The 288,358-nt window shown below is 42.9% G+C and overlaps 1 protein-coding gene across 1 annotated transcript; it reads left to right on the top strand.

Annotated features, from left to right (window-relative positions):
- The first annotated feature begins 135,517 nt into the window (after positions 1 to 135,517).
- LOC112266151 (kin of IRRE-like protein 3) lies at positions 135,518 to 267,743 on the top strand. Its single transcript, XM_042294953.1, has 17 exons — positions 135,518 to 135,551; positions 135,868 to 135,930; positions 191,799 to 191,948; positions 203,018 to 203,167; positions 216,282 to 216,439; positions 225,292 to 225,442; positions 238,244 to 238,349; positions 244,573 to 244,721; positions 244,898 to 245,025; positions 245,638 to 245,764; positions 251,385 to 251,485; positions 252,306 to 252,504; positions 253,963 to 254,070; positions 254,380 to 254,463; positions 254,751 to 254,860; positions 257,053 to 257,139; positions 262,976 to 267,743. Exons 1-17 carry the CDS (start codon positions 135,518 to 135,520, stop codon positions 263,450 to 263,452), a joined length of 2,382 nt encoding a protein of 793 aa, XP_042150887.1. The 3' UTR covers positions 263,453 to 267,743.
- Positions 267,744 to 288,358: the final 20,615 nt, after the last annotated feature.

Raw genomic sequence — 288,358 nt, 5'->3', positions numbered from 1 at the left:
ATCTACAGGTACACCTCCAATTGACTCAAATGATGTCAATTAGCCTATCAGTATCTTCTAAAGCCATTCCATAATTTCTGGGAATTTTCCAAGCTGTTTAAAGGCACAGTCAATGTAGTATATGTTAACTTCTGACCCACTGGAATTGTGATACCGTGAATTATAAGTGACTGAGGTAATCAATTTTTTGAAAAATGACTTGTGTCATGCACAAAGTAGATGTTCTTACCGACTTGCCAAAACTATAGTTTGTTATCAAGAAATGTGTGGATTGGTTGAAAAACAAGTTTTAATGACTCCCACCTAAGTCTAAACTTCCGACTTTAACTGTATGTACTTAATTCAATCATGAAGACATTCTATTTTAGACTCCTCGCACGGGGTCTCCATTGTGTCTGTGACTATCATTAAATGTGTAGAATTATTTTTTTCAAATCAATTCTATGTGTAAAATAATAACTTGATTTTCCTTTACAAAAAATGTATGAGCCCTTCCAAAATTCATTAATTCTAATCCACATACTAATTCACATTTCCTGTTGCTGCAGGATTATTTTCCTGCTGTAGCAATCTGGCTCAAATTAAGATTCTTCAACTGTACAAAAGTACAGGAATTTACAAATAATGTTGCATCTGTGCAGACATACCAAAGACTTAATCATCAAACAACACAGGCTATAAAGAGAAAGTCAATTTGTCATAAATTTTTTGTTGTTGTTGAAAACCCTCATCCGAAAAGTGTTATAATTATCTAGTAACTCTTGGTTACCATCCTGCCCAGACAGACACATCAGACTGCAAGGTGACTTCTGACATCATAGGCCTGGAGTAATGTATAGTAGTTCATGTCATATGGCCATGGCTGAGTTGTTGACAGTGTCCAGAGCTAGCTTCACTTTTAGAATCAAATAATATTTGGTATTGGAATATCTACACTGAACAAAAATATAAACGCAACATGTAAAGTGTTGGACCCATGTTTCATGAGCTGAAATAAAGGATCTCTGAAATGTTCCATATGCACAAAAAAAGCTTATTTCTTTCAAATGTTTACATCACTGTAACTGAGAATTTATCCTTTCCAAGATAATCCATCCACCTGTCAGGTAAGGCATATCAAGAAGCTAATTAAACAGCATGATCATTACACAGGTGCACATTCTGCTGTGTACAATAAAAGGCCACTCTAAAAATGCTCACATTCGATGGTCACTGGCACACTGGTCAGGGGTGCTCTTCACGGATGGATTCCAGTTTCAACTGTACAGGGCAGATGGCATCACGTGGGCAAGCGGTTTGCTGATATCAGCGTGTGAACAGAGTGCCCCATGATGACGGTAGGGTTATGGTATGGGCAGGCATAAGCTATGGACAACAAATACAATTGCATTCCATCAATGGCAATTTGAATGCACAGCTGCCTGGCACGAGTATCTTGGAAGGATATTGACCTCATCCCGTCAGTAGAGGATGCCTGGTTGCTCTTTAAAAGTGCTTTCCTCACCATCTTAAATAAGCATGCCTCATTCAAAAAATGTAGAACTAAGAACAGATGTAGCCCTTGGTTCACCCCAGACTTGACTGCCCTTGACCAGCACAAAAACATCCTGTGGCGTTCTGCTATAGCATCGAATAGCCCCTGCGATATGCAAGTTAGGAACCAATATACACAGTCAGTTAAGAAAGCTAAGGCTAGCATTTTCATACAGAAATTTACATCCTGTAGCACTAATTCCAAAAAGTTTTGGGACACTGTAAAGTCCATGGAGAACAATAGCATTTCCTCCCAGCTGCCCAGTGCACTGAGGCTAGGAAACACTGTCACCACCGATAAATCTGTGATAATTGATAATCTCAATAAGCATTTTTCTGCGGCTGGCCATGCTTTCCACCTGGCTACCCCTACCCCAGCCAACAGCTCTATATCCCACCTGCAGCAACTTGCCCCCCCCCCCGCTTCTCCTTCACCCAAATCCAGAGAGCTGATGTTCTGAAAGAGCTGCAAAATCTGTATCTCTACAAATCAGCTGGGCCAGACAATCTGGACCATCTCTTCCTAAAATTATCCACGGAAATTGTTGCATTCCCTATTACTAGCCTGTTCAACCTTTTCTGTATCATCTGAGATCCCAAAAGATTGGAAAGCTGCCGCGCTCATCCCCCTCTTTAAAGGGGGAGACACTCTAGACCCAAACTGTTATATACCTATATCCATCCTGCCCTGCCTTTCTAAAATCTTCAAAAGCCAACTTAATAAACAGGCTACTGACCATTTCGAATCCCACTGTACCTTCTCCACTATGCAATCTGGTTTCTGAGCTGGTCATGGGTGCACCTCAGCCACCCTCAAGGTCCTAAATGATATCATAACCGCCATTGATAAAAGACAGTACTGTGCAGCCGTTGTCATCTACCTGGCCAAGGCTTTCAACTCAATAACTGTCAATAACTGCATTCTTATTGGCAGATTCAATAGCATTGGTTTCTCAAGTGACTTCCTCGCCTGGTTCACCAACTACTTCTCAGATAGAGTTCAGTGTGTCAAATCGGAGGGCCTGTTGTCTGGACCTCTGGCAGCCTCTATGGGGGTGCAACAGGGTGTAATTCTCGAGCCGAGTCTTTTCTCTGTATATATCTATGATGTCGCACTTGCTGCTGGTGATTCTCTGATCCACCTCTACGCAGACGACACCATTCTGTATACTTCTTGTCCTACTTTGGACACTGTGTTAACAAACCTAAAAACGAGCTTCAATGCCCTCAAATCAAATCAACTGCTTTTGAATGCTAGTAAAACTAAATGCATGCTCTTCAACCGATTGCTGCACGCACCCGCCCGCCCAACTAGCATCACTAATCTGGACGGTTCTGACTTAGAATACGTGGACAACTACAAATACCTTGGTGACTGGTTAGACTGTAAACTCTCCTTCCAGACTTACATTAAGCAACTCCAATCCAAAATTAAATCTAGAATCGGCTTCCGATTTCGCAACAAAGCCTCCTTCACTCATGCTGCCAAACATACTCCCGTAAAACTGACTATCCTACCGATCCTTGACTTCGACGATGTAATTTACAAAATAGCCTCCAACCCTCTACTCAGCAAACTGGATGTAGTCTATCACAGTGCCATCCGTTTTGTCACCAAAGCCCTATATACTACCCACCACTGCGACCTATATGCTCTCGTTGGCTGGCCCTCGCTACATATTCATCGCCAAACCCACTAGCTCCAGATCATCTATAAGTCTTTGCTAGGTAAAGCTTTGCCTTATCTCAGCTCACTGGTCACCATAGCAACACCCACACCTAGCACATGCTCCAGCAGGTATATTTCACTGCTCATCCCCAAAGCCAACACTTCCTTTGGCAGCCTTTCCTTCAAAATGAAGTTCTCTGCTGCTAATGACTGGAACGAATTGCAAAAATCACTGAAGCTGGAGACTTATATCTCCCTCTTTAACTTTAAGCATCAGCTGTCAGAGCAGCTTACCGATCACTGTACCTGTACACATCCAATCTGTAAATAGCACACCCAACTACCTCATGTCTTTATTGTTATTTATCTACTTGGTCTACCTGGTTAAATAAAGGTGAAATAATAATAATATGTTTTTTAATTAAAGGTGTCTTTTCACCAGCTTTTTAAATCGGATTGAACTGCTTGAATCAGTTACCTGATGTGGAATAGAGTTCCATGTAGTCATGGCTCTATGTAGTACTGTGTGCTTCCCATAATCTGTTCTGGACTCGGGGATTGTGAAGAGGCCTCTGGTGGCATGTCTTGTCGGGTAAGCATGGGTGTCCAAGCTGTGTGCTAGTATTTTAAACAGGCAGCTTGGTACCTTCAGCTTGTCAACACCTCTTAATAATAATGAGGATGTCAGTCTCTCTTCCACTTTGAGCCATGAGGGATTGACATGCATGTCATTAATGTTAGCGCTCCGTGTACTTTTAAGGGCCAGCCGTGCTGCCCTCTTCTGAGCCAACTGCAATTTTCCCACGTCTCTCTTTGTGGCACCTGACCACATGACTGAACAGTAGTTCAGGTGTGACAAAATCAGGGCCTATAGTACCTGCCTTGATGATAGTGTTGTTAACAAGGCAGAGCAGCGCTTTATTATGGACAGACTTCTCCCCATCTTAGTTATTGTTGTGTCAATATGTTTTGACCATGACATTTTACTATCCAGGATTACTCCAAGCAGTTTAGTCACCTCAACTTGCTCAATTTCCACATTATTCATGAAGAGATGTAGTTGAGATTTAGGGTTTAGTGAATGATTTGTACAAAATACATTGCTTTTCATTTTGGAAATACTTAGGACTAACTTATTCCTTGCTCACCATTCTGACGTGTATAGTGTTGAGTAATCTGCATACATAGACACACTGGCCTTACTCAAAGCCAGTGGCATGTCATTAGCAAAGATTGAAAAAGCAAGGGGCCTAAACAGCTGCCCGGGGGAATTATTGCTTCTACCTGGATTATGTTTGAGAGCCTTCCATTAAAGAACACCCTCTGTGTTCTGTTAGACAAGTAACTCTTTATCCACATTAGAACAGGGGCTGTAAAGCCATAACATACGTTTTTCCAGCAGCAGACTATGATCGATAATGTCAAAAGCTGCACTGAAGTCTATCATAAATTTCTATCAGCCAATCATCAGTCATCTGTGTAAGTGCTGTACTTGTTGAGTGTTCTTCCCTATGTGCGTGCTGAAAGTCTGTTGTCAACTTGTTTACTGTGAAATAGCATTGTATCTGGTCAAACACAATTTTTTCCAGAAGTTTACTAGGGGTTGGTAACAGGCTGATTGGTCGGCTATTTGAGCCAATAAGGAGCACTTTAGATTAATTAGATTAGACTTTGTCATTGGACAAGTACAAGTACAGTACAACGAAATGCAGTTAGCATCTGACCAGAAGTGCAAATAAAAGAGTATAAAAAAATGTACAAGAGAAACAATTAATTACAATTTAAGTGGGATGTATATGTGTGCAATGAAGGTAAATGGCAAGTACAAATACAAACTATTCTTCGGTAGCGGAACTTTAGCTTCCATCTAGGTCTGAGGGCACACACTTTCTAGTAGGCTTAAATTGAAGATGTGGCAAATAGGAGTGGTTATATCGTCCGCTATTATCCTCAGTAATTTTCCATCCAGAATGTCAGAGCCCAGTTGCTTGTCATTGTTGATAGACAACAATACTTTGTTCACCCCTTCCGGACTGACTTTACATAATTGAAAAGTACAATTTTTGTCTTTCATCATTTTGTCAAATATCCTTGGATGTGTAGTGTCAGTGTTTGTTACTGGCATGTCATCCCTAAGCTTGTTTATCTTGCCAATGAAAAAGTCATTAAAGTAGTTGGCAATATCTGTGGGTTTTGCGATCAATTAGAAATCTGATTCAATGAATGATGGAGCCGAGTTGGCTTTTTTCCCAAAAAATTTCTTTAAAGTTGTTCCAAAGCTTTTTACTATCATTCTTTATATAATGTATCTTTGTTTCATAGAATACTTTATTTTTATTTTTATTTTTATTTTGCTTAGTCACATGATTTCTTAATTTGCAGTACATTTGCCAAACAGTTGGGCTGCCAGACATACCTTTTGCCTCATCCCTCTCAACTATACCCTTTTTCAATTTCTCATCAATCCAAGGGGATTTAACAGTTTTTACAGTCATTTTCCTGATTGAGTGCGTCCTTATTAGTAACTGGAATAAGCAATTTCATGAATCTGTCAAGTGCATCGTCTGGTTGCTCCTCATTGCACACCACAGACCAGCAAATATTCTTTACATCATCAACATAAGAATCACTACAAAACTTATTGTATGACCTATTGTATGACCTTATACACTATATTAGGCCCAGCCTTTGGAATGTTGGTTTTCCAAGATATGGCTATGAAATTGTGATCACTACATTATATGGATTTTGATACTGCTTTAAAACAAATGTCTGCATCATTAGTATGTACATGTTGATGATTTAATTCCTGCTGTTTGTAAATTCCTGTGCTGTTTGTAAATACCCTGGGAGGTTGACTGGCATCCTGAACCAGGTTTCAGGCACTGGCTACAGTTTGAATTTTTTTCTTGAGTGGGCAGCTTGATGAGGGCCAGTCAATATTTAAAATCACCCAGAAAATATACCTCTCTGTTGATATCACATACATCATCAAGCATTTCACAAATATCATCCAGATACTGACTGTTAGCACTTGGTGGTCTGTAGCAGCTTGCCACAAGAATGGGCTTTAGGTGAGGCAGATGAACCTGTAGACATATTACTTCAACAGTATTTCACATGATATATTCTCCAAGCTGTACAGGAATGTGTTTTTTTATATAGACCACAACACCGCCCCCGTTGGCATTTCTGTATTTTCGGTAAATGTTATAACCATGTATTGCTACCATTGTATTATCTTAGAGAGTTTCAGAAATAGTCAGAATATGAATGGCATCTGTTCCAAGCAAGTTATTGACTTCATGGACCTTGTTTCTCAGGCTGCATGTCTTAAAATGGGCTATGTGTAGCACTTTTCTGGGTTGCTTAAAAATTATTTGGGACTGGAGGGCAGTATTGAGTAGCTTGGATGAATAAGGTGCCCAGAGTAAACTACCTGCTACTCAGGCCCAGAAGCTAATATATGCATATTATTTGTAGATTTTAGTATATTTGGATAGGAAACACTGTGAAGCTTCTAAAACTGTTTGAATTATGTCTATCAGTAAAACAGAACTCATAATGCAGGCAAAAACCTGAAAAAAATCCAACCAGGAAGTGGGAAATCTGAGGTTTGTAGGTTTTCAAGTCTTTGCCTATCCAATATACAGTGTCTATGGGGTCATATTGCAATTCCCAAGGCTTCCACTAGATGTCAACAGTCTTCAGAAACTTGTTTCAGGCTTCTACTGTGAAGGGGGAGTGGATAAGAGCTGTTTGAATCAGGGGTCTGGCAGAATGCCATGAGCTAAGTCAGGCGCACGGCCGTGAGAGTGAGCTGCATTCCTTTTCATTTCTAAAGACAAAGGAATTGTCGGGTTGATACATTATTGAAGATTTATGATAAAAACATCCTAAAGATTGATTCTGTACATCGTTTGACATGTTTGTACGAACTGCAATATAACTTTTTTGACTTTTTGTCTGAACTAAGCGCTCGAGCATTATGCATTTGGATTACTGGGCTAAACGCTCAAACAAAAAGGTTTTTGGACATAAAGATTAACTTTATCGAACAAAATACACATTTATTGTCTAACATGGAGTCCTGGGAGTGCCATCCGGTGAAGATCATCAAAGGTTAGTGATTCATTTTCACGCTATTTCTGTCTTTTGTGACACCTCTCCTTCTTTGGAAAATGGCTGTATGTTTTTCTGTGGCTAGGTGGCTAGGTGCTGACCTAACATAATCGCAAGGTGTGCTTTCGCCGTAAAGCCTTTTTGAAATCAGACACTGGCTGGATTAACAAGAAGTGTATCTTTAAAATGGTGTATAATACTTGTATGTTTGAGGAATTTTAATTATGAGATTTCTGTTGTTTTGAATTTGGCGCCCTGCAATTTCACTGACTGTTGGCGAGAAGTTAATTGTTTTTAATGCTTTACTGGGAAGCTTATCAGAAGTAGACTTCATAGTGCTGGGTGAGCTGCACAAAGTGGTCTTCCTACTAGGACATACTGCCTCAGTGCTAACAGTGCAACTCTCGTTCATAGACTCATGATTACTGCATCCAATAGCTGTAAGATTAACAAAGGTATTCAGGGAAACTAAGGGGAAATGAATTCAGTTACTTACATTGTGTCTAACAACGACCTTAGGATAATGTACATTTAATGCAGCATTATGATGACTCATTGTCTCAATGGTAGGGATTAGCAGAGCTGGTCTTGGGTCTTGGTTCATTGATATGTCTGTGTTTCAACACAGCCTTGAAATCCGTGGACAGATTCCAGGAGCCAAGATTATTTGGATGGACTCCGTCTTTCCTGTAGAGTGTCTTCTGTTTCCAGAAGGTGTCAAAGATATCTATAAAAGTGACTCCAGCAGAACTACAAAAATATATTTTCCAAATGTGTAAGGCCAGTGGTCTGCTGAATCTTTCACACCCACGGCCCGACGATGTTACGGGACCTGAAATGACTGGCCGAGTCTTTGAATGCTATAATCTGTTTTTTAAAATCAATTTTCAGATGTTCTGAGCTAGCCCTCCTGATCTCATTTGACCCCACATGGACTACGACAGCGTCAGCTCCCACTATCTGTCGTAGAACAGTCGGACGCAGCCTTGTGCTGTCCTGTACTCGTGCTCCTGGGTAGCCCAGGGCTTTTGCCCTGGGAACCGAGATGTTTCTCACCATAAAGCTGCCTATGATGACAGCTGGCGATGTTAAATGGGCCGGTCTCTCAGGCAGTCTCACGGTCTGATGAGGGTGGGAGCTCAGAGGATCTGAACCCGAGGTAGAAGCCACAGGAGAGGGAGACAGAACAGAGAACGAAGACGCAGGTACCTCCAGATCTGTTGTGTCAGGTCACAGCTCAACATCTCCAAGGAGACCCCAATTGCCAGAGGATGCTGTCTTTGCCTTCCACGGTGGGTGACGTATCTCCATGGCTGGTTGGTTGGGTTGTGAATAGGTCCGTTCTCCAGAGAAGGGGGAGACCCCTTTGGGGATGGAACCCTGCTGAGCACCGCCAGTCAGCTATTGAGAGCCGACACAGTGGCAACATTTCCACCAGACCAGAGTGGCGTCCGGCTACTGGGGTGGAAGAAAAAAAAAGTAGGCGGGAGTGGATTCCCCAGTAGCTAGTGCCCCTGTAGTCCTCCGCAAGCAAGCAGTTGCTACATTGAAAGTCAGTGCGGTCCACATTGTCCCTGAACAAATCAAAGTAAACACAGCTCCTGCAGTGCTGGAAACATTCAATAGCGACCTCCATTTGAGACCACCGAGCCAGCTAGGCTAGCTGGGCTTTCGTGTCTCCCCCCCTCTGCGGAATCTTGAGCACCCCGGGACAGACAGCAGCACTCACAGCAACTAAGCCCAACTAAGCCGCAGGATCCAAAATAAAAGAAAAGCATATAAAAACACTGTCAGCTTTACAAAAACAATAACCCGAGGTCTCTTGTTCAGTTTTCGGCGTTCAACAGCGTCACGATGGATAGCAGAAATGTTGTGTATCACCAAATTGTGTATCACCAGATTTGATTTATTACAAGATAATATAACAAGGGTATATTACAAGGTTGAACTGTGCAACTTTCATAAGGTCTTGATTCCTGATATGGAATTCTGTAAGACGGAATTCTGTAAGACAAAAGGAGGCTGTATTGAAAATATGTCCACGTTAGGGGTGATACCTTTTTAGGCAATCCCTAGCTGCTGGGCTGCTCAGCCCTGGCCCTGTGGTTCTGCCGTACTGTTGTTTGTCAGTCTGGCCTTGGCCTAACACACCTGCAACCAATAATGAATGTTTCACTAAGATCCTAAAGCTGAGTGGGGTGTGTTGGGGCACTGCGGGACCGTGGTCCCCTATGGGCAGGATGGGGTGACACAGCTGTATTGCGTGTCAGTAAAAATAGCTCTACAGTACTAGTAAGCCTATGATATGAATTATATGGAGGATGTACTGTTTCTATGTGTTAATGTGTAGGAGGTTAATGTGTTTTTATTAAACTTTGGATATTCAAACCTTTCCCTTTAGACATAAAACTAATTTAAATCGAAAGGAAGTTGTGTTGGGGAGAGAGTTGAGTTATTAACTAGACTGGTGGAGGTTGGGCATGCAGGTGCATCGGGCTGGCTGTGTAACGTGTGCTCTGGGAGTAAGAGAAGCAAGTTCAGGGAGTGAATACAATTAATGAATGAACAAAATATAATACAAAACACAATGCACAGACATGAAACAGAAACAATAACACCTGGGGAAGGAACCAAACGCAGTGATTATATATAGGGCATGTAATCAAGGAGGTGATGGAGTCCAGGTGAGTGTCATTGTGCTCTGATGAGCATAACGATGGTGACAGGTGTGCGCATAACGAGCTGCCTGGTGACCTAGAGGCCGGAGAGGGAGCACACGTGACAGTACTCCCTCCCCGACGTGCGGCCTCAGCCGCAGGATGCCGACCAAAATGACGATCCTGAGGTTCAGGAGCGGACCGGTCACCTCTGCTAAGGCGTGGGAACCTATCGATCTGGCTGAGGCGCGGGAGCATGATGACCTAGAGCGCCAGAGAGAGAGCATACATGACAGTACTCCCTCCCTGGCTCCAGCCACAGGACATCAACCACAGGGATGATCCCGGGGATCAGGAGCGGACCGGTCGCCTCTGCTGAGGTGCAGAAACCAGACGAACCGGCTGAGGCTTGAGAACCTGATGAGACTGGCTGGGCATGGGAATCCGACAAACTGGCTGAGGCCACCCAGGTAGCTCCAGTTCTGACATCGCCTCCAACACAAAATCTAAAAAACTCCCTGATGCTTCCCTTTGAGGCGTCATTTTATAACGTGTGCGCTGGGAGTCGGGAAGCAAGTTCAGGGAGTGAATACATTTAATGAATGAACGACACACAATACAAAACAACCAACAGACATGAAACAGAAACAATGACGCCTGGGGAAGAAACCAAAGGGAGTGACATACAGTTGAAGTCGGAAGTTTACATACACGAAGGTTGGAGTCATTAAAATTAGTTTTTCAACCACTCCACACATTTCTTGTTAACAAGCTATAGTTTTGTCAAGTCAATTAGGATATCTACTTTGTGCATGGCACAAGTAATTTTTACAACAATTGTTTACAGACAGTTTACTTAACTTATAATTCACTGTATCACAATTCCAGTGAGTCAGAAGTTCACACACACTAAGTGTGCCTTTAAACAGCTTGGAAAATTCCAGAAAATTATGTCATGGCTTTAGAAGCTTCTGATAGGCTAATTGACATCATTTGAGTCAATTGGAGGTGTAACTGTGGATGTATTTCAAGGCCTACCTTCGAACTCAGCGCCTATTTGCTTGACATGATGGGAAAATCAAAAGAAATCTGCCCCAAAAATTGTAGACCTCCACAATTCTGGTTCATCCTTGGGAGGAATTTCCAAATGCCTGAAGGTACCATGTTCATCTGTACAAACAATAGTATGCAAGTATAAACACCATGGGACCACGCAGCCGTCATACTGCTCAGGAGGAGACACGTTCTGTCTCCTAGAGATGAATGCACTTTGGTGCAAAAAGTGCAAATCAATCCCAGAACAACAGCAAAGGACCTTGTGATGATGCTGGAGGAAACCAGTAGAAAAGTATCTATAGCCACAGTAAACCAAGTCCAAAACCTCCATAAAAAAGCCAGACTATGGTTTGCAACTGCACATGGGGACAAAAATCGTACTTTTGGAGAAATGTCCTCTGGTCTGATCAAACAAAAATAGAACTGTTTGGCCATAATGACCATTGTTACATTTGGAGGGAAAAGGGGGAGGCTTGCAAGCCGAAGAACACCATCCCAACCGTGAAGCCCTGGGGTGGCAGCATCATGTTGTGGAGGTGCTTTGCTGCAGGAGGGTCTGGTGCACTTCACAAAATAGATGACATCATGAGAAAGGAAAATTGTGTGGATATATTGAAGCAACATCTCAAGACATCAGGCAGGAAGTTAAAGCTTGCTCGCAAATCGGTCTTCCAAATAAACAATGACCCAAGCATACTCCCAAATTTGTGGCAAAATAGCTTAAGGACAACAAAGTCAAGGTATTGGAGTGGCCATCACAATGCCCTGACCTCAATCCCATAGAAAATGTGTGGGCAGAACTGAAAAAGCGTGTGCGAGCAAGGACGCCTACAAACCTGACTCTGTTACACCAGCTCTGTAAGGAGGAATGGGCCAAAATTCACACAACTTATTGTGGGAAGCTTGTGAAAGGCTATCCAAAACGTTTTATTCAAGTTAAATAATCTATAGGCAATGCTTCCAAATACTAATTGAGTGTATGTAAACTTCTGACCCACTGGGAATGTGATGAAAGAAATAAAAGCTGAAATAAGTCATTCTCTCTACTATTATTCTGACATTTCACATTCTTAAAATAAAGTGGTGATCCTAACTCACCTAAGACAGTGAATATTTACTTGGATTAAATGTCAGGAATTGTGAAAAACTGAGTTTAAATGTATTTAGCTAAGGTGTATGTAAACTTCTGATTTCAACTGTATATAGAGCAGATAATCAAGGAGGTGATGGAGTCCAGGTGAGTGTCATTATGCACTGATGCGTGTAATGATGGTGACATGTGTGCGCCGTAACGAGCAGTGTGGTGACTAAGAGGCCGGAGAGGGAGCACGTGACAGGCTGGGCGGTCTGGCTTAAATCTGATATAGATTATGTCTTGATAAAGACAATCAAAAATTAAGTCTTTGTACTTTATTTGTAAGACGTGTTCATTTGTTTGGCTATTGGTTAAAGGTGCAACACAATATTGATTATTGAATTATCATTGATCTATTTCAGTCTTATCAATCACTTAAACATATTTAATAATGGTCTCCTACCTAGCTTCATGGCTGTGGTCATTTTTGCTTACTTTTTGTTTTAAATAGAGACGGCTAGAAGGGCCATTGTCATATTAGATTGGGTAGAAATGTGAAAAATGGGTGGAGCCTCAGACCCCTTGCCAAGTTATGTCCCCCCACTTCTAAAAACAAAGTTGCTCCCCTAGTGAGTACTCTATAGCAAACACAACATAATAACAAAATGCTACCTAATCTCTAAGCTCTGGGGACCATCCTGAAATTGTTCTTCTTTGAGGTTTCTGATGGTTCAGCCATTTGAATAAACTGCTTGTGTTCCAAGAGCCGCAGTAATTGAGGGAAGTTTGTGAGCAGGCTGCTTGTTTGTAGTTGTATGCAGATCACAGCATTTTCTCCCCCTCTTTCCCCCGACTGGTGTTTCTAAGCTAATGCAGTAGCCTGGGTCAGAGGAGGAATGCTGATGATGCCGGCCCCATCCTCTGGTCCTGACACGTTAATATGGACAAACAGAGCACTCCCTCCTCACTGCAACCATGGCTAGCAGATCGGGGATAGATCCCACTGGACTAGGGGGTGTGCATATCATTATGGATGCCTCTCATTTCACATGGATGACCTAACTTCAGAGTGTTTGTGGAAATGTGTGGGGATGCGAGAAAAAGAAACAGAAAGTGGGTGGAAAATAAATGTTGGTTTGTCTGAACTGAACTGCTTACAAATTGTGTCATCATCTGGTGAAATATGAAACTATGAAACATTCATTGCTGTTTGTTTCTTATCCCATGGTCATTCTCTGCTTAAACTTGACCATTTATTGTGTGTTTTTTTTCATTAGTAGTGTTCCCTATACATAGTCTGTCTGTATCCTGTCTTACCACAGTGGGGCCAGGAGAAGGAGTCTTGTTTCGTTACTTTTAAAATGAACACAAATCATGTGATAAATGAGCCAACACGGTTATTGGGTTAAAAGTAACAACAGGGTGGTTGTGTTAAAAGTAACAACATGTGTCTTCCCTAACTAGACACAGATGTCTAACACAACATGTTTTGTATTTATCACATCTGTTCTAAGTGTGCAGGTTTGAATGCTGACGTGTGTTACTATTTTTAAAATGATGGAGCATGGCATGGAGATAAAAATAGAGGCAGGAGGTATGAAACAACTGGATCGAGACAATATCCTCCACACAGCGCAGGTATGAGGGCCATCATGTGTGTAATGCACAAGAACTTTCCAAATATAATGAGAAATGTGGCAGCCTTTGCCATTCAATGTGTATCTCTACAAAAATAGAGCTGAACTGGCCTAAGACTAGGCTATAACCCGGTTGTTAAAATCACACAAAGTAAACTTTTCCACCCCGTCAGTGCCTGATCCAACCTGCCTGGTCCACCCGTCACAGAGAGGATCAAGCAGCTCAGAGAAGACAAACAAAATCCTACAGATAAGGCAATGGACTCGATCATCCGGAACTTTTTTGATGACTAATAGAAAAAGCTGTGGATGAAAGCGAGGTCCGAACGAGCACTGATGGAGAAAAAAAACCACATCCACTAGAAATGCAGGGTTGGCGCAAATGTGTGTTTGGGGAGAGGTCAGGGTAAAAATGCAGTGAGGGCTCTGGAGAGCGAAGGGTCCGCCAAATTACAGCATGACCCTAATAATTCATAGAGAATATGCTTATAAAAAGAATAGGGAGAGTAGCCGTTTAATATTCATTATCGTCCCCCTGGACTACAAACCTGCAGGAATATGATTAACTTTATTTTCAGCACATTATTCTTGTATCACCTCTCTGCACACACAGACCATAGAGGGGCTCAATTGCCTCTATATTTTCACCCTCCCATTCAAAGTGACTGCTATTTCTCGAGGGTTTTGTGGGCCCTCTTAATAGAGGGTTCCTGAGTGTGCTGTCAATGTCCCCTATTGGACCTTGGCAGACATGTTTGATATGTTCATTATGTTACTGGCACTGCGAAGCGCTGATGTTGGTGGTGCTTTATGTGACGACCATGTCACCCAGGTCCCAGGGACCCATTAAAAACATTTAACCAGAGAAAGTGATGCTGTAAGCAGAGCCACCGCTGCCAGATGGAGCCAGGAGAAGGGGAGGTATACGCTGGCTAATAAAATACCAAAGGTCCTGATCAAACAGACTTACGTATGTATCAAGTGCCACACCTTCAAGTACATGAGCGGGAACACTGGAGGCCCTCTCCTTGACAGGTTTGAGATGATTGGCAGGAGTGGACACATCATACCTCAGTCATGTTTTAATTCAAACGTAGTTCAGACCTTTTAGGAACGAGCTACTGATAGGTGGCTCCTCAACTGGAACTCTACAAGTGGAACAATGCCAACAGAACAGAGCCCATGCCTGCTAGGCAGCAGCAGGTAAAGTACCCTCAGTCGCCTGCTCAGCTGAACTGATACATTTCTATCATCCCTGTGAAATGAGGAGCGTATTCCTGGCAGATGAATGACCTGACGGCAGTGAGAGGAGAGATTAGGAAACAAAGACAGAGAGAGTGTTTCTCTTTGAAAGGACATTATTCAGGTCTGACTCAAGCCCGTATTCTAATTGTAACTGAGGAGAGAGCAATCTGAGAAGGGAAAAAAAATGTAATTTAACATTAAGGGACAGCTGCCCTGAGGGAGCGGGAAAGGTATGTTAATTAATACAGAAATCATAAATCGCCACCATCCTCAGCACAGGGAACCCAGAGCGGCTGACTGTGTGTGTTAGTGAACATTTGCGCGCGTGTGTGTGTGTGGGGGGGGTTACTGTGTGTGTGTGTGTGTGTGTGTGTGTGTGTGTCCGTGCCCTTGTGTAATTCTGCATGTAAGTGTGTGCATGCCTTCGTTTATTTGTGTGCGTGCATTTGTGTGTGTGTGTCTGCAGTTTTTTTTGTCAGGCTCTTGGTTTGGATTAGAGGAGAACCTGCTGGCCCCCTCCTGGTCTTCACTCTCCCTCCGTTCCCACAGCAGCCCCCTGAGGAGGCGACGGGACGTGTCTGTTTCTAGGAGATAAAGGGTTGCTCACCGTGTCCCCAGAGCTAGCCCAGTTGGCACAGAACACACTGGCAGTCTGCTCATGTAAGAGGCCATGTCACTGAAACTGAGAGAGGGAGAGAGTAGGAGGGAGGGAGGGAGTAGAGGAGGTGGGTATGGGTAGGAGAGAGGGATGGTAGGAGAAAGGGATGGTAGGAGACAGGGATGGTATGAGAGAGGGATGGTAGGATACATTTATGGTAAGAGATAGGGATGGTAGGAGAGAGGGATGGTAGGAGAGAGGGATGGTAGGAGAGAGGGAGGGTAGGAGAGGGATTGTAGGAGAGAATGATGGTAGGAGAGAGCGATGGTTGGAGAGAGTGATGGTTGGAGAGCTGTTAAGAGGGCACAATACATCTGGCTCAATAACTTTCAGAAGAAAAGGAGCAGCAGAGACAGAAATCCAATAGAGCCAATATCCTATTATATTTGCCAGAGATAGCTAACAAACAAATTACTAGCACTTAACTTGGTGCAAACTCCTTGGGAAGAAATGCCTTTGGATTCTTTACACGTTTCTTTTTCAGATACAGGTGCTCCATCTGAGGCAAGCATATTGTAACATGTGTTACTTTAAATCATAAAGTAAAAATAAAATGAGTCTATTATGCAGTAGAGCATTAAGGCTGCAGGTATGTGTGTGGTTGGAGGGTGGCCATTCCAACCCATAAGTGCCTAGCATTCGTTGCAAAAAAGAGGGATTTCAGGCCTCTTTTCTCAGAATGTTACACAAATAATAGTTCAAAGCCATCCATTATGACATTCTGTTACAATATACTTCTGTGATGTGCTACAAGGTACTCTTTCCATGGACCATCGCCAATTCTCCAGAAATGGACCTGTCTTCAAGGTCAAATGTTAAAGTACTAATGTCTTCAGAGAGAAGTATTGGCACTAGGCATCATGTCCATAATGCCCTTCCGGCCACTGCACACAGGCAATATATTAGCAATATCCCATGTCTCAGGAAAATATGCAGCACAGCATTGATTAAATCAAATCAAATGTTATTTGTCACACGCTTACTTACAAGCCCTTAACCAACAATGCTTTAAGAAGTTAAGAAAATAAATAAATACTAATAAGTGTTAAGTAAAAAATATATAAGTAAAACATAGAAAGTAGAAAATAAAAGTAACAAATAAGTTAACAGCAGTAGCAAAATAACAAGCGAGGCTACATACAGGGGGTACCGGTACAGAGTCAATGTGCGGGGGCACCGGATAGTTGAGGTAATTGAGGTAATATGTAGATGTAGGAGTTAATTCAAGTGACTATGCATAGATTGTAAACAGAGAGTAGCAACAGTGTAAAAGAGGGGTCTGGGGAGATTTTTATTAGCTGTTCAGGAGTCTTATGGCTTGGGGTAAGAAGCTGTTAAGAAGCCTTTTGAACTTCGACTTGGCGCTCCAGTTACACTTGCCGTTCGGTAGCAGAGAGAACAGTCTATGACTAGGGTGGCTGGAGTCTGACAATTTGTAGAGCCTTCCTCTGACACCGCCTGGTATAGAGGTCCTGGATGGCAGGAAACTTGGCCCCAGTGATATACTGGGCCGTACGCACTACTCTCTATAGTGCCTTGCGGTCAGAAGCCAAGCAGTTGCCATACCAGGCAGTGATGCAACCAGTCAGGATGCTCTCGGTGGTGCAGCTGTAGAACCTTTTGAGGATCTGAGGACCCATGCCAAATCTTTTCAGTCTCCTAAGGTGGGGAATAGGCTTTGTCGTGCCCTCTTCACGACTGTCTTACTGTGTTTGGAGCATGGTAGTTTGTTAGTGATGTGAACGTGAAACTCCCAACCCGCTACACTACAGTCGTCGATGAGAATGGGGCCCTCCTTTTCCAGTTGTCCACAATCATCTCCTTTGTCTTGATCACATTGAAGGAGATGTTGTTGTCCTTGCACCACACGACCAGATCACTAGAATGGATGGAATATGCATAGTGCATGAAGGGAGATCTATAATTGTTTACAGGCTGACCAGGTTACCCAGAATACTGTCTCTGGTCAGGGGACTTCTAGAATCAGAATGAGAAAACAGAGAATTACGCAAAATTGAACTAAACACAGCCTTGCACATTTGTCTTCGAAAGTTTGTTGTTTGTACCCTCGTTTCTTTCCGCAAACTGCCGAGCCAGGCACTGAATCCTTTTATTGATTTCACAGCTTCACAGGTGAATGTTCCGGCTGATTTCACACCGCCACCTCTGGGAGAATGTGCTAATGGCACACCACTGGACGAGCTGCTGAGACTTGGTAACGAAAAAGGGCACAGGAAATTAAAGAGTCACATTGGACCCAAATTACTGTGCATACTAAATCTGAACAAAGGCAAAAAAGTGAAAATTATACCAAATCTGAGTAGTTACCTCAGCCTCCTGTATTTGTTCATAAACACTTTTCTTCATTATTGAGGCTCCATCTTCAATCACAGCCTCCTAACTAATACCACTAAGCCATGAATCTCTCCAGCCTCTTCACACATGAATGCATGCGTATGGAGGGGCAAACACACACAAACACTCACACACAGACTCGTAACCCTCAGAGACCAAGCTCAATATCACAGACTGAACATTCTTACTACTCAGGCAGATCTGCCTTCATTTTACCAAATGCAGGGTGTCCTATATGCTCCACCGGTGGGAATATCAATAGCCAGCTATAGTATTAGCAAAAATCAATACAGTAGAGTACATGAGTACAAATCTCTCTCCCCAGACTATTGGGTCCCTTTGATATATAGTCACAGTGACACACATCCTAGCTGCTCTTATTCTGCACTCTCCTAAATCATATGCTTGGTGATCAACGGACCGTGTGACCTAAATGACAATGAAATGCTTCTGTCCATTGATGCCCAGGTTATAAGACATCTGGAAAGAACTACAAAGACAGTGTACTATATCATGTCATAAATGGAACATTCATGTATGCTTTATTACATCTATTCTGGGGCATGCCCCCCCCCCCCATTTGGTTACAGTATGGAGCATAGAATCCATGTAACTAATTAAATGAGGCACCACTAAGCATGTGCTCATCCCTACATGCATGGGGGCATTCATGCTCTGCTGGACTTACACTTCAGCAAAGCAAAGACAAATGCTGTAGTCCCAATAAAGTTTTCAAGATATGTAACTTTCAAAATACAGAAATCAACCCAAAATGCAAAATGGATCATACGGTGATGGTTTTCTATGTTTTCAAAAAGTTACATATCCTGAAAACTTTTGGGACTATGTCAACCATGGATTAATGAACCAAATACCAAAAAATTGTGGTGGAGTTTTCCTTTAATTATTAATGTCCATTTAATGCTTTTTAGCTAACATTTTCCATCCACAGGCTATTTTGTTTCAGTATGCCTGAAGACAAAACAATTCTCAGATAATACAACATCTTTTCCCTCTTTACTTTTAGCTTTTTTCAGCACTCGGATCATCTGCTCTTTCTTAGAGGTTGTTGCCGGAGTTCTCACTTGGTTTGGAATGCACTTGCTCGTCAGTGACCCGGAGTGTTTAATTCACCACGATTCATAATTGTTTTCAGTATCTACTCTATAAAAGCACAAGCAGCCACAGAAAATATGCATCATTATCTCCATTTCATTCCAACGTCCTCTTTCTCCTCCGTGGCATTTCTGTGTGCATACGATTCATTCTGAGCATAATCACTCGATACACAGCAGATCAAAGTAGTCTCCATGGGGCCTCTCATACAATAGATACATCCCTCCCAGCTAATTATTGATTGGTTGAAACTGGAAATATACACTGTCTATGTGGGTGTTGTTTCCCCCAGAAACATGCTTGATGTAGAAAGTATATTCATAGTTGTAATCTTTGTTTTCCAATTATGTAATGCATGTCTTGTTTATTTGTCTTTCTGATTAAGATTCAAGATAATGGTAAGCATGCAATGTTTAGTATTCCACTTCTTAATTTCCATATTGAATTGCTAAAATGTACACTACCGTTCAAAAGTTTGGAGTCACTTAGAAATTGTCTTGTTTTTGAAAGAAAAGTACATTTTTTTTGTCCATTAAAATAACATCAAATTGATCAGAAATAGAGTGTAGACATAGTTAATGTTGTAAATGACAATTATAGCTGTAAATGGCTGATTTTTTAAATGTAATATGTACATAGGTGTACAGAGGGCCATTGTCAGCAACCATCATTCCTGTGTTCCAATGGCACGTTGTGTTAGCTAATCCAAGTTGATCATTTTAAATGGCTAATTGATCATTTGAAAACATTTTGTAATTATGTTAGCACAGCTGAAAACTGTTGTACTGATTAAAGAAGCAATAAAACTGTCCTTCTTGAGACTAGTTGAGTATCTAGAGCATCAGCATTTGTGGGTTCGATTACAGGCTCAAAATTGCTAGAAACAAGGAACTTTCTCCTGAAATTCGTCAGTCTATTCTTGTTCTGAGAAATGAAGGCTATTCAATGCGAGAAATTGCAGAAGATCTTGTACACGGCTGTGTACTGCTCCCTTCACAGAACAGTGCAAACTGGCTCTAACCAGACTAGAAAGAGGAGTGGGAGGCCCCGGTGCACAACTGAACAAGAGGACAAGTACATTAGAGTGTCTAGTTTGAGAAACAGACGCAGTTCTCAACTGGCAGCTCCATTAAATAGTACCCTCAAAACACCAGTCTCAACGTCAACAGTGAAGGGGCGACTCAGGGATGCTGGCCTTCTTGGCAGAGTTGCAAAGAAAAGGCCATATCTCAGACTGGCCAATAAAAATAAGAGATTAAGATGTGCAAAAGAACACAGACACTGGACAGAGGAACTCTACCTAGAAGGCCAGCATCCCGGAGTCGCCTCTTCATTTTCTTCCTCTGATACCCATGATAAGACGGATGCATGTAGATCCCCCACGCAACCAAGCACATGATTCACAGAGTTCATTATCAGTGGATTGGTATTGCCTGTCGTCTAATAAGCTTGGATACATTATCCACAGTACAGTTAATAGAACACTCTGTTCAGTTTTACTCCTTTACACTGTAAAATAAAATAACACGTGCACCTGATAGTCGAGTGTATTTGATATGGACAGCTGGTTTTCCTTTCCTGACCATTTAAGAAATATGGACTCTGGATTCTGGAAGTTGGCAAAAATACCATGTATTACTAATCAAATAATACAGGAGTATTCAGGGCTAAGTCTGAAAATGCCAACACTATTTAAATCCAGTCCATTTCAATTCAGCCAAGTAAATAGTGGCACCTGATATTGTACTGCATTAAATCCTAAGGAAATTATGAATTCTTCCTAGAACTAATCAGTTCTAATCACCATGATTGCACTAAGCATAAAATTAATCTAATTCTCATTTAAAGCAGCTGCCAGTTATTTAAGGAGTGACTTCCCATGTCTCTCTAGGCCATGGTTAATTAAAATGAGAAGGGAAGGGGGTGTATTTAAGGATTTGCAGTCAGTAATTCAGGTCAACCTATTATACAATTTTTTTATTGTGAAATTATATTAATAACCTTGTCAAACAACTGTACTGATATCAGTGAAGAGTAAAGGAGCTAAGATTAATCTACAGCATCACAACCTCCAATTCAGTTTCAAGGTCATAGAGTAGATTGAGCAAGTTACAGTTTATACTGTATTTTCAATGAAAGACATACCCTAGTTGAAGTACTGTATGTGCAATAATAGCCTTCCTTACTTGGTATTTGTGATTGTAGCCTTGACCTGCTAGATTGTCCAACACACCTCAACATTGCATATAACCTTACAGTTCTGGCACTGCTACATTGTAAGTAGCCTAACTAGCAGACAGAGATGTGCAGACAAAGAATAGATGAGGCTTGAAAAATGTGTGACAGTGACTGCAGCTACACAAGGGGTCTCTGTTGTTTGGTCCAGCCACTGGCGGCTTGCTTGACTAGCCAGGCTGGCTAATCGCGATAGATGAAGCAACTTTCTATCAGCTCTGACCTAATTGGCAGAGCCCACAGTCCCATGCTGGAAGCCAGACGGAGCACAATGCTGTCATTGTCAGGGCCCGGGCCCTAGTCTTGTTGTCATTCTGTTGGCTAGAGCAGGAGAAGCAAACACCCAGCTCCCCCAGTGCCTCGCAACCAACACTCCCCCCAAAAAACACATTTTCCCATGTCTTGGAGGCAGACTTTCCGTCATGTCAATCATAATGTGGAGCAATGTGTCAGATAAAAGAAGCCTGTAGGCATTGCCTTTATGTTTTGATTGGAACCCTGACTGTATAGATTCTCATACCGTATTATTATTGCATAGAATACACACAAAAAGCAGGGAAACACACACACTAGTGTTAAACGCATGGTATGATATCCATAACACCTTATATATGTTTGGTACATTGATTTGATAATAAGAACATTCATATGTTTCATAATACTTTCCTGCTGCACTGGAAATGTCAAAAAAAATATGGACTTATGAGCAATGAGATCTGATTCAAATCTGAGTACACATAGCAACGTGAGTCTCATGCTCCTAAAGTAGAAACAAGTTTTTTTTTACAATGCAATAAAACAAATGTGCTGCTGTAATCATTTTGTATGGAGCCATATGGTGAAAATTGTCTACAAAATAATTAGTGGGACTGTCAAGGTATTGAGAGAGACATATATATCTGTTATAGAGTATATGCAAAAATATGCTGCATAGCATTATTCACCAAATGTGCACCATGGGATCAACGATTTTACATTTGAAAGACAAATCAGGTTCCAAGTTCAGCTATGGCTGAAAATGCAAATAATTTGAGGGAGCCCAATCTTCACCATAGAATCAAACTGGCAACACGAGGATACAAAGGATTTACATTGCTTAGCACAATTTTGTAAATCTGAGAATTTAGGAAATATTAGTGCCCTTAATAGAACTTAAAGCTGTAACAGTTTATATTGGTGCAGTTTTACCATGATCCAAAACAAACTTTGGAAGAAAATATGTAGATAACTGCAGTAATCTTATACATGTACTTTCTCTAATTAACACATTTAAAAAACATTTCTACTTTCTATTCCCTTGAAGCCCTTTTCACCATGTTATACATTTTATCACATTTTGTTTTCATAAAAATATAACAGAACCACACAAGAAGAAGAAAAGTACTAGTGTAAGTCCTCTCCTGGTATGGAGATGAGCTTGAAGTATGAAGATGCAGTGGTGAAGTCAGCTGTGTTGTTCTTCCTCTCTCTCTTCACAGAGGGTGGGGCTGAGGGGGTGAAGAGGGAAGGAGGGTTATTATCCGATTCTGACTCATGCCTCACTCGATAAGTCAATGCCGCAGGCTTCGTGGGTCACTGTGCTTGGGATATAAGGCCAGGATTAGATGTTTTGATATCCCTCCCATTCCCTTTCTGTGAGCAATTTAAATCACTGGAATTACCTTGTACATTAGACACACTACCAGTACTAGCTGTGGCAGTTTCTACAGGAGCATGTGCAATAATGTCTGTTTGTTTTGCTTATTTCCTCAGTCATTAAATGTTTGAACAATTGGTCAATCAGTATTGAATACAGTCATGTACAGGAGAAAAATGTTCCTCATGCATTTTCAATTCTGATTATTTTGCAGGAGAGAAAAACGTTAAACATCTTATTGTAGGATATGCAGTATGTTTGAATTGTGTCCTTTGGTGCTCCTTCTACACTGAGTGTACACGACATTAGGAACACCTGCTCTTTCAATGACATAGACTGACCAGGTGAAAGCTATGATCCCTTATTGATGTCAGTGTCGATGAAGGGGAGGAGACAGCTTAAAGAAGGATTTTTAAGTCTTGAGACATGGATTTTGTATGTGAGGGTGAATGGGCAGGACACAAGATTTAACTGCATTTGAATGGGGTATGGTAGTAAGTGCCAGGCAAACCAATTTGTGTCAAGAACAGCTGGCTTTTTCACGCTCAACAGATTCCTGTGTATGAAAAACGGTCCACCACCCAAAGGACATCCAGCCAACTTGACACAACTGTAGCAAGCATTGGAGACAACATAGGCTAGCATCCCTGTGGAACACTTTCGACACCTTGTAGCAACTCAATAGTAGGAAGGTGTTCCTAATGTTTGGTATACTCAGAGGCCAACCAGTCTTGCTATTTTCACACCACCAATTGAAACATGGGCTATATTTCAACATCATCATCTTAGTGTCCTTTTTTGAGTAGAATGGATGGAGCAAAAGCTTCATATCTGACTTTTAAATGCTTTAATTTGACATTTAGTGAGGAAGAAAGACAGAATTAAAAACTCTCGAGATAATTAAAAAAGTTCCCTGAAACCTTTGACTTATTAATTAATGTACAGTTGAAGTCGGAAGTTTACAACAAAAATACATTTAGACTCGTTTTTCAACCACTCCACAAATTTCTTAATAACAAACACTAGTTTTGGCAAGTCGGTTAGGACATCTACTTTGTGCATGACACAAGTCATTTTTCCAACAATTGATTACAGACAGACTATTTCATTTACAATTCACTGTATCACAATTCCAGTGGGTCAGAAGTTTACATACACTAAGTTGACTGTGCCTTTAAACAGGTTGGAAAATTACAGAAAATTATGTCATGGCTTTAGAAGCTTCTGATAGGCTAATTGACATAATCTTTGTCAATTGGAGGTGTAACTGTGGATGTATTTCAAGGCCTACCTTCAAACTTAGTGTCTCGTTGCTTGACATCATGGGAAAACTAAAATGAATACGCCAAGACCTCAGAGAAGAAATTGTAGAACTCCACAAGTCTAGTTCATCCTTGGGAGGCATTTCCAAATGCCTGAAGGTACCACATTCATCTGTTCAAACAATAGAACGCAAGTATTAACACCATGGGACCACGCAGCCGTCATACTGCTCAGGAAGGAGACGCATTCTGTCTCCTAGAGATGAACGTACTTTGGTGCGAAAAGTGAAACTCAATCCCAGAAGAACAGCAAAGGACCTTGTGAAGATGCTGGCGGAAACAGGTACAAAAGTATCTATATCCACAGTAAAACGAGTCCTACATCGACATTACCTGAAAGGCTTCTCAGCAAGGAAGAAGCCACTGCTCCAAAACCGCCATAAAAAAACAGACTACGGTTTGCAACTGCACATGGGGACAAAGATCGTACTTTTTGGAGAAATGTCCTCTGGTCTGATGAAACAAAATAGAACAGTTTGGCCATAATGACCATCATTATGTTTGGAGGAAAAAGGGTGGGGGATTGTAAGCCGAAGAACACCATTCCAGACATGGAGCCCGGTGGTGGCAGCATCATGTTGTGGCGGTGCTTTGCTGCAGGAGGGACTGGTGCACTTCACAAAATAGATGGCATCATGAAGGGGGGGGAATTAGTTGGATATATTGAAGCAACATCTCAAGCCATCAAGCAGGAAGTTAAAGTTGGTCGCAAATGGACATTGACCCCACGCTTTCTTCCAATGTTGTGGCAAAATGGCTTAAGGACAACAAAGTCAAGGTATTGGAGTGGCATCACAAAGCCCTGACCTCAAGCCCATTGAAAATGTGTGGGCAGAACTTAAAAAGTGTGTGCGAGCAAGGAGGCCTACAAACCTGACACAGTTACACCAGCTCTGTCAGGAGGAATGGGCCAAAGTTCACCCAACGTATTGTGGGAAGCTTGTGGAAAGCTACCCGAAACGTTTGACCCAATTTAAACGATTTATAGGCAATGCTACCAAATACTAATTGAGTGTATGTAACTTTCTGACACACTGGGAATGTGATGAAAGAAATAAAAGCTGAAATAGATAATTTGCTACTATTATTCTGACATTTCATATTCTTAAAATGAAGTGGTTATCCTAACTGACCTAAAACACAGAATTTTTATGAGGATTAAATGTCAGGAATTGTGAAAGACTGATTTGAAATGTATTTGGTTAAGATGTACGTAAACGTCCGACTTCAACTGTACCTTCCTCATCAGTATCCATCCTGCAATAAAATGGTGGCAAATGATTCTCTCTCTGAATTGAATTGTTACTGCGTACGATTGGGATCTGTCCTCTCTTATTAATAGCATGGACGTCATCTCACAGAATGGGATGGTGACTAATTTGACCAGATGCCAGTCGGGACAGGGGTCCTTGTTAACGTAGGGATCGGATCCTGCTGGCGGGATCAACATCGACAACACCGTGGAAATTGGAGCGCGCCAAATTCAAATTACAAAATCGTAATATTAAACATTCATGAACATACAAGTCTCTTACATCATTTAAAAGCTTCATTTCTTGTTAATTAATCCAACTGAGTTGTCAGATTTCAAAGCATACCATGAGATTATCTAAGGACAGCGCCCCACATCAAAATACTCTTTCAACCTACTCCGGCTTCACAAACATCACAAATAGCGATAAAATAAATCACTTATCTTTGAAGATCGTCCTCTGTTTGCAATCCCAAGGGTCCCAGCTACACAATGAATGTTCATTTTGTTCGATAAAGTCCTTCTTTATATCCAGAAAAGTCTGTTTAGTTGGCGCCATTGATTTCAGTCATCCATTGATTTCAGTAATCCAACATGCATACAAAGGAATCCAAAAAAATAACCAATAAACTTTGTGAAACAAGTCAAACAATGTTTCTAATCAATCCTCGGGTACCCTAATATGTAAATAAATGATCATATTTCAGACGGAAAGAACGGTGTTCAATAGAAAAGGAAAATAACAAAGAGCGCACCCTCATTCACGCACGCCAAAAGCCTACCTTTCCTGATGAGAACACATTGGATAAACTACAACTACTTGTTCGTTTTTCAAGAAACAAGCCTACAACCCTGTATATAAAGACTGTTGACATCTAGTGAAAGCCATAGGAACTGCAATCTGGGAGCATTTTTTTGTGTGTATCCAATGGGTTTGCATTGAAAAGGCTGAGAGAGTGCCTTTCTTGTTTACCTTTTATATTGACGATGTTATTGTCCGGTTGAAATATTATCGATTATTTAGGCTAAAAACAACCCGAGGCTTGAATATAAACATCGTTTGACATGTTTCTATGAACTTTACGGATACAATTTGGATTTTTTCGTCTGCCTGTTGTGACTGCATTTGAGCCTGTGGATTACTGAAGAAAACGCGCAAACAAACTGAGGTTTTCAGATATAAAGAGAGACTTTATCGAACAAAAGGAACATTTATTGAATAAATGAATGTCTTCTGAGTGCAAACATATGAAGATCATCAAAGGTAAGTGATTCATTTTATCTCTATTTCTGACTTGTGTAACTCTTCTACTTGGCTGGTTACTGTTTGTAATGATTTGTCTGCTGGGCTATGTTCTCAAATAATTGTAAGGTATGCTTTCGCCGTAAAGCAATTTTGAAATCTGACACCGTGGTTGAATTCACAAGAAGTTCATCTTTAAACCTACGTAAAATAGTTGTATCTTTTCAAATTTTTATAATGAGTATTTCTGTATTTGAATTTGGCGCTCTGCAATCTCACTGAATGTTGGCCAGGTGGGACGCTAGCGTCCCACATACCCTAGAGAGGTTTACACAGGTGTGAGTGTTGATGAGGACAGGCTGGAGATCACTCTCTCATGCTGATTGAGTTTGAATAACTGGCTGGAAGCTTCAAAAGGAGGGTGGTGCTTGGAATCATTGTTCTTCCTCTGTCAACCATGGTTACCTGCAAGGAAATATGTGCCGTCATCATTGCTTTGCTCAAAAAGAGCTTCACAGGCAAGGATATTGCTGCCAGTAAAATTGCACCTAAATCAACCATTTATTGGATCAAGAACTTCAAGGAGAGCAGTTCAATCGTTGTGAAAAAAGCTTCAGGGTGCCCAAGAAAGTCCAGCAAACGCCAGGACCACCTCCTAAAGTTGATTCAGCTGCGGGATCGGGGCACCACCATTACAGAGCTTGCTCAGGAATGGCAGCAGGCAGGTGTGATGGCATCTGCACGCACAGTGAGGTGAAGCCTTTTGGAGGATGGCCTGGTGTCAAGAAGGGCAGCAAACAAACCACTTCTCTCCAGGAAAAACATCAGGGACAGACTGATAGTCTGCAAAAGGTACAGGGATTGGACTGCTGAGGACTGGGGTAAAGTCATTTTCTCTGATGAATCCACTTTCCGATTGTTTGGGGCATCCGGAAAAAAGCTTGTCCAGAGAAGACAAGGTGAGCGCTACCATCAGTCCTGTGTCATGTCAACAGTAAAGCATCCTGAGACCATTCATGTGTGGGTTGCTTCTCAAACAAGGGAGTGGGCTCACTCACAATTTTGCCTAAGAACACAGCCATGAATAAAGAATGGTACCAACACATCCTCAGAGAGCAACTTCTCCCAACCATCCAGGAACAGTTTGGTGACAATGCCTTTTCCAGCATGATGGAGCACCTTGCCATAAGGCAAAAGTAATAAATAAGTGGCTTGGGGAACAAAACATTGATATTTTGGGTCCATGGCCAGGAAACTCCCCAGACCTTAATCCCATTGAGAACCTGTGGTCAATCCTCAAGAGGCGGGTAGACAAACAAAACCCCACAAATTCTCCAAGCATTGATTATGCAAGAATGGGCTGTCATCAGTCAGGTTGTGGCCCAGAAGTTAACTGACAGCATACCAGGGCGGATTGCAGAGGTCTTGAAAAAGAAGGGTCAACACTGCAAATATTGACTCTTTGCATCAACTTAATGTAATTGTCAATAAAAAGCCTTTGAAACTTATGAAAAACTTGTAATTATACTTCAGTATTCCATAGTAACATCTGACAAAAATATCTAAAGACACTGAAGCAGCAAACTTTGTGGAAATTAATATTTGTGTCATTCTCAAAGCTTTTGGCCACAACTGTACATCAAAGAGAGCAAAGGAGATAATGGCACTATAGAGTGAGACATCATTTACAGTTTCAGTGTCCAACCTTTCTAGTGTAGGCCCCCATTTTCTCGTTGTAAAAGAAAACAACTTGTAGTAAAGGGATTCCATTCCATCCAATGAGACATTAGATGGATGTATCACCTGTGAGTTGTTCTGGCAGAGAGGAGGAACAGGTCAATGTCAACAAAGCCTCACTATTTTTAGCCTAGGACACTATATCATCCCTAGAGATTAAACAACATGTTGTTCCTTTCTGTTTACCTCAGAGACAGTCAGGAGCATATCTTCTTGGGCTAGTACATCTATAAGTCTGTTTTTTGTGTGTTTGTTTGTTTATATATTTGCTTGTTTGTTTATGTGCTTGTTTGTTTATTTGCTTGATGAATACAGTAATTCTAAAAGTTTCTTGTTTGTCCAATGAGTGTATTACCTTTGACTCATATTGAAGGTCTGGTTAAAAGAGTCCTACTCCATAGAAGACATTAAATAATGAATGCAGATCTGGCACCCCAGTTATGGTGATTTAGATGGCGTATGGACGGAGATGAGATTGGTCCAAACAAATCAACAGTCTTCTAGAAAACAAAAGGGTGATAATTTACTGGATAATATATGCAGCACAATCTTGAGAAAATGTTATTAATATGCAAACTCCATTTTCAATGTGTGGCTCACAGCACTGTATACATTTCAATTTACTTTGTAGCAGTGACGATGTTTAAATATTGGTTCTGGGACAATTTACTTTGTAGCAGTGACGATGTTTAAATATTGGTTCTGGGACAATTTACTTTGTAGCAGTGACGATGTTTAAATATTGGTTCTGGGACAATTTTCATAATTCATTCACTAGCACTTAATGCATTCCATGTATGAAAGCTTTCGTTTTCTCCCTGGGTGATTCTCTGTCGTTCACAATATATAAATCTTGTTTGCATTGTAGTAATGTGCTCATGATTATGGAACAAAATAGAAAGCCTGACTTTGGAAGAGTGTTAATATTTCATTTGTCGAGGCAACTTTCTCTTAATTTGGTCTTCTGACGTCCTCCTTGAATGCTAACAAGCTGACATGCCCCTGCTTTTCCAATTATCAGAGTGACATTAAGGAATTCTGAGTGAGCGAGAGTTCATAAAACAGGAAAACATTTACACAAAAAAAATATAATTAAGTGCCATTTAGATGGGAAGAAATATTGCCACGCCATTGTTTTAATACGTGGAAAGGAGTTTGATTCAATTAGATTTACACAGTAGCAGCACTGTAGGCTTACTCTATGGTACTCTAGCAGTACAGGAAAGACTAATGAGTCCTTATTATTGTACTGTGCTGAATCAAATGATGCCTACTCACATTTCCAGATCAGTTTAAGTTATTCAGTAGTTCATGTCACATGTCCTCGGATCATCATGGAACTAAATGCTCCTAAAATATCTTGCAGGCTCTTCTTCATGAATCAATGTCCTTGCAGAGTCATTGAAAAACAGTAATTTAGGGCACATAAAACAGCTGCACGTTCAGTTTTTAGCTGAAACTCAATGAAAAAACACTCAACTCAGTAAGTCATTAAACTATGTACTGAGCGAGAACTCGATGTGTTCTTCTGTTCTGACCTATTCTTCTTTAGTTCCTCATAGGAACAGCTGTGTGTGGATGCAGCCAGGGTACATAAAATGCTGAGCTCATCCAGGAAACACTTTCAGAGGGTCATCATTAAACTCCAGTTAACAGCTGTGTATGGTCCTATTAGCCTAGCCCAGACTCTTTGTTTGCAGCTCTCTCTCGTATCCCAGTATGAAATGAGTACCTGTTCTGCCACCCAAAGACATCTGCTTTATACACTTACAAATGCTTCACAGATTCCTTTCAAATACATTGGTTAACAAGTTTCTGGGAGAGAACTTCTCAAACCTTATGTTATTCAGAAGTAGGTATCTATTTTGTTAAAGGAGTAGGAGTAGGGCTTTCGAACCAGTCATTGATTCCCAATTATATGGGTGCTTGGTAGAATTGGCAATCATTGCAGTTATCTACCTAATAATACAGTCACTCAAGCTGTTGATGATGTTTGCACAGACTGCTGGGCTCTGTGAACGGTATAACTTTATCTCAACCATGCATTTCCATGCACAATCCATGACTCACTTTGTCCCCGACCAACAGTTTGCTGCTTTGTGAGCAATTGATGAGGCTGCTTTTGCGATTGCCAATATGCATAACGATAATGGGCATGTAATGCGATGCACTATCTGCTTCTTATTATGACGGGATGGATCTCAGAAGCCACACAGGGCACATCTATCAGGAAGAAGAGGGAAGGGGAAAATGCAGAGCCATATTCATCAAAAGGTGTCAGTGCCCCAAGCGCTCTCTCTCGCGCTCTCTTTCACGCTCTCTCATGCTCTCTCTCTCTCTCTCTCTCTCTCTCTCTCTCTCAGGCTTATATTGGACCCCATGGGTTCTTACAACAAGCACATATGCATCCAGCTGATTGGCTCCTGTCCCATATTTTCTATTCATGTTCCACAAGCTCAGCTGAAGATAGTAGCATATAAACTTTCCAAGTCTATAATACTTTTCTGAAGACTGATATCAAACTTTTCTTTGGACTGTGCCAGAGGTTGTTTACTTCTTACATATGAGCCTGCAGTACACTGAATAAAAATAGATTTTTACAACCTCAAACAAAAGCCAATAAGAGAGGGAAGGAGAGAGGGAGAGAGAGAAAATCAATAATTATCATGGCCATATTGTCTTATCAGAGGGTGCTTATGGATTCTCTTCCCGCCCTATGGGTTTCTTTATTGCAGGGCTAGTGCATGTAGAATCCCCTTTTGCAACATAGAATGGGAATTTTCTCATTACAGCAATAGGCTGCTGATAAATAAGTCTTAATCAATGGCACCAGATTCTAATAAGATTGACCCCCTCTGCAAATTGCATTGATCCCCAGTAAAAGGAGGGAAATAAACTAATGGTCAACAGGTGCATTGTTTTCCCTGAGTATTAATGTCTTCCCATTCCTTTAAAGGTGAGTCAGCAGTCTGTTGATTCCTCCTCTTCTGCAGTGGAGCGCATTTCGGTGCTGCCTGCCTGTCTGCCACAAACTCGTTTTATAGCTCCCTCCATCCAGTGCCTCGCAGATTGGCTGTCATTTGGAAATCCCTTGGGAAATGTTGAATAGAAATGTCTACTGGAGTCTATCCTGGAATGAATATAGGTGAAAAGCAGAACAAGAGCACCGCATGGCCAAGATACTGTACAGGTATGTGAGGCAGCTCATGTATCGCAACAAAATACCTTCTGAACACAAACATCTGTGAACCCTCTCCAACCCCCATCATTCTTTACCTCATATTTATATTACATACTGTGAGTATTTTGTATGATTACAAATAATTACATGTACCCAAATTATGTATTGGTTGGCTATTAATTTATCAGATGAGGAGTCTGAGTTTCCTCATTTATTAGAATAAAAAGATTGCAGACAACTTTGTAGACCAAAGGACTATGCATTAATCACATTCAGTGCGTCCAATTTCAATATAACCTTTAAAGTCACCCTGTTCTGGACAGTTAATTATGAAGTTGGCATACTCTGCTGAGGCCTGTAATTCTCAAGATCAGGGCACAGGTCATTGACTTCAGACAGTTGAGCCAATGTAGTTGATCTTCGTTTTTAGTGCCATCTCCCATATACAGTACAGACATAAATGAATATGTTACCTAGATTATAGGAAACGCCTACTAAAAGCTATTTTTTCAAGCAGATGAAATTACATGGGAACATTTTCGATCTGATACTATGTCACGCCCTGGTCTTAGTATTTTGTGTTTTCTTTATTATTTTGGTCAGGCCAGGGTGTGACATGGGTTTATTCTGTGGTGTGTTTAGTCTTGTTTTTTTTTGTAGGTATTGGGATTGTGGTATAGTGGGGTTTTCTAGAAAAGTCTATGGTTGCCTGAAGGGGTTCTCAATCAGAGGCAGGTGTTTATCGTTGTCTCTGATTGGGAACCATATTTAGGCAGCCATATTCTTTGAGTGTTTCGTGGGTGATTGTTCCTGTCTCTGTGTTAGTTTGCACCAGATTAGGCTGTTTAGGGTTTCGTATTATGTTTATTGTTTTTGTACTGTTCATGTTCTTTCTTTATTAAACATGAATCTAAATAACCACGCTGCGTTTTGGTCCGATCCCTGCTACACCTCCTCGTCAGAGGAGGAGATAGAAGAAAACCGTAACATACTACTTCTGCCACAGAAATGTATCAACGTTTTCCTCCTAGATGTGTGAGAGCATTGTTAACAGAAAGGTCATACTTGCTTGTTTACTGAAAATAAGACGTGAGGCAATGCTTTTTTGAGCCTCCACTTCGAGGCAGGCCATCCGTTATAACCTTGCGGAGAGGGTTGAAAGTCATTTCTTGGAGCACAATGCCCTGGGATGATGTATCGATGGAATGAGGAGAAGTCAGGCCTGAGATGAGATGGGTTTTAAATGTTTCTTCCTTTCTGTGCAATGTCCCATATTCTGGAACAGTATTACCTACTGTAGTTGTTTGGTTGCTTGGATTTACACACGTAAGTCTTCATTTATTTAGTTATGGTGATATATTACATCAATTCAAGCACATATAACAATCATATATCTTTCAAAACAAATAATGGGATAACCTTGTTATAACATTGCTATAACCTTGGTATAGCCATTATTATTGAGTCAGTCAATCCTGTAATACATATTTGATTGAATAGTGGCTCTAGTCCTTCAAACACTTAGAAGACCTGAGCTGTGCATTGCTTAATCCCTGTAGTTATTGGCAAGACAAGATATGACATTGAGATAACACATTAAACTACGGTGGTGATTGGTGCAGGGGTGCCATAAACAATGACCATTATTTGACTGGTAAGAAAGACTGGCATGGAAAAAGCAAAGTGTCTCCATGCTCTGGAGCACAGGGCTCATTTATTATTATTTAAGGTTAGAAAGAAAGCCCAGCGGACTTGAATGTTTTAAGAATCCATGATTAATAAAACATTAATCATACATTTTGTAGGGGAACAGGAGGAGTTGTCACTTTCTATTTAGACCCAGGAGGAGGAGGAGTAGAGGATAGAGGATAAAGAGGAGGATGATTTGGGGGTGGATGTCAAGGGAGGAGTGGAGGAGGGGGCGGACCAATGGAAGGGAAAAGCACTTTGGAATTCATAGGATGTTGACTTAGTCAGCCCCTTTGAAGATGCAAGGCCTCACCAGAGTGGGGAGGCAGCAGTACGACAAAGCAGGCACCATGCAAGGAAGTGTCAGCCTCACTTTGGAGCCAGTGATAGTGACAGGGACAGGTGACGCTTTAGTCTGACACAGTGTTTCTAATGGCTAGTCATGAAGAGACAAATCCCTGCAAAGTGCTGCTGCATGACCCAACTCACTTCTGAGTGGATTTGAAATAGCAGGATGGTGGTAGATGACTTAATATGTGTGATAGCTCTGATATGTCAGCATCTTTGTGGCAAACCGTAAGAGAACGGCAAAAAAATTGTTGCTGGAATAAGAGAGTAAGGGAGCTCCAATATGCTACTCATCGTACTGTTACCTCTGATTCCATTTAATTAAATGACTAATTATTTGAATTTGCAAGGTAAAAAAGGAATTTAGAGTAAAGCACTTGCTTCCACATAAAGAAGCCCTCCATATACTCTCAGAGCCAGGAGATTCTTCAACCAACAATGCAGTGCAATATTTACTGAATAAACTAAAGTAAAAATCAAATAAAAAGTTACACAATAAAATAACAATAATGAGGCTATATACAGGGGGTACCGGTACCGAGTCAATGTGCGGGTGTACAGGTTAGTCCAAGGTAATTTGTGCATGTAAGTAAGGGTAAAGGGACTATGCATAGATAATCAGCATTGTAAATACAAATGGGGGGGTCAATGTAAATAGTACGGGTGGCCATTTGATTAACTGTTCAGCAGTCTCGTGGCTTGGGGTAGAAGCTGTTAAAGAAAGTCTATGACTCTGGGTGACTGGAGTCTGACAATTTTTTGGGCCTTCCTCTGACACCACCTAGTATAAAGGTCCTGGATTGCAGGAAACTTGGCCCCAAGGATGTACTGGGCCAAACGCACTACCCTCTGCAGCGCCTTACGGTCGGATGTCGAGTAGTTGCCATACCAAGCGGTGATGCTTCTGGTCAGGATGCTCTTAGTGGTGTAGCTGTAAAACTTCCCACCGAATCCGCCTATGTAACTGTTACACCCTGGCCATAGAGAGGCTTTTATTCTCTATTTTGGTTAGGCCAGGGTGTGACTAGGGTGAGCATTCTATAGTCATTTTCTATGTTTTGTATTGCTTTGTTATTTGGCCGGGTGTGGTTCTCAATCAGAGGTAGCTGTTTATCGTTGTCTCTGATTGAGAACCATACTTAGGTAGCGTTTTCCTACATGGGTTTTGTGGGTAGTTGTTTTCTGTTTTGTGTTTCTGCACCTGACAGGACTGTTTCGTTTTCGTTCATTCTCTTTGTTATTTTGTTTTGTGTTCAGTTTAAATAAAAATACATGAACACTTACCACGCTGCGCTTTGGTCCACACCTTCTTCATACGACGACCGTTACAGTAACACTTCCGCATCAGCAGTGAAAGGTGACAGAGCTGAGCAGTGTTTGTCAGACCATGAGACATCCTGAAAATATTGATTTAACAAAATTGTCTGTAGCTTTTGTATGGGCTAATAGGAGTAAGACCCAAACAACTTTTTCATCAAATATATACAGTACCTGTCACACCCTGACCTTAGAGCCTTTTTATGTCTCTATTTTGTTTGGTCAGGGTGTGATTTGGGTGGTTATTCTATGTTCTGTTTTCTATGTTTTCGTATCTCTATGTTTTGGCCAGGTATGGTTCGCAATCAGGGACAGCAGTCTATCGTTGTCTCTGATTGGGAATCATACTTAGGCAGCCTTTTTCCCTTCTGTCATTGTGGGAGGTTGTCTTTGTTATGAGCACTATAGCCCTTGAAAGCGTCACGGTCGGTTTTGTTATTTCTTGTATTGTTGGCGACATTTTACAAAAGAAATGTACACTCACCACACTGCACCCTGGTCTTCCTTGAACGACGGTCGTGACAGTACCAGTCAAAAGTTTAGACACACTTTCTCATTTAAGGATTTTTCTTTATGTTTACTATTTTCTACATTGTAGAATAATAGTGAAGACACATATGGAATCAAGTAGTAACCAGAGTAAAGTAGCCATCCTTTGCCTTGATGACAGATTTGCACACTCTTGGCATTCTCTCAACCAGCTTCACCTGGAATGCTTTTCCAACAGTCTTGAAGGAGTTCCCACATATTCTGAGCACTTGTTGGCTGCTTTTCCTTCACTCTGCGGTCCAACTCATTTCAAGCCCTCCCGGGGCGGCAGGGTAGCCTAGTGGTTAGTTAGAGTGTTGGACTAGTAACCGAAAGGTTGCAAGTTCAAATCCCCGAGCTGACAAGGTACAAATCTGTTGTTCTGCCCCTGAACAGGCAGTTAGCCCACTGTTCCTAGGCTATGTGGGGTGGCCAGTCCTCTTCTGGCTGTGCCGGGTGGAGATTATAACAGAACATGGCCAAGATGTTCAAATGTTCATAAATGACCAGCATGGTCGAATAATATCTATTTCTATGATGAAACATACCGATATGTAACTATACCCAGGGGCATCATTTGGTTTCTTGCATTGGAATTATGTTGAATTCTGCAGTAACTGAGTATTCCATCCACTCATCCTATGAACCAGTTGCTATTATATTAACATTCTTTGGACAGAAGGGTAGGGTAGTATTCTAGGCTAACCTGGGCTGGCTCGTCTGCTCCACAATTGTCAGGAACAGTCAGAGGTGGAGGGGCTGTGGAGCCATTATCCTAGCTACGCTTGTGGAAGGTTGGGTAGGCTGGGCATCATCGCTGCTGGGCCTGGAGGCGGCCTCGGTGGTTTGATAATGCTGCTCATCGCTCTCCTTCTCTTTTTAGCTTTGTTTGGGTACTTTGGTGAAGCCAATCTCATTTATTCATCATGGCAGTGGCAGATTAGCTGGTTCAAGCTAGCTAAATAGGTTAAGGCTAATAACACTAATGCTTTTTACAGTTAGCTAAGAAGCTAACTAAACTCTGCAGTTGTGGGGCGTGAGGCAGAGTTGAGTGAAGCAGCTGCATTGGTAAACTTGACCAGCCCTTATAAATCTAAGTCAAATATTCGAACCTTGTCATGTTATCCACTTAGCCTGCTACAGATTCACGCAGTGTTTTACCCCGCTTTTTATGGAAACCCAAAGGAATCATGCCTAACCACTCCAGAATACTTGCATAGCCCCAGTCATTTTTTTATATTTTAATTTAACCTTTATTTAACTAGGCAAGTCAGTTAAGAACAAATTCTTGACGGCCTACCCCGGCCAGACCCAGATGACGCCCAATTGTGCGCCGCCCCATCGGACTCCCAATCATGGCCGGATGTGATGCAGCCTGGATTCTGGTGATGCAGCTTGGTACTGCAGTGACGCCTCTTGCACTGAGATGCAGTGTCTTAGGCCATACTGTGGTGAGCTCTGTCCATTATGCTGACGAAGTGCAGTGGAGATACAGATTTTTCGCCAACCTGTCACTCAATCATTTAAACTTTTTTGCCATTTTTATATGGGGACATAAAACTAAAACTGAGGGGGCACAAGTTTCAACTGAGCGGGCTAAGCCTCCTTTTGTCCCATTGTGGATCCGTTTCCCTCATACCTCTATGCTCTATTCGTAATATATCCAACCAAGGGTATGCAAATCATTTAAAAAGCTAGAATAAAAAATAGCAATATTTTTGCCGGGTGCAACGGACTCCGCTTCCTCAGTCTGTCTGTGAATGCAAACTACAGAAAGAGAATGAGCGACAGCGGGAACATGAGACTTCTAAATGATGTTGCCTTTGAGGCAAACACTTCTGTGTTGAATGGACGGAAGAGGGAGAAAAGAATCCAATGCAATGAATCCACTGCAGCTTCTTGTGTTGTAGACTTCCAGTGACTTCACAGCTCCCAAAATGTGACAGTGGTGCCACCATTGAGTGACTGCTGATAACAGATTGAATGCTTTGAGCGAACAACACAACATGGCAGTTTTAGTCCTGCACACTAATAAGCAGTCTCTGGACCCATTGTGTTTTTGTTTCTGTCTTTACCCTTCTACAGATGTGATGAGGGTAATGGTATTGCACTATAAGAGTGTTCACAATGAAACACAAACACAGTTGTCTTGGGGTGAAGACCGGTTTGGAGACATACATGGACAGGCTTGGAGCCAGTACAAGGACAGAGGAATAGATGGAAGGAGGGAATGTGGTGCCATGGAGCTGGAGTTGAACTGGATTTGACTTTCTCCATTTCACATTCCTGTCACCACTTGCCTAGGGGTCCACAGTACAAAGGGAGACTGAGACCAGAGAGGAAAGTAATTTCCTTCCTCCACCAATCTAGCACTTTGGCATAGCAGGCACCTGACACTTATCCCACATCTATCAGGGGGTAAGTCCTGCTTGGCTCCTGATACCATGGTCCTCTCTCCTTGGCCCTATCCAGACTGGAGCACAAGCCAGGCACATTGGTCATGCATAACTGGGTAACATCAAAGCAATCTCCTCTTCTATCATCCCAACTAAATTACATCCAATCACAAATGATATATTTGGTATTGTGTCCAGACATTCAAAGGCTCTGTGAATACTGCAGTTATAATATAACAATGATGAACACCTGAAGGAAAATGTTGCATCATGGATTAAGATCACTAATACAAACATCTGCGGACATCTATCATCCATATATAAAACATAACTACTTTCTCTCTGTGTTCGCTTATCAAAGACCTTCCTCATGTTTTATTTGCAGTATTCACTGTCAGATGTATCCAACTCTCGAAGGCCCCCCATTGTGTCGCTCGATTTATCAAAAGCAGAAATAATGTGGCCTCATTTGCACAACAGAGGCAGACATCCTCAATCTGGCATTGATTTATTTTGATATACAGTTGAAGCCAAAAGTTTACATACACCTTAGCCAAGTACATTTAAGCTCAGTTTTTCACCATTTCTGACATTTAATACTAGTACAAATTCCCTGTCTTAGGTCAGTTCGGATCACCACTTCATTTTAAGAATGTGAAATGTCAGAATAATAGTAGAGAGAATGATTTATTTCAGCTTGTATTTCTTTCATCACATTCCCAGTCGGTCAGAAGTTTACATACACTCAATTAGTATTTGGCAGCATTGCCTTAAAAACTAGTTTAACTTGGGTCAAACATTTCGGGTTGCCTTCCACAAGCTTCTCACATTAAGTTGGGTGAATTTTTGCTCATTCCTCCTGACAGAGCTGGTGTAACTGAGTCGGGTTTGTAGGCCTCCTTGATCACAAACGCTTTTCAATTCTGCCCACAAACGTTTTATAGGATTGAGGTCAGGGCTTTGTGATGGCCACTTCAATACCTTGACTTTGTTGACCTTAAGCCATTTTGTCACAACTTTGGAAGTATTCTTGGGGTCATTGTTAATTTAGAAGACCCATTTGTGACCAATGTTTAACTTCCTGACCGATGTCTTGAGATGTTGCTTCAATATATCCACATAATTTTCCTTTCTCATGATGCCATTTGCTTTTGTGAAGTGCAAAAAGACCCTCCTGCAGCAAGGCACCCACACAACATGATGCTGCCACCCCCGTGTTTCATGGTTGGGATGTGTTCTTCAGCTTGCAACCCTCCCCTTTTTCCTCCAAACATGATGATGGTCATTATGGCCAAACAGTCCTATTTTGTTTCATCAGACCAGAGGACATTACTCCAAAAATAATGATCTTTGTCCCCATGTGCAGTTGCAAACCGTAGTCTGGCTTTTTTTTGGCGGTTTTGGAGCAGTGTCTTTTTCCTTGCATCCCAGCCTTTCTGGTTATGTCGATATAGTACTCGCTTTACTGTGGAAATAGATACTTTTGTACCTGTTTCCTCCAGCATCTTCACAAGGTCCTTTGCTGTTGTTCTGGGATTGATTTGCACTTCTCGCACCAAAGTGCTTTAATCTCTAGGAGACAGAACACGTCTCTTTCCTGAGTGGTTTGACGGCTGTGTAGTCCCATGGTGTTTATACTTGCGTACTATTGTTTGTACAGATGAACGTGGTACCTTCAGGTGTTTGGAAGTTGCTCCCAAGGATGAACCAGACTTGTGGAGGTCTACACTTTTTTTCTGAGGTCTTGGCTGATTTCTTTTGATTTTCCCATGATGTCAAGCAAGGAGGCACTGAGTTTGAAGGTAGGCCTTGAAATACATCCACAGGTACAACACCAATTGACTCAAATGATGTCAATGACATACTTTTCTGAAATTTTCCAAGCTGTTTGAAGGCAAAGTCAACTTAGTGTATGTAAACTTCTGACCCACTGGAATTGTGATACAGTGAAATATAAGTGAAATAATTTGTCTCTAATCAATTGTTGGAAAAATGACTTGTGTCATGCACAAAGTAGATGTCCTAACCGAACTATAGTTTGTTAACAGGACATTTGTGGAGTGGTTGAAAAACAAGTTTTAATGACTCCAACCTAAGTGTATGTAAACTTCCGACTTCAACTGTAGCTAATAGAACTAACGTTTTGCTACAATCATGCAATACAGTGTAAAGTCAGTAAGCAGGTTAGCAGGTCCCGGTGGCAATAAATTCGTAAAACCCAAAGCTTACCTTGACTTGGAAGAGTTCCAGTGTTGGATAATCATAGTCAGCTAGCTAACATAGCATCCCTCTTTTTGAGCCAGGTGTTTGAGTAGGCTAAACTAGTTAGCTTCATTTGTTAGTTAAGTAAGTGAATGTGAAACAAAATTATGATACACAGCTATGTCTCTCTCTCTCTTGCTCCTCCTTAATTTTGGAATATTTTTTTATTGCAAAACTGTTCAATTGCCTTTCTCTCTCTTTTCTCTCTCTTTGAGTCAACCACTCACCACATGTTATGCACTGCAGTGCTAGCTAGCTGTAGCTTTCAGTAGTAGATTTATTCTCAGATCCTTTGATTGGGTGGACAACATGTCAGTTCATGCTGCAAGAGCTCTGGTAGGTTGAGGACGTCCTCCAAAAGTTGTCATAATTACTGTGTAGGTCTATGGAAGGGGGTGAGAACCATGAGCCTCCGATATTTAGTATTGAAGTCAATGTACCCAGATGAGGACGGAAGCTAGCTGTCCCCTGGCTACACCATGGTGCTACCCTACAGAGTGCTGTTGAGGCTACTGTAGATCTTCATTTCTAAACAGTGTGTTTTAATGAATTATTTTGTGACTTAAAGTCCAAGGAACTGTCCTTAGATATTTTGTATTGTATATCTATAAAGGATAACTTTTTAAATGTTTCGCAATAATAATAAAAAATGAAATTCACTGAGGAGGATGGTCCTCCCCTTCCTCCTTTGATGAGCCTCCACCGCAGAGAGAACAGTCTATGACTTGAGTGGCTCGAGTATTTGACCATTTTTCATTTCACCTGTCTCCGCCCACACAATCACAAACACACACACACACACACACAGACACAGACACAGACACAGAGAGAGGGCGAGGGAGAGAGCACTGGGGAAGTGGTGGGAGGTCAAGGAGGCACAGGATGAAAACTAGAGGGCTTGGCAGGAGCTCCTTCTCAAATCAAATAGTAATCTGTGGTAAGGAAGGCAGCAAGGTGTATCTTTCAGAAAGACACAAAATGTATTTTCCATAAAGTATATGTTTTCTAGGGAAGGCAGATAAAGCACATACAGGCTTTTATCAAAAGAGCAAAAACTTTGCATGTGAAAACTCAGAATCCTGAATCTGTCACTTTGTTTTGAGCCGACTTTGCCATCGGCTTTAATCAGGGCACCTGGCTCACACTAGGGAGGCAGCGATGTTCAAAACAAATGCACTCACTTTCCACACTAAAATTAAATAAGCAAAATCAAAAAGGACACTTGTAAGATTTGAATAATAATATTTTAATATTGGTGAATAGATGGGGCGGCAGGGTAGACTAGTGGTTAGAGTGTTGGACTAATAACCGAAAGTTTGCAAGTTCAAATCCCTGAGCTGACATGGTACAAATCTGTTGTTCTGCCCCTGAACAGGCAGTTAACCCACTGTTCCTAGGCTGTCATTGAAAATAAGAATTTGTTCTTAACTGACTTGCCTAGTTAAATAAAGGTAAAAAATTGAATAATTGTATTTCTATGTATGGTTCACGGATCATAGGGGCTCGTGATGTTACATGAGGCATGTATATGTAATGGTCCTGTGAGTAGCTGGTGTAGAGAGTCAGATTTGAGTAATCAATGTGCTTTACTCAAAATGATACATTTGCAAAGTAACATCACGAGCCCACTAAGGTGAACAAAATTACAATAAACAATCACTCACAAACACAACATGGGGAATAGCTGGTTAAATAATAAACAAGTAATTGGTTGAGTGAAGCCAGGTGTGATAAGACAAAAAACCGAACAAATGAAAAGTGGATCGGCGGTGGCTAGAAATCTGGTGACGCCGAATGCCGCCCAAACAAGGAGAGGGACCGCCTTCGGTGGAAGTCGTGACAGTATAGGTCTAAAAAGTGCCTGAATTGCCAGAACAGTCTGTGATATCAAAAATATTTGGAATTGCCCAATAACAAATGGAATGCATAGCTTCAGCTTTAGTTACTGATATTAATATGTATAGCTGATTTGTAGACTGATCGCAAAAAAAGGCAAACTCTGGATAATAAAATAATATTATTTAAAAATAATAATAAAAACCTATTTCTGCACATGGACAATTGCCTTTGTTTGTCCATGTCCATTTCTATTTCCACCCAGTGTTTTTCTTTGTGCATGAGTGGGCAAGCAGTCATTCAATTACCTCATGTGATTAGATGTGTAATCAAAGTTAAGGCTCACTCACACTTAGTTTGCCTGTAAAGTCAGCAGGGCTCAACCTTCCTCTCGTATCCCTCCTCTCCTCTGTATCTCCAGTCACATCTAATCATTTAATGACATCTATAATTTGAGTCACTGCTTATTCATCATGCCTGGCATCCTTGCAAATGTGTTTGTCTTGCCGTGACGACAGTATATAGATTAATTAGGTTGCTTGCGAGGTTCTGTGCAGAGCATATTCATCACATTGCAAAGGAAGGTGCGGGTGTTTGAAATGACAGCATATGGATCTTGGATCAAGCAATCAACCAGTTACCAAACTTTGCATCTGCACTGCTCTTCAAGTAAATGTGTTTATGTAAATTCTTCACCGCAAATTGTTAAAAGAGGTCCTTGTACATAGAGTTGTGTGGTTTCTTTAACTTTGCAATAATGGTTTGACATACATTTCAACGTGAACAATTGGAGTCTAGGCATCATTCTGTTACAATGGAATTGTCCTGAGATCAACAATTAGAAAAAGCAATGCCTGCCTACAATCGCGGCACACACCTGATGGAAAGGAATCTGAAGAGCACAACATGGGCCATTGATTATGCCTGATCTCTGCTATTATAAATATCATAGAATGCAGATGAACCGATACTATATGCTAAAACAGATTTGAGCTTTCCCTTGAACTATCTTGAAGTTCCTTCTTAACACAAGGAAATAAAAAATGCACAGTATTCTTGAATAATTAATCAACTTCTCCAGTCCCAGAGCCTGGCTATTATAAACATATTCATTGAAAAAGTCCTCTGAAGCCTCCCAAACTCTGGACAAGCTTCCATTATTCCCAAGCTCCAGAGACAGTGGGCTTTGTTCCAACTTTATTGGGTTTTTCATAAATTAACTTCATGACAATATTTAGCACATGCTCTCTCTAGTCTGGTCTCTGTGAGCAGGTTTTTTAAATTTACTGATTTGTTTTCTCTCACGCGCTCATTGCAGAAGTTTAATGACATTGGCTGAGGATGACTTCTGTTGAATCCATGGGCTGAGTAATGGCTAACCAATGATGAGCGCTCTTCTACAGGAAGAAAGGTGATGTGATGAGCACATGCATTCTACTATACTTTTGATGTGCTTTTAAAAAAAAACTTTGCAATAAAATATATCTTGGGAATCTTCCTTTCATACAAAATTGAGAATATTAAGTAATGTTCATATATTGTTCGGTGTTGTACGCCATTTCCACATATTTTTTTCCCAGCTTAAGCCCTTCTCACATAATATCTACTTGTTGATCTTGTTTTGACCATGAATCCCAACATAACCTAAGCTGAATCTGTATGCAGTACTGGAAGCTGTTCCATGATGTGTTACTACAAGCTCTACCACGGTGTGTATTGAGGCAGTAGATGCCGGAGACTCGAAGGAGTCGAGAAAGATCTTAAATAGGATTTAGCCTGCAAAGGAGGAATGTGATGAGTGATTCGGTTGCACAAGAGAGTGAAGAGATATGAACAGATAATTCAAAGTGAAACTGACCCAACTGAGTAAGAACATTATCCATTTCTCTAAAATCTTCACAGCAGTTGAATACTGATGAAGATGACTATACCACCTCTCACTGATGACACCTTTTCAGATACCCAATGTAATCCTATACTTTTCATAATATTAGGCAATAAGGCACCTCTGGATTTGTGGAATATGGCCAATATACCACATCTATGGGCTGTTCTTATGCATGACTCAACATGGAGTGCCTGGATATAGCCCTTAGATGTGGAATATTGGCCATATATTGGCCATGTTTTGGCCATGTTTTGTCATACCCGTGGTATTTACGGTCTCATATACCGCAGCTTTTAGCCAATCAGCATTCAGTGCTCAAACAACCCAGTGTATATATAATTATAAATATACTTATCATAGAATGTCAGCTAATGCCTTGAGAGACCGTAGTATTTGGGACATACCAATGGTTCATTCTGTGTTGATGAACCAGAGGAAATTACAGTATGGTCCCAGGCTGAGCTATTTCTGCTCAGTAAAGCACACTATAGGCCACCCTATTGAGCCAATTGGAAAGGCCATGAGGTATGGAAGATAAAGCTGTAAAGCCAATGACCAGGGGAAATGAAGCACTACCAAGGGAATATTCCCAGTTCAATTGAACTGCGGTGGGTGGAAATCAATCTGTCCAGTGGAGAATGCTGCTAAGTTATGTGTGTAGATTTCATTAGGAATGAGAGGATGAGAAATGGCATGGGGAGGAAAAAGACAGAGTAAGAAATAGAGTTTAGAGGAAGACAGCTGAAGTGATGATGGTATTGATTACGTGTTTTTTTTTAAAGACCAAGGCTAGTGCTCGAGTCAAGGAAAATTGGGGATGAGACCTCATCAAAAGTTGTTTTTGTGGCCGGCTGCCATTTATTAAGCTACACCCAATTAGTGGGGAGGCCTTGACAATTCATAACTTGATTGGAATGGATTTTTTGACAAAGTTAGGGCTCGGCCCTCAACAACATCCGCTGAAAAGGCAGAGCGCGAAATTCAAAAATATTTTTTTGAAATATTTAACTTTCATACATTCACAAGTGCAATACACCACAGTAAAGCTTAACTTCTTGTTAATCTACACATCGTGTCCGATTTCAAAAAGGCTTTACAGCAAAAGCTCACCATATGATTATGTTAGGTCAGAGCCTAGTGACAAAAACACATACAGCCATTTTCCAGCCAAAGAGAGGAGTCACAAAAAGCAGAAATAGAGATAAAATTAATCCCTATCCTTTGATGGTCTTCATCAGATGGCACTCATAGGAGTTCATGTTACACAATACATTAATGTTTTGTTCAATGAAGTTCATATTTATATCCAAAAATCTCAGTTTACATTGGCGCATTATTGTCTTTCTATTATTAAAAAATATATATCTCTGCATTGTTGGAAGGAGCCTGTAAGTAAGCATTTCACCATTAGTCTACACCTGTTGCTAATGAAGCATGTGACAACATTTGATTTGAACTTTTTCCCACAGTGAAAACCTTATTTTAAGACAGAAAAAACATTAGTTCAAATAAGAAACAGTTGACACACTCCTCAATCAAAATAGCTTGGTTTTGCATGTACTAAAGAGCATAATTACTGTAAAATAAATGATTAACACTTCTACAAAGACAATTGTTCAATGTAATGCATGCTGCACTCTCAGACACATTTGATGAGTTGTCCTCTAAAGAGCGCCTGTTCATTTTTGTTAATGATGATTTGATTGAATATGATTAATTGGACACAAAGGCCAGAATTGTGTATTGTTATAACTCTTACTTTGTCAACAACTCTTCTGTTCTTACATTCAAAAATAGTGCAACTTATTCACACAGTGAAAATCTTATTTTAAGAAAGAAAATGACACAAGTTCAAATGAGATACAGTTGCCTTAATCAAAATAACTAGGCTATGCAGATACTAAATAGCCTAACTGCTATAAAATAAATGATTAACACTTCTACAAAGGAAATTAGAGCACAGTGTGAAGCGAAACTCTTTCATCCCAAACTTCAAAATGTTGTTGTCAAAATGTTTTCAATTGATTCACCATTTGCTCTCTTTAATTTCTTGGTCAAATTCTTATTTGATGCATACTTAAAATAATGGTCCAGTGTTTCCAGATTTCTATGAAATATGACCTATAATTAATTTCAATATGAGTGAAATAGTTTCCCTCCCAAAAAATGCTATGTTAAAAAGCAGCTTTGCTGTGTTTGAATGATGTGGGCGTACCCTAACAACAGAATGGTGTGGGCGTATACCGGTCATGTGAGTAGACCACTGATCAGCCAGCTCAGCCAATGAGCCAACATGACATCTTGTTCTATGTGGAATTAACAAGAAATGTTTAAATGTCTGTTTGCGATACAAGCTTGACATAGAGTTTTTGTGCTTTGGCCACAAATATGAGTATAGGACGAGTCAACAACATTGTGTGTATAAGTTAACATAATAACTTTGAAAGTGTGATTTACACTGGACAGTTTCTTCAAAGTATAAATAACATCTGGATGACATGACAATTGGATGATTAAAGAGATATTGCACTTTTCTTCAGACCACTTTTTGGCATAGCTCAGTAATTTCTGTAAAAGCAAAACTACTGAGTAATGTAATACACCTAATTTGCCTGATCTCCAAAGTATTTCAATGATTCATTGCACAATGTGCTAAATGCTATAGAATGCCACATATTTTAGACATCTGGTCATCTTAATAATTCTATTTAAAAAATGTTGTCATTGTTTTTACATTTATGACAACTGTTCCACAGTCTTCAGTAGTAATGACAGTGCCTGGGGAAATGTGAGGCTTCTTTTAGCATGCAGGATCAGAGACACGGTTAGTACTCTGATTGTTCTGAAAAACCCTCCAGTGAAAAACAGGCCTGTAGATCCCATCCTTCTTATGACTGACACTTTCAAGGTGAACTATTAGAAAATAGGTACTCTGCTTTCTTTGATGATCTAACCATTGTGCCTGAGTCAGCAAAACACTTTACAAATGTTCCCCAGTTCCCCTGATGAGTATGAAATTAGTTCACATTGAAACCAGGCACACCTGCCTCAATGGAGGTGTCTCAGTCAAGTGATCTATCTCCGATGGAAAACCCAGAGAGAACAGTGGAGGGGAAAACACTGAATGCCAAGCCATTGACCTCACCCATTACAACCAGCATGTCCAGAGATACAACCTCTCTCATCATCACCCAGTGCCTGGGCTTACCTACGCTGCACCCGCACCCCACCATACCCCTGTCTGCGCATTATGCCCTGAATATATTCTACCATGCCCAGAAATCTGCTCCTTTTATTCTCTGTCCCCAATGCTCTAGGCGACCAGTTTTGATAGCCTTTAGCCGCACCCTCATTCTACTCCTCCTCTGTTCCGCGGGTGATGTGGAGGTAAACCCAGGCCCTGCATGTCCCCAGGCACCCTCATTTGTTGACTTCTGTGATCGAAAAAGCCTTGGTTTCATGCATGTCAACATCAGAAGCCTCCTCCCTAAGTTGGTTTTACTCACTGCTTTAGCACACTCTGCTAACCCTGATGTCCTTGCCGTGTCTGAATCCTGGCTCAGGAAGGCCACCAATAATTCTGAGATTTCCATACCCAACTATAACATTTTCCATCAAGATAGAACTACCAAAGGGGGAGGAGTTGCAGTTTACTGCAGAGATAGCCTGCAAAGTAATGTCATACTTTCCAGGTCCATACCCAAACAGTTCGAACTACTAATTTGGAAAATTATTCTCTCCAGAAATAAGTCTCTCACTGTTGCCGCCTGCTATCGACCCCCCTCAGCTCCCAGCTGTGCCCTGGACACCATTTGTGAATTGATCGCCCCCCATCTAGCTTCAGAGTTTGTTCTGTTAGGTGACCTAAACTGGGATATGCTTAACACCCCGGCAGTCCTACAATCTAAGCTAGATGCCCTCAATCTCACACAAATCATCAAGGAACCCACCAGGTACAACCCTAAATCTGTAAACAAGGGCACCCTCATAGACGTCATCCTGACCAACTGGCCCTCCAAATACACCTGATCTCAGCGATCACTGCCTCATTGCCTGTATCCGCTACGGAGCCGCAGTCAAACGACCACCCCTCATCACTGTCAAACGCTCCCTAAAACACTTCTGTGAGCAGGCCTTTCTAATCGACCTGGCCCGGGTATCCTGGAAGGACATTGACCTCATCCCGTCAGTTGAGGATGTCTGGTCATTCTTTAAAAGTAACTTCCTCACCATTTTAGATAAGCATGCTCCGTTCAAAAAATACAGAACTAAGAACAGATATAGCCCTTGGTTCACTCCAGACCTGACTGCCCTCGACCAGCGCAAAAATATCCTGTGGCGGACTGTTACAGACCTATATCCATCCTGCCCTGCCTATCTAAGGTCTTCGAAAGCCAAGTCAACAAAGAGGTCACTGACCATCTCGAATCCCACCGTACCTTCTCCGCTGTGCAATCTGGTTTCCGAGCCGGTCACGGGTGCACCTCAGCCACGTTCAAGGTACTAAATGATATCATAACCGCCATCGATAAAAGACAGTACTGTGCAGCCGTCTTCATCGACCTTGCCAAGGCTTTCGACTCTGTCAATCACCATATTCTTATCAGCAGACTCAGTAGCCTCGGTTTTTCGGATGACTGCCTTGCCTGGTTCACCAATTACTTTGCAGACAGAGTTCAGTGTGTCAAATCGGAGGGCATGCTGTCCGGTCCTCTGGCAGTCTCTAAGGGGGTGCCACCGGGTTCAATCCTCGGGCCGACTCTTTTCTCTGTATATATCAATGATGTTGCTCTTGCTGCGGGCGATTCCCTGATCCACCTCTACGCAGACGACACCATTCTATATACTTCCGGCCCGTCCTTGGACACTGTGCTATCTAACCTCCAAACGAGCTTCAATGCCATACAACACTCCTTCCGTGGCCTCCAACTGCTCTTAAACGCTAGTAAAACCAAATGCATGCTTTTCAACCGTTCGCTGCCTGCACCCGCACGCCTGACCAGCATCACCACTCTGGATGGTTCCGACCTTGAATATGTGGACATCTATAAGTACCTAGGTGTCTGGCTAGACTGTAAACTCTCCTTCCAGACTCATATCAAACATCTCCAATCGAAAATCAAATCAAGAGTCGGCTTTCTATTCCGCAACAAAGCATCCTTCACTCACGCCGCCAAACTTACCCTAGTAAAACTGACTCTCCTACCGATCCTCGACTTCGGCGATGTCATCTACAAAATTGCTTCCAACACTCTACTCAGCAAACTGGATGCAGTTTATCACAGTGCCATCCGTTTTGTCACTAAAGCACCTTATACCACCCACCACTGCGACTTGTATGCTCTAGTCGGCTCGCCCTCGCTACATGTTCGTCGCCAGACCCACTGGCTCCAGGTCATCTACAAGTCCATGCTAGGTAAAGCTCCGCCTTATCTCAGTTCACTGGTCACGATGGCAACACCCATCCGTAGCACGCGCTCCAGCAGGTGTATCTCACTGATCATCCCTAAAGCCAACACCTCATTTGGCCGCCTTTCGTTCCAGTTCTCTGCTGCCTGTGACTGGAACGAATTGCAAAAATCGCTGAAGTTGGAGACTTTTATCTCCCTCACCAACTTCAAACATCTGCTATCTGAGCAGCTAACCGATCGCTGTAGCTGTACATAGTCTATCGGTAAATAGCCCACCCATTTTTACCTACCTCATCCCCATACTGTTTTTATTTATTTACTTTTCTGCTCTTTTGCACACCAATATCTCTACCTGTACATGACCATCTGATCATTTATCACTCCAGTGTTAATCTGCAAAATTGTAATCATTCGACTACCTCCTCATGCCTTTTGCACACAATGTATATAGACTCTCTTTTTTTTCTACTGTGTTATTGACTTGTTAATTGTTTACTCCATGTGTAACTCTGTGTTGTCTGTTCACACTGCTATGCTTTATCTTGGCCAGGTCGCAGTTGCAAATGAGAACTTGTTCTCAACTAGCCTACCTGGTTAAATAAAGGTGAAATAAAAAATAAAATAAAACAAAAATTGATGGAGAGTGAGAAATAGACAGGCAAAGCATTGTGTAGTTCGTACAGCATGTGATATTGATGCTGTCAGAGAAGCTACTCACTATCCTATGAATTGATAAAAATCAAGACTCTTTACCCAGTTTAGCACCAGGTACTTTACCTGTATGTGACAAGCAGGCAATGCATTTCCTTAAGGAGAGTGCTCTATATGTTGGCTTGCAAAAGTATTCACCCCCCTTGACATTTTTCTTGTTATGTTGTCTTACAACCTGGAATTATTATATATTTTTTTGGGGGGGGGGTTATAATTTGATTTACACAACATGCCTACCACCTTGAAGATACAAAATATGTTTTATTGTGAAACAGACAAGAAATAATACAAAAAAACTGAAACTGCATAACTATTCACCCACCCAAAGTCAATACATAGTAGAGCCACCCTTTGAACTTTGAAGCAATTACAGCTGCATGTCTCTTGGTGTATTTCTCTATAAGATTGGTACATCTAGCCACTGGGATTTTTGCCCATTCTTCAAGGCAAAACTGCTCCAGCTGCTTCAAGATGGATGGGTTCTACTGGTGTACAGCAATCTTTAAGTCATACCACAGTTTCTCAGTTGGATTGAGGTCTGGGCTTTGACTCTGCCATTCCAAGACATTTAAATGTTTCCCCTTAAACCACTCAAGTGTTGCTTTAGTCGTATTCTTAGGGTAATTATCCAGCTGGAAGGTGAACTTCCGTCCCAGTCTCAAATCTCTGGAAGACTGAAACAGGTTTACCTCAAGAATTTCCCTTTATTTAGTGCCGTCCATCATTCCTTCAATTCTGACCAATTTCCCAGTCTCTGCCGATGAAAAACATCCCCACAGCATGATGCTTCCACCACCATGCTTCACTGTGGCGATGGTGTTCTCAGGGTGATGAGAGGTGTTGGGTTTGCACCACACACAGTGTTTTCCCCGATGGCCAAAAAAACACAATTTTAGTCTCATCTGACCAGAGTACCTTCTTCCATATGTTTGGGGAGTCTCGCACATGCCTGTTAGCGAACACCAAATGTGTTTGCTTATTTTTTTCTTTAAGCAATGTTTTTTTTCTGTCCACTCTTCTGTAAAGCCCAGCTCTGTGGAGTGTATGGCTTAAAGTGATCCTATTGACAAATACTCCACTGTGTCTTTGGTCTCCACAGGTTCTTGGGTCTCTTTGTTGCCTCTCTGATTAATGCCCTCCTTGCCTGGTCCATGTGTTTTGGCAGGTTTGTTGTGGTGCCATATTCTTTCCATTTTTTAATAACTGATTTAATGGTGCTCCGTTATGTTCAAAGTTTGGCATATTTTTTTATAACCAAACCCTGATCTGTACTTCTCCACAACTTTGTCCCTGACCTGTTTGGAGAGCTCCTTGGTCTTCATATTGCCACTTGCTTGGTGGTACCCCTTGCTTAGTGGTGTTGCAAACTCGGGGGGCCTTTCAAAACAGGTTTATATATACCTAGATCATGTGACACTTAGATTGCACACAGGTGGACTTTATTTAATTAATTATGTGACTTCAGAAGGTAATTGGTTGCACCAGATCTTATTTAGGGGCTTCATAGAAAAGGGGGTAAACACATATGCATATACTGTACATACGCACCACTTTTCAGTTTAAATTCATTTAGAATTTTTTTAAATAAGGTCTTTTTTAATTTCACTTCACCACTTTGGACAATTTTGTGTATGTCCATTACATGAAATGCAAATATAAATCCATTAAAATTACAGGTTGTATTGTAACAAAATAGGAAAACGCCAAGGGGGATGAATACCTTTTGCAAGGCACTGTAGCTTTTTCCTGCATTGTAAAGTCTGAGGTTACGACTAGTTATAGCAGGACATCCTAGTGTAGACACAGGTCCTGGTGTCACCAATAACTAGCTACAGATGTGCGACTCATTTGGTTTTACATTTACAGTCACTGTCCCAGGTGCTGAGAATTCACAATACAAGACCCTCCAGGCCATATGTCGCTGTCCTGGTGCTGAACCCTCTTAACCGCCTCTTGCTTACTAGTTGAGAAGTAAAAACAGAGGTGTGGAATTGTAATGCACAGTATTTAGAATACAATAGTTAAAACAAACTCTGACTATCCAGAACCAGGTGTTGGGCTGAAGCATGCCAAAAATTAAGTTGTGTTTCGTATGGCGTGAAACAGCAGCAAGATTTTCTTATAACATACAGAGAAACTGTTATATGATTGTAAAATCTGCCCAACGTCTGCCGCCCTTTGGGTTTACATGCTACTATACCTGAGGATAGAATCTTGACATCTGTAACTCCTCCCTTTCAGTTCTACCCACACAACAGATAAAAGCAGGCATCACACTCAGTGTGTCATGCAACCTGCAGACAAACCTGAAAAAGAATAAAAGAATGGGATGGTACACTATGTGGACTCTCTGCCACACCTCCTCCCCCTGTCTCCCTCTCGTCCTCTCTCTTCAAAGGGGAGGGGGAATATTCAGGGGCCAGGGTTAGGATCCCACGAGGGCCCACAAAGAAAATGATCCATGGGCCGCTGCATGTAACATTTCACAATTGAACCACCTTGGATGATAGTTAAAAGTGGATTAAAGCACAATGTTATTAGGAAGACAGTGATTTGCCATTTAAATGTAAATCAATCCCCCTTTTTCTATTTTTATAATGCTGGATAACTTCTAGTGGATGACGGGAGAAAATGTAGAGGATCCCTGGAAATTAATAGAATCCTGCAAGGCAGTGTGTGAAGAGAAGAGGCTTTAACTTAGTCAAGACTGTGGCAGTTAATAGCTGGGGGATAGCATGGGAAGACAAAGTCCTGTTATACATTAGTATGGCGTAAATTGTATTGCTATTCTGGAGAGTAGACAACATTCTGAGAGTGATCATATTTCCACCTAAACAACATATGTTGTTTCCTTGTTCATTGGTGAATTCAAGTGAATACTGTTAATACTGAATAATGCTTGTGGTAGCTTATTCACATGATTTATTAGAAGGAAATCCTGTGCAGACAAAAACAGAACCGTTTGGGTCTTGGCTCCTCAGACTAGTAAGATCCTGAAAAGCTATCTATCCTGTATTACACAAAAATTCCAGTACCTAATCATAATCCACACATCATCTGAATGAATAGTATCTCAAAGGATTCACTAACAAAAACAGAGTAGCAACCCAGTTTAGCACCTCAGAGTTGAGATACTATCATGCTGTGTGAAGCACAGTCTGTTTAAGTGTGTTTGAGATGGTGATGTTACACATTTGGGAACAGCTGTCAGGTATCAGAGCATGCAACAGCAGCCTTCCAACAGTAACTGTAGAACTCAGTGGTTTGACAAACGACTTAACAACGTTTTTAGTCCTAGTTTGTTTGCTGTTCACATAGTAATCGAGAGGCCCTCGCTATTGACATTAGGCACTGCATTTTGACTTCACAATAGGGGTATGACATGCGCACCATCCTCTGTATCAAGTGTCTCTCCCTGACAGACTCCCTACTGCTTTCAGACAGTCTGGCCACATCAGAGGTGAGAGCTCTTACACAAGGAGCCTCTGTCTCAAATATCCCTCAAAACCTTCAGTACAGTGTATGCAAGCAGCCAGACGACACAAAAATGGGCCTGAAACCCGAGCTTTGAGTGGAATGGATGAGGGCCACTGGGAAAGGGGCAGCAATCCAAGCAAGAGCAAAGAGATATATGAGATGGCACCACAAAATCAGTTTTCTTCCGCAATTACCGCTAGATAACTTTTATTCCATCTGGGGAGGCAAGGGCGAGTGCAGCTAGGTCTGTCAGCAAACGCGACCTAAATCCGTTGCCTTCAGTAAATCTTGTGGGTTTTTGAGGATGTTTTAATGACCTGCCTTGTCCCCCAACATGGCTTGCAATCTGATTATTAGCAGCGGGGAGGACGAGAGGCTAATTGAAGTGTCACTCAGAGCAGAAGTGTATTTCTTTCTTTCATTCTGCTGAGAGAGAAGATGATCTGTTTGAATAGGAAGTCGTCAGCACTTGAAATGCAGAGATGGTCACTGATTATTTTCAGCAGGAGCTCTATCATGAAAATGAATGGAGCATAATATGTAAGAATATCCTTATATGGAATAATGACTGTGAAAAGCTATATATAGGGTAGAATAATCCACGGAATAGTCTGTTTTGTCCAAGGGAGTGCATTATTTTAGCATTTACTTCTTCTTTGAAACTCTTTAAATCCCTCTGGCTTGAAATTCAGTTTGAAACAAAGGTTTTGAAGATTATGTCAACAGTAATGATTTCCATTAAAGGGAACTTTCAAAGGAAAACTTCATTTTGTACAGAATTTAGAGCATAGCTCCCTTCAGTACCGGGCAAACATTAGTCTGAAGAGGCTTTCACTTCAGCTTGATAGCAGTGCAATACTATGTCCTGAAAGGCTGTTTACATTTCAAACTGCCCATTCCTGAACCATCATCTAACATTTTCTTCGCTTTTCTTCTTCTAAGAACATAAAGTGCCTTTTCGCCACTTGAACAAGATAACCATCATAGACTATAGCTAGCAATACAATAGTCTGAGCTGTGTTTTGGATCTGATGGAGGGAGGCATGTATAGAGCTTTCTCCATCTTCCATCTCTCACCCAGTTCAGTAAAAGTGTTATTTGTGTAACCACTGGGTCGGCGCCATTTATTTCATTTTCAGCAACGGGGCGAGAGGGAGGGAGGCACACGAAAAAACCACTCTGGAGCCTGTCAACTGCTTTTCTCGTTCCAAAGACATGTGGCGATGAAGACCTTCCATCTGAGGGTAGGACCGCACTCAGCCATTAATCAAAGCCATAGTAGAGGATAGCGGCACGCTGGAGGCTGTCAGGGGATAATTCAGACTGACCTATAAAGCTCCCATTGATCCAGGAGAGTCCCCTGTAATCCCACCGGGATTAGTGCTGGCTAAAAGTAACTGATATATTTGCAAACAAAAAGCTGCTTACATTCAAGACATTATTCCCTAAAATAAGTGAGAAATGCAGTAGCTCCATGGTCCTGGGTATCATGATGACTCATAAAGACATCCATAGTGTTTAGATCCGTTGGATTCACCTTTCAGTTGAACTCTTCTTTTCTCAATTTTCTCCAGGAAATAGGAGTATGGTAAAACATATTGTTCATGGAATATTTTGGACACAGTTGTCTCTAAACTCTTGTTTTTTGCTATTTCAGGTTTCATCTAAGGAACTATTTCTCTCTTGATGTTTGATTTGATCTATTTGCTGCTATTTTATGTTCTTGTTATTGATGGGGTGTCTCCGAGAAGTTGGAAGGGCTTGACGAGGTGGATAGGTGTCCTTCCCATAACATACATTGCTGAAGTCTTCATTGAAATGTATATTGTGAGTATACTTGTAAACAGAAAATGTAGCTGCTTTTCAAAACAGATGAAATTTGTATGATATTCTAGATCGATAGCAAATTTAAAAGCAATCCAGAAACCACATTACCGTAAATCCTGAGTAGTTGTCCACTTGATTGATTATGAACACTAATGGCATGACAACATAATAAACAAATCTACATATTTGGCAGATGTTATTGCGGGTGTAGCAAAATGATTTTGTTCCTAGCTCCAGCAGTGCAGTAGTATCTAACAATTCACAACAATACACAGCAATCTCTAAGTAAAAATGTTTTATTAAGAAATGTACACGGTACCAGTCAAAAGTTTAGACACACCTCCTCCTTCAAGGGTTTTTCTTTATTTTTACTGCTTTCTACATTGTAGAATAATAGTGAAGCGATCTAAACTCTGAAATATCACACACGGAATCATGTAGTAACCAAAAAAAGTGTTAAACAAATACAAAATATATTTAATATTTTTGATTCTTGAAAATGGCCACACTTTTCCTTGATGACAGCTTTGCACAATCTTGGCATTCTCTCAACAAGCTTCATGAGGTAGTCACCTGGAATGCTTTTCCAGTCCAGCTCATCACAAACCATCTCAATTAGGTTGAGGCCAGGTGATTGCTGAAGCCAGGTCATCTGATGCAGCACTCCATCACTCTCCTTCTTTGTCAAATAGCCCTTACACAGCCTGGAGGAGTGTTGGGTCATTGTCCTGTTGAAAAACAAATGATAGTCCCACTAAGCGCAAACCAGATGGGATGGCGTATCACAGCAGAAAGCTGTGGTAGACATGCTGGTTATGTGTGCCTTGAATTCTAAATAAACCACAGACAGTGTCACCAGCAAAGCACCCACACACCATCACACCATCATACCTCCTCCTCCATGCTTCACAGTCGGAACCACACGTACGGAGATCATCCATTCACCTACTCTGCGTCTCACAAAGACATGGTGATTGGAACCAAAAATCTCAAATTTGGACTCATTAGACGAAAGGAGAGATTTCCACCTGTCTAATGTCCATTGCTCGTGTTTCTTGGACCAAGCAAGTCTCTTCATATAATTTGTGTCCTTTAGTAGTGGTTTCTTTGCAGTAATTCGACCATGAAGGCATCATTCATGCGTCTCCCTGAACAGTTAATGATGAGATGTGTCTGTTACTTGAACTCCGTGAAGCATTTATTTGGGTTGCAATTTATGAGGCTGGTAACTAATGAACTTATCCTCTGCAGCAGAGGTAACTCTGGGTCTTCCTTTCCTTTGGCGGTCCTCATGAGATCCAGTTTCATCACAGCGCTTGATGGTTATTGCGACAGTACTTGAAGAAACGTTAAAAGTTATTGTAATTTTCTACTTCATGATGACAGAAGGGAGTGCTATGGGGTGATAGTCATTTAGTTCAGTTATTTTTGCTTTCTTGGGTACAGGAACAATGGTGGATATCTTGAACAAGCGGGGACAGCAGATAGGGAGAGGGGATAGGGATAGATAGAATATGAATATACAGAATATAAAGTAAGACTATACTTTAAAAAACAAGTTTTATTTATGGAATATTTCCACTGAAATAAGAATATGCATCGACATGGGTGTCACCTTGGCCTTTTCAGATGCTTATTCACTTTTTTCTCCTTGTATTGAGGACTTATTTCTCCTTGAGGACCAGTAACAAAAGGTTGCTGCTTCTGCCTGGAAAAATAGGTTTTTAAGATGGAACGCATAGACAATCTCTAATGGGATTGTTTTCACCTGCCTAGCAGAAATCGCTGGTGTCCTTCACAGAAGAAAGAAGGCTCCCTCTGAAAATGTGATTAACACAAACAGGAAAACAACACATGCTTAATCCAGACAATAAGGACAGTGGACTCTTAAGGCAGGGCAGGATAATGTTCCTTTATACACCAATGATTATATGAAAGTATTTTCTAGTATAAACAGCCAGGGAAAGGTCAAGATTAATAATCGGTTGTGGCTAGCGAGCAGCAGTAGCAGCAGGTCAGCCGAGTGCCTTATTTAACAGCAAGATGTGACCTATTGTGATCCCCACTCTTGCCATCCTGTCCATTTCTGTTTATGTTAATGCAAAATTTGAAAATAAGATTTTACTGTCATCACTGTACTTTGGAGTCCGGGGTCATGTTTTCCTTAGGTCTAAAAGGTACTACCGCCCATTGAAAAAGCTCTGAAGGTCACTAAGGGATGTGGCAAGGATTAGCTTACCGTCTATTAGAAAGATTTGGACAGCACAAATAGGTTTTATCCCCAAAAACTCCCTAGTCCTTGCCAATAACAAGCACACACATAACAGGATGCAGCCACCACCATGCTTAAAAATATGAAGAGTGTTACTCAGTGATGTGTTGTGTTGGATTTTCCCCAAATATAATGATTTTTATTCAGGAAATAAAGTTCATTTCTTTACCACAGTTTTTGCAGTTTTACTTTGGTGCCTTATTGCAAAGAGGATGCATGTTTTGGAATATATTTTCTGTACAAGCTTCCTTCTTTTACTTATTTTCACATCTATCGTATAATTAATAACTTCACCATGCTCAAAGGGATATTCAATATCTGCTTTTTATTTTTTTTACCCATCTACCAATAGGTGCCCTTCTTAGCAGGGCCCTGGAAAACCTCCCTGCTCTTTGTGTTTGAGTCTGTGTTTGAAATTCACTGCTCGACCGAGGAACCGATAACTTTATGTGTGGGGTACAGAGATGAGGTAGTCATTCAAAAATCATGTTTAACAATATTATTGCACATAGAGTTAATCCATATAATTTATTAAGCACATTTGTACTCCTAAACGTATTTAGGCTTGCCATAACAAACGGGCTGAATTCATGAATTAATATGTAAAATTGTCAGAAAACATAATTCCACTTTGACATTATGGGGTATAGTGTGCAGGCCAGTCACAGAAAATCTCAATTTAATACATTTTAAATTCAGGCTGTAACACAACTAACATTTTATGTAGAAAAAGTCAAGGGTTGCAAATACATTTTGAAGGCACTGTATTGCTCATCGGGTTCCTGAGTCATTGGGTAGCCATTGCAAATCTCTTAGTCCAGGCTGTATCATGTACGTGAGAATGAAGAATGAATGACCAGTACAGATTATTATATTTTCAAAGCTGAGCCCTAAGGGTACATTTGTCGTAAGCACTGTTAGAATGTCTGGAACTCATTGCTGAGGACATCTAGGACAAAATACTTCATTGTTTTAAATAACAGTAAAATAGGGTGATATAGGCTACTGTATAACTTAATTCAACAAACAACCACCAACAATGAACTATAGTTCACGCCAGATGATTGTTTTCTTGAACGGATCATGGTGTTGTGTCACATTCAAAGCAGACTAGAGGTTGCCTCATTGCTGTAGAAGAAACGGGACCAATTAATGCCCGTGGAGCATTATGGCCAGCTTGTAGGAACAAGGAGAGGAAAATAATGCATATATTAAGGTTTTTGGTTACATAAGTAAAGTTTATTTGACCTAATTACATTGTTGATGATGTCTACAGAAACAGCAAATGAGGACAATATTAATGCTGTTCTTGTTTATATAAAAGCACTTTACCAGTCTCTTAGAGAAGTCTGGATACAGTTAAAGTTATTAGGATTGGTCCTAAGAGCCTCTCTTAAATATACTTAACATTTTTTTATGTTTTGGACATTGTGTGTTGTTGTACATTATGGGTTTCTTATTTCATTAACATTATTTATTTATTAAATATACTGAACAGAAATATAAAGGCAACATGCAACAATTTCAGTTCATATAATGAAATCAGTCAATTGAAATGAATGCATTAGGCCCTAATCTATGGATTTCACATGACTGGGAATACATCTGTTGGTCACAGATACCTTAAAAAAAAGGTAGGGGCACGGATCAGAAACTGTCTGGTGTGACCCCCATTTGCCTCATGCAGAGTGTCACTTCTCCTTCGCATAGTTGTTCAAGCTGTTGATTGTGGCCTGTGAAATGTTGTCCCACTCCTCTTCAATGGCTGATTGAAGTTGCTGGATATTGGCGAGAACTAGAACACACTGTCACGCACGTCGATCCAGAGCATCCCAAACATGCTCAACGGGTGACAGGTCTGAGTATGCAGGCCATGGAAGAACTGGGACATTTTCAGCTTCCAGGAATTATGTACAGATCATTGGGACATGGGGCCATGCATTATCAAGCTGAAACACGAGGTGATGGCGGCGGAGGAATGGCACCACAATGGGCCTCAGGATCTGTGCATTCAAATTTCCATCGATAAAATGCAATTGTGTTCGTTATCCATAGATTAAACCTGCCCATACCATAACCCCACCGCCACCATGGGGCACTCTGTTCACAACATTGACATCTACAAACCGGTAGCCCACACGCACCATACGGGGCAGCAGGGTAGCCTAGTGGTTAGAGCGTTGGACTAGTAACCGTTGCAAAGGTTAGTAAAGGTTGCAAGTTCAAAACCCCCGAGCTGACAAGATACAAATCTGTCGTTCTGCCCCTGAACAGGCAGTTAACCCACTGTTCCTAGGCCGTCATTGAAAATAAGAATTTGTTCTTAACTGACTTGCCTGGTTAAATAAAGGTAAAATAAATAAAATAAAATAAAATACACGTGGTCTAAGGTTGTGAGCCTGGTTGGACGTCAGCTAAATTCTCTAAATCAACGTTGGATGCGGCTTATGGTAGAAAAATTAACATTCAATTCTCTGGGAACATCTCTGGTGAACATTCCTGCAGTCAGCATGCCATTTGCACGCTCCCCTAAAACTTGAAACATCTGTGGCATTTTGTTGTGTGACAAAACTGTCACGTTGGTAACAATGTTTCAGGAGACAGGCACAGGGATGCGTAATAGGGTTTTTATTATACCCCAAATTATGCTGTGCCGTGTAAGGGCATGGGAACGAAGACCAAACACACAGGGTTGACACCCAAACAAAAGAGTGAGGAGTACCTCGAATAAATAGACACGTGCACAATGATTAACACACGGGACGAGACCCGTAATCATCTGCGCAATCCACGAGGCACGAAAGCCAAAACACACAGCACAGGTACTCACACGCACCAACCGACATTAAAACAATAAACGACAGCCCGTAAAAATTATACAAATACTAATAAGTGGGAATAGGGGACAGGTGTGCGTAATGAAAGTTCTGGAGGGATGTCCCCAGCACAAGGTGCACCTGTGTAATGATCATGCTCTTTAATCAGCTTTTGGATATGCCACACCTGTCAGTTGGATGGATTATCTTGGCAAAGGAGAAATGCACACTAACAGGGATGCAAACAAATTTGTTCACAAAATTTGAGCGAAATAAGCTATTTGTGCGTATGGAACATTTCGGGGTCCTTTTATTTTAACTCATGATACCTGGGACAAACACTTTACAAGTTGCGTTTATATTTTTGTTCAGTGCAGATTCTACTATAATGGATGGTGATGCTTGCAGTATTTTTCATGTTAAATCCTTGACGTGTAGGTCTATTCTGTGTGTGTTTTTCTCTCGAAGTTCTAGTTTTGAGGTTTAAAAAAACACTACGACAAATGCCCACATGTGCAGCTAGCACCTGCAAATAAATTAAGATTGGGATCCATCCATCTCCACACCCCTGCTTATGTTTTTAAGTGCATTCCTCCATATCTCAGGAGTAACGTGTGAGAGGGTGAGGGGTGGATTTAGGGCTGCCGGCTGCTTTAGAGGTGTGGAGTGGAGATGGAGCATATTGGCTGCTTCACTTTGCATTTTCAATTGCAACCAGTGGCAAAATACCTAAAAACAGAATATTAATGTATGCTAATAATTGGCTGAATCAGCGTATTTTACAGGGTTTTGCTTTGATGCCATATGGCACAAACATCAGCATTTTCCCCTCTAAATGTATGTGGAACCTCCTCCATCCCCCCACACATGTATAAAACAGTTACCATATTCACTCAATAGCAAATACTGCAATGCAATCTGCTTTTCTAACACGAACTGGGATATTGAAGTATCTACATGATCTCAATTCATTCACTCATGTTCATATGGATAAACTATACAATATATCAGTGATGTTGTATTACAGTATATCATTTGGTATGTCATGCAGGCCAATTAATACTTTTATGCTTGAACTCATTTGTTCAAGCATGCATTTTTATAATGACACATTTTTATGGAGTAGAGAAATACATCAGACCTATTTGAAAATACATTAGTGGTTGTCGCTGGAGAGAATCCATACATAAGTAAGGCTAATAAAAACATCTGCATGAATGTTTCAGAGAGCTACTTTGATTTACAGTACCACCATAGTGTTAACCGAGATAAGCAGTATTCTATTACTGCCATGTAGAGAGAGTGTTCTTACCACAGCCTGAGTTCAACCCACTGTGGTTGTTTACAGCTGTGTGTCAGGAGAGGGCAGTCATAGGGATAATACATGCAATGAAGATGTCGATAGTCAGTCTTTCAAATGTAAAACAATAATTTTTATCATTAACCTCTCAAGCAAGGAGTCAAGGAGTCACCTTGAGGGAACCCGTGACGAGTTCTCTCAAGGGGCAGACTGTTGCTGACCACTGCATTGTTCGCTTAACATTAGACCAGGCGAAGTAAACAAATCCATACAGTCTTTAGCATGTAAAACCGCATCTCCTTCAATGCAATGCAGATTAAATTCAAATGTTAAGTGGTCGGGTGGCACAGCCAGGCCTGGGGCTGTGTGATCTCATATGGAGTGGAGGCAGTGAAGGGTTGTGTCTCAGAGAGTTTGAGTTTGCTATTGATGCCTTGAAGTTGGGCCTGACTGCCTCAGAAGAGCCACCAGCAAAGTCATTGTAATAATTCCCTGGAGTGTGACTACTATGCCCTTGACACTGGTAACTCTATGATTAATATACTTTAATACTTAACACAAATTATAACTCATTCAGCCACAATATCCTATTTGTCGCAGGGTAAAACTTAATTCAAGAATAAGCCCCAACATCCCTGAACATTCCGCAATGCCTTTATCTTAAAAAGCGCGCCGAGAGAATACGAGGTCTCGTCTGTCTTCTGCTTCCTGATCTGTTGCCCTCCTATTTAATTCAATTCATTTAGCACCTCTGCTGCTAGGCTGTACAGGGTTTATTAAAATGAGAATCAAACACATCTGGGTTGGAGACGTCTCCCCTCCCGGGAACCTGACTGACAAAGATTGAGCCGATGTCCTTCCTTGAAGACAAGAGGCTGTTATACTAATTTCGAACACAAATTGCTAGAAACATGCCGAGGTAATTCACACACACACACACACACACACACACACACACACCGACAGGAACACATGTGCGTAGAAGGTTTAGGAGCTTTTCGGGGGAAAGTAGGGGATATGCAGACCTGAGATAAATAAACAGGCATGCCACTATCCATCTAGCTCAAACTGAGGACCTGTCCATCATCTTTATGTCACTGAGTGTGGAAATGTCTCCACTCCTCACAGTTAATCTGGTATTGGGAGGAAAGGAGAGAGCCAAAGTGAGTGTATAGTAACCTGAGCTTAAGAGGTGTACAGTACATCTTCAAAACACATCTCATGTGTTTTAGGGGGTTTTCATGGTTAGCATGCTGTGACTGAATTGATTTATAGACTTGAATTCATATTTGTTAGCGTAGGTTGGATTCAGAGACTTTCATTTTTATTTTCCATGTCAATGTGGCATTATATCTTCCCTGGTAGATGATTCTGACATTCAGTGCTGCACAGTTACTCATCTGCTCTGAATTCGAGTTTTGGATTGATGCTCAATTCGTTCCAGGTAATGTTTAAGCCTTTAAGTTTCAAAGGTCACTTAGCAGCTCTACTTAATTAATGAAATGAGTTTGGAGCTGCTTCCATGCCTCTGGGCCGTACTGCGAGTGGGGTGGAGATGTATGTGTTGTGCAGCACCTTAAGATTACGGGATGAGAAAGTATGCAGAAATAAGATTCATTGCCATTTCTCCAAGTGAGAAAACAAGTCTGCCTGCTGCTCACATAATGTTGTTGGTGCTGAAACCTGGTTAAAATGGAAATCAATTCCTCATCCAAGTGTTAAAGCTTTTGGGTTTTACTATTTTTTATACATGTGTATTTTGTTTCTAAACATTTACACCTTTTCTCATTAATTGGGAGTATTCTTCCCAGGCATGAAAATGGTTCTAAAGCTGGGTTTTTGGACCATATTGTCACATACATAAACAAAGCCAACTGTTAACAGTAAGAACCTGTTGCATATTTTCATGCTAGAGTGGTTATTAGGAAGTACAAGTACAGCCAGTTCTATGATTCTAGACCAGCCTTTTATCTGCTTGTTATTTCAGCACTACATTCAAGTTGTGGAAAATGTGCTGTAAATTCTTAATGTCACACATATACCTTTGTCAAAGCATGACATGCATCTTTGATACAGGGTTGTTGTTTTGTATTGAGGCACTACTGTGATGTTTACATGGGCAATGTGATCTCAGTAACCAGGTTAAGATAGAATGACCTTGCAGTAACTTGTATAGTACTCAGTTGTATAGTAGGAATGTCCTGTATTTAAAATGATGGGAGATTTACTGAAAGAGTTGACATTAACATCGCTGTCTTCACTGGTTTCCCCTCATGTCCTTTTGACAGTAGGATCTATGGTATAAAAGAAGAAGTTATTAAACCTGGAAAGGACAGCCAGCATCGTGCAGGACCTTGGGTCAATACAGATTAGTCGGTTGTGGTTTGCCTTGTTGGCCTCCTTGCTTCACTTTCAAGTGTACAGTATAAGCTCCATTGTTGTTTTGTTTCCTGTGTCATACTCAGTTTATTATTGGACAAAATGCTAATCTGTTTATGTCCCTTTCCTACTGTGTTGTGATGTTTCTGTGTGGAGCCCTAACTGATGAAAAGACCACCTGTCATGGTCTTTTGATTGGATTATAGGGTAAATACCGCATTCATGTAATCATCTTTATAAAACAGATATGAAGTCTAGACCCCATGCCTTGCTTACCATCCGTACATGAATGATCACGACATGAAGGTAAATTTGATCCTACTGTATGCTATTTTTGTTTTAATTGACTGACGATCGCTTGCTTTCTTGAATGTTTAATTATTATCACACTCATCTTCATTAGTCATGGTAGACAAGTAATTTCAGGACATAATGCACTGCACTGAATGAAGTGTCTTTAATGTTTAATATGAAAGCCAACTGGAATGCATAGTTTCACAATATGGTGTACAGTAGGTACTATATTTTCCCGAACTGAAGTTGTGCACAGTGGTTAAGGGCGCTGTACTGCAGCGCCAGCTGTGCCACCAGAGACTCTGGGTTCGCGCCCAGGCTCTGTCGTAACCGGCCGCGACCGGGCGATCCATGGGGCGACGCACAATTGGCCTAGCGTCGTCCGGGTTAGGGAGGGTTTGGCCGGTAGGGATATCCTTGTCTCATCGCGCACCAGCGACTCCTGTGGCGGGCCGGGCGCAGCGTGCACTAACCAAGGTTGCCAGGTGCACGGTGTTTCCTCCGACACATTGGTGCGGCTGGCTTCCGGGTTGGGTGCACGCTGTGTTAAAAAGCAGTGCGGCTTGGTTGTGTATCGGAGGAGGCATGACTTTCAACCTTCGTCTCTCCCGAGCCCGTACGGGAGTTGTAGCGATGAGACAAGATAGTAGCTACTAAAAAACTATTGGATACCACGAAATTGGAGAGAAAAAGGCGAAGAATTCAACAACAACAAAAAAAGAAAAAAAAGAAGTTGTGGCACAGTACTGTGTCCTTCTACTAGCAGCAACGGAAGTGTATCAAGGACACAAAACAGCAAGAACTACAAAAACTGCTGCTGTTAAATATTGATTCCTGTCTTCTGTTTCTTGGAGTAGAAACAGTGATCTGTCTGAGTTTCTCATTTTGAAATCTGCCCAAACAAAAGCATTGATTGTCAGAACTAACAAACACCCAAGGTTCAAAACTACAATGAGGATTAAAAATAAACTCTCTCACAGAAGGTGGAAATTCTATAGTTTTTCTGCCTTTTCAGGCTTTCAGCACTTTGCGTGCTCAGTCTCTGTGAACTAATATCTTTCTGCAGAGTTGTAAAAAAAGAAGTTCATTTTGCCGTTTATTTCAATTCCAAAATGATATCCCAGCATCACACACACAGAAACACAAACACTGGCACATACACTCACAGTACATATCCTCATCCACACATGCACTCCCGTATACATTCCTTTTTAAGAGGCCAGTAAAAAACAATGTTATTATCGCTGAATAATTTATACAAATATAAAGAAGGTTTCCTTGACCTAGTAGCTATAAGTAACCCTGTAGCGCTATCCATGCACGCTTATTTCTAGAAATATGAGACTGGGTGTAGGAAACTGGTTGAGCCAGGCAAGTTAAAAGATGAAGAAAGAATGCTCCTTTTAATATTTACAAGGTGAAACAGACTTGTTAGCAAACACTGCATTAGAGGGATTTACAGCCTTTACATTAGAGCTCAATCAATGAAGGACTGCAAATCTAAATCACTACTGATAGAAATTGCAGACTAATGAATATTATAGAACATTAGTCTTGCATTCTAATGTATGTGTTTACATTATCCTCACTGCTCTATGGGGCAAACACACTGATTCAAACCCAGATCTGATTATGTGGAATACTAGTCCCATGGTAGGAAGGAAGCCAGGACGGAAAGCTGCACTTTTGTTTGTGGACGTCTGTGTTATCCACGGCCAGTGCAGCCAAAGCTGGTCCTCTTTTAATTCTAATTGGAGGAGCTGCCTTTCTGCCTGCCTCCCCTCCCATGGAAGTCCCAGTTCAAAGAGATTTGAGCGAGCTGATTCTCCCAGCCGGACCTGCTCCTGCACAGGCTCCGACACAGGCACTGAGACAGCCAGGCAGGCAGAGAGAAAGAGACAGAAGAGAAAGAGAGTGGGAGCTGGAGGGAGGAGTCTTATTGTGGAGCCTTACTAGGCGCCTCTACTTGGTGAGTGATTGGGCGAGAGAGTGAGAGAGAGAGAGCGTGAGAGAGAGGGAGAGAAGGGAGGGGTACGAGTAGAGACACTGGAACGGCAGTGAGACCGAGCGAGTGTACGAGCGAGAGAACACGAGAGAGCTCACACTGAGAGAGTCTACACATCAACAGGAGAGCAAAGCAAAGCTGACCACTGTCCACAAGAGTGACATAGAGAGAAGGAGAGAGAGAAGAAGAAAAGGAGGAGAAGAAGAGAGGAAAAAAGGAAAGAAGGGAGATCATTGAGGGACTGTAGCACTCATCCAGAAGTGCACAGAAGAGCACTGTTGTGTGTGTGTGTGTGTGCCAACATCAATTTCACACACTCGTCCACTGTGTTTCAGAGGTTCACCCTCTTCCTCTCCAGTCATGATCCCCTGGGTTGTTGTGTTACTGTGGATCTCCGGAAATGGTAAGTCAACTGGCTATGGTCCTCTTATCCACTGCATTTGTGTAGTATCTTTCTGTTATTATCTGTGTTAGTTGGTGACTGCATGTGAATCTTGAGCATTTTATCTGAAGTAGTCTTTGATGTAAGCTGTCAGACCTGATGCTGTCAGATGTATCTAATTTTGCCTCAATGATATGTCACTGTGCTATATGGGGAAGAAACTGGTGGATAATAATGGAATACTTGTGTTTATAGCTGTTAACATTTGTAGCCGGTGCTATCCTATCTCAGGAGTTCATCATGGCTTGTGCCGATTCAGACTGAATAACCTCATCAGACAAGCTCCTCTGAGTGTTCACATCCCAGCTTGGCGAAGCGTTCGCTCCCCGTGACTCACATTATTTTGAACCTGCGACCATGTCTTTGCTGGGGATGTGCCGGGGGTTGGTCAAGACCACAGTGGACCACAGAGAATATAGAGCACTCTGACCAACACAATCGCCTTGGACTAAATATGCAGGTGATTTCATTCTTAGACAGTGTATGAGAAATGAAGAATGATGGATTGGTTGTTTCCCCTACTTGCCAGCAGGTGGTTGTATTTGGAAAACAATGTAACTCTCGCTGTCAGTAATCTGTGAGAATTCTGTAAACTTCACTATGTCGGGTGGGTGAGATGTGGCTGGTCTGAGGCCAGGTAGAGAGTAGATGGAGTGTGTTTACTCCTCTGTGGTCACTAAGAGTAGGGAGAGTGTGTGTCAGTGGAGTCTACTCACAGGAAGAAGGGGAGGACCATACTCCTCAGTGAATTTCATAAAAATACAAATAGCCAAACATTAAATATATTCACGTCACCAAATAATTGATTAAAACAATGTTTTGCAATGAAGGTCTACAGTAGCTGCACCAGCACTCTGTAGGGTAGCACCATGGTGAAGCCGAAGAACAGATAGCTTTTGTCCTCCTCTGGGTACATTAACTTCAGGACAAAACCTAGGAGGCTCATGGTTCTCAGTCCTTTCCATAAACTTACACAGTAATTATGACAGCTTCCGGAGGACGTCCTCCAACCTATCAGAGCTCTTGCAGCATCAAGTGACATGTTGTTCACCCAATCAAAATATCAGAGAATGAATCTAGAACTGAAAGCATAAGCTACAGCTAGCACTGCAGTGCATAAAATGTGGTGAGTTGTTGAAATACAGTAGTTGAACAGTTTTGAACAACTTAATTTATTTTCAAATTAGGGAGAAGCGCGCGAGAGAGAGCTAGCTATATTTGGTTGTACATTTTTTTACTTTCACCTTCACTTAGCTAGAGAATGCAGCTAGCTAGTTTAGACTACTTGAACACCCGGCTCAAACAGAGAGGGATGTTATGTTAGCTAGCTGCCTATGGCTATCCAACACTGGAACTCTTCCAAGTCAAGGTAAGCTTTTGGTTTTATCAATTTATTGCCACTGGGGCCCACCGGTGTAACTGCTTTCTGGCTGTACTGCATGCCTGTAGCTAGCAGGTTTACTAACGTGTTAGTTCTAGTAACTGACTATGACGTGACAACGATGTAGCTGTGTGTAGCAGTTATAGTGGTCATGATATGAAGGTTTGGCTTGGAAAGGTTATTTTGCCTGGTCACAGACAGCTGATGTCTTGTGCGCTGAAGTCCACAAGCGATGGAAAAATATGAGAGGAGGAGAGCGTGTAGATAGTTGCGAGAAGATTTATATATACAACAAGCAAATTGATCACGCTGCTATGAAAGTGAACTGTGTTTGTGTGTGATCATTCTGACAATTCAGAATTTTTTATTTTTTATTTTTTTATTGACGTTTCTTAAATGGAATCAAACAGAACGAAAACGGGTAAAAAAAATACCTGAATTTGTTCAATAGAAAATCAAATTTGCAACAGTTTCTCCCTAGATTCTCGTTTCTCGCCTAGCAGGCGAGAGTGTGCAAGGCGGTATTGAATGTGTGACTGTCTGTCACCTTGATTACTCAAAATGATCTACGTAGGTAAACTGTCATTCATAGACTAGGTTGTAGCAACCTCATGATGGGTACAGGGAAAATTTCAGTATCATCTAGTAGCCTAAACCTATTGATGTTACATTGACCTGGGTGAATGGAATATGAATGACTGTCATCATGCTGTAATAGAAATAAGGCCATGCTCATAAAAACATTTAATAATCCTCCCTCTTCTTAAACGGCACCGACCGCCACTGGTGTGTTAGCTCCTACATGGTCATGGTAACTGACCCACAATGGGAGCAGGATCTCATCCCAGAGTGTGTCAGGGTCAGCGGAGCTGTCACAGCTTATTTTCAAAGTTTGACCCCTCATGCTGGGCAGCCATCTAAGCAGGGTTCTGTCCCTCAGCTCTCTCAGTATGTGTGTGCGTTTGTGTGTGTGTGTGTGTGCGTGTCAGATATAGAGAGAGGCATAACCTTTTGTTCAAAATCATCGAGAGAAAGAGGAAACCAAGTCTTTCTAGTTTGTGTCACAATGAACTGAATCTGACAGCTTTGAGGTTGGAACATTTACAGCGGAGGTCGTTATCAACACTTCATTTGTTTTCCAGAATTGTATTTTCCCTTGTTCTCTAGATCACATAGAGAGAAATCAAGTAAATAATTCAAATGATAGAAAAGGTCAAGCTTGTTTTCGCTTTCAAAAACATTCTATTGTGCCCTTGTCAATGTCTAGAAATGATGTATGCATATGTTCAAGTTGCAAAAAAATATGTTCTGATGCACTTATAAAACCCACTAATTTAACGTTGACTATGGTACTAAAGCTGTTAATATTGCTCTCAGTACTGCTGGTTCAGGAGTTGTACATCACATCTGAGGAGGTTGTCTGTTGTATCTGTTTTTATGCTTGTGTAAGTGTATCCTGGGATGTTGACACTAACATACTGGTGTCCTGTGAAGTAGTTTGAAAGTACGTAGTAGCTATAGAGACTGTATTCCACAGTTGATGGTTATTTCTTCATGACCAGATGTTTTTTTTCTGAGATCATTGTACTCTGGAAATAAGTTTAAATTGCACACGTTTAGACTGTAACATTAGGTGTCTGCCTAATTTGTGTCCTTCACTGCATGTTCAAAACTGCCTCAAGCTATTTATTCTCCTTTAAGCTAAGAAGCTGACAATTTACAAACTACCTGATGATGATAGCCTACCTGCTGAAATACTATATAGACGGATTGTACATTCCAATCATATCGCTGCATAGATCTCCATACATCAGCTCTGTGTGCCCAGGTATTTTACCGGCATGATATTTTATTTCCCTCATTACAGGTGATGCTTTCAGTTCTGGGAAAAACAACTAAAAACCAACCAGCACATATCTCAGATAATGCAGACGAGAGCGAGATTGCTCTGCAATTCAGCTGTTTGTTATTACCATAATATAAAACAATATAAGCCCTGGCAGGTAAACAGGAGATAACAACCTGCTTCTACTTGCCTTTTGCCCATCTCTGGTAGAGAACACGTCACCCTGTTGCTAATTCTAGTTTTACAAATTGTTACTCGGTTTATGTCGCCAGCTACTGTCAGCAGAAAACATGAGAAAACTATCTATTTTATGAAGAAGGGACGGAGGGAATTGTGAGGCCAAGACTAGAGAGAGCCATCCTCTAGTGAGAAAGAGAGAGAGAGAGGTTCTGCTGATCTCAATCCTGCCTGTACTGTTTGTAAGTCACCTTTTCTTCCCCCAATCCATGGCACTCGCCTGGTCCGCAACTGACGATGTGAGCCAGGAGGACACGATGTGAGCCAGGAGGACACGATGTGAGCCGGGAGGATCCTGAAAGAATGTCCCCAAAGAAGGCAGTCAACGCAGGCAAAACCTATCCCAAGACGTAGTCTGTCTCTCTCATTCCCTCTCTCTTTCTCTCTCTTCCCCTCTATCCCTGGCTCTCTTGTGTGGTACAGTGTGATTGAACACCATCTCTGCTGTCAGGGAAATGGTGCTGGAATTTCTGAGTACAGAAAGTCCCTGTGGAGGGAGCCTATTTAAGAATAGAGTCTTGTACTGGATGTGACTGTCCCTGTGGCAGACTGGAACTGAAAAACCACACAGAGGTATATGGAGTGACTCTCTCTCTCAAACTAGACCCAGATTGCTGGCCTCCTTATTAAATCCATCAGCACACTGTCCAGTGGTTCCTTGGATGGTACTTATAGGCAACACGTCTAATCATTCTGCTGGCCTCGGATTTGCACACTGGGGGCAGTGCAGCATAGCAATGGACTCCATTTCTCTCTCTCTCCTTCTCCCACTCAGTCTTCTGGCTTCCTCCCTCCTTCCCAGCTCACAAGCACACTCCTATACCTCCTAGTGCTAAGTCACCACCCTGCCATGACACTAAGCTGTTTCTTAACCCTGGAAAGAAGGTCTTAGCACACCACAAGCCTCTATTTCATTTGCTGCTGTCTGTTAACGGTCTGCCTATTCTGAACCTAAACCCGCTTTTCACGGAACACAAGCTTTCATACCAAATTCCTAATAGCTTCATAATTAAATGTCAACACAATGTCATGTTTGGTTTTTGAGATTTTGGAATAAATCCCTTTGCTTCTTTAAAAGAGAACACCCCCATCACATTTACAATACAATTCATCCCAAAATGACATTGGCCAATTTTGTCTCCATTTCATTGCATCATTCTGCATTCTAAGTAGTTATTTGTAAATAATGCATGTGTTAAACCCCTTGTAAATGCATGGATTATGACACAATAATCCAATTGTAATTAATAGATTTAGCTATTTCAACCACAAGCTAAAACAAATTATTATTTATTTTTTTCCATATGCTTTCAAACTCCCTCCTTTGCTCATCATATAGACTTTCTCACACAGCTCCTGCTGTGGTCTACCTTCCTGTTGTCTGTGGTCAAACATGTTGGCTAAGAAGATAGAAGATATACCATGTGTCCTTCCTATATCTTAACTCTTCACTCTTCACTCACTTCACCTTTGCCAGGTCACGTCTCCACAGGAGATTGATATTGATGTCCTCCATTGGGGTGTGACGTTGTAAGCCAACCTTTGTTTCCTTGTTTGTGCTTTGTGTACCATCGAGGCTAGCGTCATAAGTCACCTCAGTCGCCCATGACCCCTGCTGATTTCCGTGTCATGCTAGATTAAGCCTAATCCAATCCAGCCTGACGTTTCCCAAAGGATATTTCTGGTAGTAAACATATGAATAAATAATCAGAAGCTGTCTCTAGAAAGCTTTGGCTCTTGGTCCCAGTGGTTAGCAATGGATAGGTCTTCAAAGGGGTCATTTGACAAAATGTTATTTTCAAGAATATCAGATAAGGTGGGTTTATGCTGGGTTTATATGGGTTTATGCTGGGTCAATAGGCCATTTTCAGTAGGTTTTTGCGTTCAGAGTAAATGGCATTGTTTTTGTTTTTTTACATTCATTGATGATTGATAATAGGTTATGGCTTTTGTTACAATTTGATTAGTGTAATTAGATCATTGAGTTACCGTTTAATTAAAGCTATTGCATTTTAATCAGCTGTTGTCTGTGTAGTTAATTGTAGTGCATCATGTATCTTTATGCTTGCATCATAGGCCTTTAGCAGACGCAAACAAGTATAAAGTAAGTAAGAGATCAATTCAGAGACGTAATTTTCTCTTCATATTTTTTTATCACCTTTATTTAACTAGGCAAGTCAGTTAAGAACAATTACTTAATTTCAATGACAACACACTGTTCCTACGCTAACTGCCTTGTTCAGGAGCAGCACAACAGATTTTTACCTTGTCAGCTCGGGGATTCAATCTTTCAACCTTTATGGTTATTAGTCCAATGCTCTAACCACTAGGCTACCTGCTGCCTAGTGTATCTGACTGCTTCATCCGATTAAATGGACGGAATCTCTTCAAGTCGGATTCCGGTCAGGGAGGAAAGGAAAATGATTAGTTTGGAAACTATTCTTCCAAACCATGCAATGATCCACTTCCATGTAAGCAGTGTTTACTGGAGTTCATTACAATTCACCAATGGCATTACTGTTCTTAAGTATACTCCAAAGACCACCTACCTACCATTCAGAATGACATACTCCAATATGCACTCCAACCCCCACCCCCGCCTTCTCTCCCTCTCTGAGACTTTGCTCTTGGATCTCATTCCTAGGGGATGAATTTATCCAGATTGGAGCACTCTTGGCAAAAGGGCATTATCCCGGATTACGTGTCTGCTGGGCGTAATGTTAAGTAATTCAACCAGATGCTGTTGTTATCATGAGGTCACCTGTGGAGTGAGGGTTAGCACCAACCCACACTTCTCTGTCCCACCCTCTCCCCTATTCCCCCTCTTTCCTTGAAGACATAGGGCAACACCCTACTTGGCCTGTCTGCCTTTCATAAGGAGTGTTAGGATACAGGGAGATGGCAGAAGGGGGAAGACGGGCACACTGGGCGGCAGCTGCCTTCTCTGAGCACAGTCAGGATTTTTTTGACAGATTAAAGAGGGGATTAATGGGTTCTAAATTGCAGCCTAATGCACAGGAAACAACAGGCGATGTTATTCCCTCTCAGTGGGAGCCGAGTGCAGCGGCTTGGCAGGGGAGGTCAACAGAGCCGGAGTAAGGCGGGTCGTACACCACGCTTCTGTTCCGGCAGTGTTTTTCTGTCACAGCTGGTAAAATGTAGCTACCAGTCCCTACCTCCTTGTTCCTGTGCAGAGGGTTGCCGGGCGAAGAAAAGGGGTGGGAAGGAGGTAGTATAGTGGAAGTAATGCTATGACTTTGAGTGTAGCTTGGGAATCAGTTGCTAATAAGGATCTGACCCTTTTTTAAAATGTTGACCTAAAATGACATGTAGGAGAAAATAACGCATTAGATCTGGTAAAAGATAATACAAACAAAAAAATGTGCGTTTTCTATTTTTTTTCTCCATCATATTTGAAATGCAAGAGAAAGCCCATAATATAATATTGCAGTTTAGGCACTATTTCGATTTTGGCCACTAGATGGCAGCAGTGTGCGTGCAAAGTTTCAGATTGATCCAGTGAAGTGTTGCAATACTGGACAATATTTTGTATCAAGTCTGCCCAAATGTGCCGAATTGGTCAGTTGATATATTTTCAAGTACATAACTATAGAGAACATACAAAAATGATATGGTAATACAAAATGTAAGTTTACACACTCCCAGGAATATCATACATGATGGTTCATTAGCTTATACACTAACTTTCACACATCTAGATGGCTGGGCGGGGTGGGTGGGGAGCCAGAGACAGCAGGGGTTCAAACTGTAGAAGCCAGTTCCTACATTTGAATATAAAAATAGATTTTATCAAACAAAACTATTCCACATTTTATCTCTGGGACTCTCAGGATGACAAATCAGAGCAAGACTACTGAATGTAAGTACATTATTTACCTTCAGAGGTGAATGTATCAAACCAGTTGCCGTGATAAAAGGTTTTTGATGCTGTGCACTCTCCTCAAACAATAGCATGGTATTTTTTCACTGTAATAGCTACTGTAAATTGGACAGTGCAGTTAGATTAACAAGAATTGAAGCTATCTGCCCATATAAGACATGTCTATGTCCTGGAAAGTTTGCTGTTACTTACAATGTCATGCTAATCACATTAGCGCACATTAGCACAACCATCCCTGTATAGTGACACCGATCCCAAATAGGTTATTAACTTGATTTCCTCCCCTTTAGTAAAGAGACATTTCTTTCAATTATATAGTTTAGGATGTATCGTATCGAAAATGTGTGCAGATATGATCAGCTTGACACTATACACTGCATTTTAGGATTCAGAGCACTGTTTCTATTGATTTATAAATGGCACATAATAGTGCCATTCAAACATGATAGTTCTAATGTGTTATAGTTGTCTTTTATGTTCTTGAGAACTCCTGATTTTGCCTCAAAATAACAATCCACATGTGTATTTTCACGCCTCGGCTCCATTCGCTGCCCATTTCTATTTCAGAGAGGGAAAAAAGCTGCTCCCCGCATCGATATTGTTATCAGGGCAGATCGGGAGTCATTACCTTGGGTAAATTGCATGCCATCCTATTCACTGCCTACTGCTGCCAATATAATGTTGTGTATCCTGGAAGCGGCTGAAGCATTTCTGAGTAAGCCACCTAGCAAATACATTGATAGGATTGTTACAGGCCGTGTTGGAGGGAGGATGGAAGATGCATTTGGTGTTTCGGCACAGGAGGCACTTGAGGAATTGGGTTTCTGATCTGATAACAGCTTCAGAGTGTTTTGTGGGAAGTTTCTGGGACAACCCAATATTACACCTGGATGAACTCGGCTGTCTCTACCTCCCTCTCTCCCGCCTTCCATTTCTCTCTCTCTGTTCTCCCTCTCTCATGCCAGTGTTACCTACCAGAGATGGAAATGTCTTTTAAATTGGCCGTTGCAAGTTAGCCGTATGTGTTTGTTCTGTGTGTATCGGTATGCTTGTTAGCGCATGTGTGTGTATGTGTGTCGGAGTTGCAGGTGTACGGTTGTGCAACGCCAATTACGCCTGCAAGCCTTGTGCGGCAATATATACTGAACAAAAATATAAACGCAACATGTAACATTTTTGTCCCATGTTTCATGAGCTGAAACAAAAGATCCCAGAAATGTTGCATACGCACTAAAAGCTTATTTCTATCATATTTTGTGCACAAATTAGTTTACATCCCTGTTAGTGAGCATTTATCTTTGCCAGGAAGCTGATTAAACAGCATGATCATTACACAGGTGCACATTGTGCTGGGGACAATAAAAGGTCACTCTAAAATGTGCAGTTTTGTCACACGACACAATGCCATAGATGTTTCAAGTTTTGATGGAGTGTGCAATTGGCATGCTGACTGCAGGAATGTCCACCAGAGCTGTTGCCAGAGAATTGAATGTTCATTACTCTGCCATAAGCCACCTCCAACATTGATTTAGAGAATTTGGAACCAGCCTCAGAACCGCAGACCGTGTGTAACCACACCAGCCCAGGACCTCCACATCCAACTTCTTCACCTACGGGATCGTCTGAGACCAGCCATCCGGACAGCTGATGAAACTGATAATTATTTCTGTCTGCAAAAAAGCCATTTTGTGAGAAAAACAAATTCTTATTGGCTGGGCCTGGCTCCCCAGTGGGTGGGCCTGGGAGGGCATAGGCCCACCCACTGGGGAGCCAGGCCCAACCATGGCTGTGCCCCTGCCCAGTCATATGAAATCCATAGACTAGGGCCTAAGTAATTCATTTCAATTGACTGATGTACTTCGCTGAAATTGTTCAATGTTCCGTTTATATATTTGTTCAGTATACATGCAAATTAGCATTTTGACTTGTATATGGGGAATCAGGAAAGAAAGGAGCACCTTGCAAACTCAACTGTGGTTAAATATGTGTGTGCTTCCCTGCCAGTACAACACACATGCATCTATCTGGAGACAACAGAACAGCGGCAATATATAGCTCGCTTCTCCCAGTGATGCCTTGCGGCGGACAGCATTGACAGCAGGTGATGGCCTCCGATAGAACATGGAGGTCATGGGGGTCTGGATATGGTTAACAGATAGAGCCCTTCTGTAATGTTCCCCTGGCACTATTGGCTCATTGGAGTATGCCCAACTCATTCCTGATCAGTCGGGGTCAATTCAACTGGATTATACTTTTTTAAACTAGAGGCCGCTGGGAACAGAATTGTCTGTGGGAACCAGGCATACAGTAATTGTTAAGAGAGGCTCTATTCTTTGAGCAACCATTTAATCCAGCACTGATCAAGAAAAATGTTTTATTCAGCAAAGCACATCAGACACAACAGCTTTCACTGAACTTATTCTTCATTCTAAACTTTTTAAATCTGGGGGCTATGTAAGCTTTGTCAATCAGGAGGCCTAATAGTGTCAGGCCTCATCCCCTTCATCAGTCTGTTGATGTGGATAGTATTTCACTAGCTGCCAAACGGGAGGTTGAGCCACCTGCTTCTCCTACTAAGACTATTAGGCAATTGAGGGAGAGGCCATTCAGTAGTCATGATCAGAAGGCTGGTATTAGAGTTAGACAGAGCCGCCCATCTACCATCTCCAACTAACGGTGGCATGATGCCAGTTTTCTTCCAGCCTAATTAGCATGTTTGTTGAAGGAAATGTAGGAGCGTTTGACACCAGGCTTAGGAAACGATGGAGCGCTTGGTTGGTGCTTAGACAGAAATATCCCATTGGCCCCCAGACAAGCCTCTACTGTAAGGCCTGTGGCTCTGTGTCATTGTGGAGTTGTTTACCATCCCAATCCGTCCTCATCAGTTCTTTCCTCGAGTTACCAAAGAGCAATCTGCCAATGCATATGCCTCCCTTTCACAATATGTCCTTTGTTGGGCGCTACTGAGTAGAACACTCCTGCTTGAATATTGTGGTTGGGGGGTGATCTTCTGAAGTATATATCCACGTTTGAATCCATCTCACACTGAACGTTAATACAGAATTAGCTTGTATTCACTGAGTCCTGTCCACATGGAACAAAGAGGTCTATTTTTTACATGCAGTAAAAACTGGTTTTCAGACTCAGGATCAGCTATAAGTAATCAAAACATATTATGTCTCAGCCCCATCCTATACTTTATATGATTTGTCTCTCTTCATCATCCTCTAAGTCCTTAGTTTATCGCCATGCCACTTTAAGGGGGTTTCAGAAATGAGTAAGTGTAAACATTGTAAATTAAACATTGTAAACATTGTGAAAGTGTAAACATTGAAAATTAAACTGTAATTATTTGGAGTTGGTATTTATATTTCTTTAAGGATTTGTAGCTTCAAGAGCACTTTTCACACCATTCTCTTTTTGTATTTGGAGCTGGAGTCCAAATGCAATTTAATATTGTGTAGATAATTTTTTGCCAGGCCCAGGCGAAAACAAATGGTTAATTCACGATCGGGCGGTTAAATGATTTGCTATCCTTTCAAATCTGTTGGCAGGGGTTTCAATCTGGCAGGCCTCCCGGGTGAATTGACAGTGGTCATTTCTCAATCCCTAGGGGACATTAGTGCAAATCACAGAGGCACACCGGAGTCATCGCAGTTCGCCCCTTTCCCTTGGCCAGCACCCAATGCTAAATAGCAGTGCTCACTCTGGCTAACAATATTGGGCAAGGAGACTACCCTTAAACCTGATTTAATTATAACGCCTCAAAACAGGCCTGGCTCTAACACTGAGCGAGACCAAACAAAACATTGAAGGAGGAAGACCTAAGCGTAGGCAGGGAGAAGGGTCATCCATTATTATTATTATTATTATTATTTTTTAATTCTATATATTTTTTAGGGGGTAGATCAGCGTTAATATTGCAGATAGATTGTAGCTTCCATCAATGTAATTGTCTGCATCACTTCCAATCCCCCATATATTTTTTTGCAAATGTATCTATGTATATATACATACATACATACATATATATATATATATATATATATATATATATATATATATATATATATATATACATATATATATATATACATATATATATATATACACATATACACATATACATATATATACATATACATATATATATACATATATATATACATATACATATATACATATATATATACACATATACATATATATACACATATACATATATACATATATATACACATATATACATATATACATATATATATATATATAGATATATATATATATATATATATACATATACATACATATATATATATATATATACATACATATATATACATATATATATATATATATATATACATATATATACATATATACATATATATATATATATATATACATATATGTATCTTTAAAAAAAAAAAAAAATCCTTTATTACCCTCCAACCCTACCAGGGTCGTCCATTATTTCCTGTGTAAGGGGAAGTGGAGGGACACAGAGGATGCTCCGGCAGGCCGATGATAAACAGACTCTATGTCAGAGATTGGATTAGAGGGATAGAGAAAACTTAAAAGCAGAGTGCAGTTTATTGTAGCCTTATCTAAAGTGATAATGTTACCACAGACGGATGAGTGCAATGACAGATGAGTGGATGGTAGCTCTTATACAAGATATAACAATGGGCCAGATAGCTTGGTGGATATGCAACAACTGCACTTCTGAAAGAACAGGAAGGGCTAGCATTCAAGCACCAGGGAATAGCTCCTCCAAAATTCACCATCAATTGCAAGACCTCTAGTTGGCCCGCGGTGTGATCATTAAACCAGGTGTAGACTTAGCTCAGAAGGGCACAGATAGAATCATGGTATGTTGCTGCCATTTGAAGGCTATTTTAGCTAAGATATGGCCAAGACATTTCGAGAGTCGGAGAAGTTTTTTACAATGGAGAAGTTATTCTCAGATATGTGTAAGGTGGAAGTATGTATTTCTGCTCTAGTTGGGGGTTGCTATGTTTGAAATGAGTGTTTGACAAAGTTGTGTGTCTGAGAGGATCACTCTCAGGGAGGGTGTAGATTGCTGTTGATGCTCACAGAAAGCTGAAAAAGATAACAATAATAATAATAACAAGAAAGAGGCATCTTAGGTTCCCCGGTAGAACAGTAAGGTAACGTTTGGAGGTATTTAGGTAAGCCAACTGTTCTAGTTTTCCACAATGACTCCTGGGGATTTTCTCTCCCTTCTGAAGTCTATGTTATCTAATTGTTGGTCTGATTAAGAACATAAGAATACAACACCTCCCAAGGTAAACAAAGCTATCTCCTCCTTGGCAGAGGGAGAGAAAAACTCAAAGAGAAGGGGGGGTTGTTGTCACACGTTAAACGTATCTGAAGCTTGCAGTCCTAATCCGGGCTAGGGATGTGCATGTGTGTTTTTGTGTGACTGAGAGCAAATGAGATTATTCTCTTTCGTTGGATGCTAATTGTATTACTAAACATTGTTTGCGTATCTGACTCATAGCAGCGTGACTCTCACGTTGGGTTTCTGTGATGTTGGACACAATTTTGCTCATAGTTGAGGAGTAAGAAAATAAAAAATCTGACTGGGAAAAAACTTGTTGAATCAACGTTGTTTCCACATCATTTCAACAACAACAACAAAAATATATGTGATTACCTTGAATCAACTTGGAAAACCAATTGGATTAGAGAAAATGAATCAAGGAAATTTAGATTTTTTTTTTCACTAGACATTGAACTGACATCTGTGCCCAGTGGGATGGGTTTTGAAATACCCTTGCATGACTTTTGAATAATGGTGCAGGGTGGTGCATGCCCCCAGGCCGACAGGCCAATTCTGTGTGACACTATCAAGGCAGGACATAAAAAACGCAGAAGGGCATCTAAAGTTGATCATGGCAGTGCACTGTGGCATGTTCAGAGGTGTCACAAATCCCCCATTCACCTCCTCCGAGTGTCCTTAAACTTCTCCAGGTCTTTGTGTTCATGGGGACCAGCTTGAATTATTAACAGTCTTTCATTAAAAGGCACTTTTCAGGGCTGCAGCCAGAGAAACTCGGGCTAGTTTGACGAACTCGTTTGGATTAAGGGAGACACAGCGCCGTGGTTGAGATTTATGATGGAAAAAGTTGGATGTCCCGCAGCCCAGAGAGTCTCTTCCAGATGGGCCTGTTCCACACAGAGTGGGGAGTTAATGGCTTGGAGTCTGCCGTCACTCCTCCTCTACTGCTGCTCTCTAACTGCCAAATGTGATCTTGTCCCCCTATTTTCTCTTTTCTTCCATGGCAGCCTATTACCTAGGATCGTTTCAACCCAAATCCTTTCTGTTATTTGTAAGGAACCATAGGTATTCATAGTGTGTTCGTATTCATACTGAATTTCCTACTGAAAACATACTTTGTTTTCATGAGTAAAAGTACCAGAACAACACTAATGAGCAGTGCCTGTGTGGGCCCTGGCATCATTGTAGTATGAACTGTAATTATTCTCCCAAAAGCAGCCATCATTGCTTCAACTCTGCTGTGCATCTCTTGATCACCTCCGTATTGGGAGAAAATGGGGAATGAACAACCCGAAAATACAAGTAACTTTCAGTGCCTCGGCAGCTCTTTGAAGGCTGACAAACAAGTGTCTTTCATGTTAAAACCAGCAGACGTGTGGTACAGAAAGAGAATAACACAGACAGAGATCAGTATCCAGGGTTAGGAGATCAGAGATCAGTATCCAGGGGTAGGAGATCAGAGATCAGTATCCAGGGGTAGGAGATCAGAGATCAGTATCCAGGGGTAGGAGATCAGAGATCAGTATCCAGGGGTAGGAGATCAGAAAGGGAAGATTTTGCGGTCTCTCTTTATGTTCCTGTACACAAGGCCTCCTCAGGAAATGGCATCTACTTCATAGTTTCTCCTCACATTTATTCTGACCCGTCTCTCTCTAGCAAAGAAAGATGAAAAAAGGGAGAAACCAAACCCCATCAAAAGGCTCGAGCCCAATTAGGGTGCAAAGTGAACTGACCATTTACTAAACTGGAAAGTCACCCTGATGCTTTCCACAGTTAATGAGGTGGGATGATGAATTGGAACATGCAACTGATGCTCTGATTTCATCAGCCACAGCAGGTAACAGGCAAAGGGTATCAGAGACATAGAGCGAGTATACACTTGATCTGTCTCTGTATTGTTGTGAAATGAGGAGGGTGTTAAACCAAAGGAGCCATTGTGTGTTTCACATCCTGGATTTCTTGGGGCTAGTGTGTCAACAAGGTTTAGAGATGGTTACACCTAATATTTTTCCCCGTCCACAACACACACACACACACACACAAGCACGCATACACAGAGAAAGAGCGAGAGAGTGGGCTGTTGCTTCAAGAATCTGTTATCTCTGCATTAATTGATGGAGCGGGAGCTGTGGTGGCCCTCACCGAGACATGAACCAGATTTTAACCTGGGCTCCCATGGGTTGAGGGCTGCATGTCTCCAACATGTCACAACTCTATCGCTGCTGGGATGGGGCTGTATGTCACCATTGTAATACCCCCCCCCCTCCCCATCTCTAAAAGTAAGGCAGCTTTCAATGGAAGAGGAAGGAGGGTGGAGGGGGTTGGATGTGGGGGCTGTTTGCCTGGCTGAGATGGCTTGCCGCAACAGTTAGACCGACAGCTCTAATCAATTACAGGGACAGACCGCTGTGAACAAACAGCCTAATGGAAATAAAGTGGAAATTATCAACCCAGGAATGAGAGGAAAGAAGGAGGAGAGAGGATGAAAAAGATGCAGGCTCAGACTTGGTCGTTACAAAGGCAAATTGCCACTTTGAGAAAGGAAAATATGTTTTCATTTACATCATTATTTATAATGAAAATGGAGAAAGAAAGAGAATCCACCCGCAGACCGTCAAATGCCCCTTTCTGACTTCTTGTTCTCTAACAGCATCACCACCTCAGATCCCCATCCCTCCATCCCCTCCTCCATCTTCCCTCCCTCCCTCCCTCCAACACACACACACACACACACACACACACTAGCACACACAAGCACACCATGTTGCTCTGAGGAAGCCACGCTCCACTAATATAGCTCGGCTGGAGAAAGCCTGTGAGCATATGTCATTAAAATGCTTAGACATGTGGAAGGGAGTGTCGAGAGATGGAGAGGAAAGGAGAAACATCTGGGGAAGAGTTTGTCAGGTGCAATCAGCATGATATCTACCCACCTATAGACCCCTGCCAGACAGGTAGGTCAAGGGGGAGCCAAAATAGGACACCCCACCATTCTCCTCAACTTCTCAGAGAGAGAGAGAGAGAGGTGTGTGGCTCATATGAGAGAGACAGATGTTTGTGTGAGAAAACAGAGTGTGATGAAGGATGGTGAAGGGGAAGAGAAGAGTATTTCTTCTTAAGACAGCATGAGATGTTCAATAATATCAAGAATATGAACTGACAGGTGGGAGTGTTGTTTCACCTAATTTTATAAGAAAAGGGCTTGGGGCAAAGCCGAATGAAGATGTATCAGAGATTACAGACTAACTCAGAGTGGAGACAGAGGTCAAACGGCTGAGCTGGTGTAACAAGAGAACAAGTCAGGTGAAGCCGATTAACAGAAGACTGAATTTCAAATAAGCTCTATTGGCCTCAGCCGTCAAAAATAAATTTGAGACCTTGTCGTCTGCTTTTCAAAGTGCGCCCATGCTGTTAGAGAGAATAGCCAGCCTTTTAACGGCAGGGATTGTGACATTGTATCAGGTCAGGCAGGTGGAAGACAAAAAAAGTAAGAAGACAAATGATGAAGAAGCAGAAACAGTTTGTTCCTAAAGGGCCAGGGAAAGTTTCAGTGTTGTGCAGTTTCTCAGTAAGTGTTGCAAGGGCTAAAGACACCACCGGGGCAATGTTGTGTTACTGAATTAAATTGCTGAGGAACTGACCCTGTGGGGAGGCTCGCAACAGTCCGCTGAAGTTCTGCCCAGTTCCCTTTCTTAACCAGACTGTGCGGCTCTGGTCCAAGGTTAACCAACGCTGCTCTCTGTCCTGCTGCTTTTATTATGAGTCTGAAAAGGACTGATGTAACAGAGGTCAGGCTCAATGAGACACAGCAGTGAAAGTTGATTTGAGTGTCACCCAATAACAAATGGTTGAATAGCTGCATTCCACAAAAGACTGCTACTGTACAGTTTGTGCATGCAAGCTGTTTTCATAAGCACGTTAAGTGAAAGCAGGGCAGGAACAGAGGGAGAAGGATGTTTGGTTACGTGTGTGCATGTGTATGTGTGTGTGCATGTGTATGTGTGTGTGATGGAACCACAGAGGCTGTGTGGAGGCGCTGTACTGCGAAAGGTGCCAGAGTGTGTTTGTCATGGGCAGCGTAATGTCGAGGAGAAAGGGGACTGCAGAGAGAGACTTTCCCTAGGCACACAGAGTCTGTCAGACTGATTAAGTCATACGGGCTGAGTGAGAGCTGGGAAATTGAATCAGTGCATGCTGGGGTAGTATGTCATGAAGGAAAAATAAATAAAGAAATAAATACAAACATAAAAGTATTAACATGACGGTACATCAGATATGCACTTATACCTGTTCCCAGAGGCCCTGGCACACCAGTGTTCTCCCATCCCCTCCTCAGGCAACGTAAAGCAGGTCAAGACATCTTAAAGTTCAGCGAACGCAACATGACAGGACAACTCCAACATACGGCCTGTGTGACAGCTAGTGTTGTGGAGAGATGAGTGATGCTGGCCTGTGTCTTGTAGTAGGGGGAGGAATATGAAAGCCTGCTGGTGAGATAGGGACCTATCTATTTTAGCTTCAACTCACAGCTAAGAGACATGACAAAAAAACGGATGTGAACCACAAGAGAGTTTCACGTAGGAAGTACAAGTACAAGATTAACTTTTTAAAATTATAAGTATGAGAGAGGCATATAGTTTCACAGCTATCCACCCAGTCCGTCTCTAGGCTGAGGCTGTCTATCACGTTATGGGGTGTGGTACATGAGTGAAGACATCTGATGGAACACCGGTCTCCACTGCCACTGGCACTCTCACCCTCCATATGAACACGCTCCCTCTCCACCTCTCTAAACACGCTCCCTCTCCACCTCTCTAAACACGCTCCCTCTCCACCTCTCTAAACACGCTCCCTCTCCACCTCCACGCTCCCTCTCCACCTCTCTAACACGCTCCCTCCACCTCTCTAAACACCCCTCTCCACCTCTAAACACGCTCCCTCCCACCTCTCTAAACACGCTCCCTCTCCACCTCTCTAAACACGCTCCCTCTCCACCTCTCTAAACACGCTCCCTCTCTCTAAACACGCTCCCTCTCCACCTCTCTAAACACGCTCCCTCTCCACCTCTCTAAACACGCTCCCTCTCCACCTCTCTAAACACGCTCCCTCTCCACCTCTCTAAACACGCTCCCTCTCCACCTCTAAACACGCTCCCTCTCCACCTCTCTAACACGCTCCCTCTCCACCTCTCTAAACACGCTCCCTCTCCACCTCCACGCTCCCTCTCCACCTCTCTAAACACGCTCCCTCTCCACCTCTCTAAACACGCTCCCTTCCACCTCCACCTCCCTCTCCAAACACGCTCCCTCTCCACCTCTCTCCACCTCTCTAAACACGCTCCCTCTCCACCTCCACCTCTAAACACGCTCCCTCTCTACCTCTCTAAACACGCTCCCTCTCCACCTCTCTAAACACGCTCCCTCTCCACCTCTCTAAACACGCTCCCTTTCCACCTCTCTAAACACCTCTCCACTCTCCACCTCTCTAAACACACTCCCTCTCCACCTCTCTAAACACGCTCCCTCTCCACCTCTCTAAACACGCTCCCTCTCCACCTCTCTAAACACGCTCCCTCTCCACCTCTCTGTCTTTGTTCTGGGGACCTCGCCTGCTATCAGTGCCCTGGTCATCCTCTTTTATCTATCTATCTATCTTTCTTGTTCTCTTTCTCTCCATCTTTCCTTCCCTATCTTACTCGCGCAATGTTGGAACACAGCATGCTGGTCAGCGGAGGATTACACAAGGGGAGCATCATTAACGCCACAGACAAGCCTCCCAGCAGTGAAGCCAGGATGAGCTAGTGAACGAGGGACAGAAAGACGTGGAGATGTGAAAGGGCCTCTTTCCTCTGCCTCCCTCCCACGACTAGCCTACCTCCCCCACACTACAGCACATGGGAAACACTGGACCCTGTCACAACCCCCATACACCACATTTCTATCTATAGCACTGCCAGCGCTAAATGGTAAACGTCTCGGTACTCTGCAAGTGAAAAGGGCACATTGAATTAAGAGTAATTTAGCTGGAGATTGAGTTCGCTTTCGTAGCACAATGCCTAGCAGCTAATTCACTCGCCTACTGAACCTGGCCTCACACAGAGCAGAGCAGAGCACAGAAGCTGCTTTTCACAGCTCAGCTGATGCTTACAATATTTACAATACAAAATGTCAGTATACTACTGTAGCTCGGGGGTGACTGGGACCAAAAATCAAACCTGACATTTCTAACACAGGAAACCATTTTTTCCCTTGAATTCGCCACATTGGCCCATTTTATTTCCTTGTGACTCCCATTGTTAGTCAGATAATGATCATTTCGCGTAAAAACAATTTAGACAGGCCCACCAGGCTAAAAATAAACCAGCCCATTTGTCATTTGCCCAAAATGCCAGATGCCCAATCTGCCCCTGACTGTTGCCATTACCTTTGAATATAAATGGTTTCCCTTCCAAACAATTACTGTAGTGAAACAAAAGGTTTAAGTAAGCTTCAAGGGTACCTTTGATACAAAATGTTTCTTTTTTGGGAGGGAACACATCCCCTATTCAAGTTCCGACGCCTCTTTGGTCTGTACATTGGTTTTAATTTGTCAGACAAGGAGTTGTTTCAACAACATCTCTTTCAAAGGGAATTGAAACAGCAATGAATAGACAAGTGCACAGCAGTACTTTGCCTTCACAGAGAGGAAAGTATCCCCCCATTAAACCAGGACAAGAAGTGGGGAAGAGTGTATCTTTGATCAAGGGCATGTCACTATTTGATCACAATGAGAAGTCTACTGGCTGTCCCAAGAGTGGCATAACCTCACCTTCAAAGTACTCTTTGTTTTTCCTCTCAAACATCCTATTTTCTGTGGGTTTCATCAACATGTTCAGAGAACACTCACTGCAGCGAAAGCAGTCAACAACAAACACAAAGCGATGTGCAGTTGACAGAAAACAAAAATCAATAACGTATTCTGATGGTATTCCAGTCCAAAAAGCGTTCTAAAGAGAAATAATCAAGGGGACCAATTTATTTGTTTCTGTCTGTCTGTCGTGACTCAGGTACAGCAATCAAAATGGACCTACAGCTATAGAATTTAATTGAACCAAAAAGGAATGTATTCTGTCACGGGTAACTTGGTGCGTGAGGGAAGAATCAGGCGCAGAGAGCATATAGTTCCACAGGAAGACGTGCACTTTTAATATCGCACTGAAATGAATGCCCAACAACACAGGGCGCCGAAAAATGTGGACCAACCCAACACCAGGTCCAGAGCACGAACACCAAAAAACATACACACGTACAGTGGGGCAAAAAAAGTATTTAGTCAGCCACCAATTGTGCAAGGCCTGTAATTTTCATCATAGGTTCACTTCAACTATGACAGACAAAATTAGGGAAAAAAATCCAGACTCCTAGGAAGTGCAGCATTCTCCAGGATGTCTATCGCCCAGTCCCTTCAACGATGGGGTGGTAATTGGGTCGCCTTCTTTTTATTGAAGGCGATAGCCAAATTGTCATATTCAGAGGGAATGCGCACGGTGGAAACCTGGTCTGGACTCTCCACCATAGTCGCACAAACGGCAACTCCTATACACCTGCCTGAACACTCCTCTGACCACCCTCTAAGAGCCCCCTGTCGCCAGGAAATCACTGGGTTGTGCTGAGCTAGCCAGAGAATTCCCAACACCACTGGACATGCAGGTGAATCGATAAGGAACAGTCTAATCCGCTCCTTATGACCCCCCTGCGTTACCATGTCCAGTGGCACCGTGGCCTCCCTGACCACTCCTGACCCTAATGGTTGGCTATCTAAGGAGTGCACAGGGAAAGGTAGGTCTAACGACACCAGGGGAATCCCTAGCCTTAACACGATCCCACGATCCATGAAGTTCCCAGCTGCGCCTGAATCGACTAGTGCCTTATGCTGTAGAGAGGGAATAAAACCAAGGAAAAGAGGTTAACACAAACATATGACCGACAGGAAGCTCTGGGTGAATCTGGTGCTGACTCACCTGGGGTGACCGAGTAGTGCTCCGCCTGCCCTCCCGACTCCCAGACGAGCTCCTCCAGCACCGGTCGGCCGTGTGTCCTCGCCGACCACAACTGACTCCTCCTCCTCCGGTCCACCTCGATGCAGCCCCCCCTAACTCCATGGGGATAGGAGCAGAAGGGCTGGGGGGTGGAAACAACAGGGCCTGTTCCAGATGCTCACAGACAGCCAGCAGTTTGTCAAGACGAATGGACATGTCTATAAGTTCATCCAAACTGAGGGTGGTGTCCCAACACGCTAGCTCCCTGCAGACGTCCTCCCTGAGGCTACATCGGTTGTGGTCTTTCAACGCCCTGTCATTGCACCCCGCTCCTGTGGCCAAGGTCCTGAACTCCATGGCAAAGTCCTGCGCGCTCCTCGTCTCCTGTCGCAGGTGGAACAGCCGTTCACCCGCCGCACGACCCTCTGGTGGGTGATCGAACACTGCTCGGCGTGTGAACTCGGGGTAATGATCCCTCACCGAGTCTGGGCCATTCCACACTGCGTTCGCCCACTCCAGGGCTCGTTCCGAGGACAGAGGATTGCTGCTCTGTGAGCGTCCGAGGACACTCACGCTCTCCTCCCCGGAGGGAGTAGAACGGACAGTCGCCAGGTATAGTTCTAGTTGAAGAAGGAACCCCTGACACCCAGCCGCCGTCCCATCATACTCCCTAGGGAGCGCCAGACGCAGAGCCCCGGAGCCGGATGCTGTAGCAGGGGTAAGAGGTGCTGATGGATGGGGTGCTGGAGATGAGGTGGGAATGCCACTCCTCTCCCATCGGTCCATCCTCTCCATCATCAGTCATGACAATATTCTGCATAGAATGATTGTGTATGTGGTTAGGGTTATTAAGGAAATAGAGGAATAACTATCATCGAAGATCTTTAACTTTTTCTGATGAAGAGACACAGTGTCAGATGGTGTATGTTTGGCAAGTCGTGTGACAAAGATGAGGCCAGTTCATTCTGCCATCTCCATTCTCAGTCATCTAAGGGGCTTGCACTGAATGCCACTGACTCCCTCTCCTCTGCCCTGCTTGCTCTAAGTTGTGTCTGTGAGACGGGCACACGGAGCAATCCTCTGTGACTAGCATAGACCCTGTACTGCGGCTGGGTCAGGGTCCAGGGCCAGTAGCGCCAGATGGGTCCCTCTGTGACTCACAGTGCCCAGGCAGCGTCACACAGACAGACAATAGAGAGGGTCAGAGGAAGAGTGACAGGAGCTAGTGTCTCTGGAGTTTCTGCAGTGTCACTGTCCCTCTCCAGCATCATTGACACTGTTATTACGTAAAAGGGAAAGTTTCAGAAATTTCAATCACACTGACAGGCCCCACAGCAGTGGAACTTCTGTCCCTCTCCGTCCTCATCCAGGCCATACAGTGTAGAATAGGAAGTATGTGTACATACTGTACAAAACAATGGTGAACAGAAAATCAATGTAAACACGCAGTATGATATAATGAGGGAGCTAAGGGAAAGAGAAGCTATGATATTGTTCTTTATATTCAGGCTGTGTCATTTGGTCAATAAAATCCAACAATGAACTCAAAGGAATCGGAACACTGGGCTAGACACAGCCATACAGCCTGCTCAGACACTCTTTAATCCAATGTTGTTTTTTTCCTTTCCGCACATAAAATGCTCTGAACCTGCTGGGAAATTGAATTTTCCACCCATGTGTGTGTATGTGAATCAGCCGAGCACAGCGTTGTCAGAGTACTCAATTAGCTCCCAATGCAGGAGCCAAAATGTTTCTCAACAGCGTGTCTTGAAATATATTCTTTACAAGGAAAGCACTCTTTTGCATAATACTATATCCTATACAGGAAATATATTCATGGTCCCCTTCCAAAGGCTAGAACTATAACGACCAAAACAGCCCAAAGCTCAGTACTACTGAGTACCTGTGCCACATCATCATCCTAATAATAATAATTTGGTGGGTGCTTATACTTGTCCTATTTTACACATGTACAAGCGTGTATAAATACACATGTGTGAATTGGATTATTATAATAATTTATTTCATATCCTAACTCTCCCTGAGGCATCCTTGGAGAGTGGGGTCACGCCCAGGGTCTTCTATTATCAAATGTGATGTAACGTAGAAGCTGGAAGTCGAGAAGCAGGTGGTAAGTATAATATAACAAGAAACATGGAACGATACAACGTAGGAGTAGTGTCTAGACATGAACAACAGAAACAATAATGCCTGGGGAAGAACCTATGGGAGTGCCAGATAAAGGGAAGGTAATGGAGTCCAGGTGTGCCTAATGATGAAGCGCAGGTGCTCGTAATGGTCACCTGGACCGGTGGTTAGTAAACCAGCGACATCTAACGCTGGAGTGGAGGAGCAGGACTAGACATGACAGTACCCCACTCCAGACGCAGGACGACACCGGCCAGAGGGACGGCACCGAGGACGAGGAGCGGGCCGGTCGGCGAAGATGGAAATCACAGATGATGTTGAGTTCCAGAATATCCTTCATTGGAACCCAACACCGCTCCTCTGGGCCGTACCCCTTGCAGGCCACCAGGTACTGGAGCCGACCTGGGAGTCCAGTTGGCATAGGTGGGAGCTCCCTCGACGTCCATGGGGGACAGAGGGATGTTGTGTGGGACAGCATCAGCCAGGGGATGAGGAACCACCGGCCTGAGAAGGGAGACATGAAAAGAAGGTGAGATCCAGTAGTCACTGGGAAGCTGTAACCTATTCATCACCTCTGGGGGCTCAGCTTCTTGCAGGGCAGGTGGAGTGGGAGGTTCCTGGTAGAGAGCCTGACACGATCCCCTGGATGGAACACGGGAGTCTTAATGCGATGGTGGTCTGCCTGCTCCTTCTGACAGTAGACAGTGTGTTGGAGTCTCATGTGAGACTCGCTCCACACCTCTTCTGCGTCCCTGAAGCACTCATCAACCTTAGGAGCTTCAGTCTGACCCGGGGTCCATGAAACCAGAGCCAGCTGAAATCCCAGAACAGGTAATGAATTCTGGGCATTTTTTAAATGTTTTTTTTATTTCACCTTAATTTAACCAGGTAGGCTAGTTGAGAACAAGTTCTCATTTGCAACTGCGACCTGGCCAAGATAAAGCATAGCAGTGTGAACAGACAACACAGAGTTACACATGGAGTAAACAATTAACAAGTCAATAACACAGTAGAAAAAAAAGGGGAGTCTATATACATTGTGTGCAAAAGGCATGAGGAGGTAGGCGAATAATTACAATTTTGCAGATTAATAACACTGGAGTGATAAATGATCAGATGGTCATGTACAGGTAGAGATATTGGTGTGCAAAAGAGCAGAAAAGTAAATAAATAAAAACAGTATGGGGATGTAAAAATGGTAGGTAGGTAAAAATGGGTGGGCTATTTACCGATAGACCATGTACAGCTGCAGCGATCAGCGAGCAGATGTTTGAAGTTGGTGAGGGAGATAAAAGTCTCCAACTTCAGCGATTTTTGCAATTCGTTCCAGTCACAGGCAGCAGAGAACTGGAACGAAAGGCGGCCAAATGAGGTGTTGGCTTTAGGGATGATCAGTGAGATACACCTGCTGGAGCGCGTGCTACGGATGGGTGTTGCCATCGTGACCAGTGAACTGAGATAAGGCGGAGCTTTACCTAGCATGGACTTGTAGATGACCTGGAGCCAGTGGGTCTAGCGACGAATATGTAGCGAGGGCCAGCCCACTAGAGCATACAAGTCGCAGTGGTGGGTGGTATAAGGTGCTTTAGTGACAAAACGGATGGCACTGTGATAAACTGCATCCAGTTTGCTGAGTAGAGTGTTGGAAGCAATTTTATAGATGACATCGCCGAAGTCGACGATCGGTAGGATAGTCAGTTTTACTAGGGTAAGTTTGGCGGCGTGAGTGAAGGAGGCTTTGTTGCGGAATAGAAAGCCGAATATTGATTTGATTTTCGATTGGAGATGTTTGATATGAGTCTGGAAGGAGAGTTTACAGTCTTGCCAGACACCTAGGTACTTATAGATGTCCACATATTCAAGGTCGGAACCATCCAGGGTGGTGATGCTGGTCAGGCGTGCGGATGCAGGCAGCAAACGGTTGAAAAGCATGCATTTGGTTTTACTAGCATTTAAGAGCAGTTGGAGGCCATGGAAGGAGTGTTGTATGGCATTGAAGCTCGTTTGGAGGTTAGATAGCACAGTGTCCAAGGACGGGCCGGAAGTATATAGAATGGTGTCGTCTGCGTAGAGGTGGATCAGGGAATCGCCCGCAGCAAGAGCAACATCATTGATATATACAGAGAAAAGAGTCGGCCCGAGGATGGAACCCTGTGGCACCCCCATAGAGACTGCCAGAGGACCGGACAACATGCCCTCCGATTTGACACACTGAACTCTGTCTGCAAAGTAATTGGTGAACCAGGCAAGGCAGTCATCCGAAAAACCGAGGCTACGGAGTCTGCCGATAAGAATATGGTGATTGACAGAGTCGAACGCCTTGGCAAGGTCGATGAAGACGGCTGCACAGTACTGTCTTTTATCGATGGCGGTTATGATATCGTTTAGTACCTTGAGCGTGGCTGAGGTGCACCCGTGACCGGCTCGGAAATCCGATTGCACAGCGGAGAAGGTACGGTGGGATTCGAGATGGTCAGTGACCTGTTTGTTGACTTGGCTTTCGAAGACCTTAGATAGGCAGGGCAGGATGGATATAGGTCTGTAACAGTTTGGGTCCAGGGTGTCTCCCCCTTTGAAGAGGGGGATGACTGTGGCAGCTTTCCAATCCTTGGGGATCTCAGACGATATGAAAGAGAGGTTGAACAGGCTGGTAATAGGGGTTGCGACAATGGCGGCGGATAGTTTCAGAAATAGAGGGTCCAGATTGTCAAGCCCAGCTGATTTGTACGGGTCCAGGTTTTGCAGCTCTTTCAGAACATCTGCTATCTGGATTTGGGTAAAGGAGAACCTGGAGAGGCTTGGGCGAGTAGCTGCGGGGGGGGGCGGAGCTGTTGGCTGAGGTTGGAGTAGCCAGGCGGAAGGCATGGCCAGCTGTTGAGAAATGCTTGTTGAAGTTTTCGATAATCATGGATTTATCGGTGGTGACCGTGTTACCTAGCCTCAGTGCATTGGGCAGCTGGGAGGAGGTGCTCTTGTTCTCCATGGACTTCACAGTGTACTCCGCCCATGGAAGGAATTGGGTCCACTCTCCCTGCCGGTCCTGGTAGTGACTCCTCAGGAACCTCCCCAGCTCCTGGTTCACCCTCTCCACCTGCCCGTTGGACTGAGGTCTATACCTGGAAGTGAGGCTGACAGTGACCCCGAGCTTCTCCATAAAGGCTCTCCATACCTGTGATGTGAATTGGGGGCCACAGTCAGAGACAATGTCCTTCGGGAAGGCCATATTGCCGGTAGACCTGCTGGAATAGTGCCTCCGCGACCTGGACAGCAGCAGTAGGGGGAACAGAGAGGGCTGAACTGACAGGATTTAGAGAATCTATCCACAACCACCAAAATGGTGGTGAAAACATCAGAGGAGGGGAGATCAGTGACAAAGACAATGGATAGATGAGACCAGAGATGCTGAGGCATGGTTAAGAGGAAGGAGTTTCCCTGCTGGAGCATGCCGGGAGAATTTGGTTTGAGCACATACAGAACATGAGTTGACGTAGCGACTAACATTCTGCGACAAGGTAGGCCACAAATACTTCTCGGAGATAGACTGGGTAGTGCGACCTAGATGTCCAGCGACGACAGCTGTGTGCGCCCAGGTCAGCAGCCGATCCCTTATCCCTGTGGGATCGCTCAGGAGGACAGTTAGTGGGTGAGGGCTCACTATCCAGAGCCTGGTGGATGTCCACATCTACGTCCGAGACCACAGGGGCTACAACTCAAGAGGAAGAGATTATGGATACATTCTGGACAAGACCATCTCCAGAATCATAGAGCCGGGACAGGGCTTTGGTGTTCTTTAAACTGGGCAATAGATCAGCATGTGAAGTCAAATCTTGTGAAGAAAAGGGCCCAACTTGCTTGGCGCGGATTCAGCCTCCTCACTGTATGTATGTACTCCAGGTTTCAATTGTTGGTGAGGATGACGAATTGCTCCTTGGCGCCCTCCAGCCAGTGTCTCCACTCCTCAAATGCCAACTTCATGGCCAGAAGCTCTCGATCACTGACGTTGTAATTCCTGTCTGCAGAGGGCAGTTTCTTAGAGTAATATGCACACGGATACAATTTCTGTGGATTACCTTGTTGTTGAGACAGAATTTCCTCCATGCCCACCTCTGAATTGTCCACCTCCACCACAAAGTATATCGTGGGCGGAGGTGAACGTCCCTTGAGTAGGCAAAAGGCCTCGTCCGCTGCTGGACTCCACATCAACCTACAGGGACCACCCTTGAGGAGAGAGGTGAGAGGAGCGGTGATGGAGCTGAAGCTCCTGTTGAAACGGTGGTAGAAGTTGGCAAACCCCAAAAACTGTTGTAAACCCTTTATGGTGGTTGGAACTGAACATGACCTGACCACATCTAATTTCTTGACGTCCATCTTCACTCCTTGCTGGCTGATTTGGTAGCCTAGGAAGGAGACAGCCTCCTGATGAAACTGGCACTTCTTATTCTTGACAAAGAGGTGGTTAGCCAGGAGGTGTTCCAGGACTACTCAGACGTGAGCGATGTGATCCTCCAAGGTAGCTGAGTAGACCAGAATGTCGTCAATATACACCACCACTTGGCATCTGAGCATGTCCCAGAACACCTTGTTGACAAATGCCTGGAAAACTGACAGAGCATTGGCTAACCCAAATGGCATCACCAAGTACTCATAGTGACCAGACATCGTGCTAAAAGCTGTCTTCCATTCATCCCCCTCTCAGATGCGGATGAGATTGTATGCACGCCGCAAGTCCAATTTGGCAAAGAACCACGCCCCGTGGCTGCAGGCACCAAGGGGGTAACAGTACTTCGTGGTGATTTCATTGAGTCGTCTGTAATCAATACATCCATCTTGGCCACAAAGAAGAAACCTTCCGACGCAGGAGAAGTGAGATTGAAACCTTGTTGGAGCACCTCATGGATGTACTCCTCCATGGCCTGGGTTTCAGCCACTGACAGAGGGTCAATGTGTCTGTGCGGGGCGCTGAGCCTGCAACCAGGTCGATGGCACAGTCCCAGGAGCAATGAGGAGGGAGACAGTTGGGGCGGGTTTGGAAAATACCTCCCGCAGGTACTGGTATAAGTCTGGGATGTTGGGCTGAAGGGCAACCACAGAACTCAACCGACATGGAACCACGGGGATGGGGAAGCAGGTCCTCCGGCATTCGGGTGACCAGTCTGTGATTTTCATCCTCGACCATGAGATGGTGGGGTTGTGGTGTTAAAGCCAAGGGAGGCTGATCTTGTGAGCTGGTGCACTGGTGAAGAAGGGGATGTTGGATGGACACCCCTGATGGATGGACACCACGGTGAGGGTGAGTGGTTTGGTGATGTGTGATGGTCCCGGAACTTAATGGCCGATTATCAAGGGCTTAAACCAGGAAGGAGAGGAGAGCGGGTATGAGGTGATGTTGAGAGAGAGGAGGCAAGGGTCTGGTTAATAAAGTTCTCTGCAGCACCGGAATTTAGTAATGCTGTAGAAACTGTACACGAGGGACAGTCAACTAGTGCGATCGCCACCAAAAAGGGTTGTCAGAAAGTGATGAAGAAGGGATACTCACACCTGCCCCAGGAGGTGGAAGATCACGTGATCATCCCTCTGCTCTTGTGGATCTCGAGTTGAGACGTATCGTACACTGCTGTAGCTGGTGCCATCCTTGACCACAATAGAGACAGAGCCGCAGCTGTCTCCATCTGTGTCGCTCAGCCACAGGGAGGCGTGTGACCCCTACCTCCATGGATGTAGGCTCTGGTCCAAACTGTTCACTGAGGTAGGGAGAGAAGCAATGAGAGTGCCAACGATCCCAAAGAAGGTTATCCAGATGGATGGCCATCGCGGTGAGTGCGTCCAAGGACATGTTGTCATCTCAATAGGCCGGTTCCATCTGAACCTCCTCACTCATTCCGTCTGCTGGATACTGCAACTGTCCAGAAGGTGAGCGGATACTCGACAGCAGTCTGGTCTTCCTGCCGTAGTTGGAGTAGGAGCTCACCTCCCTCTCTGCTCTCTGGTGGATGATTGATGATATCTCTGATCTGAGCCATGAACCCCTCATATGAATCCAGCTCCTCCTCTACTCTCTCCCAGGAGCCATGGCCCATTCCAACACTCGCCTAGCAAGCAGAGAAATAACCATGGCAACCTTGGACCTCTGTGGTAGGAGCTCCCATCTGATACGAAAAGTAGAGGGAGAACTGTAGTAGGAGACCAAGGCATTTAGATGAGGTGCCGTCATATTTAACCAGGAGGGACAAACGAGCATCGCTGACCTGGGCAGGTTGCTGAATCGGCTGGTGTGCTGGCTCGCTGGGTCGACTGGTGGTAGTGTATCCTTTGCTAGTTGAAGGCAATGCCTCTCGGGTATGTTTGAGATGTTGAACACTGCGATGAACCTCTTCCATAGCCATCTCCAGTTGTGCCAGCTGGTCGTGGTAACGAAGTAGGTATCCCTGTTCGTCGACTGTCTGGGAGATGTTCTGATTTCCTGCTGCTTCCACTTGTGAGGCAGTATTCTATAATGTAGATGCTGGGAGTCGAGAAGCAGTTGGTATGTTTAATATAACAAGTAACAAGTAACATGGAATGTTACAATGTAGGCGCAGCGTCTAGACATGAACAACAGAAACAATACTGCCTGGAGAAAGAACCTAAGGGAGTGCCAGATAAAGGGAAGGTACTGAATGAGGTAATGGAGTCCAGGTGTGCCTAATGATGAAGCGCGGGTGCGTGTAATGATGAATGCCAGGTGTGCGTAATGATGGTTCCCAGGACCGGCGGTTAGTAAACCGGCGACGTCGAACGCCGGAGAGGAGGAGCGTGACAGGCTACCCTGGAAAAGGTTTAGGATTCTTGCTCAAGGGCACAGCAACATCATTTTCACCATGTTGGATCAGTGACTTGAGCTAGTGACCTTTTAGTTACTGGCCCAACATTCTATCTGCTAGGCTACTTGCTGCCCATCATCTCATTTCGTTATAGCACTTACAGTAACACTCAGCACTCCGTGGAGGAATATTTAACATGTGCTGTGGGTGACTCATCAACATTAATATGGCCACTTAAGTTCTACTTGCACCACTTGGCTTCTTAGATATTAAGCAAATAGGAATGTGTTACCCTTTCTCCTCAGTCCTTATACATACACTTTAGTATGACCCTTTCAGGCTGCACATTCTCTGTTGACATGTACTCAAGTGTACTCCCAACATGAAGACAACAAGAGTCCTCAGAGTTTCATTACTCATGCGCACCAATGGGAAAACCTTGCTCTTGTAGTGCTTGTTCACAAGAGACATTTTCTGAAGCACAACGAGTTCAATCGATACATAAAATAGGAGCAAATCTCTCCAGTTAGTTTTTTCATCATCTATAAGTCTTTGGTCCTTCAAAGTTTTAGTGAGATTGAATCATGTTATTTACTGAACAGACGTAACTGGTATTGACGAAGTTGACCAAATGACAGTAAGATTCCAAATTTTTTACAGAATTTTCAATTAAAAAAAGAATGATTTCAATCAATACAATACAGATTCGACGCAACACTCAGCTTTGTTACTTAATGACCTTCTGTTGCCATTCTGCAAGCAAAGGTCCTTCAAAGTCGATTGAAATCTTCACAAAATGCTTCAACAAGCATATGTATGTTCTATGTATATTCCATAAGGTACAGATGCATGTAAAAAGAGATTAGAGACTGAATAGGAGATGAAGGAGAAAACAAAATGACGTAAAAGCTCCATATGTGTATGAGTCACCTACAGCTAAACAACCCATTGCACAATGGTGACTGACTGGGGCATGTGGGGAGCATACCGCAGAGTTCATCTCCAGTGTTCCATCACAGTGTCACAAAGAGACAGCTTGCATGGTCGTCCAATCATGGGCTTCCAATATTGCCCCTATCTCGTCCCATTACCAAGGTGCCACCACCTCCAAATTTAGAGCTCCTGTGCTAGCCACCTGCCCTAGAACCTGTACACCAGCCCCCTCCACCCCCTGAAAGGGCCCACTAGCCAGACTGGGGTTGGCTCAGAGACAGAGGGGAAGAGGGCATCTCCACACCATGCCCCAGTGTAAATCCTCTGACTTGTTTCCTTACAGAGGTCCTGTCAGGAAGATTGGACACAGATCAATCATACACTGTCTGTACATGTCACTGTGCCAAAATAGACTGTGTGCATTTAGAAATGTAGGGACAATAGGTGTTGATAATGGGATTTCTTATTCTTACTCTGTATTTTTGATTGAATATTGCTTACCTGATTGAACTTGTCATTACCTTAGTTTCTATTGGGATTGTGTTTTTATTAAAATAAATAAAACATGAACTCAAATGGAGTGAACAATTGCTGTGAGGGAGAAGGCATGCCTGTGCTTATTTTGTCATCAGGCATATGATAGCTGTCCTGACTGCTTGAAGTGATTGACAGGTCAAAATGTGTGAAATAACCCTAAAGACATACAGAATTGTATTAGTAACATCAAAATATTTATTAGATCTTTACCTACATGAAACACAACAATAATTATCAGAAGTTATACTTCCAATTCAAGAATCATATAATATTGCTTATATGTCGACTAAAATGCACAAACAGGAATTTGTTGTAGAAAACAGTGCTCTCAGAATTTGAATAGAATGGACTGACCAATGGCTTTTCTCAAAGGAAAGTGAGCACTGAACTGGCAAGGAAATCTCATGAACTGTAAGAACCAAGTGGACAAAACCATGTCCGTTACTGTAAATGCCCATTGCATTGTAACTGCACAATTGTATCATGGTTCACAAACCTGTTAGGGTCTGCACATGGGAGTGTGCATGTGTGTGTGTGAGTGTGAATGTTTGTGAGTGTGTGAGTGTGCGTGTGTGTGTGTGTGTGAGTGTGAATGATGAGTGTGAATGATTGTGAGTGTGTGAGTGTGCGTGTGTGTGTGTGCGTGTGTGTGTGTGTGTGTGTTTGAGTGAGTGTGTGAGGGTGTGTGAGTGTGTGTGTGTGTGTGTGTGTGTGTGTGTGTGTGTGTGTGTGTGTGTGTGTCAATACACATTTGTGTATGTTTGTGATTCAAAAGTGGCCATTTGTAAGTTTCTGTTCTGAAGCTTTTGAGTTAACCTCTCTGAGCTTTTAAATGGCGCACTCAGATTAGTGTACCCTATATAAGGTGCAGACAGAAAAAGGATTAACCTTGTTTTAAAGATGCATTGTGTAGAGATTGGTTGACCTTAGGATGACTGGGGTGTGGGGCGAAATATCGCAGATGATCCCCTGGCTGCTAACGGACCTCACTGTGCAAAAAATTGAGAAGTCATACATACATTTTTGAGGTAAACAATGTTGTACAATAGCACTCATGCACTCAACTGCTCTCTCTCTCTCTCTCTCTCTCTCTCTCTCTCTCTCACTCTCATTTTAAGCGAACACATTTCAAAGTACATTCGCTATAACAAAGTTTCTAAATGACTGTGCTCTAAATGATTTGATTAGAATCCATATCACATGCATGGTACCCATTGCCTAATGCTCTAATTGGCTTAAAACTGCAGGTAAAAAGTCAGACCCATCACCTTGTTTGCCATCTTATTTTTAATATACAAATTACAGGTGGTAATGAGAGGAGTGGAAACAAAGACCCATACAAAAGGTACTGTACATAAGGACACTTGACCTTTCTGTTTCGAGTGATTGAGAAAATTATTACTGGAGAGGAAGATGGGGATAGAGAAATGGAGGCAATTTAATAGCTTGCAATAGACAGAGTATTGTGGAGGATGGTGTTAGAGAGGAGAGAAAGATAGAAAAATCAGACAAGAGGAGGTGGATAGCTAGACACCTTAAATCCTTCCCATTAGAGGACTCCATTGCCAGGGAGGGATTGTGGGGTTTGATTCAGTGTCCGAGATGAACCAGGCTTCCTGGGAAATGAAATAGGATGATGGAGATCAGTGGAAATGCTGGAGGGATAATCACACCCAAAACACAGCCATCTGCTTTCAATCTCTACCCGATCCACACGCACCACCGGCAATCCCTCCTGCCAAATCCTTAAATCCTGACAATCTGCAGCACTCAGTTTAGGGGCATCTTAATCCACATAGCACCCCACATTACTGGACAGTAAAACCCGCCATCCTCCCCTCCCACCCTGAGAGACACACACCAAGTCTGATCCCCACTCCAACACCTTCCAGACACATCCCTGTTCCCAGTAATATCACTGATCCATGATCATTAGAACCTCAACCTAGACGACCACCAATCCTTTTGTTCTCAACCACTTCTCCTAGCCACCAATGACCTTCACCTCCCAAACCAACCCACCACACTATATCCCCATGCTCTGACTCTTCCCCACTATCACATATATTCAACAGCATCAGTAACAGAGGGATGCTTCAACATTCTGAAATGAAAGACCTCACTGATTGTCAGGTGATAGTTGTTTGGCTCTCTGATGTGGGAGGAATAGTACAATAAAAGGAGAGATGATAAAAAAAGAAAAACAGTTTGAATTCCATTAAGCGCACAATTTCCTTGAGGGTTTAATAGACTACAATATTGCATATTATTTTGTAATTGCTTGAGTATATCTCCAATGAGATTACATTGATTGGAATCAAGGTATTCGTTTTTGTATTGGTCCAATAAGGCTTGTATGTTGCTAGTAAGGATCGGATTTTCTCATCTCTGTATCAATGGCACTATACAAACATGCTATCTTCAAAACTAATAAGGACGTTGCCAGTAAGAGGCAGTGTTGTAATTTCTGCCCTGGTGCACCATGCACCGACAATGGGTCCTACTTCAACTGCATTTATTTTTATCAAGATCCTTTATCCTATCCAATCCAACACTAAGCCAATTCTATTTTATTTTGCCAAGATTGGAAAGCAAACATCCTACTCTGAAAGCAGAGAAAATACGGGAAGAAGAAGCAACTTCCCCTTAACTCAACCCCCAGGAAAGGTTTAGATAATGGTCTGAGAGACAACCAAACTCAATTGAATCTTCCCCTCGCCCTGGCGTCTTAGCGAAGAAATGGACCACTTAAAAAAATTGTCATTCTGGTCAGTACAGTATGACGTTTAAAAACTTGATATAATATTAATTTAGTCTTGTTGTTTTCCCCCTGCTATATATCTTAAGTGCCATCTTTGTGCTGGCTAAACACACAGTCGGCTAGCTAACTTGGTCTGTTTTATTTTCCCTTCCTCCCGAGAGCCTAATGCTGTCTGACAGCCTGTCCGCCTATCCAAGACCCATGTTAAAGGGAGGATTCTATCCACTGCTCCTTCCTTACCCCAAGGGACTGGAAGAGGAGGGTGGAGGGGCCCCCTCCACTCGGCCCAAGCTGCCACTCTCACAACAGGAGGCCTTTTATCGACATCTTGTTTGTTTACTCAATTTGTTAGCCCACGTCGTCGCATACACTCCGACGGTTTGTTGTCAGAGTCTTTTTCTTTTTTTCCTTATTGTATCCCATCTGGTTCCCTATGTCTCTTCATGGGTGTCACTTAACCAACTCTCTAAACCACACTGTCGACTATGTAGAAACGAAACAGCATTTATCGGTCTTAAATCCTCGACACGGCAGAGACGACAAGTGTCCCAGTTTCTCCTTAAAAACAGTTTATTTAATTACAGCGTGGGTTTATGGGTAATACATTATTGATGTTCCCGTTTCCTGAAGTTTACACCTAACAGTTTAATGGGTCTCCACCAGGACATTATGTATTCACCAACCTATCAATCAAAAGCACTCTCAGCTGACACTTTCAAAATTAAAATAACTTAACAAAATTTGGTTCTGCCATGATCCACTGATTTAGTCTCTTTCCTTTGGGATGCATATATTGTGTTATGATGCTTGGGGTTTATTAAAACAATCTTCTGTTAATGTAATCACTATTTTAGGCTTTCTGAACTTTGAAAGCTTGAAGGCACAGAACTATCAGAAAGAAAAGTTTTAAACCTGTTTTGGATCTAGAAGTTCCTGTCCTTATAAGACAAGAGAGTAGATCCACTCAACAAGGGGTGCTTACATCTCTCTGGTCTTCTGTGGTACCGAATGGTAATAGACTGGTCAGAGGGATTTCAAACAAAAGTAGCCCAAGAGCATTGAACCTAAGAGGGATTAGACGCCAGAATATACAGGCAAATGTGTTTATTTATGTCCCTTCTCTTCCTTCTCATCCTAAGTCTGTTTGTCTTGGAAAGAGATTGGACGAAAGCTTCAAGACTCCTAGCTGAATCACTGCTGAAGAGATTCATTATCCTTTGACATTCCACCTAATCCTTTCGCATTGCACATTTATGATCATTAATCGAGTGCCTAATGCCGAGCGGGGGGCAGGCTGTTTCTTGTTAGGGTTTGGCAGCCTGAAAGAATCTTGGTGAGGAGAGAGAGGGATGGTTCCAAATCCATGCCCCCCTCCCCTGCAGAGCCAAAACAGGGCAGAGGAAACTATACTGTACACACAGTTGCTGAACAGTTCTGAGTGTATTTGCATTATACCCAACTTGTTTTGGTGCACTCACAACCCATGCGGCGCCTCATCTGACTGCTCCATGTATTTGTGAAATCAGGCAATTTTGGGCTTTTTCACAGTGATTGGTCTGCGTCACCATGGATATCCACTGCCGCAGGTCTTACAGTACTGTTTGGGTCAAGTAAATTACACTGAATGGGAATTCAGTCTTGAACTGACTTAGTTAAGCTGTTCATAAAAGCCCAAAAACATCCAAATGGGATTTTAAAATATCACGAACGACCCCACTGCATAGCCTTTATGGTTGAGAGACCAGTCAAATTGAAACATGTTTACCTGCAATTTAGCCACCATTCAGTCACACAGCTCTCAAATGTGAAAGGAGCCCTATAGAGGGACCTAGGCAGTAAAGAGCTCTTCTGTTGGTCAGTTCCCTCTGCAAAACAGATGTGTCTAGATGTCTCCATGTCCTCCCTCTCCCTGCTGCTAAAGCATGCACTCTGTGATGGATAAAGATAAAACTTGCCCACTTAATTGTTTTAGGTCAAGTAAATCATTAGATGTAGTCTCCTTTTGCACAGGTTTTGCTAATGTAGTTAGGGCGAGATAGCCTCACAATTTTGGAGGCTTGTTATCATAAGCAGCTTGGGAGCTCAAATCATAAGACCAGCTGCACTGACTATGGCTGGTACAAGTCTGTGCTGAACTGAAATTTGTTTATCATAACAAATGCTGGGGAAAGAAGTTGGACTTAACTTAGAAAGACACTAATTATTTAGTACATATGGGAGTGTTTAGATTATATGGCAATACCCCAGACAGACTTGTTGATGGAGGGATTCAATGTGGTGTGCACTATGCATGAGCAAGATGTGCTGTGCTTGGCTGGATCCGCAGATGCTGAGATCATATCTCAATGCAAGATTGTGCCTCTATGCATTTAGGATAGCATGGATGGGGTAGTTGAACAGACGTATCTCCCTATTTGAGAGTGCTCAAGGGATGTTATCTGGAACGCACTTTCAAAGAGCTGACAGCGGAAATCTCTATTTCAGTCCACACATCAATGTGAGGAAGATCTCTCCAAACCCTATTGGGGGGGATTAATGTACATTTTAAAAGACAGCTTACATTTCTAAACTCGGTCTTCAATTCAAATTTTGACTCTGAAAATCACATTTTCCAACACCATTACAATAAATATCCTGCCACAGAGACTCCATCCATGCTTGAATATGGAAAGTAAAACTACCATCAAATGCCTTGTCACCGGAGGAAGAAATCATTGAACTTGTAATTGTTCATTTTCAATGAATGAGAAGCACACATTTCAACATGGAAAATATATGATCACAGTATCCCTGTAGCTTAAACATGGAGCGCTTTGTTCTCTCATCGTCTTTACTTCCCCCATCATTCTATTCTGAAGATGCAGACCCGGGTACTATTCATATACCTACATTAAGGATAAAGCTACGTTTAGTGTTGTGTTCCAAACTGTACTGCATATTAACTAAGACGAGGTGAACACTTGAAGTAACGGAACAGCAGGGACCGCTACTCTCTGTCTCTATCTATCTGCAGCGGGCAAAAGAGCCATCCATATAAGAGATTTTATCATTACCAAGCACAGTGCATGGATCCACACAGGGAAATAGGTTCACTGGGAAACTAATGGTACTTAACAGATACTGGTGTGAGATTGCATACTTATCTTTGTACTATGTGAAAAGGAGGCATTTTGAGAGATTTGACAGTGTGCGTGGTGGTAGTTTTTGGAGGGGTGTAGATAGGGATGTTACAGAACAAAACCACCACTGCACTCACACAGCTCTCTTCAGTAATGTCAGTTTGAAAGCAGCAACAACAACTATCCTCTCTCACTCTGTTTTTATCCATTTTAGTGTAGATGATACACAAAGGTACAAAAGACCTGATTTACTCCCAAGAGTAGCAGTCTTCTTCTCTTGCTATCACTACTCCTCTACCACTTGTTTTATTTTTTAACCTTTATTTAACTAGGCAAGTCAGTTAAGAACAAATGACGGCTATAGGAACAATGACGGCCTAGGAACAGTGGGTTAACTGCCTTGTTCTGGGGCAGAATGATAGATTTTACCTTTTCAGCTCGGTGATTCAATCTTGCAACCTTTCGGTTACTAGTCCAACGTTCTAACCACTAGGCTACCTGCCGCCCCATATTACTTAAAGATATGGCTGCATGAAAGGCTGCTAGCAATGTCCCCCTGCAAAGGAATTCACAGCTCTCCCTGTACCAATCACAGTGGGAAAAATACAGAACAGAACAATTTCCTCAACAGTGGTCTGAATGCAGATTATTTGGGACCTACCTACGATAGTGCAGAATACTCCACTCTGAGCTTTTCCATTCCTTTACACTGGTACTGTAGCCTTCCCTCGCTGTATCTCCAAATCCACTTCCTCTTCCCTTCCTCATGGTTGATATATGTGTTATTAATTCCCCTGTCGGTGCTGCGCGATTCATCTGGTTTCTCTGGAAGGAAGACTGAACCCTGATTGTGTGTGGAAGGAAGACTGAACCCTGATTGTGTGTGGAAGGAAGACTGAACCCTGATTGTGTGTGGAAGGAAGACTGAACCCTGATTGTGTGTGGAAGGAAGACTGAACCCTGATTGTGTGTGGAAGGAAGACTGAACCCTGATTGTGTGTGGAAGGAAGACTGAACCCTGATTGTGTGTGGAAGGAAGACTGAACCCTTATTAGAGTCCGTGTGTGTCACAGTGGGGAGATGGGCTTCCTAGCCTACGTCAATGCACTTCATTAGAAGGTGAGCGGGCCCACTGATTGTTCACTACAATTAGTTATGATTCAGTTATACAAGGTCAACAACTTCATCTATCACTATGGCCTGGCACCGCCATGCGGCTTCCACGGTTAATCTTCAATAAAACTAGATCTTTGTGTGTTTACTTTTTTTATTTTTTATCACACCATGAAAAACACATCTGTCATAAATGAGATGTATGACGATCATTTATTGTGGTGCCCTAGCATTGCTTCCAGTTGAGCAGTTGCCATGAATGATAGATTGGCAATGTACTGTATATGCCTTTCTCATTTTTCCACAAGACTTGAATGAATAGCACAGTAGATTGCACTACCACCCAAAAACTGTTTCCAAAGCCTAAGTGATAAGAGAAATGACTTGGTATATAACAAAGACATCCCTGTAAGCTCTGTATGGGAGACTCTCTTACTAAACTGCTGCTCTCAATTAAGAAAGATGTTGTTTTCACTGGATAGAGCCCGGTGATTAGGTGATACTCTCCCGTCAGAAGACAATATTTAATAGCATCTCTCTCTCTCTCTCACTCTCACACACACACACACACCCACACCACACACACACACACACACACACACACACACACACACACACACACACACACACACACACACACACACACACACACACACACACACACACACACACACACACACACACACACACACACCCTCTGCTCTGCTCTATTGAAAGTTGATAGTCACAATTAAAATAAAAAAATGTCCAGGTCTTGATTCAATAAATCATTTACTGAGGCCTATTGCTTTAACACGTTTATTGCCTGTTATACACTGCAAAACCACCTGAGGAAATAAACATATTAGTCTGCACAGCTAGATTTATCCACTATAGCAATAACACATTTTGCACAACATGTTTGCCTTTTGCCAACACATATTGTAGTACAGAATATGTACTTCATGCCTCCTTGCCTTGATTGTATTTCCCGACACAATGTGGATAGTAAAGGCACAGAGTGTATGACAAGTGGCTGTGTTCCTTTCCGACTTCGACAATATCAGAACACGGTGGCCTTAGTAATAGTACGATAGTCCAGGGAGCATTTTATTGCAAAGTACCTATATTATTAATGCATCGCCTCACAAGATGGAATGGAATGATATTTGCTGTTGTTTGAATGCGTCGTCCAAGGGCTATTAATAGAAACTGGAAGAAACACACCAGATAATTACTGCTGGGATGCTGCTTTTTTGTAAATATATTATTATTTAAAATAGGGAGTTTTAATGCTTCAGTAACTCCACTTCCTTGTAATTGTCCAATGCACAATTTTCTTCGTTCTCTCTTCTCTATTCCTTTCTTCCCTCCCCCTCCCCCTCCCAGCGTTTTACCAGCAGAAAAGTTCACCCTCTCCTCTTGCTGCTGTCCAGGTTCATCTGAGGCACTCAGCATGAAATTAGGAATCGATTATTGTAAGACACTTCTGCTTGGTTAACCCCATTCAGCACTGTTCGCTCACACGCTCCTCCCTCCTTTCCTCAGGTCAGGCATTCATTCTCTGTGTTTAAAGATTTACACAGGCAAGCCTTCCTTCACCTCTCTGTGTCCTTGCTGCCCAGAGCTCGGGCTTCCTCCATGTGTTATTGCAGCCCAGAGCTCAGGCTGCCTCCATGTGTTCTTGCAGCCCAGACCTCAGGCTGCCTCCATGTGGCCTTGCAGCCCAGAGCTCAGGCTACCTCCCTGTGTCCTTGCAGCCCAGAGCTCGGGCTGCAGGCTCCACAACCCCCCCAGAGCCCACTGACAGACAGTATTAGTCCTCGGTTGTTATCGCAGGTGTAGATAGCGGTCAGAGTCACCCAAGCAATATCTCCACAACTTATTTCTGATTGCAATTATAGTTGTGATCCCTGACATGTCTATTTCTACTGTCCATCATAATTTACTTAAGGCAGATCTACAGGAGACTGCAATGCAACATAAGAGAGGAAAAATAAACAAGCCGCATGCTGAGATGCCATGAAGGATTGTGACATGCGGCTAGGGAGTTGGTGATGGGTTTGACAGTGGTTTTGTCAACGATACACTTGAGGACAAAACATATTTAGATTCATCTTGTTTAGTCTTTCATCGTCCTCACTGGGAATGTGAATTGCTCAAGAATACTCTTTGGACAATTTGTTTTTTGTTTGTTTTTACACCAAAATAATTTTCCTTATTCAATGCATTACACAGCTACACAAATCCCCATATACTTTGTATTTTACTGTATGTGGAGCCATTCAAATCATACCGAAGAAGGTGGAAACTAAAACTTCAAAGATCCTCTGTGAAAAATGAAGTACTGAGCAGACTTCATCGCTCAGTAGAAAAGAAACACCTCTAAAAAGTGGGTCCCTTGGAATTTAATTCAGGGATTCCATGGTGGTCTGTACAGTGTGTGTGTGTGTGTGTGTGTGTGTGTGTGTGTGTGTGTGTGTGTGTGTGTGTGTGTGTGTCCTTTGTAAGCAGGTGTCCCAAGGCCCCCTAATCCTGCTATCCGACAGACGCCATGTGAGAATTCAGCAGGAGGTAAAAGTGATGGGGGGCATACTACTGAGTCAAGGACACTCTACAGAGTCCTAACCTGCATCCCCATCCTCCCCTGCCTAGTCCGACCCCTTTTAACACCTTTAAGTAGAAGTCTAGGAAATAATCTGAAGAAAATCAGTCCTGGAGACGACGATAAGCAGCTTCATCCTTCAATAAGACGAAGCAGATAAGTGCTGATTAAACAAAGGGTCGTGGGGGGGAGAACACAAAGTTATGGTTCCTAAGGGACATTGAGTGTGTTCAATCTCTCAAAATGTAAGTTACTTAAACATGTAATGATATGGTTATGGGAAAGCCACAGGTAGAACTCTGAAAATGTTCACACACTTATGCGCTCGATTCGGAGCCTGCATGCCAAAGCCAAATGGAGAGGGTGCCAGACAACAGTAGGAGGCAAATGGTAAGCATGAGTGTTCTGTGTACCTCGGCCTCTGGGAAGCTTCTCTCCATGCCGTTTTACTGTATCTCACACACACACACACACAAACACAAACACACACACACACACACAGAGATGCACAAAGATCAGCAACCCAAACATTTAAATACGTCTTCTTTTTCTCTCCCAGCCGTGGGGTTGTGCTGACCTGGTGGTTATAAGAGGGATTTTTTCCATGATTCTATTTGTTACTTGTTTTTCCTGACCACCAGAGGGACCCATTATAATCAATACATGCCAACAAGTGGAAGTCACAGTGGTGCTCTGCTCAGTCTGCTCTCTTCTATATCCTGTACCACAGATGCCTCATTAACAGCAGGCCCATTCCATTCTCTCCATTCTGGCACTATTTCCTCTACTGTGTCCAGTGTATTACTTTACTCCTTCCTTCCTTTCTTTCTTTCTTTCTTTCTTTCTTTCTTTCTTTCTTTCTTTCTTTCTTTCTTTCTTTCTTTCTTCCTTACTCCCCTCCCTCCCTCCTCCTCCATCTCAGTGCTCTCTCTCTCTTTTAGTGTGATAAGATCAGGTGCCAGTGGACTAAGATGGCCACCCTATATTTTCCTCTCTCCTCTCTCCTCGCTCTCCTCTCTCTCCTCTCCCTCCTCTCTCCTCTCTCTCCTCTCCCTCCTCTCTCCTCTCCCTTCTCTCTCTCCTCTCCCTGATATAATAATTCTACACCTGTGCCGGCCTGATATTTGTCAGCTTAAAGGCTGTAGCTCTGGCTGCTCTGGTTGTCATTTTGTGAGACAGCAACGCATAATTATTTTTCCATTCTATTTCGAGGTCTGATTGACGGGCCGACAGGCTTGACATTCTCCGCAGCATTGTGGAGCCTGTTATTATGCGAACATTAACATTCTGATAAACACATGGTCTCAAACAGTGGGATGTTTGTGGATGTGTGTCTTTCTGTTCTCATGTGCATGTGTGTACGACGCGTTTGTTTTTCTGCACCATTTCCTTCCCCCCTTTCTACCTCTCTTTCCATCTATTCAGGCCTTCATTATCTCAGTAGTGGCTCCTCTTATTCTGTAGGGATTTCATGTGTTCATTATATCCATGTCTGTCTTTCACTTTCTGCTGCTGTAAACATGCATACAACAGTCCTACATGCAACATGTTCACTGTATATGTTTTGAGGACTCACACATTCAACCTCTCCCATTATTCTCTCAAGCCTTATTATAATATGCTAGTTGAAAGCAATTCAATAAACCTACAACAATTCAAAGCAAAGAAAAGATGATGTGAGGCTTCCTGGAGACCTGTCTTTTGAATCCAAATGCTGAGAGCGAAATAACAACAAAGTAACAAAATAACAACAGAATGAAATACATTCAAAATTAATGAAATTGACATTCAAAATCTATTCCAATGTTAGTTTTCTGATCATTGGATTACCAACTCAGAGTATTGTAATATGCTTGAATTTCAGTACAATACCCTGAGTTGGTAATCCAATGAACAGAAAACTAACATTGGAATAGATTTTTTATGTCATTATCATTATTTTATCTCAAGGTCTTTCAATGATCATATGAATGTGATGATTCAAAGCCTATTGTAAAGACATTTGGCTTCATTGTAATATTTTTGAAGCCATTGTGCTCTAAGCAAGTATATAACTCCCACTCACACACACATTGTGTTTCTATCCTGTACGTCGAACAATGACGACACCCAATGCTAAAGCTGCCCTATCCAAAAGAGTTGATCATGTCTCGGTGTTCTCCCAACCTTGCCCTGGCACAGCACATTGACATCATGACATTTATAGTTAGACCAGTGTTTCTTTTACGCAGCTTGAAAACTGATTCATAGGATGACCTTGCCCAGCAGTAGAAAGCCAATTTAATAATTATAGTTTGGCATGGAACATATTGCCAGATGCTTTCTGGGGCTTTCAGGGCCACCTAAATCAGATTCCATTCACGCTAAAATTACACACGATATCAATCAGTTGGATCAGAATCGTCCGTCACCCAGGATCTGATTTCTGGGGCCTGGCAGTGAATGATTGTGTTTGTGTCAGCAGGTGTCCAGCCTAATCACCTGAGTGCAGACCCCTGCTGCCATTTTAATGCAGGCACCGAGGTAGGTGCCATTTGCTTTCTGTGACCGGTCTTACTTACAGGTGCATAGTAAGTCGGGACATTTGTATTTTTTTAAGTATCAAGTATTGTGCAGGATTGGTCCAACGAAACTACAATAAAATATTGTACTGTATCAATATCAAAACACAAACATGTTCAACTCTTCATCTCCACCATTGCAGAAATATTTAGTGGATATTACGACATCTTGGCTGGCATCATCTGCAGCATTGACTATATGCGAAATGTGTATGTGTCAGCACATACCTGTATGCAGTCTCCACACAGCACCAGTAAAATGGGGCTACAGTAACAATATAATAGGGCATTGAGTTGCAAGCCAAGCAGGAGGTGTCAGATTATACTAAAGTGGAGCTGGCTAACTTAAAAGTAATACGGAGTGAAATGGAAAAAAAACAGGCAGCAGAGAGAGGAGATCTAGCGTCCATACAGTGTGGTGTGTGTCACGCCTGCTCCCGCTCTGCCTCCCTGGAGCTCGAGGGCACCAGGCTACCTGTCTTTACATGCACCTGTCACCATTATTACTTGCAGCAGCGCTCATTGGACTCACCTGGACTCCTTCACGTGGTTGATTACCCCCTGAATATCTGTCTGTTCCTCAGTGATGTTCCCTGTGTCCACATTAATGGTGGTTCTTTGTTCCTGTTCTTTTTCATGTCCATCAGTTATTAAACCTTCACTCTCTGTACTTGCTTCTCATTTCCTGCGTCGATCCTTTCAGTGTGTATATGTGTATGTGTTCGTCAGAGAGAGTGAACGGGAGTCAATGTACAGTTGAAGTCGGAAGTATACATCCAACTTAGCCAAATACATTTAAACTCAGTTTTTCACATTTTCTGACATTTATTCCTAGTAAAAATTCCCTTAAGTCAGTTGGATCACCACTTTATTTTAAGAATGTGACATGTCAGAATAATAGCAGAGAGAATTATTTCTTTCAGCTTTTATTTCTTTCATCATATTCCTAGTGGTTCAGAAGCTTGCATACACTCAATTAGTATTTGGTAGCATTGCCTTTAAATTGTTTAACTTTGGTCAAATGTTTTGGGTACAAGCTTCCCACAATAAGTTGGGTGAATTTTGGCCCATTCCTCCTGACAGAGCTGGTGTAACTGAATCAGGTTTGTAGGCCTCCTTGCTCACACACGCTTTTTCAGTTCTGCCCACACATTTTCTATAGGATTGAGATCAGGGCTTTGTGATGGCCACTCCAGTACCTTGACTTTGTTGTCCTTAAGCCATTTTGCCACAACTTTGGAAGAATGCGTGGGGTCAACGTCCGTTTGGAAGACACATTTGATACCAAGCTTTAACTTCCTGACTTATGTCTTGAGATGTTGCTTCAATATATCCACATAATTTTCCTGCCTCATGATGCCATCTAGTTTGTGAAGTGCAACAGTCCCTCCTGCAGCAAGGCACCCCCGCAACATGATGCTGCCGCCCTCGTGCTTCAAGGATGGGATGGTGTTCTTCGGCTTGCAAACCTCCCCCTTTTCCTCCAAACATAACAATGGTCATTATGGCCAAACAGTTATATTTTTGTTTCATCAGACCAGAGGATATTTCTCCAAAAAGTATGATCTTTGTCCCCATGTGCAGTTGCAAACCGTAGTCTGTCTTTTTTATGGCAGTTTTGGAGCAGTGGCTTCTTCCTTGTGGAGCAGCCATTCAGGTTATGTCGATATAGGACTCGTTTTACTGTGGATATAGATACTTTTGTACCTGTTTACTCCAGTATCTTCACAAGGTCCTTTGCTGTTGTCCCGGGTTGATTTGCACTTTTCGAGTACGTTCAGCTCTAGGAGACAGAATGCGTTTCCCTCCTGAGCGGTATGACAGCTGCGTGGTCCCATTTGGTTTATACTTGCATACTATTGTTTGTACAGATGAATGTGATACCTTCAGGCATTTGTAAATTGCTCCCAAGGATGAGCCAGACTTGTGGAGGTCTACAATTGTGAGGTCTTGGCTGATTTCTTTTGATTTTCCCATGATGTCAAGCAAAGAGGCACTGAGTTTGAAGATAGGCCTTGAAATACATCCACAAGTGCACCTCCAATTGACTCAAATGATGTCAATTAGCCTATCAGAAGCTTCTAAAGCCATGACATCATTATCTGGAACTTTCCAAGCTGTTTAAAGGCACAGTCAACTTAGTGTATTTAAACTTCTGACCAACTGGAATTTTAATACAGTGAATAAGTGAAATAATCTGTCTGTATTGTTGGAAAAATTACTTGTGTCATGTACAAAGTAGATGTCCTAACCAACTTGCCAAAAATATAGTTTGTTAACAAGACATTTTTGGAGTGGAGGGTTTGGGATTTAAGATGATTTGTCTCTAATTTGTATTCCACTGAAGGCTGTGATTTCTGTGATTTTGCTCCTGCTTCTTCACACCTTCGCTGCCTAAAAGGATGGCCCTCTGGGGTCTAAGGGGGAAGATCCTGTCGGTAAAAGCTCGACTGGCAACACGAATTGCGTCAACCTGACAAGCAGCCCCAAGTCCTGAGGGAGAATCGTTGGTAAACCGCCGTCTACAAAGCCCGCTATCTGTGCAGGTTGACTCTCTGCTCTCTTTGTCTTATTGGGCCAGATCAGTAAATCAAAGACTGCAAACACTATCTCTCTCCTTTTTTTCTTACCTTGAATAGATCGCCTGTGGTCATGGGGGAAATAGGGTTTACGTGAAAGAATAGCTAATGGTTCACCAGGCCGCACAGAGCAGACACACCAAGTGGAAAAGTGAATGCGATGTGATGTGATCGTCAGGTTCTTTTGACACGTAGTCCTAGCGAGAGACTTTTAATTATTCAACCTTTTCTTTTCCCTTGAAGTGTACATTAGTCTTGTTAGTTTCTTCCTGTGTTAGCAGGCGATGTCTGGCCTGTTCAGACGAGGATGTGGCTGTCGCCACCATTTCACTTCATAGTGTTTTGGGAGCTGAGAATAAAGGCCAAAAAGAGAGTCCTCCACTGAAAAATGGAACCCGCTGTGTATTTTTATAAAATACCTTTTCAGCTGTAAAATCACAGAGGCTACTGTCTGTTGACTATATGAAAGGGAAATTATGATAAAATTGATGCCGGTAGGATGCTGGTGCATACAAGCGTGTGACTGTGTGTGTGTAAGTTTGCGAGCACATATCTGTGTGTGTGTGTGTGTGTGTGTGTGTGTGTGTGCGCACGCATATGTGCAGGTTTGGTTAGTTCTAAATGTAATCCGTTACAGTTACTAATTACCTGTCCAAAATTGTAATCAGTAATGTAACTTTTGGATTGCCCAAACTCTGCAATGTAATCTGATTACTTTTGGATTACTTTCCCCTTAGAAGGCATGTAGCCTAGTGGTGAGAATGTTGAGCCAGTAACCAAAAGGTTGCTACATTGAATCCCCGAGCTGACAAGGAAATAATCTGTCATTCCGCCCCTGAATAAGGCAGTTAACTCACTGTTCCCCGGTAAGCTGTCATCGTAAATAAGAATTTGTTCTTAACTGACATGCCTATTTAAATAAAGGTAAAAAAAGAACCATCAAACACAATTGGTGTGTCAAAACAGTTGTTTCTGACTTCAACTTGTGCCTTTTTTCAATGCTGAATTAAATGTCTTTGAGAAAACAGAATGGTGTCATAATGTACATTTTCCCAAACATCCTTTTTGATTTGAAAAGTCATCCAAGAAGTCAACATCTAGTTTTTCAAATGTATCTGTAATCGGATTACAATATTTTAGCTAGTAACGTTTACAGTTACAGTTTTTTGTCATCGGATTACATGTAACTGATTACATGTAATTACAGTACATTTACATTTTAGTAATTTAGCAGACACCCTTACCCAGGGCAAGTGTTGGTTTTGGAATATGTACATGATGAGCTCGGGTTTCAGGTGCTTTTGGAAGATGGGCAGGAACTCTGCTTTCCTAACATCAGGGGGAATCTGGTTCCACCAATGGGATGTGTCAGGAAAGAGAAGACCTTGGTCTGGGCTGAGCGGGAGCTTGGATGGGGTGGGAGTGCCAAGAGACTACGTAGTGCTCGGGTTGGGGTGGAGGGTTTGAGCATAGCCTGAAGGTAGGGAAATGTAGTGGAAATGAGCTTCGACTGGAAGCCAGTGGAGTGTGTGGAGGAGCGGGTTGACATGGGAGAACTTGGGAAGATTGAAAGCCAGACAGGCTGCAGCGTTCTGGATTAGTTGCAGGGGTTTGATGGCACAAGCGGGAAGCCCAGCCATCAGCGTGTTCCAGTAGTTCAGATGGGAGATGACAAATGCCTGGATTAGGACCTGATCCACTTCCTGTGTGAGGTAGGTTCGTACTCTACGGATGTTGTAGAGCATGAACCTGCAGGTGTGAGTCACTGCTTTGATGTTTTCAGAGAATGACAGGGTGTTGTCCAGGGTCACGGCAAGGTTCTTTGCACTGGGTGGGCGACACTTTGGCATTGCCAACCATGATGGAGAGGTCTTTGAGTGGACAGGCCTTCCCCGGGACGAAGAGCAGCTCCGTTTTGTCGAAGTTGACATTGAAGTAGTGGGCTGACATCCAATCTGAGATATCTGCCTGGCATGCAGAGATGCATGTCGCCACCTGGGTGTCCGAAGGGGGGAAGGAGAAAAGTAGTTGTGTGTCATCTGCATTGCAATGATAGGAAAGACCATGTGAGGATATGACAGAGCCAAATGACTTGGTGTAAAGAAAGAGGAGAGGTCATAAAACCAATTCTATACCGAGCCCTGAGGGAACCCCAGTAGTGAAAGTACGTGGTGCAGACACAGATCCTCTCTACTTCACCTGCCAGGTATGATGCAATCCAATAGTGTGCAGAGCCTGAGATGCCAAGTCCTGAGAGGTGTGTGTGTGTGTGTGTGTGTGTGTGTGTGTGTGTTGGGAGGTTCTTAATTGACAAAAACACAGGCTGGTGTAATGAACTGAGACATATCTCTGGGTGTAACCTACAAGTAGCAAAAACGCAGCTACAGCTAATTAATCTGACAGAAGTGCCTGTGACTCCCTCTGAAATGCATTTGCAGTATTTAATAGTTAGTAATTGACTTGTATCCTGTGAAATGTGAAATGCAGAGAGTCCCTCCCATGGGGAAGACTTCCTGTGGAGGGAGCTACGCAGTGAGGTAATACAATCGGGAAGAGGGGTTTCACTTTGTAAAGCACTGCCAAGAGATTTCAGAAAAGTTTTCTGTGTTGAGCTGAGACTCATACATCACATACCTGTATACAGGCCAGATACTCAAGCATAGTTTGCACATACAGATAAACTTGATGGAGTTAGTCACCCATTAGAGCAGTTATCCCTGGTGGTCCTTGTCAGTTGTGATGATAGCTCCACAATTGCACATCTCCTGTTGGTGTGCTAAGTCTGGGGCAATGCTCCAGAACAGATCCACCTGACCTGGATTCCTCCATTGTGTCAGGACTGGGTCATCAACCTGTGCCAGTGAGCACAGCTTGACTACTTATATTTAGGAAGCATTACCGTCTGTCCCAAAATGATTCAAGCTGTGTTCTCCCCTGGGTATCCAGTTAGCTCATCCTCCCACTGCCTCATCTAAAACGTAAGGCTGTGACCTTTCATCATGACCCACGCTGTTTGTCTTTTGCGGGGTGCTGTACCTTGACCTTTCCAGTCCTTTTAGCCCCAGCAGGTAATCAATTAGCGGCTACTTAGATTATTACAGTCAAAGGTGAGTATTACATGGCGGAGTGAGCCGGATGAAATATAGTTTTTAATGATTACTTGGTCTCAGATCCCTCGGGTAGTTGAGGCCGGCCGGTAAATGGGAGGACACATCCTTGAAGACTCTGGAAGGGTATGAGAAAGTGCATACAGTGGTTTTCAGATTGTTAGGTCGTGGCTGCACTGTTTACAGATGTGCGATTGGAGGGAGTCCATGGCGGGATTGAACTGGTGGAGACACCACATCTCTCTCTCTCTCTCTCTCTCTCTCTCTCTCTGTCTGTGTTTTAACTAAGTGCACAATCAACTTCATTATTCAGTCTGTCAGGTCAAAGCATGGGAAAGGGATATTTTCCGTGGCAGAAGAATGGTGTTCAGATTTGTTGAACAGTTAAAAAGATATATATAGTCCTTGACACTCGTCCATCATTCTTCTCTCCCTTGACAAGACTTAGTGTCTGGCATGAGAGAGAAGGAGGGAGAGAGAGAGTGTGGCAGCCTCCCAGGTTCCTGCTCACTGTCATTGCGGGATGTGCCCTCTGATTAAAGATGAGGTCGTCCCTGGATACCACAAAGCTTTTTAAGTGGCACGCCGATCTTCAACCTGGACCAGAACTACAGTAGCACCAGCCTAATGCACCTGGGACAACACACACAGCTCCCTATAATTGTCACAAATCTCTTCTTATTACGTGGGGGAGTTGGCGATGTTCATGTGAATGAGTGAGTGATAAGATGAGTCAAAAAAATTACTCCAGTTTGGCTGGAGGCATAACTAAAGCTGTGCCCCTCTTTATCCAAGATGACTGAGGGGAGGAGACTTGAAGAAGCTATATGTTGATGTCTGAGCCAGTGCATCAGAAATAGAGAAACAGGAAGCAACTAGCTAGCTAAGCCTTCAGAGGTGTGACAGCAGTGGGTGCTGTGTAACAGCGGAACCATCCAATCCAGTTTTCCACATGACCACTTCTCTGCTTTTAATGACCTTTTGGCCTGCGAGGGCTGGTGTAGAGACAGCAGGAGTTAGCCCGGCAAATCTCATTCTCTTTCTCAGGAGGTTTACTGCTACTCCTGTGAGACGCAAGGTTTAGCTACTGTACCATGATGATTTTACCAGCACCTGAATGACCAAATCAGTCAACTATAAAAACTTTTCTGAAGAATATATGAGATTTGTCCTTACCCACTTGGTTATGTATTCATATTGTAATCCTTGGAATTAAAGCCATGATATTTTGTATTTACTTTTGATATGGTTAGTTGACTTTTACTTATCAAGTGTGTTAAAGTAGATTTAATTGTAATTTTTGGTCAACAATCTACACAAAAAAATCTAACATTTGTAAACAAAGAAACGAAAAAAAAAAACAAGTCAAGACATGCCCTGAGTCAAGACATGCTAGAATCCCCTTTGGAAGTGATTACAGCTGTGAGTATTTCTGGGTAGGTCTCTAAGAGCTTTGCACACCTGGATTGTACAATATTTGCACATTATTATTAAAAAAATTCTTCAAGATCTGTCAAGTTGGTTGTTGATCTTTGCTAGTCAGCCATTTTCAAATCCTGTCATAGATTTTCAAGACAATTTAAGTCAAAATTTCAACTAGGCCACTCAGGAACATTCAATGTTGTCTTGGTAAGAAAATCCAATGTATATTTGGCCTTGTGTTTTAGGTTATTGTCCTGCTGAAAGATGAAATTGTCTCCCAGTGGCTGTTGGAAAGTAGACTGAACCAGGATTTCTTCTAGAATTTTGCCTGTGCTTCGCTCTATTCCATTTCTTTTTATCATAAAAAGCATCCTAATTCTTATCAAAGACAAGCATACCCATAACATGATGCATCCACCATTATGCTTGAAAATATGAAGAGTGGTACTCATTGATGTCTTGTGTTGAATTTCGCTAAAATATAGCACTTTGTATTCAGGACAGAAAGTTAATTTCTTTGTCAATTCTTTTGCTGTCTTACTTCAGAGCCCAATTGCAAATAACATGCATGTTTTGGAATATACTTATTCATTCTTTTCAGTCTTTTAGGTTAGTATTGTGGAGTAACTGCAATGTTGTTGATGCGTCTTCAGTTTTCCCATATCACAGCCATTAATACATTTTGGAACTGTTTTAAAGTCACAATTGGCCTCATGGTGAAATCCCTGAGTGGTTTCCTTCCTCTCTGACAACTGAGTTAGGAAGGACGCCTGTATCTTTGTAGTGACTGGGTGTATTGATACACCATTCAAAGTGTAATTAATAACTTCATCATGCTCAAAGGGATATTCAATGTCTGCCTTTTTAATTTATCCATATCCATCTTCCAATAGGTTACCTTCTTTGCGAGGCATTGGAAAACCTCTGTGGTCTTTGTGGTTGAATCTGTGTTTGAAATTCACTGCTTGACTGAGGGACCTTTATGATAATTGTATGAGTGAGGTATAGAGATGAGGTAGACATTCCAAAATCAATGGTAAACACTATTATTGCAAACAGAGTGAGTTCCATTTATATGACTTGTTAAGCACATTTTTACTTTTGAAGTTATTTAGGCTTGCCATAACAAAGGGTTGATTACTTATTGACTCAATACATTTCAGCTTTTAATTACTTTTTTTTGTAAACATTTAGAAAAACATCATTCCACTTTGACATTATGGGATATTGTGTGTAGGCCAGTGACACAAAATCTCAGTTTTATCCATTTTAAATTCAAAACAAAATGTGGAAAAAGTCAAGGGGTATGGACACTTTCTGAAGGCACTGTATACACAATGGGAAATATGTAAAGAATTGGCTTTTACTGATGGTATTTTAGCACATGATAAAGCTGCAGGCATCATCAATACACTGTATGGGGTGCTGACTGAGAGCATAGGCTGTGTTTACTGTGAAATCCCTGGACACATTCCTTCACAGCTATTGATCGGTTATCCCACAAAACACAAGCCTTTGAGTTTCAAGGTTCCACACACACTGAGCACCCCTATGCCTCTTTTGGAGGAAGAACTCACTCCCGCAATGCACCAAAGGTCAGCGGACTTATTTTATTTATTTCACTTTATTCTCTCTCTCTCTCTCTCTCTCTCTCTCTCTCTCTCTCTCTCTCTCTCTCTCTCTCTCTCTCTCTCTCTCTCTCTCTCTCTCAAGGATTCCTTAAGCAGTGAAAACGCCACTTTATCATTTTGATGAATCTGCTTCTCAAGCAAAGTCCATCTATGTTTCCTATGAGCTAATGCCAAGACAAATGCCCCGTCCTCCTCACCGGTTTTATGTTCAGGGTGATGCCGAGTGACACCTTGATTAAAGAAGGATAAGGGATCTGGCGAAGCTGTCAGTCACGTCCATGACGGATTGGTGACAAAGGGGTCAAGGCTGCAGTGGAGAGGGTGGAAATTGTCCCCCAGAATCTCTGTTGGCTCTACAGGTTAGGTGGATTTACGATTGCCCAGGTGTTCATGCAGAGTCATGGCAGCCATGTTTAAATTTCACCAGACGTCTGAGAAGGGACAGTGGGAATGTGACTTTGAGGAGAATGTTCGCTGGAAGGAGAAAAAGGATGATGTGGTATACCTTTTTTCCCTACTTAATACCCTGTGACTGACCTCCATTGTTTTATCAAGTAACACTCTCGGGAATGCAGTGTCCGTCATAGATGTCCCTAAACAGACCCTTGTGGTTGCTGAAGGGTACTCTGTGCATAGAAAGGGGGGGATATTGTCCTTAGACAAAGTAGCCAAGATAGAGAGAGAATTCTCATACATACCACTACACGGCAGAGCATTCTAACACATAATCTCTCTGTTCCGTACTACCTGAGAACTGGAGAAGTGACATTGGAAAGAAAACAGGACCATTGTCCTTGAACGTAAGTGATGCACATCGGTGTATGATGTTATTTTGCTGTAGATTACCACTGTTTTCCCAGATGGGTTGTTTGACCTTGAATAAAGCTGTGGAAAGTAGTCTCGGCAGAACTTGGTAGCATGGGAGGGAGAAGAACAACTCGCCTCGACGTGAGTAATTTCCCCGGCCCCACTCATCCATATCTGGACCAGAGAGATCTGCACTCTCACTGCAGAATTATGTATGCTCCTTTGAGAGATAGTTCCAAGCACAAAGAAAATAACTCTGGCCAGCTGCAAAGGCTTTGGGCCGCTGGGCATGTCTCTGTTCGACTGCTATATCTTAGATAGGCCATATTCTATATTTTGAGTCCATTCTTGTTGTGAGGAATCTGAAAATGTGCTCCAATTATGTTAGTTTTGAGCATTATTGGCGTTTTAGAATTTTAAAAAGTCCAATGCAACTTTTAGATTTGAGGATACAATTGACGGTGCTAACCTTAGTTATCCTCCAATGTGAATTCTACATTTGATTATTATTGACCTTTTGTGTTGCCCAACTGTCAAACAGACACAGCTGGATACCTAGGATAAAAGTAGAGACACAGTATCAGAGGCTTGTATGTTTGTTTGATGTAAAGAACACCCTCAGCGATTGTCACGTTCTGACCATAGTTCTGTTATTTTATTATTTGTTTTAGTATGGTCAGGGCGTGAGTTGTGGTGGGCAGTCTATGTTTGTTTTTCTATGTTGGTTTTTGTGTTTGGCCTAGTATGGTTCTCAATCAGAGGCATGTGTCATTAGTTGTCTCTGATTTATAATCATACTTAGGTAGCCTGGGTTTCACTTTTGGTTTGTTTCCGTGTGAGTGTTTGGTTCACACAGTACTGTTTTGGTTTTGTATGTTTTACATTTATTATTTTGTTCCAGTGTTCAGTTGTGTTTTTTGAATAAATCAATATGGACACTTACCACGCTGCGTTTTGGTCCGATCCTTACTCCTCCTCAGACGAAGAGGAGGAAATCCGTTACAGTGATCATCATTTTCCTTATAAATATTTGAGACATGGCTCCAAACATCCAAACATACACACACGCGCTAAGCAGTACTTTAGCGCGTGTGTGTGTGTGTGTGTATGTGTGGGCGTGTGCGTGTCCAGACACTGGTGTGTCCTTTCAGTCTCTGGGCATTGTGGGTTTATATGTCTAACAGATCCATGCTCTCCTAGTAAGCCACCCTTACAGGCCTCCACCATATAAACACTGGGCTAAACAGCTCCACTGGTGCTTCATCTAGCCTAAACACACCCTCCACACCCAGAGGGCCTGGCTGGCTGGCCTCAGTGTGCCTCAGTGTGGTATACCAAACACAACAGCATTCTATAATAACAGGCCTCCTTAACAGCCATGACTGGAAGCGAGAGGCTAATTGGCACAGACATATAGGGGGCTTTACAAAGAAGAGGAGTTTTTCTGGGCTTTTGCTGGGTGGGCTGTGTGCTTGTAGATAAACACGTCACCAACAAACCCCTATCAGGGCTTTCCCCGTTGTAGTTGTTGGTGTTGTTATAGCTGAACGGCTGTTTGTAGTTCTGCTGCGCTAGCTGTTGAGAAACGTGTTTTTCCTATCTGTCTTTATAATGCATGAGAGAGAGAGAGAGAGCTGCTGTCATTCCGGATGGCTATGCCTTGTTCATGTCAGACATCAAATCAAATTGTATTTGTCACATGTGCTGAATACAACAGTGAAATGCTTACTTACAAGCCCTTAACCAACAATGCATTTTATGAAAAATGCCTAAAAAATAAAAATAAGAAATAAAAGTAACAAATAATTAAAGAGCAGCAGTAAAATAACAATAGCGAGGCTATATACAGGGGGTACCGGTACAGAGTCAATGTGCGGGGGCACAGGTTAGTTGAGGTAATTGAGATAATATGTACATGTAGGTAGAGTTATTAAAGTGACTATGCATAGATAATAACAGAGAGTAGCAGCAGTGTAAAAGGGGGGGCGGGGGTATGCAAATAGTCTGGGTAGCCAATTGATTAGATGTTCAGGACTCTTATAGCTTTGGGGTAGAAGCTGTTTAGAAGCCTCTTGGACCTAGACTTGGTGCTCTGGTACCGCTTGCCATACGGTAGCAGAGAGAACAGTCTATGACTAGCATGGCTGGAGTCTTTGACAATTTTTAGGGCCTTCCTAGGACACCGCCGGTATAGAGGTCCTGGATGGCTGGGTGAGGTACTGGGGCCAAGCTTTCTGTCGGTCAATGGGTATCTGGAGGGGGCAACGCAAAGCAGACAGATATATTGTTTACTCTTTCTGAAGAAATACTGATTTGAAATCATAGAGTACAAGTACAGTATATACCTAAGACGTGAAAATAAAGTTGCTCTGTTGACATGTAACAGCACTTTAGTGTTGGGAGAGTTTATCCTGGATTTAACATTTCTTTACCACAGCTTTTGCTCAGGGATAATTCCTGGACTTAAATTCAGAGGAAATCCTCAAATTTCCTGAAGGGGAGAGTTGTGTGGGATTAAAACGGCCCGGTCTTCTTTTCTACCCTGTCTTATATGAACATTTCCCCCTCTGCTCCGCGAGGCTCTAGCACCGGGAACTTGGGTTGCTCGTCTTTGGATTTCCATGTATTACTCTGAGAAAAGTTCTCTCTCCAGCTGAATTGGAAATAGGGAAGCAAGGGGACATTTTTCTCCCCTAGTAGCCCAATAGGTTGGCTTATCAGACCCAGCAGATGCACAGAGCTCATGGGACCTCATCAAGCAGTCTCTTGGAATGCATACCTGCTGCCGCTCAACCGTTACCCCGTCCCTGAGAGCCCCTTCTCTCCAGTGATAGGCACACCAATTACCTAAGCCAGGGAAGAAACCTAATGTCATACACGGTAAGAAGTTCCATCACATTCGAAAAGTCTATGCGGTTGGAATTCGTTTTCTATAGCAGCATCATATCGTAGAATTCCTCAAGAGGGTATATTGATATACAGTGGCGTGTGCAGTGTATCAGTATACTGTTGATGTATATACAGTGGTGTGTGCAGTGTATCAGTATAATGTTGATGTATATACAGTGGTGTGTGCAGTGTATCAGTATACTGTTGATGCAGTGTGTGCAGTGTATCAGTATACTGTTGATGTATATACAGTGCTGTGTGCAGTGTATCAGTATACTGTTGATGTATATACAGTGGTGTGTGCAGTGTATCAGTATACTGTTGATGTATATTCAGTGGTGTGTGCAGTGTATCAGTATACTGTTGATGTATATACAGTGGTGTGTGCAGTGTATCAGTATAATGTTGATGTATATACAGTGGTGTGTGCAGTGTATCAGTATACTGTTGATGTATATACAGTGGTGTGTGCAGTGTATCAGTATACTGTTGATGTATATACAGTGGTGTGTGCAGTGTATCAGTATACTGTTGATGTATATACAGTGGTGTGTGCAGTGTATCAGTATACTGTTGATGTATCATATACTGTTGATGGTGGTGTGCAGTGTATCAGTATACTGTTGATGTATATACAGTGGTGTGTGCAGTGTATCAGTATACTGTATCAGTGTATTATGTTGATGTATATACAGTGGTGTGTGCAGTGTATCAGTATACTGTTGATGAATATACAGTGGTGTGTGCAGTGTATCAGTATACTGTTGATGAATATACAGTGGTGTGTGCAGTGTATCAGTATACTGTTGATGTATATACAGTGCTGTGAAAAAGTATTTCCCCCCTTTCTAATTTTCTCTACTTTTGCAAATTCTTTACACTGAATGTTTTCAGATTTTCAAACAAAACCTAATATCAGATAAAGGGAACCTAAGTGAACAAATAACACAACAATTACATACTTTTTTCAGTTATTTCACAAACAAAGTCATGCAACACCCTATGCCCCTATGTGAAAAAGTATAATAATAAGATAAATTAGGGAGATACCTAGTCAGTTGTCCAAGTGAATGTATTCTGAAATGTGTCTTCTGCATTTAACCCAACCCCTCTGAATCAGAGAGGTGCGTAAATTGCCCCCTTACACTCAATAACTAGTTGTGCCACCTTTAGCTGTAATGAATGGAACCAAACACTTCCTGTAGCTGTTGATCAGCTTCTCACGTCACTGTGGAGGAATTTGGGCACGCTCTTCCATAGAGAACTGCTTTAACTCAGCTTTCTAACCATTTTCATGTGGACTTGATTGTGTGTTTTGGATCGTTGTCTTGCTGCATGACCCAGCTGTGTTTCAACTTCAGCTTACAGACGGATGGCCTGACATTCTGCTGTAGAATTCTCTGAATCAGAACAGAATGCATGGTTCCTTCTATTAAGGTATGTAGTCCAGATACTGAAGCAGCAAAGCATCCCCAAACCATCACACTACCACCACCATTTTTGACCGTTGGTATAAGGTTCTTACGGTTGAATGCAGTGTTTGGTTTTTGCCAGGCATAATGTGACCCATGTCGTCCAAAAAGTTATGTTTTTGACTCCTCTGTCCATAGAAAATTCTTACAGGAGTATTGATGATCATTTGGGTGCTTTTTGGCAAACTTGATTCAACTTTTTAGACGAGATGGTTCCCATTATGTCTGGTGAAAACCAAACACTGCATTCCACAGGAAGCACCTCATACCAACGATGTTGGTAGTCTGATTGTTTGGGGATGATTTGCTGCCTCAGGACCTGAATGACTTGCCTTAATAGAAGGAACCATGAATTCTGCTCTGTATCAGAGAATTCAACAGGAGAATGTCAAACCCACAAATATCGCTGAGGTAAAGCAGTTCTCCATGGAAGAGTGTGCCAAAATTCCTCAACAGCGACATGAGAAACTACTGGAAGCGTTTGGTTCCAGTCATTGCAGCTACAGTGCCTTGCAAAAGTATTCATCCCCCTTTTCCTATTTTGTTGCATTACAACCTGGAATTTAAATAGATTTTTATTTGGATTTCATGTAATGGACATACACAAAATAGTCCAAATTGGTGAAGTGAAAAAATTACTTGTTTCAAAATAAAAACAAAAAAAATAGTGCATGTATATGTATTCACCCCCTTTGCTATGAAGCCACTAAATAAGATCAGTTGCAACCAATTACCTTCAGAAGTCACATAATTAGTTAAATAAAGTCTGTCTGTGTGCAATCTAAGTGTCACATGATCTCAGTATACACCTGTTCTGAAAGGCCCCAGAGTCTGCAACACCACTAAGCAAGTGGCACCATGAAGACCAAGGAGCTCTCCAAACAGGTCAGGAACAAAGTTGTGGAGAAGTACAGTTCAGGGTTGAGTTATAAAAAAAAATATCAGAAACTTAGAACATCCCATGGAGCACCATTAAATCCATAATTGTTTTGGAAAGAATATGGCACCAGAATAAACCTACCAAGAGAGGGCTGCCCCCAAAAACTCACGGACCAGGCAAGGAGGGCATTAATCAGAGAGGCAACAAAGAGACCAAAGATAACCCTGAAGGAGCTGCAAAGCTCCACAGCGGAGTTTGGAGTATCTGTCCATAGGACCACTTCAAGCCATACACTCCACAAAGCTGGGATTTTACGGAAGAGTGGCCAAAAAAAACATTGCTTAAAGAAAAAATAAGCAAACACGTTTGGTGTTCGCCAAAAGGCATGTGGGACACTCCACAAACATACGTAAGAAGGTACTCTTGTCAGATGAGACCAAAATTGAGCGTTTTGGCCATCAAGGAAAACACTATGTCTGGCACAAACCCAACACCTCTCATCACCCTGAGAACACCATGGGGATGCTTTTCATTGGCAGGGACTGGGAAACTGGTCAGAATTGTATGACTTAAAGATTGCTGTACACCAGCGGAACCCATTCAACTTGAAGGAGCTAGAGCAGTTTTGCATTTAATGGGCAAAAATCCCAGTGGCTAGATGTGCAAGCTTACAGAGACATACCCCAAGAGACTTGCAGCTGTAATTATCAAGCCACAAGGCGAGACCCAAATGCAGACACAGGAGGCAGATGGCTGGTGTCTTACAATGTTTATTCATCCAAAGGGGTAGGCAAGAGAATGGTCGTGGACAGGCAAAAATGTCAGAACCAGATCAGAGTCCAGGAGGTACAAAGTGACAGACAGGCTCGTGGTCAAGGCAGGCAGAATGGTCAGTCAGGCGGGTACAAAGTCCAGAAACAGGCAAGGGTCAAAACCGGGGGGACTAGAAAAAGGACAATGCAAAAAGCAGGAGGACGAGAAAACCGCTGGTTGACTTGAAAACATACAAGACTAACTGGCACACAGAAACAGGAAACACAGGGATAAAAACTCTGGGGAAAATAAGCAACACCTGGAGGGGGTGGAGAAAATCACAAATAGATCAGGGCGTGACAGTAATTGCTGAAAAAGGTGGTTTTACAAAGTATTGACTTGGGGAGGGGGGTGAATAGTTATGCATTCTCAAGTTTTCAATTTTTTGCCTTATTTCTTGTTTGCTTCACAAGAGAAAATATTTTTCTTCAAAGTGGTAGGCATATTGTGTAAGTCAAATGATACAAACCCCCCCCAAAATATATTTTAATTCCAGGTTGTAAGGCAACAAAATAGGAAAAATTCCAAGGGGAGTGAATACTTTCGCAAGCCACTGTAATGGTGGCACAACCAGTTATTGAGTGTAAGGGGGCCATTACTTTTTCAGACAGGGGAATTAGATTGGATGTATTTATTTGCAAATGCAGGTTCCCTTTCTCTAATATCAGGTTTTGGTTGAAGATCTGCTAACATTCAAAATAAAAAACTTGCAAAAGTAGTGAAAATTAGAAAGGAGGCAAGTACTTCACGGCACTACTTTGTCAGGACTTGTACACCTCCCACACTATACCCAAACCTAGGAATTAAATGCAGGCTTTATTATACTTAGAGGGTTGTAATTAGCTTGTTGTTAGAGGGTGGACGTTCCATGTATACACGGTGTATGAAGCAGATTCTTTGCTGAAGATCATTTAACTGCTTCGAAATGGGAATCCGAGGAAGCCATTGAGTTCAGAGAATCTGTGACCTTTCGTAGTTCAGACTTCTCTGCTTATATTATTTGTCTGCCAGATATACATTTTTAATCAGCACATCCATCAAATGAGGCCTCCAGATAAGGACCGAGCTCACATCTCGCGTTAGGTTTGTTTAGCGGGAGGAAAGGAATGACTTTCCGCAAGCAGCTTAAATCATAGACATCTCTCTTTTCATTTAACAGAAAAAGACATGTATCTCTAATACTTTTGTCAGTGAAGGTAAAGAAAAGTATTTCATGATGAAAACAACATATTTTCTTCAATTAACTTGTGGTTTTCCATAAATTCTACTCTCCAACCATCCCTTTAATATGGTCGGTGGTGGTGTCTATTTGAAGACAACTAACCTTTCCATTATCTGAAAGCATTCAAATGTGAATAGAACAGAAAATTGAAGTGTGTGAACAAACATACTTCTCTCATTTACAAACATTTACAAACCATACCCCACAATGATGTACATGCTCATACAGTGCATTCAGAAAGTATTCAGACCCCTTCCCATTTTCCACATTTTGTTACGTTACAGCCTTATTCAAAAATGGATTAAATATTGAGCGATTGAGGGAAAGATGAACAGAACAAAGTACAGAGAGATCCTTGACGAAAACCTGCTCCAGAGCGCTCAGGACTTCAGAGAGGGGTGAAGGTTTAACTCAGCTTCGGGACTAGTCTCTGAATGTGCTTGAGTGGCCAGTCAGAGCACGGACTTGAACCCAATCCAACATCTCTGGAGAGACCTGAAAATATCTGTGCAGCAACACTGACAGAGCTTGAGTGGATCTGCAGAGAAGAATGTGAGAAACTCCCCAAATACAGGTGTGCCAAGCTTTTAGTTTAAACTCAAATCAAATGTTATTGGTCATACCCAAGAACATTCGAGGCTGTAATCGCTATCAAGGTGCTTCAACAAAGTACTGAGTGCTTCACTAAGTGCTTCACTTCTTTACACTTCTTTGCTGAGTGCTTCACTTCTTTACTAAGGTGCTTCAACAAAGTACTGAGTAAGGGTCTGAATACTTATGTAAATGTGATATTTCCGTTTTTATATATATATTAGCAATCATTTCTCAAAACCTGTTTTTGTTTTGTCATTATGGGGTATTGTGTTTAGATTGATGAGGGGAAAAATGAAGGTTGTAACAAAACAAAATGTGGAAAAAGTCAAGGGGTCTGAATACTTTCCGTATGCACTGTCAACTTTAGAAATTAGGGTATGAGCAGAAGAACTAGGGGATAAATTGTCTGAGAAAAACTGATGTTTGAGAAAGTGGCAACAGTGCTGGGGAGTTGCCAACTAGAGGGTCTGTTGTGTCCAAAGGGGAGTTGGCCAGGTGGTTTTCGCTCGCTTTCTCTCACATGTTGATGCTTTCCTCACCTGTGCCAAACCGACTCACCACACTGGCCTGATTTACGCTGACATACACATACTGTATAGCCTGGGCATCCACACAAGACATCTCAGAGAGAACGTGCACGGAGAAACCCATTCATTTGAGGATAGAGTGGGAAGGAAAGCCAAGGTTGATGTGTGACCTTTAGGTGCTTTTGTTTAGCATTGATTCTAGACGGGTCTCCAGTCTAAACATCTGCGCTCATAATTGTTTCTCCGATTTTTAAAATTGCTTTTCCCCAAAGAGCTCTTTCCATTTACTACAAGCAAGCAACCTGTGTAAGGTAGAAAAAAGAGGATAAACAGGACTTGTTAATTGGTGAAAACGACCTACCACACATGCAGCCAGGCCTTTTTGTTATTATTAGGAGAGAAAAGGGCTCTTAACTTCTCAGCAATTATGCTTACACATTACTTGCTTATTTTCTGCCTCCCTGGCAGGTACTAATTGAGCAGCCAGTGGAAGATTTTTGACTTAATGAAAAGCTCTCCACTGTTGGAAGCACATGCAGACTATCTTTTAATTAAAACTGAGGTATCCAGGTAATTTACTTTCATTAAGCGTTAAATGTGGAGTAATTGGACTACAGATTGTAAAAAGATGATTAGTGGTGTTTGAGTCATTTGCCGAGTTGAACCATCAACGAACCTGCTACTACACTCTGGTAGGGGGGCAGATGCTGTTTGACACAAATGCCTTGTGTCCGTAGATCAAACCACACAGATGTACAGAATAGTAGTAAATCTGGTGTAAACTCAGGGCCAATGTTATTCTTTCTCTCTCCCTCTCAATTATCTTTCTCTTGCGTGCTTTCTCTCTCACACTCTCTCTCTCTCCCCCCATCAGAACCCTCACTCCCTTCTCTTTCCCTTTCTCTGTGGTTGCTGTTGCTCACTTGTGGCGGAAGCCTGTTGATGGTGTGCAGTGGTGGAGTTGGTGGGAAGAAGGTCAAGTCTAACGGCTGTAAGGGAAGGGAAGTGGGAAAGCTGTAGTTGAGATGGGGCTGAGGAGGAGTTGTCAGGTTTGATTTATTAAGTGTAGCTCCCTCCCTGACTGCTGGTAACTTGTCAGTCCCCACATAATGGATGGGGCTCACAGCTCGCTGTGCCGTGATTGGCTTTTTCCCTGGACGCCAGGCGATGTGCCTCCTTTTCTTTGCCCATCTTTCTCCATTCTTAATGAATTTGTTTTTCACATCCCCAACCTCCTTCTATGTTTGCCCGGTGTCGGGAGGACCAGGCAGGGCTTTTCTATTTCTCACTATCCTTCCGACATCCTTCATTTAATTTCCTGCTCTGTTTCCGGTTTCCACCATTTTCTCTCCTCTGTGTTTAATCTGGCAAATAACTGCCTGTCTCGACCCCGTCATTCCACTACAGTATCTGTCCATTGTGATACCGCTCCACAGTCAGTCAACAGAGATTGAAAGCATTTGTCTTCACCTTTCACACCTGGGAGTCAAAGACAACCATCGGCTCTGAGCACATAAAGCTCCTAACCAACTCTGTGCCCTCCTGTTATGTTGGTTGGGATCCCATCACAAGTTAGCTGATCTTTTATTACACTAAACATCTAAGCCGAATCCCAAATCCCTCACCATTACCCCCGAGCCTGTTCACCCAGAGAGATGAAATGCGTATTGATGGTGAGGTACAAGAAAAGTGCAGTGTGGATAAAATAAAATAAAATAGAAATTGATTGCACTGAAATCACTTGGCTCCTTTCCAGCTTGGGAGCCTTACAACTTGCCAGAGAGGCAGACTCAATATGGGCCAGTTCAACCTTTCAAATATGATCCATTCTGAGCAAGGAACAGATACATTAAATCTGGCTGGCATGTTGGACATACATAATAAACTGTATCACTGTATCTAAAGTGTTAACAAAATATGATATGCAGAATTGGAAGAGGATGCATAGCCAGACAAACATTTTTAATAGAGAACAAGTTATATTGAACTAATAGCGGCAAATGCAACTACCCAGACACGCTAATGTTGTTTGTCGTGTAGACAGTAAGCCACAGAAAATGGGCAGTAATATCTGCAACGCTTGCCAAATCATTGTAAGCTGTGAATGGACATCCCGGTTGGGTCAACAGCTTGAAGACATATACACATACACCCACATGAGAGAACAAGACAGAGAGGTACATTTTTGTGATATGTGGACCACGAGACTTACAGCCTAGAGCTTCTGGTCATAGATGTACATATCACACCCGGCATGAGCCCAGCTTCCCCGTGGTCAGCCCGTCCACAGTGATCCCTCACATCGCTGTTGCCCGTCCCCCAGTATTAGCTTTGTCTTCACCCAGATAGGATGCAGCGCATGGACCTGGAGGAAGTAGCACAGCAAGCTAAGTTATTACTCAAAAAACATCCATCAAAGCAACCCCCTGATGCCATGTTTTTAGGTCTGGGCACAGTAGGATGGCACACTTTGAATGTGAAAGTGATTTCTTTTCCTACTATAGAGATTCATTGGTGCCACCATTTGAGCATATTTATCAACTACCTAAAGCACAATACAATTCCTTAAAGAGAATGCACCCCTTTCAATGGTAGGAAAGATTATCAATTAGGAGCTGTCAATACTATTCACTGATATTACACATATCCAGAGATATGTAGTTTTTTCACAGAAAAATTGCAGCCCAGACAGGTTGAGATGGGACATGATTGGTCACTTGCTTAACTCTAGTTGTTGTGGATGTGTAGGTGAGGGGGATGTGTCAAGAATGCATCAGAGTTACCAAATAGAGGTGTGGTTAACAGACAGCACTGATGTCATTATTAGACATGTCTGCACCTCAAGGGAGGTGGCCTCAACCTCAAGGGGGGTGACCTCTGTTCAGGACAGGATTGCAGCTTATCGATTTGAACAGTTTATCGATGTGAATAACCATACCCCACAGCTAATGGGGTGCGTCATTTGGCTTTTCCCCGCAGCTCCCGTCATCCATCTCCAATCCGTCAAGCGTGGCACCGGGGCGCACGCCATTGTTTAGGTGATTTATGAAGAATTTTGTCCAAAGGGCAGTTTGTCATTCAGAGGAGTCCGGGGTTCAGCCTTTTAATAGCTCCCACATCCGGAGGGGAGAATGGCAGGTTTGGAGAAAGAGGGTTCATGAAGGCATCGCGGGAAAGAAAATCAATGGTTTTTCAGGCTATCAGAGATGAAGGGCGACTTGAAAATGGCACTCTCTGATCATTTTAAATGGGGTCACAGTTTTGGGTTCTATTTGCTTTATTTTATTTCATCTGGCTCCCAGCCCACATCCAGCTTCTATCCAGCTTCTATCCAGCTTCTATCCTGACAGAAAGTGTTGAGCCATAAAGTGTTTTTACAATTAGCTAAATCTAACACATAGAATAATAACAGAAAAAGTTTCAGATGTTTTTGACCTGTGAAGGTAGCGGCAAGAACTACGAAGTCAAAAGCAAAGTTGTTGTTATTGGTGCCAGTGACATGTTTTACACTTTCCCCTTGCAACACTTTCCTCTGAACACCTCACACCTTGGCTGTGCCGAGAGCTTGTGTGTGTGGGCGTAGTGAGGAAGCCAGTGAATACAGAATGCAACACTCGAGCACATTTGCATCATCTATCTTGATTAAATATGAATCCACCTCTGGTTCTTCTCCCCATGACACCAATAGCATGGTTGGCATAATGTTCAAACTGTACTGCAACACCTGTTGTCTGATACAGAAAAGACTGTCTACTTTAATGTGTCTTTTATTCAGATCCCTTTCTACCTGCAGCATAGGGAACAAGCCCTTGACAGAAGTGAGCAGTGTAATGTAAGGTTAGATACAGCAGAGCAAATTAGCCCAGAGTCCTGTCAATTTGACTACTATGTTTCAGGTTTTGTCAGGTGTCTATCTTTCCATCTTCCTGTGATACAGAACTTGAAGGAAAAAAACAGTGTTGGATACTTTGCTTTATCTTGGCCAGGTCGCAGTTGTAAATGAGAACTTGTTTTCAACTAGCCTACCTGGTTAAATAAAGGTGAAATTTAAAAATGTTAAAAATCAATGCATACAGAGTAAGTATTGACAGGAGCGTCTTTGTGAATAGTTACAGTGAAGATAAATCTGATTTGCCACAGTTATCTATTATCATCCATCAGCCTTCAGATGGTGAAAAGTGATGTCCAATGACAATCTTTCACTCAAACTCCTAAGTGATTGATGCACCGTGACTCAGTATGTAGTCACATGCGTAAGAATCTCATATTCTTTTCAAATAACTATGCTGTAACTTCTATTTGCTAGGGAAGAACATGTTACTATAGTGCCCCACTATATAAGTCCTGTGGAGGGAGAGGGAGAATACAGTAGCCATAGAATAAAGAATAATTGCCTCAACTAACCTGTACCACCGCACATTGACTCAGTACCATTGTTGGTTAATGGCTTGTTTTTTCTCATTTCATTTAACTAGGCAAGTCAGCTAAAAACAAATTCTTGTTTACAATGACAGCCTACAGGGGAACAGTGGGTTTGCTGCCTTGTTCAGGAGCAGAATGACAGATTTGTACCTTGTCAGCTTGGGGATTCGATACAGCAACCTTTCGGTTACTGACCCGAACGCTCTAACCACTAGGCTGCCTGCCACTTTGTAAGTAAGCATTTCACGGCACGGTTGTATTTGGTGCATGTGACAAATAAAACGTGATTTGATTTGAGGAGAATAGGATCTCTGTGAGAGTGACCATACTAATGATTCTCATACATAATTTAGTGATATGGGAGTGTAGCCATACCTAATACATGTACGCTCTTTTGGGTTATAGTGTTTAAGATGTTCTGCTACAGCAAGCTACAGTATAGGACTTTTGCTGTCTCTCTAATGTAGTAGATCCACTCTCCACTAGATGGCCTACTTAAATTAATAACGCCATATTCCACAAATAGATGTTTCTGTTGCCATGTTATTGATCGACATTGCCCAATGTAAACAATATCTGAAGAAATTGTAAATATTCAGGAGAAGATTTGCATTTTTGAAAGCTGTCAAAAAGTTACAAGCAAATTGTAAACTTGACTAATTGTAGAGGAGCTAGCTTCCGTATGCACAGATGTGAGATCAATCAAATCTAAGGGAATGTTTCCTGATGGTATTTATTATCTCTACCCTATCTGTCTCACAATTCTCTCGTAAGCTGATGCTATTTGATTAACATATGCCAGTGGAGTAATTTCTTAGCAAAATAACTGTTCTCCAGTGGCTGTGGACCAAGTCTTTGAAGAGCCATTAGCCCAGAAAAGCTCAAGATGAATCTCCCTCCCTTAAATGAGCTGTCTACATCTTGCCCATGTGAGACCATTTTATTTGAATCTTGAAGGTTCAAATTTTAACCATTTGTTACAGGGGCGTAACTTTCACTGGGGAGGAGTGCATGCCCCCCCCATTCTGAAATTGCATTTTTATCATTGGAATGTGATATATAGTGAGGCAACGGTTTGCTTTCGGACCATTTTCCATCAGGGTAATTCACTTGCACTCCGACACCTTATGTTATTGTGCTCAGAGGCTACAGTCACTATCCTTATTGGGTTGTTGGAAGGCTGTTTACACTAGTTTTTATATATAGCCATTTTGTTTCCAACTGTGTTTGGGCTTTGGTCTCTGTGTAACATCTTATGTTAGACAGATCCGTCTTTTGTCCCTTAACGTTTTCTCCACTCCAACAAAACACTAGCTCTAGCACAAGCTAAACTTCTACTAATAATTTAAGGTCAGTGAATGACCTTTAGGTCATTGTAATGTCTCAGAATGCCTGGAAGCAGGCAACTACACGCTGAGTGGAATGTATCAGTGCAGAGACTATTGGAAGATCACACACCATTGAGCCAGGGTGAGAGTGCATTGAGTCAATTTCACTGGAGTCAATAAAGAAACACATTGACTAGAGTGATTGGAAGAGTTATCGTGACCTTGTGTTGGCTTAACAACCTCTTTTGTTATGGCCAAGGACAACACTTTGGAAAGCCGTGAACACATAATCAAGGAATGGTAATCTGAGTCCTATTCACCATTTCACCCTCAATCTCTCTTCCCTTCGTACTCTTTCTCACCACCCTCAATCTCTCGCTCACTCCTTTGCCAGCTCTAGCTATCCTCGACAATCCAATAATTTATACTTAGGATGGAATGGGCCAGGGGATGCAGTAGAGGGAGAGCCAAAAGAGCTAGCGATAGCAGCTAATTAGCCACAGCTGCTGGTGGGACCACCGCATGTCGGCTGCCAGAAGAGCCTTGACAAAATTGTTATCAAATGCAATTAGAGAAAGACAGACATTTTTAGGGGGATAAGACCCTGTGTAAACCTGGATGACGGAGGATTTGTGTGTGGTCAGGTTAGATTTGTGTGTATTAGGTAGTTGTTGTGGAATTGTTAGATTACATGTTAGATATTGCTGCACTGTCGGAACTAGAAGCACAGGCATCTCGCTACACTCGCAATAACATCTGCTAACCATGTGCATGTGACCAATAACATTTGAATTGATTTTAGATACTGTTTCAGCAGGTGTCTGCTGGGAAGCTTTGTTAGTTTAATGTGTTTTCTGCATGTGTGTCTACTGCATGTGTGGGTGCATGTCTTCGTGTGTGTGTGTGTGTGTGTGTTGGTGTGTGGTCAGGTTAAACCAGTAGGTGAACCATTTTTTGATGTTTAAAGGTCACAGACTACGCATCAAAAACACCTTGCAGATCCCTTTACAGTACAGCTTTTCAGCCCTGTACTACGACAGCACTGTACACAGACTTTACCATGACACAGTCACAGCATGGCAACTTGTCACAAAGTTAAGGCACCAGATGGGATCGCTGTAGTGTGTGTGTGTGTGTGTGTGTGTGTGTGTGTGTGTGTGTGTGTGTGTGTGTGTGTGTGTGTGTGTGTGTGTGTGTGTGTGTGTAGACATGAACATGCGTGCTTATGTCTGCATATGTGCGTTCTCATGCATACCCACTCATCTTGGTCTATATATGCACACGTTGACGTTGGGAAGCTAGCCGTTCTGTTCTACCATACTGCTCTCACAGACCATCCAGATGGCCCAGTAGGTAGAGAGGCCTGGTGCCTAGCCAAGCATACAATCATCACTGTCTCCAGAAAAATATTTGAATAGCAATCCATATACTGTATCCCCCTCCGCCTCACATGCTGTGACTCACACAACCACATAAAGTAGGTATGGGTGGTCTGGTGGTCGATTTGGACTGGGCCAGCACTGGTTTAATGAGCCTTCTGGACAGATAGGCCTAAGGGGAGCTTTCTGAACCCCAGGTTGCGCCACCAATGGCTGGGCTGACTTTGTGAGAGAGCAGCCTGAGGGGAGAACATGAGTAAAGTCCTGGAGCCACAATGCCGCTCGCATTGGAGAACCAAGTCAGCCCTGGTAACTTTCTCTCTGCTGCCTCTGTCACAGACACATGTTTTGAGCCTGAAATGAGCAGCAGCAATGGCTGTCACAGAGGGGTTTCACGTTGCTCTCAGGTGGATACCAGAGACAATAGGAATCAGAAGTTGACGTGATGGCCATCAACGCTATGTCCCTAACCACTTCCCTGGAAAACATGTAATGGCCCTTGATTTGTGTCTGCTGTTGGATGAGGGATGTGAATGGATGTAGTCTCCAGTCTAAATCCTTGCCGTGTGTCTGTGAGTATAATGCCTTTTTAAGGTGAGTTTATTTGTGTGTGTGTCGTTCCCAGGTGTGGGCTCTGGCCGTAGGCCCCTGTCCAGGGAGGCCCAGTCAGGCTGGGGTGCTGGCAGAGGTTGGAGAGTGGCAGCAGATGTGAATTGTCAAGCGTTGTGTTTGGCTCATTAGCTGCTCTTCCACTTGCACCAAACACAGCTGTTGCCTGGCCAAGGAAGCAGAGGGGATAGTGTGTGTTTGCACAATATGGAAGTGAAATATGATTTAGGAACTTATTTATATGTAATTTCCTGATCTTTAATGCAATGCAATGCTATGTGTCCTTTAAATTCCTTTATACTATGTAGTGTGTACCATCTCTCCCATTCCATTATCATCGTATCCATTTTCTATGTCCTCACAGACAGTTCAATACATCCACATGCAGGTTATTCAGACTGAATTTGTGGCCTCATAAGGAACCATTCAATAATGAATACAGTGTGCTATGTGTTGTGATTATTCTGCCTGTCTAACCTCCCCAGCCCACTGATATCAGCATGTTATCTCCCATCTGGATGAATTTGCAGTAGCTGGCTGTGGATATTGCTCATGTAGCCCGGTGTTTAGCTATGCTATTGATGGCCCTCTGACCACGGCAGGTATCTTGAGGTCATTATAGTTTGCTACATAGTCAAACCCAATGCCCTGCTAGTTCTATGATTGTAGCCCTAATTTACCTCATAGCTGGCAGTCAGTGTTTTGGAAAAACCCCTAAGAGTGTATTGACATTGTGGTTGTAATTCAGGGAAAACTTTGATATTTCAACAGTAGTTACAGTATCCTAAAGACTGGAAAGCTGCCGTGGTCATCGCCCTCTTCAAAGGGGGAGACACTCTAGACCCAAACTGTTACAGACCTATATTCATCCTGCCCTGCCTTTCTAAAGTCTTCGAAAGCCACTGACCATTTCGAATCCCACCGTACCTTCTCCGCTGTGCAATCTGGTTTCAAAACTGGTCACGGGTGCACCTCAGACATGCTCAAGGTACTGAATGATATCATAACCGCCATCGATAAAAGACAGTACTGTGCAGCCGTCTTCATCGACCTGGCCAAGGCTTTTGACTCTGGCAATCACTGTATTCTTATTGGCTGACTCAACAGCCTTGAAATCTCAAATGACTGCCTCGCCTGGTTCACCAACTACTTCTCAGATAGAGTTCAGTGTGTCAAAGAGGGCCTATTGTCTGGACCTCTGGCCGTCTCTATGGGGGTACCACAGGGTTCAATTCCCGGGCCAACTCTTTTCTCTGTATACATCAATGATGTCGCTCTTACTGCGGGTGATTCCTTTATCCACCTCTACGCAGACGACACCATTCTGTATACATCTGGCCCTTCTTTGGACACTGTGTTAATAACAAACCTCCAAATGAGCTTCAATGCCATGCAACACCCCTTCCGTGGCCTCCAACTGCTCTTAAACGCTAGTAAAACTAAATGCATGCTCTTCAAGCGATCGCTGCCTGCACCTGCCCGCCCAACTAGCGTCACTACTCTGCACGGTTCTGACTTAGAATATGTGGAAAACTACAAATACCGAGGTGTCTGGTTAGACTGGAACTCTCCTTCCAGACTCATATTGAGCATCCCCAATCCAAAATTAAATCTAGAATTGGCTTCCTATTTCGCAAAACAAAGCCTCCTTCACTCATGCTGCCAAACATACCCTCGTAAAACTGACTATCCTACCGATCCTTGACTTCGGCGATGTAATTTACAAAATAGTCTCCAACACTCTACTCAGCAAACTGGATGCAGTCTATCACCATGCCATCCATTTTGTCACCAAAGCCCCATACACCACCCACCACTGCGACCTGTATGCTCTCGTCGGCTAGTCCTCGCTACATATTCTACGCCAGACCCACTGGCTCCAGGTCATCTATAAGTCTTTGCTAGGTAAAGCTCCGCCTTATCTCAGGTCACTGGTCACCATAACAACACCCACCCGTAGCACGCGTTCCAGCAGGTATATCTCACTGGTCTTCCCCAAAGCCAACACCACCTTTGGCCGCCTTTACTTCCAGTTCTCTGCTGCCAATGACTGGAACGAATTGCAAAAATCGCTGAAGTTGGAGACTTATATCTCCCTCACTAACTTTAAGCATTAGCTATCTGAGCAGCTTACTGATCGCTGCAGCTGTACATAGCCCATCTGTAAATAGCACACCCAACTACCTACCTCATCCCCATATTGTTTTTATTTACTTTTTTGCTCTTTTGCACACCAGTATTTCTACTTGCACATCAACATCTGCACATCTATCACTTCAGTGTGAATTTGCTAAATTGTAATTACTTCTCTACTATGGCCTATTTATTGCCTTATCTCCTTACTCCATTTGCACACACGGTAAATAGATGTTTGTGTTATTGAATGTACTTTTGTGGAACTCTTTGTTGTTTTTAGTCGCACCGCTTTGCTTTATCTTAGCCAGGTCACAGTTGTAAATGAGAATTTGTTCTCAACTGACCTACCTGGTTAAATAAAGTTGAAATTATTTTATTTGATTTTAAATGTTCACTACAGCTCTACACTCTTAGGAAAAAAAGGGTTCCAAATGGGTTCTTCGGCAGTCCCTATAGGAGAACCCTTTTTGGTTCGAAGTATAACTATTTTTGGTTCCATGTAGAAACCTTTTGGGTTCCATGTAAAACCCTCTGTGGAAAGGGTTCTACATGGAACCCAAAATGGTTCTACCTAGAATCAGAAAGAGTTCTTCAAAGGGTTCTCCTATGGGGACAGCCAAATGACAGTTTTAGGTTCTAGAGTGTAGAGGAGATACATATTGTATAGCACGCTTTATATCAGAGATGTGGTTTTAATATTTTCCTCCTCTTGTCTCTTCTTTAAACCATTTAGAGCCCTATCATTACTGTGGTATATGACCATCTATCAAAGTAAACCATTTAGAGCCCTATCATTACTGTGGTATATGACCATCTATCAAAGTAAACCATTTAGAGCCCTATCATTACTGTGGTATATGACCATCTATCAAAGTAAACCATTTAGAGCCCTATCATTACTGTGGTATATGACCATCTATCAAAGTAAAGCATTTTTTAAATTGAAGTTACAATTCAATTAAGGAGAATTTACAGAGAACATCAATTACTTTTAGTTCAATTTGACTTGTCAATTGCTCAAACTTTTGTAAAACACTTTAATCTCCTAAAGATCCTGTCAATTCAATGGGATTACAGATAATTGAACTAGCTATTGTAAACCTTATTTTGTGTTTGAGCAAGTTGATTTATAAAACATGAACTCAATATCAATGTATTTAGTTGCTATGTCTATTTTATAAAACATAATCTGTATTTACCAACAGAGGGTATGCATTTAGCACTTGTAAATCAGAACACCCTGCTGGGATATAGCGATTTGGCTCCGGGAGATTGAACACCACCTAACCTAAGGCCTCTACTCCACCATATCTCAATCATCTGAGTATTCTGTTATTTTATACTGTACATATTTACCAGGTGTTAATGTGCAGTCCACTGGTGGAGCATCAGCCGGTTGTACTGACCAAGCTGGATCTGCATGGAAATTGTTGTACAAATATTTACATAGAGCTCAGGCCCGCAGTAAGTAATGGGTAGGAGGATGGAGGAATTCTATTATCCTCTGCTGAACCCAGGTCAGTGTCCTGGGCTGGAGCGGGTGTGGAGCTGGCTCGGTCGACAGGGGAGTAGGGAGAAGAGGGGGGCATAGAAGACAGAACCATTAAAGGACTGGAATAATTGCGTTCAGATCAGTACTCTCTACTCTATAATCTAATTGGACAGTACTGTACATTTATTTTGCTTCTTGCATTATGCAGTAAGAAAGGAATTCAGTTATTAAAATCACAAAAGTAAACACTTTCTCACTTTATTCATGTTTTTTTTTTTGCATGATTATGATGGCCAAACTGGCTAGTAGTTCAATTTATAAACTTGCTCTCATAATTTCTATGGAATAAAAATATACAGTATGAATTGTAAACTTTTAATAGTGGACATGACCCCTGGAGATAATCAAACAAAAATCTTAAACTGTAGCCACGCACCAAGCAGTATACATACAAAATAAAATATTTCATGTTGTTCATAAACACTTGGATCCTGATATGCTGTTTGTAATTGAGAGCTTAGAGAGAGAGAGAGACAGGGAGAGAGACAGGGAGAGAGACAGGGAGAGAGAGAGACAGGCAATAGCTAGATTGCTTCAGTATTACTGGTGCAAGTAGAAAGCCCCCACGCCAGTGTTTTTAATGAAATCCCTCCAGCCTAATTATGTGAAAAAGCACAATATGTTTGTGAAGCACTCTCTGTAGCCCTCGATAGGCACTAAAGAGCCATCGACAGCTAAAGAGCGACAGGGCGAATAGACTGTACACAGAAGAATGTACCACAGGGGTATTCACCTCAAACCAGCAATGTTTGCACATATGACATCTTAATAAGCTAAGCACCATAGAACAGGATCCATTTTTAATAGTGTGAGGAGGCCTCTAGAGGGCCATGTGCAGTGCCAACATCTAATTGTTTTTTATGTTACTTAAAAATCTCTCCAGCGTTACATTATTACAATAAAGTTTTACCTTCATTCCCAATTAATTCAGATGTAACTTGCCCAACCATAACATAAAATAGCCAAACAATTCATTCTGTTTTTTGCATTCTTCCTTGAGTTATGGAACAATGACATAATTGACTAAGCACTTTCTGTATAAGCACCTTGTGACAACTGCTGATCTAAAACAGGCTTTATAAAAAAAATAGATGTATTGAAATGCATTTGATGGATTATGCCACATTGAAACAAATTGAAGCTTTTATACTCCCATTCATTTCTTCTCATCAATTCATTTAGGCTCCTAATAGCTCACGCAGACCTTGAAATATGCTAACTATACGAGGGAGGAGCACTGAGTGGTTGTTGGTATTATTGCTGCAGTAGTGAGAGTGTTAGACATACAGTAATTCACCCAGTAATACAGTGGTGAAGAGGAAGCCAAGGTTATTCGACAGCAAAGATGTCAGAGCCAAATGTTTCCTTGCCACAAAGCATCCATTCTTCCCTTTAATTGCTTAAAGGAGTCCATTTAAAGGAGTCCATTTGGAGTTAATTATAAAGGCATTCATTGACTGTCTAATGAGTTGAGTTTGTGTGAAGGGGACAGCGGCAGGTCAGAGGCACCATAACAACTGTGTTCACCTGTTAGAAGGCAATCACAACTTTATTAAGGGAGGACAAGAAGTCACCAACAACAGCATGGAGTACTGTCTTCATTTGAATGAACAATAGAAGTGAGGGAAAGTGGGAGTTGAGGGGAGTGGCCGTTTTTAGCATCTGACACTATTGGTTTGTGATTCGGATACATGCCAAGCATAATATTTCTACCATCTCCCCCATAGGTCGAACGAGAACATGTGATTGTGTCTCCTCTCATTGTTTTTGTTGATGTTTTATTTTTCTGGCCTTGTCACTTCAGAGACCTCTGTGTGTCTGGAATGCTGCATATCAAATGCTTCCCAGGTCAGCATCATGCTGCACCATCAGTGTGTGGCAATGTGGAGCCTTTGTCAGCTGAGACAACTGTATGTTGGAGGGGTAAAAAAAAAAAAGTGGGCAATTGTGTCACTTTTTTAAAATGACACACCTAGTTGCAGTGGCTCCGGGCCTGGTGGTTTAGCCATAGACTAAAAGAAGGTGTCTCTGTCTGCTGCCTACACCGGCTGCTACCTGGAAATCTGTTAATTTAACCGTGCTAATGGTTGCAATTGCAGGCGTTGGTGAACCCAGTAGCTGAGGTAAATGCTAGGTTTACCACGGCTGCCAGGATTCAACTGTCTCAAAGATGAGAGTACCCTGACTGCTCTGCGTGGGCACAAAATGCTGGGAGGGAGGAAGGCATTTGTTAGGTGAAAGGGGAGGGATATTGAGGTTTTACCTCCTGACTCCTGCTCTCCTGCCCCAGGCAGATAACAGCTGCTCCCAGCCAGATGCCCAGCTGTTGGCGCAAGCCCCAGTCCTCTCCAGGGACCAGAGCTCAAGGAGCAGGGAGAGCGAGATGGGGTAATGCAGGAGCTCATCCAGGACATGATGTATACAGTACAGCAGCCCACCAGACCAGGTGTGGGGGTGGTCAGCAGGCTAGTTTGCTACTTTGATCTGTTGTGTCTACTTATACTTTAACTAGCAGGACAAGCTGCCATGTCTGATTGATGGACACGCACCTTTCAAAATGTAGTGCTTTTAGCTCACACAGTGAAGTACGTATTTCTGGATTGTGGTACTTTGGGTAATTGGTTTCACTGCCTGCAGAGAGAGCATTACTTTATTCTCCCTTCAGGAAATAGACTGTTAGTGGCATATGTGATCCTGGCAAAGAATCTATTTGATGTAGCGGATCTATAGTGTCTATGGTGCTTGATACACAACATTATTTTTGGACTAGTATTGGTGGTACACTGTACCTGATGACCCTGTGGTCTCATCTGTTGTGGTAGAAAGTCATTCAGAGGACTTGAATAGCATCAGCTCATAGAATCCCCTAACTCTCGATAAAATAGTCTTTTTCATGGAAAATTCACAAAAGATACCCTTCGCTAAAGGACCACTTAAGACGCTGAAAATAAAAATAATGTGTATTAATTAAGCTTTTTTTACATTTTTTATCCCCAGGTCTGCATTTCATCTGTCCCCTTTCATGTATTGAATCCGGATGAGGGCCTAGCACAAGGCATTTCTGCATTCTATTTGAACTCATTGAGAGCGAGCCATTTTGATTCTCTAATGGTCTTCAAAGCAGGTTCTGGTATGAGAGAGAGGCTTGGCTTTTGTATCATCTCCACTTCATATATTTAAACTCCACTAAATACATTTATATTCAGTCTTATTCGCTCTCCCTTGCGTACTATTCCATTTCTTTCCCCTTATTCTCCCAGTCTTTCTTATGAAAGCTGGACATTAATCTATAATGTTCTGTCCAATAATGGGAGTAGTGAGAGAACATATTATGCTTACGTCTGTGAGGCAGGGTGCAAAATGTGATGAGGCCTGGAGAGCAGAGGCAGAGGCACAGGGCTGTTTGGTCTCCCTCCCAAACCCTGAGGCTAACGAATTAAGCCAGGGGGCCTTTGGATTATACAGCTCTCTGATACCCCTCGACTTCGATTGATGACTAAATAAACGTGTGATCATTTAGCAACTCCATAACAAAGGCATGATAAAGAGGGCGGCGATCATTACCGGTGAGGTCTTGGCGATGTGCAACTCTTCTGTAAACCCACCATGCACCCAAGGAGGGACATACGTTTCCAACCCTGAGGAAGTTTGGTCTCATCTGTAGAACAGAGAAATCCATTACAGGGGACAGATCCTCATCAGCCAGACCAGAGAGAGGAGAGCTGTAATGTGCTCATTTGGACTTGTACCCGTTGTACGCTATGTAGTTAGAGCTGAATTCAAATCTATATTTATTCATAATTGTATAAGATAAAAGAGTGATTTTTGTGATTTAAATGTTTTTTTTATTTATTATTATGTTCTTTCTAGCATCTATACCCATTGAATTTACGTTATTGAAATACTCGAAGTAATCACTGGTAAACTTAATTGCCATATCATTACTTAAAATTGCACGAATACAAAACAGCCAATGATGACGTCAGCCAAGGGGATAATAAATGTTTGCAGCACTAACCCTCCTTGGCTTGGTCCATAAACCAGTCAGGCTAGTGTAACATGCAGTAGCCGTTGATGTTATAAATAACCTTCCCTGTTAAAGTCAATAAGTCATTTTACGTTACTCCTCAATTGATCTCAGAAATCACACAGAGGAGTGATTGAGGGAGAAGAAAGGGAAACGGCTGTGTGCGCTGTACTGAGAATACACTCTTTGTGTATTTGTGTGTCCTCTCTCTCTGTCTCTGTTTCTCTGTGTCTCTGTTTTCCTCTGTGTCTCTGGTTCTCTCTCTCTCTCTGTTTCTCTCTGTCTCTGTTTTTCTCTGTCTCTGTTTTTCTCTGTCTCTGTGTCTCTGTTTCTCTGTCTCTGTGTCTCTATTTCTCTCTGTGTCTCTGTTTCTCTCTGTCTCTGTTTTTCTCTGTCTCTGTGTCTCTGTTTCTCTCTGTGACTCTGTTTCTCTCTGTGTCTCTGTCTCCCTGTATATGTCTCTCTGTCTCTGTTTTTCTCTGTGTCTCTGTTTCTCTGTCTCTGTGTCTCTGGTTCTCTCTGTATTTCTGTTTCTCTCACTGTCTTTGTTTCTCTCTGTGTCTCTGTTTCTCTCTGTGTCTCTGTTTCTTTCTGTGTCTCTGTTTCTTTCTGTGTCTGTTCCTCTCTGTGTCTCTGTATCTCTCTGTTTCTCTCGGTCTCTGTTTCTCTCTGTGTCTCTGTTTCTCTCTGTGTGTCTGTATCTCTCTCTGTCTCTGTTTCTCTCCGTCTCTGTTTTTCTCTGTGTCTCTGTTTCTCTCTGTGTCTCTGTTTCTCTCTGTGTCTCTGTTTCTGTCTGTGTCTCTGTTTCTCTCTTTGTCTCCGTTTCTGTTTCTCTCTGTCTCTGTTTCTGTCTGTGTCTGTTTCTGTCTGTGTCTCTGTTTCTGTCTGTGTCTCTGTTTCTGTCTGTGTCTCTGTTTCTGTCTGTGTCTCTGTTTCTGTCTGTGTCTCCATTTCTGTTTCTGTCTCTGTTTCTGTCTGTGTCTCTGTTTCTGTCTGTGTCTCTGTTTCTCTCTTTGTCTCTGTTTCTGTTTCTGTCTGTGTCTCTGTTTCTGTCTGTGTCTCTGTTTCTGTCTGTTCTCTGTTTCTCTCTGTGTCTCTGTTTCTCTCTGTGTCTCTGTTTCTCTCTGTGTCTCTGTTTCTCTCTGTGTCTCTGTTTCTGTCTGTGTCTCTGCTTCTGTCTGTGTCTCTGCTTCTGTCTGTGTCTCTGTTTCTCTCTGTGTCTGTTTCTCTCTGTGGCTGTTTCTCTCTGTGTCTCTGTTTCTCTCTTTGTCTCTGTTTCTGTTTCTCTCTTTGTCTCGGTTTCTGTCTGTGTCTCTGTTTCTGTCTGTACCTCTGTTACTGTCTGTGCCTCTGTTACTGTCTGTGTCTCTGCTTCTGTCTGTGTCTCTGCTTCTGTCTGTGTCTCTGCTTCTGTCTGTGTCTCTGCTTCTGTCTGTGTCTCTGCTTCTGTCTTTGTCTCTGTTTCTCTCTTTGTCTCTGTTTCTGTCTGTTCTCTGTTTCTGTCTGTTCTCTGTTTCTGTCTGTGTCTCTGTTTCTGTCTGTGTCTATGTTTCTGTCTGTGTCTATGTTTCTGTCTGTGTCTCTGTTTCTCTCTTTGTCTCTGTTTCTGTTTCTCTCTGTCTCTGTTTCTGTCTGTGTCTCTGTTTCTCTCTGTGTCTCTGTTTCTGTCTGTGTCTCTGTTTCTGTCTGTGCCTCTGTTACTGTCTGTGTCTCTGCTTCTGTCTGTGTCTCTGCTTGTCTGTGTCTCTGCTTCTGTCTGTGTCTCTGCTTCTGTCTGTGTCTCTGCTTCTGTCTTTGTCTCTGTTTCTCTCTTTGTCTCTGTTTCTCTCTTTCTCTGTTTCTGTCTGTTCTCTGTTTCTGTCTGTTCTCTGCTGCTGTCTGTGTCTCTGTTTCTGTCTGTGTCTATGTTTCTGTCTGTTCTCTGTTTCTCTCTATGTCTCTGTTTCTCTCTTTGTCTCTGTTTCTCTCTTTGTCTCTGTTTCTGTCTCTGTTTCTCTTTCTGCCTGTGTCTCTCTTTCTGCCTGTATCTCTCTTTCTGTCTGTGTCTCTGTTACTGTCTGTGTCTCTGCTTCTGTCTGTGTCTCTGCTTCTGTCTTTGTTTCTATCTTTGTCTCTGTTTCTGTCTGTGTCTCTGTTTCTGTCTGTGTCTCTGTTTCTGTCTGTGTATATGTTTCTGTCTGTGTCTGCTTCTGTCTGTGTCTCTGCTTCTGTCTGTGTCTCTGCTTCTGTCTGTGTCTCTGCTTCTGTCTTTGTCTCTGTTTCTCGCTTTGTCTCTGTTTCTGTCTGTTCTCTGTTTCTGTCTGTTCTCTGTTTCTGTCTGTGTCTCTGTTTCTGTCTGTGTCTATGTTTCTGTCTGTGTCTATGTTTTTGTCTGTGTCTCTGTTTATCTCTTTGTCTCTGTTTCTGTTTCTCTCTGTCTCTGTTTCTGTCTGTGTCTCTGTTTCTCTCTGTGTCTCTGTTTCTGTCTGTGTCTCTGTTTCTGTCTGTGTCTATGTTTCTGTCTGTGTCTATGTTTTTGTCTGTGTCTCTGTTTCTATCTTTGTCTCTGTTTCTGTTTCTGTCTGTGTCTCTGTTTCTGTCTGTGTATATGTTTCTGTCTGTGTCTCTGTTACTGTCTGTTCTCTGTTTCTCTCTGTGTCTGTTTCTCTCTGTGTCTCTGTTTTTCTATATGTGTCTGTTTCCCTCTGTCTTTGTTACTCTCTGTGTCTCTGTGTCTCTCTGTCTCTGATTCTCTCTGGTTTCCATGTGTGTGATGCCATTCCATTAACTCTGTTCCAGCCCTTATTATGAGCCATCCTTCCCTCAGCAGTCTCCACTGACATATACACGCTCCACACACACCCCTCCTGTCCTCTCCTACCCTAATCGTGTTCATCTGTCCGCGGTGCCGGGTCGTGCTTTGCTCTGCGACAGACAGCCGAGTAGTGTGTGTGTGGGGCTGATGATGATGATGATGTCAGATGGAGCTGATTAGCCTGGCCGTTACCTCAGCAGCTCCCAGGAGATGGGGTCCTGCCAGTGGCAGCAGTGAGGGATGGGGGGCTGCTGTGTCATTACTGCCAGCCAGCACAACTCAGTGGCTGCTCAATAATCCCCCACTAGCTACCTCTCAACCCGCCCGCTGAAGATTCTGTCCAATGCTGTCTTATCACATCACACTTCAAGACAACTTTTCAGGGATTAATAACTCACTTGGTGCTGTGGACAGTATACATGGACATATCTCTGTAATATGAATAGAGAAAGTAGGGGGACTGTGTCTATGCAATATGGGAATGGTGCGTCTATGTGTGGGGGTATGAGTATACAGCAGGGTTTTCCAAACTCCCCCCCCCCATCCCACCCCTTGGTGTACCGAGGACCGATTTTGAAAAACGCAGGTGTACAGTTTGTGTAGAGTATGTGCATGCCCTTTTGACCTCTGTGGTATTATGAATTGAACAAGTTTTACAGACTGGAGGGTCTCAGAGGTACTTAGCTGTCACTATCAGAAATAGGCCAGAGGACACAACAATGGTCAAACATCAAGATATACCCTGTTGGCTTCAGGGTGGGCTGAGATATGGAGCTCCAAATTGCTTGTTTGTAATCCATTCATTCTCAATGGACACCTCAAGCTGCAGATTATTCTAGTAATCTCTTCCAAAGACTCCTTTGTTCTCCAGCACAGGGTCAGTAGTACTGTAACATACACAGGAATTGTAGGGACATCTTTTTTAGCTCTGCAGAAGACATTGGGGTCACCAGGACCGTCCTCATTGAGTAGAAAATATCCACAATAGGACATAATGTAGTGTACAAAACAGGGCACAGCGACTGGGTTCTGTCTCAACCATAGCAGAGCCCAGTAATGACTCATGAGTGGACAGATCAAGCCTGTATGCTTTAGAGGACCGTGTAGGCTCTCAGTGCCACCAATGGGAACAGGAAGACAGAAAGACAGGAAGACACAGGCCTATTAATCTGCCAAACCCTCTCTCCTCCCAGTTTCAGACAACAGGGGCATACCAAACGTGTAGGGAACAGGGGTATGAGCCATCGCTACTCTCCTGTGGGTATCCTCCGGCACAGGTATCAGAGACTATTAATCTGTTTGTCACCCAGCCCCATGCATCTGTCACCGAGACGACAGGGCCGGGAGCCTGGACAGGTAGGGAGGGGGTTAGAAGAGGGGGGAGAGGGTGAGTGGATACAAATGATGGCCTTCAGGCCATACTCTGGATCCTGAAATCTATTGAGAGAGAGAGAGAGAGAGAGAGAGAGAGAGAGAGAGAGAGAGAGAGAGAGGGGGGAGTCTTATCTTTGTATATCAGAACTTATGGATGTCTTTTCTCTGTTTTCTTTCTTTCATGTCTCCATTGGATCCACATCCTATATTTCTGCTAATCCACAATAGGTAAGTACCTTGATCCAACTAGCTACCCTGAGTTAACCTGGTGATTTGTCAGTTGAAAAACCTTTATAGTAGCACGTGTCTATAGCGTGGTAGTGGAGGAGAGCTGTGTGAAGAGGCAGTATGTCTGTCACTGGGCTCACCGCTCCAAGTATATGAGAGAAAGAGAGAGGGAGAGAGGTGTTTACCATTGTCTTATCTTTGTATCTGTCAACCGTGATGCTTGTGAAGTCTCCATAAGAGCGATACACCCCGCTCTCCAACTGACGAGGCCCTGGCTCCTATTGCGATAGAAGGGGTATAATAAAGGTACAATGGGATACCTAGGGCCTATGAAATGCCAGACACACATCATAATAAGGATGCCTCACTGGGATCCGTTGCCTCTCCACAGCCTTTGGCCACTCTCTCAGTCTGGCACCACGCTAACGGCATTAACACGTAAACAATTGTTCTGTGAGGTGTCTCTCCTTCAGAAGTACATAAAAGGCATCCCTGTATCCAGCTGGTGCCATGTCCTCATTCTGCTGACTCAGGGAACCACTTCCTAACAGGGGGAATGGGTACACCATGTGTGAAGGCCGATTAAAGGATAGAAAAAATGGCTAGGAAAATGTAGCGACGTCCTGGACAATTACAGGCAAGCAGAGCAAGCAGAACAGGGATGTTCAGGGATGTTTGAGGCACATGGCTGGTAAGGTAAAAATTCCTGGAGTCTTCATGGAGAGCAGGTTTGTCACTGCAAGGCTAGTGGATACCATTAGTTACCGGCGGCAGTTGCTCTGAAGTGAAACTAACTAAAGCTGAGAGACTGAACAGTAACCTCCCTGAGCAACAAGCACAGGTGGCGACAACAACCGCTGGCTTTGATGTGCTAGCTGCAGAGAGATATCATCACGCTACCTTTGTCCTTAAACAGACTGACTGGCCAATCTGCTTCATCTCTCCTCCCCTGGCGGATCGTTTGTCGAGAGGCACTTTTGCAAATGAAATGTGGCAGGCTTTCATTTTGATAGATGTGTGTTCGGAGAAAAGGAAGAAGGGGCAGAGCTTGGATGCTTGTGGATGCTTGTGGATGCTTGTGGGTGTGCGGGGGCCCTTGCACAGGTAAATATTTATTCAGTGATTTAGATTTGGTCCCTGGTCTTTCCTCTGAGAAGGCCAGGTACGTCTGGATGATTTGTTCTCCCTATGGAGAGGATGTGTGGCACCGTGTTTAGGTATCCCCCCTCCTTTCACAAACACACTCCCACCCACCGCTGCCTGTCTGCAGTCCTGGGGGAGACAGAGAGAAGACAGTGGAGGTGGGAGTAGAGAACTCGTTTACATTTCTCCTTCACACATTTGAATGTGGTGATGTCACAAGGGCATGCCACAAATAAAACACCCAAACCTGTTAATCTAACAGGATCCTGCCTGGCCCCTCACACACGAAAGTGGTGTGGTGATTCATGTTTATGGCCAAGCATGCTTAGGTCTGTCCTCAGTGCATTCAGTAAAATTCTACCATGATACATCTTACACATAGAGCTCTGCTACATACCTATGAAAGCACATCCATTATCCACGCTGTCAAGCAGTCCATTCAAAACCGTATATCTACGTTAGAAATAGTTATACCCTAACAATGTGTTAATTTAATTAAATTTTTTATTTTACCTTTATTTAACTAGGCAAGTCAGTTAAGAATAAGAACAAATTCATATTTTCAATGACGGCCTAGGAACAGTGGGTTAACTGCCTCTTCAGGGGCAGAACGACAGATTTAATGTTGATTGAAACGCGTATGATTAGAGATTTTTAAAAAACGTTATATTTTAATTTGTATTAACAGAGTCGGTAGCTTTGTGCTGCCCATTAGCTGATCATGTCAATTAAGCATTCATTACTGTGCTCTGCTCCCTTTGAGAGGTAGGCTACATGCTACATGCCTTTGAGGTAGCTAATGCTAATTTTCTTTTAGTGCTACCATATCAGATGTAATATGTGACAGGTGTTCTAATTCTGGTCATGCCATTCATTAGTGCTGTTCAAACAGAAACCCCATGGGAGAGAAGCACATACTGTAACCACATATGAATCACTAGTCAATATGGTGACCTTTATGTAGTGAGGGAGGGGTCACACACACACACACTCACACACACAGACAATGATGCTGGGCTAGGGATTTGGAGGCAGGCGGGTGTAAGGATGACTAGGTCTGAGAAAAACAGCCTGGGTGTTTTAATCCAGCATGTCGCCAATTAAATCCCAATCCTTTAATTTAACCTCCTTTTGATTAATTAACCCAAGTTTGAGCGCTAACAAGAAGCAGGTATTAAAGACAGACTATTTCTGCCTAGGCCGACCCCCTGGAAAGAGTGTAGATGCTGTTTTCAGAAGACCATGGAGATGAGTGTGTCTCGGTACAGGTCAGATTAAATGGGAGGTAATTGGGATTTGCTCAGTATGGATGCATGCCCATAGGACAACCCTTTGAAGAACCCTTCTTCCTTCCAGGTAGAATCCTTTTGGTTCCATGTAAGAGCCCTTTTTGGTTCCATGTAGAACTCTTTCAACAGAGGGTCCTACAAGGAACCCAAAAGGGTTCAACCTGAAACCAAAAATGGTTTTCCCATACCTCTGACAGAAGATACAACGCTATCAGACAAAATAGAAAAGACAACAAATCAATCTGAAAAACAATGACAAGACAAGCAAAACAACTGATTCATACAGTACATCATCTGAGTGGAGAAAGTCATTACTGATATCAAAAGAAGTTCTGTTGTTTCTCCCAGTCTCTTTCCATTATACTTACAAAAAATATCATGACTTCGAACTATCAATGTGATGAAGGCAAAGCTTATGCACAAGCAACATCACCCTTCACCTCCTCTCTATCACTCTGCTGCCGTTCTTCCCTCATCCATCCTCACTGCCACCTAAAAGCTAGTTTCCTTGTATCATTGCAGGACATTAACATAATGGAAAAGGCCCTTGTTAATGGCACCAGGCAGAGAGATAACGGAGAGACACCAGGGTTTCACCACTGCTTGTTGCTCTCACATAATCACTGAAATGCTTATCAGGACTTCAGAGAATATTGACCTCTGTCTGTAATAAGGCCCTAATGGCTCTAGTATGGTGCAGGGACTGAGAGATTGGCCTAGACATACGTTGCCATCTGACAGACCGCACGCACCGTGAGCTGGTCCTCGCCCCACCGTCGGGCTGTCATGGCACACCTCGTTAGTCTGGTGGGAGATCCATGCCCAGCGGCCCCCATACTAAACCCCAGCAGCCTGGAAATCAATGAGTTCACAGCGAGGTACAGGAGGAGGGGTCTGGGCTTCGGAGCAGTGGCACGCGCCAGCCACATCCTTTGGGCTGCCAAGCGTGGGTTAATTATCACCATGGTGATTGCGGACCGCCGAGTTACTTATGAGTGGAGCATCAACAACAACAAATTGGAACAGGTATTACATGGCGTCCAATTTAGTCCTCCTGGAGGGCCTGTGCTGATTACAACAATCACTGTATGTGTCGTTGGGACAGATGAGTACATGGAGTGGTACTTATCAGTGGCTTATCACCAATGTAATGGCAGAGTTCAATTCATCCATCCACACAGCTCATAGAGCTATTCAACTGCTCTTCTGACAGATGAAGCTAGTTCACAACAGAGAACTTTCATTATTACAGATTTTTTTTAATGATTTTTTTTAACACTCCATAACAGAGGAAAGGATATTTTGGGAGATGATTTTTTATTTTTATCAATCCAGTGTCAAGAGTTAAATGCTATTTGAGTTCCAGAAAATCCATTTGGAGCAGTGTTTCATTCATTGAGGACAAAGAGCACTATAATCAGGTCAGCTACAACAAAATGGTAGCAAATGAGTCATAGATTGATCATTGGTGGACATGATGTACAATTTAATGTACTGTATATGTTGTGGTAGCTCTGTGTGTATTCGTTGTGTCTTAGCGCACTTTAATCTGGCTCCATGTTTAGTCAGTTCTCCTCTTTAAGTTGCATTCAACTACAATATATTCATGTGTAAACACTCAAAATGGAATTTAGGGCACTTCCATGGTGTGCTCCAATCTTATTTTACGCTCCTTTGGTTCCTCCTTCACAAGCCAGTCATCTCCTGCAAAGGTATTGTCATACGTTTGCACAGATCAATATTCAGAGATAGGGGAAAAACACCAAAGCCTGTAAGTCATTTACAACACCTGGCTCAGTGAAGGTGACGACTTGAAAAGGTTCCTGCCTTTACCTTTTAACATCTCTGATTTCACCTCCTCTGAGAGTTGCAGAGATGGGGCTGATAACCAACGTTTTCCACACATACTTCCCTCAAAACCTTCCCATCAACCAAAAAAAAGAGAAAGAAAATGTAAGCACATTTTTCATCAAATGTGTTTAGCATTTCATGAGGGGCATATTTTCCTCAAAATGGAAACACACATACCCATACACACCAACATATTAACCAGCCTTTATATGCATCAGAACTCCCTGTAGCCAGCCCACCCCATAATACAAGTTCAGCTAAGATTTGTCAGCAGTATGCAAGCTACCGGTAGTTTACCAATTAGTTACCTCAATCTTCAGTAATTTTAGTAATTAACAGAAAATCTATGGCAATCTATCGATGGCAATCTATTGTAACTTTGGTCATTAATACTTGAAAACTTACCAAATAAAAATCATATGTAGTATTTATTTTTTATATCTGTGTACATATTGTCCATGAGTTTCTAGTAAAAAAAACATATGGGTCAAGAGATAGACTAATTCATTTTAAAAAGTATCTACTCAACAATGGCATCATTTTCAATTAACTCTGCAACTCTTCCAACCAATGACTGCCACCAGTTTGACGCCAAAACACTGAAATCAAATACATATACTGACATAGTGAAATATGTCATTCCATTCATTCTGTCATATATGTTGCATGTGAGATGGCCACACAGAGGGCCAGAGATAATTACAAACACCTGTGATCCTCTAAAGTACCCAAAAGGACCCATAGATGTCGTGTGATAGATTACATAAAATCCATAAAACCAAAATTCTGTTTACAATAATATAACCTCCCTTTGCAACCCTAGTCAGATGTTTCTGAGTTTAAATGAGGTAAAACACTGTTTAGTTCCTCATCGACTCTCTCTGGGACCAGTCTTCTTGGTCATGTGTTTACGGGGTCATGGCTGCCCCTTAGCCACCCGACAGAAGAGACAAACACACCACAACAAGCCTGGCTCTGCCATAATTAACTGGAGAGGCTGAGTTTAGGGATAACTCCAGGAGGAGCGGCAAACTAAAGCTCAGCTAATGAGTTGAGGTTTCTTAATTTGTTCTCCCCCGTAATTCCAGAATGGATTAACGTGGCTTTATTTGCCTCTTTCCCGTCGATTAGCACGGCGCTCGGTTTAGGAGTTTAGGGGGGAGAAGGGGAATCGGGTTATAGAGCTTATGAAGAGACTGGTTCAGTGGCTTCTGCAGTGTTTAGCAGATAATGGAGTTCACCTTTTCTGGAACGTCGGAGACAGTATGTCGGGGACTATTATTGGATTTAGTTGGCCTGATAAAGGGAAAGCGTAATTCTCAACAGTGATCCCCTATCTTTCTGGGATCTCGGGTTGGTTTGCCATTCAGGGCCCACCTCACAGATGCAGCCACACTGCATCATTTCTTTACTAGTTTACAGAGATTTGCTTAAGCACTTACCTTTCTTTCTCATCTCATCAGTCACTCAGGATTTCTTGGCCAACGTAGTCCTGCTATCTTTTCTTGTTCTCAGTATGCTCCCCTTTACCATCACGATCTATGCTGCCATGCATATCTCTCTCTCTCTTCTCCTCCTCCTCCTCCTCCCTCCTCCCAGGCCAGGGGTGCTGCCATGCATCTCTCTCTCTCTCCCCCTCCTTCCTCCTCCTCCTCCTCCTCCTCCTCCTCCTCCCCCTCCTCCCAGGCCAGGGTGCTGCCATGCATCTCTCTCTCTCTCCCCCTCCTTCTTCATACCTCCTCCTCCTCCTCCTCCCTCCTCCTCCTCCCCCCTCCTCTTCCTCCTCCTCCTCCTCCTCCTCCTCCTCCTCCTCCTCCTCCTCCTCCTCCTCCTCCTCCTCCTCCTCCCCCAGGCCAGGGGTGCTGCAGGCTGCACCAGAAGAGTGGACTTTAGGCTGTTAATTAGGGTTAAAAGGCTGGTAGCACGGCAGTGTGCAACAGTGTGTGGAACCCAGACCTGGCATGGCACCTGATACTGCTTTTGATTCTCCTTCTGCAGGCCAAAACTCCAGCACAGCACAAAACAGCCGCAGGGCAGAAACTCACACCTCCAGGCTAGATGCTTCTCCCATTAGGGTAGTGCCTGGATTATGCTGGAGAGCAATGTGTTAGTAATACACAGTTTGAAGTGCCAATCAACATCAGTGAGGAGAATACACCACGCTTTGCCAATACTGATAAAACAGCTCCACAACACTGCCTTTTACCTCTCCGTTCTCAATAAGACAGACCTGTGTAGCCTCTTCAAAATAATTCAAGCAGTTCAAACTGTCTTAGATACACATATAGGGCCTCCGAGTCACATTACCTCCCACCTGATATCTCCCAAATCTCCCAAAATAACTGATCAAACAAATGCTCTCATGGCCCCAGGTGTTTATGAATGCATGGAAACCAAAGCCTTAAAGACAATTTCTAACCCAGTGCTTTGTTTGAGAGGTAAATATACTCTCTCCATTTGATTCCATGCCCCTGGAGAGTAACGACAAACACACTGAGAGACAGTAGGTTGAGATGGCAGGGAGATTTCAACTGTGTTGTTTGTACAGGCCTGCCTGGAGTATATATTCACCCAGATAGGCAGGCCTCCTTTGACCAGTTTTACTCTCAAACACACTGTGGACATCACCTTTGTTGGAATATCTCTCTACGTCAGTCACCATGTTGCTGTGCATTGGTGAGTCATGACTCCTATGCCGGTCAGCGCTTTATACTGTATCCACTCTCATATTGTCAAAACGTCTAATAAGAGAGGTCTGCCGCAGGGGGGGGTTGGCCAATTAGACTGCAGTATCAGACAGACCTGAGGTGGTTGTAATATTGTGATATGGCTTCTCATTCTCGTCATCCTCAGTATTTTTACCCCCATCACAGCTCTGTGGTTTTGAAAGGTATGTGTAAATGCACCGGAAAGAAGGCACATCCACCCCCCCCTGGCTGGTATGATGTCAGAACCACTCTTAACTCCAGAGCTGCACATGTGTGTTTTCGTTAGACTCTAACGTGGGGAACATGAAAGGGCTGGGATCCTAAGGAGGATCAGAGCTGATAAATTCATACGTAGACCACCTCCCTTGTGTGAGTCTGTAGCGTGTCAGCCAAACCATGACTCAGAGCTTGCAAAGGTGGACAGCTTGTCATCAGAAGATGCAAATCGCCATGGCGACGGCTATGAGTCACGGCAGCCAGGGCCAGTGAGCGGTCACTTGGATACATTAGCAGCCTGTTCATGTTGTTTGGACAGTCTGATGCTGTCTCACTGTGAATGGGCTGCTCAGCTTCTGTGTGTAGTGGTTTATTATTTTCTTTAAGTGCATTTTAGTGATTTGGATTCGCATTACAGGATTTCGCGCTGGAAGGCATGAGTATCATGTATGAGTGTTGTGTATGACTATCATGTATGAGTGTTGTGTATGACTATCATGTATGAGTATCATGTATGAGTGTTGTGTATGACTATCATGTATGAGTATCATGTATGAATATCATGTATGAGTATGTGACAGATATGCAGGGACAGGGAGGGAATAAGAATGTCTGAGAGAGATACATTGAAAAAGAGAGAGAGAGGGGAGAGAAAGCACTGTGATCCTGACATTAAAAGAGGAGACCTTAGCTTTAGCCTGGGGCCAACCGGCAATGACCATAGCTGTGACCTCCGCCGTGACCGGTGTAGACAGCAGACACACATCAGAGACACTCCCTCAGGTCCGATCTGTCCACAAGCCTCAGAGAGAGAAGGGACCAGACGTTTGCTCGCACCCGCCTGCCGCCGAGCCTAACATAACACCATACACCATGTTGTGCCATATCACTCATATAGCACATACAGCCAGACTGAGATCAGTTCCTCCGGTAGGCATTCATCTCAGTGGGCTGCCGGTGCCCGTCAGGGAAGATATGAAACCAGAGCAAACATAAAGCGCCAACATTCGTGCATAGCATTGTAAGCCATCGACTCCAATATTAACTTCAGGGTTTGATCTCATTCATGTTTGCTCAGGATTTTGTCTGTTGCTTTCCGCTGCTTTCCGCTGGGTTTGGGGGAGGTAGAAACAGCTTGTGTTCTGTTCAGATGCAGAGCCAGTTGGTCCTCCACTGGCGTGATGTAATTAAGCAGCCAATGTGTTTCTATAGTATTGGGGGCTTGGCTCTTGTGTCCCAAACACTAGCCAGCAAGTTTTTCTTGAGCTATTTTTATTTATATATATATATATATATAAAAACTGTTTTAATAAAGTAACAATTTAACAGCCACCCAATTTAAACAGTATAATTTCATCTAATTGGAAAAGAAGAGCCAAGGAAAAAACTACAAAATAAACTGCTTCAGTTGAGATGGCATCGCACACTGTTGGATTTCCCCAGGTTTTAAGTATTCATAAACTGGCCTCTGCACTTGAATTAATTCCTATATGGTAATTAACCATGTGTAATCATATTCCACACCATACAGAGCAAAGGTTTCCCTCTGCTCACATAAATGTCTGTGCGCTTATTATGTAATAAACGTGGCAATTAATTTTATGGTAATAAGAGTCCCATTTTCCCAAGGTTATTTGCAGGTCTCATCTTGGTCCCTTTCCGTCAGTGGCGTTATGTTGAGTTGAGGTTGGTACTGGGGGTAATTGCTCTCATTCAACACAATAAAAACGGCTCCGGGAATCCTCAGGTGAACTGATAATGGGGACAAAAGTGTATGTTCATTATGTGTCCAAGTCCATTCTTTTATGGGGCAGATGGGAGATAGGATGACTCCTTTGGACTTGTGTGTGCAGAAGAAAAGTCCCCCACCACTTTCATTACGCCGTTCCATAATTCATTCTGCATAGTGAATTTTTTAAGAGTCCTCCAATGTCGGATTGGAGATTTCTATCTACAATGGGCTGCTTTGTAGTTCACTGAGTGGCGCTCTGCTCAGACTGGGTCAAAAGAGAGACAAGAAAGAAACATGAAAACCCCTGTCAGAGAGAGGATACCTGCCAAACCTGTCAATGTCCCACGCCTATTCTGCTATTCAACTCCTGTGATAAATGAGTGATGAATCATGTCCAGGAGAATGATACAAACGATTAAAGAATAATGATTTTCAGAGCAAATTGCTCTCAATCATGAATGTATATTCAGAATGATTAAACAGTGCACATTCACCATTACCAAGCCTACTATTACCGTGCTAAGTAAAAACACATGATATGCTCAGCAGTCTAGTCAAGAACCATTTCACACTCTTTACAACTCAGGTGAACGAAACCATACTGGTACTGTACTGTACCTCTCAGTGGATGTAGCCTTATTATCTACATGATTGGACTTCTTGTGTGGGAATAGTCCTGTACTCTCCTCTCCTCTCTTGCGGGTTGAGTCTAATGCTGTGTGGCAGGGCCGGCACCCCACTGTCCAAACACATCTGTCATGTCATGTATCAGTGACACCGCAACCAGTCAGACTCCCACCTCTACTGTACGGCAGGAACCTACGTCACACACTCATACAGAGGCACACACATTGTGCACAAACACATGAGACACACACACAGGTTCACACACTGCACACAAACATATGACACACGCGCATTAGCTCATGCATGAAATATGCATGCTGAAATATGCAGCGTTTACCTTCAATGCGATCTCCTTGATCGCGGTAACATTGCTTTTAAATGGTCCATGGCCGAAAAGGGCCGATCTGATTTAACCCTGGCCAATATCAGACTAATGTGAAACCTTTAGTTTGTAGTGTTTGATGTATTGGTATTATAATTTTTCACGTACAGTACTGTGGAGCCTTCAAGACATTAATGATGTCAGGGAAAATAGATCTGACCTAGAAAATACAAATAAATCAAAAACAATATCTGTTGGCTAACATTGCATTTTAATGTAATTCACTGTTGTTACCCTATAGCATCTGCAATGCAATTTTGACTTATAATGTAAAGAGATTACCAGATAAAAATGTACGTTTTTCAAAAGATGTTCCAACTTACTTTCTAACGTCTCTTTTTGATCGCTTTGCATATATCTGGTTCAGCTTCTGAATTACTTTCATAGTAATTACATCTTCCAAATAGCTGCGAGAGGATTACATTTTTTGCTTTTACTTTCCCATTAGGAATGAGGTGTGAGTGAAGCTTTTAAAGAACATTCACAGAATCAAGCAAAGCAGGTTGAGTACTTGGCTTGACATGATTAGGCTGATTCCTTGCTAACCCTGGTGTGGGTTCTGTAATACGGCAAGGCAGCACTCTCTCTCCTCCAACCGGGCCCCCTTGAGGGACTGCTGTCAGGCTTTGACCGGCAGGCGGGCATTGTCAATATGGGTCACGTTGGCATGGCAGAAGTGTGTGTAAGCGAGTGAGGCAGGGAGGAAGGAAGCCCCAGTGTAAGTTAATTACCAGGGCTGAACATGATACACACTCCACAGAGCAGCAGGGGTGGAGAGAGAGAGAGAGAGAGAGAGCGAGAGAGAGAGAGAGAGAGAGAGACCCTAGCTAGATTGGGAGTAGTGGAGCAGTAGACGCTTCACTATTACTGGTGCAAGTAGAGTGTGTATATGGCCTCTTAACCCCACATGGTGCAGTATGTGCCAGATGTTGCAGTGTGCAGTGGAAGGAAGATGTGACTACATCTAAATGTGTGAGGGGATGATATGGCACCAGGGTCGTAGGGCAGTCATAGTTGGCCAGGTCTTAAATACACAGCTTCAGGAGCCTTCGAACTCTCAGTATGTTGTTTCACGTTGTTCTCTCCTCTGTTCTGAAGAGAGCTGACAATATGGCAGGATGCAGGCATTTAATAGGTAGGAAGGAATTTATCAAGCCAGACTTCAATGCTGTCCACTTCTATGATCATCTAAGCTTTTATCAAATCAAATTTTCAAATCAAATTTATTTATATAGCCCTTCATACATCAGCTGATATCTCAAAGTGCTGTAAAGAAACCCAGCCTAAAACCCCAAACAGCAAGCAATGCAGGTGTTGAAGCACGTTGGCTAGGAAAAACTACCTAGAAAGGCCAAAACCTAGGAAGAAACCTAGAGAGGAACCAGGCTATGAGGGGTGGCCAGTCCTCTTCTGGCTGTGCCGGGTGGAGATTATAACAGAACATGGCCAAGATGTTCAAATGAGATGTTCAAATGTTCATAAATGACCAGCATGGTCAAATAATAATAATCACAGTAGTTGTCGAGGGTGCAGCAAGTCAGCACCTCAGGAGTAAATGTCAGTTGGCTTTTCATAGCCGATCATTATCTACCACTCCTGTCTCTAGAGAGTTGAAAACAGCAGGTCTGGGACAGGTAGCATGTCCGGTGAACAGGTCAGGATTCCATAGCCGCAGGCAGAACAGTTGAAACTGGAGCAGCAGCACGGCCAGGTGGACTGGGGACAGCAAGGAGTCATCATGCCAGGTAGTCCTGAGGCATGGTCCTAGGGCTCAGGTCCTTCGAGACAAAGAGAGAAAGAGAGAATTAGAGAGAGCATACTTAAATTCACACAGGACACCGGATAAGACAGGAGAAGTACTCCAGATATAACAAACTGACCCTAGCCCCCCGACACATAAACTACTGCAGCATAAATACTGGAGGCTGAGACAGGAGGGGTCAGGAGACACTGTGGCCCCATCCGATGATACCCCCGGACAGGGCCAAACAGGATGGATATAACCCCACCCACTTTGCCAAAGCACAGCCCCCACAACACTAGAGGGATATCTTCAACCACCAACTTACCATCCTGAGACAAGGCCGAGTATAGCCCACAAAGATCTCCGCCACGGCACAACCCAAGGGTGGGCGCCAACCGAGACAGGAAGATCACATCAGTGACTCAACCCACTCAAATGACACACCCCTCCTAGGGACGGCATAAAAGAGCACCAGTAAGTCAGTGACTCAGCCCCTGTAATAGGGTTAGAGAAAGAGAATCCCAGTGGAGAGAGGGGAACCGGCCAGGCAGAGACAGCAAGGGCGGTTCGTTGCTCCAGAGCCTTTCCGTTCACCTTCACACTCCTGGGCCAGACTACACTCAAATATATGACCCACTGAAGAGATGAGTCTTCAGTAAAGACTTAAAGGTTGAGACCGAGTCTGCGTCTCTCACATGGGTAGGCAGACCATTCCATAAAAATGTAGTTCTATAGGAGAAAGCCCTGCCTCCAGCTGTTTGCTTAGAAATTCTAGGTACACTTAGGAGGCCTGCATCTTGTGAGCGTAGCGTACGTGTAGGTATGTACGGCAGGACCAAATAGGAAAGATAGGTAGGAGCAAGTCCATGTAATGCTTTGTAGGTTAGCAGTAAAACCTTGAAATCAGCCCTTGCTTTAACAGGAAGCCAGTGTAGGGAGGCTAGCACTGGAGTAATATGATTAAATTGTTTGGTTCTAGTCAGGATTCTAGCAGCCGTATTTAGCACTAATTGAATTTTATTTAGTGCTTTATCCGGGTAGCCGGAAAGTAGAGCATTGCAGTAGTCTAACCTAGAAGTAACAAAAGCATGGATTAATTTTTCTGCATCATTTTTGGACAGAATGTTTCTGATTTTTGCAATGTTATGTAGATGGAAAAAAGCTGTCCTTGAAACAGTCTTGATATGTTCGTCAAAAGAGAGATCAGGGCCCAGAGTAATGCCGAGCCTTTTATCACTCAATGACTTCCAAATACTGTTTGCAAATGATGTAGAAGAATGCTTGAGTGTTGACAAAATCATTTGCAAACTTGTCCCCAAGCCATGTAGTGTAGAATGTGAAATCAAATAATACACAACAAAATATCAAAAAGTGTTATTATTTGAAAATGATATATTGTACAGAGAGGCAGGGAAGCATAACAAACACGATTGCTGCACTCCCATTGCCTGAAGGTAGAACCTGGAGTTTGGAGAAACACAACAATAGATTAAAGAATATGCCATTGGGCAAATTTGGAGAGTCCCATAGGTGCTAGGCCCCGCTTGCCCCCCCCGTAGACATAAACTACACTACATGGTCAAAAGTATGTGGACACATGCTCATTAAATCTCATTCCAAAATCATGGCCATTATTATAGAGTTGGTCCACACTTTGCTGCTAATAGCCTCTTCTGGGAAGGTTTTCCATTAGATGTTGGAACATTGCTGTGGCGACTTGCTTCCAGTCACAAGAACATTAGTGAACTCGGGCCTAGGAGTGAACCTGAGCCAGTCTGGGAGAAGGGGGAGAATTTGGAGGAGAGAGAAATGTGTTCCAATTCATCCCAAAGGTGTTCGATGGGGTTGAGGTCAAGGCTCTGTGCAGCCCAGTCACATTCTTCCACACCGATTATTCTTCCTCCAACAAACTTTACAGTTGGCACCATGAATTGGGGCAGGTAGCGTTCTCCTGTTATCCCCCAAACTCAGAATCGTCCTTCGGATGGTGCCAGATGGTGAAGTATGATTCATTACTCCAGCGAATGCTTTTCCACTGCTCCAGATTCCAGTGGTGGAGAGCTTTACACGACTCCAGCCAACACTTGGCATTGCGCATGATGGTCTTAGGCTTGTGTACAGCTGCTCAGCCATGGAAACCCATTTCAAGACGCCCCGATGATCAGTTCCTGTGCTGACGTTGATTCCAGGGGCAGTTTGGAACTCGGTAGTGAGTGTTGCAGCTGAGGACAGGCGATTTTTACATGCTACACACTTCAGCACTTGGCGGTCTGGTTCTGTGCGCTTGTGTGGCCTATCATCACTTCGTGGCTGAGCCGTTGCTCCTCCAAGACGTTTCCACTTCACAATACCAGCACTTGCAGTTGACCGGAGCAGCTCTAGCAGGGCAGAAATTTGACAAACTCACTTGTTGGAAAGCTGGCATCCTATGACGGTGCCATGTTGAAAGTCACTGAGCTCTTCAGTAAGGTCATTTTACTGCCAACGTTTGTCTATGCATGGCTGTGTGCTCAATTTTGTGCTTGATTTTATAAACCTGTTAGCAACCAGTGTAGCTGAAATAGCAGAATCCACTCATTTGAAGGGGTGTCCACATACTTTTGTATATAGTGTATGACTCAAAGAAATAAACAGAAGTTGCTGTCATTCAAGATGTTTGCTTTGTTATTAAGAATGATGCATACGTTGTAGCACAATGGGCAGTGCATGGAATAGAGGTGGAGCTAAATAAAGGATTTAGCAATAAGGAGAAGGAACATTGATTGACAGAAAGAACAGTGCTATTATAGTACCTGCAAAGCTAGAGGACAAAGGAGTGAGCATTATTTTGCTATCCGTCCACCTCTCCTCTCTTTCTTTCACTCTCCTTCCTTCTGTGTGTCAGACAATCTCCCATGCACACCAATACTTATTTTGTCTTCAGCACATGTTTTTAACACAATGAGCCCATTTGCTCAGCAATTACAGAACAATGAATGCTAGTCCTCATGAATATCTATTAAAAACCCGTATGCCTCTAATTTCAACATACATACAACTGCCACATTGTTCCTCATAGCAGCAGCCGGTCTGACCTGTTATTTCCTTTCCTGACGGTGGTCACATCAGAACGGTAGAGTATGATGATCTGTCCGGGCCATCTGACAGTTCAGTGTGGCCTTGCCATGCTAAACAGCTGGAGACCAACATGGCCACTCTCCAGGAACACAAGATGGCAGAGGCAGATGGCCAATTACATCCCATAATGCCTAATTGTAAATGATGAGGCAGGTGTCAAATTAGGCATACCTGCAAATGAATAGGATTTCATTAACTGGCTCACAGAATATGCTCAAATTCAGAGAAACAGAGGAGTAAGCAGGACTCTCAGGATCTCTCCATAAATTCCTGGGTGAGATGAAATGGAAAGGTAAAATGATGTAAATGATTTATCGGTAGCAAGTCCTTGTCATGCTAAAAGCTGTGGTTCTAATGCTCTAATGTCGCGTTATGACATGATTCACCCAAGGTCACTGTAATGAGCTCTTCTCAGAGGACACATAGCATCTCCAAGTCATCAATGTGGCTTCCTCCTCTCTGTTCCTGGGGACGGCAGCTTTGTCCCACCCTCCCTCCATCCTTCCTCACAGGTCAGCGCGCCCTTGTTCCCCCTCCTCTCTAACCCGATTATCGCCTCTCCATCCAGACACTGCCGCCCTCTGCCCTGTTAATTAGAGCAAACCCTTTAGTCACAGAACACACAGAGATGTCCCAGTCACCCAGACAAGGCAAGACAGCGCCCGGCTCACCACAGACAAACAATCATTAAGTTAACGTTGACCCTGTGATCTCCCGAAGACCTCAACCTCAGCCACAGTGACTCTATCTTAAAGGACATAGGTGGCTGCCACATCCACCCTTCCGGAACGACCCGGCAATGAATATTAAAAATCCATCAGGCAGCAACAACAAGCCAATACACGGCAACACTATTATTTCATACGGCAGTACAGTTACCTTTGCCCCCCCATTAATGCCACAGCGTTATAAAGAAAGTGATTTAATGCATTACCGTTCCTGTGCTAGTCCCAACAACCAATTGACCCGCTGGATTAACAATCTGTCACAGCTGTGCTGCTTTGCAACCATCATGTTCAAAAAGGAAGGAAAAAATGTAATCAACTAATGCTGCATGTCCACCCACTGCTGGAAAAGTGGAGGATGTTAGAGAGCTTTAGAAAATGTTGATTACAAACACAGATAGCCATAGGTTGTTAACATAACAGCTTGGCCTTTCGTGATGATCCAATCCTCTTCTCTCAAACACACTCAGATGCTTTTAAAGATGCTATTTAACGTCCCTGGCCTACCCCCCACACAAACAGATTTGATGATGCCGCCCGCTTCACATGGAGAATGGAAGCTCTTCTGCTCCAATTGTGTTGGTGGAGGATCTCTCAGCAAGCCAGGCCCTGGGCTAACAGGTGTTGAGGGGGATTAGAGACTGAGCGCTGGCCTAGAGGGGGCAGAGTGAAGAGAGACCCAGGCTGGAGGAGAAATGAGCTACTGTACTGTGATGAGGAGAGACCCTGGCCGCTGGATAGATGAGCCAGTGGGATGAAGAGAGACCCAGGCCGGAGGACAGATGAGATACTGGGATGAGGAAAGAGACCTCAGCTGTGGAGCTCGGCTCAGTGTACTGGAACAGAGACAGAAGAGCACTAACGATGATGATGGATGATAGATGATAGCGGTTGCCATGCATATGTCGGGAATCAACCAGATCTCTCCTGGGTCAGCGGTGGTGAGATGGAGTCAGAGATTGAAAAGGACCTTCTCCCAGTCCTATCCCAATGTGACATGGCAACTGCCTTTCAGAACGACTTGGTCTACAAAGAAGGATGCTCTGTCCTCTGCTATAGGCACAGTGTGTAACAACAGCAAAGACAGGAGGATAAGTATTCTGGAGAAATACATTCTCTGAGTCCTCTCTGAGTTAACACACTCCCCCATATCCATCTCCATCCATGGCTGCTGCAGCCTGAGGTCCAGTCAGTTCCTGTGCTCTGGGCTTCTCAGCCTTGCTCTCCAACTCAGTTAATGAGGGCTTGTATGAGCTGCCAGTTTACAGCGAAAGCTGTAAACACCAAAGAGACAGAGTGTCCCCAGCTGTCCAGCCCTGGACTCACAGACCCCAACGCTCACCTCTGCAGGCAACAGCTGAGTGCCCCAAATCACCCATGTGCTCCACAGCATATGGAGGCAAAGCGCTGCCAACGGGTCAAGAAAATGGTGGTCGAGTGAGGGCCATCTGAGCCCCTCACTCTGTGGCACCTAGGGCATCTGTCTCACCCCACTGTGCCACATTCAGGCTGTGGGCGAGCATTCAAGTGGGAGAGAAACTGCCCCAATATCAGGTTAAGGATAAGCGCTTTTATGGCCCACTTTCCAAAGCTATTCACGTCAATAAAAAACAAAACAATAATGACGAATCGCTTGTGAGAGCTAGTGTTATTGTTGACGTACGCTCCCAAGCATCATAACGGCCCTAAATTGGATTTTGACATTATTAAAGTATATGTTTTTTGACTGAGCATACTTCTGTTCGCTTATGCAAATAAATGAATATTCCCTGGCGCTGATTCCCCAGCCTGCCACAGGGCAGGCATTAATGTCCCACTCTGTTCAATGGAGGTTTGTCATAAAAGAGACATCAACAACCAGGACGTCTAGCTGTTCGGCAGTATACAGTATTAAGCCATTATTATTATTGTTCTTTAATGCTGGGTTAGTTTGATTTAATTCCCCATGCTTTTTTGCCCGTCTTTGCTTATCTGCAGAGTTTCATTAGCATGCAAAGTCCTCTCTTGGTGGTGGGGGGTTGAAGATAGCAGTGAGCGAGTTAGCTCAGCTTCCTACTCCCTCTGTGCTGTCAGCCTGCGGGACACTACAGATGATGGGAGTAGGGGGCTCTGGCACATTATGGCTTCCCACACACTGGTCATAGGAAGCCAGCCCCCGGACCCAAACACTCCCACCCCAGAGAAAGAAAAAAAAGACTTGATTTGGAAAGCATGGGGATAAGACAAACAGCAGTTGGCTGGCAGAAGTAGGGGCATCAGCAAAGGTAAAAAGTCACTCAGACAGCGGTGCTCACTCAGCTGGGGCCGGTGAGAAGCGGTGAGCCTTGCTGTGCCTCGACTGGGCTTTATTTTTGGGAAGTCGCTCTCCACAGTGATGGGATCTGCCAGGTGGTTCCTATTCTGAGAGACGCTGTCTTTTTGAATGCCACTGTTGTCAGGAGTTTGAGGGCTGCGGTTTATTCACACAGCCAGGCTTGGCCTGGAAACAGAATACATCTCAACCTCCTACCTGCTGTCTTCAGCTGTATGCCTGTTGATCCCCTGGTCCAGGCATCTCCACTGTCTTCAAGTCCTTACCGTTTTCTGTTTCTTTAAATGGTAATTGTCAGGGAGAGAGAGAAGGTGCAGACATCCAGTCAGCAAACTACATATGTTCTTCAGTCCTTGCCTCCCTAACCATGACAACCCAGAACAAACAAGAACACACATACCTAAATGCAGACTGGGGCCCCTCCAATGTGTAGAGAGAGAAATGTAATTTGTTGTTCATAAGTCTGGCTTCATTATTTCTGTATGACTTGGAGCCCTCCTGCTTACTGAACCAGCCCTCACGCAAATGAACAAGTCAGCCTGATAAAGTGGTGGTCTCACTGGGGTAGCATTTGCTGTCATTCCTGCAGGTAACACTTTCACACACAACACTCTGCACCTGTAACCTGCTGCCACAGGGGTAAATTGGCTCTGCTCTAATTGGTTTGTTCCAACCTGGCGCCATACGACCGCACTGGGCTCTTTTACAGCCAGCGCACACCAGGTGCTGTAGAGTGGGAGGGGGTGGGGGGAGGAGGTGGGGGTGGCTCCGGGGATAAAATTATGTGGCAGACAGGAAACAACCATTCATTATGAGGTGTCATTACCAAGTGTCTCTGTGAATTGTATGTTACTACTAGCAAGGAATTCATAGTAATTACAAAGAGAATCTGGCAGTTACTTTTTCCAGCTCTTATGAACACAGAAGAAGACAGAAGTCATATCAGGTCTTTTCTCATCCCCATAGCGTGCAACATCAGATAGTGTTTCAGTGTTGGATGTTAACGGCTCTCTTCTTTCCCTTCACACCACTGCCCTATGGCTAACCAAATAACAAGCATTAACTGTAAGCACATCCCCAAAGGGATCCTCCTTCTTTTGAGGTATTGGGTGCATCTATCTCCTCCACTTACAGCAGCATCCCTCACTCTGGGAACCCTTGGACAGGGAGCAATCTGGGGCACCCAGCATTCACATTGGATCTTATCGCACTCGTGTAATTCTCTATCCCGTAACTAGATGTGTGCTGCCTGTTGACAGGGAGGCTAGGCACTGGATGTGTACTGGAACGTAGTGGGAAGCTGACAGGCCAGTGTGCCTGCGGATTAGCGCCCTCTGTTTTGGTAGCTGCATAATTAGGCCAATCTGTTGAATGTGCTGGAAAATGGCCTGCTGCTCTGAACCCCTCCTCCTTCACCATCTCCTTCTCCTCATCATCATCTTCCTCTTCCAGTGTGTGTACTCCCCATGTTAGGCCCAAATGTAAATATCCAAAGTACTAAATGGGTTTTAGATAGACAGGTGGCGTTGAATGAGGGCAAGTGGTTTTGAGCCAAAAATAAAGCAAATTAACTAAAGTATTCAGGTATTCTGATGTGGAATGGGACATAGTTAAATCATGGATACAGAGGTTCTGCAGCAAATAATGTATGCATGTGAATGGAGATGGTGATTGGGGATTTTATCCAGTTTAATACAAAGTAAAATTTTCTTGGCCTTAAGGGAGCGAGGGATATGATTGAGGGAAAAGGGAGGTTGTCACGTCCTGACCATAGAAAGCCTGAATTTTCTATGGTAGAGTAGGTCAGGGTGTGACTAGAGGTTTTAGTCTAGTTTATTATTTCTATGTGGGGTTCTAGGTTTAATTTTCTATGTTGCTGTTTGGGTATGATTCCCAATTAGAGGCAGCTGGTAATCGTTGTCTCTAATTGGGGATCATACTTAAGTTGCATTTTTCCATCTGTGGGTTATGGGATATTGCTATGTTTAGTTGCCTGTTAGCACTGCATTGTCCTCACGGTTCGTTTATTGTTTTTTCTAAGTTTCACTCTCTAATATATGTGGAACTCTATGTACGCTGCGCCTTGGTCCGTCTAACGAACGTGACAGAGGTGGAGAGGCCATGCATTTCGATTTCCACCTCTGTCTGACAGAGGCTCTCCCTTTCAAAGTGTTCTTGGGGGTACTTGCGCATCGCAGGCATCAAAAATCTCTCTTACTCTCCTTCCTTTTTTCTTTGCATTTCACTTTCTTTTCCTTTCCTCCCCCTCCTTAGTTCCTTCCAACTTCCACTGTGCTGTGTTTAGCTGAGAGCCTGTGGATGCAATGTCTACATGTCCTCTCAGGACAGCCGTCATGCCTAAACTGCAACAAATATCTATAATTGAGCCACACGCCTCAGTGCCGTCATCTTGCCAGAGTCAGTCAACTACCCCTGACATGGAGGGGGAAGGATTTGTGTGTATGTGTGTGTGTGTGTGTGTGTGTGTGTGTGTGTGTGTGTGTGTGTGTGTGTGTGTTTGTATGTGTGTGTGTGTGTTTGTATGTGTGTGTGTAGGAGGTCCTGTGTGGGGGTGTGTGTGTGTGTAGCATTGTTCTGTGACAGGGCCTGATGGTCTGTTGTGCTCCAGGTAATGGCTGACATTTCTTCATTTGTGCGGCTAATTGCTGATTTACACCGCCTCTAATGACATGTGAAGTCTGATCCAGAGTTTGTAATGGGAACGGGATCTAGCCCGGGGTGCAATCCTCTCTCCTTCCTTCTCTTCCTCTGTCTCTTTCACTCTTCTCGTCTCTGACATCTGTTCTGCATCCCTTATTTATGTACTCTTTCATCAGGGTCCGTTCTCCTGGCAAAACGGCAAGGCAAATCGTCACTTAAGATCAGAGATTAATTTATGTCTCTCTTTCCACCTCCATCTCTCTTTTCCTCTCTCTCATCCTCTCCCAGTGTCACACTAGTGGTCCCTGGACACGGCGGCTCAAAAACGATTTAGAGATCAGTTGGCTGGAAAGAATGTAATGCCAGCTGGCGTAAAGAGACTCAATACCTCAGCTCTAACTGACACTAAGCAGAATCTTATTTTTACCTTTTACTCATACAGTACATATATATCACATCTGGCATTCTATACATAGCCAGGCTCAGATGGACTAACATTTCAAAATATTAAGCAATAACATCCAAATTAACACCTCACCATCCATTTTGCTAATTTACAGTTCACTGTACATGCATATCTTCCCACACATTTTAATTTTCTCTATCTGAAACTGTTCTCCTAAGATACAGTCTGCATCTCAGCCAAGTAAATAATCAAATTAAGATGTTCTTGCATCCCACATATTTCAGTTTGAAGCTATAGTCAGTCTGGTGCAGGGAGAGGAAGATTGGCATTGCACCATACATCACAAAATAGGGTGGAGGAGGATGGGGAAAATATTCTGAGGTCTACTTCCATGTAACGGCAATCTCATTGTCCTTTATGTTTTAATTCAAAATCCATCTGCCATGGATTTCACACTAAACGCATTAGTGCAACATGATCGATTGCCCCCCTGCGAGGTAGGAAGGCGGAAGTCACTCTCCCAGCACCAGTGTTTCTTAATTATGGTGCCTAGCTAGGAGTTTGTCGTGCTACGTGTCGTTAAAAAGGCCCACCAGTTGTGCAGTGTGAGGAAGTGGAAGGTGTATGGGTAATGGCTGTGGAGCTCCCTCCATCGTGGAACTCTGGCTGGGGTTTACGCTAACCGGAGCTGACGTTAATGGCTGCTTTAATGAAAAGCTGGAGCCCTAATGAAGCCTCCTTAACATTGCCGAGGACAGGCAAGTCACTCTCTTTCCCCAAGTGCCCGCTCCCTCAGTCTATCCTCCAGGAAATATTTGCCTTGACGCGCAAAAGCTCTCTTTTAATGACTAACGTGTGTCTGCGTGGATGTTTGCCTGCGCAAACATATGCTCGAGCAACAAAGCTTTGATAATGCAAAACCCACTGTCAGCCTCTTCCTTCTGGCATCAGATCATCACTGAACCATTAACAGTTTCAGCTTCCCTTTGTTCATTAGGAATCAGCCTGATGTCTTAACAGGCTAGAAAGGAAATGCGGCTCTGTTTGAGATGTCATTATGCTGCAAATGGGATAGGAAAATGGAAGATGCAGGATTTTTTTCTCTATGGAAAAGGCTTGACAATCACTCCCTTTGAGGATCATCTTTCCAAACAACCTTCTTCCCCAAAGCTCATTTGCAGCTGATTAGAAAAGGCGATGCGTTCTGCCATTGTCTTACAAGATCAACATTTTCAACTGAGGATGACATAAAACCATGAACGCAGGGGGCATAATAAGTGAAGGGACCCCAAAATGTGCCCTGGTGTAGTAACAAAGTCAGATGACAAATGGTGACTCACATGTGCGCACACGCACACCTTTTGTCATACTGATGTCATTGTCTTCTCTTTTCTTGCTGTAGCAGAGCATAAAGACAGGGCTAATTTATTTTCCTTTTAATTAGCATCTGCGACCTTCAGCTCTTTTTAAGTATTATATTTGATGAAATCTTCCCACTATCTATACAGTATTTGTTTTCTTCCTCTATTTCATTTTGCTTCCTTTAATCATGATCTGTGCTCACTGTCACAAATACATAATGAGTGAACTCAAGGTAGTCTTTGATTTGCCAGAGCTTAGCCAAGTCACAGCTCAATCGGCAGGGAAAAGGTTTGTAGTTCCATCCGTTTGTAACTGTGAACAGGGATACAGTGCCTCATTAGTAGTCAGACAGTGTAGCTACTGAGTGCTATGGAGTCTCCCATTGGAAACTCTTGATCCTTGAGATCATGACAATATGCTGTGCCTGACTGGAGAAAAGAGAACACTTCCTCTGCATGACAAATTGCACTCTTAGACTGGCATTTAATAACACATTGATTCATTGATCATAGAAATCCAGAGGAAAAAATTGCAGTGTTAAGTTAAACCAGAGGCTTGCGATGGGGAACAGCAGCGAGAGAGCGAACATAATCTACACCTACCGTGTGACCACTCTCCTGATGAAAAGTCACATCAAGTAAGGCCCTGCATTTAACTCACACTGCCCAGAGCTGTGGCAGAGCAATGGCAGCCGACAGATTTGTGTCCACATATATGATCCTTAGCGCCCCCTAGGAGTCAGAGAGTGGATTTACGTCTGTCACATCAATCTTCAAGCCTACAGTCAGAATTAACACATTTGCTGTTATTAGCCCATCATGTTTGAAGGTGTCTGTCTCTCTGTCAAAGGGCCAGTAGCTAGTTTATGAACGTAAACAAGTCGGCTTCTCCCCCGTAGGGCCGCACTCCATCATGCTCGTGCTAGCATACTTGGTATGCATGCCCTGTGTTGCTGGCTTGCTGCTGATTCAGTTTAGCAAGATAGCTAGCGTTCAGCGCTAGCCTCATATGACCACAGGGGGGCTTCTTCTGATTCTCAGTCTGGACTCTCCACGCTGATCTAATTCTTATAGAGCCTCACCTCTCTCTCTCTCCAGCTGTCTAGCCCTTTTCTTCCCAAACACTAGACCTTTTTCTTCTCCCCTCCGTCAAAAGACTCAGCACTGATGAGATAGAGATGCACAGAACAGTGAAAGTAAACAATGCTGCTCCCTCAGACAGCAGGGAGGTGGGACAATGAATATGCCTGCAACAGCGATATGACACTGAAAGGAGTAAATCAGTAGGCGTTCCATCTCAACTTTATTTCAAAAGACTTAAACACTCACCAGTCAAAAACTTGATGTGTCTCCCTAGCTACACACCAGATGGCTTTTCCATAGGAGCATCATACGAGCCACTAAAGCTAAGCAGAATATCCATCTGCATTGTTGGTTAAGGGCTTGTAAGTAAGCATTTCATGGTAAGTATTTGGCGCATGTGACAAATACAATTTGATTTGAATGTATGTTTTATTAATCAAATAAAAGTTTGAGTTTCCTGGGTTACAAATTATGTTATGCATAATTACAACACATACCTCTTGCATGTAGTTACAGGATACCAGAAATCCTTAAGGATGGATATGTTAAATACTCTCACAAACAAGAGGTGTTTCTGGTCAGTAGAGATTACATTTTGTGGGCAGTGGATCTGAATAAATAATTTTATGTTTTTAATTAAACTCTCAAGCTAATTTGTCCACTTTCCCCTTATCTCTACCAGCAGGCAGTTTAGAGCAGTTTAGAGCTAGTGGTCAAATCTCAGTTATTGTGGCTCATCAGTCCCCATCCGTCAGCATGGACACTTTATTCACTGCACCAGCAAATTGAACCAGCAAGCATTATGTCTAGTGCTCCATCTCTGTAATGTATTTGAAGGTATTTTTAACACCAGATAGCACAACACACATTTGAATGACCTGAAACACATTATTCATTCTGTTTTTTCAAGGTTAAATAGGGACGTGAAGAGGACACCTCTGTAATAGGGATGCCACTACAAGGGGATATATGTTAATGCCCACCACACTCATGTTATCAAGAATTCCCGCTTGCATGCTCAAGCATTTCAATCAGATAACCACTCTTCAGTCCTCTGTTTGGTTCATTATCCTGCTTGAGTTTGTTATTGACTGGGACTCTATTTGGCCCTAGAGATACCTGGCCGGTAAATCAAAGCCTGAAACATCCATGTGGATGCAGGCAATTTGAAACTCGATGACAAAATGTTCAATCAAAGTCCTCATTATATCTGGTTTGGATCAATGTTTTGGGTGGTTTGGTAGGAAAAGATCAACTTTTGCATGGGTAGTAAGGTTTGATAGCACTATGATGGCTGCCCGAAATCCTCAGAGTTACCTAGCCTTCATGTACTGTTCAGGAACCACCTCTAGTTTTCCTTGAGCATTGGAGATGGGGAAAAAGCGGTTTTCACTAGTAGCACAATGTGAAGGACAGCTGAGCTGCATCTTTTGCTTCCCCCTACACACCTACAGTACACATTTGGCTGCTGTTGGCCAAGGGTCAGCTCTGTTAATTGGGGGCCGAAGAGAGAAGCTATGACGACACCTGTCACCTTGACCGGGGATTGCTGGGTCACACCAGGGCCAGTGGGGTAGCATGGGGAGGGGTGAAGAGGTAAACAGTACAGAGAGGTGGGGGGTGTAAGAGAGAAGCAAAGAGAGAGAGAGCGGGAGAGAGAGAGCGAAATAAAGTGAGAGAGAAAGAGAGAGCGAGCGTGAAAGAGAGTTAGAGAGAAAGTGAGAGAGGGAGCATAGGTTGTGACATTGTAAGTACAGAGAGAACCTGCTCTCCAGCTATGCAGGTGTGGGAGAGAGATGTCAACCTGCAGTCCACAGGGGTTAGAACAGGAACCGCCAGGGTGTCGCACACATCTCCTCTCCTCCCTCTTCTCCTCCTCGCCTAGCTCCCTGTCACACACTGGGAACTAACAGAGACATGCTTCACCTCTTTCAGTATACAGACAAGGACTAACAGAGACTCCAGCTTTGCACTGTAAACAGCTACATACAGTAGCCTGCTCATTTACAGAACATCGCTAAAGCATGGTTTGTGGCAGTGACACTCATCATCTTTGTTATCTCTGAGTTGTTCTCCAGTAAGACCACTCATCATTATCCTCCCACTGCTCCTCAAGTCCTAACATGTCCTTAATGGCTTCAGACTGAAACGTGTTCGCTATGTTAATGTTGTAAGCCTACAGTACATGACCTGAAGCAGTCATACCGGCATATGCCACCACTGGGTAGTTTAACGGAGCATCCTAATCACTGTTAGTATGCCTGTTGTTCCCACTGCTAATTTCACCTAGCTGTGCTCTAGCTCGTCACCTACAGTAGACAAGCCACATACACTATGTCCTACAAGTGGAAGGCAGCAGAGCAGGGACATGGGCAGGGACATGTTAGTCCACCCCAGGGCACCAGTCCAACTCACTCAGCCTGGCTGGAACAGTGTTCCCCCTCACAGCAGCATTTTCACACTGTGTGCCAGTCCACATTTGGGTTGAGGTGAGGTGAGTGCCCCTGTGCCTGGGAGGGAGGCAGGAGAGCTAGCACAGACGTGGCTGGGCAGGATCCTTCTTGCAAGGATTAGCCTGCTAAAGGTCAGACTAGCTGTCAGAGCAGGGCATGAGTTCTAATCTCCCTCTCTCCATCTGACCTTTCCAAAGCTACATTAGCTCCATCAGTGGCTGCTGAGGTTACACTGCTACACCATGCAGAATCTGCCCACTTGTGGGTGTGATAGGTGGCGTTTTGCAAGTTAGCAGGGCTATAGCTGCTTTAACCTGTGTGACAGTGAGGAAGCGTAATATCCTCCTAGTGCAGGAGTTTAGTGTAGGAGGTTAAATGAATGAGTCACCAGTTAGGCTAGGCTAACAGGCCTGTCAGCTCTCTGTGCTCCAGCCAGTCATAATGGTCGCCCTCTCCTCGTGAAGCCCTCTAGCAAATTGGTTTAGAACACGTCATCACCACCACTTAGGGTGGTTAAGACATACCACATACCTCAGTAGGCACACATTCCAGTGGAGAGGAGAGCAAGGCTTCCTATATCATCAACAGGTTTAAATGGATCTCATTGCGACATAATGAGGTATATATAACCTCTGTGGAGGGAAGTGGATGGCACAATTTCGAAGACTAACTTCTGGATTCTGAGTCGGATACAGTACAGCATATCCCCATTACGCTCTCATTAGATAGAGACAAGGCCATTGTTGAATATTTTCCCACTTCACTGTTCACTCCTGGCCTTTTCCTACCCTCATCAAGTCCAAGAAGATCTATGTCGAGCAGGATTCTTCACCAGGGACCATCCTCCTTCTACAGTGTTAATGAGACTGGAAACGTGGGCCCATTCGGTCACACAGACATTAAACCATTGTTAGGTACACAGTTAATTATCACTTGTTAACTCTGTATGAGACAGTTAGGGAACCTCCCAAGCCCACTGAGGTAGAAAGTGGTGCACAAGCAGTGTCTGAACTCTGCTTTGGGTCCTGCGGTGCCCGGGCTACCTCCGTCACACCTGGTCGGGGAAGTACCCCAGTGTATAATCACTTCAATACCATTAGTCAGACAGGACCCGACAAAGCTAAAGTTTACCTTTGTTGGAAGCTGTGTGTGTGAGTCAGTGAGCTCATGCCATGCGTGTTGATTCGCAGGAGCATGTCTAAAATACATGACATGTTGGGATTGACAGGAGTATGAAGGAGACATCAGATTAGCAAGGGGAAGAGTAAGATGCTATAGATGGGTTTCAAAACTCTTTGACTTTCGGGAGCTGAATTATTGCCCCAGGCAGCGCTTCCGGCAACAGAACTTTCAAGAGGTGGGGAGTTGAAGTCAGAAGGTGGGGAACCGTGCAAAAAGGCTGTCCTGTGGATTCACACTGCAATGCACCAGTTGAGGATGGGGATCTGACATGGGCCCCAGAGGGAAGGCCTGCAGCCCAGAGTGAGTGAGGGTAACATGGGAGAAGACTCCCCTGAGCTACGATATCAAACCTCTAGCACTCCTCAGAGGACTGGCTCTCTCTGTTCACTATTATCCAGACAATGCCCAGTCTTAACACCCTCGCCAGTCTCCAGATGCCCCCAAGGCTCTGCTGGTTACCATGCAGTCAGGGAGGAGAAGTGTGGGTGTTGTAGTACCTTTGAAATGACTGGAGATTGAGATGTGCTGTGAGATACAGGTCCCTGCCTTTTTTGAAAAGTGGTAATCTATAGTGCAGATTCCACTTTCAACAGTATACTAGTGGGATGTTTTTATTTATAAAGAGAATAACTTTTATGTTGAGAACAAAATCTTTTTAGGGTGGGTTTGACTTAAGAGCAACACCTTAATCTAGCAAAATGGTGACATTTGGCTCTCTCACTGAATCCAGCTATTGCATAATATGTTTTCTCCTTCACTGAAAAACAGTAGTTTGACAAACAGTGTTTTGAAGATGACCCTGGAACTGGTAGGATAACTGGTAGGATAACTGGTAGGATAAGCACGCATCTCTCAGGTTAAAAATGCTAAAATAAAGACGAGCAATTCCATTGATCTATTTCACGTCTGATTAATACTGATGCATTCTGGGGCTATTTGCCCACAGAGTCTCTGGCAAACCTTTACCCTCTCGTTTACGTCACTGCCTAAATGCTGTGCCCACAAAATAAGGCACAGCTGTGCACTTAATGGCATTTGTTAATGTACTGTAAAGGACATAAAATATAAATGGCTTCGTTTTCTGCAAGCTCCCTCTTTTATATAATATGCTTTATATGTTGAATTCCCATTTATTTATTTGAAGGCAGGTGTGATTCATGTCCTTGCAATTGCTGTAAAGTCGTTACATTGAAAAGCTAATTCTGTTTTGATTGAGTGATTTTCCTGAAAATGGTGTCGTGTACAAGGTAGCAGCATGATAGCATATCCAAATTGAGATGTGTTTGGTCCCATTTGGGCATGGATATGCACTTCTGTAAAAATCCATTGGAAGAAGACATCCAGGGAGTTGCCAGAAATTGCCAACCCTGTTTGGTCCTCTCTGAGACAGAACTCTCTGCCATTGTGTCACACCCTGACCTTAGAGAGCCTTTTTTATGTCTCTTTTGGTTTGGTCAGGGTGTGATTTGGGTGGGCATTCTATGTCCTTTATTTCTATGATTTGTGTTTCTATGTGTTGGCTGGGTATGGTTCTCAATCAGGGACAGCTGTCTATTGTTGTCTCTGATTGGGAATCATACTTAGGTAGCCCTTTTTACCTCCTTTCAGTGTAGGTAGTTAGCCCCCTAAGCGTCACGGTTGTTTATTTCGGTTGTCGTTTTGTTGGCGACATTTTAAAAGTAAAGAAAATGTACGCTCACCGTGCTGCACGTTGGTCTACTTCCAACGACACCCGTGACACATTGACAGGTCATCTCATTCTATAACCTTTAGCCCACATCACCTCCTCTGTAGCACAGAAATGACCATGTCCAGACATTCAGGGAAAGTCCATAATCTTGTCTTTTTTTCAGTAATATGATATACTGTATGTAAAAAAATTCAAAAGGGCTTCCTGAATCTTAAACCACCTTCACCCATTTTCAGTAAAACATTAATACAATGCTGTCAGGGAAGGATTCAAAGAAAGACGGTGGTCCACATTAAATAATTTTTTACCTTATATACACTTATGGTGAAGTGTGCACTTGAGTGATAATGACTTTCTTTAGCCATGTGGTATAGCGCCCAGGACTGAAATGGATCTCTTTATTAGGAACTCAATGGATTCCTTTTAGCGAAGGTGTGGTGTAATGCCGCTTTGACTCAGGATGCTATCTCATGTCAGCAGCCTCATACACATCTTCTGATAAAGCCTCCTCTCCCCCTCGTCCTGTAATAACAGCCCTGTCTCCGACAGGTTGCTACCTGCAGTCTGCCTCTCATCTCCAGTCTCACAAAGGCTTTCCTCTCTAATGCTACAGATAGTGTTGGGAGATGGATGCTGCTCAAGTCAAAGAAGTACATTAGCGACACTTCCATCACTTGCATTCTTTATGTGCTACGAGTCCTCAACCCCCCAGACTTGAGTTGAGATAAGAGAGCTCTAATGGTTACACAAACAGACTCATGACGCTGTCATCGGGACAATGTAGTTGAACTCTGACCCAGAACCCTCTCTCTGTGTGTCTGTCTCTGCCATACGAGGGAAGTCTATTTCCTACTGGCAGGGGAAGAGTGAAGCGTTACAAATGCATCACGACTAGATTGGAGAGCAGTTGCACTTAGTGCTAGGCTGCTCTGACAACACAAATGTGGCAACATACCGTCTTAAAGGATAAAACCATGTAATATGGTCCATTTGGTGATGTCCAGTGACAGCTGGGAGATGGAACTCTGTACTTAACTTAATGCCACACAATGCCACGTATTGGGAGAAAACAAAAGGGACTGCAGGCTGTTGTAACCTGGTGGTGGCTACACACACACACGCGCGCACGCACACACACACAGAGAAAAACTAAGCAAAACAAAGAAACAAATGATTTGTCATTATTTGTCACAATATCCAAATCCTAATCACAGCTTATATGACAATAAATAAGCATGGGATCATTATGTCAGAGTTCATGGTGATGGTGGTGGGATGGCTTCTTGGTGGTAATGGCTATGGCAGCGCTGTTGTCGTTGTTTTGATTTAACCTGGCAGTTTTGCTGTGGCGAGCAGCTCCCCCAAATCAAGGCTAAGTGGCGGATTCATCAGTATCCCGCCGACACAGAACACTCGCCTGGTGGTGACACTGTGGTGGGCACTGATTGGGACAAATACGTCTCCCTCTGGTGTCAGCTCTCATTCACCTATCTGAGCGTCGGTTGAAAGAAAGACAAATGTTTTGATTAGGGGCCTCTCTCAATGTCACGGCGGCCAGCGGATAAAAATGAGACGAGGTCCTCGCTAAGGGAGCAGCAGAGATGGGGGAAGAAGAGGAAAATGGATGTATCCGCTGTCTGGAGGGCATTAAATGGGCTTTTTATGAGCGAGAGAAAGCGTCAACAGTACAAGCATCTATTTTAATGAGTCCCGTATCCCATTGCCAGAGGATCATTTTTAACCTTTGCTTGGTAATATCATTTCCAATAACATGATATTCGGAAAACTATAAACAATAACATAAGCCACGTTACTGCTGCCTTCATGATTAAACATGATTTTTAGACTGCATGGCATTGTATTGATCAATCTTCTTGTCATAGATTCTTAGATTCTCCTCTGGTAGTGTGAGGGAAAGGCCATCTATGGGGAGAGATTCTTCCTGCGTAGACAATTAGGAGCCTTGGTGACAACAGTGATGTAATCACCATCATGGCCTTCACTATAGTACACCTGGCTCTGGCTGGGAGCATAAGTTTGAATGGTTTACCTTACGCCCACCCATGTCTCATCAACCCTCCTATCCATCTCATCTCCTTGCCATGTAACGAGCTGTCAGTTATTCCCACTTAGCTTTCCAACGTCTGATGCCATCCATGAGGAGTATAGGCCAGGATTGGAATCCCATTTCTGTTGGAGCATGGGAGCATTAGCAGTCTTATTTCACCAGCAATATATGAGTTGTGGTGCTCTCTTGCTTTTTCCTCTCAGACAATAATTCATCATAGCAGACCCCTGTAGAGCCACCCAGGAACCTTTCAGAATTCCTCAGATGTGCTTTAACGGACCTGACCCCCTGGCTGATCACACACTGAACAGGAGATGTATTAACTTGAGCCATCTCCAACCGGCTTTGTTCCTAAAAAGAGTCAAAAATGTATTTTGATTTGTAAAGTTGCTCTATGAATTTTTTTTACCTCCCCCCTATTCTTTCTCCCTCCTTCCTGGCTGGCGGCCTTGGGCTGTGTTTTAGAGTCTTTTGTACTTGCAGCAGGAGAATCAATCGAAGGAATCAAAGTCGCTGAGGATACATTTCTCTCTCTCTCCTACACCCTCCACTCTTGTTCAATCAGCCAAACACTAGGCAGACTGAACCCAGCATCTGATATAGAACACTTTTTCTCCCACTGAGAAATTAATGCACTTTTTTATGTTAGGTTTGAGAGAAAAACCTTGAAGAATTTGACACGTCAACAGCATGCTGTAGAAAACGTTCAACAACTTGAGCTGCATTTGCGCTTCTGTGTTGCACTTCTCAAACAATACTCAATTGTGGCTAAATGAGAATGGTGTCAATCAATTACATTTGGCAAGGCCAACTTTTTAATTGTCATTGGGACAAACCAAGCCCAACTGTGAAGCAGCAGAAAATACAACACTACTTTATTCCCATTGTTGTTTTGGACACAGCAAGTCTGCAAAGGAAGGACACATTGTAGAACAATACAAGTCGACAAGGGAGAGATCCATTATGGGACAACTTAGTATGTTGAGCACTGCTAGCATTATAAAGCTGAACTAAAGAGCCATCATCACAGCTTACATTTAATTGCTGACACCATTTATCACACAAACTCCCGATTTCCCAGTATACCTTTTCCTGTCTACTGTAACAGTTAAATACAGCTGACAAATTAGTGTCCTCATCCAGTTTAAGTGTTTGGGGATTAGCACCCCCTATGTAAGCTCACTGACTTTGTCATCTCTATATTTCTCAGTAATAAGATTCACAAAACACTTTTCAGGGTGAATACATTTTCAAAACAAACTCCCTGTAGACAAGGTGTTGCATGTGCTCCAAGATACATTTAGTAGAAAAATAAACGCCTTCCACACAGAAGAATGTGTGATGCTGATAATATTTCATTCTCTTTACAATCCTGGGGTTGACAGCTTTAGTAGGCTGATCAAATATGACTGCATATAGTTCAGAACTTGACATATTGTTAACTTGGTTAGGTTATCTCTATTTATTAGACCCTGAACGTGAATTGTACACATTTCCTCACCTTTCATGACACAGCAGTTATGCCTTTGGGCTTATTTCAAAACACTTCATCTGTCTTTCGATTTAATTTTTGTCAAAAAGGAGATAGTCGCTCAATGCCTTGAACCCAATATGCCATGAAATCCGTATCTTTTATCTCACCAACCCACAAAATATGAGCTATGGCTTGACAAAGGGCTGTGTGGCTCTCGACCTGTTGTGACACAGCATGTAATGGAAAATTGGACTCTCCCTTTAAATGTATGATGTGTCCATTGAAGCACATCCATCAAGCAACTCAACCGAGGCTGGCCAAAGATCTCATCTCTCAATAATGAATCTGATCAATCCCAATAAAAGCACATTGTGACTGGACCTTTCAAGGTCTATCTCTAGCAAAAACGTATTCCCTTTATAAAGCATCAAGAGTTTCACTACACGACTATTCCAAGAAAGTGCTTGGTCTTAATGTCTCAGCTACAACCCCATTGTGATATCTCCTTGAAGCCTTGCCATTACACATTGCACTGTGTGATGGAGAGGCCTGAAGAGCCATGGAGGAAGTTCATAGAGTGAGAACCTAATTGCAATGCTGGGGAAACAGAAGGGGCCCTTCTATTTCAATCAGACACATCTGATCTTCACACTCCTTCTACCCATTTTTCATTACCATCTCTTTTATGTTTTTACTTGTCATTATGAAAAACTCAAAGCTTAAAAAAAAAAGTAAAGTTTGCAAACAGCCTCTGGGTTTTCAATCAATACACGTCCTGAGAGACTGCTGTGTTACATTGCACTCTATGCTAAGTGAACTGTTATGTCTGTTCAACTGGAGTTACCTTGGAAACAAGTCCACGGTACTCTCTTTTTCCATGACAGTAATCACAATCGCTGGTCAGATTAGTCCCATTGTTTACAGCAAAAAGCCCTAATAAAATATGATAAATATAAAGTTGGCCTATCTCTACTACATTTGAACACTTAAAAACTCAAAAGGCTGTCTGGCTAGCCATTTCCATTAGCCCTCCTTCCCATCTATTATATTAAAGGTGGAAACAGAATTAACTTAGGACAGAACATGACTTAAGAATCCATTCTTTAACTTGTGAAGCCTTAATGCTCTTTTGACTTGATTTTATGCCAACTGAAAGAAAGATGCAGGCCAGAAAGATTTAATAAAGGTTTCTGGCACTAGATATTCGAATGTCTGTATTCCGTAGAAACAATATTTTTTCTTTCTGCCCCTGTGGCTGATGATGGAGAGTGTGTCTATGAGGCTGTCTCTCGTTGCCATTTGTAATTTTTTTAACTCATCATTGGAAGCAATCCGTCTTGATTGTGCCTCAGCAACTGTCCTGTTCCACTAACGAGCAGCGCGAGAGCGGGCATAAATACACAGGCTTCCCGCGGCTGCGGTGTTTATCTTTCCTGCTCCATGTATTTACAGTCTCAGAGACAAATCTTCATAAGAACAGCAGCCATCACATTGCAGAGAGGGCCTGGTGGATATGTTGGCTTATTTGTTTTAGCAGTGGCCGGGTGAGGAAAATGGGTTTGTACATTCTGAGGGACGATAAAGACATCAATGCAATGCCTCATCTAATGGATTCCACAGCCACTTTATGAAATGTTCATTATTGCTAACTATTGCTATATCTTTGCCAGCTGTGGCTGAGGGATTCAGTTTTGTCCACATTGATGAAGTATCCAGAAAAGTCAATACATGATGTAATGTGCAGCTCAGACAATTCATCTAATTATTCAGGCAGGAGAGAAGAGAAAAACCTTGAGGCTAGTCTGAACCTAGTCTGAATCTATAAAAAAAATCTAACTTCGAACTTCATCGTTTTGGCCCATCATCACTAATACCTAGAATTGTAGCTTTGTCATGAAGATGTGGATTCTTTCCTGGTTGCCGCGGAAAAAAATGTCCATGATGATTACCCTAATTTCTTATGGACTGTCTTTCAAAATGCTTGTTCTACATTAAATGTAATTGTCAGTAACTGGGATGAAGACAAAAGCAATTCGAATTAATTTGATTTTCTGAACAGCTCACTTAAAGCCTTTCAGTGCATAGGCTTCAGGTGAAATACCAGTTAATTTACATCTGCATATCAAAAGTGAGTTATTCTTGGCTGGCAAGCTAACCATTTGTCCATCTCCAGGCCCTTTCATTTGAAGTGTCAGTTAGTCAGACTGCTTCAGACATTCTGTGCTCAAAGAATCCCTCTGAAGCGATCCAGAATATTTCAGAAGAGAAAAAAATTAAGAATAGCAAAGTGTCTTATCTTGCTTTCAAGCAAACATCATTTAAAGGCTATTATCTACTACGAGAGCTTGGACTATAAGGTTCTATCTGCTAAAAGATGATTCTGACATAATTTACTTTTAATTTCCAAACCCTCATTGGTTTGAATGGTGTAAGCAATTTTGTTTCTTGTGTTCTTTTGAACTTAACAACATGCATTGGGATATTTAGAGTACTATATAGTGTAGGTAGAGAACATCGAACAGAACAAGGCTATGTCAAAATGGAAACAAAAATGACTATAGAACCAAGCTCATATTACAATACTTGTGTGTACATCTGTGTGTGTGTGTGGGAATGCAATGAAATATCAAGGTGACCAAACATCAGGAAAGTGACCTTATAAATTGGCATATTAAGCTCTATTAAGAAGTCAATTAATGATAAATAATTGAAAAGTTAATATGGGACTGACTGACGTGGTGACCCGCAATCTCCTCAGTACTATTTTCCTATGTCATTAATTATTATAATATCATAATAGATAAGATTATAATGACCATTGATTTGAAGTTGACCTTCAGAACATGATAACATGAAATCAGGTCCCAGTATAATGTCATAAAGCTAAGTACATCATAGCAAAGGAATCCATTAAATCTCTAACTCATCCATTTTAGTCTTTTGTGGGGTACCAGGGAATATCATACAGTATGTTAGCAATCTCAAAAGGGGATGACTATGGCGTGATTTCAGTGCCAACAGTGCTCCACAGAAGACCCTTATTTTTCAATCTGATTGGTGTTTAGCACAATAGAGATAGATGAGGTGTAGGGCCTCAGCCGTGGCCTCACCTTGCTGTAGTTAATGTTAGTCAAACGATTCATGCATCACATCCTCATAATTGTCCAGCCTCACCTCACTTCCTGTCAGCCACTTAGTCCCCACGGTCCAGTCTAGAAGTAATGGTAGAAACAAAAGAGATTGATAAGTAGTGCAGGGAGTCAGAATAGCAAAGCAACTAGCTAGCTTATCCTCATACCTAATGAAAGAAACTCAGGAAAATGCCACGACTTTGAGTATTATGCACTGTGGCTTTCTGCTTTATGCCCTACTAATTAATTGATGCACCTCACAGCACAGTTCTGTGAGGTAGTCGAATTAGTGATTGCGCTCCAGATAATTAAATGCGTCAATCATGGCCCCGGCACTGTCAGTTGGAGAGGGAGTGGTGGAGTGGTTAGTGTGTGACTGATCAGCGTGTGGCGATGAAGGGCAAGAGCATGTGTCTCTGTCTCCAGGAGGAAGGACAACTGGCGGCGAGATGGAGGGGGATGCATTGTACATTTCTGCTGTCAATCACAATGTGGCATTTAACTCTAATAAGTTGGAGGCAAGGCCAAATGATCGGGGTTTGAGTTGGAACAAAGCCATTTGAGGAGAAATTACATAGAATTGAGAGTGCTGTGTGTATGGTGTAGTCTAGTATGGCTTCAAAGATCATTTACTAATGTATGACGTTTATGACTCCCTCAGCAGAGACAGATGTAGTACAGACATTGTTTACAGTTGAGAATCACATTCAATTAATTCATTTAGTATTCTTGTTATCCTATTCCCATAAAACCCAGAAGTGAATACACTGAAATACATGAATCAAAAATCGAGACTTGATGCTACTGTGGGGACTCTTGAAACGAAAACCTCCTGCAGGGAACGTCTGTATTCCGATTAGATGTTATCAACGTGCAAAAATCCAATGACATGGAAGTGCTGTCATATTTATGCAATTTTGTATCACATTCCCAGCAAAGGAAGATTACTTTTTAAAGTAAGACTGCATTCGGGCTCCCAAGTGGCGCAGCGGTCTAAGGCACTGCATCTCAGTGCAAGAGGCGTCACTACAGTCCCATCACATCCGTCCGTGATTGGGAGTCCCATAGGGTGGTGCACAATTGGCCCAGAGTTGTTCGGGTTTGGCCAGGGTAGGTCGTCAAGAATTTATTCTTAACTGACTTGCCTCATTAAATAAAGTTTTTTTTATTTTTTATTATAAAAATGTTCGTGCTGTCTGCCCTTCTGAAAGAAGTTATTTTAATCCCGGATTTTTATCACTTGTTGGTCCAGTGTAAAATTAACCTTCCTCCACTGACCTCCCTGACTTGCTGGTCCACATTCTCTGGTGTCTTTCTTTTTTGTGGAATCTACACATCGCACATATGGAAACACAGTTTTAAGATGTGCCTTGTTGGGGATTGAGAATTAGGGAGCCAAAGCGATATATTGGGCGATAAGCCGGAAGGATGAGCTGTAGATAAACATTTGGCTATGGAGATATAGGCAGAGAGGTGGGGAGCTCAGATTGATCCAGACATCAGGTTAGGCCCAATAGGCAGAATTCAATTAGAGAGAGATGGGTTTAGATACAGTAATCCATATTGCTGGGGTTTGTGTTTACTTTGGTCCTCAGGCTTGGATTAGTGGAGAACTGCTGGAGTCCTTTTACCCATTATTGTGTCCTCAAATAACTCACATCGCCTCGGCACAGGTAAATTTAAAGCCTGTCGCTGCGCTTAGATAATTTTCCTATCTGTCTTCAGTGGGGGACTTTTCATCTTTGGGCAGGAGGAACTGTGGGGGCCCACTAGCTGAGTGGATGGTGATTCTAACATGACTGAGGTTGCCTTGGATGTTGAAAAGGAAAACACAATAATGCTGGGATTTATTCATTCATTTCACACTCTCATTAGAGGTAGCTGGGCTCGGCAGACAGTCCCCATGGAAAACAGGCACAGGATTAGGAGACGGAGCTGCCGCCCCCAGCAAATGAATACACCGACACAGCATGCCCAGTGGGTGGGAGAGGAGGTATAGGGAGGGATGTTAGGAGGGGCAGGTGATTGGCATATCCATGCCAATATAGCCGTCAGGGAAGCCATACCATGCGCTCGGCCAAAGTTGTCACAAAACTACTTTGCAAACACCTTCCCTATTGTACATTCCACCTTCTCTCTAGCTCTCTCAGGGCTGAGGAAATGTGAAGACCAGGGGGATAATAGTCCCTGCTTATGATCCGTAGCTGAGCTTCAGGCAACGCGGACGGCATGACAGGCATTGGGCGGCCGCCGCTCTGATTAGTAATCTCAAGTGGACTGGATGTGTGGCTCTAATGGTAATTTCTAGGTCTGATTGGCAGACAGCGGTGAGATTGGGGCCCGCAGCGAGGCCGTTAGCGCTGGGTGAAGTGTGTGGAAACGCAATCACCATCCAACTGTAAACAAATGATCTGAAGTGAAATGAAAACATTAGGTGAAGGCAATGTACTCATACAGGCATTATGTGGCCCTGCTCAGCACCTCTAACAGCCTGCTTCCTCCAGAACCCTCAGCCCTTCATTCCCAATCATAGGTCTGCCGCCTTTAATTAATCAATTGACCCACAGAGTTCAATCAAAAGGCGTTGTGTGAATGAGCAGTGATTTGTGTTAGTTAAATAGGGAGAGATGCAGCTGCAAGTTCACTCAGGGGTTGAGCAGAGGTCGGGAGGCCGATGGGTCAATGGTGAGAGGTATTCATGTTCTATATGGCCCTACTTGAAAAACAACAAAGGATAGACCCCATTTATTCTATTGCTGCGGACAGAGACACGCCAAGGTATCATGTAGTGGCACTCTCATCTCCATCTGAGAGAAACATACCTCCCATTCACAGAAAAATGGAGACTTAACTGGTCAGCGCTTTTTATATAATTTCTTTGTGAAAACAGGTGAGAGGTTTAAGCTTGAGGAGGTGTTTCTAGGTGGGGAAGCCTCCCTACCTCCCTCCCTCCCTCAGGTTGTCCTCAGTGATCGTCACCTGATGTCTACACTATCTCTACAAATGTCACCACATTCCTACACACATACACACCTGACCCCTCTAATCAGGCCCCGTTTATCTCAGCATATTGCTTTGTCTAGACATTTCACAAGGCTCATTCTCATCTTCCTCCATTAGCAGAAGTTAATAAAGCGTTATTAAGAGGGATCTCTGCTCTCTTCTGTCTCCTCCAGCACCTGAGCCTCACTGAAATCAGCATTCTCTCCAGCTACCAGCACCTCCAAAACCCCACCATTTTTTTCATTCACTGTCTATTTGTTATTATAAAATCGGCTGGGTTTTTCTTGCTCCACTTTAGTTTTTGTCTCTCACTCCTCATTTTTGATCATCTGGTGTTATCGACCCACCATTCTTCTGCATGGGGAGAGGAGGAGGAGAGGAGGAGAGGAATCTGTTGTCTCCACTTCACTGCACGTCATGCTTGGCTGCCCCTGCAGCTGGCCCAGGGAGGAAGAGGAGGAGGTAAATGAGGGGGCTCCGCTAAAGCCGCCCTGCTGTCCAACGGAGCCGAAAGCTGGCAGATGCGACAGAGCCTTGTACGACGCACAGGGCTGTGACTTCACCGACACTGCTGAAGGACCTCCAGTCTTAAATGGGCTTACTCTGCTCCCCCATCCCTTCCCCATCCACCCTAACCCCCACCCCTACCCTGTTCTCAGTGCTCCTCTGGTGACCTACATATGTGGACTGCCATAGATAGCCTTTTTACGTGAATGAAGCAGATCTCCATTTTGCTGGTCAAGTGGCCACACCAGGTGGACCTGGTTTTTCTCTGTGGGTGCGCACCTCTTAATCTCCCAGCTTCTCTCTCCCCCTCTCTCTCTACCACAGACTTCTGCAGCCCTCCTACGTCTGTATGGGTCTATGAGAGGCTGTACTCTTGAGAAACCTCTGTGCTCCCGCATTTATGTCTGTGGAGAATGGCTCTTTCATCAACTAACGGGGTGGTTTATGAATACTGGGGGGGTTAACAATAGCTTTGGCACTGTTTGATCTAGTCTATATTCACCTAGTGAACCTGGAATTTGTGCATAATGTGTGTAGTGTGCATATTTCCTTTATGCAGATTTTAGAATATTAACTTGAAAATCTGTTGCCAATTGGATGGAAACCAAGCTACTGTCTTGAAACAGAGTATCTCCAGAAGGGAATATTTAGGTTAGCATGTTTTTTTGGCAGGAGTTTTTAGGCATTGAATTATTTTTCATTACCGTTTTAATTAGATGTTAGTAGTAATTAAAATAATCATCCTAGGCTGTGAATAATAATAATTACTGGTGAGTTGAAGACCTGATGCAGGAGGAAGGGAGGCTGTGACAACCTCTGAGAAAATCATCTTAATCTGTCTAATTTGTTACAATGACGGGAAGGATTTTGACGGGGTGGGGAGAAGGGATTTGAACAGCGGGTTAGAAGATGGAGAAGGTATGGGGGTATTAGTGCTGCCAAGGCGGAGACGCCTCCGACATTAAATCAATTACAGCACAGGTTGAAGTGGTTGATAATAGCAATCCTGACTGCGAGGATAGAGGGCGGAAAAGAAGCTAATTTTCTTGCATTCTCTTCTTCTCTCACATGCCAAAAGATTTCACAAGCTGCTGTCTCTCCTACCATGTGTCTGAGCACTGACTGGTTCACTGCGTGTAGCCAAGGTATACCCCTCCTAGGGGAGTCGGAACAAGGCTGTCTGGGTAGTATACCCAAGGCCAACACAACAAAAGCGTCACAGGAAAACATGCCAGAGAGGCCTGTCGTGTTCCCGAAGATGAATAGCCCAGTATACTGTATGCTTACAGATTCTCAGCTCATTTTTTCAGATGTTGATTTAATAATGAGGGCGCATGCACGAGATGCGGCATACAGTGGGTGAGAATTTGTATAAATCAATATGGAGACTTGTGTTTACCTTTTAACTAGCCATCACTCATGTTTCATCGGTCACATGACTAAATATGACTGATGTGTTTACTAATGTAATACTTACACTGATGTAAAGACATTGTGTTTATATTTCTATCATCTATTATTGTCCCTCTCTCTGCTTTGTGTTAATGTTGTAAAAACAAAGCTAATCTGTTTTTTCTCTGTAATTACTATCAGAAAATAGGAAAACAACAACCCAAAGCAATTCCAATATGTTGTGTAGATAGAGGTGCATTAAAGACAGGAACATCATTTACTATGTTTGTTGTTATTGCTATTATTGCAATCCGTTACCTTTCCTCTCCTATCTGCCACTTTTATTCCCCTTGGACATATTGCAACAGAATTATCAGGGTGGGAAGCACATATCTCTTCATTATTTTCTTTGTTTGTGTGTGGATTGGGTTTTTTGTGTGTACATAAGAGGGAAAGCCAAGGCCATCCTAAGCTTTGCACAACAATTTCACTTGAAAGTTTTAAAAAATAAGATAAAAAGAAAGGAGAGAAATCAACGAGAGTCCGTCTTATTGATCTGAGACCACGTCACTTGTTAGCCTCAGTCGAGATTCCTTCCTTATTCCCCCCCATCCCAAGATGCATTGCCTGTCTTTACATTATAGTAAGCCGAACACTGTGTTTTACCTCCTGGTAAACACAATGTGCTGGAGAGGCTAACATCTCAGCCAACCCCAGCTTCAGATGATGACAGCGAGACGCAAGCAGGCGAGAACTATGGCCCAGATGACAGGCTGACTTTAAAAGGCTTTTTTTCTCCCTGCTATTCCTCTCAGAAGACTTTCCAATTACCCAATGGTCTTTGTGCTACAGTGTGGTAGGATGCCAAGGAGAAGGGGATGGAGGGCTGCTGTTCAGGTGGACTCAGAGGGAGATAGCTTCAAAGATATCAGAGCCTCAACATGCTCACCAACACTCTGCATGTCAGTGACACGTCTCACTAAGTGCCATTCCCTGACTGCACCTCCAGTACCCTGTGTCCACCCCACCACCCCCTCCCTACCCCTAATGGGGTCTGTCACACCGCACTTTCTGCCTGAGCTCTGGTAGCACCATGCGGCTAATAAAGGGAATGGATGAAGTACATTAATGTGAGTGTGAGGGAATGTCTGCCAGAGATGTGGTGTTAGCAGACGGGGCTGTGATTTCGAGTGTGTGTCATGCGAGCAGCCAATAGAGATGTGTGAAATCCTATGTAAATGAAGATTGCTTTTCCGAGTAGAGTTTCAGCAAAGTGGAACAACTCTAATGCACCTATCTTGTTGGGTTAGGGGTTTGGTGTTTGCAACAGTCCTTTTGGGTTAGATTTTTGTTAGGTTTGGTGTTTGCACCAGTCTGTATGGGTTAGGTGTGTGTGCCAGTCTGTATGTGTTAGGTGTTTGTGCCAGTCAGTTTGGGTTAGGTGTTTGTGCCAGTCTGTATGGGTTAGGTGTTTGTGCCAGTCTGTATGGGTTAGGTGTTTGTGCCAGTCTGTATGGGTTAGGTGTTTGTGCCAGTCTGTATGGGTTAGGTGTTTGTGCCAGTCAGTTTGGGTTAGGTGTTTGTGCCAGTCTGTATGGGTTAGGTGTTTGTGCCAGTCTGTATGGGTTAGTTGTTTGTGCCAGTCTGTATGGGTTAGTTGTTTGTGCCAGTCTGTATGGGTTAGGTGTTTGTGCCAGTCTGTATGGGTTAGTTGTTTGTGCCAGTCTGTATGGGTTAGGTGTTTGTGCCAGTCTGTATGGGTTAGGTGTTTGTGCCAGTCTGTATGGGTTAGGTGTTTGTGCCAGTCTGTATGGGTTAGGTGTTTGTGCCAGTCTGTATGTGTTAGGTGTTTGTGCCAGTCTGTATGGGTTAGGTGTTTGTGCCAGTCTGTATGGGTTAGGTGTTTGTGCCAGTCAGTTTTGGTTAGGTGTTTGTGCCAGTCTGTATGGGTTAGGTGTTTGTGCCAGTCTGTATGGGTTAGGTGTTTGTGCCAGTCTGTATGGGTTAGGTGTTTGTGCCAGTCTGTATGGGTTAGGTGTTTGTGCCAGTCTGTATGGGTTAGGTGTTTGTGCCAGTCTGTATGGGTTAGGTGTTTGTGCCAGTCTGTATGTGTTAGGTGTTTGTGCCAGTCTGTATGGGTTAGGTGTTTGTGCCAGTCTGTATCGGTTAGGTGTTTGTGCCAGTCAGTTTTGGTTAGGTGTTTGTGCCAGTCAGTTTGGGTTAGGTGTTTGTGCCAGTCTGTATGGGTTAGGTGTTTGTGCCAGTCTGTATGGGTTAGGTGTTTGTGCCAGTCTGTATCGGTTAGGTGTTTGTGCCAGTCAGTTTTGGTTAGGTGTTTGTGCCAGTCAGTATGGGTTAGGTGTTTGTGCCAGTCTGTATGGGTTAGGTGTTTGTGCCAGTCTGTATGGGTAAGGTGTTTGTGCCAGTCTGTATGGGTTAGGTGTTTGTGCCAGTCTGTATGGGTTAGGTGTTTGTGCCAGTCTGTATGGGTTAGGTGTTTGTGCCAGTCTGTATGTGTTAGGTGTTTGTGCCAGTCTGTATGGGTTAGGTGTTTGTGCCAGTCTGTATGGGTTAGGTGTTTGTGCCAGTCTGTATGGGTTAGGTGTTTGTGCCAGTCAGTTTGGGTTAGGTGTTTGTGCCAGTCTGTATGGGTTAGGTGTTTGTGCCAGTCTGTATGGGTTAGGTGTTTGTGCCAGTCTGTATGGGTTAGGTGTTTGTGCCAGTCTGTATGGGTTAGGTGTTTGTGCCAGTCTGTATGGGTTAGGTGTTTGTGCCAGTCTGTATCGGTTAGGTGTTTGTGCCAGTCTGTATGGGTTAGGTGTTTGTGCCAGTCTGTATGGGTTAGTTGTTTGTGCCAGTCTGTATGGGTTAGTTGTTTGTGCCAGTCTGTATGGGTTAGGTGTTTGTGCCAGTCTGTATGGGTTAGGTGTTTGTGCCAGTCTGTATGGGTTAGTTGTTTGTGCCAGTCTGTATGGGTTAGTTGTTTGTGCCAGTCTGTATGGGTTAGGTGTTTGTGCCAGTCTGTATGGGTTAGGTGTTTGTGCCAGTCTGTATGGGTTAGGTGTTTGTGCCAGTCTGTATGGGTTAGTTGTTTGTGCCAGTCTGTATGGGTTAGGTGTTTGTGCCAGTCTGTATGGGTTAGTTGTTTGTGCCAGTCTGTATGGGTTAGGTGTTTGTGCCAGTCTGTATGGGTTAGGTGTTTGGGCCAGTCTGTATGGGTTAGGTGTTTGTGCCAGTCTGTATGGGTTAGTTGTTTGTGCCAGTCTGTATGGGTTAGTTGTTTGTGCCAGTCTGTATGGGTTAGGTGTTTGTGCCAGTCTGTATGGGTTAGGTGTTTGTGCCAGTCTGTATGGGTTAGTTGTTTGTGCCAGTCTGTATGGGTTAGTTGTTTGTGCCAGTCTGTATGGGTTAGGTGTTTTTGCCAGTCTGTATGGGTTAGGTGTTTGTGCCAGTCTGTATGGGTTAGGTGTTTGTGCCAGTCTGTATGGGTTAGGTGTTTTGAAGGTGATGTCTTTGAATGTCTTATAGAACTGGATCATAGTATCTGACTGTTCATCTATCTTTCTGTGTGTTTCTCCAGGGGTCCAGGCCATGTTCTCCCAGCAGCCCCAGGACCTGGTGGTGGTGGCCGGCCAGCCCGTCACCCTGCCCTGCTCCATTCCTGGCTACCATGGTGTTGTCCTTTGGATCAAAGATGGCCTGGCTCTAGGCGTTGGCAGAGACCTATCAGGTAAGGTCACTCTCAATCTCCTTCTGTCATGTGTCTGTTTCGGAATCCCTTTTCCAATCCCTTACACGCCAGTAATATTACTTACTCGCTGTCATATATCTGTCAATGTTAGACTTCTACCTTCACTGCTTTTCATCTTTTGAAAGCTTAAGTCTTCTTTATAATCGTCATAGAAATGTCACTGCAGGTAGATAAGCATACAGCACAATCCTATAATAATGCAGCACTGTGCATTAAATGTGATGTTAACTTCCTTGTAACCACAACAAAACAAGCTGAAATTCACTACTTTCATTAATCTGCATGCTCTGCCTTCATATTTAGCCTAACATTGAAGTGTTTGACATTTTCTGTTCAGGACAATCAGGACGACAAGTCGAACATGAAGTAAAATTTGACAATAACAGTTACATGCATGAGTTGTATTGACAAATGTCAATAAACAAATGAACAAAACCATGATAGAATGTAATCATAATAATGCTGTAAGTACAGAAATTGTTTACTCAGTGGGAAATTAATGTCCAATTAGTAAGTGACAACTGTGTGGAGTTTAAAGTTTGTGAAAGCAACTATGTGAGCTTACAGTATTATAGACACTATGGGATTTCTTATGATCTCTTTGTAGAAAAACCTCTATGTAGGAGAACCCCTGAGCGTCCTAGAACAAAACAGATTACATGTACGTGTTCGTGAGAGTCTCAGCATAATAGTTTGTAGCTCAAACCATTCGAACTCAACAGACATTGTTGTGAGAAGGACCGCCCCCGGACCCCTTTGGGATCCTCCCTTGTCTCACAAACACCACTCTAACTCAGGTCCCGTTAATCACACATACTGTGCTAATGGTTGGTATCAGCAGATGCAGAAGACATCATCCAATGGTACAACCCAGAAGTCTGTAGCGCCAACACAGTGTTTAAAAGGGGTCCAAAACACAGTGAAAATGGAATTGAAGATTTAATTACCACACTCCATTGTCCACCCCAAATATCTAGGGTCCAATAATATATACAGTGAAATAACCCAGACAGTTGTATTCACTTTAGCACTACCAGAAAAATGAGGCCCCATTAGTATCTAATAGAAAGATAAACCTAATTCAATAACAGTTTGTGGTGAGCAAAGAAGCCCCAAAATCAACACTAAATGTGAAATCAATATAGCCAGGGGTCACATTTCAAGTACTTTTAGCTAGTAAATGGGTTTTAGAAGAGTAACTCACAATCCAAATGAAATCGGGCCTCTTGTATTATTACCTTAATTGTTTAATTTGAAGTACCACTTACTGCTGCACTGTCATTTTAGTAACCCGCAGCCTCTCCACTTGACGCTGGCGCCTGATCCATATTCATGAGACGCTATGACTATCTGTTCTTCCAAATAAATATTTACAACCTTTTAACTTCCGACCTCTTGAGAGAGTAAATCCATATAGCTTGGAAAATCTGCATTATTTTTTTAAATATATTTTAATTCGATTGACTTTAGAAATGGGATCCCTGGGATTCACGGCCTTAAACAGGGAGTAAGGGAGATGAGTCTGAAAACACCTCTCTTCCTCCATCACTGAGGGATCACTAGCCTGTCTCAGCGTACTTGCCATTCAAGTCATGGCAAAAAATCAACTGGGGCCCTTTAAAAGTGGAACCTCTTATGCTCCGTGTGATTAAATATGTATTCCACTAGAGATCTGGGGTCTCCTACCCTCTTACCTTCAGTGACTGCTCTAGTGTGCCTTTCTTTTCACCGATAGAGCTCTTTAATTAAACCTCACTGGACGACGCTGCCCAATAAATCCATTCCAGTCACCGGTCTGGCCCTTATCAGACCCCGGGAGGCTGGGGAAGGCAGTAAACAATGGCCCAACAGTTTTGAAGTGGTCGGGAGGAGAGGGAAGAGAGGGAGAAGGACTTATGATAATGAGGAGAGAGGGAGAGGATGTGAGCGACTCTTAACGGCACATCAGCAGCAGTTTAACAGTCATGGGCGAGAGAATGTGGAGGGAGGCTGTGGACTGATCTCATTGTGTCTCCACCACGGTGAACCAACACTCCACTCTGTATGCGGATCAATGGCCGGGCCAGGACGCTCAGAGATGGGCAGAATCTGAATGCCACTCTCCATACAGCCTGTGTTGTTGAGATACATCGAATTGGAGAAGATTGCCATGGACGAAAGCGATCTTTATTAAAAAGCAACAGCATGGACAGGGTCTTAGAGCAGTGTATTAAGATGAATGTCACTTTTTGAAATAAAGTGTACCATGGCTACTCTGTTTATTGTCTGTGCCTACGTCAACAAGCAATACAGGCGGCCATAAATAATGATGGCATATACACAGCTATATACACAAGAAAGCAGCGGTATACATAAAAGTGTGAGGCGTCTAATATTGTGCAGCGCATTTCAATGTAGGACCCACTCTGCTATTCATAGAAGGAGCTGCGTTTGCAATAGCTCGCTCTGCCTGGGCCTGTTTCAATTCAGGGGAACAGTGATTAAAATGAGAGAAATCTTTCACTGTTCAGTCTGATAAATCAGAGGACAAAAGAGGATGATTCCTATCGCTCCCTGAATTCCTGCTCCTTCTCTTTGTGAAGCGCCTTCTATTCTAATTAAAGAGAGAGATGCAAAGCTGCACCAAATAACTGGCATGAATGGCATGAATATATCTCAAAACAGTCCATGGAGAGAGTGCCCACCGGTGTACGCTTTTGTGGAGGGCACACATGAAATGATTGAAAAGCTAAGTCTTAGAATGTTCCAGATAGTGTTCTTAACATTCTAGACAGAGGTGTAGAGTCAGTGGAATCTACCTGACACGTGTGCTGCTCTGGCTTGTCCCCCAACAGCAAATGAATTCATCAATTTCACACCAACTACCCTATTTCCATCCCTGGAGGTGTCAGTGTGAGACGTGTCCTTCCTGAATAGCGTAAATCACTATTCCCCTGCCTCTATTCATTGTCCCTTCCCCTGCCATTGATTCACCATAAAGACAAATCCATTTCTGTCCTAATGGATTCATTACACTTAATGGGGCTATTTTACATGGTTTGCTTTAGTTACCAAACATTGTCTTTGAGATTCATTGAGATTAATGTGAGTTATACTTATACAACAGTGACATCCCTGAAATGTCCTCCTGTAGAATGAAGCAGTGTTTTTGTATGCTCTACACTCTACATAAGAATGCCATTGTGTGGATGAAATGTTTGACATGAACGTAACCCAGTTATGACTGACTTGCCTAGTTAAATAAAGGTTTTTAAAAAAGTGTTTCATGCCATGGGACAACGGCGTCACTAAATCCACTAAGGTCTATTTAAAAGGCATTTAGATGCCATTAAACTGTTTTTTACATAAAGGTATTTTTGAAATGTACTCTCTGCAAGATTTATTGCATTACAACAGCACATCTTATTATGTTCAATCTGCTAGAGGGCAAGAGGAGTCAATTGACGAGGTCATTTGTTTATGTACATGAACAGGGAAACTCAGTGGGATGCCGTTGTATAGTACAACACAATATGCCTACAGTACATACACTATATATACAAAAGTATGTGAACACCCCTTCATATTAGTGAATTTGGCTATTTCAGCCACACCTGTTGCTGACAGGTGTATAAAATTGAGCACAAAGCCATGCAATCTCCATAGACAAACAATGGCAGTAGATTGGCCTTACTGAAGAGCTCAGTGACTTTCAATGTGGCACTGTCATAGGATGCCACCTTTCTAACAATTCAGTTTTTTTCTCACATTTCTGCCCTGCTAGAGCTTCCATGGTCAACTGTAAGGGCTGTTATTGTGAACAACGGCTCAGCCACAAAGTGGTAGGCCACACAACTGACAGAACGGAACCGCAGAGAGCTGAAGCGTGTAGCACGCAAAATCATCTGTGCTCGGTTGCAACTCTCAGTACCGAGGTCCAAACTGCCTGTGGAAGCAGTGTCAGCATAATGACTGTAGCTTCATGAAATGGGTTTCTATGGCCGAGCAGCCGCACACAAGCCTAATATCACCATGCGCAATGCCAAGTGTCTCCGGGAGCGGTGTAAAGTTCACCGCCAATGGAGTCTGGTGCAGTGGAAAAATGTTCTCTGGAGTGTTGAATCACGCTTCACCATCCTAAAGTCTGATGGACTAATCTAGGTTTGGCAGATGTCAGGAGAACATAACCTGCCCCGATGCATAGTGCCAACTGTAAAGTTTGGTGGAGGAGGAACAATGGTCTGGGCCTGTTTTTCATGGTTTGGGATAGGCTCCTTAGTTCCAGTGAAGGAAAATCTTAATGCTCCAGAATACAATGACATTCTAGATGATTCTGTGCTCCTAACTTTGCGGCAACCATTTGGGGAACACCCATTCTTGTTTCAGCATGACTATGCCCCCATGCACAAAGTGAGGTACATACTAAAATGATTTGTTGAGATCGGTTTGGAAGAACTTGACTGGCCTGCACAGAGACCTGACCTCAACTCCATGGAATATATTTGGGATTGGAATGCCGACTGCAAGCCAGGCCTAGTCGCCAAACATCAGTGCCCAACCTCACTAATGCTCTTGTGGCTGAATGGAAGCAAGTTCCTGCAGCAATGTTCCAACATCTAGTGGAAAGCCTTCCCAGAGACTTGAGGCTGTTGTAGCAGCAAAGGGGGGACAAACTCCATGTTAATGTCCAAGATTTAAGAATGATTTAAGAATGAGATGTTCGACTAGCAGGTGTCCACATACTTTTGGTCATGTAGTGTATAAGGCAGATGGGATCACTTCTTACCATTTACAATGCTTACTGTGGAGATATCATTTCTAATTTCTCCTGAGTTTACACAGGGTAACACCATTGCATTGTGCTTAAGCAGGTCCTTATACTTGAACACAACATGGAAGGATCTTCATTCAAAGCATATATTCCAGGAATGGAGTCTCATTCAACTTCAGAGAATGACGTCAGTCAAGCAGAGCCATTGACTCACTGACTGCATAATCAACAACAGCATGGAACTCAAGACCAATGGTCATTAATGTTATTAAGCGAGTGATGCCCAGTTTAATCAACACTATATCAGAGTGACGTGTAACCTTTTTGACCTTCTTCTTCTTCTCTACGGAAGCTTTTGTATCAATGTAAATAATAAGACCCATAACTGTAAACGGTATGTGGGCAGATGAGAGCGCTCTCTATCTGAGGATCTGGCTTTCCGAGCCAACCAACTCCTGTCTGTTTATTTGGTACCTCATTGTATGCTGGTCTTGTTATGTTTTCCTATGTACTATGTTTATGCTATATACTTTTCTATCCTGCTTCCATCCCTCACCTTCTTTAGGAGTCAGCATGCTTCAGTTCGGCTGGTGCCTAGCCAAACTCGACAAGTGCTTGCCTACTCCCTTAAAACCTCTTGGAACTACCCATCCCGGATCCGGGAGAATTGTCATCAACTACACTAATTAGCATAGTGCAACGGTCAAAAAATTTTACTAGAAAATATTCATATTCATGAAATCACAAGTGAAATATAGTGTAACACAGCTTAGCCTTTTGTTAATCACCCTGTCATCTCAGATTTTGAAATGATGCTTTACAGCCAAAGCAAGACAAGCATTTGTTTAAATTTATCGATAGCCTAGCATAGCATTATGTCCAGCTAGCAGCAGGAAGCTTGGTCACGAAAATCAGAAAAGCAATCAAATGAACCGTTTACCTTTGATGATCTTCGGATGTTTTCACTGACGAGACTCCCAGTTAGACAGCAAATGTTCCTTTTGTTCCATAAAGATATTTTTATACCCAAAATACCTCCTTTTGTTGAGAAATCCACCGGAAATAGCGGTCACGACAACGCCGAATTATGTCCATAATATCGACAGAAACATGGCAAACGTTTTTTAGAATCAATCCTCAAGGTGTTTTTCAAATATCTATTCGATAATATATCAACCGGGGCAATTGGCTTTTCAGTAGGAGCGAGAGGAAAAATGACTACCTCTGTCTTTTACGCAAAAATCACTCTGAGAGCCATCAGGTGGCCACTGACGCAATGTAGTCGTTTACGCTCATTCTTCAAAATAAAGGCCTGAAACTACATCTAAAGGCTGTAGACACATTAGGGAATCCACAGAAAAAGAAATCTGGTTGATATCCCTTTCAATGGACAATAGGGCTGCATAGAAAGACAGGGGTTTCAAAATAAGAGTCACTTCCTGATTGGATTTTTCTCAGGATTTCGCCTGCAATATCAGTTCTGTTATACTCACAGACAATATTTTTTACAGTTTTGGAAACTTTAGAGGGTTTTCTATCCTAAGTGTTTTCTACCCTATCCTTTCTATCTTCAATTATATGCATATTCTAGCATCTGGTCCTGAGAAATAGGCGGTTTACTTTGGGAACGTTATTTTTCCAAAAATAAAAATAGTGCCCCCTAGTTTCAAGAGGTTAAAAGACTTCCGCTTGAAAAATTAGAAAAAAGCAGCAATAGTGATGTTTGTCCATTTTAAGACACCATAGCCAGTATATCTGTTATAAATGTTTATGTTTTTGCCAAAGTGATCTGCGTTGCGCAATTTTACGTCTGACTAAGATTTTTGGTGCAGTATTTTTCAATTACAAAATGTGCAGGAAAATGAGTAATCTCTAGTTGAATGACAACAAAGACTTTATTGAAGAATTGCGACTGTTGACCAATCACCGACAAAGAGGCTTAGGTGTTGACTCTGAACTTCGGCTTGCCTCCAGATAAGAAAACACTACCGAACTGTTTCGGCTGGGAAGCATGAGGATGCCTTTAAAGATTAAAAGCTACATGTGGTAGGTGAAATACAGAGTGGTTAAATCGGCTGTAACTCATTCCAATATCTGAAAATGAGAGCCACTTCATGGTCTATGAAAGTGAATGGGATCCAATGAAGTTGGACTTTTGGAGCACAGTGATCTCAGTATCCAAACTCATTGACTTAAAGCCATTGTATCTCCTAGTCCATTTGTCCTAATGTATTATATTCATATTTGGTGGCATGTGCTAAAACATACCTCTTTATATCCCCAGTTTTTAATACTAAGTCACTGAAAAATATTTGAAGAGAACATGACTCATTGATGGATGCAACGGAATAGATTTTTCATCCAGACATTTATTGGCAGTATTCCAACAGCGGGGTTGGCAGAGATTGTAGCTGGTTAGAGTGGAATACCATCTGATTTATAAAGTTCAGTTTGACTAACCGCATCATTGGATAAAATGTTTAACTGTTGGCCTGGTTATGCTTAAACTCTCCACTCTATCTGGTTCTGTCATCAGTGAATTACAGGAGAACCTTAGGAGGAGAAAGCAATCTCTGCCAAGAAATACTGAATATTTTGGAGAATTTCACAAGCAGAGATTCTTGTTTAATTCACATTGCTCAAATAATTAGACAGAGTTCAGCCTTTAGAGAACTGTTCAAGTTATTCATATTGAAACTTTGTACAGTTTTCCATAAATATTCACAATCAAACATATCCTTTTCTGACTTATTTTTTCTCAATGGGGAAATGCGCTCCTCGACACACTCTCAATGCAAATTTCAATAAGTGAAGTGTTTTTGAGCTGTCCCACTGGGCACACACTTGTTGAATCAACGTTGTTTCCACATCATTTCAATAAAATTATGCTGAACCAACATGGAACATATGTTGAATTGTGCTGTAAAATGGTTAGGACTCCTGGACATACCTCTTCCTGCATTATTAAACTATAAATCTCACACCGCTGTGCTGTTAAAACACATCTCAATCTCTAGCCGTGCCTCTTCACCATTGCAATAAAACATACCGTCTCCCCAGAATACAGAAACCTCCTCAACCCCTATCATCATCAATACAACATACTGGCTCTCCAGAATACAGAAACCTCCTCAACCCCTATCATCATCAATACAACATACTGGCTCTCCAGAATACAGAAACCTCCTCAACCCCTATCATCATCAATACAACATACTGGCTCTCCAGAATACAGAAACCTCCTCAACCTCTATCATCATTCTCATCTACGGAATTCACTCCGCCAACATTATCATCCAGTGTTAAAACGTTAATTTCAACATGTAGTGTTTTTTAACCCTTGTAATAAGAACATTTGTTTTCACGTTGGTGACACTAATAATTCAAAGACAGTTATACTATTTTATATTATATTAAAGTGACCTGCTACCCAATCTCATCTCATTTGAAAAATAATAGCCCATCTCCAATGAGCATTAGCGGTGCGTGGGTAAAATCACTGGGGGAACCAAGCCAGAAAAAATAAGCCATATTACAACCTATGTGTTATGAAAATTGAGTTGTTGCGCTATAACCTGTTAGTCCAGATATTTTGCCACCATGATATATAAGCCTAAAGCAGAGACAATAAGAAGACCCAGTGGCAGAAAACCGGAGAGCAACCTCTGTCCGGTGAAGTCCATAAAGCATATTGCATGCGATAAACAGTTACAAGACCTACAGCATGGTCAAGCAAGTTAATGTTTCCGACATATTCGTACTACAAAACAACTATTGATTTAGAACCCCAGAGTTACCGCAAGTTGCAAAGAAAACAGGAGCTGCCTCCACTATTTCAGTCCCATTTCAACTTCAACATCATCAAATCACCTATGCTTAGCCTAATACAGTGACAACTTAAAGATACCAAAAACAATTTAGTGCAATCAACGTAATCTAAATATGATGTGGCTATCCATGGTTCTGTTTTCTGTATGTGTGTGTGTGCATGCGTGCGTGTGTGTGCATGTGTTCGTGCAAGTACAAAAAACATGTTGACTCACACTACTTGCAGAGAAACGCCAATGACATCCTCCTCTCTTTTATGTTGACTAAATGGTCTCTGACTCTGTCATACAGTACATGCTTTTTATTTTTTTGTCCTAAGCAACCTGGCTAAAATGCTTGCTCTTAGCCTAACTTCCATTCATGGCAGCTTGTTAACATGAATTAGCCTTCTACAGCCTTCTACAGCCTTCTACATCTAGCTACATATTGAACTTCCATCCTCTCAGGCCAGGGGCACAATGTATGAATTTATGGTTGGATCAGAATCACTGTTATAATCATTGGCCAGTACGGAGAATTAAGTAGAACCACAGTCCAAATCTCTATCTCCATCCATGGCAAATTTAGGAAAGGGACAATTTTAGCTAGCTAGCGAGCCACCAGAGGACAACACAACGAGATGCAACAATTCAAGTTGTTTCTGTCAATGACGTTTGGCTCTCGATGTGATGTGATTGGAGTGAAGCCAAATCCAAACTGGCTTCCCTCAACACTTATTTTTGGTGCACCAGGACCATTTTTTAAATTTGTATTTTGTTTTATTTCACCTTTATTTAACCAGGTAGGCAAGTTGAGAACAACTTCTCATTTACAACTGCGACCTGGCCAAGATAAAGCAAAGCAGTGCGACACAAACAACAACACAGAGTTACACATGGAATAAACAAACGTACAGTCATTAACACAACAGAAAAAAATCTATAAACAGTGTGTGCAAATTAGGTAAGATTAAGGAGGTAAGGCAATAAATAGCCTGTAGCCTTAGCAATTAAACACTGGTGTGATAGATGTGCAGAAGATGAATGTGCAAGTAGAGATACTGGAGTGCAAAGGAGCAAAAAATACAGTATGGAGATGAGGTAGTTGGATGGGCTATTTACAGATGGGCTATGTACAGGTGCAATGATCTGTGAGCTGCTCTGACAACTGATGCTTAAAGTTAGTGAGGGAGATATGAGTATCCAGCTTCAGTGATTTTTGCAATTCGCTCCAGTCATTGGCAGTAGAGAACTGGAAGGAAAGTTGACCAGAGGAGGAATTGGCTTTGGGGGTGACCAGTGAAATAGACCTGCTGGAGAGCGTGCTACGGGTGTGTGCTGCTATGGTGACCAGTGAGCTGAGATAAGGGGGGGGTCGATTTACCTAGCAAAGACTTATAGATGACCTGGAGCCAGTGGGTTTGGCGACGAGTATGAAGCGAGGGCCAGCCAACGAGAGAATACACAGTGGTGGGTAGTATACAGGGCTTTGGTGACAAAACGGATGGCACGGTGATAGACTACATCCAATTTGCTGAGTAGAGTGTTGGAGGCTATTTTGTAAATGACATCGCCAAAGTCAAGGATCGGTAGGATAGTCAGTTTTGCGAGGGTTTGTTTGGCAGCATGAGTGAGGGATGCTTTGTTGAGAAATAGGAAGCCGATTCTAGATTTAATTTTGGATTGGGGATGCTTAATGTGAGTCTGGAGGAGAGTTTACAGTCTAACCAGACACCTAGGTATTTGTAATTGTCCACATATTCTAAGTCAGAACCGTCCAGAGTAGTGATGCTGGACGGGCAGGCAGGTGCGGGCAGGTTCGGGCAGCGATCAGTTGAAGAGCATGCATTAAGTTTTACTTGCATTGAGGAGAAGATGGAGTCCACGGAAGGGGAGTTGTATGGCATTGAAGCTCGCCTGGAGGTTAGTTAACACAGTGTCCAAAGAAGGGCCAGAAGTATACAGAATGGTGTCATCTGCGTAGAGGTGGATCGATGAATCACCAGCAGCAAGATTGATGTATACAGAGAAAAGAGTCGGTTGTTGAGCTCATTCACAAGTTGAGCTCACTCAGTTTAGCTCAATGCTGATTGGCTATTATTTAATTCTTTTTTATCAAGGGAGGCCAAATGCTCACTGGCTTCCCTTGCATTCAATGCTACGGGAATCAACAATGTCATACTCTTTTTAGAGACAGGGGCGCTGTTTCGCTCTCTGGATGTGTTCTCTGGTGACATACATTCAACCTCTTACAAACTGAAGAAAATCATGAAACAGAGCATTATTTTTATTGGTACATTTTTTATGCATCCATGAATACACGCCACTGCAAATGACCTAATGTCAACAATCTATATTGCACCATTGATCCTTTGATTGCCCATGTTCAGGCATTGTTGCACAATTCATAACATGTCAGTTGGATTGAAATTTGCTGATAAAGGTTGAAAAACCAGACTCCAAGTTCTGACAGGGAATGTGTTGTGTCCCAGGCTACCCTCGTTACACAGTGATTGGGGACCACAGTACAGGGGAACACCACCTCCGGATCCAACGTGTGGAGCTGATGGATGACGCTGTCTTTGAGTGCCAGGCAATCCAGGCAGCAATGAGGTCCCGCCCTGCCAGACTCACTGTGCTGGGTAAGTGAGGATTACATTTACACACAAATGCACACCACACATACATGCATACAGTAGACAAATGTACAATAATGTGCACAGAGAAAATGGCAATAGAGGCAGGCAGTGACTTAGCAGCCACCTCAAACCAACCACAATGTCATATCTGTAGTGCTTCTCCTTTCCCTCAAAACATTCAACATTCAAAATCCACTAAATCTGTGTACTGAATCAATGATTGTGCCAGAAAAGCCACAACTTTGTATTAGCATAACAGCAACTACCAAGATAATGCTACAGCAAATAGAAACAATACAGCATCTCTAAACTTTGCCAGTCCCTAATGTTTTTACTTTCATTTCTTGCTTCACTCCCAGCTGGCTTCAGTGTTAATTCTGAGAGGCTACTGGTTCTTCATTAAACGTTATTGGGTTATCATTCAGTTTTGCCAGTTCTGCCTTATTGGGCAGCATTAGTAAAATCACTGCTCACTCTTCTCTATCTCTTCTCTCTGCCCTCCACTCAGTATACCCTTCTGCTGTGGAGGATTATGGGTAATATGAGGGGGAGCTGGAGTCAATGACAGAGCCAGAGAATAAGGGAGAAGGACTGAGGGGAGAGGAGGAGGGAGAGTGGGAGGTTGTGGAGCAGAGTATCCTCACACGAGAGACTCATCCACCTTATTGATCTCCGCTAATGAAAAGTGAAACTAATGATCTGGAGGCAGCCAGAGAAAGGAGAGAGGGAAGACAAATTGCGACCCAACGTCTCTCACTGCCGCACCCCATGCAAATGGTTATGAATGAATAATTACAAGTTCTTTACTGAGAGTCAAAGGAACTATACCCCGCTTCCCCTTCCTACCCTCCACCCATTCAAAGTTAAGTTTATCTTCCTCCAACCCCACCGTTCAAGCATCTAAGTAGTTTGATCAAGGCCTCAAGGATAGGCGAAGGGTATGACACACTAATGATTTAGGATGCATTGCTATACTGTACCCTCCATTTATTTGTGGTCTCTCTCAACTGTCTCCGTCAACTGGACAGTTGTAAATCATGCAGTGCTTTGTGTCACCATCACAGATTTTAGAGAAACAACAAATGTCAGTACATATAAGTGTCTTGTGTCGGTCGAAAGCTTCAATTCTTGTTAATAAAGCTGCACTGTCCAATTTACAGTAGCTATTACTGCGAGGAGGAGAGCTCCGAACAACAAAACACTTTTTCACCTCAATAGGTTTTATAAATTCACCTCTGAAGGTAAAATGTGCACTTGCATTTGAAATCTTGCTCTGATTTATCATCCAAAGGGTCCCAGAGATAACATGAAGTGTCGTTTTGTTAGATAAAATCATTTTCGTGTCCTAAAAAGGTCCATATAGCATGCACAATCGATTTTGTATTCCCACTCGTTCAATTTGCAAATCTGTGAAAATCTCACCCTAAACGTTGTTTCAATCAGTCAAATCGCATTTGAAAGGATTCACCAGAGATCCTAGAACGTAACGAGACTTCACTATATCATTAGGGGTGTAGTTTATCCTACAGGACACCATATTTGGTCAGGGAGCGATGCCTTCATGGCACGCCAATGATGCGGGCGGTCTTCACTTGAACGACTCTAACTTTGTCAAATAAGCACCAATCGGGGTCAAACAAACCATGCATCTGTCATAAAATGTAGCTACCAACCTTGTACGACTGCATGCCTTTTCATTTTGGACAAAAATTATACAAATATTCAGAGTTATGAAGTTATGAAAACCTGTTGTTTTAAAAATGTTTAACTTATAAAATGGCTACTAATAATGGAAAAGCTAAATCAAAGTCCAAGTATTCAGATTTGACGATATTCTTGCAGAAAAACTGTAATATGAATGTGAATGTCTCCTTCACGATTTGCCAAAATGTACCTGGGTGACTTCACACTACATGTCATGTAGCTCACTCATACTTCAAGTTATTCGTCTGAAACGTTGGACATATGCTGCTGCCATCTTTTGGACACCATCGGAATTACAACCAGAGTGATTGCTGGAACTGGGTCCATTCTGCTGCATTTCAAAGTTGGTGGTAGAAAAAACATGTTGGTTTTTTCTATGTATTTTCTTCTACCAGATCTATTGTGTTATATTCTCCTACATTCAATTCACATTTCCACAAACTTCAAAGTGTTTCCATTCAAATGGTACCAAGAATATGCATATCCTTGCTTCAGGGCCTGAGCTACAGGCAGTTAGATTTGGGTATGTCATTTAGGCAAACATTTTTTTGAAAGTGGGGCTATCCCTAAGTTAATTGAATATTGATGATAGTGTTGCTTTGGGGCTTGCTCAACATTGAGTTGAACTAAAGCATAATTTTCCTGTGCACTACACTACTGCAACTGTTGATACACTACATGACCAATAGTATGTGGACGCTGGACTTGCTTCCATTCAGCCACGAGATCATTAGTGAGGTCGGACGATTAGGTCTGGCTCATAGTCTGCGTATGAATTCATCCCAAAGGTGTTCGAGGGGGTTGAGGTCAGGGCTCTGTGCAGGCCAGTCAAGTTCTTCCACACCAATCTCGATAAACCATTTCTGGTTGGACCTCGCTTTCTGCACGGGGGTATTGTCATGCTGAAATAGGAAAGGGACCAAACTGTTGCCATAAAGCACAGAATTGTCTAGAATATTAGTGTGCAGTAGCGTTAAGATTTCCCTTCACTGAAACTGAGGGGCGTAGCCGAACCATGAAAAACAGCCCAAGACCATTCTTCCTCCTCCACCAAACTTTACAATTGACACTGTGCATTCGGGCAGATAGCGTTCTCCTGGCATCCACCAAACCCAGATTTGTCCGTCGGACTGCCAGATGGTGAAGCTTGATTCCACTGCTCCAGAGTCTTAACGGCGGCGAGCTTTACACCACTCCAGCCGACGCTTGGAATTGTGCATGGTGATCTTAAGCTTGTGTGCGGCTGCTTGGCCCTTTTCATGAAACTCCCGACAAACAGTTCTTCCAGAGGCAGTGCTTCCAGAGGCCGTTTGAAACTCGGTAGTGAGTGTTGCAACCGAGGACAGACGGTTTTCACGCGCTACGCTCTTCAGCACTTGACGGTCCCACTCTGTGAGCTTGTGTATATATAGTGTACGTTTTTAACCCAAGTCTGTTGAGCTGCAGTCACATTCACAACAATGTAAAGATGGCTACTTAAAGGAAAGAGCTGTTTAAGCCCCATTAAAATGATTAATCATCAATAAACGAGGGGAGCCATTTGTCTCTATTCCTCTTTGGCTATTTGAGGGTGAAACACTTATCATCCTTTCTCATAAGCCCCGCCATAAGATGTTGTTTAGTCCCCTGCCTAGCTGGCTGACTCCTGAATACATTGTGAAGGAGGGCCCCCAGGCAGGCACACATGCAAGGTAATGGAATAAATATATGCAAGCCCCGTGTCACTGCAAACTCTAAGCTGTCAATTACCCGCCAGTGGTGACAGAGTGTGTCTATCGACTCAGAAGACAGTGACTGTCCGTCCACAGAGTGGAACAGTCTCCCTTCTCTCTTACCTGACTGTCAAATGAATCTAAAAACATTCCCCTACTCTCTCTCTCATCAGCCAATATCTGTTCCAGCTCTACTGTTTTCTACATCAAAGGGAACTGTTTTCTTTATGACTTTGCTATTTACAGAAAAAAGACACAGATTTGGAGTGCTTTTTTGTCACTCGATATTCTCACATAAGATTGGTACTGTGTCCATTTGTTCATTTATTACAGAAAGGCTTACAATTCTAGTCTTACAGGCAATTACCAGTCCATTGAATTCATAATCCTGAATCCTTTAATGATGTTCCAATAAAAAATCCTTGAAATACCCAGCAAAAAGTTAAAGGATACACAGTCTCTAGCCTGACCTTACTCCTGTTTAAACATTAGCAAAACATTTGTGGGGGAGTTTGGAGTGTCTTATTTGAGTAGCATTAGGAGTAAAAAGTAAGCTTATCAAATAAATGCGGTATGAGGAAAACACCATAGAGGAATGAAAAGGGTCATCAATAATGTAACGAGACATCAACTTCCCTCCCCAGAAACGTTTCCCCTCTGGAAAATTGTCTTTGAACTTTGAACCCCATATCTGATTGCAATCATGGGATCCAGGTTGCAGGCATGGAGGCCAAGTGGCTTGAGGTTTGGTGAATTAGGCATGAAGGTCAGGAGTGATCTAGGGGTTATGTTCTGGGGGTAGTCCTGAGGCTAATTATATCCCCTTCAGCAAGGTAGCAGGCATCCAAACCGATGCCTCAATGTGTTAACCTGGAGTAGGAAAGAAGGGGGAGGAATGGGCTCTCTGGAATAAGGTCTCTCCCCTTAAACAGATCTGTGAGACCAGGTAATCCTTTGTAAGAGAAATGTGCACCATTTACCATTTAGCGATGGAGAAAAAGTTGCTGCTTTTTTACAGAGTAGACCAACACTGAATGATGAGGACTGCTGTTGACTCTAATGTGACTTTTAGAGAGCTCATTGACATTCATCCTCTGACAAGTATTCTAATGAACCTTCATTCCTCATCAATTGCTTATGTTGATCGCTTTCCTTTGTTGTTCCTTCCCGTTCCTCGCTAGGTCTTGCTTTTTAATGCCGTAGCCCTCTGTGATCACAACATTTGATGCACTCCAAGATGAAAAACTACATTTAAGGCATGCAAAGTAATGCCACAAGGCCCTAATACATTCATAAGTATTCTCTGGGAATTTATGTTTTGATACTGCCCATTAGGAAATATTTACATTGCTGCAAATTAACTCCACAGAAAATACGAGGGCCATATCTGTCCTCTGTTTTTCATTTGCTGTCAAGATAATTATTAATTAGATTCACACTGCTACGGGAAGATCAAGTTTCCTTAGCATGGAATTAATAACAGTGTCCCAGCCACTCTTCTGCCCTTGTTTGTAACTTTAGAGAGCATCCAGAGGCACACCGATTATTCACTTTTAATTACAAGAGTGGAAGATGTGAGATCTGACAAAACACTTCCTTCCAAATGGCTAAACATTTGTCTTTGGAGCAGCCAAAGACAAGGAAGGGCACTCAGCTGTGTTGAATTCAGAGGCCAAAATCAAATTTTCCAAGAAAGCTTGTTGATTATAAATCTCTGGCTGGTCTAGCCTTGCGCAGTGCCAGGGGTCATGGTGTGCCTCGCAGCACAATGTTGGAATGGGGTAATCTAGTTATATCTAACTATGCACAGATAGTTTGCTTCCCAGTGTCCTCTTTTTACTGCTTGGAGCTCACATCTAGTCTTATATCTAGTTTTTCTTCCTGTGGTGAAATGGATTGTCTGTTCAACATGACCCTTTGTTATTTTTACTTTACAATCCACCTCATCCTCTTGTCATTCCTTTGTCCTCCGAAAAATAGACTTGTCCAGTCAGGGGAGGGAGCCAGTGACTTGACTTTAACACACCTTGGAGAGTGTAGGTCATCCACTAGATTTTTCCAATAGTGGTGGAGCAAACGATGCTGCTCTGCACTGCAGGGTCTTCTTAGCATGACATCTGATTAATAAGTACTCTCTCTACTGAACTGCATCTAATGTCAACTTCGAAATTCTTCCATCATATGTTTATTCTATTACATTGCAATTTTTCTAAAATGCTTTAAAGCAGTGATAGACAAAGGGGGAAAAAATGCAATCATTTAATGAAAAAGTGTCCTTCAACTGTAGTTGTTGAAGGTAAAACTGAATTTTGTCTCGCTCAAGGAACTCTATTGAAATCTTGACACTAAATCGAAGGGCAGCTTCATGAGGAACATTGTGATTTTAACAAGACACAAACAAGGAGCAGTAATTGTCCCTAGGTCTCCTGTAGTTCAAACCACTGAATCCCACTTATGATTTATGGAATCATGCGTTTCAAAATAGATGCACTATATGAAAATAGAAAGGACACAAAGTATATGCCTCATTGAAGAAGCACAAGGGGGAGAATGCAAGTTGATTGGTTTCCAGTAACAGTCACTACTGTACCGTTCCAACTAATTAATGGAAGTGGTTTTATGCATTCCCCAGCTCTCTCTTTCTTCCTTTCTCTCTCTCTCTCTCTGAATGTTGCTCCTTGACTATGCATGCCAAAATTGTAAAGTCTTGAAAGAAAATGTTGAAACACCTCATTAAGCAGTTTAAGTGTGCTAGTTTTCTGTATGTAACCAATTCATCTCTCACATAAGTCAATTTGGCTCTAGCCAAGAATGTCCGCTGAAGTAGGGCCAGATCAGAACCCCTGATCAGCAGTCATTTTGTTAGAAATATGGCTCTTCCATTTACATTATCTTGCGAACACTACCCTGATTTACATTAAAGTACATTACTGAGATCTAAGATAAAGAGAACATCTATAATATCACTGACTCTATGAACAGCTGTATGTTAATACCCAACAGACTGCATGTAAGACATGCTTTTTTGGTTTGAGTGTTTTAAAAGGGAGGGGTACTTTTAAACACACACACAGCTGTGTTTTGAAATCTTTTCAAAATCAATATGTCATGTTCAGTAATAAATGATCATAACAAAAATGATTATTGACTTAAAAAAATCGAGAACTGGAAGAGATGAGAGCTTGATTGACACTCTATAAGGAACAATCCATTTCGATAACATTTAATGTGAAGGTATATATTAACCTGTTAATCTGTTTTTACATTTCATGCAAAATGACAGCCACATTGCTACAGAAACGAACACACACACACACACAAACATGGCAATGTCAGTGCCCTCCCAATCTGTTGAGAGCAACTTTAGCGCTACACATCGCTGCTCTGTGACGGAGCCATCTCTGCACGCTGCTGACAGCTCTGGCATCTCACCACTCCTCCCATGTCTCCAGAAAACCTCCTCATCCCTGCCTTCACTCTCCCTCTGTTGGTCAGCATACACACACCTACACCACCTACATCACACACACACACACACACACACACACACACACACACACACACACACACACACACACACACACACACACACACACACACACACACACACACACACACACACACACACACACACACACACACACACACACACACACACACACACACACACACAGTCATATCGTCATACCTCACATTAATCTCTCTATCACTGATCATCTAACACAGCCGGTATTAGCAGAGTGGGAGAGATAGAGACAGTCTGTGTGAGCCAAGATCTTGTGACCTACAAACAGGTGTATGGTGACAGCACTTGAAGAGGCCTGTGATTTGGGCCAGTGAGCCACGTATGTCTCTTGTCTTCCACCTACGATGGATCGTTCTTTTCTCCCTTCTCTTTTGTGATCTATCTATCACAACCTCTGCAAGCTGCCAGGGCGCCGTCGAATTGGGGTGACAGGTGTCTGGTGCGAGCATTCTGCCGAAACCGGCGGGGCGAGCCGACCCATTGTTGTTCCAGACACGTCGGCAGAAGCCCAGCACTGTGCACACTGCATTTCCAGACACCGTCGGCAGAAGCCCAGCACTGTGCACACTGCATTTCCAGACACCGTCGGCAGAAGCCCAGCACTGTGCACACTGCATTTCCAGACACTGTCGGCAGAAGCCCAGCACTGTGCACAATGCATTTCCAGACACCGTCGGTAGAAGCCCAGCACTGTGCACACTGCATTTCCAGACACCGTCGGCAGAAGCCCAGCACTGTGCACACTGCATTTCCAGACACCGTCGGCAGAAGCCCAGCACTGTGCACACTGCATTTCCAGACACCCTCCCCCATCTCAGAGCTCTTCTGAGGTTACCCCTCTCAATCACCCACCTCCAAATTGCCTTTTGAACCCACTCTCCTGCTCCTGGAAGGCTGTGTGTAGGACTATAGGCTGCTTGGAGAATGTTCCTCAGCCTGGCTTTGGTTGTTTATGACTCAGGTTGTCCGCCATCAGCAGAGCCCCAATGTTAATAGACTGGCTTTACTTCTCTTCCAGTTCTGGCGCCGTCAGGGTGTTTTCTCAGACCAGGCTAATCCCAGAGGTTCTGAGGTATTGAAATGTCTCCCAGGACACAGGGCAGGTTTATACTCTAGGTTTATTCGGACAAGCCCTGCCTATAACAGACTTACTGTCACACATGGTTGGGTTAATTACAAATCCATATGCCTTTGTCTCATTTATAGATATCTTTGATTATACACTAAAAATAAATGAGCTCACTAAAACACAATCAATCCGACCTGCCCTCTTCTCCCCAGCCTGCTCTGAGTTTTATGGTAAAACATGGCTCTGAGATCTGGGTTGGGCAAAAACCTGAAACAAACCATAGTGCTATCTCTCTCAGGGAGGGGCGATGCAATTCCATTAAACTCCATTGCTCCTTTAATGAACTTCAGTGGAAGCTCTTATCTGAGGCAGAGGGCTGGGCTAATGGAAGTTGTGACAGACTGTGTGCCCCCTCAAAACACCGATCGCCTAGTAGTCTCACTCCCTGAAAAAGGATGCTTGGAGCATAAATATGAGAAATTAATTGGTACACCTGTGATGGCCCAGGTGACAGACAGGCACATCATAGTCCTCCAGATAACCATTAAAGGTGAGAAAAAGTAATAAGCAAGGTACATTTAGAGGTAAAATGTTAATACATGCCTGAGATCCCTCCTCCAGAGCAGGAAGGAAAAACAGGGAAACTAGCAGTATGAGCCAAGTAAGAAGAGAACACATACTATAGAACTAATCTCCTATTGATTAATCTACTCCTTTGAAGAAAACCCACAGAATCTCTCTTCCACGTCATATCTCAGACAACAAGAGGATGTTTTGCCCTCAAATCTAGGAGTTGAGAAACTATTGAGCAGTGTGTGTGTTTGTATGAGTGTTGAAGTGTGTGGTGTGAGATTGCATTATACTCTCCCAGAGTGAAGTGGGGAAAGAGGAAGTATTTCAGCAAGCCAGCTGGTAATTAAAGAGGCGCAATCAATCCGAGCCGCTGACTGGCTCGTGAGAAATCCATCACGGGGCCGCAGTAAAGCGCTAATTTGGAACCATTAGGGGCTGCCGAGTTTGCAAACAGGACTGTAATGATGATGACTGGCGTGGTTCGAGGCCTTTGTGCGGCTGTCAGACTGGCCCACAAGAGGGACGGTAACAGCAACCCAGTATGGAGAGAGAGAGAGAGAGGGAACTGGAATTGCACTTCTTTTTGTAACTGTTCTGGCTGTTAGACTATTACTTACAATAGGCTACTCTTTACTGTTGCTTTACTGTCCACTGTAGCAGGTCCACTGTGGAATGTACAAACGTAGATCTATGGTTTGTGAGGTAGAGCGGTTGAGGTAAACTACCTGCCCATTGTTTGGTCATGCAGTGCTTACAGTACATCTGAGTTAGCCTTTGTTTTGTGAGGGGATTGCCCCTACGTCCCTAAAAGGGAAACCGAAAGTGGGAGATGGAGGAGTGCAGATGGAGAGCATGCCACCTGTGCCAATGACTTAGCAAAGAGATTACACTGGCTCTCATTCTACTCAGAGATCCTCGGTGTCATCCCTGTGACAGATATCACACACATGGAGGAAATGAAAAAAGTCCTGTCGGAGGCAGCCAAGCGAGTCTTTCACCCTCTTTGTCTGTTTTTCATCCAGCCTTGACACATCACCGCCTGTCTCCCAGAGCAGAGCACACGACCTGAAAGCATAACGACAATCTGTGCGTCTTGCCATGGACCTCAGCGTATGGAGATTACCATGCATTAAATGTTAACCTTCACTACAGCGGCACTCAGATCCTCTCTGAGGGAAACCTTATGGATTGTTTAAAGGATAAACTATTATTAACTTTACAGGTCAAGATGGGTCAATAATATCTCTAGGAGAGGGGTTGAAAGTAGCCTTTAAATTATTACACTCTTTCATATTCTGTAGTGGCATCACATCACTTCCTGGCTGTACTGTACCTACTGGGCACAGACATCAATTCAATGTCTGTTCTACGATGGTCCAACATAACTTTATTGAACTGACATGGAAACGACATTGATTCAACCAGTGTGTGCCCAGTGGGTAGCAGGTTTCTGGAAGCCTTGAGCTGTCAAGTTCTGTTTTAGAAAGTCAACACATTTTACCTGGATTAGTTCACAGCCATTGCTCTTCCTTGATGGCCTGGTATTGTGACTGGAGTGGTGACAGTCAATACCAGCCTGAATCTACAACCCACTTACTCCATCTTTAATATGCATGTCTGTGCTGTCATCAGTCACATAATGTTAGGCTCTCAGAGAGCTCCAAATGAAGCAGTTTTTCTATTCAATTTGCCCCTTCAGAAGATGGAAGCTATGCATACCTCAAACAACTTGACAGTTAGTTAATGTTTCAGCAGCATTGAGTGAGCGCTGATAGCAAGCCAATAACACTAGATCTCTAGAAGCATCTCTCCATCTCTGTTGCTCACTATTTCATATTTTCATAAACCAATGAGAGGGTTGATAGGGCTTCTCTCATTCTGGTGACAAAATAGAAGGAACAAGCTTGTTTCCAATCTTAAACCACAATATTACCATACTACAATGTACTGTGTATCCATTTGTTCAGATCCGTAAACATCTTCGTGTTCTAAATAAGACCTAGTATTTCTATCTTCCACCAACTTGTGTAACATCAAATCGTGAAGAACACCAGATCAAAAGGACATATACTAACCACAGTATTATCTGTTCAAACAAAACATTTCACACTATATCACTGTTTCCAGAGCCATTCGACGAGGCAGGAATGTGTCTATGGGTCTGGTCTGGTTGGAGAATCACCTGGGAGCTGAGTCACAAGGCTTAGTCGGACTGAACTGGCAAAGCAGAAAAGCAGCCCTATTCCCAACGCTCCCTTGCTGCAAAATCTCACACTTTGTCATAGTGTGTCACCGGTACTATACAGCCCTGCCTTTTTAATTGCTTGTCCTAAGGAAGGAGGATGTGGGTGGAAACAGGGGAAAGCATCAGTTATATTTAGTCTGCAGTTTTCATTCCTTTCATAACCAAAAAATACAATTAACTAGAGGCAGTAAAAATAACCTGTATGAGCTTCCTTCCTGAGTTTGGATGTTACAGCAGCTCTATTTTATGTCAGATGGTGACACAGTCCTTGTTGATCATCCATAGGTCTGCTATGAGTCCCTCAGGATGTTAACGAGGCAGGGCTCCCTGTTGCTATTTTATTTAACTAGGCAAGTCAGTTAAGAACCAATTCTTATTTACAATGACGGCCCACCCCAGCCAACCCCTAACCCAGACGGCGCTGGGCCAGTTGTGCGCCGCCCTATGGGACTCCCATCACAGCCAGTTGTGATACAGCCTGGAATCGAACCAGGGTCTGTAGTGACACCTCTAGCACTGAGATGCAGTGCCTTAGACAGCTGCCCCACTCAGGAGCCCTTTAAATGTTCCTGGGGAATGGCTGAAAGTGTAGATCCTGTTGAAAGTGAGTAGTTTAGTACTGTAAGTCATGAATGGAAGATCAACCATCAAAGTGATGCTCTGGAACTTTTGTATAATTTCAGCCAGTAGTGGTCATGAGCCAAAACAGGTCCCCATTTTTGTGTACTACAGTAAGTCATCCAATTGTGTGTAGCTTCATCCATTTCGTATTATATGTTACGCCCTGTAATTTGTATTTACATATATTGTTTTAATACAATTTGTACAATATGTTATGAATTTGTTGTGCTTAAGATCCCTGACTGCATCTTTAACCTTTAGCATTCAATGAGTCAGTGACAAAGCAGAACAGGAATATGTCCCCTTTCAACAACAACTAAATGTATAACTGTGTTGTATGTTTAGGCAATCAAACCTTTCACTAGAATTGACAGATTGCTAGGGAATTGTGTTCAGTCATCATCTCATAAGCAGAAAAGAGACAGATAGAGGAAGAGAGTGGTGGATGACGGCAGAATGCAGATCTGTGAATTGGGCTCCCGAGTGGCGCAGCGGTCTAAGTCACTGCATCTCAGTGCTAGAGGCGTCCCTACAGATCCAGGCTGTATCACAACTAGCCGTGATTGGGAGTCCCAGAGGGCAGCGCACAACTGGCCCAGCGTCGTCCAGGTTTGGCCGGTGTAGGTCATCATTGTAAATAAGAACTTGTTCTGAACTGGCTTAAATAAAAAGAAATAGGCCATTATCCATAAAACAATTCAACAGTGTATCCATAGCTCCCCCTTTTCATTCCAAGCCTTGGCTGTTTGACAGAAGACCCCCGCCCACCTTCTCTCTCCGACCTTCTCACTCTCACAGGCAAATATGCCAGCTGCTCGCAGCCTTTGATTTCATCATGCCCCAGATCTGCACTGTAATGAGCGTGCAGGCCAATCAATAATTCACTGGAGTTTGAATAATAACAGGGTGATCAGCATGTGTGTAAAAAGAGGCGTGTAATCAGTGCCATTCAGGAGCCTGCATTCTGCATTCATCCACCACTCTCTTCCTCTATCTATCTATTTTCCGCTTATGAGATGATGACTCGACTGCCATTCCCTGGCAATCTGTCAATTCTAGTCAAAGGTTTGATTGCTTCAATTGCCTTCATGTACGGACACGTAAAAGTCATGATTAAAATGCACCGGTGTCTGTATCATCCATTCACATTGTCAGTAACAGCACAAAGCTGAACTGTGCTTTGGATTTCTTAGGGCTCTTATTCAGAGTTTATTGTTGGCTACACTCCAGACATATGTGACCAAAGTCTGCCCAATACGGCTCTGACATCTCTGCATCAGTGACCATGGACACCAGAGATTTCAATCTCACAGGAGAGAAAATGGACAAAAGAAACTGAAACCCCTCACCTCACCTGTCATTCATAAAGCTATATTGTATTTGAAGTAATCTCCCTGTCCTTGGCTCACACAGGTATTACTCAAAAAGTGAGAACAAGCCGTTTTACACAGTCCCACAGATACAGGGCTCACCTTATATGAACCTTCTTATGTCCAAGACATATCTTCTGTCAATCCAATGGATGAGTCTGAGGTTTGATCAAATACCTTCATCAATGAAAATAATGACACTCTGGCTTGAAGAAATAGTTGTTGTTGTATACAAGTATATGCTATTACATGTTTATAATGTAGCTACAACACAATGCCTTTCTGTTTTCCCTCCAGTGCCTCCTGAGGACCCAGTGATCAGTGGTGGTCCGGTGGTGAGCCTGAGAGCAGGAGATCCTCTAAACCTGACCTGTCACGCTGACAACGCCAAGCCAGCCGCATCAATCATCTGGATCCGCAATGGAGAGGTTCTCAATGGAGCCATGTACTCCAAGGTAAGCATCGAGGTGTGTAATACACAGTTTGTTTTTTAACGGTGGAGGGAGGGCTGAGGCTTTGGAGGGGGGAGTGGTTAAACACTTACCTATTCCCATAGGTAGAAATCAAAAGCCCTCAAACACTATTTCTTCCATGTAATAGGTTATATCACTCATCAAATTCCAGTTGATGCTAGTCAATCCTTCCCTTGAAATTTGTCGTGAATAGCCACTTTAAGAGCACTAGCCGTCTGTGACAGGTGATTTCTTGTGCCATCTGTAAACTGTGCCTCAGCATTCAGCCTAGATTGATTGGAATAAAATCCCCCGAAAATACAGTGTCTTCTCTGGGATGTCTAAAGGATGTTTGTCCTCTTTGCCCAGCTAATGCCTCTACTCAAACAAGCAGATGGTGAGCAATAAGAATGCAAGTCGGTGACTCTCCAGCACCTTTGCTGTCTCCTAGGTGCCATGCTTCTCTCTTTTCAGTGGCAGGGTCCATAAAGAGATCTGTTCGGTAACTTCTCTATTGGAGAAGCCGTCCCTGATCTATGGTATTCAGAGAAGATGCTCTGCCAACCAACCCTAGCCTTCAACTCAACCATCACCACACACAATGCCACACCAGACTGCCAGCTGGCCCCTCTGGCAAGTCAATGACACTAACCCGCGGGCTAAACATGTAACCAATGCCACTATCTGAATTTCCATATAAACAAGGAGAGCGAGCGGGCACCAACTCTCTCTCCACTGTCTCATCCCGTTATCGTTTTTTTTCAAAGAGCAGATAAATGCCATTGATTGGGCTGGGATACGGTACAAGCCCAATTGAATAAAACAAGGTGCCGTTTGCTAATAGTAAGGGGGATAGCGTGCTTCCTACATACTCTTCCTCTTTCTGAAACAGCAGCAGCAGTGATGTGGGGACATTGTAGCCCAGCTGATGGATGGCAGCAGCTCAGCCATACAGTCTCTAGCCACAGCCTTCCCCTCATATCACTACCATTAAATATAAATGTGTTCAATTAAAAGTGGATGATTGTCTCGTGAGAAATGTAGCTTTTGAGAGGATAATTGGCTGTCCTGCCCCACCTCGACCCTCGCCTCGCTCCACACCCCACAGATGATGGGAGGTAATAAGGTCAGATGTGCCAGAGTAAGATGGTAGTTTCCTGATGCATGGCTTCCTCTACTCTACAAGAATGGCTTTGACCCCTATAGGTCTCAGAATGACCTCCCTCAAAATCCTAATGGATCAGTTATCTGCCATTTATCTTTAAGTAAGTTGTTACTTTGTGATAAGTACTTGGACCGGGTATGGTCTGACTGTATGAAGCAGTCATTCAAAAGATCTGGTTATACTGCATGTGAATGGCATTGAGCATGGTCTTGACCTGGTACATATGGATGTAGATTGTTATACTCATTGCATACTGTACATTTTGAGGAGGCCTAGTACAAGCTTCAGACGATTGAAAATCAGAATTTGAGAACAAGGGATAATATCTAAATCCTAACCGTCTCGTATTCAGTTCCATTCCACAGGGGGCTAGTACGAAAAAAGTAGGACAATTAATGCACTCAATACTGTAAGTCAAATTGGATAAAGGTGTCTGCTAAGTGACTAAAATGTATAATGTAAATGTAAACCCAAACCACATTTCAGTCAGCTCCTTATGGATGGACTGATGAAAAATTGTAAGGGGTGTCATCATAGTAACTTCCACAGGGCTGAGGGAATTCATTATTCTGTGAAGCATTCAAATGCATGACACCAGAAAAGAAGTTCTGCTTATCATCCCTCTCTTCCTCCACAGATAAGTTTCCCTGCTCATTCCACCCCCACTCCCCCACAAACCTTCAAAGACGCTTCTTTATCTGTCTCTCAATTTCATTATTTTCCTCCCAACCTTCATCTCAGCAAAGTTTTCTGTATAATTAGAGAGATTTTCTTTTAACCCTCCTGTTGTGTTCGTTTCATGTTAATAAATCCTGTGTTCCCGGTCCAAAATGACCGCCCCATTATAGCTGATTATAAATCCATAATAATACGTGTATTATAACCTAATGTTGTGTTAGATCTTCTTATCAACTTAAGTTATTGTGAACATAACAAGTTTTGAACTTCTATTTGCTATTTATAGCCTGTAGCTTATACAACTTGTTTGTGAGTTTAAAAAAAAGCATAATGTATGGATTATTTTGACTATAACAAATACTCAGATGAAACATATTGTGCTATTTATCACAGACAACTTTGTGTCAAAGTGTAACAAGGACTCGCTCCTCACCAGTGTCATGATCAAAGATATGATCAAGAGCCTCAGATACTGTATTTTTGGTCATTGTGCTGCCACAGAATGAATTGTGAGCAAGACCTCAAAAAAGCATTATATGCCAAAGCTGCGAGAAAAGTTCTATATATTATTGAAACAATGTTGCGATTGTTTGTGGGAATTCCAACAGGTGTGGCTCCCGTGGGGGAAAAGTTCCCATGAGGATTGCCATGGAAGCCAAGAAGGGAGTGAGGTTTGTGTGTGTGTGTGTGTGTGTGTGTGTGTGTGTGTGTGTGTGTGTGTGTGTGTGTGTGTGTGTGTGTGTGTGTGTGTGTGTGTGTGTGTGTGTGTGTGTGTGTGTGTGTGTGTGTGTGTGTGTGTGTGTGCGTGTGCGTGCATGTGGGGGTCTGGGAGAGGAACTGTGTCCATCTGATGACTGGGCATGTGCCTGAACTCAATTTTATACACTAATTGTAGTCTCACCCATTCATTTCTAATGACCAGTCATTTTTGACCGGGAACACCACAGGCGTACAAAAGTTAAATAACACACCAAAAATGTAATGAAAATCATCAACATTTATATTGTGTATTCGGACAAAGTCATAGAACCTTATGACAGTCAGATTAAATTAACAACATTTTTCAGAGAAAAAACTTGTAAACCGGTCCAATTCGAGTGGAACACAGCAGGAGGGTTAATAGTAATGCTCAATACCAAGTGAGGCTGTGGGAAATCATCCCGGGAAAAAGTAACTGATTAACTTTAAAGAGTGTATAATACATGTCACATTTTTCATACTCAAGAGACAGGTAGAGTTCCCAGTACTTTCCCTGCATAATAATCTATAGTACCCAGTACTTTCCCTGCATAATAATCTATAATACCCCTTACTTTCCCTGCATAATAATCTATAGTACCCAGTACTTTCCCTGCATAATAATCTATAGTACCCAGTACTTTCCCTGCATAATAATCTATAGTACCCAGTACTTTCCCTGCATAATAATCTATAGTACCCAGTACTTTCCCTGCATAATAATCTATACTACCCCTTACTTTCCCTGCATAATAATCTATAGTACCCCTTACTTTCCCTGCATAATAATCTATACTACCCCTTACTTTCCCTGCATAATAATCTATAGTACCCAGTACTTTCCCTGCATAATAATCTATACTACCCCTTACTTTCCCTGCATAATAATCTATAGTACCCAGTACTTTCCCTGCATAATAATCTATACTACCCCTTACTTTCCCTGCATAATAATCCATAGTACCCCTTACTTTCCCTGCATAATAATCTATACTACCCCTTACTTTCCCTGCATAATAATCTATAGTACCCCTTACTTTCCCTGCATAATAATCTATAGTACCCAGTACTTTCCCTGCATAATAATCTATAGTACCCCTTACTTTCCCTGCATAATAATCTATAGTACCCCTTACTTTCCCTGCATAATAATCTATAGTACCCCTTACTTTCCCTGCATAATAATCTATAGTACCCCTTACTTTCCCTGCATAATAATCTATAGTACCCCTTACTTTCCCTGCATAATAATCTATAGTACCCCTTACTTTCCCTGCATAATCATCTATAGTACCCCTTACTTTCCATGCATAATAATCTATAGTACCCCTTACTTTCCCTGCATAATAATCTATAGTACCCCTTACTTTCCCTGCATAATAATCTATACTACCCCTTACTTTCCCTGCATAATAATCTATAGTACCCCTTACTTTCCATGCATAATAATCTATAGTACCCAGTACTTTCCCTGCATAATAATCTATAGTACCCCTTACTTTCCCTGCATAATAATCTATAGTACCCCTTACTTTCCCTGCATACTAATCTATAGTACCCCTTACTTTCCCTGCATAATAATCTATAGTACCCCTTACTTTCCCTGCATAATAATCTATAGTACCCCTTACTTTCCCTGAATAATAATCTATAGTACCCCTTACTTTCCCTGCATAATAATCTATAGTACCCCTTACTTTCCCTGCATAATAATCTATAGTACCCCTTACTTTCCCTGCATAATAATCTATAGTACCCCTTACTCTCCCTGCATAATAATCTATAGTACCTCTTACTTTCCATGCATAATAATCTATAGTACCCCTTACTTTCCCTGCATAATAATCCATAGTACCCCTTACTTTCCCTGCATAATAATCTATAGTACCCAGTACTTTCCCTGCATAATAATCTATACTACCCCTTACTTTCCCTGCATACTAATCTATAGTACCCCTTACTCTCCCTGCATAATAATCTATAGTACCCCTTACTTTCCCTGCATAATAATCTATAGTACCCCTTACTCTCCCTGAATAATAATCTATAGTACCCCTTACTTTCCCTGCATAATAATCTATAGTACCCCTTACTCTCCCTGCATAATAATCTATAGTACCTCTTACTTTCCATGCATACTAATCTATAGTACCCCTTACTCTCCCTGCATAATAATCTATAGTACCTCTTACTTTCCCTGCATAATAATCTATACTACCCCTTACTTTCCCTGCATAATAATCCATAGTACCCCTTACTTTCCCTGCATAATAATCTATACTACCCCTTACTTTCCCTGCATAATAATCTATAGTGCCCAGTACTTTCCCTGCATAATAATCTATAGTACCCTTTACTTTCCATGCATAATAATCTATAGTACCCTTTAATTTCCCAGTATTTCCATATTACTCGCTACATTTAACCTTTTTTCAAATGATTCAACAAGTGTCAGTCTCTCTCTCTCTTATATTGTTTTTCTCTCTTGTCAAGCTAATTAACCTCACAGGCTTTTTGCAAGAGAAATTGGAAATAGGCCTTGGGTGCACTAAAAGAGTAATTTAATACATTTTGTTAAACAGAACGTTAGAAATGATCTGACTTTCTGGTAGTAAAATTATACAAGTAAGACCTCTTTAACCTCATGACCAGAGAAAATTGTGAAAATATATTATTTTTATTATTTTATTTTTCTCTTTCGTAGAAATAGGTTGTAATAGGTTGTAGGTTGTAGGTTGAAATAGGTTGTACAAAGTTTATGCAATTTATATTTTTTCTTTGTGAAATTAACATCCAGTAATGAGCTTTGAAATGTGCCTCTGGTTTGGTCTGCAATTTAACACATGCTGATTTAATTTAACTTGGAACCACATTTCATGTTTGGACATATCAAAGGCACGTTAGATTAACTGCAGAATATTAATGTCAGTCAAATTATTAGCGTAAACAGGGACTAGACATCCCTCTGAGCCTCCCTTCATATTCCCTTTCACTGGTATTTTTACCTAAATAATGGAAGTATTTCAGGCATGTCTGAAAGGTGAAAACTGTCCATGTTTTATTTTAAATTAGCCTTCCTGTTAATTGTAATAAACAGAATCAGTGTAAAGGTTAGGTAAAAACAATTTACAGATATTCCTGAAAAATAGAAAAGGCTCCATATTTATCAGTAGAAACGTAACCAGCATTATCACTATACTATAGGTTCACTCATATTCGTTGAATATGACCTTCTACTGTCTATGCCCCCTTATCCCATATCTTCAAGAGCAACCTTCACTCTCTCCCTCACCATTTTTCAATTCCTTTCTTAACTTGGGAAAGGTATTCTCCTCACATGCTCCAGGCAGTGATATGGGAAATCATCAATTTGTAATTCGGGCTATTTTAAAAGAGCTAGTCGCTGGGTGTTGGGTTCTATGCTGTACAAGATGAATGACTTTAGACAGGTCCAGAGCTATGAGAGAAACAATCCTGATGGTGTCAGAAAGGATATTACATTGACACATCCCGCTGCTGACAGCTAATATGTACTGCTTTAGAGGTGAGTGCCAGGGCTTCTGTAACCTGGTGAGATCTGAGACTCTTCACCAGGTCATTTTGTTTTCATGCAAATGCAGAATAACAATATATGATCATGTATCTTTATGCTATTTTGCGTATTCCTTACATACATATTATTTCACTCCAAGACAATAGTATTTTTGCTTAGCTAGGTACAGGAAACACTTGAGTAAATGAGGGATACAAAGTATATTGAAAGCAGGGGCTTCCACACAGGCGTGGTTCCTGAGTTAATTAAGCAATACACATCCCATCATGCTTAGGGTAGTGTATAAACATGTTGGGCAGGCCATTATTTTGGCTACCATGGCTATTCTCACATAAGTTGACAATGTCCCCATCCACAGGGCACGAGTGGTGACTGAATTGTTTTATGAGCATGAAAATGATGTAAACCATATGCCATGGTCATCTCAGTCACCAGATCTCAACCCAATTAAACACTTATGGGAGATTCTGGAGCAGCTCCTGAGACAGTGTTTTCCACCACCATCAACAAAACATTGAATTATGGAATGTCTCGTGGAAGAATGGTGTCGCATCCCTCCAATAGAGTTCCAGACAATTGTAGAATCTATGCCAAGGTGCACTGAAGCTGTTCTGGCTCATGGTGGCCCAATGCCTTCTTAAAGAGATTTTGGCAGTTACCTGTATATCTTAGGAAGACAGTCGTTGACTGGAGAAGGCAGAAAAGTAAGATGATGAAAAGGCATGCATTGAAGCCAAACCTCCAAACCTCCAAACCTCCTGGCACACAGCTAATATAATGCCAGGTTCCTTGACACTTTAATATGCAGTCTGTGTATGACATATCTAGCTGGGTTTCATTACAATTCTCAAACTTTCATGAAAGTAGAGAAATGAGGTGGTAATTACTGCCATTACCCTTAAACCTGTCAATAGCTTTCATTGTGACATGCCTTAATATGTAACGACCATTGCAGCTAAAATATTTATTGTCACCATTTGCGAACTTAAAGATATTATTATAAAACAAGGACTTGTTGAGAGCTGGTTTCAGAGGGCAGCTGTGATGTTTGAAATGTCCTCCCACGCAATTCATGACCTTGGTTTGAAAAATGCAGAAAGGTCCTCAAAGGAAGTTTGATGAGCTTTCTTGTCTACGGTATTTTCTCATCAGAGCTCCTCATCATACTGCTAGCAAAGAAAGGGTTTCATCACAACCCATTTGTTTGTGAGGTGAGTCATTGAATCCTGAATAAACTGTAGAGAAATTGCAGAGGAGCATTTTGTTTTGCTGCTATAGTGGGACACACACACACACACACACACACAAAGCACCAAAGGAGTTTAAATAATGAAGAGCAACATGTCCCAACTTGCCATTGTATAACATGCCCTCTATAGCTGGACGTCTATAAGTGAAAAGTAAACTTAAAACCTCTTGAGGATCTCTACAGATTGATGTCCCATCCTCGGGACGGTTGAGCAAATGTATGCTAATGTGATTAGCATGACGTTGTAAGCAACAAGAACATTTCCCAGGACATAAACATATCTGATATGGGCAGAAAGCTTAAATTCTTGTTAATCTAATTGCACTGCCCAATTTATAGCTATTACAGTGAAATAATACCATGCTATTGTTTGAGGAGAGTGCACAATTATGAACTTGAAAATGTATGAATAAACCAATTAGGCACTTTTGAGCAGTCTTGGTAAAACATTTTGAATAGACATGCAATAGTTCATTGGATCAGTCTAAAACTTTGCACATGCACTGCTTCCATCTAGTGACCAAAGTCTAAACTGCGCCTGGGATAGAATAATTAAAAAAATTAAAAAATGATGGTACCATTTATTTATTTTTTAAACGCATGTCTTTTCTTTGTATTATCTTTTAACAGATCTAATGTGCTATATTCTCCTACATTACTTTCACATTTACACAAACTACAAAGCGTTTCCTTTAAAATGGAATCAAGAATATGCATCTCCTTGCTTCAGGTCCTGAGCTACAGGCAGTTAGATTTGGGTATGTCATCTTAGGCGAAAATTGAAAAAAGGGGTTGATCCTTATTATTAATGGCCATCATATTTTTACTTGTTTCATTGAGTGAATAAGTATAATATTACAAGACCTTCTACTATGAATCCCAGTAGTTTATTTGTAAAGCAAACCCATAGGTTGTGTTAATGAACACTATATTTGTATAGAGCACCAATAGAGTATTATTTGAAGCAGTGTCAGTCTTGACTTTGTGGTTTGCCACACAGTGCTCCTGGCATGGCCAATTTGTTCTGGTGGGTCAGCTTGCACTGTTGTATGGTGGTTAGCAGGGCTCCCACAGTCCTCCGTGACCACCAGGCAACGCAGAATTGTACCGGGCGGCCTCCAGGTGGCTCTCACAATGCAAGAAGGGCTACAGCTCGGAGGATGAGCACTGAAAAGAAGATTGATTTCTTTTGTGGAGTATGACAAGCTATGCGCCAGAGCACAGCTCCAGACACACAAAAGAGGCTCAGAAACAGATTCCTTTTTTCGGATCAATCAGCCTTGGAGAAAGACTACAGGCTTGAGCATGCCAGGGGTTTATTTGTCTGTGTTGTCCCCAGGGCATCCAGGTGAATTGCTGCATTTGGGTTCCAGGCCTTGAGTTTCGATTGATGGTGTTATTCAGACTGTCCCACTATCTCCACTACCATATCATCGTTGAACTCTAAACTCTTCCTTTTTTTCTCCTCTCAGACACTGCTTCGTGATGGAAGGAGGGAGAGTACGGTTAGCACCCTCTACCTGTCTGCCTCCAACATCGAGACAGGCCAGCAGATCATCTGTCGAGCGTCCAACAAGGCTGTGCCCAACGGCAAAGAGACCAGCGTCAACATTGACATCCAACGTGAGATTCCCCTCCTCTAAAGACCTATAACCTGGTCCCCGAACAAACTGTATTGTGCCCCAGGGTATTTCCCACCACAGTATCAGCCCCTGACTCGATGAATAAGATGTTTCTTTGTGTTTTTCTATGTTTACCATTTCTACTTGAAAGTGGAGGTATTAGCACAAAGAGGCCATTTTGACAGTTGCAGTTAAAAACCCATTATAAACATCTAGATTCATTTTAAGCTCTGGTGAATATTCATAATTGGTTTTGAGTGGTTTTGCATTTCTTGTGTGGTTTGGTACGAGATCACCTTTTTGTTTCCAGTGATGAAATATCACTAGACCCGTCTGTCTTAAGTGAATGGGATTTTTTCTTTGCTCCAACAATCTCTTCGCGGCATTGTGCACATATCCCTGGCTCTTTTATTTCCTCTCCTATGCCATCAATCTTTTTGACGAGAGCATGCACAATCCCCTTTAAAATAGGAAAAGTAAGCCCAGTGTGTAAAACACATTGAGCCTCAATTTTCTGAAAATCTTTTTCGATCAAGAACTATTCACAGTAAGAGTGTGATTCTGAACAAAGGGATTTCGCATCAGCCCCCTTCAACACCATTAAGTACGACTAATAAAGCATAAAATGCTATTTAGAGATCCATTACAAGTGACGGCTCCATTCTTTTCATTATGTACACCACGAGAGGCGCATTCCGGCTCAATGCCAGCATGCAGGCGATTGGAGGCGCCGGTGTAAAAATGATTAACAGTTGTTGGTGTTTGCAGCCCTCGCAGTTTGTTCTAATGTTTTTGTCATGCAAAGTGAGAGGAAGTGCGGTGTGTTGTGATTGTGTGACACGGAGAGTAATGAGGAGCTACGGTATGATGGCTGTGGCAGGCATGTTCCCTCCACTCTCCACATCTGGCTTCCTGTGGGCATGACAAAAGGCTTAACAAGGGGAAGGAGTAGTTGCTTGCAAACAATCCTGGAACACGATCTTTGCAACTTGCCAAACTGGGGCTTCAACTACAGTTTTTTACAGGGTGATGAACAAATGAGTGTGAGCAGGACCAAATTGACTAGCATCATGTTGCGTCCCACTCACCTCTTGTCTAACCCCAGGCCTCCCACTCACCTTCTGCCACTCTCCACCTCCACCTCTACACTTGGACTGTGGACAGGTAGCGAGGCTGGTGCTCCCCGCCTCCGTCCCTGGTATCATGCTGAGATCGAGAAATAAAAGGCACTGTAATTTAACTTTGAGTCATCGGTGCTGGGTAGCAATTTGATCACTCCCCATGCTGACTCATTTGATTATGGGGTTCATGCCTCGCGACTGGATATGAAACACTCAAAATACACTGTTGAAACCAATATCATTCAGAGGAAAATGAGAACGAGAAGTACGTAGCCTATATGCAATGAGATACATATTAGGAGGTGGGATTGAGCTAATGGGATCAGATTCCAATGAGCATTTATAGACTGCCTAAAGACCAGTTGAGTGTGAATACAGAGGAAGAATTGTCTAGTAGATGAAATGGGCAAAAATTGGTATCCATTTGGTTTCCCATTGTAACAAGAGAAAACAGGTGTTAAATGAATAAATTATGGAGCAATTGCCAAGATAGAGAGAGGTAGACATGCACCCTCTTTCCCCGCTAACCTCTCCTTGGCAGAGTAGTCACCACAGAGGCCCTGTTCTCCTCTCCACAGGGAGCAGTGTGTATGACAGGGGGAGGTAAATATTGATGAGAGACAGCTGTCTGCTCACAGAACAGGGAGGTACCTGTAGGAATGCTGTGCAGTAAAGTGTTGGGCTAAGGTCCTATTTTAGTTCATCCAGCATGGAATTCTCTTTGGAATGCTGAGTATTTAGGTTGTGCTTTTGATTAATTTATCTATTTCAATGGAGGCCACTTACAGTGGGAGAGGAGAAGAGAGGATGGTTATGGAGAGGGTTGATAGTGATCTTCTGTCACAGAAACAGAGTGATATTTGACAGTCATGAGATGGCATGTGTCTGTGTGTGCATTTCAGAGAGGGAAAGAAACAGAGAGTAAAAGAAAGAGAGAGAGAACGGGAGATATGCTACTGTGATGCAGAAGACACAGTACTGACAAAACCTAATCTAATACTGTATTTCTCTATGTTTAAATGCTATTGAGGGAAAGCTGTGTGTGTACGTGTGTCTCCACGTATGAATTTTAATGATTGTCTCCAATCCTCTCATTCAAAGTTGACTAACTGACGTTCTGGTTCAATGTGATAATGTCAGCTACAACAAGAGTAATTCAAATGTTTGTAGATTTAACGCCAATATGGATCTAATTTGGAGTAATCTAAACATTACCCCAAAACTTTACAGCACAGCATAAGCCTGTGTCAAATCCAATATATTTGTGTGGACTATTTCCCTTTATCATCACTTTAATGTGCTTGTGAATTACATTGGCCTCAGCATTTTCAGCTCAACATAAGTTCATATGGAGTTATCTGACCTGGGGGTTAAGCACATTAGCATCTTTTGCCAAATGGGATTTAAAGCAGGAGGCAGGCTGAGTTCAGGACCATGGACAGAGTGAGTGAGTACATGAGCTCACTAATTATTTAATAGCAGGGTTAGCTCATGATTCTCTCTCAACAACACCAAGACTTTGGGCAACCTTTATATTGTGCTCTATAGCCTTTCCAGTGTTAAAGCAAAGCCTGAAAATCACCTACTCCAAATCTGAACTGATAACACCATGTAGCAAGCCTTGTGATAACATCTTCAGCCTGGCTGGGTGTTGAGCTGCGTCCAACAAGCGAACACGGAATCCCACACACAAGGGCTGATGGGAAAGGTGGGGGTTAAGGCTAACGTGTTTGCATTGCAAATAAGGCGAGCAGCAGGATAATAATGCCATTTGTTGAGACTAATTAATAGAAAACATGCAGATGTGTGGTGGGGGAGGATTTTTGTTTGTTACAAAGCTCCGCTTAACGCCCTTGTTGCCCAATCAAGCAGATAATGACAAATTCATCTGAAAAAAAACATGGATTTGAAATTAGTTTTGGTTGCTAGTTTGAGTATGCCAGAGGTGTGATGATGTTATAATAAGGAATATATTCAGGAGCAGTGGCTTAATCTGGATTCATTGTATCGTCACGTTCATGTCACGTTTTGAATGGAGATCAGTAGCATCTGTACCATCACTCAACTAAGCTATGCCCACCAGCCTCCACTGTTTTCTCTTCAAACTCTTGAAAGTAAACCATGCGTCAGATCTACTGTTGAACCTTGCAGGTATACTTGAAAATGTAAAAAGCCCAAACAAAGGGCCTACAGTCTGAATGGCAAAGACATATGCCTGCATTGTGTGAGTGGGTAAATAAATGCATGGTGTTGGCTTTGGGGGCTAGTCCAGCTGTGAACCTGCAGTTGTCTGCCCCTGTGTGCCCGCCTCCAGTAATACACTGGGCCAACCAGCAGACAGCATCCATCTCCATATGGCTAGGGATATGTCACCGCTCTAGTTGCAAATAAACAGACTCCCCATCCTTCAGAAACAGCCTTGGCTCCTGGAGGCTTATCCTCATGGAGGAACAGCTGTCTACAATGACCCAAAGAGAGTGGAAATTGAGCTTTAAGAAAGGGAAGAAAGCCATTTACGTTGGCACCATCTCTGGGAAATCTAGAGAAGTTGGCTGATTGTTCAAAAATGCCATCTGCTCCACTCTTTGAACTTCCGATCAAAAGCAATCATCAGACTACACTATCTTCCTCTTTTTTAGCCGTCCTGTTGTTGTTGCTCTACTGCCATCATCACCACCACTACTGTTCCCAGCACCCCTCCCACCATCTCTATATCACTCGCCTGATGAATCTGAGGAATTAATGGCCCTGCATATTGATGGGTCTGTCAAGTGAAGCCTCAAACAAGCTCACACTCACTCATGCATTTATACATCAAAGTGACAAACAGACTTCTTTAATAAGTGGCTGTCTGTCTCCATGGGGGTCAGAGGGCGGCAAGTTGGCGACCCAAGATCCCATCCCAGAGTCCTTCTCATCGGGCATTTTGGCGGCCGTCACTCTCTTCCCTCCTGTTCTCCAAGGACAAAGCTATCCAAACAGAATGGCCAAGTAGCTCATCTTAAATACATAATGACATTATGCCACAATGTCTCATAAGTGAGATACACTCAGAGGCTTCTTTCATTCAGGGAGGGTCAGTCTTCACAGGCTGATTGACTTGAAATAACTCCCTGGCCCAATCAGTAATAAAAAACAGCAATTTGCTAAGATGCCCTTAGATCTCACTCGCAGCTGAAAAAAATGAAGTTTGGTATTAAGGAGTACAAGCATAATGTTGTCGAGGTAGTAGGCCCATGGAAAACCTCCCACCACAAAGCAGAGTAGCAGGGTACACTGCCACCACCTCCACATCTGCCATTCTGCCTCTCTGCAGTTCTTTCTGCCTGCCTCTTTGTCCGCCCAATTAGCCAGCCATAGTGCTATACACCTACCCTGCTGCTAACACTGCTGCTCACAGCTTGGCCTAGGTTCATGTTAATGATGGCCTGGTGTCTTCCAGGATTCAACATGTTGTTCCTACCTTCATTGGCCCGCAGGAGAGACCTGGCACGGGTGTGTGGGTTGTTGTGTGTTTGTAAGTGGGCATAGTGTCCCAAAAAGCTATTTGAGCAGATGAGGGGTAAAAATGGCACCTGGACCACCCTCCCTCTGAGGTGCGGTGGCAGCTGAGCTTGCCTAGAGCAGCTGCACACCCACGGGGCAAACAGAAAAGTGTATTACAGAACAGTGTGTTACGGCACAGTGTGTTACGGCACAGTGTATTACGGCATAGTGTGTTACGGCACAGTGTATTATGGCACAATGTATTACGACACAGTGTATTACAAGAACAGTGTATTTCAGCACAGTGTATTTCAGCAGTGTATTTCCTCTCAATGCCCACACACACACAGAAGGATGTATGCACACTTGCACACAAGAACACACACACACACACACACACACACACACGCACACACACACACATGCACGCACGCACGCAACCTCTCTCTACAGCTACAACACTGGGAGGATTGGGCTGAGCAACATCAGCCTAACTGTTCTCTCTGCTAGTGGCTGTGCCCACAGCCCACCACACTGTTACCTCTGCATCCAAACAACTGGGCCCCTAGATGTTACGTTAGTGTAATTGGACACAGAGCACATGGAGACATGACACCATCCAAATGGATGTTTGCTGCACCTGCACTAAACCCACTCCAATCCCATGGGATCTCCGTATTTCTCTTTGTTAGTTTGCTAATGTGCCCAAGGCTCTCCAAATTACAGAACTACAGATGTGTAATTATTCTACTTCCTCAAAGTTTAAAACTAGGGAGGTCTAAGGTCTGGAGAAGCTTTGGAACTTTCCAGTTTGAAATAATGATGTGGTAATATCTTGCTGCACATATCTATCATTCCTCATTCATGTATTCGTCTGTAGCCTGTAGGGTCAACCCAAACCTATCATTGGAAACAACATCTAGCCATAGCAACTGCAATCATCATCTTGCATTTTTGAATTTTCAAGGAGATGTACCATAATGACTGTAGAAAATAAATTACTCAACTACTGAGCTATCTTGTATGCAAAAAAATAGGGAAGTTATACTTTTATACTAATACAATTTCACAGAAAAAAATAGATTTTGTTTCAAAAGTAATACATTTCTTCTCAAAAAGGTTGGATCAAAATTGTTGACACCCCTAAAGATTCTTATAAGTAAAGTAGTCAAAAGTTCGTGAATCATGAATAATGGTGAATAAGAACCTGTTGTCCAGTTGTCAAAGTCTTATTTTGTTTTATTTTTGATTTTTTTCATAAATGTTTTTGTCAACACCTGCTACCAACTAGATGGCATACAGTACCAGTGGAATATACCAAACCTTTTTCATATACTCAGAGGACCATTATTAGCATGTTTTAACCACTCCTATATAAACAGTAGACTATCGGACATGCAACAAGAAGGTCTGATTTCATTATTACTGAAACAGGATCCAAGTGGTATATATTAAGATCCAGTCCATTTAAACAATTGGAGGCTTCTACAGCTTCAGTGCTGTGATGCAAAAATTCTAGCTAAATGCCTGTCAAATATTATTCATCCTAATCAGACAGATTTTTTACATAGATGATACATTGGAGAAAATACAAGACAAGTACTGGAAACAATAGAATACTATGAAATATCTGGGAAACCAGGCTTGGTTTTGACAGAACGTGATCGCCCGATGTGGTCTCAACAGGCTAGTCTGTTACAATATCGCCGCAGAACCATCTACTAGCCCTGGCCCGTTAGCTTTTTCTGAATGCTGTGTCCCCTGCTTGCCCAGCGTAGTAGTGAATACCGTACAGCACCCTGACTCACCTATTGCTACTCTTTTGACCCTATGATCACTCGGCTTCACAGCTGATGCCCCCTGGACTGTTTCAATAACACGGTACCTCATTTTGTTTACCTGTCGGCCCCAGCCTCGTACTCAGGTCCTGTATGTATCTAACTGACCTGCTCTGCCCTTTCATCTCCATTTACCCGTTGTTGTCTTAGCTCTCCTGATCAACACCTGTGATTGCCTCATGCCTCTCTCTAATGTCAATATGCCTTGTCTACTGCTGTTTTGGCTAGTTTTAATTTGTTTTATTTCACTGTAGAGTCCTCAGTCCCGCTCAACATGCCTTAGATTGCTCTTTTGTCACACCCCACACACATATGGAGACCTCACCTAGATTAATTGATGCCTCCAGAGACTAAACCTCTCTCATTGTCACACAACGCATAGGTTTACATTCACTATACTCACATCCTACCATACCCTTATCTGTACATTATGCTTTGAATCTATTCTACCACACCCAGAAATCTGCTCCTTTTATTCTCTGTCCCCAACACACTAGACAACCAGTTCTTATAGCCTTTAGCTGTACCCTTATCCTACTCCTCCTCTGTTCCTCTGGTGATGTAGAGGTTAACCCAGGCCTTGTAGCCCCCAGTTCCACTCCTATTCCCCAGGCGCTATCATTTGTTGACTTATGTTACCGTAAAAGCTTTGGTTTCATGCATGTTAACATCAGTAGCCTCCTCCTTAAGTTTTTTTTTTTCACTGCTTTAGCACACTCCGCCAACCCTGATGTCCTGGTTTAGGAAGGCCACCAAAAATTCTGAAATTACCATCCCCAACTATAACAATTTCTGCCAAGATAGAACTGCCAAAGGGAGTGGATTTGCAATCTACTGCAGAGAAAGCCTGCAGAGTTCTGTCATGCTATCCAGGTCTGTGCCCAAACAGTTCAAGCTTCTACTTTTAAAAATCCACCTTTCCAGAAATAAGTCTCTCACTGTTGCCACTTGTTACAGACCCCCTCAGCCCCCAGCTGCGCCCTGAAGACCATATGTGAATGAATTGCCCCCATTTATCTTCTGTTAGGTGACATAAACTGGGATATGCTTAACACCCCAGCTGTCCTACAGTCTACGATAGATGCCCTCAATCTCACCCAAACTATTATGTAACCTACCTACAACCCCAAATCTGTAAACTCAGTTATCCTCAAAGATATCATCCTGACCATCCTGCTCTCCTACCATCCTACACCTCTGCTGTCTTCAACCAGGATCTCAGTGATCACTGCCTCATTGCCTGCTTCCGTAATGGGTCCGTGGTCAAACGACCACCCCTCATCAGTCAAATGCTCCCTAAAACACTTCAGCGAGCAGGCCTTTCTAATCGACCTGGCCTGGGTATCCTGGAAAAATATTGACCTCATTCCGTCAGTAGAGGATGCCTGGTTATTCTTTAAAAGTGCTTTCCTCGCCATCTTAAATTAGCATGCCCCATTCAAAACATTTAGAGCCAGGAACAGATGTAGCCCTTGGTTCACTCCAGACCAGACGGCCCTTGACCAGCACAAAATCATCCTGTGGCGTACTGCATTAGCATCGAATAGCCCCCGCAATATGCACATTTTCAGGGAAGTTAGGAACCAATATACACACGCAGTTAGGAAAGCAAAAGCTAGCTTTTTCAAACATAAATTTGCATCCTGTAGCATAACCTCCCAAAGGTTCTGGGACACTGTAAAGTCCATGGAGAATAAGAGCACCTCCTCCCAACTGCCTACTGCACTGAGTCTAGGAAACACTGTCACCACCGATAAATCCACGAGAATTTCAATAAGCATTTTTCTACAGCTGGCCATGCATTCCATCTGGCTACCCCTATCCCGGTCAACCGCTCTGCACCCACCACAGCAACTTGCCCAAGCCTCCCCATTTCTCCTTCACCCAATTCCAGATAACTGATGTTCTGAAAGAGCTGCAAAATCTGGACCCCTACAAATCAGCTTGGCTAGACAATCTGGACCCTCACTTTCTAAAATTATCCAGCGCAATTTTTGCAACCCCTATAAATAGCCTGTTCAACCGCTCTTACGTATTGTCTGAGATCCCCAAAGATTGGAAAGCTGCCGCAGTCATCCCCCTCTTTAAAGGGGGAGACACTCTAGACCCAAACTGTTACAGACCTTTATCTATCCCACCCTGCCGTTCACCAACTACTTCTCAGACAGAGTTCAGTGTGACAAATCGGAGGGCCTGTTGTCTGGACCTCTGGTAGTCTCTATGGGGGTGCCACAGGGTTCAATTCTGGGGCCAACTCTTTTCTCTGTATACATCAATGATGTCGCTCCTGTGGCTGGTGATTCTCAGATCCACCTCTATGCAGATGACACCATTCTGTATACTTCTTGCCCTTCTTTGGACACTGTTAACTAACCTCCAGATGAGCTTCAATGGCATACAACTCTCCTTTCGTTGCCTCCAACTGCTCTTAAATGCAAGTAAAACTAATATGCATGCTCTTCAACCGATCGCTGCCAACACCTGCCCAACTGTCCAGCATCACTACTCTGGACGGTTTTGACTTAGAATATGTGGACAACTACAAATACCTAGGTGTCTGGTTAGACTGTAAACTCTCCTTCCAGACTCACATTAAGCATCTCCAATCCAAAATTAAATCTAGAATTGGCTTCCTATTTCGCAACAAAGCATCCTTCACTCACGCTGCCAAACATACCCTTGTAAAACTGACTATCGTACCAATCCTTGACTTCGGTGATGTCATTAACAAAATAGCCTCCAACACTCTACTCAGCAAATTGGATGCAGTCTATCACAGTGCCATCGGTGTCGTCACCAAAGCCCCATATACTACCCACCACTGCAACCTGTATGCTCTCGTTGGCTGGCCATCTCTTCATATTTGTCGCCAAACCCACTGGCTCCAGGTCGTCTATAAGTCTTTGCTAGGTAAAGTCCCCCCTTATCTTAGCTCACTGGTCACCATAGCAGCACCCCCACGTAGTACTTGCTCCAGCAGGTATATTTTATTGGTCACCCCCAAAGCCAATTCCTTCTTTGGCCGCCTTTCCTTCCAGTTCTCTGCTGCCAATGACTAGAACGAATCTCAAAAATCATTGAAGCTGGAGACGTTTATCTCCCTCACTAAATTTAAGCATCAGCTTTCAGAGCAGCTTGCAGATCATTGCACCTGTACACAGCACATCTGTAAATAGCCCATCCAACTACCTCATCCCCATATTGTTATTTTCTTCCCTCCTTTGCACCCCAGTATCTCTACTTTTACATCAATCTTCTGCAAATCTACCACTCCAGTGTTTATTTGCTAAATTATATATTTTTTCGCCCCTACGGCCTATTTATTGCCTTACCTCCCTAATTTTCTTCATTTGCACACACTGTATATAGACCTTTCTATTGTGTTATTGAGTGTACGTTTGTTTTTTCCATGTGTGTTGTTGTTTGTGTCGCACTGCTTTGCTTTATCTTGGCCAGGTCGCAGTTGTAAATGAGAACTTGTTCTCAACTGGCCTACCTGGTGAAATAAAAATATTTTAAAGTCTGCTGCTGTAAAAACGTATGTTTTATGGCTTTACACCCCCTAATATATTGTGGAAAAAGAGTTACCTGTCTAAGTGAATACAGAGGGTCTTCTTTAATGGAAGCCTCTCCAACATAATCCAGGTATAATCAGGAATTCCCCATGGCAGCTGTCTTGGCCCCTTCATTTTTTCAATTTTGACTAATGACATGCCACTGGTCTTGAGTTAAGCCAGTGTGTTTATGTATACAGATGACTCACCACCATACACTTCAGCTACAACAGCAAGTGTAATCACTGCAACAGAGCTGCAGTTACAGTAGTTTCAGAACGGGTGGCAAGGAATAAGTTAGTCTTAAACTTTTTTTCAACTGAAAGCATTTTATTCGGGACAAATCATTTACGAAACCATAAATCTCAACTAAATCTTGTTATAAATAATGTGGAAATTGAGCAAGTTGACGTGACTAAACTGCAAGCAGACTAACCCTGGATTGTAAACTGTCATGGTCAAAACATATTGATACAACTGTAGCTAAAATGGGGGAGAAGTCTCTCCGCCTTTTTAACAACACTATCAACAAAGCAGGTTCTACAGGCTCTAGTTTTGTCACACCTGGACTACTGTTCAGTCGTGTGGTCAGGTGTCACAAAGAGAGTCCTCAGAAAATTACAATTGGCTCAGAACAGGGTAGCACAGCTGGCCCTTAAATGTACATGGATAGCTACCATTAATAATATGCATGTAAATCTCTCATGGCTCAAAGTAGAGGAGAGATTGACTTCATCACTACTTTTGTAAGAAGTGTTGACATGCAGAATGCACCGAGGTGTCAGTTTAAACTACTAGCAAACAGCTCGAACACCCATGCATACCCCACAAGACATGTCACCAAAGGACTCTTCACAATCCCCAAGTCAAGAACAGACTATTGGAGGCATACAGTACTTCATAGAGCCATGGCTACATGGAACTCTATTCCACATCAGGTAACTGAAGAAAGCAGTAGAATCAGATAAAAAAAACATACAAAAATACACCTTATGGAACAGTGGGGACTGTGAAGAGACACACACAGGCAGAGATACACATACACATGATAATAAACGCACTCTACACACACGTACACATGAATGTTGTATTGTAAAAAAAGTGTCTTCGGAAAGTATTCACACCCCTTGACTTTTTACACATTTTGTTACGTTACAGCCTTATTAAAAAATTGATTTAATTGTTTATTGCTCCGTTTGGCCGGGCGGCCAAATCTAGGAAGAGTCTTAATGGTTCCCAACATCCTCAATTTAAGAATGATGGAGGCCTCTGTTTTCTTGGGGACCTTTAAAAGCTGCAGACATTTTTTGGTACCCCTCCCCAGAACTGTGTCTTGACACCGTCCTGTCTCCAAAAAATGTGGAAAAAGTCAAGGGGTCTGAATTCTTTCCGAAGTGTTATGAAATGTAATGTCATGTAATATTTTTCATTGTATATAACTGTCTTAATGTTGCTGGACCCCAGGAAGAGTAGCTGCTGGTTTGGCAGGAAATAATGGGGATCCTTAATAAATACAAATACAAAAAAATAGTGTCAATAATTTGGAACCAACTATATATTTGATTAGTCATATAATTTATGGATATAAACTCAGAGAGAACTCCCCTCTAGCGTTCATGCTGCCCTCTTTTGCAGCAGAGGTTTGTTAGATTTCATCAAGCAAAGTTAAATCAAGGACTTGATTGTATTAAAAGCAATCTACATATAAAGCTAGACATGGAAATGGCTTGGACATTTGTCACAGTAGACGTAAAGAGACAGTAGCCCATTTGAATTGAAGCAGCGGACGTAGAGAAGGAGAGAGGGGCCATGCTCGTGGCTGCCGTGTTCCATTAGTGATATCAGACAACCTTTGAGTCGCCCCATGATGTTCAGAGATGGGGCTTATACTGCTGAAAGGCCATAGTTTTTTTATCACTCAGACTCCCAGTGTTTGATGAGGACTTTTGGCCCTCCATTACTTTACATTCTTCACAGTCTATCCCTATGGCCCTTTCATCAATGCTGGACTTAATTGAAAAATAGCTTGCCGTACTTGAAACATTTTACGTGAACATAAAGGGGGACCGAAGTGGAGGATTCACCAGAGATGAAAAAGTGATTAAAATCAAATCAAAGTTTATTTGTCACGTGCGCCAAATACAACAGGTTGAAATGCTTACTTACAGTGCATTTTTTAAGTAAAAAAAAGGTATTCGGTGAACAATAGATACGTAAAAAAAAATACAAACAATGGTAAAAAAGACAGTGAAAAATAACAGTAGCGAGACTATATACAGTAGGGAGACTATAACAGTAGCGAAACTATATACAGGCAACGGTTAGTCAGGCTGATTGAGGTAGATTAAAATGCATCTTCAAAAATAATTCTATACCTTTAGTTACATTTAATTGCTGTTTATTGAATTAACATAATCTATGTGTTTGCTTTTTTAAGATCATTTTTAATTGTGTCTAACTCAGTGTTTGTTAATTATTGTAATTATAATGGAGTGCTTGGCGGAAAAATCACTGTCTCAATTAATCCTTATTTGCAAATTGCCAATTACTGAAAAACTCATTATCAAGAGTTGCATTATTTGATTTGATTTCCTGTGTTTTTCTGCTCTTTAATGTCTCAAATGAAAATGTAAAACAAGTATAGGTAGTGTATTTCCGCACCTGTAAAAATATCTCACAACATAAGTTACTATAGGGGGAATATGCTGGTCTATTTGGTAAATGCAACAGCCCTAGATTACTGTAAGGTTGTTACAGGGGTCTTTTCTAATTGGTCGTCTGTCTCTGGTCTGTGTCCATACAGATTTGCCACTTGTCAATCTGTCAGTGGAGCCTCAGCCCATTCTGGAAGGAAACCTTGTCAAGTTCCACTGCTCGGCCAAGGCTAACCCACCCGTCACACTGTACAGGTAAGATTACCTACCTATACATTCATACCTTCTCTCTCTCTGTCTCTGTCTGGCTCTCTCTCTCTCTCTCTCTCTCTCTCTCGATATTCTATATCAGATTATTTTCACTCAGAACTTGGTTCCTTGGTAAGACTTTGAACGTGCTGTCTCAGAACTTTACTTTAAACTCCATTACTAATTTCTCAATGAGAAATGTATTATAGCAAAATATATGTGAGCCAGACATAATGCATTATGCAATGCCCCATAATGAGAAAGAAAAACACTGACAACAACTTCAAATGATATACAAAGGTCCTGTCTGATTAATGTTGCTTGTTGCTAATAACTTCTCACATTAAGTCAAATGTGGCACCTCACTCCATTCTTATGATGCCGTGACACTATTAAATCTCTTGTCGATTTGGAAAATATTCACAGAAAAACATACAGAGAAAAATCTAATGCCAAATGTCTGTTGAAATTCATTCCCAGTCATGTACTTAGAGACTAATGAATGCATTGACTTGCATGGCTTTGCTTTGAGATACTATTGTCTATATCCCCTGAACATAGATACATTACCTTGAGTGGGAGAAGAGCTGGCATTGCGTTGTATCTGATGAGGATGCCAGGGTTACAAGGTATCATGTTAAAAGGGTGACATGAGTGTCAGAGTACTGCAGCAGGGCCAATGGACATTTGAGTGGAAGGAGTGGGTTGATCTTCTGAATCTACGCTGAACCCATGCCTGTGCTTTTTCTCAATCCTTTTTGGATTCTGACTGACAACTTCAAGCACACACTGAGAGACTTGATTTGGAACACTGAGTTCTTCAATTCTCACAAGAAACATTTCCTTTCCTCTCAGAGAGGATTGGGGATAAAGAAGAAATTCTCATGAAACTTGGTCCTTGAAGAGGTGTAATGCCAAGGTGATTTGTCAAGACATGCTTTTCTGTGAGGGTTTTAAAACCAAGGGAAGAATAAGTGGAACAAAATCAATAGCGAAGGGAATTGCCCAGCCGACACTGAGTCTGAAGCAGTATTGGGAAATGAAATGGATCTACAACACACTCACAGGTGGCAAAACAGAGACGTTCCTTTGATGGATTCTGCCCTTTTAAAAAACAAGACTTGTGTTTGATTGCGCAGGTTTACACCAAAGGCAGGTCTTCTGCTACAATCACCGTGGAACTCAGTCTCTATTGTTGTGGGACATGGATCAATGTTCCACTAAGAGGGCTTGGGTCCTTGGGAGCCTTGGTGGGTCAGATTCCTTTTAGCCTTGGAAAGCAATGCATAATGTAATGAAAAAAGGAGGGAGGTTGAACTTCAGGCTGAAATAGGAACTCTCTAGAAAGGTTTCACTAGTGTTAGGATCCAATACCACTTTGAGTTGAGTCCTCTGCACGTCTGAACACACACTTCACTGCTGTTCATTGGGCTGTGATAATATATCATTTGTTTTCAATATGCAACCATGCAGATTCATTTACGATTCATTTTAGCACACATTCTGTAACGGTTTTCGTCCTCCTCTTCTGAGGAGGCGTAGGAAGGATCGGACCAATGCGCAGCGTGGTAAGTGTCCATAATATTATTTTAATGAAATATAACTGAACACAGAAAACAAAGAATAAGAAAATAAATTGAAACCGACACAGTCCCACAGTCCCGGAGCAAACATTGACACAGAAAATAATCACCCACAACCAAAATGGGGAAAACAGGCTACCTAAGTATGATTCTCAATCAGAGACAACGATCGACAGCTGCCTCTGATTGAGAACCATACCAGGCCAAACACAGAAATACAACATAGAAAAAAGAACATAGACTACCCACCCCAACTCACGCCCTGACCAAACTAACACAAAGACATAATAAAGGAACTAAGGTCAGAACGTGACACATTCTTCGAAATAACTATTTGATATTTTATCTCCAGCCTCTCTCAGTCTACATGTGTTGCACTGTTCCTGTCTCCACTGGGGAGTTGATTGAGGGGAACCCTCCTTGTCCCCCGGAGAGCGTTACAGCAGTGCAGAGTAGGGAGCTAGTGGTGCGGTGTGTCTGTTAGTCAGCTCTAATACACCCTGTCTCTGGAGATCAGATATGGCACAAGGACAGGGCAGCTCTTAGAGTGATGGCCTCTCTTCTAACCTCCAGAGTGCCATCCATCCTCAGCACACCACTGCCATCCTCCACTTCAATAAGCACTTCACACACATATAGAGCCACGGTAGCAGAGGAAGAGTCAATGACATGGTGATTTCTATTCTCTATGATCTGCTGTGATTAGCCGCTCTATGAATGTTGCTTAACAAAGCAAATGGAAATAAGTCTCTAGTCTACAGATATCTCTCAGGCAGAGCCAGAACCCTTACTCATGGGAGGAAAGAACATGTGCCTCAGGGATAGTGGATAGGATAGGAGTAGAGGATAGGGAGTAACCTAACGTAGCAGGCAAAGAAAGATGCCTGAGCGGAGTTCTCATTTATGTTTTTCAGGGAAAACGGAAGTTAGGTTGAAAATACTCTATCTCAGGCCTCCCGGGTGGCGCAGTGGTTAAGGGCGCTGTACTGCAGCGCCAGCTGTGCCATCAGAGTCCCTGGGTTCGCGCCCAGGCTCTGTCGTAACTGGCCGTGACCGGGAGGCCCGTGGGGCGACGCACAATTGGCCTAGTGTTGTCCGGGTTAGAGAGGGCTTGGTCGGTAGGGATGTCCTTGTCTCATCGCGCACCAGCGACTCCTGTGGAAGGCTGGGCGCAGTGCACGCTAACCAAGGTTGCCAGGTGCACGGTGTATCCTCTGACACATTGGTGTGGCTGGCTTCCGGGTTGGATGCGCGCTGTGTTAAGAAGCAGTGCGGCTGGTTGGGTTGTGTATCGGAGGACGCATGACTTTCAACCTTCGTCTCTCCCGAGCCTGTACGGGAGTTGTAGCGATGAGACAAGATAGTACCTACTACAACAATTGGATACCACGAAATTGAGAAAAAAAATATATATATACTGTATCTCTGAAAACCGGATGTTAGCGTTTTCTAGTGACTCATAGGCTAGATAGGGGGGGAAGTACTGTTGGAAGTAAGTTTGTGTTTTTGTCTGAGTGTGTTGATGTGAATCGAGGAATTGTAAATCAATAGAGCTGTTAAGGGATCTTCATTACATAATGGAAGGAGGAGGGGCAACCATAATACTTCAACATCATATTGAACGCCCTGGTGGTACAGATACAAAGCTTTTTTTTCACTACTCCAAGAAGAGGCACTCCGGAGAGGGACACAACAGAAGAGGAGTTTCAGCTCTCTCACCTGCACACTCTACCACAAACACGTCCCTCTTCACGCCCAGAAAACACCATCCCCAATTCTCTCCCCAGTTAAACAATTAGCGTGTTGTTGCTACTTTGATTTTTTTTGGTCAGTTCTACCATCTACCTTTTCCTTGTCTGTGTCTCTGAGGTGGCTAATGAAGAGGTTTACCACATTGTCTGTGGGCATTGCCACTGTTTGTTTTTCCACAACCGTGCTTCCCCTGCGACTTGCTTTGTGCCACCCAGTGCATCCAGCCTATGAGAATAGCGAGAGAGAGAAAAAAACAAAGTAGCAGGCACAGCAAATTAAATCCATCTTGTCTGTTCTACTGGCATAAACACTTTGGCTGTACAAAATATTTTGACTGGTACCATGCCACTAATGACAGTAATGTTTTAAAGGAAGGTACAACAGCGATGTTCTACGATGTTGTTATTTCATTGCCAGACAAACAGACTTCCTGGTTTTATTTGAATTGTGAGGCACCAAACTGATAGTCTCATCATCTTTGCTCATGTTCCCTACCCAATGGCAGACAGTATATTGGAATGTCATTCACAATGTGTTGAAACTATAGACAATGTGTTGTTCTCTCTTCTAATATTGGGCCTTTTGTCATATTATGTCAAATCAAGAGACATTTCTGTATTATTTGTTTTACACATTTTATTCAAAGAACATCAGGGTGCAATTTGATCAACACATAATTACGAAAGTGTCTATTTTCCATTGAAATAAGTATTTTTATATATTCAACATTATGAAAAAGCAAATGAGCAACATAATCTGTGCTGTGATGTACATACCCATGCTGATAATAATAATAATGTATTCTATATGTTAATAACATAGCTAGATGTTTAATTTAATATAATTCAGTTTGACCATTCCTGTCCCCTCATTTCAGTGGGAGAGAACAAGGTTGGGTTTTCACTGTTCTTTCCCTGGTAAACACAGATTTCACTGATGTTGCCATACACACACACACACACACACACACACACCCTGAGGCACACACCTGACTTGCACCTCATTGTGTGACCTACATCCATGAATAGGTCCGGGTGGTAAGTGAGCTGTTGAGTAAGTTCTCACTGGCCCCTCTGCCCTCCCAGAGGAGATGCAGGTGTCTGATGGATGCAGAGCTGGCTTTGTTTAGACTCTATTGGATGGGGACCAGCACACCAGCCGAGCTTTCACACTCCCTGCAGGCACTAGCATTCTGTCTCTGCTCTCTCTGCACTGTGGACCTCCCAGTCCTGGCAGCCTCACACTCCATTTGGGAGAAACCTGCTGGCCAAACTTCTGTGCTTAACTCACTGTAACTCCTCCAGTACTCTATCAACCCTACACTCTCAGTCACAGCCTGTGGAGAGTCATTCATCATCAGACACTGAGATTCAGAGGGCATTAATGATCACTGTCATCATCAGAGCATTTATTGACATCTAATATTCATAGACAGTGTGTTGCCATTATCATAGTCATTATCATAATACTTAATTCAATATTTTGTGTACAGAATTGTTTTCTTGAGGGACTATACACACAGAATGTTTGCTTTGTGTAGATTACTGTAACGGTATTAATATTTCCTCTTAATACATTCTCCTCCTGGATCAGTTATGTAAGGAAGGGACAGGCGAGCCAAGCACACCCATATGCCCTAATTTTTATATTTTTGGAAACACAGGTGTCCCTGTGCATATTAAGCAGACAGTGATCTCAGTGGCTTCATTTTGCACACAGTGAACTGGCTCCTATAGTGTGGAAACATAGTCTCCTCAGCAGCAAAATGAGCAGCAGAGAAAAATCTACTGGAGCCAATTAGAAAGCTGCTTCACTTGCTGAATGAATGAGGTAATCTATTCTCATTTAAATTATACTTTTCCAGTCAAGCAAAGACCAAGGCTTCACTCATGGATAACAAACAAGTCCCCTATCCCTGGAATACTGCACAGTGTACCCTGTAATCTTGGGTGAGAAAATAGATCCATGTTTTGTGACAGTTAGAAGTGAAAGGTTATCTTCCCCCACAAGAGCATGCAAATACATCTCTTTCTGGGGAAGGGGAGAGGATTAAGATTATACAGAGTTGAATGTCCCAAAATACCTTGTAAATGTGACCGAGAAGCAGCCCCAAACATCCACTCATGCCCTGGCTCGCTTTAATAAATGGCCCCTGTCTCCCACAGCAACAGGGAACCATCCAGTATGGCATGCCGAACAAGACAGAAGCGGTGAAATCAGGAGGCATCGCTCCAACACAAACGGATGTTCTTCATGCAATCCTGTGTCAATGTATTAACATCAGGTGCCTTTACGTGCATACAGTACGTGTCAGCCGGCATCGTCAGGGGGACTCTACCATACAGTACGTGTCAGCCGGCATCGTCAGGGGGACTCTACCATACAGTACGTGTCAGCCGGCATCGTCAGGGGGACTCTACCATATAGTACGTGTCAGCAGGCATCGTCAGGGGATGGATGGCTGCCACAAAAATAGGCTGAAGCCAGCAGAGAACCTGCACAGGAATGTTTTTTTCAGAGAACAACGTGGTCCTGACATGGAAGGAGAGAAACTGTCTTAATGTTTCATCCCTCCTCTCCCCCCATCCTCTCATCCTTCAGACAGGTGCCATCCTCCCTCACTGATGACCGGGACTGAAACGTTATTAGTCAGAAGCAACCCATTCTTCATATTGGTCTGGTGGTAAATGTGTGTTCAAAATGTCTTCCTTCTGCAGATATTCTGGGCCCTCAGCAGAGTATTTTCCGACAACCATAGGCCAGGCGACCATAGGTCAACAATAAGGTCAAAGCAATTTGCGAATACCAGTAGATTATCAGACCACCCCTCTCATGCAGGGTATCTCTCTCTCTCTCTCTCTATTTATCTATCTATCTATTGCACTTCACTACAGGTGGGCCAAAGGAGGTAATGTGATAAAAGAGGTCTCTGGGGACACCTATGAGGTCATTGTGGACCATTCCTTCTTCACCGAGCCTGTCTCCTGTGAGGTCACCAACCCTCTGGGCAGCACCAACATCAGCCGCAACGTCGACGTCTACTGTGAGTGCTACTACTGTGTTGCTCTTTCTGTGGCTATCCAATATTGATGTCCACCCAATGTTATACATCCTATTTAGATACATTCTGTAGCTGACCGTATGGTACTGTGTTATAAAGTGTTCTGTGTTGCTGGTGGCGTTGTGTTGATTGTACTGACTGTGTCTGTGTTCCTGCAGTTGGTCCACGCATGTCTGCAGAGCCCCAGTCCTTACAGGTGGATCTGGGGTCTGATGCTGTATTCAACTGTGCTTGGACTGGAAACCCCTCCCTCACCATCGTCTGGATGAAGAGGGGCTCTGGGGTGGTAAGTATTCACTTATCCAATGTCTTTCAGAATTTCATGATTGTTTTGACTAGGTGTGATACACTGTAGATTGTGATCCATTGTTCCAATCAGGTTAGCCTATACTTTCAATGTCATTTACTTTATATTTGTATGCTTTTCACAACCACCCCCGTATCATGCTGGCCACAGCAGTAACTTCATTAATTATAAAAAATCTAACCGCAGCAGTCATGCAGGATTCAGGTGACAAAGCAGTGCCCTTTGAGCTCAAATCAGTTGTTTTCAAAATCTCATTAATCTCAAAATTCTGAGGCAGCTAGCGGTTCGGGCTCGTTAGCGGTCCTGCTCCCTGACTCCTGGCCGGAGATGTGTTGAGGTGAGCAAAGGGGCATGCAATTGATCTGCCAGCCAGGCTCATTCCTCAACTCCGTACACATCAAACTTCCAAGCCTGGAGATGGGGACCAAAACCGCCCCTCTCTCGTATGAGCCTGGCCTCAAATTGGATTTTAATAATAGAAGAGAGGTGACCTTTAAGGCGTTAAGAGGAGCATAGGCTGCTTTGTGCTGCCTCAAATGAGAAGGTGACCTCTCACTGCTCATTCAGTGACTCTTGACCTCCGTGCGGCAGGTACTAAGCAACGAGAACATCCTGACACTCAAGGCTGTGAGGCAGGAAGATGCTGGGAAATATGTGTGCCGTGCCGTGGTTCCGCGAGTCGGCGCCGGGGAGAAGGAGGTTTCTCTCACCGTCAACGGTAAGTGTCACACTGGTCAGGAATGTATTGAGTGGTTTGGGGGTCACATCTGTAAAGAAGAAAGCAATTTATCACTACAGCCTGCACTGAGCATCGTCTGTGGTTTACACACAAAAACATATCTTCACCCCAAAGACTTTCCAACAATACGGGGGAAGGAGAAGGTTTGCTATTGGGTCTCTCCAGGTGTTCATGCTCTGAATAAATGCATGCAGTGATGCCATCTCTCAATGTACAGTATTTACTCTAGAAAAGGTTTCAAATTCAACAGTGCGTAGTAGCCTACAGCAGAGAGATTCACAGCATTGATCTGGTGGTAACGTGTGTAACAGATGCATGAAAATGTATTTCCTTGACATTTCATCAGTCCTTAGAAAGACACAGGGATGGATGGATAATATAGCTAGCACATCCAGGATATTGCATTATAATCCTTAAACACAGGAAATGTGCTTTAATGCTGATTAGATTCTGTAGGAGTTGAGGAGAGGGTTGGCGTTTTCAGGCCGTGACTGACTAATGAATGCAGAGCAATGCAATGGTGGGAGACCCCACAACTCGCAGACAAATGACTTCATTAACACCACTTGGTATTCACAGAGCGTGCATTAGTGTTGCAGCAGCTATCAGTCGCAGAATTTACACGTTCTTTAAAGGGCTTTTTCTCACCATGTCCATTTGCATGGGTGGTAGATAGAAGTAAAGAACAAAAGGATTTTGGTGAGGTATTGTCCTCGACAATATATTGGATATCTTGAATGCAATCGTACAATGTCTGTTGTTAGCAGCGTTGTTGCTTATTTTTAAACTTGTACAGTAGCTGAGCATCAGAGAGAATGGCATCCAAATGCCCCTTTCGTCATTGGATTACAACCACTAGTGTGTGCTATGAGCCCCTTTTCTATCAATAGCCTAGTTCTGTTCAAGATCAGAGCTCCAATAGTATGGAGCAAAGTCATTCCTAATTTACATCTTAACAGTTTTGTTTTATCCCAGCATCCTTTTTACTGTCTGGACTAGTAAACAAAATCTCTGTTCAAGTTTATTTTCCCAATTGAATTGGTCTTTCTTTCATGTACAACTATCTATGGGGATTGCGTTACTTCTGTATACAACACTATACAAAGAGAAGATACATTGCTTTAATAATAATAGTGATAACACAACTCATAGAACACACATTGGGAAAAATAACACAAAGCGGAAAATGTTTGCTTCAGTCTCTGCAAACTTCAGTCAAGCCGTTATGCGCTTCTTTATTGGTGTTTACTTCTCTTTTATTTGTTTATGTTCGCCTGTTCTTCAGCCTCTCTTGCCTCACGGCCTGGATCTGTCTCTGACATTAAAAAGCCAAATTCTTTGTTACAGTCTGAATAACTGAAATCCACGCTTTCTTAAAACCACACAATGGGTCCTCAGTCGTGAACATTTCTAACCTGCCCAGACCTCTCAGCGAATCAGATTGTCAAGCCGAGGAAGCACAAACAGAGCGTTTGAAGTGGCAGCATGTGGAGAGGACTCTCCCACGGTTTGCTGCTTGATTGTTGTAAGTTGTCTTCTTTATGGCAGATGAAGCTGTATTCTCCTCAGCCCTCATCAACCTGAGGTCTTTGACATCCAATAGGATCCAATTGGATCTGACAGTGAAAGAAGGGCATGACTGATGACAGTGCGTTTTGGGAGACGCCTTGATCGTGTCTCAGAAAAACTGAGTATATGCACGGTGTGAGGGAGTGTGTGTGTATGTGTTTGCATGTTTTGCTATTTGTTTCCCATCACTTATGCCTGGATCATTTTACACAAACAATTGAAATGCATGTGTTTAGAATTTGTCAATATGTTCTTTCTTCCGTTGCATGTCAACGACTCCCACTGCGCAGCAACACAGACAAGAGAATCCTCTCCTTCCCTGGGGACTGGTGTAATTTAATTAGAATCAAATAGCTAGCAGGGGAGGCAGTTTATGTTGAAGTCACTAATGAATACGTATTGCTTGCTCTAGTTTAACATCCTCACACAGTCAGTCTGAGCTTCAATATTTGTTTGAGTGAAGATATTGTATTGTGCATATTTTTTGATCATGTGTTCATTGCATCCTTGTGCAATATTCACACAGAGAAAACTAGTAGGTATATGGCTGAATTTTTACTTGAGATTTGTAGCCTACATGTGTTTGTGTCCCTATCAATGAACTTGAACATATTATATTTGAATGAGTGTTTGTTCGCAGAGGTATGAGTCTGTCCATCTTGTGTATTTCTTGGTAGGTGTCTGTCTGTCTGTCTGTCTGTCTGTCTGTCTGTCTGTCTGTCTGTCTGTCTGTCTGTCTGTCTGTCTGTCTGTCTGTCTGTCTGTCTGTCTGTCTGTCTGTCTGTCTGTCTGTCTGTCTGTCTGTCTGTCTGTCTGTCTGTCTGTCTGTCTGTCTGTCTGTCTGTCTGTCTGTCTGTCTGTCAGATGTTAGGCAGCCCAGGGAGTGTGAGCACATGAACACATTAATGGAGAAAGTGGGCCAATGTGCCTTCTAGTCTCCCACGGGGCATCTTGTTGTTGTAGTTATATTTTTCTCTGCCAGACATAGTCTTTATATGCTCAATAAATTAGCATTTCATTCCTTCTCCAAGTGCCAAGACAGAGCTTAAAGAAACCAGCACAAATTAATAATTCAGTTGAGAAATACCATTCAAATGGGTGTGACAGAGATTGTAATAGAATACAACATCTCTTAGGTGCTTTGAATGAGCTGTTGCAAGGAAGCACAAAAGGACACACCTTTTCAAAGCTCAGGCTATACTTCCAACTCTGTCTGCAAATGCAAGGCCCGGTCTTTGACGTAGGCACTTTCGACAAGGTGATGAACAAAAAATAACAAAGAATCTGATTGTCAAGCAGCCCATTTCATACTCTTAAAAAAAATCTCTGACCATATCGACTGAGTCCACTGACAGTTGGAGCACTCACACCACCCACCAGCTCCATCTCTCTCTGATCAGACAGTCACACACACACACACACACACACACACACACACACACACACACACACACACACACACACACACACACACACACACACACACACACACACACACACACACACACACACACACACACACACTCCTCCCTTTCCTCTGAAGGAGCCACCACACCCCAGCAGTCTGAGGCAGAGAGATAAAACCATCTAATTATATTCCTCATTTGCAGCCCTGATCCACAGAGCAGATTCTCCCGAGCCACCAGCACTCGCCTTGGGCAGCCCGGGAGGAATAGATCTGAGTGTGTTTACCACAGGAGCCCATTCCAGCCATACACACACACACACACACACACACACACACACACGATTTTATGCATCCAACTACACTGACACATCTGCACAGGCCCACACAGACCGGGCCCCCATGCCAGTCCACCATAGGCTACTAAGACAGTGGTGTTGGGACATAGTGCTCAATGTAGTGTTGTTTGTTTGCCGCAATCATTCCACAGAATCAGCACCCAAACTCCCAGTCTCCTGCATGAAGTGGCATACCGAAAGACCATCTGCCAGAATCTCATTAAAATGCTAATTTATTTTAATAAGAGACAGGTAATAAACTGCAATTATGTACATGCAAAGAGATGCCAGGGAACAGGTTGGAGGGGAGTTGGCAGTAAGCTCACCTTCTTACTAATCAAGTTGTTTCCCCACTACTCTATACTTAAACATCTTAAATCACACAAAAATGTTTTTTCAATGTTTTTACTGGCTATTTAATCTGATAGACTGCTTCCTCTGTTGTCTTGTTGGGAGGACTGGAGGTTATCCGATGGATGGAATCTCTATGGGTCAAAGTGCAAGGCTCTGGCGAGCTAAATTGAATGTTCAGAGACACAGGGAGGAGTGTTATCTCTCCACATTGACACTTCTCCCATCATAATTATGCCCATAGAAATGCCTCTCCACTCGCCACCATGACCCTTATCATAGTGGGGGAAATCAAGAGCACCATAACATTTTGGGCCCACACGGATGCCCTTCATACAGCCCTAACATGCCCTTGGTGATATTGTGGAGGTTGGATGAGATGTTTGCATCAAACCACAATGCAATCCTCAGCGCCGGCATTAGGAGTCAGTTGGAAATTGGAAGTAGGATTTACTATGTGAAAGAATGCAGTCTACCTCTTAATTGAATGCAGCACAACCTGATTGAACCAGTGTTACATGGCATGAACCTGAACCCACAGGAATCTGGCAGTAGTTGATTGTGGTAATGTGTGGGTATGTGATTGGCCTTTGTGGTGCAGTGTTGATATGTTCTCCTCTGTGCCCTCTCTATAGGCCTTCATGGTACAGTGTTGATATGTTCCCCTCTGTGCCCTCTCTATAGGCCTTCATGGTACCGTGTTGATATGTTCTCCTCTGTGCCCTCTCTATAGGCCTTCATGGTACTATAGTTCCTTCATGGTACAGTGTTGATATGTTCCCTCTGTGCCCTCTCTATAGGCCTTCCTTCATGGTACCGTGTTGATATGTTCTCCTCTGTGCCCTCTCTATAGGCCTTCATGGTACAGTGTTGATATGTTCTCCTCTGTGCCCTCTCTATAGGCCTTCATGGTACAGTGTTGATATGTTCTCCTCTGTGCCCTCTCTATAGGCCTTCATGGTACCGTGTTGATATGTTCTCCTCTGTGCCCTCTCTATAGGCCTTCATGGTACCGTGTTGATATGTTCTCCTCTGTGCCCTCTCTATAGGCCTTCATGGTACAGTGTTGATATGTTCCCTCTGTGCCCTCTCTATAGGCCTTCATGGTACCGTGTTGATATGTTCTCCTCTGTGCCCTCTCTATAGGCCTTCATGGTACAGTGTTGATATGTTCTCCTCTGTGCCCTCTCTATAGGCCTTCATGGTACAGTGTTGATATGTTCCACTCTGTGCCCTCTCTATAGGCCTTCATGGTACCGTGTTGATATGTTCTCCTCTGTGCCCTCTCTATAGGCCTTCATGGTACAGTGTTGATATGTTCTCCTCTGTGCCCTCTCTATAGGCCTTCATGGTACCGTGTTGATATGTTCTCCTCTGTGCCCTCTCTATAGGCCTTCATGGTACCGTGTTGATATGTTCTCCTCTGTGCCCTCTCTATAGGCCTTCATGGTACCGTGTTGATATGTTCTCCTCTGTGCCCTCTCTATAGGCCTTCATGGTACAGTGTTGATATGTTCTCCTCTGTGCCCTCTCTATAGGCCTTCATGGTACAGTGTTGATATGTTCTCCTCTGTGCCCTCTCTATAGGCCTTCATGGTACAGTGTTGATATGTTCTCCTCTGTGCCCTCTCTATAGGCCTTCATGGTACCGTGTTGATATGTTCTCCTCTGTGCCCTGGTACAGTCTATAGGCCTTCATGGTACTGTGTTGATATGTTCTCCTCTGTGCCCTCTCTATAGGCCTTCATGGTACAGTGTTGATATGTTCTCCTCTGTGCCCTCTCTATAGGCCTTCATGGTACAGTGTTGATATGTTCTCCTCTGTGCCCTCTCTATAGGCCTTCATGGTACAGTGTTGATATGTTCTCCTCTGTGCCCTCTCTATAGGCCTTCATGGTACCGTGTTGATATGTTCTCCTCTGTGCCCTCTCTACAGGCCCACCCACCATCTCTAGTACCCAGACCCATCAGGCTCTCCATGGGGAGAAGGGCGAGATCAAGTGCTTCATCCGGAGCACTCCACCTCCAGACCGCATTGTGAGTAACACCACTTCCTTCAATATCTATCTATTTTACTTATCTCTACTGGCCACAGCATTGCATGGTATATGGGTCGCATTACAGCCATGGTGCCCTGACAGGGCTACTGTTGCATTATCAGCATTTCATTAAACCATCAAGTTAACATGCAATACAACTGAGAAAGATATCAGTTTAATGAATATAATAGTATTCTAACTGCTTGATTTTGTATGAATGGGAGGGCATGAAGCATGGCAAGCTTACACCCTTAATTTCTAATGTAATGCATGCTGATGCTCTGTTAGCACAGATCCCATTAAGATTTATGGCCCTTAGATAAACAGCCTACTCTCTCAGAGCCCTCTCTTGTTCCATTAACAGTGTGTGTGTGTGTGTGTGTGTGTGTGTGTGTGTGTGTGTGTGTGTGTGTGTGTGTGTGTGTGTGTGTGTGTGTGTGTGTGTGTGTGTGTGTGTGTGTGTGTGTGTGTACATGTAAGTACACATGTGAGTGTGTGTGTGTTTTGGCATAATTGCAATCTACAAATGAATGTTTTGTGTGTTGATAATTGGCATTAACATGCTGCATAATTAATATGCTGTTGATTTGATGGGAGGGTCTAAAGAGGTAGCATGAATATTTATCCAACATAAATGTGAAAGTAATTTTGCTTCCATGCTTATGAATATGTTTTAACCACCAGAAAAGTGCTTGCAATTCATCTTATTTGTCAGCAATCAATTGTTGTCACTTAGAACAGTACTTCATGCTTCTGATCACCCAGTGAAAGATGGGGAACTCCTCCCCCCTCATGTTTACCTTGTGATTCCCTTACAGGCCTGGTCATGGAAGGAGACAGTGCTGGAGTCAGGGACATCTGGCCGTTACACAGTGGAGACGGTCAGCACCGAAGAAGGAGTCATCTCTACTCTGACCATGAGTAACATCGTCCCTGCAGACTTCCAGACCATCTACAACTGCACAGCCTGGAACAGCTTTGGGTCTGACACGGAGATCATCCGTCTCAAGGAACAAGGTGGGAGCCAAGGTTCAACAGGTTCCACCTTCTCTACTTCAACACTGTGGTGGCCGTGGTTCTAGTGTAGTGTAGAGAATGCGTGTGACAACTAGAGAGGGTGTGTGTCAGTGGATTTGATAGGTTTACAAGTGTTGAACCAACCATTGTCATTATCAGCCACAAACCACAATGAACCCCGATGCACCATACAGTGTTTAGGTGCTGACAACACCTATCTCATTTGAGTGACATTTTTGTGGTGTCTGATTTATCAACACTTCACATTATTTCACTTTAGAACAATAGGATGACCCAGACTGTTGAAATCGGACAGATACAGCATGAAATAAACAGCCAATGCATTTGTAGTTACTGCACTCATTTTGTAGATTCAGTCACAGTGTGAGTAATTTGTAGCTAATTAGCTAGTTAAAAGATATTGTTCAACTCAAGTGCAGATTCATAGTAGGCACACCAGATCAGTAGTCATACCACACGACAACACAAATATACCAATGCTTTATTATTAAATTATTGGCTGGGTTTCATAGCTGGACGTGTTGCTCTGTCTTTTCAATGGGGAAGTTTTGTTTTGGGTCACTCCCCATAAATTATACTGTATTGCTGGCTTATATGAAAGGGACATTGATTAATTAAGAAATGGGAAAAGGCTATCTATTGTGTTGCGTTTGTTTAAAGTGTGGGGAGGTAATTAAATGTAGGTGGATGTCTAAGTCTTCATTATAACAGTGAAATCAGACCACGCATAGATACTTTAAAGGGATACTTTGCGATGTTGACAATAAAGTCCTTTATCTACTTCTCCAGAGTCTGATGAATTCATAGATACCATTTGTATGTCTCTGTCCAGTATGAAGGAAGTTAGAGGTAGTTTCGCGAGCCAATGCACAATGCCTGAAATCTACAGGAGCATACTGTTCCCATAGATTTCCAGTCATTGCGCTAACGCTAGTTAGTAATTTCGCTTCTTCCTTCAAACCGCAGAGAGACATACAAATTCATCTGACTCTGGGGAAGTAGATAAATGGCTTTATTGCTAAAATCTCAAATTATTCCTTTAAGGATTAGGCTGACTCAATTTACAGCCCTGTTGCTATTTATCCACTCAATTAAAAAACTGTCAGCCACTTTTGTGAGTATGAATTAAATGTGATTGGAAGGAATCAGCACTGTAATAAGAAATATGTTAAAATACAAATCATGTTTTCTATCAACCTTATATAGATATTTCTTATGTTGGGCATCAAAACATTTGGGAAAATATTTATTATTAATATGTTATTGAGATGTGTGTATTTGTAAAACTAAGTAATGTCTTTATTATTTTACAATGTAATTGTTTGAACTTTGGTCCTTGTTTTATATGTTTGTATCTATGTATACTTTATATGTGTGTAGTATACTGGTTGTATTTGCTATGTGTTATTGTAGAAGGGAATGTTTTGATGTCCACAGAGTCTCTCCCGGTGGCGGTCATCATCGGGGTGGCAGTTGGGGCCTTGGTGGCTTTCATCGTCCTCATAGGGACCATCGGAGCTTTCTGCTGTACCCGCTCTCAGAGAAGTACGTATCCCCGTACCTGTGCCACCCACTGCATGCCAAAGCAAAATGAGGCATGGTCCTCAGCAGGAGATAGACAGGGTGTGAGGGCTCATGTCTCATAATTGAGCAGTATAACTTACCTGACTATTCATTGCTAGCTACAGCTACTTCCATCCTGTCTAACGTTCAAATTCAAAACTCCATCCCTAACAGTACCTCAGGTTAGAAACAGTCAGCCATTGCGCTTTTCCAAAACTGTGCTGCTGCGTGCGTGATTCCCTGTGTGGGACCTTTTACTAGCATTCAGCATGTTGTTGTTGTATACCACAGAGGAAGCGCACCTGGTAATGCCCTCACTACCCGTCTCCATCTGTACTCACCAGCGAGAACTTGCAAGCAAAATTAAGACAGAAAGTAAGACTTTGTTATATGATAGTATGAACCGCATTGTTCTAAATGAGCCACCGCAAGGCCAGTGTGAGATGTGCTTATGTACGTAGAAAATAATCTTATCTTGACAACAAAACAAAAGAAATGTAATCTCTTGCTCTGTACTGTTGGGGAAGGGGACACTACTTTCAAAAGCCATGCCAAGAAGATTTGAAGTCCAGTGTATTGAAGTTATTGGGGGAAGTGCAATGTCTCTGTGAATATTGTGTGTCTCAGCATCTTGAGCTGTAACTTACTATTGTTTCCAACAGATCTGAAAGGGGTGGTGTCGGCCAAGAATGACATCCGAGTGGAGATTGTACACAAAGACCACAACGCGGCACGGGAAAATGAGGAGCACACCGCCATGAAGCAACTGATGGTGAGTGTGAGTGTCCTACCACCATTTCCACTTCTGTACCCAACGTGAAAACAACAGAAAACCCTATCCCCTCCAGCCCTCTTTATACTCACAGATAATGAATGCTAATTATCTCTGGGATAGCATTAATAGCACTTCACTAGGGCACAAAAGCAACCTGCTGAATAATGGAACAGCACTGAGTTGTGTAGATGTACTGTATATTCGCTGTGATCAATGCACTGTGTTGGCCTATTTCTATTGAACTGGCCCATGTTGTTTCTCCCTGTGAGAGAAAAGGCCACAGTAAGGCATAGCTTTTTTAGTTGTGCCCTATGTCTGTCTATTAAAAAACCCTGCCTCATTTTTTGGAATGACATAAGTTCTGCGCTTTGAAAAGGCCCAGGAGAGCAGGGCTATGGTTTCAGCAAGGGGCTTTGATTATATTATTAACACTTCATGGGAGTTCATGGGTCTGCATATGACACCGTACATATCTGCATTTCTCTAATGAGATTCATGGATACATTATTTATAGTTATGCGCCCGAGTAAAGTTGAAATGTGTCTGAAAATTATTTCAGAATTTTTCGAAAGTGATATTCCTGCATGCTGACTGTTATGAGGGATATCATAACATCATATTTCTAAACGTGCCTTGTCTATTTTATTTATTTATTTCACCTTTATTTAACCAGGTAGGCTAGTTGAGAACAAGTTCTCATTTGCAACTGCGACCTGGCCAAGATAAAGCGTAGCAATTCGACACATACAACACAGAGTTACACATGGAATAAACAAAACATACAGTCCATAATACAGTAGAACAAAAGAAAAAGTCTATATACAGTGAGTGCAATGAGGTAAGTTAAGGAAATAAATAGGCCATGGTGGCGAAGTAAATACAATATAGCAATTAAACACTGGAATGGTAGATCGGCAGAAGATGAATGTGTAGGTTGAGATACTGGGGTGCAAAGGAGCAAAATAAATAAATAAATAAATACCAGTATGGGGATGAGGTAGGTAGATAGATGGGCTGTTTACAGATGGGCTATGTACAGGTGCAGTGATCTGTGAGCTGCTCTGACAGCTGGTGCTTAGTGAGGGAGATGTGAGTCTCCAGCTTTAGAGATTTTTGCAATTCGTTCCAGTCATGGGCAGCAGAGAACTGGAAGGAAAGACGACCAAAGGAGGAATTGGCTTTGGGGGTGACCAGTGACATATACCTGCTGGAGCGCGTGCTACGAATGGGTGCTGCTATGGTGACCAGTGAACTGAGATAACGAGGGGCTTTACCTAGCAGAGACTTGTAGATAACCTGTAGCCAGTAGGTTTGGCGACGAGTATGAAGCGAGGGCCAACCAACGAGAGCATACAGGTCGCAATGGTGGGTAGTGTATGGGGCTTTGGTGACAAAACGGATGGCACTGTGATAGACTGCATCCAGTTTGTTGAGTAGAGTGTTGGAGGCGATTTTATAGATGACATCACCGAAGTCGAGGATAGGTAGGATGGTCAGTTTTACGAGGGTATGTTTGGCAACATGAGTGAAGGATGCTTTGTTGCGATATAGGAAGCCGATTCTAGATTTAATTTTGGATTGGAGATGCTTAATGTGAGTCTGGAAGGAGAGTTTACAGTCTAACCAGACAACCAGGTATTTGTAGTTGTCCACGTATTCTAAGTCCGAGCCGTCCAGAGTAGTGATGTTGGACGGGCGAGCAGGTGGGGCAGTGATCGATTGAATAGCATGCATTTAGTTTTACTTGCGTTTAAGAGCAGTTGGAGGCCACGGAAGGAGAGTTGTATGGCATTGAAGCTCGTCTGGAGGTTAGTTAACACAGTGTCCAAAGAAGAGCCAGAAGTATACAGAATGGTGTTGTCTGCGTAGAGGTGGATCAGAGAATCACCAGCAGCAAGAGCAACATCATTGATGTTTATAGAAAAGAGAGTCGGCCCGAGAATTGAACCCTGTGGCACACCCATAGAGACTGTCAGAGGTCCGGACAACAGGCCCTCCAATTTGACACACTGAACTCTATCAGAGAAGTAGTTGGTAAACCAGGCGAGGCAATCATTTGAGAAACCAAGGCTGTCGAGTCTGCCAATAGGAATGTTGTGATTGACAGAGTCGAAAGCCTTGGCCAGGTCGATGAATACGGCTGCACAGTAATGTCTCTTATCGGTGGCGGTTATGATGTCTATATGCAGGTAGAACGCGGGGAGTTCCAGCAGGAGTCAGTGCTGAAGCAGCTAGAGGTGCTGCAAGAAGATGAGAAAGAGTACCAGCATATCAAGGTAGGTCCATGAACATGGATGATGGAGGGGGGACGGAAGGAGATAGAGGTGGAGAAGGAGAAAGACAAGAGGAGGCAGGCAAGAGGTTGATCTTCAACAGGACCATTTCCTTCCACATTGGCTAAATAAGGCCAGGGGTCAAATGTATCTAATTAAAGTTTAATTTGATGAATTAAGGGGTCAACCAAGGTGGTGTATTAGGAATCAGAATGTGTATGGCCCTAGAGGTTCAGGAGCCATGTCTTAGAATGCAGAGTACACTGGCACTACCAGTTACCAATAACTTCGAATGAAAACCATACAGCAAGCATAAAGCTAAATTGAAGTCGAAAGTTTACATACACTTAGGTTGGAGTCATTAAAACTCGTTTTTCAAACACTCCACACATTTCTTGTTAACAAACAATAGTTTTGGCAAGTCGTTTAGGACATCTACTTTGTGCATGACACAAGTCATGTTTCCAACAATTGTTAACAGAAAGATTATTTCACTTATCATTCACTGTATCACAATTCCAGTGGGTCAGCATTTTACATAAACTAAGTTGACTGTGCCATTAAACAGCTTGGAAAAATCCAGAAAAGGATGTCATGGCTTTAGAAGCTTTTGATAGGCTAATTGACATCATTTTGAGTCAATTGGAGGTGTACCTGTCAATGTATTTCAAGGCCTACCTTCAAACTCAATGCCTCTTTGCTTGACATCATGGGAAATTCAAAAGAAATCAGCCAAGACCACGTTCATCTGTACAAACAATAGTACGCAAGTATGAACACCATGGGACCATGCAGCCGTCATACCACTCAGGAAGGAGATGCGTTCTGTCTCCTAGAGATGAACGTACTTTGGTGCGAAAAGTGCATATCAATCGCAGAACAACAGCAAAGGACGTTGTGAAGATGCTGGAGTTAACAGGTACAAAAGTATCTAAATCAATAGTCAAATGAGTCCAATATCGACATAACCTGAAAGGCCAATCGGCAAGGAAGAAGCCACTGCTCCAAAACCACCATAAAAAAGCAAGACTACCGTTTGCAACTTCACATGGGGACAAAGATCGTATTTTTTGGAGCAATGTCCTCTGATCTGATGAATCAAAAATATAATTGTTTTGCCATAATGATCATTGTTATGTTTGGAGGAAAAATGGGGAGGCTTGCAAGCTGAAAAACACCATCCCAAACGTGAAGCACGGGGGTGGCAGCATCATGTTGTGGGGGTGCTTGCTCCCAGACAAACTAAACAATTTCTTTGCTCGCTTTGAGAACAATACAGTGCCACCGACATGGCCCGCTACCAAAACCTGCAGGCTCTCCTTCACTGCAGCCAATGTGAGTAAAACATTTAAATGTGTTAACCCTCGCAAGTCTGCCGGCCCAGACGGCATCACAAGCCGCGTCCTCAGAGCATGTGCAGACCAGCTGGCTGGTTTGTTTACGGACATATTCCAGTCCTTATCCCAGTCTGCTGTTCCCACCATTGTTCCTGTTCCCAAGAAAGCTAAGGTAACTGAGCTAAATGACTATCGCCCCGCAGCACTCACTTCCGAAGTGCTTTGAGAGACTAGTCAAGGACCCTATCACCTCCACCCTACCTGACACCCTAGACACACTCCAATTTGCTTACCGCCCCAATAGTTCCACAGACGACTCAATCGCAATCGCAATCACACTGCACACTGCCCTAACCCATCTGGACAAGAGGAATACCTATGTAAGAATGCTGTTCATCGATTACAAATCAGCATTTAACACCATAGTACCCTCCAAACTCATCATTAAGCTCAAAACCATGGGTCTCGACCCCGCCCTGTGCAACTAGGTCCTGGACTTCCTGATGGGCTGCCCCCATCTCCACCCCGCTGATCCTCAACACTGAGGCCCCACAAGGGTGCGTTCTCAGCCCTCTTCTGTACTCCCTGTTCACCCATGACTGTGTGGCCATGCACGCCTCCAACTCAATCATCAAGTTTGCAGACGACACTACAATGGTAGGCTTGATTACCAACAATGATGAGATGGCCTACAGGGAGGAGGTGAGGGCCCTCGGAGTGTGGTGTCAGGAAAACAACCTCACACTCAATGTCAACAAAACAAAGGAGATGATCATGGACTTCAGGAAACAGCAGAGGGAGCAGCCCCACATCCACATCGACGGGACAGTAGTGGAGAAGATGGAAAGTTTTAAGTTCCTCGGCATACACATCACAGGCAAACTGAAATGGTCCACCAACACAGAAGTGTGCGCAGCAGCGCCTCTTCAACCTCAGGAGGCTGAAGAAATTTGGCTTGTCACCAAAAACACTCACAAACTTTTACTGATGCACAATTGAGAGCATCCTGTCGGGCTGTATCACCGCCTGGTACGGCAACTGCTCTGCCCCCAACCGTAAGGCTTTCCAGAGGGTAGTGAGGTCTGCACAATGCATCACCGGGGGCAAACTACCTGCCCTTCAGGACACCTACACCACCCGATGTCAAAGGAAGGCCACCCGAGCCACTGCCTGTTCACCCCGCTATCATCCAGAAGGCGAGGTCAGTACAGGTGCATGAAAGCTGGGACCGAGAGCCTGAAAAACAGCTTCTATCTCAAGGACATCAATCAGACTGTTAAACAGCCATCACTAACTCAGAGTGGCCAACATACTGACTCAAATCTCTAGCCACTTTAGTATTAAAAATGTTGATGTAATAAATGTATCACTAGCCACTTTAAACAATGCCACTTGATATAATGTTTACATACCCTACATTACTCATCTCATATGTACTGTATATACTGTACTCTAAACCATCTACTGCATCTTGCCCAATGCGTTCTGCCATCGCTCATCCATATGTTTGTATGTAGGTATTCTTATTCATTTCTTTACACTTGTGTGTATAAGGTAGTTGTTGTGAAATTGTTAGATTACTTGTTAGATATTACTGCACGGTCAGATCTAGAAGCACAAGCATTTTGCTACACTCACATTAACATATGCTAACCATGTGTATGTGACAAATAAGATTTGATTTGATTTGCTTTGCTGCAGGAGGGACTGGTGCACTTCACAAAATAGATGGCATCATGAGGAAAGAAAACTTTTGGGATATATTGAAGCAACAGCTCAAGACATAAGTCAGGAAGTTAAAGCTTGGTTGCAAATGTGTCTTCCAAATGGACAGTGACCCCAAGCATACTTTCAAAGTTGTGACAAAATGGCTTAAGGACAACAAAGACAAGGTATTGGAGTGGCCATCACAAAGCCCTGACCTCAATCCTATAGAAAATGTGTGGGCAGAACTGAAAAAGAGTGTATGAGCAAGGAGGTCTACAAACCTGACTCAGTTACACCAGCTCTGTCAGGAGGAATCAGGACCAGCTCTGTCAGGAGGAACCTATTCACCCAGCTACCCAAAACATTTGACCCAAGTTAAACAATTGAAAGGCAATGCTACCAAATACTAATTGAGTGTATGTAAACTTCTGACCCACTGGGAATGTGATGAAATAAATAAAAGCTGATATAAATCATTCTCTCTACTATTATTCTGACATTTCACATTCTTAAAAAAAAGTGGTGATCCTGACTGACCTAAGTCAGGGAATTTTTACTAGGATTAAATGTCACGAATTGAGAAAAACTGAGTTTAAATGTATTTGGCTAAGGTGTATGTAAACTTCCGACTTCAACTGTATGTATGTGTATTGTAAAATGAGATTTGTAATCACTGATGGATGGTTTGGAAAAATTATTTCAGAACGTTTTTCTTCATCAGATAGAGAATCGTATGATACATTGTAATATTCATTAGTCACACTTCGGCAAAGCAGAATCAGTGTTAAACTTTCGTAATGAGAGTTCACTATTTCTGCAATCAAATCACTTAAAAGTGAAAAGAAATTTCCAGAGCCATTGTATTCAACCAAAACCAATAATTTATAATAGAACGCGTTAATTGCCTTCCTCATATTTTCACTGTAATGAAAGAGCTCTTAATGTGACAAAAATTAAGTGCTAGAATTGCAGTATGCTCAATCAACAATACTTGTTATGCCAGAGAAGCCCCATTACTGCTACTTTAGATACAGTTTGGAGGACTTGGTGAGTCTGTGCCTCGCAAAGGAGAAGCTTTTAATTTGTCAACACTGTGACAACAGATATATTACTGTATGTTAATAGCACTATAACAGACTCACAAAATCCAGCTCACTATACCTGTCTGGACCTTCTGTACAAGCAACAGGTATTAAACCTTCCCTCTGAATAATAGGTGGCCATCCTGTACCTTTCTATGTTGATAATGAGCAGTCTTTGCACTGCTTTTGTTCCAGACCCTTCTCACGCACGACACAAGTTCTTGTTATTTCAACATAAACACTCACTTGGAGTGGAATATAAGTCAGTTGCGGAAGCTATAGTTAAAACAGACAGGCAAAGAGTCAGTATGGGGTCTTTTAACAAGAGGCCCCCTGGTTCTCAGATATGCAAATTCCTCAATTAGACTAGCACTGTGCTGTTCACTTCATCATTACCTCACTCTGCATGCAGAGTTTAGCACATCTACAGTGTGGGAGATATGGCATAATCCTTCTGAAGAAATAAATATTGAAATAAGAACCCCCTTCAAACGAGACACACAGATAATATCATTAGACTGTGGAACAAACAACTTACTATGGGTAATGTCCAATTCAGGATCACCCCACGAACGCAAAAACGAATCAGGAGCTGAAAACAAAATTGTTGTCCTGTTTATTTATGCCATTGTACAGATGATTGTTCACCCAGTACACAAGAGTATTCATCTGGTGTTCTGTCTGCATACCTGTTCCCATTGGACCTGGCTCTTTTGATCCACACTGATGACTGTGTGTATGGGAGGAGATCACCGGGGACCAGACACCAGATAAGGGGACACAAAGTCTGATAATGACACTCATAATGAGGATTCTCTCAGGTTGTCATAGCTGTGCCATTTCGCCATGATTAGCATGGCTCCTCTGGGATCCAGCATTGTTCTCGTTGGGTTTGACATTCACGTTCATTCTCACAGCCTTGTCACGGCTGCTTCTTAGCAACAGCATCGTGGAGGCAAGAGCCAGGAGCTGTGTGACAACAGCAACCTCGGCACTGCAACCATGGCGCATTGTGCTCGTTGGGTTTGACATTCACGTTCATTCTCACAGCCTTGTCACGGCTGCTTCTTAGCAACAGCATCGTCGAGGCAAGAGCCAGGAGCTGTGTGACAATAGCAACCTTGGCACGGCAGCCATGGCTCCACACGAGTCATTTATTTTGCATACATCAAATTCAAGACTTTGTTTTCACAAACCGTTTTGGGCCCAATTAAACTGGGGTATTAGTGAACTTTGGGAGGACTTGTTGGCTGCCAAACTGAATCATCAAGGCCTGTTAATTAGCAAGTAACATGATTGTAGAGGTTTATGCAAAAGAAGACTAAATCATAATATTGAGCTTTAGCTACTATTTTTCCTGGTTCAGACCTGACACATGCAGCAGCAGCCGGTTTCCTTATTTATATGCCAATTTGAATGGTAATTAAAGCCAGTTTGACCTTGACACTGTTTAAGCTATGAGAAGAATAAATACATATAAACGATGGGATGATTTACTTTAGTCTGTTTTCCTCCAGAGATGTACTGCTTTTCAGACTTCTGCCTCACTTAGAAAAATATTTTCTTGTGGTCTATTGTGCTTTGCCAACAAGGCATACCCAGTGGGGTAATTTTTCAAAATTGACAATGACAAAAATAATTCAACTACTTTAACTTTCTCATCTCCTCTCCTCCTCTCTTATATTCTCTCCTCTCCCATATTGCCTCCTAAAGGACCCCACCAATGGATACTACAGTGTCAACACCTTCAAGGAGCACCACTCCACCCCCACCATCACCCTTCAAGGTAACCAGACTACAGAGATGCGGAATCCCACCGCTGCCACCACCGGGGGCAAGCAGAGGGTACCCACGGGCATGTCCTTCACCAACATCTACTCCACCCTAGGTGCTGGGCCAAACCGCCTGTACGACTACAGCCAGCGCTTCGTGCTGGGCATGGGCAGCAGCTCCATCGAGCTGTGCGAGAGAGAGTTCCAGAGAGGATCACTCAGCGACTCCAGCTCCTTCATCGACACGCAGTGCGACAGCAGTGTGAGCAGCTACAGCAAGCAGGACGGCTACGTGCAGTTCGACAAGGACAGCAAGGCCTCCGCCTCCGCCTCCTCCTCATCCCACTACTCCCAGTCCTCCTCCCAGAACTCAGACCTCACACGGCCCCTCCAGAAGCGCATGCAGACCCACGTCTGACCTGACAGCCAGAGAGGGCCTGCCTGTTCTGGGGCATCCAGCCATGGGTTGGAACTATGGGAAACATACAGCTTCCTGAAAGGGACCTACGTTTCAAAGCACATGATGTGTTGGTGAGAAGCCTTGAAATAGGTGGCTTTAACTCACATTGGACTTGTTCATAATTCTCTGTGTTCCAACCAGTGTTTCGAAAACCTGGCATTCCCCCCACATCCCATCCTAAGCTCATCAGAAACCACCTCCTGTTGTCCAGTTCTTCACTTAGTAAATAAAGGCCCCATAAACCATAAACATACAGTAGCTGTGCCACAGAGAGCTCTTTTGCCAACATGGACACAACTCAAGTGTGGAGGTGGTTGTTGCACTGATAGACAGTGGAAATAGGCTCCCATATAAGGTAGCAAAATAACCAAACGCTGTGGCTGGGGGCTAGCAAGTTGTCTTTAAAACAAAGCGGGACCACTCTCTTACGGGTGGCAAAAGTCACCCATCACTTTGTATGTGTAAGCCAATATTCTGCTGCTCTCTTATAGTTCTAAGCACAACTATGAATGTGTGTTAAATGTCAAAGCTTCTCCTCTCTCTTATACCCTTTCCCCCCAGCCTCCCCTCACACACGCTCTATGTTACGTTTGGCTGATCCAACTTCATCCCTTGTGTAAGTGGAGTAGGACTCTCAAAATGTGTCCAGACTTGCCAAACAATTAACCAAAGGCAGTCTTTTCCCCGGGGTTCCCAGCCCTCAGAACTCTACAGATAAGGAGGCCCGTGATCTCAACCGGAAAGCTTGAGTTGACGTTTCAGAATTTGTGACCCTGAGATAACGGAATAATATCAGTGTACATTACGCATATTTTATTCAGCATTCTTTATTTTTACTCAGATGCTTGATTTAATTTGTTTTGAGGACTCGGACTGGGAAATGCGAGTAGAGTTTGTTCCCATTTTTTCTTCTTGCCTTGAGTGGGACTGTTTGAAATGCCGAGAGACATTTCTTGAGACAAACTTTTACATTCAGAAGCAGAACGGTGTGTGTTCTAATTTAAAGAAGGGGGTTGGTTTCTCAGTCAACCTGTCGGCACCATGCCAGCTCAAATGGAGGGGAGCATAGCTGCCTGACTATAATGTCTGTCCTACCCATGTAATGTGAAGTCTCTCATACTAACTGCTTTATATCATCAGCCATGTCCACATGATAGGATGCTGCCTGCGGAACCAAATGTAAACATTGTGTATCAGAGCTTTTCATCATGTGGCTTTCCCAATACCATGTTAATACTGGAGCTCAGTCAATCCAGACTGTATACCTACTGTGATCTAGCTGCTCATCGAAGGAAATGGATAGGAATATGTGATGTAAATTGTTGTTTTGATTTCTGGTATTTTGTTCATTTGGCTGCTGTGAGACTACTGTATAAACACTGACTGTTTTAAGTGAGTGTATTGTACATGCCAGATATGGAATTTCACTTTCTTCACCATTATCATTGTTGGCATTTTATTTGAGAGATTAGGGACACACAGAAACAAATCCCATCACTGATAAAGACAAACGCACTTGTATGGTAGATCCACAATGCCTCCTCTCTGCTAGCTAGCCTGCTGTGGAGGGCAACACAGTAACATGAAACACAGGACATGTCACATACAGGACAAGTAGTGCTACACTAGACAAGACCAACCACAGTAATGTTAAACTAACACAGCACATTCTATTGGATGCGATAATCAATGTGGTGGTGTTGGTGATAATGACTAAAATATACAGTACATAATTTTGCCACCACGCTACATATCACCACGCACCATACAGTCAGGCCTGAGCTACCATACAGTACAAGACTTACGAGTCCTCCATTGTGGATGTTTTAAATGGGTGCATGTACATTAATTCTCAAGCGCAGTTCTTGGAGTGTCAGTTAGTTACATTATATTACTCGTCTGCAATTTACCCTCGCAAATACGTCAAATGTTACATCATCAGTTAGTATTCAAAAGTCTATAAAAGCTGTTTGCCTGTGGGTGGCTTCTAGGTCTGGACAGACAGACCCTGCTTTCTAACATCAGTTTGATCGGTATTAGATAAAGCATTAGAGAAGGGTAAAATGTTGCCTAATGCCAGAAAAACAACGTTCCAGTTTTACCGCAATACAGTGGACACCGAGTTGCAATGATGATGTCATTTCCTGTTTTTCAAAAATCTAAAACAGTCCTCTCTTATCTCATCATTTTGCATTAGTCTTCCTCTGCGGGACTACTCGGCCAATGGAATAGATATCAAATGTTTAACTAGTCTTTCACTTGTGTTGTCTTGCTGAAAATTTTAAATCCTGTATAAGAGTTAGACAGTACCTACGACAAATGAGAAAGTTGTTGCTGTAAGCACTTTACATGTGATTATATTCAAGGCATTTCAATGGGCTTTTCTACTTGAGTGGTGGTGGTTTGACTCTAATTTTACAAATGGATTGGCGCCCATTGTGCGGCTTAAACACAAAAAGGTCTGTTTCAATGCTGATAATCCAGTTTGCCGCTTAGAACACTGTATATAAATCTCAAATTCTCTCTGTATATAATTTTGCTGTTATTTCTTTTCTCAGTCAGTTTTCAGTATATTAGGGCAAAACAAATCCCTATGTCGTCAATATTGTACAGACAGACAATCAATTATCCGTCCCTTTTTTTCTCTCTCAGCATTCGTCTCCCACCAAGCTTGTCTTTGCAAACGAGTGATTTGTGTGAGCAGTTTTTAATCTCTTTGTGGCAGTCTCTCTCACACAGTCACACGGTCAAAGCTGTTTGGCTCTAGGGTTTGGCACGGGAACTGTTCATGGGGTGAGATAGAAGCTAGAATGTCCCTAGAGAAAAGAGACTCTCTTCCATGTGCTTCAGTTCCCAGATACAGCATTGTCTTACTGATGGGTTAGAATAATACCAACTGACTCGGGCCGCAGTGCAGCAACTCCAAACACGCAATGTTTTTTAGGTTTTATAACATCTCCCTTTGTGTGACCAGCAAACTGGATGGATTAATAATTGAAATGCCACTCTACCAACTAGGGTTGAATATCTTCCCGGTATTTTACAAATGTTCCATCCCAAGAATAAATCACTTTTCTCCCGGGTAACCCAGTATTTCCCGCCAAAGCCGGAAGTGTCAAAAGCATTATGAATCATATAATTTGGCCTATGTCTGACTAGAGCTTTGATCGAAAATTCAACCCTGATGCTACCTGAGCCTGATGAGCCATACATTAAATACATTTAATGAACCCAAAAAAGTCTAAATGATTGTGCCGATATCCAATACATAGAGTATATGATACGCACGACAGAAAAACATAAAAGCCCATAGTTGTAGCTAGCTATATGCTCTCTTGGGTAAATAAATTAAACTAGCTCTAATAGGCTATTCTTTTTGAGTGTGAACTGTATTACTGTACTGTATTGTATTATACTGTATTATATGGACTAGAATTATGTACATCATTCAAATCATGATAAAGCAGGGAGGGAAAATGTGATTCTGGTGCAGCACATACGGCCTAAAAAGTTACAAGTATAGGCTAGAATCTATTTATAATTTTCAAATATAATAGGGCCTATTTGTATAATTAGTAGGCCGACGCTTATATACCTTTCATAATATTTCCCATAATGTTACTGGACTACCTCCTCTTCCTCTCTCTATTGTTGCTTCATTTCTTCCTAGCGTTGAACAGATAGCATAAATGAAATAACTTTTGTTGTCCTTATTGTCATCATTCTGATGACACCCTTGAATAATATAGGACAAAAATTAGATGCAGAAGGCTTTCACTTCTCTTCACAAAGATTGAATGGTTAGCCTATGGGCCTAAATAAATAACTGCTATAGCCTACCATCATCGTCCGTTTGCTCTTCTTTCAAACTTCCCGTAAGTTATATTGGCTGCTGTATTTAACATTCATCAAGCAAGAGCTCACATCCCTCTTTGAATAGTCTATTGGAATAAGAAATGCTAAAAACTATTTTGTCCAGCAAGCTATTCTAGTCTTGCTTTTCCTGCATGGGACTCCAAGAGCTAAGGAGAGTTTTTTAAGTTAAGGAGAGAGGGCAGCAGAGCACAAGTATGTCCATATTGCGCAAGACACAGAGGCTGTAAGTTAGAAGCTTATTATGCATAACCCATCATTAACTAGCTAAATATAAGGCTAATGATGTATATAATTTATAACCTGAAAGAGGTAGGCTAAGACATCTATATATATATATATATGGGGTGGCAAGTAGCCTAGTGGTTAGAGCATTGGTCCAGTAACCGAAAGGTTGCAAGATCCCAAGCTGACAAAGTAAAAATCAATCATTCTGCCCCTGAACAAGGCAGTTAACTCACTGTTCCTAGGCCATCATTGAAAACAAGAATTCGTTCTTAACTGACTTGCCTAGTTAAATAAAGGTTAAAAAAATATATCAATCTAGAACAGGATTAAAAGGGCTGTCTGTCCCCACCCTGAGCGTTGTTGATTCATCATGCAGAGTCCGTAGAGAAGCCAGACTTAGACATTGCATATAATTTAACAGTTCCATTTAACGCCATGCTGTTCATATAAATAATGTATTATAATTTGCCGGTTTCTTGCAGTTATTTATCCAGGGAAAAGGGAGTGGTAACTGGGTTCCCTCCATTCTACCCTACTACCAAGCCCCAACTTCCAACTCGCTACCGTGGGAGTCTGTGTATCACCTGTGCCATGCTCATCACATGCACTGCAGTGGGAATCAAAGCCCATGTGGGTACGCATACACCAGTCTGCATGTTTGACCTGAGGACGGGTGTTTGTTTGGCACCAGCTGGTGCTGTTTGCCATGCTGTAGAAATATGCCTTGGCCAAACAGATGAATAAATAAGCCCACAACAATAACATGGGGTTGCTGCACTTACCTGATAAAACACAGCATCCATTTGCCAGGGTCAATGAGACAGGGAGGTAAATGCTCTATTTTTCAGTGGTATTGATGACCATTGTTTGGTCCACAATTTCCCCATCCCACAAAGCTGTTTCTGAGGTAAAGGAGAGAGGGGGAGCTTGTCTCAGATTGGTGGATAGTTCTCTTTGAAATGATTTCTGTGCCCAGTGGCTATATTGCATCAGTGACCTTTGCTTGGTCTGAATTAAATATTATAAAAAAATCTATGAAGAATTATATCATGCCTAACACTAACACTGTCATAATGTAGCTCTGCCTGAAAATGGTTGTTTATGGTTATGTATAGTTTCTCGCAATGAATTATGTCTTTACCAACACTAAGAGAGCGGGCACATGAGAAGATGCCAACCGAACTGGAAAAACTGACAGTCAATCACATTTACAGTGTAAATGCCACAACACTCTCCATTTTCATTTCTACCTATCAATATCTTGTTAGTCTTTCAATAACATGCTACAAAAAGCTTTTGACATGGAAGTTTTAAAAGTCAATGTACAAAGTGAATCATCAACGTATATACTGTAATGTAAAGAGAAAGTGAACATTGTACTGGGTAAACCACTATTTTCAAGCAGTGGCCCTCTGTATTTAAAACAAATGAAAAAAATATGAAAAAAATGTATTTTACCTGTACTGGTCTGTGAATCTATGATGCTTTTGCTCTGTATATTTGGGGAATAAAAAAAAAATTATAACAAAAAATATAAAACTGTCTGAACGTGTCTTCATTTCAACATCAAGAGTGCTTGTTTATTTGTCTTTGTGAGAAGGGTTAGTGTTGATGTGTGAGTGCTTGTCTACATACAGTAGCTGTATGATTATAATACAGGTTAGGAAAAAATGCTCTTAAACATTACAATCAGCTCACCATCTGACCAGATGTAGAATTCCCATTAAGGATCAAATATGTGGGAAGGGAAAGAAAGAGGCGACTGAGACATAACATATGTGTACCAAGGAATTATCCTTCTCACAGTGTTAGCTGCAGTCTTGAAATCCTGAAATTCAGACAGCATTCTCTCTCTTTGTGAGCCCTGAAAGGCTATGAAAAGGTTTTTCTCTACATCAAATAAGTAACTAGACAGACTGTGCACTTGTTGTTCCTGCATGTTATGAAAGTTCCTTCAAAGCCAATGCCACAACAAGTTCTCAAATTCTCTCATGGTCTTATAATTTAACACCTACAGTACCTGTCATTGAAAATGTTTCTTGAAATAAAGTATATCTGATTATTAACACAGCATCTGCATAGAGGGAAAATATCAAATGAATTAGAACATCAATAAACTAATTCAACACAACCCAGAAGGTACATACTTGGTTATATCAACGTTACAGTGAAGTCGTCCTCGTTTACTTCACCAATGCATTTTAAACACATGTTCCTGACTGACCTTTAATTATTACATTTCCAGACAAAGTAAGGGGCTAACTCCACCTCTCTCTCCCCAAACCCTCCCAGGGCATCATCACCTATTCCCAATTACCCACAAATGCAGGATTGTTCCCGAAATGACTCCCAAATTACTCTGCATCCTCCCAAATGAGTGATTACAGCAGGTTATTGTGTTGTGAATTACTTTGCCTGATAATTGGATTTGAAATCCAATTTGACAAAAGGACCAAAATTGGTGCGGACGGCAGAAACAGCATTTGATGCGCTGAAACACTCCATTACAGAATTATCTACAGACAGATAATACATGGCATTTGAGAGGAGGCAGAGAGAGATGGAAAGAGGGAGGGAACTGTACAATGAAGGCCTGCGTAGTGAGGTCCGATTTTCAAATTATGTCTGATTGTGTGTGTTATTCCGATAAACAAATCCTAACAAAGGTGCTCCCTCTCTTAAGTCCAAACCAGTAACCTTAATGGTTGTACCCAGTAATATTAATTTAACTTCTCTCAAAACTGCCTCGTACCTTGGTTCTCTATATCTATTCTATTCTTGTAGACATATGCCCGACCAGTATTCATCTACATGTTTCCTCATTGTGTCCTTATGTGATATTGAATAGAGTTGAGTGACACGTCAATACTTGGCAAAGTCCTGCACTGGTGTAGCCTCAATGCAATTGCCTGTAAAATGCCTCGCTTACTCCCTTATTTGTTTAAGGGCAGCTGTTGCAGTGGAAAACTCATTATACCAACATCTGTCTTTTAGTAAATGATGGATCCTCTATCTAAAGCCTCCAACAAAAGCTTTCATAAAATGACTGATTTATAGGCAGCCTGTGTTTTTTTTCTCTCTTTGAACCCAAAAAGTTCTAACCAACTAAAAAATTGGACAATGGAAAATCCGCTTTAAATTTACCACATACCAGCAAAAGGAGGACAACGGGCCTTGTTCCGGACCCACCTTGGTTGGTGATTTTAATGCAAGGACAATGAAATCCATTTTACTTCATTTTACCAGCATGTCACCTATGAGACAAGAAGCGCCAAAACTCTACATCACCTTTACTCCACACACAGAAGCACCTACAAGGCCCTCCCTCGCCCCTGTCATGACGTTGGCCTCTTTGGGATTAGCAAGCCCCACCCCCTCTCCCTGCCTCCACCTTTTCTCCTTCAACTAGGTTGCTGTGGTCAGAGAGACGTCGTAAATTCCTGAGGATCTCCTCATGGACACACAGTATAGAGAGAGTCAATTTTCATAGACGACAAAGGAAATCCTTCCACCTCACAGAACTTGAGGTATGAACACATTTCATGTTCCAGAGAAAGTATAAAAGATCAGTGAAGAATCCAGCTACGAACTGGTGCATTTGGCACAACTTGGGGAAGCTCATGGGAGACGGTGTGGCCACATTACCATAACGCTGTTTATATAATAGCCTCAGATATGAGGATTACATCTAATTGTTGTATAAGATGAATGAGTGAGTATAATACTGTTTGTACAATTGTGTAATATCATTTTGGACTGTTTAATGAAGAAAATACAATTCCCTTTTGATTTGAACTAAATCAGAGGACCGCCCCTGAGCCCAGTTAGGGTCAGGCCTCCTGGGACAGCCCTTTTTCAGCCCTTCCGAATAAAACCCCCACTCGGGTTTTCGATCAGCAGACCGAGCTTACCTCAATTACGAGATGGCTAAAGGTTGCAGACTATGTTTTTCTCCATTAGGAGGACAAAGATTGTAGACCATTGCTGAATCTTTTAACCTTACAACGTGGTTAAACTCTTAGACTATCGATACAGACAGAATAAGAACAAGTCTTTGAACGCGAAGAACGACAACCGCCGAAACATCCATTCTATAACGAAACGAATGAATGTCACTCTGAACTGTCCACCATAACCGCAACAGAGAGAGTGGGAGAGAGACGGACAATTCTACAAAAGAAACCAGCGATCAGCGATCAAGATGACACACTGAGCGTAAATATATATATATATTTATTGCAATTTTTCCCGAATGAGTGAGCGTTCATGTGCAAAGGATTAGCATTTCAATTGTTATAATTATCGCTCTGTAGTGACTTCTTAGTCGACCCCCACTTCCCCTTTTGTCTAACAAGCCGCCATGCCGTTTTAGCCAACTAGGGCACATTCTCCTATCATTTCATGTAACCACATTAACCTTGTTTGTTTGTTTGTTTGTTTGTTTATGCATTTCTGTGAATTACTTAGTTAGTAATAAATACATGATTTAAGACAATTGATGTATGGATGACTCATAGTGAAGACTGGGTTCGTGCAGATAATCAACAATATACAACGTTTAAAATATACGTTTAAAATATACAATGTTTGGAATGAGACTAACGTGAGGTAAAGTAAATAATTCATTTATTCGAGGACTAATTGATCAGATAAAATATCTGAAAAGTTATTTTAGGAAATGATAACTTTGTAATCTGAATATTTTTCCTTGGTGCCCCGACTTCCTAGTTAATTAGTTACGTGATTAATCAGTTAATCGCGTAATAACTAATTACAGAGAATCGTTGATAAAAATGATCAGTCTTCAGTTAGTGATAGTAAAGACATGACACCCCCTTATTTTGGCAAATCAGGCCATGAATCTATCCTCCTGCTTCCTGCTTACATGCAGAAACTCAAATGGAAAGTACCAGTGACGCCCTCATAACGGAAGTGGTCCAATGAAGCAGATGCTAAACTACAGAACTGTTTTGCTAGCAAAGACTGGAATATGTTCCGAGATTCATCCGATAACATTGAGGAGTATACCACATCAGTCACCGGCTTCGGTAATAAGTGCATCAACAACTTCATCCCCACAGTGACCGTATGTACATACCCCAACCAGAAGCCATGGATTACAGGCAACATACGCACTGAGTTAAAGGCTAGAGCTGCCGCTTTCAAGGAGCAGGACACTAATCTGGAAGCTTATAAGAAATCCCGGTATGACCTCTGACAAGACATCAAACAGGCAAAGCATCAATACCTGACTTAGATCGAATCCTACTATTCCTGCTCTAATACTCAACGGATATGTCACGCCCGGACCTTAGAGATCCTTATTCTCTATTTTGGGTTAGGTCGGGGTGTGACTAGGGTGGGCATTCTAGTTTCTTTATTTCTATGTTGGCCTGGTATGGTTCCCAATCAGAGGCAGCTGTCTATCGTTGTCTCTGATTGGGGATCATATTTAGGCAGCCTTTTTCCCACTGTTTTTTTTGTGGGATCTTGTTTATGTATGGTAACCTGTGAGCCCTCCATGACTTCACGTTTCGTTTGCTTCTGTATTGTTTTGGTGAGTTTCAATAATTAAACATGTGGAACTCTATGCACGCTGCGCCTTGGTCCGTTTATTCAACACACGATCGTGACAGGATATGGCAGGGCTTGCAAACTATCACAGACAACAAAGGGAAACCCAGCCGCGAGCTGCACAACAACGTGAGCCTACCAGACTAGCTAAATTCCTTATATGTTCGCTTTGAGGCAAGCAACACTGAACTATTTATGATAGCACCAGCTGTTCCAAACGAATGTGTGAACTCACTCTCCGTAAACTATGTAAGACCTTTAGTACGGTTAACATTGGCAAGGTTGTGGGGCCAGACGAAATACCAGGACGCATACTCAGAGCATGCACTGACCAGATGGAAAGTGTCTTCACTGACATTTTTAACCTATCCTTGACCTGTTTTCAAGCAGACCACCATATCCCATAGACCCCATTCCCAAGAACACCAAGGTAACCTGCCTAAATTACTCTTGCTCGGTAGCACTGATATCTATGGCCATGAAATGCTTTGAAAGGCTGGTCATCATGGCTCACATCAACACCATCATCGCAGACACCCTGGACCCACTCCAATTTGCATACCGCCCCAACAGATCCACAGATGACGCAATCTCTATTGCTATCCACACTGCCCTCACCCACCTTGAGAAAAGCAATACTCACACACCTGGACAAAAGCAATACCTATGTAAGAATGCTGTTCATTGACTACAGCTCAGCATTCAACACCATTGTCCCCTCATAGCTCATCACCAATCTTAGGACACTGGGACTGAACACCCCCTGGACTTCCTGACGGGCCACCCCCAGACAGTGAGGGTAGGCAACAACACATCCCCATGCTGACCATCAACACGGGTGCTTAGTCCCCTCCTGTACTCCCTGTTCACACCCAACAGCATGGCCCCACACAACTCCAACACCATCATCAAGTTTGCTGACGACACAACAGTGGTATGATTGAACACAGATGACGATGAAGCAGCCTATAGGGAGGAGGTCAGAATGGTGCAAGGATCGCAACCTCTCTCTCAACGTCAGCAAGGTAAAGGAGCTATTCGTGGACTACAGAAAAACGGAGGGACGGGCATATCCCTTCCACATTGAAGGGGCTGTACTGTAGTGGAACTGGTTGAGGGCTTCAGGTTCCTCGGTGTCCACATCACTAAGGAATTAAGATGGACCACACACACACTCACATAGTTGTGAAGAGGGGACAACAGTGCAACAGATTTGTCATGGGCCCCCATAAAAAGTTCTACACCTGCTCCAATGAGAGAATCTTGACTGGCTGCATCACTGCTTGGTACAGCAACTGCAAGGCACCTGACCGCAAAGAATTACAGAAGGGGGTATTTCCCAGTACATCACTGGGGCCAAGGTCTCTGCCATCCAGGACCTCTATACTAGGCAGTGTCAGAGGAAGGCCCAAAGAATTGTCAAAGACTCCAGCCACTCAAGCCATAGACTGTTCTCTCTGCTACCACATGGCAAGCGGTACCGCTGCACCAAGTCTGGAACCGCCAGGACCCTGAACAGCTTCTTTCCCCAAGCCATAAGACTACTAACTACTAACCTACAAACTTCCGGCGCCGACAGAGATGGCCGCCTCGCTTCGCGTTCCTAGGAAACTATGCAGTTTTTTGTTTTTTTACGTGTTATTTCTTACACTAGTACCCCAGGTCATCTTAGGTTTCTTTACATACAGCCGAGAAGAACTACTGAATATAAGATCAGCGTCAACTCACCATCAGTACGACCAAGAATATGTTTTTCGCGACGCGGATCCTGTGTTCTGCCTTACAACCAGTGTAACCGAGTGGATTACATGCAGCGACAAAAAAAAAAAACGACTCAGAAAAAGAGGGAAACGAAGCGGTCTTCTGGTCAGACTCCGGAGACGGGCACATCGTGCACCACTCCCTAGCATTCTTCTTGCCAATGTCCAGTCTCTTGACAACAAGGTTGATGAAATCCGAGCAAGGGTAGCATTCCAGAGGGACATCAGAGACTGTAACGTTCTTTGCTTCACGGAAACATGGCTCACTGGAGAGACGCAATCCGAAGCGGTGCAGCCAGCGGGTTTCTCCACGCATCGCGCCGACAGAAACAAACATCTTTCTGGTAAGAAGACGGGCGGGGGCGTATGTCTTATGGCCAACGTGACATGGTGTGATGAAAGAAACATACAGGAACTCAAATCCTTCTGTTCACCTGATTTAGAATTCCTCACAATCAAATGTAGACCGCATTATCTACCAAGAGAATTCTCTTCGATTATAATCACAGCCGTATATATCCCCCCCAAGCAGACACATCGATGGCTCTGAACGAACTTTATTTAACTCTCTGCAAACTGGAAACGATTTATCCGGAGGCTGCATTCATTGTAGCTGGGGATTTTAACAAGGCTAATCTGAAAGCAAGACTCCCTAAATTTTATCAGCATATCGATTGCGCAACCAGGGGTGGAAAGACCTTGGATCATTGTTACTCTAACTTCCGCGACGCATATAAGGCCCTGCCCCGCCCCCTTTCGGAAAAGCTGACCACGACTCCATTTTGTTGATCCCTGCCTACAGACAGAAACTAAAACAAGAAGCTCCCACGCTGAGGTCTGTCCAACGCTGGTCCGACCAAGCTGACTCCACACTCCAAGACTGCTTCCATCACGTGGACTGGGAGATGTTTCGTATTGCGTCAGACAACAACATTGACGAATACGCTGATACGGTGTGCGAGTTCATTAGAACGTGCGTTGAAGATGTCGTTCCCATAGCAACGATTAAAACATTCCCTAACCAGAAACCGTGGATTGATGGCAGCATTCGTGTGAAACTGAAGGCACGAACCACTGCTTTTAATCAGGGCAAGGTGTCTGGTAACATGACTGAACACAAACAGTGCAGCTATTCCCTCCGCAAGGCTATCAAACAAGCTAAGCGCCAGTACAGAGACAAAGTAGAATCTCAATTCAACGGCTCAGACACAAGAGGTATGTGGCAGGGTCTACAGTCAATCACGGACTACAGGAAGAAACCCAGCCCAGTCACGGACCAGGATGTCTTGCTCCCAGGCAGACTAAATAACTTTTTGCCCGCTTTGAGGACAATACAGTGCCACTGACACGGCCTGCAACGGAAACATGCGGTCTCTCCTTCACTGCAGCCGAAGTGAGTAAGACATTTAAACGTGTTAACCCTCGCAAGGCTGCAGGCCCAGACGGCATCCCCAGCCGCGCCCTCAGAGCATGCGCAGACCAGCTGGCCGGTGTGTTTACGGACATATTCAATCAATCCCTATACCAGTCTGCTGTTCCCACATGCTTCAAGAGGGCCACCATTGTTCCTGTTCCCAAGAAAGCTAAGGTAACTGAGCTAAACGACTACCGCCCGTAGCACTCACATCCGTCATCATGAAGTGCTTTGAGAGACTAGTCAAGGACCATATCACCTCCACCCTACCTGACACCCTTGACCCACTCCAATTTGCTTACCGCCCAAATAGGTCCACAGACGATGCAATCTCAACCACACTGCACACTGCCCTAACCCATCTGGACAAGAGGAATACCTATGTGAGAATGCTGTTCATCGACTACAGCTCGGCATTCAACACCATAGTACCCTCCAAGCTCGTCATCAAGCTCGAGACCCTGGGTCTCGACCCCGCCCTGTGCAACTGGGTACTGGACTTCCTGACGGGCCGCCCCCAGGTGGTGAGGGTAGGCAACAACATCTCCTCCCCGCTGATCCTCAACACTGGGGCCCCACAAGGGTGCGTTCTGAGCCCTCTCCTGTACTCCCTGTTCACCCACGACTGCGTGGCCATGCACGCCTCCAACTCAATCATCAAGTTTGCGGACGACACAACAGTGGTAGGCTTGATCACCAACAACGACGAGACGGCCTACAGGGAGGAGGTGAGGGCCTTCGGAGTGTGGTGTCAGGAAAATAACCTCACACTCAACGTCAACAAAACTAAGGAGATGATTGTGGACTTCAGGAAACAGCAGAGGGAACACCCCCATCCACATCGATGGAACAGTAGTGGAGAGGGTAGCAAGTTTTAAGTTCCTCGGCATACACATCACAGACAAACTGAATTGGTCCACTCACACAGACAGCATCGTGAGGAAGGCGCAGCAGCGCCTCTTCAACCTCAGGAGGCTGAAGAAATTCGGCTTGTCACCAAAAGCACTCACAAACTTCTACAGATGCACAATCGAGAGCATCCTGGCGGGCTGTATCACCGCCTGGTATGGCAACTGCACCGCCCTCAACCGTAAGGCTCTCCAGAGGGTAGTGAGGTCTGCACAACGCATCACCGGGGGCAAACTACCTGCCCTCCAGGACACCTACACCACCCGATGCTACAGGAAGGCCATAAAGATCATCAAGGACATCAACCACCCGAGCCACTGCCTGTTCACCCCGCTGCCATCCAGAAGGCGAGGTCAGTACAGGTGCATCAAAGCTGGGACCGAGAGACTGAAAAACAGCTTCTATCTCAAGGCCATCAGACTGTTAAACAGCCACCACTAACATTGAGTGGCTACTGCCAACACACTGTCAATGACACTGACTCTACTCCAGCCACTTTAATCATGGGAATTGATGGGAAATGATGTAAATATATCACTAGCCACTTTAAACAATGCTACCTTATATAATGTTACTTACCCTACATTGTTCATCTCATATGCATACGTTGATACTGTACTCTATATCATCGACTGCATCCTTATGTAATACATGTATCACTAGCCACTTTAACTATGCCACTTGGTTTACATACTTATCTCATATGTATATACTGTACTCGATATCATCTACTGTATCTTGCCTATGCTGCTCTGTACCATCACTCATTCATATATCCTTATGTACATATTCTTTATCCCCTTACACTGTGTATGACAGTAGTTTTTTTTGGAATTGTTAGTTAGATTACTTGCTCGTTATTACTGCATTGTCGGAACTAGAAGCACAAGCATTTCGCTACACTCGCATTAACATCTGCTAACCATGTGTATGTGACAAATAAAATTTGATTTGATTTGATTTGATTTGATTTACTAAACAAGACTGCTAAATAGCTAAATCAAATGGCTACCCTGACCACCTGCATTTACCCTTTTTCGCACAAACTGACTCTACACACTCACACTGGACCCACACACTCACACATACAATACTTACACTGACACCCCAACACACATACACTACATACGCCCACACACACACACATAACAAGCGTACACATGCATACTGATGCCACACACACACTCACACACATCCTTTCACACACCACATACCCTGCTGCTACTGTCTATAAGAGCAGAATATGTGCTGTGTGTATGTGTGTGTGTGTGTGTGTGTGTGTGTGTGTGTGTGTGTGTGTGTGTGTGTGTGTGTGTGTGTGTGTGTGTGTGTGTGTGCGTGTGTGTGTGTGTGTGTGTGTGTGTTTATGTCTGTGTGTTTATGTGTGTGTGTGGCATCAGTATGTGTGCATAGCAGTGAAGGTTCCTCAGAGGAGGAAGGGGAGGACCATCCTCCTCAGTGAATTTCATGAAAATAAAATAATCATTTTTAGATAAAACTATACTAAATATATTCACGTTACCAAATGTTAAAACAGACTGTTTAGCAATGGTCTACAGTAGTCTCAACAGCACTCTGTAGGGTAGCACCATGGTGTAGCCAGAAAGCAGCAGGCTTCTGTCCTCCTCTGGGCACATTGACAACACAAAACCTAGGAGGCTTATGGTTCTCACCTCCATAAACCATAAACAATAATTATGACAACTTCTGGAGGATGTCCTCCAACCTATCCGAGCTCTTGGAGCATGAACAGACATGTTGTCCACCCAATCAAAGGATCAGAGAATTAATCTGGTACTGAAAGCATAAGCTACAGCTAGCACTGCATCGCAGTGCATAAAATGTGGTGAGTAGTTGACTTAAAGTGAGAGAAAGACAATAGTTGAACAGTTACAAACAAATGAATTGTTTAAAATTGAAGGAGAAGCAAGAAAGAGAAACAGATTTCATCATTTCTTTCCCACTTTCAGTTTCACTTACTTAACTAGCAAATGCAGCTAGCTAGTTTAGCCTACTCAATCATCCTGCTCAAACAGAGGGATGCTATGTTAGCTAGCTAGCTATGACTATCCAAAACAACACTGGAACTCCTCCAACTCAAGGATAAGCTTTGGTTTGACTAATTTCTTGCCACTGAGGCCCGCCGGTGTAACTGCCAACTCACTATAAACTGTAAAGTTACTGCATGATTGGAGCATGTTTATTAACATATTAGTTATATTAGCTATGTTGACTATGAAGTTACTGTCAGGATTTGGCCAGGATTGTTCAGGTTTTGGTCACTAGATGCCCCCATTGTGCTTTTTTGACCCTTTTGTTTTTCCCTTGTTCTAGTTATTAGTTGCACCTGTGCCTCATTTCCCTTGAATGTATTTAAACCCTTAGTGTTCCTCAGTTCTTTGCTCTGTGTTTGTATGTAGCACCCAGCCATGCTGTGAACTTTTGATTCTCTAGTTGGATTTTCTTGAGGTACTCTGGTTTTGTTCTTGTTTATTTTTGATTATTCTTTTGAGGTTTGTTTTTCCCTGCTGTTCTTACCACTTTGTGGATTTTCCTTGTGTCTTGGAGGATATACATTTTTTTTCTCTTGGAATTACTTTTGATGTTGTGGATTTATATTTTTGCCTGAAGATCTTTTCCTTTTTTCTTTATTAAATCACCGTCTCTAGTACTGCTGTGTCTCCCTCATCTTCTGGCTTCTGCCGACTATTAGTGGCTCAGTTTACTAAGTGACTGTTTCTCACACCGGAGACCCGAGTTTGGAACCGGGTCCTGACGGAAACACAGAGCCAACAAAATGAACCCAGAGGCAGCCAGTACCCAGGACCTTTTTTCCATGCTGTCCCACCACGAGGGGACTGTCCAACGCCACGAAGCTGCTCTGGTTCAGCAAGAGGCCTTAATGGCTAGACATTCTCAACTTCTGTCAGAGATGCTGACTTCCATTAAGTAGATATCTGATCGACTTTCCCCGGCAACCACTCCTGCCCCAGTACATCAGATTCAAGTGCCCGTGGCAGTTAACCCCCTGGCTGAACCTCGTCTGCCACCTCCCCAACGGTTCTCAGGTGATCCGAGTGCTTGTAAGGGGTTTTTCACCCAATGTTCTCTCTCCTTCGAGCTGCAAACCTTGTCGTTTCCCACCGACCGGTCCAAGATCGCATATATCATCACCCTGCTGTCGGAAAAAGCCCTAGCCTGGGCTACTGCTGTGTGGGATGCCCAAAGTCCCTGCTGTGCCAGCTACTCTACCTTTGCTGAAGAATACAAGCGAGTGTTTCAAGGTCCTACCAGTGGCTCTGACTCAGCTAGTGACTCTCCACCAAGGTCGGCGCAGCGTGACGGACTATGCCATCCAGTTCCGCACGGTGGCAGCAGCGAGTGGCTGGAACGACGAGGCGCTCACAGTGTGCTTTTTGAAGGGTCTTTCCGACACCATCCAAGATGAACTGGCCACTCGAGAACCACCGGACAACCTTGAGTCCCTGATCAAGTTGGCCTCGTGCATAGACCAGCGTCTGTGAGAGAGAGAGAACTCAACTGTAGACCTCTCACCCTAGCTCCTATCGGTCCCAGCTCCGAGTCTCCACCTTTATCCTCGCTGGCTCCACTGGAACCAATGCAGATTGGACGCATCTCCCAGGCTGAGAGAGACAGCCGGATGAGGGAGCGATGCTGTCTATATTGCGGCAAACCGGTCCATTTCCGCTCCACGTGTCCCGGGCTCCTGGGAAACGTACTGTCCCGTGCAGGCCTGGGAAGACTGTAACAGGAAACATAACCTCCTCCCATCCATCCAACTCCCACCTGCTCATTCCAGTCACCCTTTCCTGGGACAACCACGAGCTTCCCCTTCAAGCCTTGGTAGACTCTGGAGCCGCAGGTAACTTCATGGATGGTGTCTGGGCGAAGGAGAATGGCGTTCCCTCTGAACCTCTAAGTGACCCCATGAGGGTTACTACGTTGGATGGAAACCCTTTGGGATCTGGACTTGTCACTCGTGTCACTACCCCCTTGCGACTTTCAGTTTCCCAACACCAGGAAGTGATGAACTTTCATCTGATCTCCTGTTCCGAGTTCCCTCTCATCCTTGGATACCCCTGGCTTCACAGCCATAACCCTCACATCGATTGGTCTGTGGGCACTATCAAGCAGTGGGGTCCTATGTGCCAAGCCACTTGTATCTTCCCGAGTTCCCCGAGTTCTCCTCCCGAGTCTCTAGAATCCATCGACCTGTCCCGAGTTCCCGAGAGTTACCATGACCTCCAACCGGTATTTAGCAAACAGAGGGCCACCATGCTACCTCCCCATAGACCTTACGATTGCCCCATCGACCTGTTTCCGGGCACCTGCCCCCCCAGGGGTCGGATCTTTTCCCTATCTCCTCCAGAATGAGCTGCTATGGATACCTACATCAAGGACGCTCTGGCAGCAGGCCTCATGCGTCCATCCACCTCGCCAGCGGGAGCAGGGTTTTTCTTTGTTGCCAAAAAAGACGGTGGATTACATCCTTGCATCAACTACCGGGGACTCAATGCCATAACCGTCCATAACCACTACCCGCTACCCCTTATGGCCACAGCCTTTGAGCTGCTCCAGGAAGCAGTTGTCTTCACTAAGCTTGAACTCCTGCAGAACGCATACCATCTTGTGCGGATCAGACCCGGTGACGAGTGGAAGACCGCTGTCAACACGCCTACTGGTCACTATGAATACTTGGTGATGCCCTTCGGCCTGACCAACGCCCCGGCTGTGTTCCAAGCGCTCATAAATGATGTGCTTAGGGATATGCTTAACATCTTCGTGTTCGTTTACTTGGATGACATCCTCATCTTTTCGAGCTCCCTTCAAGAACACACTAAGCATGTCAGACAGGTACTCAAGTGTTCGACTAATGATTACACACTAGATCAGCTTGATGCAGGAAAGTGTGTGCATTTTCTCTCAACCTGTGTGCACCTACGTTGTAATCTTTCATTCAAATTATGCTCCCTAATCTTAAACTGCACTGACCGCCACTTGTGCATAGAGTCAGTTCAGGAAAGTGTATGTGTGTGTTGGAGTGTGTAAAGATGCTCTATATGTATGCCTACATTGCTACATCAATTACCTTGTACCCCTGCACATCGACTTGGTACTGGTACTCATTTTATATAGCCATGTTATTACCTCGTACCCCTGCACATCGACTTGGTACTGGTACTCCTTTTATATAGCCATGTTATTACCTCGTACCCCTGCACATCGACTTGGTACTGGTACTCCCTTTATATAGCCATGTTATTAACTCATACCCTTGCACATTGACTTGGTAATTCCCTTTATATAGCCATGTTATTAACTCATACCCTTGCACATTGACTTGGTACTGGTATTCCCTTTATATAGCCATGTTATTAACTCATACCCTTGCACATCAACTTGGTACTGGTATTCCCTTTATATAGCCATGTTATTACCTCGTACCCCTGCACATCAACTTGGTACTGGTATTCCCTTTATATAGCCATGTTATTACCTCGTACCCCTGCACATCGACTTGGTACTGGTATTCCCTTTATATAGCCATGTTATTACCTCGTACCCCTGCACATCGACTTGGTACTGGTTTTCCCTTTATATAGCCATGCTATTACCTCGTACCCCTGCACATCGACTTGGTACTGGTATTCCATGTATATAGCCATGTTATTACCTCGTACCCCTGCACATCGACTTGGTACTGGTACTCCTTTTATATAGCCATGTTATTACCTCGTACCCCTGCACATCGACTTGGTACTGGTACTCCCTTTATATAGCCATGTTATTAACTCATACCCTTGCACATTGACTTGGTACTGGTATTCCCTTTATATAGCCATGTTATTAACTCATACCCTTGCACATTGACTTGGTACTGGTATTCCCTTTATATAGCCATGTTATTACCTCGTACCCCTGCACATCAACTTGGTACTGGTATTCCCTTTATATAGCCATGTTATTACCTCGTACCCCTGCACATCGACTTGGTACTGGTATTCCCTTTATATAGCCATGTTATTACCTCGTACCCCTGCACATCGACTTGGTACTGGTTTTCCCTTTATATAGCCATGCTATTACCTCGTACCCCTGCACATCGACTTGGTACTGGTATTCCCTTTATATAGCCATGTTATTACCTCGTACCCCTGCACATCGACTTGGTACTGGTATTCCCTTTATATAGCCATGTTATTAACTCGTACCCCTGCACATCGACTTGGTACTGGTATTCCCTTTATATAGCCATGTTATTAACCATGTTAACTCGTACCCCTGCACATCGACTGGTATTCCCTTTATATAGCCATGTTATTAACCTGCACATCGACTTGGTACTGGTATTCCCTTTATATAGCCATGTTATTAACTCGTACCCCTGCACATCGACTTGGTACTGGTACTCCCTTTATATAGCCATGTTATTAACTCATACCCCTGCACATCGACTTGGTACTGGTATTCCCTTTATATAGCCATGTTATTAACTCATACCCTTGCACATTGACTTGGTACTGGTATTCCCTTTATATAGCCATGTTATTAACTCATACCCCTGCACATCGACTTGGTAATGGTACTCCATGTATATAGACATGTTATTTTTAGTAGTTGTTATTCGTAATTCACTGTGTATTTATTTCTCATTTTTTTGGTGTGTGTGTTTATCATCTATAACTTTTCCTTGTTGGAAGAGGACCCATAAGGACCCATAACATCACTGTTAGTTTATGAAACATGAAAATAAAATGTTATTTGATTTCAGACTTTTCATTCCTTGGCCTTGTGAGGGCACTGAAAATCGACTGCTGTGGGACTTTGGGCTTTTTTCTTTTACCAGGGAATCTGTATTGAATGTTAGGAATAGATAAATAAATATCCCCTCTTGATTACAAGCAGAGTGGAGAGCAGAATCCCTGCGAACATCTTAAATGGATTATTGATCCTGTGACCTTTCTCTGGTTTAAGGTTTTCTCTTGTTTCTTCCAGCGCTGTCTACTTAACTCACACTATAGACAGTGTTGATTAATCAAAAATGACCTTTCAATATTAGACTGTTAATTACCCACGCCAAAGTTTGTACACAATTTATACAGGTGACGTGAGAATGAGGAGTCTCTCTCTAGGACCTCTATCCCCTACTGGTTAGTCTTGTAGGTTGTACTCTAGTATTGAAGATAAATGTAAGTCATAAAAATCTATTTCATTAAAGAGCTGAAGTATAACATTACCCAGCATTATGGCACATCATCTTCATCATAATTGTTTATCTGAAGTTGGAGAAAGCTGTATTGAACTGATCTCATTCTGATGCTTGATTTATTGCTGTATTGAACTGATCTCATTCTGATGCTTGATTTATTGCTGTATTGAACTGATCTCATTCTGATGCTTGATTTATTGCTGTATTGAACTGATCTCATTCTGATGCTTGATTTATTGCTGTATTGAACTGATCTCATTCTGATGCTTGATTTATTGCTGTATTGATTTGGGGGACAGTTTGAACAAAGTAGTCTAATAACACATTGTCGTGGAATTAGAAAACCAAATTAAATCAATACACTTTTTGGGGGAGATTGAAAAGAAAAGCAATAGCAATTTCAGAAACGTGGCAAATATTCAACTTAATTACATTACCCATCATGCATTGTGCATTCGAAAGGGCTTGCAGACGAGAGCAGGGTAGTTCAGGTCTTATTGTTCCCGTTGGACATAAATTAAAGTCTACACAGTCTGCCAGCAAGAGAAGAGAAGTGTCAACCAGTTAATCAACTGCTGGTATTGATGTGACAGCTGCAGCTTCTTGACAGAGTATTATTTATAATTTACTGTCTACGAATATATTGACATTTTTTAAATGTCGACGTGCGGCGTCGCTTAATTTGCATGAGGAAGTGCTGACAAAGTGGCCGAGACAAATGTAGAAGAAACAGTGCACACTTTTAATTTTCCTAATTAATTTTGCCTTTGCACTTCAACAGTGAGGGCTTTTTCTAAAGGTTGGTGCTCTCAAATTGCTTTTCAGTTGGAGTGCATTCAAAACAAATGGAGCAGTGTCCCCTCTCCTTTCACCAATCCATTTGCCGAACTAGCACACTCCTCAATTTGGAAGGGAGTCATTATATTACCAGAGAGTTGTTCATGACCCACCAAAATAGATAAACTTTCTAGATCTAAATCGAGTTGAGGATGTAATATCACTACTCTGTGGCATCATACAAAGTCTTCCAAAAATAGACATTCTTATAGCTTAACATTCTTTAGAGCTGAATTCAAATCTCTCAATAAGAGATGTAATGCCAGACATTGTACACCATTGAAACAGTCTTGAACATAATTTAAGTCTTCACAGGCCATCCTATCCTACTGAAGGTAGTAAAGACATTGCAAACAGCTCTTTGAGAGGAGAGTATGCCAGTTGAGGCACCACTTCATATCCTATGAAGCAAGCTAGATCTACTCAGGGTTTTCTAAAGCTAACCAGCTTCAGTTAGCTTCACATTCTAGCTTAGGCTTCATCCGTACTACGATGGTGGATATTGCTCGTCCGCCTGCCACTAACTCTAGCAGGGTTGTAACTGCACGTGCATGTCACACAAGGCTAGTAGAAACGCCAAATTCTTCACTAAAACCATGCGGAAAAATAAATCCATGGGCTAGTCAGAACCACATTTTCATTTGTGATGAAATCAAATTGAAAGAAAAGTTGTCTTTCAATTTTAGCAGGCTATGGTGTGAAATAGGCATTTAGAAGTGCCATCTTTATTCTAATACTTACTGTTAATGCAGTCTTAGGTGTGCTTATCAATGCATGCACAAGCACCTTTTCCCTACTCCTATCGCTCCATCTTCTATCTGTGGAACAGTTTGTTGAGTTGTGGCTATAGACATATCATTTGTATATATTTTTTGCATGCCAGCAAAGCCACTACACTACACAACACAACGCTGAACAATACATGAATTGCACTATAATAGTGACAAACGGTGCCCAAAAACTGTTAGGGCCTACACCAGGGAGTGAATCCTTACCACCGCTACACCTGGCTATCAGAGGAGCATTGTCTGGCATCAAAACAGTTCATTCAGCCTCATTTACTACCTTTTTAAAAACATAGCTGATATGCATGACTTGCTTAAACAAATGTGGTTTCTACTGACAATTGACATGTGAAAACTATGGCATGAGGGAACGATGAGCGGATAAGAGGCAATCCGTCATCTCGATTAAGACCTTAATTAGCGAGCTAGGATGGATGTAGTCAAAATTACTAATTGTTCGGCACTATTGAAATGTACAGTGACAGAATTCATAACATGGGTCGGTTTTACAGTATTCTCCCTGTAAACCAAGTCAGAACCATACGATAAAGGGGGCATATAAGCTGACAATGAAAGCTCTTACAATATTCGATGATGACATTTCTCTAAAACAGGCTATAGGCTACATGTTCACCACCTAGTCAGAATGGTAGGCTAAGTTATGATGGGGAGAGTGACCAAATGATTAGGGTGAGGCACATGGGCTACTAACAGCTTACTACACAACATACACTTGGTATTATTTTCTTAGCTACAGCATACATATCTCCCTGACATATTACATAATTTATGCTGGGAACTATTAAAAAAAACATGGTCGAATCATGACGTCAGTGATCTTTAATGTTTATGTCCAATGGCCGATGAGCACAGATACGTTTTATCTATAATTTATCTTCATATTAAAAGGATTGAAAAGGATTGCCAGTAGATTATCAATTTGATTCATGAAGATGACTGCTTGTCTAGCATGCTAGCTAAGATTTTGAAAGTATGAGGTTGACATGATCAGTCCAATCAGCACTACGGTAGATATAACGTGATTTGACATAATTTTATTTGTGGCCAATGACCTTGAGCCTTCTTGCATTGGCACTTCTAATGTAACTCTATAGCAGCACCCAAAGGGGCTTGAACATTCTAGCTCTCACAGACAGATAATTTCACTTATGATTCACTGTATCACAATTCCAGTGGGTCAAACGTTTACATTCACTAAGTTGACTGTGCCTTTAAACAGCTTGGAAAATTCCAGAAAATGATGTCATGGATTTAGAAGCTTCTGATAGGCTAATTGACTTAATTTGAGTCATTTTGAGGTGTACCTGTGGATGTATTTCAAAGCCCACCTTCAAACTCAGTGACTCTTTGCTTGACAGCATGGGAAAAACAAAAGAAATCAGCCAAGAATTCATAAGAAAAATTGTAGACCTCCACAAGTCTGGTTCATCCTCTGGAGCAATTTCCAAACACCTGAAGGTACCACGTTCACCTGTACAAACAATAGTACGCAAGTATAAACACACTGGGACCACACAGCCGTCATACCGCTCAGGAAGGAGACGCATTCTGTCTCCTAGAGATGAACGTACTTTGGTGCGAAAAGTGCAAATCAATCCCAGTACAACAGCAAAGGACCTTGTGAAGATGCTGGAGGAACAGGTACAAAAGTATCTATATTCACAGTAAAACGAGTCCTATATCGACATAACCTGAAAGGCAGCTCAGCAAGGAAGAGGCCACTGCTCCAAATCCACTATAAAAAAGCCAGACTACGGTTTGCACATAGGGCGAAATTTCTCAGAACAAGAATAGACTGATGAGTTTCAGAAGAAAGTTCTTTGTTCCTGGCCATTTTTTTTAAAGGCCAGTTTTATTGCTTCTTTAATCAGAACAACTGTTTTCAGCTGTGCTAACATAATTTCAAAAGGGTTTTCTAATGATCAATTAGCCTTTTAAAATTATAAACTTGGATTAGCTAACGCAACGTGCCATTAGAACACAGGAGTGATGGTTGCTGATAATGGGCCTCTGTACGCCTATGTAGATATTCCATTAAAAATCTGGCGTTTCCAACTACAATAATCATTTACAACATTAACAATGTTGACACTGTATTTCTGATCAATTTCCTTTTATTTTAATGGACAATAAATTACTTTTCTTTCAAAAACAAGGACATTTTTAAGTGGCCCCAAACTTTTGAATCGTAGTGTATATACAGTATATATATATTTTGTCTCTCTGTGTTTC

Source organism: Oncorhynchus tshawytscha, linkage group LG13 (assembly GCF_018296145.1).
Source record: "Oncorhynchus tshawytscha isolate Ot180627B linkage group LG13, Otsh_v2.0, whole genome shotgun sequence".
Taxonomy (NCBI): Eukaryota; Metazoa; Chordata; class Actinopteri; order Salmoniformes; family Salmonidae; genus Oncorhynchus; species Oncorhynchus tshawytscha.
Note: the sequence above shows the minus strand (reverse complement) of the source record. Positions and strands in the feature narration are given on the sequence as shown.

Coding starts and splice junctions, on each gene's coding strand:
- LOC112266151 (XM_042294953.1), top strand. CDS start 135,518: ATGCCGCTCGCATTGGAGAACCAAGTCAGCCCTG. Junction 245,765..251,384: donor GGTTTCTCTCACCGTCAACG/GTAAGTGTCACA, acceptor CCCTCTCTACAG/GCCCACCCACCATCTCTAGT. Junction 254,861..257,052: donor CCGCCATGAAGCAACTGATG/GTGAGTGTGAGT, acceptor GTCTATATGCAG/GTAGAACGCGGGGAGTTCCA.